At 42.1% G+C, this 288358-nt stretch overlaps 4 protein-coding genes and 2 long non-coding RNA genes across 23 annotated transcripts in view; all 6 read right to left on the reverse strand.

Moving 5' to 3' along the window:
* Positions 1-14363: 14363 nt before the first annotated feature.
* Positions 14364-148362, reverse strand: RAPGEF6 (Rap guanine nucleotide exchange factor 6). Of its 8 annotated transcripts, XM_029998364.2 has the most exons (32): positions 147930-148359; positions 147384-147511; positions 120632-120702; positions 119956-120012; positions 118538-118621; positions 104295-104364; positions 98457-98600; positions 65649-65780; positions 58589-58772; positions 57612-57748; positions 56500-56658; positions 55796-55948; positions 55106-55270; positions 53638-53745; positions 53076-53279; positions 52252-52360; positions 50019-50262; positions 49529-49686; positions 48451-48465; positions 45714-45954; positions 44202-44585; positions 41924-42135; positions 40897-41020; positions 38763-38786; positions 35849-36069; positions 33242-33433; positions 31630-31764; positions 30120-30233; positions 26414-26639; positions 23944-24455; positions 20218-20529; positions 14364-18555 (listed from the first exon to the last, which is right to left on the reverse strand). In XM_029998364.2, the coding sequence occupies exons 2-32, from the start codon at positions 147450-147452 to the stop codon at positions 18530-18532; spliced, it is 4986 nt and encodes a 1661-aa protein (XP_029854224.1). In that variant the 5' UTR covers positions 147453-147511; positions 147930-148359; the 3' UTR covers positions 14364-18529. The 8 variants fall into 8 exon arrangements, with proteins under 8 accessions (XP_029854224.1, XP_040975317.1, XP_040975314.1 ...); XM_041119383.1 differs by lacking the exon at positions 20218-20529 and having other exon boundaries at positions 147930-148362; XM_041119380.1 differs by lacking the exon at positions 48451-48465.
* A 2456-nt stretch (positions 148363-150818) lies between these two features.
* On the reverse strand, positions 150819-157546 carry LOC115334305. Its single transcript, XR_003921082.1, has 2 exons — positions 154265-157546; positions 150819-152595 (listed from the first exon to the last, which is right to left on the reverse strand). It is a non-coding gene; the product is annotated as an uncharacterized LOC115334305 (long non-coding RNA).
* Positions 157547-163958: 6412 nt separating this feature from the next.
* Positions 163959-234927, reverse strand: FNIP1 (folliculin interacting protein 1). 6 transcript variants are annotated; one of them, XM_041119386.1, is made up of 19 exons: positions 228270-228407; positions 227693-227843; positions 203761-203887; positions 194784-194927; positions 190385-190485; positions 190061-190135; positions 189430-189521; positions 186718-186801; positions 185657-185728; positions 184775-184910; positions 184019-184220; positions 183127-183212; positions 176445-176591; positions 174289-174458; positions 171476-172901; positions 170883-171051; positions 168823-169020; positions 168315-168430; positions 163959-167303 (listed from the first exon to the last, which is right to left on the reverse strand). In XM_041119386.1, the coding sequence occupies exons 2-19, from the start codon at positions 227716-227718 to the stop codon at positions 167225-167227; spliced, it is 3450 nt and encodes a 1149-aa protein (XP_040975320.1). In that variant the 5' UTR covers positions 227719-227843; positions 228270-228407; the 3' UTR covers positions 163959-167224. The 6 variants fall into 6 exon arrangements, with proteins under 6 accessions (XP_040975320.1, XP_029854228.1, XP_029854229.1 ...); XM_029998368.2 differs by lacking the exons at positions 227693-227843; positions 228270-228407 and adding an exon at positions 234745-234927; XM_029998369.2 differs by lacking the exon at positions 227693-227843 and having other exon boundaries at positions 228270-228362.
* Positions 222388-227666, reverse strand: LOC121232531. Its single transcript, XR_005931145.1, has 3 exons — positions 227145-227666; positions 226910-227028; positions 222388-226815 (listed from the first exon to the last, which is right to left on the reverse strand). It is a non-coding gene; the product is annotated as an uncharacterized LOC121232531 (long non-coding RNA).
* An 849-nt stretch (positions 234928-235776) lies between the features above and the next one.
* MEIKIN (meiotic kinetochore factor) lies at positions 235777-250303 on the reverse strand. 2 transcript variants are annotated; one of them, XM_029998311.1, is made up of 12 exons: positions 250000-250303; positions 248249-248336; positions 247948-248026; positions 246849-246909; positions 246019-246162; positions 245463-245582; positions 245201-245240; positions 243891-243952; positions 242989-243083; positions 242475-242657; positions 240800-240923; positions 235777-239299 (listed from the first exon to the last, which is right to left on the reverse strand). In XM_029998311.1, exons 1-12 carry the CDS (start codon positions 250181-250183, stop codon positions 239253-239255), a joined length of 1227 nt encoding a protein of 408 aa, XP_029854171.1. In that variant the 5' UTR covers positions 250184-250303; the 3' UTR covers positions 235777-239252. The 2 variants fall into 2 exon arrangements, with proteins under 2 accessions (XP_029854171.1, XP_029854170.1); XM_029998310.1 differs by having other exon boundaries at positions 239232-240923.
* Positions 250304-251044: 741 nt separating this feature from the next.
* The window catches only part of ACSL6 (acyl-CoA synthetase long chain family member 6), a 60631-nt gene continuing 23317 nt past the window's right edge, over positions 251045-288358 (reverse strand). For 3 of the 5 annotated variants that reach the window (XM_029997988.2, XM_029997990.2, XM_029997989.2), the window contains 20 exons: positions 284629-284849; positions 283274-283388; positions 280897-280961; positions 280346-280447; positions 280102-280201; positions 279394-279572; positions 278835-278867; positions 277795-277846; positions 272652-272725; positions 269033-269245; positions 266393-266527; positions 265122-265256; positions 263447-263542; positions 262517-262589; positions 261107-261195; positions 260410-260526; positions 260018-260161; positions 259054-259155; positions 258322-258393; positions 251045-256078 (listed from right to left, as the gene is read on the reverse strand). In XM_029997988.2, the coding sequence (XP_029853848.1) occupies positions 255938-256078; positions 258322-258393; positions 259054-259155; positions 260018-260161; positions 260410-260526; positions 261107-261195; positions 262517-262589; positions 263447-263542; positions 265122-265256; positions 266393-266527; positions 269033-269245; positions 272652-272725; positions 277795-277846; positions 278835-278867; positions 279394-279572; positions 280102-280201; positions 280346-280447; positions 280897-280961; positions 283274-283388; positions 284629-284849 (2258 nt within the window). In that variant the 3' untranslated portion in view covers positions 251045-255937. The remainder of the gene's footprint in view (positions 256079-258321; positions 258394-259053; positions 259156-260017; positions 260162-260409; positions 260527-261106; positions 261196-262516; positions 262590-263446; positions 263543-265121; positions 265257-266392; positions 266528-269032; positions 269246-272651; positions 272726-277794; positions 277847-278834; positions 278868-279393; positions 279573-280101; positions 280202-280345; positions 280448-280896; positions 280962-283273; positions 283389-284628; positions 284850-288358) is intronic. The other 2 variants (XM_029997993.2, XM_029997991.2) reach the window with 2 other exon arrangements.

Here is a 288358-nt window from a genome sequence, read left to right on the forward strand (position 1 = left end):
TCTCCCTTTTGGATTTCAGTAAAATCTTATCAAAATAAATAAGTCATTTATATGCAGGATCGTATAAACACTCTCCACTCTGTCTTTGTCTTCCTGAGAAACCGGCAGGCTACCGTTGCCTCTCAGTTACCTGGATAAACAGATTGCTAATATAACCAAAGTATGTGATAATATTCCTAAAGCATCGTTTTACAAAAGGGCAAAATTATTTGACCCAAACAATTCCCAATATGCTTTATGTGTTACCGCTGATAGAAATCTCTCCTGCCTCTCACTTTAGCATAAATGAAAAAACAACTACAACAAAAGCCCTTCAAAATACATTTAAAAAAAAAAAAAAAATCTGCAAATCTCCAGAAATTACTTTCTCACTGGCATGAGCAATTTTGACCTCATCATAGGTCTGAGAAGTTCTGGTTCTCATTTTAGAAACTGCTCAGATCTAGAAACATCTGTTTTATCCAAAGTTTGATGTGCCAGATTAGTCCCCAGCTCATGAAGCACTAAGAGGGAGATTTGCAGAAGTATTTAGGTGCCTAAAAATGAAGATAGGCACCTCATGGGATTTGAAATGAATGGGAACTAGGCTATTTTTGTCAGCCTCTGTAAGAATTCATTTAGGCCTTGTAACAGCACAACCGACATCTCCATCATGTTCCAGCACAGACAGTCCAACACCCACTCGTGGCTGCGCCCCGCGTGTTCAGCGCGGTCCGGGCATTAGAGCTGGTCCTTCAGCTGCGTGGCTTGGGGACAAAGTGGGAAAACATGTGCATGGCACATATCCAGTAGAGTCCTCAAGCTTTACCATCGCTACGGGAGATGCCCCGAGAGGCCACTACCACTGCAAAATGGAAACCCTTGAAGACGCGTGCTGCATACATGGGTCATCGTCTTCAGCCACTACTTAAAGGTTTCTGTGGGCTGACAGCATGTTAATCTCTCGTCCAAAGACTGGGACTCATTTAACTTCATCCACAGACATGCGGATAGCTTTTAACAAGTCAAGATGGACCAGGACATTGGCTTTCCCTCCCATCATCCTTGACCTGCTATGTCACCCTGCCTCTGAAGCCCTCCTGCCAGCCAGCCGCTGCACAGCACGGGCTCCCTCTCGAGCATCACTTAATACAGAAGGTGACTCTAGGGGGGCACAAGACCCGAAAATCCCACTGCAGCTTCATCTGTGAGTCAACTCTGAGAAAAGGCTGTCCGAGCCTTTGCCAGGAATTACGTACTTGTGTGGTAACCGTAACAATACTCACTACGGACTCATGGGCCCGTTACTGGCTTGGGTTGGAGTTGGTGTAGCAACAAGCCATAAGTCCTCCGCTGCCTTTCTACTCCAGCACATCGGTGGGGCATTGTCAATCAAAATCAGCTTAAAATAATGAAAACGAATAATGAAGTTGCGCTAGGAATACAAATTCAGCTTAGGAAAAGGCGAAGCTGTGCAACCAAACCGTGGGTCAGCGATAGCAAAAGGCAAAGACAACTGTAACCGGTGGGTGCTGAGCTACCCTGGCCAGTGGGGCACCTTCCCTGTTAGTTTGGGGCACCCACTTTGCACTCAGGGTGCGCCGCAGACTTGTCCTAAGAAAATTGGCCTTTTCCCCAACAATGTAATTTAGATTTCACCCTCGAGGATGCCAGTTCGCTTTCCGCTCAGCCCAGGCACTGAGAACAGACTAAGCAGCATCTCATTTATTTCACACCAGGTTTGTTCCCTGCTCTCGGTGCCCAAGAACAGCCTTGCGATACCTGGTTTGCTCTTTGGAAACGTCTGCATCCGCAACCCAAACCCCTTCTCCCTTTTCTAATTGTTGACAACAGGTCTGTGCCTAAACCCAGGGCCTGTGCCAAATGGCTCTGAGTTTGCATTACAATCAGCTGGCCGAGAGATCTTTATTTCTGTTTTATCTTCTGCACAATGTGTGCCACAGTCTAGAGACAGAAGACGGGCAGCGAGGAGCCCTGCATCCCAATCAGGGGTCTGGCACACAGCGGCTATGTGCGGAGAATCCTGAACGTGAAAACTATAGAAATGCTAAGTGTGATTAACCTTCCCTTTCCCTACCCTGCAGTCTCCACCACGGCAAATTTGTACATGCTTAATTTTCATTAATAAAATCAATATGTATGCACTCGCACATGTACCACTGCAAATTAGCTTTAAAAAAAAAAGTCTCTGTGAGTCTCTTCCCCACAAATGGACTCTTGGAAAATATTTTCACTGGCTGTGTTTCTCTGAAATCATTAGACCACCCAAGATCTTTGGCCAAAATGTTCAAATTCGGGTGCTAAACACAGACAGCTCAATTCCAGATTTATGTTTAAATAAATGGCCTCATTTTTAAAAGCTAAAACCAAGACATCTCAGAGTTATATTAAAGGGCAGCAGTTAAGTGAGAAAACAGTTTCCCTTAGTTTCTTTGTCATTGTTGTAAGCATTCTGCAGGAAGGGGTTTTGTCCTTGGCATAATGATATTTAATAAACCATAATGTCACTAATTTACCTAGGTTTCTAGCGAGGCTGGTCTGAAAAGCTCTATTCCTTTATGCCTGCATTTTCTTAATGAAATAAACTTTGTTCTCATCCCGTCATCTTTGCTGGGGTCTTTCATCTGTTGTTCAGCTATTCTTGAGCTTTTCAGCCCACTTCATAAGCTGCAATATAGACATTGCCAGATCAAAAAAAAATGCTGCATTATCACCTCCAATTAAGCAATCAGGCTAACTGAACTCACCAGGGAACAGGAGTGTCTTCAGATCACTCAACCCGGTGTCTCTGCTCCCTTCAGCTTTAAATTGTCATTTCTTGGGTTGCCACAGGCTGTTATAAGGACTTTGTACTGGGCAGAAATATTGCCGCTGGGGCAGGGGGGATTTCAGAGCCCTGCGAGGCCAGCCCAGCTAGTCTGGAGGAAACCCACGGTACGTCACAGCTGCTTCTCCAAAAAAACCCACGCAACCGGACTATCCCAGTCTTCCACCAAAGCATAAATAACTAACGCTGCAAAGTTCTGTATGCACGGCACTGAGCTAATATCTGAATTTCTTTACGTTAAGGGCTCAGGGCTCCCCACCCGGGGAGCACCCCAAATACACCCTGAGATTTGCCCTCCTCTCCCCGGGGAGGGCAGCACCCACGGCTGATCCCGTTCTCACGGCGTGCAGCTTCCCTTCTTTAATATTAGCAGGGGTTTTAAATATTCCAGGGTTTTTCTTTGTAAAATTTATAAAATGCCCGTTGAAGTGCCATTCATGTTGAAAAGCTGCCGCTCTCCATCAAGGTTTCTTGGACTAAACACAACAATATAACAAACATTGGCCATTAATAATTGAGAAAAACTCCTTCCCTGCATGTTATTTTTCATCAGAATGATGTGTTATTAGTTTATAGATATATATTTTTTAGCTGAAGGCTTTTTTTGGCAGCAATTTGGCCTTCACAATAATGGACTTTACTCTATGTAAAGCCTTGGAAAAATAATGTTTCTGAGAGACTCAATAGTGAATGAATCTGGTTTGGAGAGGGAATTTGCTTTAGAGTGAAATAGAAAAATAGTGCCATCTTTTGGACTAACCAGCTCTGCCAGCATCCTGGCTGGATGTCGAGACGCCCAAAACCACTTGCCACCATAACAGCTGGATTTAGGTCTGGCTATTGCTGTCTCAGAAAGTCTTATTTTTTCCTAAAACCACAATAATTTCTGGATTCAGTACATATGCAAAGGAAAGAACATTTATCTGGCTCTGCTCTTCATTCTCCCTGCCATGCCCAGCTCCATCCGTACTTACACCTTACACATACACGTGTTCGTGTGCTCAAAAAGCACTGCAGCAACGGGATATCAAACTTTTTCCCTGGGATCTCACTTAACCGAGATTGCAGCTATAAACCAAAAGGGCAAATACCATCAGTACCCGAGCAGCACGGAAAGACTCACAGCTGGTTTACAAGTGTTTTCGGCAAAACCCACTTATATTACAGTCCAAAGCTTTTTCCTCTCTCTCTCATCATGTATCTCTCCATCAATCCAGCCAATCTGTCATCTTTTTGGTGACAGCAGCAACTGAGTAGTTCGCCAGCAGAAGGGCATTTAGCCGTTCAGCCCCCGCGTCGGTCCCTGCAGAGCCGCCCCCGCCCCTCGCTCCCTCTGCGGAGAAACCCGTTTCAGGGGATTTAAAACTGCTGATTTTCAGGCCCGGTTTGACAAATTGCCAGGATTAATTCCAGTGCAGGGCTCTAAAAATCAGGGGAGAGAATTTGAGCCTCAGCTCTACGTTCAATTGCCGACTGATTAAGGGTAGTAGTAGCTCAATAATGAACGACATAAAAAGGTTATACTCCCAAAGCGCAACACACGATACTGAGGTATTTTGCATTCATCTCATAAGAATGAGTGTAGCATTTAACCAGTATTTCTGCCTGTACATCACCTTTTCCTTTCCGGTCTCACAAATGAGAATCTTCAAATATTTTCCTTCTTATTCTATAAAACTGACTTATTGGAACAATTTGGCAAATGTTTATCGTACCGAGAAGAGGACACACTTTGGAGCAGTTTCCAGACCAATGAACACTACTCTACAGCACTGCATTTCACAATGTTATTTTTGTTTCCTAGGGTCATAGAGAAAACAATATTCTAGTTTTGTTCCAAAGATTGGGACTTATTTGACACAGAAAAAAATCGTAGGTGAGCCAGCATCCAGACATGTCCTGCAATTAAGTTCTTGAGTTATTGACTTTACATTGACATCAGGAAGTCTATTAAATGCTGCTGTGGGCAATATGTATTTGACATTGTACAGGTGCACAACACACTGGCAAAGCATCCAAATGAATGACAAAACCCTACAGAGCTGCAAAAATACCCTCCAGCTACAAGAACGGGACAAAGCTACATCTTGATTAGTCAGCAAAGGCTGCTAACAGCGGTGATGGAGAGTCATCACCAAGGAAAATTTCCGTTCAAAGGCAAATGACTTCTATTAAAAAGCCGCAAGAAGCCAAACAAATAAATATGTATTGAATTATATAGATATACATATAGATACAGCTTAAAGACAAAACAATTGAAGGACAGAAGTCAACATGCATTTAATAGAGTCATTTCAACTGCTGAGCTCAGTAGTGATGTTCATATTCCATGGGGGGAAAAAAGACATGTTCCTTCACAATTTAGCTATCCAAACCTTTGCTTTTTATGCAGGCTTTTATTACGTTGTTTCTTTAGGCATCAGGGTTAGTTTGGCTTTTTGGTGGAGTGTTTTCTTGTTCCTTTTACACAGATAAGCTCCTACGGGGAGTTTCCTCTGACCTTGGAGACATTACGACTAGCTTAGCAGTCATGTTGGATTTTATTCAAGCTTTAAAAGTGAGCAGGAGTGTTTGCACAGACATCACTGGGATATAGAGCCGCCTTCTGAAATGTTTGTCCTATAAAGACTCTAATGACATTGTGCCGGTTTTACTACTGCTACAACGTTAAACCGTATCACAACTGACACCAGACTTTTATATCTGTAATGACTGTCATCTGCCAGCTCTACCCAACGCCTGATTATCTTGCTTAACCTTCACTTCCCAGCAATTAGAAAAAGCAATATTTAAATTCCTCCCTAGGCATTTGCTTCCCAAAGACAACAATTTGAAGGTTCAAAGCTGACAGTAGCTTTTAAAAGAACAGAAGTCAGAAAAACTAAAATGCAAAAGGAAAGAGAGGAAACCCAAGCTGCATCAATAATTTAACTATTTCAGGTATTGCACTGTTTATTTGTTCTTTGGCTAGAACATGGCCGAGATTATTATTTTTTAAATACGTCTTAGAAGAGGCATCATTTAAAAACCAGCTACACTGGATTAAATGCATGATCTGGAATAAAATTGTAAACAACTCCCCTGTAAGCTCTCCACAAACTTTGTGCCACAGGATCTTTTTGCTCGACTCACTGTGCATTTGAATTTCATGAACGTGAATGTAAGAGTTGTGTCTTCTGGGGGATGAAAAAAAACCCAGATAGAGATCAAATATTGTTCTGATGCATGGCAAATATCATCAGCCTAAGTGGAAAAGGAGCTTACGGTGGATCCTGTCCATAAGGCAAGCAAATTCCCTGCAGCTCACAGAAGATATTGCAATGTAAAAGGATTGCATTCTCTATCCAGGGCTTATTTCTCTAGGAATAGAAAAGAAACTCTTAATAGCTGCTGAGGTCCTCCACCACTTTCAAATCTCACATTTACAGCTCTCACCCGTATGACCACTGACAGCTAGCAGCAGGGAACGAACAGTAATGTCATTTTAGCCCAGCACCAGCTCACTGTAGCTCTCTGCCTCTCCAGCTCAGGAAGCCTCTTCGCAGGCAGCAGACGATGCTGCACACAAACCTCATCGCCGAGCTGCCGCAGCAATCAGGCTCTTGTGTTATGCTCTGGTTCTTTTAAAAAAATCCTGCTTACAAATAGAAATTTTAAGAATATGGTAATACCTCTAAGTGGCTTTCAGAACCTCAATTCCCATCTTCAGACGTGACTTAGTCTTTCAAACCAGAAGTGCTGAAGTGCTTTAGGATGCAGATAAGCAACGACAGGGATGCCGAAACCGCCGTCCGCCCACCCAAATCTAACAGAGAGAGCTACCAAGACCAAGTACATTTTGGAAATCCGCTGCACGTCCCAGAAGACCTGACAGGCGTTTACCTTGATTTGACTCTGTGGCTTCTGGGAGCCTACATTGACTCAAACACCATGGAGAAACTCAAGTTCCTGCGACACCTGAGCCTTAATGTTCAGCCTCGTGCCTCCCAGGAGGCTGGCCAGGTTTGACACCAAAGCAACGCCAGTTTAGCATTATTGCTCCCAATCCCCAAATCCCCATCAAACCATAGCACGGCACAAGCAATGGGAAGGCTTTCTCCTTTTGCTGTGCCATCTATTGTCTTATCACCCTGCCTGGCTAGTGTCTGAAACTGAGACAACAAAATCAAAGCAGGGGGACACAACCCAAACCCCTGAAGTGTGTCAAAACAGATTTTACTTTGTCATTGAAACACTTGATTTTTGTGAGAAGCAGAAACAGGACTTAAGGATAGTGCTCCATGATGTCGAACTGCTCTAATTCTCCTTGACAACTTAGCTAAGCACATTAGGGTCTCGCCACAAACTGGTGCCATTCAGCTGTTCCTCCCTGCTCCTTCCAAAGTGGAGCTAAATCAGGAAAACCTTGACATATTTGCACCTTACTCTCTGCTGCTTAACCTGAAATGTGTCTAGAGCAAAGCTACCCACAAAGCATCCAGGAGAGGCTGCTTTTCTTCAAGAAGATGCAAACTGATTGGAAAAAAAAAAAAAGAAAGAAAAAAAAAAGGAAGATTAGAATCCTCCTAATTCTGTTAGAAATGGCTTTGCATCCTTCCTCCCGCTGTTTGAAGAAGGACCGCGGATGGGCATGGTGACCAGGTACGGCACTGCAGTGGAAATCGGTCCCAGTTCCCGTGTCCGTTCCCCAGCGGCTGGCAAGTCCGAGAGTTCAGCATTTCCTCTTCACTTGTCAAAGAGGCCACGTACACAGATGGCCTTGTTCTCCCACAGCACTTAATATTCACACTTACGGTGTGACACGGTGATAGAGCTCAGCAATTCAGGCTCCGGTGTTTCTTCGATCCTTTGCAATAAGCAGAACAACTATGTCGGGCTTAATGTTATTTCCAAGCGCTCGAGCTGCCTGTCACTGAATTATTGATCTGAAGAATTCAAGCTGGCCACACATCATTTGCCCATTGAAAAAACCTGGCACGCTATTGATACTCGCTGCATGCAGTCCTGGCTGCCAGAGGCATCGGCGGCGGTGGAGCGGACGCCCCTGCCCAGTACCCGGCTGCCGTACAAAGCGGAGCCAACCCAAAACCAAAGTCAGTGGCAGCACCACGGGCAGACCTGGCTTAACACGCACCACGGGTCTTCCTCCCGCAGTCGCTTTTCTTGCTTGACAAGACTAGATGAAACATTTAACGATGCCCGCAGGTCATTCGCTCTTGCGTTACTCGGCCACACACCCCCCCGTGTAAATACCTGGTATCAAACACCGGCACGCAGACCACAGCGCAGAACTTCTTGAACTGCCAGGTTAGCCATCTGTGCAAAAATGAGTCAGATTAAACAACTAAGCCAGAACATTTCTCAGTCCTCCCAGCCTTTGCTGCAGCTGGTTAGCAGCAAACCTTCTGCCCCAGCGCTGCTGTCCATCCCGGATCTGCGTGGTGCCAGACCGCGGGTTGGGCTCCTTTATTCCCATGCAATAATAAATACTGCAAATAAATCACGCCCCGCAGCTCCCAGTTTTGAAGGCCAGGGCTGTGCTGCGTGTTTAATTCCCCACGAAGGTCCAGCTCACACCTTCCAGGCTGGCATTCACGAGTTCAAACAACCGAGGGTACTCGACAGCGAGTGCCAGCACCGCCGTCCCCGTCCCCGCTGCCAGGGCTCCTTCTGGCCACAGGTGACATTTCCACGTGGCAGGAGAGGGCACGGGTAATGGAAGTAGCAGTTACCTAATTTTTTGGTGCATATTTTCCCTAGGCTTGAGGAGGAGAGCTTTATTTATGCCATATTTAGTCTTTTTAATTGGCTGATTTCTAATTGACCAGGTTTCTGCACTTCTGAAAACCACGCCATCACCAAAGGCCAGATTTTTAGTTTTAAACTGTATAATTGGCTGACACTTACGTTATTTTTAATATGTGCTTCAGTCACTAAGGGCTCTTCAAAGCGGCAAAGGTTTTACAGCAAAGTCAGTTGACGAAGTGCCTCCCCCTCGGTCCCTCTGCAGGGAGACCTGCGCTGGAACAGCCTCCTCCGGAGAAAGGGCAGCAGAAATCCAAGAACTTTCTTAGCTTCTGCTGCTGCTGTTATTTTTAAAAGCATTGCCTTGCCGATGATACACAAGGTGCTCTAACACCAGCGGATTTCTCCCACCCATTAGTGGCCGGTAGCATCATTTAATTAAGCTGGGCTAGAGGCACGCTTTGTGATGGACACCACCGACGGAGACGGGGTGAAATAACAGCTTTGCTGTTATACACCGCTCCTGCATGTCCTTGGTTATTTGTTTGTTCTTCCTGATGTCAAATGTACTGTTGGAAAAAACATACGGCCTTGTTTAGAAGTCACATCTCCAATTACATTTAATTACTACTGCTGTAAAATCGAGGGTGACTTCTATTAAATTTAATTACTTCCCTCTGCAGATGGCAAAGGCGGATGGCCGAGGTGTGTCTCCCAGGCACCGCGGCTACTCAGCGAGACCCCGAGTCACGGCATCAGTGTGACGGCTCTTGTCGAGCCAAGCTCGGAGGCAGGGCACGACGCTACAGCCCCGCGGGGCGAGGGAGAGGACCACGCCGCGGGTGAAAAGCCCTTGCAGAGAGAACGAAAGCCTGCCTGGCACGAAGCTGCGGAAGCAAGAAGAGTTTCCAGCACCCCGCCATGCGACGGCTGGGGAATAGCACGGAAAAAACAACTCGCACAGCACCCACAGGGGTGCCAGGGGCATCTAATCACGGGGTGCTGCTGCTCCTCAAAACCTCCATCGCTTGCAGGAGCAGCCCGGAGAGCCGGCGCCGGGACGGGCGCCTGCACGGCATCTCCCGGGCTTGGCTCGGGGTGAGGGCACCAGAGGCAGCAGGTCCTGCCGAAACCTCCCCGCACCACCCCCCTTGTCCCCCAAGCGGGAGCCCAGCACGAGACCTTCCTCTCCATCAGCTTTGCTACTAATACAGAAAATAAAATGAGGGAAAGCAAAGGAGGCGTCGCGTTGCAGCCCTGCGTTAGTGCTGTGTGTTCCCAAAAATATGATATACCGAGGTGGAGACAAGGCATGCTCGTAATCCTGGGCAAGCAGGTCACGAAGGTCTCCATCAACCTCCGATATCCCAGAAGAGTTTTTCCCAGGTTTGCAGCAGGCTTCCCCGACATTTGTCAGCCATAATTCCCAGAGGACGGGTAAAACACCGGCACCTTCCCGGGAGGGTCAGCGCTGTCGGCCGCCCTCTCCCTCGAGGAGCCGCGAGTTTTGCCGTGTATCAGCATCCTGCTGAACGGCGAAGAGGGCTTCTGCGGCTCCAAACGCACTCACCATCCCCAGGACTATTGCACTGCGGTGTTGTTCAACACAAGTCGTGTTTACTAATAAATGAGTTTGAATTTATAATAAACTTGATGGTGCCTAACTGATAGGTCTAAAAAAAAGCCAATTATCTGACACTCTCAGCTATGATCCTAAAACAGATGTTTGAGTATATAAAATTATGTTGTGAGGTTTGAAATTGCAGATACAATTACAACCTTCATCTTTATTGCTGCTCATAAGTGTTAAATGCAACTACATCTACATTTGAAATTCAGTTATTACCATTTTTCTTCATCTCTCCCAAGCCAAGATTGACTTGCAGCATTGTCACACTGGTAATTACTCTCCTCTTCTGATGAATACAGGGGAACGAACAGAAATGCTTGTGGAGCCCATTTAACATTCGCCTCATACAAACAACTTGGCTCACCCAGAAAAATAAAAGTCTCTAGGGCAATACCCCGGGAAAAGACATCGTGTTTTTAGGTCGACGGGGCTGCAGGAAGCCAGCACCGGGATCCGGCAGCCCAACAATGATGAGAGCCGGGGGGGAGGTTAAATAAATATGGGGTTTCATTTCCTTTCTTTTTTTTTTTTTTTTTTTTTTTTAAGAATACTTTTTATAGTTTGCATTTTCAAGGTTTTCTTCATAGCACCAAGAGCTGCTTTACATACCTCCAAAAAATGTCATCAGTTCATGTCATCACGTGCCTCCAGGACCTGGATCTTCAGGAAAGCTAAAAATACTGCAAATTCTGGGACAAACCACAAGACCTGATGCCACAGCCTTAAAGCACACGGTGAAAATATCACGGGCTCAAAGTGCTCCTCCCGAACTGGGGTTGGACGAGGAGAAACACTTCTTCTCCAGCCCCAAAAGTGCAGGAATTTGACACAGAAGAAGAGAGCGGTGCAGAGGTGGGGTTTAGCACTCCCTGTACTCAAGCACAGTCTCTCAGGCACATTTTACCCTCTTAATAAATGAGAAATAGCTGAAGACCTCTGACTGGTGCTGCCTGCAGAGCCCCGCTGGCGTGCCACGACCCCCCCAGGCGCTGGGGACAGCTCGGGCTGCCGGCCCCGCTGCTGCCAGTGGGTCTCCTCGCTTCTCCCTTAAAGCAAACAGAAAGCAGTTTTTAGCAGGCAACATTTGCTAAATTAAGCAGTCTTTTGTGCTCCAAGAGGGGGTTAATCTCTCATTTCACATTTACTTTGAAGGGACAATTCTCGACTTTTCTTCGAGCACAGAATACACGGCATTACTGCAGTCTAACAAGCAGTTAGTAATTCTTCCCAATAAAATCTGATTGATACTTGCTCTCCAGCAGAAAATTAGAAAATACATTGGTTGAATGCCCTCGGTGAATGAAACTCAAGTTTAGGTCGGCAGCTATTTGATGCACTGACTGCTATTTCAGGTGACCTGGAGACCTCGAGCACGTTGAATATGAAGCTCTGTTAATGCAAGCAGCTACCCGTCACTCCGAGAGCCGCAGGTCTAATCCGAAGGCTTGGAGACGGAAAGCTGAGGATGGGGAGGGATGCAGCACGTCGTGCGTTGGGTTCCCACCCCGTGGCAGGGGCAGAAGACTTCCCCAGCGGCTCGGAGCGAAGGTCGGGGCTGAAGACCCCGGACCGCGGGTCCCGTGAGAGCTGCTCCGGGTGGCCGGGGTCCGATGCCTGTTTCGGATGGGCGGGCGGTCGCTCGCAGCCGCCTCCATCGCCAGGTCCGGGCTTTCCTCCTCCATCGCCAGGTCCGGGCTTTCCTCCTCCTGAGCCCGGCACACACTACGGTGATTTTTGGACTGAAGCCTGTTGCAACAAGGGGTTTGCCACACTCTGCCCGCAGCCCAGGTTTTGTAAATCCGTGCCTCTAAGGTGCCGGGGGGGAAGGCAGGACAGTGTCAGACCCAGGCAAGGCTGAAACTGCGTCGGGGCGAGGGTGCCTGCTTCCACCTGCTTAAAGTGATTTTAGATAAATGAACAGCAACAAGTTGGGCTGTGCCAAATAGTTTTTAAAGCCACTAAAAGGGGAAAAAAAAAACCCAAACCAACATAGAAGAAAAGCCAGAAATCAAAATAACTCATTAAGCAGAAATGCTCACTAATGAAACTGCTTCTTCTTAATTTGATTTTACACAACAAATTGCTCACCGCAGTACGGCCATAATGACACTACGCTTTCCAGTAAGACCCGAGTGCTACCTGCTGCCTTCACAGATTGTCCTACCACTTTGCTGATGTTTCTGCCGCGCGGACCCGCAGAAAGAAAAGCTTTACAACCTCCCACCCCGCAGCACGGCGTGCCGAGGGCCCGCAGACAGATGGGGACGAGTGGAGAAAAGGGCACAGGATAAATATTACGGATGAAAACAGATCATCCAGACAAGCGAGGAGGAAATCTGGAACACGTACCGGACAGCCTTGGAAAAGTCCTAAAAGCGAAGTGACCTGCTGAGACCCCGCGTCCTCCCGCACCTCGCGGTTTCGGGAGCCGCGTTGTCCCCGCAGCCACCGGCACGGCCGGAGGGTGATGGGCAAACCCCGAAATGTCCCCGCTGTCACCCCCGAGGGTGATGGGTGCTGGCTGAGCATCGCAGGGACCAACCTGCACCAGCCCGGCCTCCGCGGAGGGGATTTCACAAAGGTGCTGATAAAACCACAGGCAATGCTGTCCTCTTGTGGCAGTTCTTTTTTCTTTTTCCTTTTTTTTAAGAACGGTAATTCTGAGAAGTTTAAAAAAAAAAAAAAAAAAAAAAAAAAATTTAAAAGCTAACAACCTCCCAGAAACTGCCTGAAATCAGAGATCCCCGAGAACAAACCTGAAAAGCCCCGATGGGGGAAATAAGACCGTGAAGGAGATGAAGCTCAACTCTCATCTGATCTGGCAGCATGTGTGCGGCTGCATCCGCGTGTATGGGGCAGGAAAGGGGCTGCACAGGGACAGGGGAGAAGAAAATGCCATTTGCACTGGGGAAGCAAACGACAAGAAGCTGCAGGCTTTGCTTGCCAGCGTGTACGCCTTACAGAAGTGCCACGCTCCCTAAAAAAAAAAAAAAAAAAAAAAAGGTATTTATCCATAAGGTTCCCATGTAGCTTACCTTTTGGTCAATCAGTAAATAAATAGAGGGAACACGGAGTTAGAGGCTGGCCCTGCCGGCCGGGGCAGGGGGGTCCTGGCACAGCTCCTGCTCCCCTCGCCCATCCCACCCGCAGCAGCACGCCGGGGACAGCCAGGGGCTACGGGTCAGCCAGCAAAAATGGGGGAAAAAGGAGTATTTTCAGCTCTGTGGTTCCACCCTCGCCCCCTGCACACATCTTTCTTTGTATTTTACAGGGTGTGACAGACTTCAGGGCGCAGAACGCAGTTCTGCAGCGGGCTTCGTTCATCCCGCTCTGGTTTTTCTGGGGCTGAGGCGGCCGTGCCAGGGCAGGACCCGGAGGAAAGGGGGAAGATGCGAGTCCTCGTCCCCGTGAGCAGAACCCCCCCGCGGGTCCACATGGGCCCTGGTGTCCCTGAGGCGACTCCCTGGGTCACATCCCGGCGAGGGCTCCAGCACGGCGCTGGGCGGGATGGAGCCGGGGTCCGCAGGGGGAGAAGGAAGGTAAGGGTCCGCCTGCAGAGCATCTCCGCAGGCGGGGAGACCGCAGGAGGCAGGGGACGAGCTGCTCTGGGGTGCGGGACAGGCGGGGAGGACGGTGAAGGACCGCGGAGGAGAGGTACGAAGCACCGAGCAATGGGTGCTGCAGGGGGGGCACAGGCTCCGAACGTGGCTCCCTTCTCGCTCCCCTTTTCGGTGCCCAGAGGCCATTTCCCTGACCCAGGGAGGAGCTGTGGCCGGCGGACTGTCTGTCCCCCGCTCCCTCGCTGGGACAAGGGAGCCCCCGGTCCCCGCAGACACCCCTGCAGCCCCAGTGTCCCCAGCGCCCCAGCCGCCGCACAGCAAAGGGGACCAACCCCCCAAAGTCGGCTGGACCCTGAGCCAAAACATGAGGGGCCATCGCTCACTGCGAGGACAAAAAAAACAAAACAAAACAAAAACAAACAAACAAACAAAAAAACAAACAAAAAAACCCCACCAAACAAACAAACAAACAAATCACTCGGCAGCTGCTCCTCGCTGAGCCCGGGGTGAGCAACGCTCCTGCCACGCTCTCCCCGGCTCTGCACCAACTCGACTCCCGTCCTTCGCCGGCTGCCAGAAAAGACCAGCTGAAAACCATTAATATATGTAGATTGTTTATTGATTCCAACATATTAATAGATTGGATAATAAACAGTACTTTTAAACATTCTCTTAACCAAAAATATAACAAATATTTACAATCACTCAGTAAAAATACAAAAAGCATACAGAGGCACTGTCTTTCTAAAAGACATAAGTGTTAAGAGGTATCAAAAAATAGGAGACAAACATTGCTTGTTACAGAATACTTTACAATCACTGACTTGTGCAGTACAATTGCTATTGGAATATCATTACATCTGTGCAGTTTTGCCAATATGCTCACATATTTAGAATTTAATTAATACCAAGCTAAACTGCATTCCAGGTATATCAAAAATAAAGATAAAACAATAAAAAGCACAACATAAGCAAAAGCTGGGTTGGGAATTCAAGGTAGATCACCCTCTATACAAGCATTCTAAAATATAATGTGTAAAGCTTTTCTAAAGAGAGAGTATCCCTTTTCCCTTCTGTTTTTGCAAAGGCAGTGGTGAGTTTATCCTTTAAAAAAAAAAATCTAATTCTAATGTTTTATAAAAACTTAAATGACAGGTTCACATTTCCACTGTTGCCTGCGACAAAATGACTTGGGAGATGATGAAAGGGAGGTTTTGCAACACCACTGATGCCACGCAGGTTCCTTCGGCAAGTGGCATCGCTGACAGGTTCAGCCCTTGGGGAATGGGGACACCCTTCACCTCCAGCGGGTGCGGGCAGCCCTCAGCACACCCCAACCTGAGCAACGGGCTCTGACCCTCTCCCAGTGAAGCATCACTCACCTCTGTGAAACTCCTCATGGAAGTGAAGGCAAAACAAAGGAGCCAGGAAAGCAGCACGCTGCCCGCTGTTAGCAAACATCCACCCGTTCCTGCACGTCCACACTGCAAAAACGTGTACTGCAAATTATCTGCAGACGTTGCCTTTCCTTTTTTTTGTGTATCGCGGAGATGAAACCAGTACTCAGAGGCTCAGTGATCTCATTTTACTTTTTGCAAATGGAGAGGCCAATTAAATTTGACAAAAGCACACTGCTTTTTGGGGAATTACTTGGAAGTTCAAGATCAATAAACCGTAATAAAATACTGTATGGTTAAATCACAAATAGCTGAAACACATCTTTCACCCGCCAGTCAAGAGCAAAGAAACAGCAGAAAGCGAGCAAACCAAGGTACGGCAGTGGAAGAACGTGGCACAAGGCATTTTAACTGTTGATCGAAATCAGAGCCCGAGTCAGAGGAACCCGGTGGAGGTACCAAGTCAGGAATCTGCGATCCAGAAGACATCACTTCAATAAAGCAGTGTACAACGGGTACTAACCACCACCCTACTTCCGTTTGAATTACTGAAAAAAGGGATAATGTCTCTTCAAATCCATACCAGACACACTACATTTGGCTATCGGCCCCGATCAATGTGATCGGTTGATTTAAAAACAAACAAACAAACAAAAATCCCAGCAAGGACCAGCAGAGGCAAGCCACACTGTGCGAGGCAGGAGAAGCAGAAGTAGTAGCTCATCTGTCCATAGTTTATGCATGATTTATTTACACCAGCTGTATTGGATATTAGGAAAATATGATTAGCGAGACTTTCACTTACTTTAAAAACTTTTCAGTGTCCTGAAAAGCCCTGCAGAACAGACGGATGCTGTTGATGTGCAAACACCACGTTGCAATGGGTGATTTATTCAACTGCTCTTTCTGGCTGCCAGAGGAGACCCCAACCCCGCTCCCCATATCCTCAAAGACAGCACTATCGCGTTTTGGGGACAAAGGAAGTCACTTTAGTAACAACCCCTCATCCCTTACACTTTTGTTCAACAGGCTGAAATAAACTACAGCTCAACACCCAAGGTCACGGGAACCGTATGATTTAATTTACCTGGCACAACACAGATGATTTTCTGACAAAACACGAAGCCTGTTGCGCACTCCACGGAAAAAAGTTAACAAGAAACTACAGCTGACGGTGGGGTTGCTAGGACTTGGATTTATATCCCACAAAAATATCAGTTTAACAGTTATATTATCAACATTACATGTGCTGAAAATAATCGCTCTGCCCTGCATTACTTTGACACTTTAATCTTTATTCATTAAGGCCTGTGCAGGTTCATTATATTCATTAAGGCCTCGAAAAAGCAAAATGCATTCATTATGATACACCTCAACTGATTTTTAATATTTTTTTTTCAACCATTTGCTCCTCAGATACTTGTGCCAAAAATTCATGCAGCCGACCAATTAGTTATGAATTGGGCATCCCTTCCTCAGCACCGCTGTTCATTTACATTCCTCCAAATTCCAATCAATATGGGTAAGTTCCAGCCACACGGTAATATTGAACCTGGCACCGCTACAAATGCAGACACAGGCTGGGCCATACACATTCACCCAGTTTCATTAATCCCAAGCTGCTATGGGGAAAGCACATCAAAGGCTTTGGGTTGTTTTTGGTACTTGTGTCATTTTCAGAAAATGTTGCATTCACCTTGCACCCCCTGCACACATACAGAAAAAAAAAAAACTTTAAAGCTCTTCACAACTATGGATATAGAAATCATTTTTGAGGCACTGTAAAAATGACAAACATCTTCTTTCTAGCTTAGGCTGTAAACATCACAACAAAGATTTACAATTAAATGTTTAAATACATATTCACACATTCATGTCCAATTTTAACACTAGAATGGGGCATCATGTGCTAGAAGAAAGAAAGAAAGAAGCTGCAGGTATTTCCAGTTTTACCCCTCTGTGCTCTGGCTGGCTAAGCAAAATCAAACAACCAACTTATTTGACCATAGTCAAACTAGAGAATCACATGTTAATACTGGCTGGCTGTAAGTCAAAACTGTCACTGACATCAGCAACACCAGGATTTTTACCTAGGATTTAAAACAAAACGTTTTGAGATCACCTGTATTTTCCAGATGAACACAACAGGGTTTTTTAACCCATCATAAAATGCATTATACTCTTATATAAGGATTATGTCATTTAATACTCAGTTTCACAAATTTTACTGTGAAATGAAGGTGATTTGTAATTTTTTTTTTTTTTTTTTTTTTTTTTTTAAAAGATAACCTTTGCACCTAAATCCTGTGCAACTCTGGTAAAAGGCCAGAATGCGTGGGATGATCTTAAAACCCACAACACACAGTTTAGTTTTGGTTTCTAGCAACACGCTTTGCATGCTGAACTCTGCAGGGCAAAACCGGGTTTAAGCTCTTTTGGGAAAGCTTCAAACTCCCCTAACAGCTCCCTGTGAGCTACGGCTTCCATATTTCAAATGATTACTTAACAGGGGAGGAGAGCAGAGCACCAACTATTGCCTTAGTTGGCTGGCAGCTAAAAAATTTCCAAATATACTTCAAGGGCGGAGGGGTTTTGCTGTGTCCGTGTAGGAGGGGAGCAGCAGACGGCAGGGCTGCCTGCCCGACACACGCCGCTCTGCGGGGCTTTGTGCTCTATTTATATTTAATCTAAACCCACTCTAAAATCCATGTATTTCTGCACCTGATAACATCCCGTTTCTAGTTTTCTGTGTTTGAGAGCACGACAGTTTATGTGTAGCTAATTTACTACCACACTGACTAAACATTTATATTAGCCAACCAGAGCACTGCCAACACAAATAAAGGAAATTACCACTAAAAAAAATTAAATTAATAAATTATTTTCAGATACTTCAGCAATGTCCTTTGCTTTTGCTGACATTTTAATATATTTTTTTTTCAAGTTCATAAAATAACACTCTTAGACTTATAATGGTCATGTAGAAAATAATGACGATGGAAAACTACCAAAGGATTATATGGTATCATACAGAAGAATGCTTCCAAGTTTCAAGTGGTGGTGACAACTGGTCCTCCCAAATGCATGAAGCCTGGTCCATCTCCGGATACCAACGTCGGTATCCAGGTAGTCAGTACACTCCTTGAAAACGGTTTTCTATTTCACAGGCAGAAATAGCTTTCTTAGGCGGTGGTAGACTGAAGTAAGGTAGAGAGACGTGATCCAACCCGTTCCATCTCGTCCGTGACAGAGGCAAACGCAACGTCTGAGGTTAGTAGCAGCAAGTTGTTAGCGTTCGCTAACAGAATCATGTGGTCCTTCTCCCCACATCCCTTGTGTTGTGAAGTGGTTTACATAAATAGCCCAATGGTTAGACTGCTGATACTTGTTCATCTTCTGCAAAACAAGAAAGAAAGAAAAAAAAAAAAAAAAAAAAAAGTAAGTTATTCCATCAGCCCCCTGCCTCAGACGCAGAAGGTACAGAACAGTACCCAGTTATTATTTGATTACAGTGGTTCTGTGAAGACTTCACTAATTCATCGTGATGTTTTCACCATCTTAATCACTGACCACAATATATTCAGTATCACCTTTTATCAAATCCTCAAGTAGTCTGAGGTATTGTAATCATAGCATAAAGATGTATTGCAAAACAGAAAATCCAGATCCTCCAAAAATTATTAGCATGCAGCTCCCAATATGCCAAAAGCTACAGGTTTGGGAGAAAAGCCAGTAAATTACTTCCCATCATGCAGTGAGCATTGTATCCCAAATAAAATTAACCAAGCACTTTTAGATACACCTATTTTTAAAGTGTATGGTTAAATTTAGTTTAGAAAAATTTGGATTAAAATGTTTGAAGCAATTACTTCCTTATTTTTACATCAAAACCATTTAATATCACAACTGAATTAATGCTGGGTAACTTTACATTTTACCGTAAATTTGAATTGCAGTAGTAATATATATGTTAAATACTGTTTACATATTTTAAAGGGCCAAGATAGGATCATTTTGCATCAGAAATTGTTTTAATCTAAATCCACGCTCATTTTAAGCCAGACTGAAATTGAAGGAAACGACCACAATATTCTAATAAAATATGAGTTCACTAGCAAAGGGTACAGAGAGATCACATCAGTGCATAGGTATTAAAAGCAAATCAGCAGATACACAATTAAGTAGAAATTCCCCTAACTTGAAGTTAGCTTTGACACAATGTAAGAGCAGTTTTTTTCAGGAAAACCTCTTGCAATTTTGGTCACCCAATACATGCCGTGCTCGGCAGCGTTGTTTGTTGCTTCAAACAAGATCATGAAGAATTTAAGTGGAAGAGACACCGTCAGGCCAAGTTGGGCTGAGAAGTCAAGTTTTCTCAAATGCACTTTTCAGAAGAACAGGAATTCACTGTTATTTTGTTCAACATTTTTAAAGTCAGTCTCCAGAAATCTCTCTTGAAGAATAAGGCAGCTTAATGCTAGCACACGAGAATACAAATGTGAAATGAATTAAGGATGTATAACGCCCCACCAAATCCAAATTCAAAATACTCGGTTTAGGTCATCATCCTGATGCCATTCTAAAACAGTGGGACATCAGTTAATCATCCCAGAGAGGCTGGAGTTTTTCTGCATCTAATTTATAGCCTGACAGCATCTCTTAAAGTCATCATCACCACGGAGAGGGGACAGATTTTAAAGGAAAAAAACCATAGTATCTACATGCTCTTAAGTGTCTCAGTTGTGCTTTGGGAGATCTCATATGTATATTTATATATATATTTATTTATATGTAATTTAGAGTCTGTTCGGTGTCAACATGCTTTTTCTACAAGGAAGGCATTCTTTTTTTGTTTTTTAAAACATGTATATACATGCATACATATATGCATGTGTATACAGCCATACAAACATATTTGTATATTTAGAGATTAATCAAGTTTTAATCTCCAAGAATGACCAAGAGAAAGCCCAGAACATCGTTGGGAAGTAAACACTGCACAGACCAGATTCACACAGCAGTTCACTTAACATCTACCGAGTCAGGTGTTGCACATACCATCCTCTTCACTATCTGCGTCAGTCATATCTGCTAGTTTGGGGTTGGACGGCTGCCGACTATGCCACTGAGGCATCTTCGATGAAATACAGGCCACCGGTTCACTACCGAGAGAAGCTGATGAAAGTCTAGAGAGGTCACTGTGCAGCATCTTTGACCTCTGCACTGCCACACTATAGTCTGGAGGTTTTAGGTGTGGGTGGTGGGGCGATCCTTCCTTTATGTCCGCTAAAGAAATCCCCATATATCCCGGAGGGGTGGGCGGTGGCTCCCTATACCTATCGTCCTTCTTAGGTGAGGTGACACAGTACACTGGCACAAGAAATAAGCAATGGAAATGTTAAAGAAGAAAACAAAGGAAACAAAACGTTAAAAAATCATGAAATGTTACAATGGCAAAACAGAAACTGATAACAAAATGCAAATGCAGAAACACTGGTTATAACGACAGCAGCAGGTATTTATGCTTTCATTTATGTTTTCTACTTATTTTAAGAAGTCAGAGTAGCAACAGAACCCGTGAACTCCTTAGGCAAGATGCCGATGGAGCGGAAACAGGACTATAACCTTCTCCACATTCAACTTGCAATAGCAGCGCCCATTATACTCCCTACTCCTGCGGCACCGCTCCACCGCGGGATGCTAAGGAGCTCCACGGTACGGACGGGGAGCCAGCACGGCAATGCTGCCGGCTGAGGCTGCTCCCACTCTCTGTTACAGGCTGGGAAATTGAAACAAAAGAAGTTACGGGAACTAGCCCGAAGTTACTTTGCACAGCATGCTAGAGACCGACAGCAAGAACTGTTGGTTGACTTCAACAACATCCACTTCATCACCCATCAGTGGCTTAACAGAAACTCATTATAATAAAATATCACTGTATCAATTCATGTGTAATCAGACATTAAACCACCCAATCAGCTATTCTATAGGAAGAAAAAACCCTAGCATCACATGAAACTGCTTCTATGAGGCAAACTGTATATAGAGCCTGCATTCCTTATTTTGCATTTTCTAATAGTAAACAAAGGCTTATCATGTCCATAGTTTCCTTCCCCGTTCATCAGCAGTTCAGGTCACACAGATTCTCAAACCAAAGCTTAACTTTTTTTAAGTTCCCTCCCCTCCCACCCACCCCCAGGTCTGGGGCTCATGTGCATGTTAAATTGGGCTTTCTCCATGTACATGCTGCAACAGGAGCAGGGTTTCAAAGCTAGGGTAATTTTTAAAATCTATTAGTTGAGTGAATTTGCATTCTTCTTGTGGATACATTTTAAACACTGAACGTTCATTAGTTTCATTTATTTCAGCAACTGTAGTATTTTCTTATCTTACAAGAATGTGAAAGGGTGAACATAAAGGAGTATTTCTTATTGTGTTCTGGACTCACGAGATCCTGGGTGTTGGTATCAGGAGCGAGAAACGGCTCCTACCTGATGGCCTCGGTTCATGCTTGGGCTTATAGGAAAATAAAGAAAACTGAATCCACATAGTCTGGGTTTTAGCAGATACATGTGGGTACAGGCAGAGATTTATACTGCTGATTTAAAGGAATCATTTTCACTCAACTAGCACTTAACTGGCCCCCTATGAGAAAGCAGGGGAAGCGAAGGAGACTTTCTTCTCCCTGAAGGGATGGGGAAGGGCTGGGTCCTCCAAGCAACCTCCCCACCTTCGGTTTTCTTTGGTTTTGCAGGAGGACTGACGAGGGTGGGTATAGTCCCCTTTAAAGGAGAAAGCTACAGGCTTCCTAGAGCTAATACCTAGCCTACTGTAATAACGAAAGTAGGAATAACGTGCCCTTTTGTAAAGCTCCCATTCATAACGTTACAAATTCTATCACAATAAAACATTCTAAGAACATTTAATGTCCACAGCATTAAGTGTCCATAATTTCTGACACCCACCCACCCACCAGCCTCAGGAGGTTACAAAATCCTTTCACAAGGAGTCCCCCTTCCCAAGCATCTGACTACTCAAATATTTACTTTGTAAAGAAAATAGGGTGAAATTCCACACAGTGGTTAAGGCAAATGTTACTGAAAGGCAGCAATATAAATTTTAATGTCTACTATAGGTAAAAGTAACGGAAAAGCTTTTCCCTTTGGATGTACAGCAATGGCACGTCACCATTCCACAACTTCTCTGCTGCTAAAGCAAAGGTTGCAGCAAGAAACGTTCGATGTTGCAGAGGGCAGAGATGCACGTGAAGTTATGAAGCCACCACATTTATGGATTATGCCAAGACCACATTCTGCCATTAGCATGTGGGCAGTGCCTTTCCAGCTCCGTTTTAAAGGTTTCAGGCAAGAAAGCTTGTGCCAATTCTTTTGGGGGACTATTCAACACCAACGCTCATTAAGCAAACGAACTGAAGATTCTTCTTTTGTTTACAATATTCTGAACTCATGCAGTCATTACAGACTCTGGCAACAAGCTGTTCGTAGAGAATAAGCAAATGGTGAAATAAAGTGAAAGTATCTTTGGCATATTGTATGGTGGTGAATAGCTAACAGATTTGCATTTGCAAACTAGAAATTATATCCACCTATATCAGATCTTTGCTTAAGTAGACATACGCACGCTCTACTGAAGCACGTTGCTCAGTGTTTCTTACCAGTGTGCTATGACTGCACAAAGGAGGCAAGCTATATGGTGCAGTATGTAAATAGAATTAAAAAGAAGGGGAAGAGCTGTGAGGAAAGATAGCATGTACTGAATAGCTAACATGTCATCTCCTAAAACAACTCGGAGGCTTATGAGCAGCTTTGAAAGGCTACAAGCACAGAGCACATGCCCAGGAGTGAGCTGTGAGCAGGTTTTCTGCAAGGCTCCACCAAGCTGCCTTTCTTCTATAAAGCCAAGGAGGAGGATTGCAATCCAAGACCTCCACCCGACGTGCGATGTTTATTCAGGTAATTACCTTTGATAACATAAACCCCTCTAGCAATCTAGTCAGTAATTAAATTGCATTTCAGCTGCACCCTTGACTTATAGTCTAGAAAGCTTTGCACTCCATGTTTTATCTTGTTCCTAACACAGTTCCTTTAGTTTTGGCTGCTGAACTCACTAGGTCAGGGAAAGAACATCTTGCTCGGTAGAACTATGCATCTTTGAAAACACATTTTATAAGTTTTTCTCCTTTCATATGTAGCCAAACTGCAGCTGTATAACCAAATAAATGACAGTTTAACATAGCAAAGACAGGAAGGGAATCCGCTTTGCCCTCGAGCTTCCAGAGACAGAAGCCCTGTGGATGAAAGGTGCCTCGGCTCCAGAGAGCTGGGAGAGCTCTGTACCCCTCAGCAGTCATGCTCTTCCCTCTCGGGTTCATGGGAAGTCTGTATTATATGGACTTCAAGAAGCCATGCTCATTGCTCCTTGCCAGAGGAACGTCTACTACAGTGACGAGTGTTTCCAAAACCATCCAAAAAAATAAATGGCCATACTACAGAGAGGAACTGCCTAACATTTTCATGAAGACAGTTCTCCTGCAGACCCATAAAGTGCCTGGGAAGCGGACAGGTGTATTATTTCAATTTTCCTAATGCAAAAGAAGGTGGCTTGAAAACACACTGTCTGCGTAGCGTTCTGATTAAAACCACATGTAAAGCTGAATTTAACATGCCATCCAGCCCCCAGACCTGCTGATGTCATTTCTTAACAACTCAATATCAAAATGAAAAACAGATGTAGAAGCTTCCATAAGCTATTGGCTTGGCTTACCTATCAGGCCTTTTTCTGTACTCGAAGTAACAGTTTTGTAAGTTGTATCAGCGCCTGGTTTAGAGTCCAAAACCTCTGCCTGCTCTGCTGTAGAGTTCTCCAGCCCCCTCCGCTTAATTGTCCCATAGTTTGTTTCGTAGGTGTCCGACAGCGAGCTGGAGGAGGCCCAGCTCTGCCGAGACTGATCGAGCTCCACGCTGGCTTTCGACTGCCTGTTGGTTTTGGAAAAGGCTTCAGAATACAAATAAGCCTCCTCAGAGTAACAGTTTGTGGGATCGACTTCAGCTATAGGTCCGTCCAGCTGGGTGTGACGGTAAGAATTGAGGAGATCCCAGCTCTTCTGGTTTGGGATATTCTGGAAGTTGTCATGAGAACTACTTGAGCATGACGTCCAGCTTCCCCGGCCGCTATCTGCTGCCTCTACCGTGATATGTTCATGGGAGATCTCCTCGCTGCTCATGGAGGACGTGAAAGCCATCCCTCTGATGAGAGCAGGCCTACTGATTGACCAGCTATGTTTGAAAACAACAGAAATCAGAAAAAAACAACTCATAAGCTTTTACAATAAGAGTGACATACTCAGAGACAATTATCTGGCTTTAAAGACAACTAAAGGGGTTTTAAAATAGGTAGGCACACGGGAACACTGACAAGAGACACCATTCTTCCCGACTCTTTACTGCACATGGCAGCAGGGAAGCTATTCCCAAGGGAATAAGAAGTCTGCAACAGGCATTTACAGGCTTGACCCCAGATCCATAAAAATCTGGTCCACAGAAGCCTTCCTTTATCAACTACAGCAATACAGTGACTGAGAGAAAGCAGAGGAGTAATCACCTCTTAGTTTCAGGCTACTACCACCTTCTTTGCATTTATAAACTAAAACCAAAATAAGTGTTTAGAATAAAAAACAACTCCTTCCCTGGCAGCAACAAAGTTGTTTAGACAGAGTGAAGGTAGCTGTATTTCAAGTACATTTGGAATTATTGGGCATAAATAACATTTGTGGAAACGATGTGGAGTGACAGATTCTGAAAACCCAAGTACAAAATTTCTTGTTTCAAGAAATGGCTGCTAAAAGCTCTAATCGCTGTCAATGCATCATTAAGGGGAAAAAAATAAAGCCAGGTTTGCACGAATTTAGAATACATGAAGTTATGATTGCTAGACATTATTCAAGTCTCTTAACTATTTCTGGTTATGTTCACAAACGCATGGGCAGCACAACATTAAAATTCAACACTATCCCTCAGCACTTTACTGACACGTTGTGAAATCGAGGAACATTTCTTCGATATGTGCAAACAACTTTTTCTTCCTTGCTTTTCTAAGTTTAGCATAAAAACTGCTTTCTTCCCTCCAAACCCCACTGAAACTAAGGCATAAAGGAAAAACCACAAAACATGAACAATCTGCTTTTAATTTGCAAAGAGAAGAGCGAGTTTAGAGGGCAGCAGTGTCCTTGGTGCAACTCCCTCTACCTCAGCCACCACTGAAGGTGGCTTTTCATAGCCAGTATGAAGGGGCATTTCGCTCAGTACACTGTTACTGTTCTGACTAAACTCTCAGTGTGCGTATGCCTTTTAGAAAAGGGAATTATTTTTGTTTATGAAGCACATCTTTAAATTCCCATTTTAGCCCAATGAAATAAACCGAATCACTAATTTCTTAAGAGCTGCATCACTTTAGCAAAGCATACACTAATAAGCTTTTTTACAGGGGAGAGACCACCACAGAATACTGGTGTATTATAATCAATTATACAGAAACAACATACAGCTCTTTATAGAGTGCAATCATAAAAACCTTATATTGCTTTAGAGATAAGCTATAAAAATTAGTAAGGAGCAACTCCACTGACTTGAATCCACAACATTTGAGAACAGAATACGCTCTCCCAAGGAATCCTTAAATCCTATGGATCAAGGCTTAACATCTAGTAAGACAAAACCAAAAATTTCCAGTTCAATGTGGCGTCTCAGGACAAGTTCTCATTGCACTAAAGTAACAAGACCTTGTGTGTGGAAACTCTGAGGAAGACAGCAGCAGAAAGCTTCCAGTCCACCTAAGCAACAAATGATAATAATGAAAATCCTTAAAAACCACATTAGAGTATATTAAGTGACTGGCACTGCTGACTCAGAGAGAATTGATAATATCCTATTCCTGTTCTGCTGTCTCTCACTACTGGACTAATTTGTTAAGTATCGTCCTAGCTTTTAACACATTCACAGTCTCCTGCAAAAGACATCTATCTGAACCCCACCGATGGGAACGAGCTGTTGTCTACCCAAGTAATACTGCAAGTTTCTTGGGAAAACAAGCTCTTCCCATACAGAGGAACCAGGACTCCAGCTTCGAGCAAGAGCTTAATGACCACAGTAGAGTGCATAACTGTGTCCCGACCAAAGCTTTGTTACCCTTTCTAACACCAGGACACCGAGCCCAACCAAAAGCAGTTGCATCTTACCCTGGGCACGGCTGCCCATAATCAGCCATCGGCTGAGGATGCTCTTTTCTCTCTGCCCCCCCCGAATCCACCACAATAAGAGACTGGGACAAACTCCTCTCGTCCTGCAGCGCTGCTGACATTGAGTCCACCGAGCAGTTGCTCACAATGCTGGAGCGGGATGAAATCTCACTGTGACTGGAATCCGAGAAGTTGTCAGATTTAGTGGAAGGTATGAGGGCGTAGCCTAAAGGAGAGAAGAGAACGTCTTGGTCAAAGAGCAATTCCAGTTTACTAGGTACAACAACAAAGTATTGACACACACATTTCAGCAAGGATATTTAAAAGAAAAAAACAATCAAACCCTGTTTACATACAACAGGTCCACTGAACTTTTTAGGGTACTAAAGCTTCTAGCACCTATCAGCATCTATTACTGTAGTTTATTAATGCAAGCCTGGTGACACCAATAACCTACCTGCAACTCCACTACTCTCCAGACCAGAAGGTTAAACCTACATAAACAGGATCAACAGTTGCAGCATCAATAGTGGGTGGATGGATCAGATGTCTCCAATTTTGCAGGCACTGAGTCCTCTAGCATAAATGCAGTGCATTTCCCACTACCCCTCTGCCCTACTGTCACGTGAGATTCAAAAAAGTTTTTGGCAGCGGATGAGGAGATGCTGACTAAGGTAAAAGCCAGCTATTAGCACTCAGGGATTAGCCATATGGTCCACTTCAGTTTTATAATCTGTTCCAAAATTAACAGAGAAGGAAGCAAAAGCAGGAAATACAACTTTGGCAGGGGCTAGACCAGACACCAGTGTTGTTCCTGCAGAAGGGAAATAGCTGAAGACCTCAACAGTTTCAGGGCAAAATATATAATGCATTTTTTCTGCTTTCTTACCCTTAGCCTCAAATAACTTCTTTCAAACACAAATGTATATAGCCTCATATATCCAACACCTCCTCTTCCTATTACCTGGAGTGAACATAAAAGAGGCTACTATATTGGGGACTTCCATGGGGTCTGGCTACATATATCCTGTAGACACTTCTGCTGGTGGAGTTAAAGTGATTCCGGATGGGACACCTGTCCCCAGGCTGCATCAGAAAAAGCCCTTAGCATGGACAACTTGCCTAAATCATTTATTTTGATGACCTTAGAGAATCAGGGAAACAACTGAAATGAACTGAACTCGGCAAAGTGCATCTGGGCTGGTCTGAGGGAAACCACACTGAAGCCCTTCAGGTTTAGTGCCTGGTCTCCCTCCACACAGGGCAACCTAAAAGTTGAACCATGTATCTAAGAGCATTGTCTGAATGCTTCTTGAACACCGACAGGCTTGGGGCCATGACCACTTCCCTGGGCAGCTTGTTCCAGTGCTTGACCAGCCCCTCAGTGAAGAACTTTTTCCCTAATATTCAGTCTGAACTTCAAGCTTCCCTTCATGAACCCATGTTGGCTTTGACTCATGACCGCATGGTCTTTCAAGTGTTTCTCAGTAACTCCCAGAATAATCTTCTCCATCATTTTACCTGGCACTGAAGTGAGACTGACAGGCTTATGACCAGGGTCATCTTTCTTGCCTTCCTTGAAATTGGAATAACATTTGCTAGCTTCCAGTTGACTGGTACCTTCTCCAGAGTCCCAAAATCACTGACAAATAACTGAGAGAGGTCTAGCAATAACATCGTCTGACTCTTTCAGTACCCTGGGATGAATCCCATCAGGCCCCATAGACTTATGGGCCTTCAGTTGCAGCAGCAAATCTAGGATGTTCAGATTTCAAGCTCTCTGGAGTATTCATCTCTTTAGTAAGCCCATGCACCATCTCATGGGCAGACCAAAGTTCATTCTGTTGTGCTGTCAGGCAACAAAATCAGGAGGTGCCTGTTAAATCGGTTTGCTTTTTGGTTTTGTTTTTTTTTTTAATAAAGAAATCTCAAAACATTTTGCTTCCAATAACTCTGGCCCACAGTTGCGTTTGTTCCCCTTTATCTGAAGGCAAAAGGTCTTGGATTAAGGACTGTGGTGTTGTTTTGGAGTTTGTCAATTTAAATATTTTTTTCTTTAAGTTCCCAGTGGGTTTCTCTATAGCAAATCCACTGCACCTCAGGAAATATATTCCCTGCCTTCACTAGGAGAACAGAGTCTATGATATGCCTTACATTATGTGCATAAATTTACAAAATTAGAACCTTTATTTGAAAATACTGGATCATCAACTGCTTCATGTACAGGTAAACAAGCATCTGTAAATTAATCAAAACGTGGTCTTTCTTTACAGGAGACCACGTTAATACACTGTTGACACAGTCCTCAGATAAGCATTTTTTCCCAAATTCCTACCAATCACTCGATTTCTCACTTCATTTCTACCTACATGTGCCTTTGAACTGGACTGCCATATATTTACATCAATTAGGTGAAAATGTGAAATGACTAGGCAGCGTAAAAGCCACACCAGTGATACACACAACTTAATACAGAAGATTGATGCCAGTAAGTTTGTAAAAAATACAGAGATCATATAATATGGCATCTGGAGCCACTGGTATACATACCACTGAGCATACAGCTCAATTTGAGAGATTTCACAGCTTAAGCTTGATTATTGCTGTATGATTTTAAGAGCAAATATGAGCATTAAATATCAATATTATCAAACTAAAGAACGGAACCTTGTGAATGAAAAAAACCCATATTTAAGACCAGCATTTTTAAGATTAAATTTCAGTTTCCTTTCCTTTGACAATAACTAATACCTCATATTCTTTACTTTGTCTAACGGACTCCTTAAAATTAACACAACTGTACTGCAGTAAGAAACGTTCTCACAGTGCATCTTAATTCTAAGACACTCTCTTCAAGAACTTCAAAATTCTGGAGAACAAAAGGACTCCTCTTCATTAAAGAGATTAACACTATCTGAAAGCTGAGTCATTGAATAACAGCACATGTATATAAACAGACTAAATGCAAGTCTTTGCTGGGCTGAAAAGGTTAGCAGAAGATGTGATCAATGCAACCGTACACCGACACTGGAAGTGAGCATTCAGTTTACACCATATGAGGGACTATCTAGAGTCTAATCAAGAGAATGTTGCAGAACTTACTGTTTCATTGGCATTTGCGAAACACTAAGTAACAGAACTGCCACTGTACCTGTTCCTTGATTTTCTAAACTTCACATTATTGTCTTCACTGCACTGTAAGGGTGATTAGCTATAAATAACTGACACAAATATCTGGAAGGGAAGCACATTAAACAGCTTAAACACGTAAATGAATAATGCTAAAATAATGTAGATAAAAATCAGTATATCTGACACAAAGTGGACATCATAGTCTTTCTTCTAAAAATACATCATATAGTCTTCCTTCTCCTTCTAGACTTCATGCATAGGCAGTAAGATGTCCACAGACTGCTGTTGCTATAGATACTTGCTGTACTCAGAGCATCACTGTCTTTCTCCTTTTGGTTTTCACCCCCTTCTGAGGCTTCAATGTGCTCCGCTCCCCTTTTTGCAGTAAAAGCTGTTCTTTCCCTGGAGAAGCTTCTTTCCCTAAGTCTTCTAAACCGGGGTCCCTTCATTTTCCTGTGCTCACGCTCAGCTTCTGCCTTTTCACTCTCATCCTCTCTTTCTCTTTTTTCACTTACGACAGAACTGTCTCTTGCTTTGCAAATCATCCAAATTTTCTTTTGTAAATAAGCCCCACCTATTCCATAGCTGCGTTGTCCACTGTTCTTGTTGCTGGTTTCACTGGCGAGTGATGAGGAAGAGCCAGAGAGATTCATCTGACTGCAGTTATCTGACCTTTGGATGTTACCAACTACAATAAAATACATACAGGCAGATCTTGATAAGTGATGAGATAAATAACAGCAAAAATAACATTCTGATTTTAAAACCTTTTTTCTTCAATCCTATTTGCATATCACTTGGGTATAGCTCAAAAGAAAATGAAATCTAAGTGGAATGTGTTCATACCTAAAATTATGTCTTTCAGCTGTCTGTGAAGCACCTAATTTTAGTTCAATGAGCTGTTAGCACTACACATACAACAGGGTATGGATCACCTCAATCAAATTAGATCAGTGCTAAAAATATGCTGAGAGCAAGTTGAATTAATGAAATAATCCCAGAGAAACAAAATATTATTTTCAAAGAACCAGATGAAAGTTAACAAAAATAACACGTTTATAAGCAATGCTCAAAAATCTCAGTGGAGCTAGGTTTGGCAACCCAAGTAATTAAGCTTCTTATACATATGCTGTGTTTAATTAAAGTAAGTGGCATTCTCCTAAAGGAAAGAGTATCTTGTGAAGGTAGAAGTGGATGGACCAGCATGATCTCCCACTGAGAAGGGTGAGAAGATGCAGTAAGTCACCATGCCATGCCATGCTAATCCAGTGGCTTTGGGCTGTCAAGTGAGTCAAAAGCAGCACAGAAGGGAGGGAGAAATGCCTTACACTGTTCGACATTGACCACACTGGCTGACTACAAAGTGGTGTTAAAAGATTTCAAATGAATTCCCATCCAAGGTTGACTAATGATGAAGTGATGCAGGTCTTTTAAGACGAAGACATCAAAAAATAAAGGGATTCTCAGGGCATCACGATAGACAGGGATGTATACAAAGCCCTGTGCACAAGAACAAAAAATATGAATAGCGACTCGAGGATTTAGATGGATGCACTACTTTTGCAGCTACCACAACCATCTGTTCTGAAGAACTACAACAGCATTTTATCTCCAGCTCCATCTAATCACCTGATATTCCAGCTACCTTAGGCAAAAACATAAGATGTCTCAACAGTTTCTGTCCAACACTGTTGTCTTCCAAGAAATCCCCAGGTTTGCAAATCCCATTCATGTAGGTGGCCACCTAAGTCTGAACTGATATGCTGGCAGGCGTCAGCACTTAGGATCTATTGGGAATGCTGTCAGAAGCACTTAAGCAATTTTTAAGAAAACAGTTGTTCCCCTTTTTAAATAGTAGGTGACTTTTAAGGCCAAAACATATAAATACATTGAAAAGCTATGCGTATTCATAGAAAGATCCAATTCCATTCTTGACATGAATATTCCAAGCTACTACTTCCCTTACATGTCATTACCAACAGATATTCCTGCCACTGCCCACCCTGGTTTTAGTGCAACACAGGCATGAGTTCCCGAGATGGATGCTGACATGTGCACTGTGAACGTTCACGCAGCACACGTACCTTTGCGTGGAGAGCCCTGAGGAGAAGCAGGTGGGCTGGAGTGCAGAGAAGATGCCATGGACATAGTGTCATCTGTTTGTTTCTTACTACTTACTTCCTCAGACAAGCTTAATGACTTCTGTGGGGAACCTGTACCTATGAAAACAATGGAATCATTTACTGCATATTCTTCTTCTTTCAAGTTAGTGATACCTGTTTAAACTACAAATAAGCACCATGTTGAACAATCACCGGAGTATTCAGCAAGGAGAGGAGCAGATGCTCAGATGACTTCTGCATGTGGCGTCAGTCTCCATTTCAAATTCAGACCAGATGAGCAGCAGCCACTGCTACCACTGGGTCCTCATCTGAAGTGTGTTGAAACACCCAGGTCATAACCAGAACCATTGCAACAGATACACTAGTTGTGGTTTTTGCAAAGGACTATAAACTGTGTAACGTGTAAAGCTCAGAGGAAACCCTTGCCCATGACACCATTGGGACAGTGTTAAAAACAATTTGTGTCATAGCCAACAAGTCAGTTCAAGATTTTCATAATCAGGAGTTCTGAAATCAGCAGTCATGGGCACTATACACAACTTAGCAAGTTTAGCAAAACCAGTGCACCACTGTACTTGAACTGATGCTGTGGTATTTCTTGTTCACTACTAGACCACCTTGCAGAGGACACAGTGCTGAGGAGTTCATTTAAGTTCTCAATAGCTTGTTAGATCAACACTGAACACTTAACACACGGGAATGAAGAAACACCTCTCAGCAAAGCTTCTGGAACGTATCAAGTTGCACAGGTTTTTCAGAGGAGACATGAAATAAATACCAACTAGAAAACTTTATATGCTGCAATATATTGTTTTTAGAAGCTATTTTAATGGATATTGATGCTCAATGTATCATAGAATCATTTTGTATCATTTATTGACTGCAACTAACTTTATTTAATAACCCACAATTGTAGCTTTCAAATGATACAAGTTATGTAAATAGGTCAAGAGCATTTTAATACATAATATTGCTTTGCAACTAGCAAATTTAGAGACAGAAAAAAATTGATGCTTACTAGGAGCAACTAATAACATATGTTGCTCCATTTGACAATAACGTTGTTATAATGGTGCTCCAGACGTTAAAATACTGAATGTCTGTGATTTGTTTCAATGATTTCACCTAAATATATTATACTTCATTTTGTCATGGAAAGAAACAAGCGATGTTGTTCTACTCTGCTTGTGCAAGATCTCCTCAGAACGCAGAAATACACAGTAAAAGACTTAACACAGTACATCTGACCTGTTCAAGAGAGAAATACTAAGATCACTTCAGTTACAACATGTTCTTTAGTTCAAGAGAAAAAAGAAAGTGACAAAACAAAAGCATAGTTGGAGACAGCACCTTATCATTACCTGTTGTAAGAAAAGTTATTAAAGACTGTGCAAATGACTAAGTAAATGGCACGCTCTCTTAAAACACAGTAATATGCTTCAGCAATTTTAAAGCGAATGAAGTAAACGAAGCACAATGGTATCTCAAATAATCCACCCAGCTACAAACAGCTCCACCCTCTTATCTACTGCATTTATGAAACACTCCAGACAGGTGAACTGAAGATACTCACTGAATGTGACATGATCCTTTGTCAGTCCCTTTTTCCTACTGGGGTATAAATTCACAGTTGGAACCTGAAGAACTTGACTCATCCTGTTTTGTTGATGCTGATGGGCTTTAGTGGTTTGGCCAATTGATCTCATGGGTACTGGAGACATTTCTGAGGATTTCGCTCCTCTTCTCTCACTTAAATTCTTTGTCACTGTTACAGAAAAATTGTATATAAATATCTTGCACTTTGAATTGCAGGATTATTACAGTTGTTCTGAATACAACATCCAGACAAAGCAACCATGGCATGAAGCAGATAAAATGTATCTGAAACCATTTCTATTCCAAACACACCTGTCTCATTATATTGAGGAGGCCATTACATGAAATGGCATTAAAAAACCTGAACTCTTTAAAGTGTCACACAGGTACTTTATCAAAAGACAAAAAAATGTGATTTATTTCCACAATTAAAGTCCGTATTTTAGATGTTTGTACATAAGGTGCAAAATATAACAGCATCTCCTTCAAAATTACGTAATGCCACCGAAGGGAGAAGGAACAGTTGTTTTGCAAGTGGCATCAAAGCTTTCACTAGGTGGCACAATTGATTTGCAACACAGAGCCCTGATTCAGTTTCTACTTTAATCACACAGCAATTAATAAACTCTGAAGTTAAGGCCATCTGACTTCTCCTTAAATTCCCCTGGAAAAGTCTGGATTGCAGCGCTGCTGCTGCTCATTCCTTCTCCAAGCAAGGCCAGGAGAATCTTACTACTGAGATAAGAGACTGGGGAGCTGTACCTCCTACTTCTCTGGATATGTGCAAAAAACCCCAAACCTGCACAAAACCAATCTGCAAAACCGTGTACCAGGCTCCCTGATCCAAAGCTACTTGGTCAAAATTTAAATGTGGGGAAACACACCAAGTGCAGAGGAACTGCCGCGGGAGCAGTTCAGTGCTCCCACTCCACCGGAACAAAAACCAGGAGAGGGCTGGCAGTTCCCCCGTGCTCCACACCGCTTCCCATCCCTTCTGCTAGCTCTGCAAACTATGAGTATAATCTCAAGCAGATCAACTACCTGTGTTTTGGGGGTTTGGGGTGGTTTTTTCTAGTTTTTAAAAATAGGTACTTTAATAATATGCCACTCTACTATATATTTATTTGTATATGCACTTAACCTTCATTTTATTTTTGTGAGGTTTAAGAAAAAAAGGACTTGATTTGCTTAACTACGTGGAGTAAAGCGGTCAGTATATATTCCCTATTTTTACTTCCAAATACCTACAGCTAGCACTGCGCAAACAAGATTTTATATGATTTAAAACAATTGAAAAACAACGTCGTAACATTTCTGTTTGTCTCCTGGGCATAGTACGGCCACCTGTTATGTTTGCACATAGATCATCTATCAAGAGTTCATCCTGACATGCTTTAATTTATTGTTTTGGTGGGGGAGTAAAGCATAAAACCCACAATGGTGTTACCTCTAAGCAGAAGCATTCTGTGCTATTACTTATCTGGCTGAACACAGCACAAGCAGAACACCTCCATTAACAGTGTACGATGCCGTAGTTCAGAGCTACCTGTGATTTCTGGCGACCTCAGGCACAAGGCCAGTGTGAACACACAGAATTGAACATTTTTAAAAAGGGAGTCAAGTATGGCCATTTCCAGGATTCCTACATGTTAAATGTTAAAAAAGGTAATGTTAAAAAAAAATTGCATAGGAAGGCACCTTAGGAAATAACAAGTATTTGCATTCTTAATACTGAATAATGGAAAGGACTTAAAATTTTACCTTCAAGATGCCATCTCCTAGTCATGCTTTTAACTTAACCTTGTCAGAGACAAAACAGTATTTGAGGACAAAAAAAAGTCTTAAAATGCTGCATTTGGATAACAGACAAGCATGAAACATTTTGATTAGCAAGGTTGCTACTCTTCCATTTTGGAACAAACCTACCTTTCAAACAAGTGGAAATTTCTAAGGATCGAAATAAAATGCAATTACCACTTCTCATTTTTAAATAAGAATTTACTCAACTGTGTAAGACAGCAGGTCAGATAACAGTTTCTTTAGTTAGACAGTTGCACAGGAGTTCAAATTATGGAAGCTGTCCTGCTGTAGCCCTCAATTTTTGACCATCAAGCCATGTCAATTCCATCAGTTAATATTGACCTAACTTCTCCTTCTCAACAATCTTCATTTATTCTAAGCTGTAATCCATTGCAGTTTCTATATTGATTTTGTCTCTCTTCATTTTCTTGCTGTTCATATGGCAAACGTTACTTTTATCCTTCCTAATTCTGTACAAGGACAGCAGGGCAAGAATAGAGCTAATGTACTATTGAATTTCCTTCCAGACTGATGAAAAGACACACAGTTTAAGAACTAAAGGTCAAAGCAGAAAACATCGCTGAAGTTTTCTGAGCTCAACCAAGATCCGAAGATAAATGCTGGCTTGCTGAAACTGTTAGTACGTGAATTGACAAACAAGCACTTACTAGAGTATTTTTTCTTGAAGGGAGAACAGAAAGATCTTAAGTGAGTATTTCTAGGGAAGGAACAAGATTTTTTAATTTTCATAGATCGTGACACCTTTCCAGATCACTGTACTTACGAGTGCTATATGCGGGCTCACACTGAAGTGACAATATTTGGATCTTTTCTTCGTCTGTCTCTACATTCAGGTTGGACAAGTACTGCTTCACCTTCCTTGCCATCTGGGCATCCTCGTACAGCTTCTTGGCATTCAGAAGCGAGCTGCGTCGGGCACGTTTTTTGTGAGCACCTCCCTGCACATCCAGCATGTTCGAGTTTGTGCTGCCCTGGCTCAGAGATCTATAAAAGAAGAGAGCAAAGCAGTAAATTTTTAGTTTTCAACAGCAATGAAGAGCTACAGTAGCACACGCCAAAGCAGATTAATACCAATAATCTTCAGTTAGGGCTAGTGCATGCTGATGCAAATGAGTTAAAAAGATGAACAGCATTAAAACAACACTTGTCTTAAAATATTCTGGTAAATTGATAGCAGCAATTTGAGTCTAGAGAAGGATTGCATACAAAAGTGTGGAGCTAGCAAGAACGAGGCACAATGCTGCGTAAAGTACCCAGTTAGCTCTGCTAATGAATCGCAGTCTTGTTCTGCAAAACACACGCTATTTCAACTGCAGATTGTAAGAGTGGACAAACTTGATAACTTTGTTGGTTTAAGGCATTTGGTACCCACTCTTTGCATCAGGCTTACAACAGAAACTTCTTGCAATTCAGCTGAGTACAGAAGTGAGTGACTATCGTAATCCTCTTAGAAAACTGAGCTTCTGACAATGTTTCAAGCAGAGGAAAAATTATGTTAAATATGCAAAGTACATTACATTACGCACTTAACTTCTTTCTCCAATTAAGTAAAAACATTCACAGAAGAGCAGCTCATTAAAAAAAACTTATCCCAACAGAGGTCAGGAAGGCAGCGATAACATACATGTGCCCAGACTTGTACAGACTTGCATCTATGAAAGACGACGCTCCTCAATGCTCCTAATTTTGAGCTGCCAATTCTATCAGCAACTGAAGCAAAACCAAATAATCCCCAAATTGTTAACGTACATCAGTTACTCTCCCTGACAGTCACTCCTATTCACGCTGAATCACTGCCCAAACAACTGATCTTGGTATAGGTCAAATACACACATCACTTCTGTTTCAACTGTCAAAAGTCCTATGGCCACACCAGTCCTAATGCATTTTTTAATAAATGGAGATCACAGTATATGTTACACATAAATTTTAATGGAAAGTGTCAATAAAGTTGTATAACGTTGTTTATTTGTGGGGTTTTTTTAAACATTCAGAAGAATAACTTTATTTTAAAAGGCTAAATTAATTGTAAAGATGTTTATCAAGATCTTGGGTGCCTTTACAGAATCACAAGTGGCAGAATAAACAAATCTCCAGCACAGAAGAGACATAATGGCTAGAAGAGTCAGAATGAAACCTATTGTTTGAGGAAGTCTTATGCAAATCAAGCACACTGAGCTTAAAAAAATAAGAAATGGTGGGAAAAAGCTGACTACAATATTTTCAATGGTGTTAAATAAATCAATCTAAGAGAAAATATAAGCTTAAAAACTGGCAGAAATTTATTGCTTAATTAAATAAAAAAGTAATGCTATTATAGGCAAAGAGCAGCAAAACTCATGATGGACTGTTCACAGCTACTCAAACCAACGGGGCACTCCTATGGATAAGAACAAAGCTAATACCTATTATATCATGAAACAGGAAACTACATTACGTTTATTTTTAATGATATAAATATTTTATTGCTTACATACATACTGTTTTTCTTTTAACTATGGACTTGACTTTTTAAGGCAATTTAATTCAATTTCCTTTAAAAATTATTTTTCCTTATTCACTTGTGTGCACGGTAATCCCAAGGGTGTGAAAATTAGGGTGGTTTCAGCTGGGTCCTAGGTATTTCTCCCCGTGAGCTGCACCGTGAGCGGCTGATTATTGACCACCTAACGCTGCCCGCCGAGCTCTCCTGCACCAAGGGCATCCACACGTTGCTGACTTTGCGTCAGAGACCAGTATCCAAACCTGCTCTGCCCACTTTGCCTCGCACAAGTCCTGGCACTGTCCCCATCACTGCTGGCGGGGGTAAATCCGTTTTCTGCACGAAGAGCCTGGATACTCTTTGCTGACAAATCATGTTGCCACACCAGGCTTCCTCTGCGACTTGCAAAGCGATTGTAGGGAGAGCAAAGCGTTTCTGCTTCCACCCTCTATGCAAAATGTCAACATACTAATATAGAGCTGGCTTTAAACCAGATGCCCACGGTATGAAAAGAAGTAGAGTTTCAAAGTGCCAAGGCACATAGGCTCACAGATAACAGTTCATGGGCAAAAATACACATAAGAACACACAGAACATGGCTACAATGTCATCTTACAATCACTGCCATGTGTCAGGAATTTCACTAGCCAATCTTAGTACTCCCATTTGTAGTCACTTCATTATTCAGTCGTTGCACAATCAATACTCCCAGTGAAATCAATGAGGATTTTGGTGTATGACATGTGAAATACATTTTAAATATATGCTAAAAATAAACACTTTGAAGCCTGAACTCAAACTTCAGGGAGGAAATTACTATATCATTATCACAATTCAAAGTATCCTTATAGCTTAAAATGCAGAATGGCTTAAACTTTTCTGTTACATGTTAAAAAGCAAGTTATTTATTTCCCAAAATAGTTTGCCTTCCAATATAACTGCACAGCAGGGTTTTTTTAATGCATAAAGCCAAAACTCAAAACAACTTATCTAGTACACAAAAGCAACTCAGAATTTTTACAGCTGCAGTACAATGTTGACTGTAACCCCTTAGTCCTGTTTTCCAAAAAATATGTATTGCAGGGTTAATAAAATGCATGCTGTATTTCAGATGCATGCACTAACGAGGAGGATGCAGTATGTTAAGAGTTGCATAATCTTTATTTATCTTAGTTGCATTCATCTCTACACTTACCCCAAACTTCTCCACCTCTTCTTCCTGTAAGCAAGAGCCATATACATTGAAGCATGTATTTGAACAGAAAAGCACAGGAAAAAAATAAAACAGTTGAGAGTCAGGAAGAAAGATGTAGACAGGAAAGAACAGAAAAGAAAAAATTTCTATACAGCAAAATTCTTCTCAAACAATAACACAATGTTTAATGGAATGCAAGGGCAGGACTTGCTCAAATACTTTAATGTGGAAGAACATCTATCAGTTTTTTTGTTTAAGTTTAACCTATGAATTTAAAAACCAAACTCGCATTAAATTTTCTTGTTAAGTATTTCCCAGAAGTCAAATTCAATTTTGATGGAGTGAGCGAAAACTGTTTAACTTATGCATATTGCAGAAAGTGCGATTAAATTAATTTATTCTTTGCATTAGGACTGCAGTAAGTGTATGAGAAATCATCATCAGTATTCAAGTTTATGATGTTGTTTTCTCCTTGATTGCTTGCTGGAAAACAAGCTAGTTGCCAAATACACACTGAAAAACTAGATGCACTAGATGCTCTATATTAATCGGTAATGAACTTGCTAGCAAGTCTCATGTTACCACTAACATCTTTTCTTGTTCTTTTTTAATCTTCAAAAGCATTTATTGGTGCTTCATAACACAAACTGATAGATCAAACACCAGAGGCGATGAAAATGAATATAAATGATGTGAAAACATGGAATTATTTTCTTTTAATCTTTGGCACTATCTCTAATATTAGATGCCTAAGCATTTTATGTCAGTGTGCATAATTTAAATTACGGTCATTAAAATGTGCTCTGTAATTCTGAAAAACATACTAAAGGTAACTATTTACTATTAAATTCATTTAATGATTAGACTTCATTAGGTCTTTGAATGTGCATGGGGCATCAGGGAAATTTATTTATAGACTGATTTCATCTGTGAATGCCAAAGTTTCCGAAAAGCAATCATAACTTACAGTATTTAGCTTTATAACTTTATTAAAATTTTGCTAATTCAAATCCAATAGTATGAAGGTGAATCTCCACTTTGAAATAAATCCATCTTTAAACAACATTAACAAGGGATCTGTTATTTTTGTCTCAAACCTCAATTGGACTAATTTTAAACAAAATACTTATGTTTCCTGATAGTCAGCCTTGAAAACAAAAACCAGACAGGATTCGTGATCCTTTGTGAATCGTGACCATTGGAAGGCCACAGGGAACCAAATCTCTACGCTCTTACATACGCTACGTATTCAGCACAGGACTTCATCTTGTCACCAACTCCCCACCCGAACCGCATCCTGCGGGGTTTTTCTCTGGCCCGTTAGTCTGAGAGGCAAACTAACAGTGCAAGGAAAGGACAAGACCCGTCTTCTCGGCAGGGATCTACAGGCATCAGCACCCTGCACGGACACAATGGAGTCGCTGCTGCTTTTAGTTCAATCAGTGGGAAGCAAAACAGATGCAGGAAAATATTTAGTTCCACTAAATATAATCTGGAGCTAATCAGCACCAGATTAGAAGTCGTGGTGGTTTTATTCTACAGTTTGTCAACACAGAGCCTGACGGATATTGTGCATCAGAAAAAAAACAAAACAAAAAAAAACCAAGGAAAAAATAAAACAAGAAAACACCCTACACCTGCTTACAGCCTGAACATACCAATCATTATGTAGGTGGAGCAAGCTGTGCTTAGAACAAACAAAAAATATTTTGTTTGGTTTTAATAGGTTATCAGTGTGGTTTTGTTTTGAAGCAACATTTCAGATTTATACATGGGTGATTTAGGTGCTTTTTATCTCTCTATCACATATAGATAATATTATACCCCCCTAATATTGTATCTCTCTCAAAACTCTACTGACACTAGCATTTTATTTAGCAAAAATATGAATCATTAAAATTAGAACCTATTCTTCTTTGCTTCTTAAAGACAACAGATTGGTTTAGTAGTCATTAAAAGCAGGTCTTGGAAGCATCAATTGTATTGCCATAATTTGATGAAGATTGCGCTTCTGATGGTAAATGTCAATGGTAAAGGTACACAATGAAATATTAACATACTGATGCACACACAAACCCAGATCCCTACCCACTCTGAGACACCTTCAATCCTAATGCCTTTCTAAATTGCACACCTTTGTCTGAACATTACAGCCGGATCCATGTTTGCTGAGGTCATCCTGACAACTTGGCGAATTTCTTTGGCAATCATTCTGAGTTTCTCAAAATTTACCAGGCCATCCACTTTAGAATCATTTCCTGCATAATTGAAACACACACACATGTAAAAAAGAGAGTAAGAAATACTTTTTTAATGGGCAACGTGCTTCTAAGTACCCCACATTACCCTTCTTCCCTCCCTGCCCCTCCATCAACAAAACTGCTTTAATCAAAATAGCAAGAAAACAGGAAACTGGCAAAACAGAAATGACGATCAGGCTCACTCAGACTACCTAGCATTGCTCTTGTTAATCTATTTCTAAAGTAACAAGTATTAGTAGGAGGAAAAAGGAGTAAGTGAACTATGCCCAAATTCATTGGCACAGATATTAAAATACTATAAACATAGAACCAACATCAACAGTGTTCACATTCTGAAATAAGTTCAAATAGTTCTGAAACATCACAACAAGAAGTGGGCATATTTGGAAATGCTTAACCTTAAACAATTGTGAACAAAACTTTGTGTAAAAAAAAAAAATGGGGAAAAATGGAAATGTTTAAACAAAAACCCTTTGAAAATGCTGAAAGCAAGAGTAGGAGGTGTTGTATCATCGTAGCTGTCTGAAAGCCACAACATGGAATGAAAACGTAGGAACATCTCAGCAACAAGTTTTGGTAAGAGAAATATATTTGAAATACTGTAACTACCAGTTAGCACACTCACCTACTCTTCCGTCCTAAACCTTAAGACAGCTGACTAAGATTAAGCATTGTGTTTAAAATATTAAAAACAGGCATTTAATTTTTAATTTTTGTCTAAGATTAGTCCCTTGCATTATGCATTCCGAGTTCTATTTTATGTTACTCCTATGAAGGATGCATCAAAAGCATCCTACTGGTGGCAGCTTCTTTCAGACACTGGTTGAGTCACGGAGCACTGAAGAAAGGGCTAAAGCATATTCAATGCTTAGTTTATTATTTCTCTCTGTTTGACATTACCTTCATGTAGAAATGTGATATCCTTCTTGACAACAGGAAAAAGTGGAATAATTGGAGGCTGCATACTCTGGCTGCTAAGGATGTTGCGGTATTTTGCCATGTTTCGAGATGGATCAAATAGATCTTGAAGGTCTCTGAGGTGCTTTTCATACTTGCTTGGTAACTTTTCCCAAGTGCCTCTGAGACGTGCTACGGGTGCTAGATTTAACCCACTGTAAGGCAGATACGTTTCATTATTAGCTGTTAGAGGAATCATTACCTTTCATAAGGAAGTAAAGGGTAGGTTTTTTGGTTTAAGGATTAAAAATAGCTTTCACAAGGTTAACTGTAAAGCTGGGTGAACGCCAGGCTGCAAGTTCATCGCAATAAACCTCTGCTGTTCACTCCTGTGAGCAAGCGAAAAAGAGAACTGTAAAAAGCATGACTGTTTCCTATTCACAAGGTATGAATTTCAAGTTAGCCTGCCAAAACAATCTCTCTGTCCTCACAGTACTGATGGCCATTTAATTTAAAAACCACTTCTCTCCTGTAAAAATGTATACCACAATAAGGACAAAAAGGGTGAAAAATTAATGAGGTGAACACACAGCTACAGGAGCAAGTGAGAACAGTGCACACCTTATCCCAAGCAAAAGTGGCAAGACTTAAGAGGAGTATGTTTGGAGCATTTGTAAACAAGAACCAACAGACTGAGACTTAGAAGCAGGAGACATGCTAAAACTTGTTATCATGCCCTCAGTCTCATTAAATAAAAATGTATCCAGAATTATCTGGATGCAATAAAAAAAAAAAAAAAAAAAATTAAATATATCCATCCTCCCTATCATAATTTGTCACCAATTTTGCTCAAGAAATTTTGCAATGACTGCAAAGTCCTTGTAGCTGCAGAACTGGAAAGTGATATTCTCCAGCATTCACTAGTAAACCCAGAATCATACAATTACTGAATTTGCTATTCTAAGAGGATTTTTTTTTCTCATTTTTGAAAACTTCAGAAACTCATTTTGTATCTGTTTTATTTTTTTATACAGATTTCTCTCCATGCTATTGTCAAACCACAAACAAAGCCTTCTCTCATGTGAAAAATCAAACATATGCCACCACACAGCTCCTCTTTTACATGCTACATTAGGATGGTTATCTTCCTATTTCATGAACCATATGGCATCGTATTGACATGCAATGCAAGGCAAGGCAAGAAAGAGAACCCCTGTGGCATATGCTAACAAAAACATATTCCTCTAGAAATAAGGGTAAAACAAAAACCAATTTATTTGCTTTTTTTCTGACCAAAGACCACTTCAGTCATGGCCTGATTAGACTGAACTGAGAAGCAGGAAGAGTCATTTCTCCACCTACAACAAACATGAGAAATTATGGAGCAGAATATAGGAATTAGATTCAGTATCTACATGTGTATTCACCATGTAATGAGTAGTCACAGCCCCAGTGATTGCCCTGTACCCTTTAAGGAAATTCATGAATTCTTTAATGTATGACTAAACAGAAGCCAATACCATTTGATAAACTGGCTAGACATGGAAGAGAATATTTAAAAATAGTATTTTCAAAGATAGTGCTGGTGCTGGGATACAGCATGAATCCAGATCTTTGTCTGATGAATCACAGTGCCTTTTTTTTTTCTTGAAGTAAAACCTCGGTATAAGATAATTGCAAATAAAGGAAATGCTGAACTCATGCTGTTAAAGTAGCAGCATCTAGGATAAGTCAGAAGAGAAAGTCTAAATGTGCAAATGAAGAGAAAAAAAAATAGAGAAGCAAGCAGATGACAGGAAAGAATGAAAACTGAACTAAAACAAGACTGATTTGAGGAAGTCCTTACAATGAAAGGAAGAAATAAAGTAATCTCATCATCACACATATGACTCAGTGCACACTGAAAAAGTAACAATGACTGAAAAAAGAAGGGAAATTGGGTGCCAGAATCACAGAAAATGACAGCAATGTTCAGGCAGGCTTCTGAAGTTCATCAATCAAACAGTGCTTTTGTCCAAATCTTCTCTTTCCCTGCTAGGTAACAGTTAAAGAAGAGACAGTCACATCAACCACCGCAATAAGACTGAACCTGTGAGGCTGAGCAAGCGACAATACATCCCTTTGTACAGTCTGTTTTTTTAAAAACTTGGTAATTCCCTTAAAACCACCCAGCACCATCGGTAATCTGTTCAGGATATACCTATTTCTTTTCCTTCCATTTAGATTAACAGAATTGCCTTTGACAGCACAAATCAGATATGACAAATGGGAAGTGTTTTACCTTATAACTGCGAACATGGAATTGAAGTTCTTGCATTCTCGACAGTGGAGGGCAATTTTAATGAAATGCTTAATAATCTTCATTCTTTTGAGTTGGTTGGGCTCTGCTAAAATTTCCATGGCAACCCAGAACGTCTCTTGATTTATGACATCCTCAAACTGTTTCAGGTGAGCATTTCCTGTTTTGGAGTCCAGCTTATAAAGGTCATCGATGTATTCTGTAGGCTCAATATTGCGAAATAATTCAAAGTCTCTCATGGAAAGTTGAGTGGCGACCTCAATGGTGCTCAGCTGTAGGAGGGAAATTTGGCTTTCTCTCAGTAGCTCTTGAGCATCCTCATCTGAGCATAAGGTCTCTGTCTCCATATTGTTTTTTAGATAATACCTAAAGAATAATTGAGTTACAATAAAGCATTAGAGATGCTCTTCAGAGGGTTTGTGACCACAAAGACACTGAACTATACCAATCAACGTGGACTTTACTGACGCTGCAGGGGTGCTTACATGAGTGTATTTCCGCGTTGCTGTTGACAACCCAGTGCAAGAGGCAAAGACAGAGGCAAGAAGGGTCACCATAACCTTGTACTTTAGCTAGTATAAAATGCCATCATTACTGAAGTAAAAAAAAACATTTCAAAAGCTGTTTTAGTCTACCTCTTTGCTAATATTTCCTATACTGTACTCTGTAATATGCTGTAGCTTTCACCTTCAGAAAAAGGTCAGTTACTTTTCCATTTGTAAATTCAGCAGTGAAATAACATTTTAAATAGATGTTAGTCCTGAGAAATCTCTTGTTAATGTATTTCTCCATTTCTTACACAAATTTAGTATGGTTTCTTACATAAATTTAGTGTGGCATATTAATATTTATATGAAGCACATACATTTTCATTTCCTGAATACTACCTGGAAAATTCATTTCCATGGTCCCAAGCAGATGACTTTGAGATATACAAAAGTTTATTCCTCACAAATTCCCTCTGTTGCCTAGCAAAGACAACTAAAGAATTTTTTACTTAATAAACTTTCTTCTGGTATGGATCAGGTCATCAGATAAAACTGAAGCACTTTACATTTCAGAAACATTCATAACAGTTTACATAAAAATGGAAGAATTTATCTCAGGTTAGTATCAGTTCATTGCAACATGACATCACTAAAATTAATTGTATGCTTTAATCCTGAAGTACATGTGGAAAGTGTCAGAACAAATATAACTTTTTAAGTGTAAACTACTATATACATTATCCTGATCTGCTAAATTTAGTTGTCATCAAGCAAGCTTGCTGCAGATTTGAGGAAGGGTTTTTTGGGTGCAGAAAAGGAAGATGAAACAAGGAACAAAACAGGAGAGGAAAGTGTAAGTTACTGACATTTACTTGCTTGTTCTTCTAACAAGACACCCGTTTATTTTAATTAAAACATCCCTTCATGATGTTTCTTTCGGATGTTTCAATCCTAAAAGGCACAGGCAAATAAATCCAAACTGAAATCACAACAAGGGCGCGTTTACCGTCCATTGAGTTGAATCCTGTCGGCCAATTTGGAGAACTGATCTGGGAGTCTCCGTTGTTTGATGACTCCCTCGGGGCTGACAGACACTTCGCAGAGGGAGTAGGTCTCCGGGGCTCCCGTCAAGTTGAATTCGTGGACAGCGTGACTCACCACCTCTTTTGCTGTAGTGTCTTTGCTGATGATAATGTAACAACTCTGCTGATCTGCTTTGAAAACTCTTATTACTTGATCCGGAATATCTAAAATAACAGAGTAACACCTTTAATGTGTGAAGTTACTTTTCCCTTGAAAAGACACAAGGTCATTTACTGGCTCATTTGACAGCCAGAAAACAAAAAAACAGCTAGCAAGAAAAAGCAGACATGCTGGACTTGACAAATATTCATTAATGTATTCAGTTGTTTCCTTCAACTTTGAGAGGAAAGAAGAGGACGCTTCTCCTCTCTGCATTTCCACACTCAATTACTTTATCATCCCATAACCACAATCAAAGTACAAGACATCCAGATAGACATCCTAAGCCGTACACTGTCCTTCTCAGTGTGTCTCAAAAACTTTGGCAGCATCGTTCCTTCTTCGGCTCTTTTGTCTTTGCGAGAGCCAGAATCAACACGCGTGCCAGGGCACTCTTCCCAGAGGTGGGAAGCCATCGAGCCCGTGTCGATGGGCTGCAGGCAGGAGGACGCGAGGAGGAAAGGAGATTTGGTAGCTCCCATAACTAGCTGCAAACTTCTACACTCCCTCTCTCACCCTGAAGGAACTAAGCTGCTGCCAGAAGTTAATTCTTTGGCTAGTGTACTTATTTATAGCACATTTTATGTATTATAAATGCAATGGAGAACAGCTTTATCTGAGGCAGCCTACAGCAGGAAATAAATATCTAAAGAAACACACGTTTAATCTACAGCTTGATGACTGGAAATAATTTGCGCCATTAGTTATTACAGAAGGCTTAATTTTCAAAATAAAACTGATTGGGAAAAAAAAAAAAAGTCAAGAGTCAGAGTGCACACTAATTTAAAACTCCAGGAAGCACAGTTTATCCCCTCCCTAAACTCTGAAGACTAAAACTTCACAAGTTTTCTGCAGACCTAAGAAGGTGGGAGGCTCTCTCTGAGCCCTCAGCCACGTCTTCAGAGCCTGCAGCTATTCAAAAACCACGTTGGAGGCAGATGTGCCATTAACTCCTGCATCAGAGACTCCCCACGAGAGAAGTGAAGGGCTGTTATTACAGCAGCAGCCTCCAAAACAGCCCTTCGCTTCTCCCGCTGTTATTTGACCAGCCTTTAATAACCTCAGCGATAAAGTGCCAAATCCACGGACTGAGGTACGTGACCTGCCACCCGAGGGGAGCCCCCGGACCGCCCGGCAGGGCAGCGGGTGCCGTGGGGAGGCAATGACCAGGATTCCCTCTGTCCGAGGGGAATCCGCACTTCTGCCAGGCGAATCGCCCTGCTGGGCTGTGCATCAAGATCGTTCCAGCATCAGCTCTCTGAGCACCGAGTTTTACATGCTGCTTACCCCATCACCTACACATTAACTCTCCTCTGTCAAAATCCACTGCTTAAGGAAGAAATTAAGACCTCTCTTAATGGGGCAGTGACCTTGGGGTTACTTTTTTCTTGTATCAGGACTTAATGGGTGTTATGGGGGCAAGTAGCAGGAATTTCAGGGCAAAAAGTAAGCAGGTAGTTTATGAGCCAGCATCAAAAGTTTCCAGCCAGTGGAAAAAAGAAACATCAGCTGTAAATAAATTGGAAGATGGGAGGAAACAGGGTGTTAGAAAAAAAAAATCTGACTGAAAACTAAATCTACTAACAGTTTCAATACTATGACTATCACATTAACAGAATAGTCTCAGTAGTAGCTGGGGACTAGTTGCATTTGAAAAGCTCCATGTATACATGAATGGGGGCAATAAAATGAAAAATAAATATTATGCACTTATTTCAGAGTGAAAGTGGTGAAACTGACACACTGAATAATTTGGGAAATGCCTGCACTCATAAAAATCATAATAAATCAAGAGAAAAATGTAAACATCTATACCTTGGTATCAATATACCTAAAAATCAGAACACACTCAAGGTATCAAACAAAAAAAACTGTAATATAATTGGGGGGGGTCAGGGGGAAGAAAAGAAAAAAGAATCACCATGCAGCCAAAACTTCACCATGCAACCAAAACTTGGTGTAACTTGTGACGGGTGAGGGAAACTTGTATTACAAGCACATGTCTGTCTTCACGGTCTTTGCTTCTAAGCAGGTAAACATTAATAAAAATTATTTTCTTATGCATTATTCATCTTGTGTTGACAATACAAACCAGGTTTCAAGTTTGCATGCGCATAATTTTAGTTATACAGACTCCAAGAGAAGAACAAACTAAATCTCAAACTACGTTATCATCTAAAACTTCCATTTCTACAAAAGGGATGTAAGCAACTTCATTCCTTTAAAGCAAGGTCACAGAGAAGCGAAGTAACCTACCAAAGGTCATTCAGTGTGTCGGTGGCAGAAATGGGAACAAAACACAGGTCTTGGCCTCAGCACAGCACTGTGCCCATAAAGAGAACCTACGGATTTGTTTAATTTCAGGGAAGATTACAGGGCACAGGACTATCTAATGCCCTAACAATAATAACTATGTCAATGCAACATATGACAGTGTTAAGTTTAACAGGCAAGCCATGCAATATTAAGGTCTACAGTATGCTATACATCAGGATACTTACAGTAAAACCCAACAGCTGCGGGCGGGAAAAAAAGAAAAAAACTGTGTCAACACCAAATCGAGATTTAGATGTTTACAAAACTTATCAAGTGTATGTAGTACACTGTCAGAAATATTTTGGTTTTCTCTGCCATTCAAAAATGACAGCATATTTGTTACTGTAAATTTAAAGTAAAGGTAAGAAGGACTAGTTATCAACATTTCATATTATGCAGTAACTTGTATAGTATTAAATGAAGATTCTTAGAGAACATGTGTGTAGGTCTCATGCAGACAGCAAGAACCTGGATTTGCAGCAAAAAGGAAATTTATTTGCTACGGATATTTACGCACTTGATAGGATATATCTGTGTACATCCCTTTTAAAGGGGAAATCTGCGAGTTTACATAAACATAGGCACAAGGCACTTACAGAATACGTAATTATGCACAGAACTTACACTTGAAATAGGGAAACAAGATTCTGACTTGACATGTTTACAGGCAGCTGCATATAACAACAAATGCCTCCTGCAGCCACCCATAAACTGTATTCCTACAGTAATAGCAATGAAAGCATGGACTACACATCTCAAAACATTTTTCAGTTTTTCAGACCTACAGCTGAATATACGTAATGTTTGTAAAACATTAAACATTAATATCACTATGTTGGTACCATGGCAGTCCTATTCCATCCACAATACTGCTTGAAATATATATATTCAAAGATGGTGGATGGACAAGTCAAATCACCAGGAGTACTGGTATTGGGAAGACATGACAAAAGAGAAAGGTGCAGACAAGGATAATCTGCTCCCACCAGAGTTCTGGTAAAATCCAGCAAATCAAAGACTCTCAGAGGTGGCAAAATACATTTCTTTGTAGAAACAAGCTAAAGTGTCACATTACAAAAAAGCAGGCAAGAGAGGTTCAGGCAGTTTGGCTTTTCAGCAAATCTCCAGTTTGGACCTGTTAGGGCCACAAGATAAACAGGTAACTGCACTCAGCATGTTTGATGCTGGTAAAAGACATAATTTTCCCCCTGAAGCAGCTGTCCTGTAATCATCCTGTAAATCAAGAGAATGCTGCTGTTTTACCTGAAGGATTAGAGAAATCCAGAATGCTAGTTGTCGGCTGCAACAGGTCAGGGCTACTGGATGAGAGCGTTCCCGGAATAGGCATGATGGCCAGGCTGTGTCTGCACTGCCGAGTCCCAACAATGCTGTCGTCCTGCGACTGGCTCACACTACCATCGCTGCAAAACAATTTTGTTTCAATTATGTGCATTAAGCTCCTTATATTCATCTTGGGATGAATGAAACTAAGAAAAATAACGGCACTCAGATGTTTTAATTACACGTTGTAGACAGGCTTTCAAAACAAGGACAGAGGAAAAGCATATTTGGAAATGTTTACTGGGAGAAAAAAAGGTATTTTGGTCTTGTTCTGCATTTATGGGTCAGATTTGCTGCATTTTTTTTAAAAAAACATAAGCAACATGGATATAATGACTGAAGATATTAAGCAACTAAAATATCACAACTTAATAAGGCACAACTACTTTTTGACCAGAAGAGCCTGACAAACCTGAACAGTTTTGGAGGCAAGATGCTGAATCGGGTCTTGTCTAAAATTTTCCTGATTCTGTTTCTCCCACCAGAAACAGTGTTTGCTTTCATCTTCTTGTTTCCTTTTTCACGGGGAAACATCTGTTCCACATCTCCAGGCATATCTGGGATGGAATAACGGTTGTTTTTCTTTTCTGCAATTTTTGGAATATGTGGAATTCCATTCTTCTCTTGTCCTATCCTGCAGAGCAGCTCCTTAAACACTGTAACAGAAGATACAATCATTGTAATTTACTTTTGCATGCTTAAAACTTCAGAGTGAATTCTTCTTTCCCCTCAAAACTTTTGCTTCCCACATCCCTGCAGAAAAAGCGAACCAAAGAGTTACAAACCAGGCAATACATTGCATTTTAATTTTGATTATAAGGATGTGGGTCTTTTCGCATTTAAGTTTTGCTTTTGATTACCTTGGCAGAAAAAGTAACCCCTAAATGTTCAATAAAAACGATCAAACATCCTGCATAGCAGAGTTCTCACTACTTTTGAAATTAGCACATATCACAGCAAATTTAATAGATCTAGTCTACTGTTACCGGATAGGTAACAAGGAAACATTGCGTTCACGGCAATCACCTCTATGTATTTACTGACTTTTTTGTCTGCATCTTTTGGATGCATCTAATGGAATGCAGGTGCTTCCTCAAGAATAACTGCAAGACAGACTGATATTTTCCAAAACTGCTTTTGCTTGCTTTTAGTAATACTACTGAACAGAAGCTGCATCAAATTTCCTATGGCATTTATCAAACTAAGCCAGTCCACCAACACTGACACTCCCGAAGATATAATTCCATGGAAAAGATAGTGGGCTTTGTGTTTCTTTCCACATATAAAAAGTGAAAACAAATTGTTCAAATTGGTTTATCAATACAAATTATTTTTTTAAAGATCTTTTGCAGATCCTTTAAAATCTTTTTAAATCACCCAAGTCAGAAATTCAGTATTTTCTGTCAAAAATATGGCAATACTGGCAGAATGCAGAATTGTACAGAGCAAATTACTCAGATTGTCCCGATGAGCAACCAGGTCTTTCTGTACAGAAAGTCCCAGTCAATTTGCATATTTCTATTATGTAATGAAATTTAAGGCTACAAGCCTTCACAGTATAGATTCAAATATAAGAACAGGAATTGCTCATTGTCAGCACCAGGCACTTAGCACTCAATTAAAAAGACAGGATAAAAAGACTGTTGAAAAAAGCTTCAAGACATGAATTCATTAAAATTTATCAGAGAAATCACCTTGAAATTATATCAGCTAGCAGGAAGAGAAGAGATTAGAATCCACTTGTAAACCTATGTTGCTTACATTTATAATAGGAACAAAAAAATCTATCACTGTCTCAGTTACAGTTATGCTTTATTTTATGTCATTTCACATTAGTGTGGACCACCGGTTACCATGGCTGTTTTATGCTTTTTTGGAACTCTGCTAATAAGCAACTGCTAGGATCTTGAAACTTTTCACCTTCACAGCGATAAACAGAAAATAATAATTTAAAAGAAAATCAATACTGAACAAGGGCAGGTAACTGGAGGAAGAAAGTAAGAAAAAAAAAACATCAGAAGGTCTCAGATACAACTACAGAGGAAGGAGCTATCTTGTGCACAGTCGCGTTCTTTCTGTAGCTATGGTCATTCTGTTGCCTGAGCAGGATTATGGAAAAAGAACAGATGATTTGACTGAGATTTTCAAGAGGTATTTATGTGTTTATATTCACGTTGACAATTAAAAGCCAACATTTATATGTCATACCACTTTTTATATCCCCTTTTCAATTTTAGATATAAAGGCAATTTAACCTATCATTCTTACAGCCATTATAAAAAGTTTTACGAAAGCCCAGTTTTACATTTTTGCTGTTTCTTGGCAAAAATATTTTAGTCCAGATCCCTTGGCTTCGTTTCAGCTGTATCGCATGAAGGGACACTAAAGCCGCTTAAACAGTCATTTGAGGATTTCTCAGGGAGTAAAGAGCTGGCTATGCTGGCTTTGTGCCACTCAATGTGCAGCCCTTGGCACACAAGAACCTATCTGAGCAAATGGAGGCACAACGAGGGGACTTCTGCACAACTTTTCACTCCTAGAGCCAGTTGGAAAAAAAAGGTGGAATCTTATTGCACTGCTGAAGCCAGAAAGAGCGGAGGTTTTCTTCACTTACACAAAATACATCCTCTATAAAGTCTACTCACCAAAAATGTTTGTTTTTACAGTAATGGAGAGATGAGTGTTGTTCCTTAAGATTTCCAGAGCTTTTACAAAGGTAATGTTCTCAAAATTCTGTCCATTTACTTCCATTATCTTTAAGAAGAAATAAAAATTGGACTATTAGGAGAATAACTGTTTGACAGACTTACAAATACAAAGGTGATAATACAGGCACAGTAAGAACTTTCCAGAAGTTGTGTATCATCTTTACAGCAGCTGTAGAATGAAAACATACCTTGTAAAATAACTATTTTCACCATGGCAGTGAAGTTTTATCCTGTAAACAAGCCGGGACCTCCATTTCTACCTGACAAATGCTTTAAACAAATTTATTTTCTGTGGTAACATGACATTCTTGCAATTAGGAACTGCACCCAAATCAAAAATGGTGGATCACAAACCATAGAACTGGTATTACATCAAAGACGGGATCTTCACCTAGCGTGAATTGTCATTGCTCCACCAGCGTCAGTGAACTGGGATGATTCACGCTAGGTGGGAATCAATCCAACAAAACAATCTGGTGGCTTCAACTGAACCGTATCTCCGATCAGAAAGTTTCCTAAAATAACCACAACTTGGTTTCTTTTCCCATTCTGTTTTTGAAATATTTAAATATTTTAAACATTTGGATATTTAAACTATTTAATAGAAACCCATTTAACATATGTAAACTGAAGCTCAACAGTGGCACTCACAATAGCATACTAGCCAGTTGTTTGCTTTTAGTAAACAGCATAATCTTTTTGTTGAGAACACTACAGCTGGTTGAAACCAGAATATTTTAAATGAGCTTTATTCTTTTTACCTGATCACCACGCTTAAGTCCAGCTTCTGCTGCTTTACTGCCCATTTCCACAGTCTCTACAAAAATACCAAAACCCTTGTCACTTCCTCCAAGGAGGCTGAAAAACAGTGGTGAATCTCTAGAAGGTTTCTGCAGGGTAATTTGTCTCCATTTTGCTTTGGCAGCACAGGCAATATTCAGCAATCTGAGATGTCCTTTCATTTTCTGTAACACAGAAGACACGAAATGGAGTGCAATGTTTCTTTTACCAGAAATGGAAAAAGAGTTGTGAAAAAACCCCCAAGTGCCAGAAAAAGGATTTTTGATGCCATGTATCCAAACCTTAATAAATAAACCTTGTCCTCTTTTGCAGTAATGTAAAAACACATAAATGACTGCCATATGTACTATTTTATGTGGGCTTTATATCTAAATATATACTTAAGAACAAATATGTCCATGTTAAAAGCCATCTATTAACCGTTAGTCTTGCAGACTGCCATGTGTTAGTCACTGGTAACACACTTGAAAATGAAAACATGTAATATTAGAAAGTATGACAGTCGTTCTTTTTTGCTCCTACCGTATCTTCCAAGTTCTTTTCAAATTCTTCCAGAAATCGAGTCATAGCGGGATCTCCTTCAAAGTCATTAAAATGATTGTTCACCCACAGTAAGACCACTCTGGTAACCTGTTAAAAAAAAAAAAAAAAATTATGTATATATAAGGTACCGATGATTCTTCTATATGCTTTAATCTATAAGAAAAGTAGTATACAAGGACATGTATACTACTATACTACACTATACTATACTACACTATACAGTAGTATACAGAATAACATATGACATTACTGCATCTGTTAACAAACAGAAGCAGAAGACATTTACACATGAAATCATCTTCTCTTATCCTTTATTTGTGGAAACAAATGAAAAATAAAACACCAAACATTTTTGTACCTAACTGGCTACATTACACGTACTTACTGGTGCACAAATCCATCTTCAGTTAACTCTTCCCTATGCTGTTTATAAAACTTATTTTTTTAAAGCATCCTAATGATCTCCTCAAAGAAAGTTCTAGGAAGTTTAAAAACTTTTAGTTAAATCTTCAGGTTGCTTTTGTACGTGCTACAATTACTACCATTCATGATAAAGTCAGCCTGACAACTATTTTATCCATCCATGTTATAAAAAAAGATTAGTCTATAGCAGTTTCTCTTCTAAAAATAAACAATTTCCTCTTTTATTTGCTAAGACAGTTTTCTTTTACTTTCTTTTTCTTAAAAAACAGTAGTTGCCAAAATGAACAGCATGGAAAAAGGTAAGAAGAGAAGCAGTAACCACAGCAAAAGACCCCAGACAACTTCCTACACAAAAAAATACTGCATTTTGATAGCCTGTTGGGTTTCCTTCAGTTCAAAGCTAGAACACATAAAACCACTGGCTAAGAATTTTACTGCCATAATTTTCAACAAATTGGACATGGATACAAGTTCCAGACTATGAACATTTTTCATGTGTATGTGCATACAGTTACACAGAGTTGAACCTGGTTCTATTTATGGAAGCATTTTTATCAACTGCACCTGTCTTGAGCAGAGTTTATTTTAAGTACAGAGTTTGTAATAAGCTGCTCAAACACAGTGTGCTCAATGCACTGAAAAGCTCTACAGTAGAAAATTATGGAAGACAAGCACAATGCTGTTGTGAAAAAAAAGATGGTATGTCCAAGAGATCATGAACACAATTTCCCTGCATTTGTGGTGAAAAAGGATTTCAGAGACTGGCATTTACATCTTTAAATTTAATAGAAAACAGTATTTATCATTCTGCGGAAGAGAAGCAATGTCATACCTAATTAGGATAGTACACTATATGCATACACCACACTGGAGAATCCTTTCATGACACTAGTGATAAGTACTTTGCTTTAAAATAGTTCATATAAAATAGCTGGAGCATAATCCTAGTTTATCAGCAAAACAAAAAGGAATCAATTTGGAGACATTTTGACCAAAAATACTAATCTCTTTGACTCAAACCAACCTTATCCCTGAGGCTGTCCACTGTGAACCATTCCAAGAGTTTATTTCCAACTTCCAGGGGGCTTGTTAGAAATGTTCTGTATGTTAAAAGGAAATCTTCGATGTAGGTTGGATCCACAATAGAATGTTCTTCTATTAAGTGCATGATGAGTCGCTCGGGTGTTGCCTTAAAAATTAAATGCAAGAAATAACTGATATCTCTCATCACTACCTCTCTCTAGAGAGTATCTTAACATAAAACCATGTGAACAGTCTACTCCCTTTTTAAATTTCAGTTACAGCAAACTCAGGAGAAAACACACTAATGTGTTTAAATCAAATCTTCATGCTTCTCTCAGCCCAGATGTTTTGCATAGGTAATACCTGGCTAAAACAATTAGTAACTTCCCTTAATTTTATGTTTAATAAACAGTTAAAGTTCCTCTTCCAGATTACAAAAAACAGGTCAATACATGGAAACGCACAAAGGGTGCTCCCAATACAAAACTCAATATATCTGCTGAACAGGTCTAACTTTATTAAAAGGGAGATAGAAGTAAATTTGTAAAATAATATATTTTCCTTCCAATCAATTTTTTTGAGCTGAGACAGACAAAACTGAGTACGTGTTCTAGATTCAAACCAAAACTGTATTTATTTACTAATAAATAAAGGTTTAATAGATTAATGGAAAGCATAGAAAGAAATTCACCTTGATAACTATGTGTCCTTTTCTGGTTCCACTGCGATCCAACTCTCTGTGCTCCTTTACCATAACAATTTCTCCTTCTTCCTCCACTTTATGAGTGTTTTTTTCCACATGGTTCAGAATCCTCCAGTAGTCTTGCTGGGCTATACAGACAAACTGCCCCCAAACAACATGGGATTGTTAATAAATATCCAAAACACGAATGTATCCCCATCTCTGGGCTGCTTCAACACAATCACGATAGCACAGCATTTGATACCAACCCCACTCTGTTCTGCCCAACTACACAAGAGAGAAAGTTAGAAATAGAAGACAAATAGAATGGGTCACCTTCTTACATCTCCAAAAGCTTGTCTGAATGGGCTAAACATATAGACAATAGAGCCTGTAAGAAGTGGAAATGGATATTTTCTATTTATCTGCTTTTACTGCATGTCAGTCACATACACAGCATGACTGGGGCAGACTAAGCTTACATGTCAGCACAAAGCAGAAGTTCTTGTTTCTCACACAACAGCAGCGTGAAACAAATCCCAGCTACTAAAGAGTGCAGAACTAACCCAACAGCAGAGCCCTTGACCCACAAAATACCAGCCTCCTTTTTTCTGCTCCTGGAATAAAGATCATGCCTTAAGATGAAAGTAGGCTGTTTTCTTTTATTAGATGTTTAAAAATATGACGTAGTTGTATAGAATTGTAGTCTTTACCTGACAATCATCTACTTTGGTTTTGACCACTCCATTCATGTACTGTTTGTCCAGAGAGGGAGTAATCCCGAAACTATTTCCCATACAGAGGCTCTCACTCTTCCCATCAGGATAGCTGATTTCCACTGTGCCATTTAATATAACATACCAAGAATCGAGCTAGAAGAAGTAAAAAACAAATTTAAAAACTGAAGCTAATTCAACAACTTCTATAAGCTGTTCCAATGCTCTTATCTCAGAGAGGCTTATTCTTGCAGTCTCCAGTTTGTTGTCACAACAGTTTTGCAACATTTAATTCACTAAAAATGTGTACTGTAAGGCAAGCAATAGAGATGACTGAAACAAGAATGCTTTTCAGCATTCTTCATTCATTTCAGAACTCATTCAGTAGGGAGGAATGCTGATGAATATATTGCTTTTTTAATCAGTGGGCTAATTGCTACCGTATATTTATACGATTTAGTGAGAATGAACACTCTTCCCCTGGGCACCCATTTGGTCACTACCAAAGATGAGAGACTACCTAGTCCTCCTGGAGGGATGACCTGCTATGGCCATTCCAGATGTCTTCATCCAAGGACAGAGAGAGATTTCAAGATGGTGATTCAGAGTACCTAGGCTGGGAGCCTGACCACTGACTAATTTGAAGATCTGTCTCCTCTCACTAAGTATGGAAACTCTCCTAATTTAGAGATTTATGGTATAATACCTACATTGTTGGGCAAGGATACCACTCCACCTTAGTATTTAAAAAATTACACTGTAAGAAGTTATTTTACCAATGGAAATGATGCATTCTTCTATGCCACATATAATCTTTGAAATAAACTCCTCGAGATGTTAGCACTTACCCAATTAACAACATACTGAATGCTGTTTTATGACTATACTTGGCTGAGTTGAAGTCTTGAACAAGTTAGTAAATACACAGGTAGAATCTCCCAAAGGGATGGGCTAAGATTTCAGGATTTTGGACACGGGTCACGGTGAGAGAAGAATTCTCTAACTTTCAAGTGCGGGAAAGGTGCAAAACAGATTTTCCAGCCCTCCACCCCCAGATGCCCTTGCTAACCTACTGCCTCTAGCACTCTGTGTTGTAAGCAGTAACTTACTTCTTGGCCGTCTTCGAGTATGATGGCTCCTGCTTGCTCTACTACTTCAAATATCATCACTGAGCAAAGTTCTCTTCTCACAGACATAGTCATGTTTGCAAAGGCAGGTAGTTGATGCATAAATTCCAGTAATTGCTCTGTTAGACAAAGGAAACATTGGTATGAAGACTGCAAGGCCCAGGGGTTCCTTAGATACCTTACCCTCCATAGGTATATTCAATATCAGTTAAATTCATGAAAAAATTGCTCAGTAGTGTTACAATCCCCATTAGTGACTGTGGCTAAATGAGCCTAGTATGCATTTTGTCATCAACAACCAGAACTCGGCTCTACAGTCTTGATCGTGTTCTGATTGACTGTTACGGCAGCAGTCTAGCTAGAGTGTAAAAGCACTTCAGCTTCAAACATTTAGAAAAATTAAAAATACCCTTACAGTACAGTAATTATAAGCTTGATAGGAGCATGAAATTATTTTCCAGTGTTTAGAGAAGTAATGTGAAGTATAACATAATGCAAATTTTACTATTAAAACTAATGCCAATTTCTAGTTAAACACTGCGGTAAATTATTTTCATCTTAAATATTTTGCAATTTACAATGAAGTGTATCTATACTGCAGTAATAGTATGTTCTCCTTGACATTTAATAACTAATTCAACAGTTTCAGGCAGTCAAAATTACCTCGCTACCTATCCCTCCTTTATATCAACACATACAATGACTGTAATACTTAACATCTTAAGCATCTCAAAGACTGTTTTTTAACATGCTTAGCTTCTCAGGACAATACTCTCTCAGTTAGAGGACAAGTCATTCAATTAACAGTATCACTAGAGCAAAGCGATCTCTGGAAGGCATCATTCATAATTATGAGGATATACATTTCACATTAACTCATTAAACAGTTTTCAGGTAAGCTTCTCTTAGAGGTGTTATATGATACAGTTTTACATAAAGGTGTTTTTTTTCCTCCTCACCAATATCATCATCAGTTTTATCTGCAGGCTCTTTCTCAAGGCACTCTCGTACAACATCTCGCCCTAGAAGCGGATCTGAAGTTCTGTCAATATCTTCATCTTCTTCTTCTTCTTCATCTTCAGAGTCTACAGGTGCTTCTGGAAGACCTGTTAAATCAACGTCTCCCATCTCACTTTCTGTAGCCTACAAAGAAAACATCCATCAGACAAAGAGTTCAATGTCTTCTGTTTAATGACATATGGCCTTATCTTAGGTAGCTCATACAACAAAAGAAAGTCTGTGACCAACAATACAAAACAGAAATTGTAATAGTTCTCCTTCTGAACACTGAAGTCTACAGTTACAGGACAGTACAAATACATACCATTGGCATAAAGCAACATCATGCTACACGAATTATGATCACAAGTTCTGAAAGCAAAAATAACATACTGGGGCATTTGTTCTCTGTCTTTACTTATATCCCTCCCCACCTGCAGTGAACTACAGGCAATATAAATCCATCAATATTAACCATGTGACACAGGAAAAAACAAAGCAGATTGAGTGGCTAAAATGAAAGGGATTTGATCTCATTTTTAATTTTGGTATTATGACATGGATTCAAATCCTGGCATAGAGCAAGTATGTCAGGTCCAGTATATAAACTGGGGGGGGGGTGGCGATACAGATGACTATTCTTTCCTCTGTTGGCTGATTCTCGTTTTATTTATTTACTCTTTCTTGCAAATTCATGCAAACAAAATGTTTTTTCACAATTCGAGAGTCTGTATTATTAGCAAAATAATAATATAATTCAGTAACACCATTGGTTACCCAATATCTGTGGACACATTTCTACTGTCATCAATAGATGGCAATATAGACATCACACTGAGCAGACATATGAAGCAACGGTGAAAGAGAATGCAATACTGGCAACAAAAAGCAGAATCACATAGGAATCGTTTGCAGTAATTCTTTATGTAAAGTTTAAGTGATGTAATTGCATGAAAATAACTTCCCAAACAGATGGAAGGAAAAAAAAAAAAAAAAAAAAGAGGTTTCAAATTTTCAATTTCCACGGGGTATTTGCTCAATCACTTTTTTTTAGTTTAAGCCAGCATGCAAATCATTTTTCTGTTTAAATTCAAAAATTTGAACAACAAGATGTGTCACTGAGAAGTATAAGGCAATTCTACAGAGACTTGCAGAAAATTGAGTTTGTTTTTTTAAATGAACACATTCACCATATTCACTTTCATTTTAAAAGAAATCCTTGAGATATTTTACACAAACACTGATGACAAAGTAACACATCAAATACTCCGCACGTTCACAAAACCTGCAAAATAAAGGATGGGGTCCCGTCCAACCTGACTTTGAACACTTCAGTGATGGGACAGCCACAACTTCTCTGGGCAACCTGTTCCAGTGCCTCACCACCCTCACTGTAAAAAATTTCTTCCTTATATCCAAGCTAAATCTAGCCTTTTCCAGTTTAAAACCGTTGCCCCTTGTCCTGTCACTGCAGGCCTTGGTAAAAAGTCTTTCTTAGAAGACACCTTTAAATACTGAAAGGCTGCAATAAGGTCTCCCCAGAGCCTTATTCCCTTTTCCCCAGTCTCTGGGGACTTCACCTCGCTGCCATGACTGCTCAAGTAGGATGAAGAGTGCCTTAGCAGCTTCATCAGCCAACTCCCTCGGGACCCTGGGATGCATCCCGCTGGGTCCCATGGACTTGTCTTACGGTCACATTCCTCAGGTGGTCTCAGACCTGATCTTCCCTTACCATGGGAAGGACTTTGCTCCCCCGCTCCCCGCCTTGACGTTTAGGGACTTCAGAGACGTGGGAAGAGCGACTACCAGTGAAAACTGAGGCAAAAAAAAAAAATGCTGAGTACCGCAGCCTTCTCCATGTCACTAGTTCTCCTATTTATGGGGGGGAGGGGACTACATTTTCTTTAATCTTTTTCTGATCAGTGTACCTGTAGAAGCCCTTCTTGTTACTCTTCACATCCCTTGCCAAATTCAGCTCCAGCTGTGCCTTACATCTCCCGATCCCAACCCTACATGTCCAGGCAGTCCTGTATTCCTCCCCAGATACACGTCCCTGGTTCCACTGTAAGCATTCCCTTCTTGCGCCCTAGTTTGACCAGGAGCTCCTTACGCAGCCATGCTGGTCTCCTGCCTTCCTTGCCTCATAAAAAACAACACTCATTTTAAGTGATTTAATCACAGCAGACTGCACTGCCTCCATCTTCCTACACGCTCCATGTTGATCGGCTAATGCAAGCCCCAGCGCTCTGACAGCTGAGCAGTGTTTCCTTCTTTCACTAGACAGAAAAATACCACTTTTTAGATATAACCTTGGGCCCTTGAGCTTGTCCTTATTTTAATAATTAGCCAGCAAAACTAGTAAATCAGGCTTAAATGATTCAACATAAGTATTTCTTTCAGAGTAGGATAACAATACATACAGGGTTAAATCTGTTTTATATTACATCACTTTACTGGCTTATGTAGCTCACATTAACAGTTTTGGAATTAAGCCCAAGTGCAAATTGTGCTTGGAGAGTCTCAGCAGCACATGATCAGTACAGCATTTTATTCAAGGACTTTTCTAGCATTTCTTCATCTAAATAGGCACAGTTTATATCAACTTTTCCAGGCAGAGTAAGACAGACTACAGTACTAATTCCCACTTTGATAACCTCAAGCTACTATAACAAAACTGAGGCTATAAGTTTTACAGAAAAGTGATTCTTTAAAATTTTCATTGTATAGCCTATATAGGACAATAAACAAATCTTCCATCTTCTTGATAAATAAGTTATAATTGGATCAAGCTATGAAGTAAGAGGTGGTCCTCAAACTGTGTTTCAAAGACTGTGTGCAGATGGTTGACAAAACGTTGGCAGGTCAGGCAGCGCTGGAAAGAACAGGAAGGATTTTGCTCACAAAGCTGTCTGCAGAAGTAGCTGCTCTTCCCAAGTATGCTGCCCCAGCTCCTTCCATTATCATTTTCAAAATCATTCTTAACAGAAACATTTACAAACTACTGACTTATAAAATGAAACCAGAAACTGCAATCCTCAAATCTTACACACATACGGATTTTCAGGATTGGGTCTATAGGGCAAGAGTATTTATAGAGAAGGCAGCAGGAACAGACTCAAATGGCGTGTGTCATGTAGGTCACCTGGAAAGTTAACACCAGTTTACTGCCAAAACAGTCGCTTGCTATTTTAAAACCGTACTATTATTAATTTATATATAGAACTGCAAATTTTGCCAATTAATATGTTTCAGCTATGCTTGCCGAATGTTGATCACGGAGACGTCCTGTACGCTGGCCTACACTTTGGAAGCCAAAGACGTAAGAACTAGCCCTTGCAACATTTTGCTGATAATGATATGTATTCCACTACTATGTATATCAGAAGCATACACTGACAGAAGAAAAGTATTAAATACGCTTCATGTAAAAGATTTCCTGTGCTGGAATAACTCCATATGATAATGTATTTTAGTACTCATGACTCCTAATGCAACCTGCTATTAAGAGCAAGGGTTGTTTTTTTTTTTCCCCTCCCCTCATGTCAATTCTGTCAGGGGAAAAACATCCAAGCCTTTTTTCAGAATTGATAGAAAAACCTTCAGTAAGGCCCACTCCCTTATGCATAATTTATAGATAATCCATTTTAATATCAAAACCTTAACCGCAATTGGAATTTTTGCTGGGCAGTAATGTTGCTGCCCACAAATAGTATATACTGCCAAACTGATAAATGAAAGGTTTTAAAAAATGAGAAAGAGAGAGAGAAAAACTTTAAGCACACCACTGAGAACTAAACAGGTAAGAAAAAATAGATGCAAATTGGTTGGTCATTAAGAGAACAGCATTGCAAGCTACTGATACAGGCAACTAATTCGTTACAGTAGAAGTGAGACCCTACCCACCCACATCTAGAGATATGATCTGGATTACCTATGTTACCCCCTGGCTGGCTGCCTTAAAGCCTGTCCCGTGAAAGGGCAAAGAAAGATGTTTTCACTCTGTAATACCAGTTGTATTCTTTTCCCCTGAGTATACCTATTACAGGTCTGAAATAAGCGTACTGTCAGAAATGGGTTGAAAGAAAAAATAAAATAAAAAAAAAAATCCACTTCAAGCAAATTAAAGAAGTTGTTTCAAAAATGTAGGGAATAATTTACTTTTTCTTCCATTATTTAAAAAAAAAAAAAGTCTACAGTCTGACAGAAAAACGACTGCTCTGCTGTATTCCAAGCAAGTTGGACATTGCAATACCTACATTGTACATTTTACTACATAAAGACTGAAAGCTCCAACAGGGAGCAGTAATGGTACAGGAGAAGGGAGAAAAATAATCTTCATACATCTATTTTCATAAGTTTCTGCAACTAACTGAGGGTTTAATACAATGTGTTCAGAGCAGTGCTTACAGGCAGGACTCCTTTTCTGCTGATCTCACCTTAAGCTTTATGTTCATAATTTCCTGTCTAACATCCTGGACTGAGAAGCAGCTGGAACAAGGGAAACCTCATTTCAACACTATCAATGAATATAGTGTACACAAATGAACGGAAACCCTTTCCAAATCTTAATAAAAAATTGTTTCATTCTTTGGTTCTACTATTCTAACCATGTCTTCCTATTCTGGAATTATGTTTGCACTACTTACTGTAAAAAATAATGTTAAGATACCATTAATTCAAAAAGTCATTTCAAGGCTACATTAATCAAAATTACTCACAAACGCTCTCCTCTGCTGACATTAATGATATTCCTAGAGAGTTTGGCGAGTAATAGATATGAAGCTGACTGCAAAAGCAAAACATTGTTTTCCAAGAACTTTATGGAACACTGTACTTTAACATACAAAAAATGCTGTCAGCTACTGAGCCAATACATTATACTCAAAATGTAGGTTTATTGCATATCAGAGAGATTCTCTGCCTTCATAATATCATGATGAATATTGAGGGAAACACTTATCTTTTTCTTTCCGATTTCAAAATCTGTCTATATTGACGTGTCACTGCAATATAATGCTACGTTAAAATACTGTGCCGTAACATTATTACACCATATCTATCCATGCACTTGTAACTGGGTGACAAACAGTAAGAGATTTCTCCAAAACTAACTGTTACAGCTACTGCAATAAAGCCCATAAAGAACCCCGCATCTTTTGACAGGTTACTATTTGCACATTATGCATACAAGGACAAGACATGAAAAATTCACTAAAAAATTAAGAAGGAAAAAAAAAATACCACTGCATTGTTTTGAGGGGTTTTTTTGCCCTCATGACATGCCTGTTGCACATCTTATCTTCACCCACAGTTTATCAAATGCTTAATTCTCCAATGCTATCTCTCAGGATTACTGACACTGTAGCTACGATCATAGATTGCTTAATATTATCTTTGAAGATCTCACATGAGTCTAACAGGGGTAACCTGCCTCGGACATGACTCCAGCTGGCCAGAAATTCTCAGCAAAATTTACAGATGTCCATGTTCCCTGCAGGACGCAAAACCAGACAGACTAGTGTCACTGAAAAGGAGATTCCTACCTGAAAGGTCCTCACTCCTCAAAATTAATAGAAAATCTACAGTCATTTTCACTTCAATAAATTAATAATTCCTTAGGGTACAAAAATACATTTCACTACTGTTTACTTGCTACAGTGCATATAAATATGCTACACCATTATCTCTTTTATTTATATAATTCTTATTTGTTTAGCAATTATGCTCTTTTGGCATTTTCTGAAGAGTAGACATAAGGCATTTCAAATGCAATTAACCACACACGACAGAATATTCACTCATTACTAGAACTATATTTTTGTTATCAATAATATATTTTAACTGCTTTTCACTTTGAGCAACCTCTTCAAACTACTCAGGTAGACAGGTAGGCAGATGATGGTCAGGAAAACTGTCCATCAGCATCCTAATATATAAGATGTTAAGGTACAACACACAGACTAGTTCTGGTGACTCTGATTAATTAAATAAATTCAGTTGATTCAGAAAATTAAAAAAAAAAAAAAAAAAAAAATCGAGATACAGAACGTCATCTTCTAGCACTGCCTCTCAGAAATTAGAGAATTCACAGAGCATTTTGAAAAGACTCTCTCAGGGATGCAAGCTACTCCTGACCTAGCTGGCAGCAAGCAAATCTAAAGAATTAGTAAGGTAATAGATTAAATAGGACAAAAATGCATAGAGACACTCAATGTTCTAAAAGGATTTTTGTTTTTAATGCCTTATTTTTAAAGTTACCTAGCAATACTTTGCTGTAAATAGATAGATCAGTAATATGTTTCCAGTATAGAAATACTACCCTGACAGTACCCAAGGAAACGGAAACATGTCTAAAATCACATTACATCATGCTCAACAGTTGCTATATACCCAGTATTCTAGTCAGACTTCAACTTGAAAGTGGAAAAGTTGTGACATTACTGATCAAGACAAACCCAAGATGAGCACCCTCATCAACCAGAACAAAAAACCCCATTAAACTAGCTCTGCAATTTGACGAGACAGGTAACTAAGTATACTATCTGTAAATGAAAGCTATCTCTGGATTTCAGACAACTTCTATTCTCAGCAAGCACCACTAAAATTTCCACAGTCAATTAGTGCAAAGAGTGCGTTTATTATACCATGCTTTTGTTTGCAGAACAGAACATCTGTTATTACCAATAAATAAAAATAATCAAGGAAGGTACTTGAAACACAAGAATGATTTCATTAAATTTGTTCCATTTCAGAACGAAGGAAAATGATCCCATAAATCATCAAATATGACTTAAAAGCCACAGCACACTTGTTGGTATATAAAGATGTGAAAAGCAAGAAAAAGAGCTTTACAAGAAGTTTGTTTCACTTCTATGTGGCTGTGGAGGTGGGAAGTCACACAAGCAGCACAGGGATATGCAGAAACATCAAGAGGACAAGTCTTAGATAAAGGGCCACCAGTTTTGTTTATGGAATGTTTAACATCAAGGAAGGAAAAGTAAGAAACAAATGCAATTTTACCTGATAAATATCGGATAGGCTGCTGCTCCCAGAATCACTGGCAATGCTACATCCCGACTGGCTTGAGGGGACGTGAGTCACCTGAGGATGAGGATTGTCGGTAAGATGCATCTTGGTAAGATCAGCTGGAAGCTGTAAAGAAAATGGATTTGGGGAAAGGCAGGAAAAAGAAAGGAAAACAAGACGTGTGAGTCTGATTTGAAGACAAAGGTATTCATAAAACTTTTGTTACACGTTTGAATATCCACCTGTTACTTGACATACATTTTGAGAAAAAGCTAATTTAGGCTAAGACTGCCCAATCACATTCAGATTTTATACAACTGATAGAAAACGATGAACCTTCCTATAAAAGAAAGGTCTAGCCTCTTTACAGCTAACGATATACACCAACAGGATCAAGAGCGCATAAGATGACAAACAGATGATGCTGGCCAAATAGCCCACAGTCTTAAACATTAGCTTATGTTGCAATCCAACATGAAGCAGGATCCCTGTTTATAAATTCAATTCATGCCTTAGTTCAAGAATAACCTCTAGAAAGCATCAATACAGAACAAAAAGTAGTGTAATCTAAACAAAAGTTTTGGTCCATAAAATGCTTTGAATTTTCTTTATGAAAATTAGTACACAGAAAGAATATTATGCATTTTGGCACATGTATGTACAATAGCACTTCTGTTCTATAAATCTATCTGTACATGCATGATTGAAGCCCACAAACATATTCTTTCTGTTGAAAGAAGTAAAAGTCAGTACTAGGCTTTTGGAGAATCAAAGCCACATGGAATAACCAGTCCTTTAATTCAGCTGCTCATTTATTTTCTGCCACATATATTTCTAGTATTTTTAAATTTACACTCAACTGTATGAAAGAACATTGTATCAGAGAATCTTAGATTCTATGATAAAATGTATATCCTTTTACCACTTATAAACAAAATTTATATACTATTCCTTTTAAAAAATGCTCTGATGCAGAAAGCCTGAAACTACTCTGACAGCATAAAGTATCATGATCAAAATGAAAAACCTTCTTCTGTAAAACAAACAAAATTACACACAGTTGTGTCAGCCACTAGCTATTCATTCCTACGAATTATAAGATAATATTGTACAAGTGTTGTTGATCCAATATCAACTTTATAAATAGTGACTAAACTTAAGTGAAATGGTCTTCATTTGGAATCACATTTTTATGTCTATTTTTTTGAAGAACACAAGAGAAGCACTTTACCAAATACTCGTTCACGTATTTTGTGAAACCATAAGCAGCACTGCAGGTCTTGCCAAACCTTCCTCACCCCCAGAAAAAAAAAAAATTAAAAAAAAAAAAAGTTGAGAGCACCTCTGACAGATGTAACATAATTTTGACTATCAAAATTGTTAGGAGGAACATGGAGGATGTTGTGTCACTTGTAAATCCCAATGACATTCTCGTTGCCAATTGCTACTTAAACCTCACCATCCTGTGGGCTCTAAAAACCAGCACAGATCATTACTTGTAAAATAACTCTGGGAAATTGAAGACTACAAAACTATTTTTCACTATCCTAATATAAACAAAACTAAAATAATGTAAACATTTTACTTACAAAAAGAATGTACAAAATATGCAACCTGTAAATTAATATCTATGTTCACATGTATTTGGAAAAGGAGAAACTATGAAAAGCAAAAGATTGCTAAACTCTCACAAACTTCCAGTAAAAAAACCTCCAAGCAGCAGGTATAAAATAGTGAACTTGATCCAAATACAAAGGAAACACAACACTTTGAAGCCTATGTTTAGCCACCAAAAAGTTTTACAGGCTGAAAAATCTATTTTCAGGATTTGAGAACAGCAAAAAGGTCAAACCGCTCAGCTGACAGAATTCAATCCAGTGGCCAAAAGGTACACTCGCTATCTGTCAGCACATGCTGTAAGAGCTGACGTACACCGAGATGTGACCTCTTCAACAACAACAACAAAAAAGTAAAAAAGCGAAGCACGAAAGTTGAGATTTAATTCTGGTCTGGAGCACTAGCTGGTTACTTTTAAAATCCAAACGCGTACTTCTACAGTACACATTTTTGCGCCACGTACAGAAAAGCACTATCCATCTACTAACGGACACGAGGCAGAAAGTGTCACATTATCTTCCTTAAAGCCTGCGGCGATTTGGACGTTAGTTAAGCCACCGATATTTCAAGGATGCCGACCACGGGGCTGACGGAGGTCGCTTCCCTGGCTGTCCCCATCTGCTGCCTCCGTTACAGCAGTCAGCAGCAGCCGGGGCAGCCTGTGCCGCAGGGTGACACTGCTCCTCCGCTCCTCGGAGTTTCACACGTCAGCCGGCTCCTCTGCAAACACGCCGCAATGCCACCGTCCACGCAAAAAGATAGAGAGGCACGTACGAGCAAGGTCAGCGCATCGTTTGCCAGGCAGGACAACATCCAGGATGACGCCCAGTACTTGCTAGCAAATTACTAGGCAGGGCTGCTGGCAGTCACTGATACAACTGGAGGTCAGTGTAACTGAAAAATCCAGGAGTTTTAGTAAATTACAGAACAAATCAACCCATATAGACTCATTACCTCTAGCTTAACACCACCGCCGTTGTGCTGCAACCTCCTCAGCCTGCCCCCATCTTTATAACCTCCCTATTCCAACAACCGGCTCCGAGTTAAGCTTCGATCAGATTTCTTTCCGTCCATGAGCAAGTCCCACGGTGACTGTGATAATACAGACACAAGGAAATCTAATTTAAGCTCCCTGCTACCCAGATTCATAATGATTTACAAACTTTCAAAACGGCTCCAGGAAAAGCATGAGCAGGACCAAGAGCAGAACTGATTCTGCAGGATTTCCCAGGAGAACAAGGGCAGATGCCTGCTCTCTACCAAAAATGGGTGCTACTGAAGCCCATTCTGGCTCAAAGACAGTGACACACACGCAGACACACACTGCCACACAGAGTTTTTCTGTCCTAATTCAGTTTAAATGTTAAGATTATTGTGATGAAGGCTGTTCTATATACCTTAGTTGAGAACTACCGCTGGAACAAGACAGGGCTCTCAAAATAAAAAAAAAAAAGTTGTGTATATACTTTGTATGCCATTTTCAAAAATACACATTGAAGACCAACTCAGACCACCAGCCTTCCCAAAGGAGTATTTCTTATCATCTCATTAATCACTTACAACTGATCTTCATTCCCCCTGCCAGCACTCCCATTCATTTCCATCACCTATAAAGCACATGGGCATGTATGATGTTCCTGCTGGACTCTGCAATATGTTCTTGTAAAAGACATTTAATGCAGGTTAGATGCAAAGAAACACTGCAATATCTCTTTAAATTTGAGAGAGAGATAAGGTTTATTTGAGACAAGTGACCTTTAAAAAGTGCTGCTTGCCACTCTACTCAATCTCCCAAAATAAATCACAGCTTCTGTCTTTTGTATGTCATTTTTATTACCCAAACTGATTGTTCTTTCTTTCAGAGCTCACTAAGCAGCAATACATGGATAGGATGTTTCTGTAACAACATGACAGCAGACAGGGGAAGGACTTGCTGGATGTGGTAGTGAAGTTGCTGAAAGTGCTACAACATTGTCTTAACTATTGGTGAATTATGTTCGCTTATTATTTGGCTATGGGTTTTTTGTGAGAGAAGCTTAGAAACTGTTGTTACAATCGCATCAATCTCTTGAAAAATTATGTGTTAGGGAAGGAAGTTCAAAACAGCAATGTTCACCTATGTCCACATTAGAGGCTTTCAGACACAGACATATATACCTGCATTATCTTCTGGTTAGTTGTGTCCCAGCAGCCACAGATAGGAAAACCCTGAACATCCATGAAATTCTAATAAACACTCAGTACAGAAATAGACTACTTGCCACTTTAAACCATAACAACTACATTTTCTCACAAGTAGGGATAATCTGGAATTCGAATATGAGTGTGTCCGACACGCTGGCACAGCCAGTCCTTACATCGGTGCCAGCACATCCTTGTGACTGACCTTTCCCAACAAAGAGATATTTAGCACCAAACCCTCCGCTGAAATGCCATATTGTGGTTCAGAGCTGTACAGGAAAGGAAGTTAGGAAAATAGAAGTTATGGTCTGCACAGCCACCTACAGCTCTGCCCTCCCACTGAGTCAGGAAAATACATTCGGTGATTACACTGAAAAAAAACCTGAATCAACAAGGGAACTTTTAAAGAGATACTGCAAATTTCAATAGGAAAAAAGGAAAGAAAAAACACTAAAACCTTCGGAAGCTCATCCTAATGGTAGGTAGCATCAGTCTGCCTTGCCACACAAACCCAGAAACGACAGCAGCCTGGACTGCTCTTTGTTAAACGTATGTGAGATTTCTGAAGGTGGTACACAGCGTCAACCCCGTCCCGCTCACCAGCATGCAGTCGAGGCCAGCTCATGAAGCGGCAATGCTGGGGACAGGGCAGGGGAGGGCAGAGGACATGAGAGCCTAAAAGCCAGTTCTGAGTAACAGTTAAGGAAAATGACATGCACAAAATACTAAACTCTACTTGCAACCACCCTGGAAACACCCACAAGGTGAAGACTCCGTGAGGTCCATCAGGAGCTTGGCTTTTGCTATCTGTTTTATGGGTTCAGCCATCCAGCACTGAAGCACAGGGCAGCAGCACTCATGCTGCTAAACCAGAGAAACCCCAAAAACTCAAATGATACAACTAAGTCAGAGAAACTCCCAAAACCTCCAGAAGCCCCAAACCCGTCATTTCTCCTACTGCACAGTACAATGCAGAAACTCTCACATTTAAAAAACAAAACAAAACAAACAACAAACAAAAGGGAAAAAAAAAAACACCCAACAAAAAACCACCAACAAAACACGAAGACCAGTATATATAAGTGCTTTTTGTCCTATCCAGGCAGAAAGAACACTCAAGTCTTGCACATGTTGTAGAAGACAAATTACATCAAGAGACTGATTTATAGGTTTGAATGGAGAGGCAGATCTGGGAGCAGCACTGCTGCTCTGAACGGCTGGACGAAGCAGAGGGACATAAAAATGCAGCAACGGGACGCTGTAAAAGCAACCAAGCGTGGGAGAGAAGAATCTCTGCTCATGTTTGTCCTTGGGCATCCTTGGAAAAAAGGATGGTCCTTGGGAAGAGTGTGGAGAAATCAGTGGTTGTCAGGAGTAATGGATGAAACCCAGGGAGGTTGCATAGGGGAGACAAAGAATGAAAATGAGGAAGGAGGAACGAGAAGAGGACACAGACCCTACAGCATCCACCACTGCCCAAAGGTGTCCCAGGGGAAACTGCTCAACAGGGCTCTGCATGACACCAGGGCCCATGTATGGGGCCATGCGGACCCTTGGGCTGGACCAGTATAGACATTCTTTGGTTAGCTAAAATTATCAGCTAAAAATGACTAAAGAGGAAAGAACCACCAAAGAACTGGTGAGAACCAAGTAATACAGCAAAAAAAGCTACAAACTTCAGTCATGAGGAATTTATACTCTAAGAGCCAATAAATTTGTCAAAGAAAAACTATACACCCAATAGTCCAAAATCATTGATTTACTAATTAACCATTCAAAATGTGCAATGCATTTCAATAAATTATTTTATTTATTGTAAACAGTCTGAATGAGAAAAGAATGAAGAACAGCATGCGGTGTGCTGACAGCAGTAACTCATGCTTATACCTGAAAGCAGCAGGTTTGGTGGGCAGTACCGCTCCCCAGAGCCCAGCTCTATCTTTCCACTTTTCAACAAGGTATACTTGCAAAGAATATTTGATCTTTTTTTTTTTTTTTAAACAGGCAATCAGAACATCTTGGTTTAATATAGAATTACCAACTTTCTAAAACTAGTTTGATAACAAGGGCAGAGCAATGACCTGATGATTTCTTCCAGAGACCGCTGAGGTTTCCGACAGTCCCCTAGCAAGAACTGTACGAAGTTTTAACAAAGATGAGTGTAAGGTCCTGCGCCTGGGAAGGAACAACCAAAGAGCCCAGTACAGGCTGGGATCTGTTGACCGAGGAGCTGAAAGTGACCTGGGGGTCCTGGTGGACAGTAACCCAAATACAAGTGAGCATGCTGCTGCAGCAGTGAAGGAAAATCAGATCTTGGGCTGTAACTGCCAGGGCATTCCTAGAAGAGATAAGAGACATAACCATCCCACTCAGAACTTGTCAGGCCACACCTGGAGTGCTGTGCCCAGTTCTGGTCCCTACAATTCCAAAAGGAGGTGGACAGACTGAAGAGGGTCCAAAGGAGGGCCATGGAGATGATGAAAGGGCTGGAGAACCTGCTCCGTGAGGAAAGACTGAAGCAGTTAGGTCTCTTCTCCCTGCAGAAGAGAAGGCTCAGAGGGACCTCATCACAGCATCCCAGTACTTAAAGGGCAGCTACAAAGAAGATAGCGGCTCTTTCTTCACAAGAAGCCACATGGAGAAGACAAGGGGCAACAGGTACAAGTTTCACCAGGAGAGGTTTCATCTTCATTTTATTTATTTATTTTTTTTTACTGTGAGACCAATCAATTACTGGAATAACCTCTCCAGGGATGAGGTAGAGTCCCCATCACTGGGAATTTTTCAAGATGTGATTGGACAGGGTGCTAGATAATCTCATCTAGGCTCCCTTTCCAAAAACAACCACGTTGGTGCCAACACTGACAACTGACACTGCTGCACAATTACCAAAATCTCACGGGTTATTTGGCTTTTTCTGCATCTGATGAGTATCGGAAGTGCAATCAGCCAGCCAACGTCCAGCTCATTTCCTCTTGGATATCAGGAAGTAACATTCTTCAGTTTTATTATTTCACTACACTTTCATCACCAAAAGCACCCCAAATTTACAATGGGGCAGTACTTCTCCATAGCCACAAAACACTTTGCAACGATTACGACGCTGAACTTATACAAATAATTTTCAAGCTATCCAGTGCAGCAGACTGAACTGCATCTCACTTGATCTCATCTGAAAGTATCTACAGGCCCACGTAGAGTGCATCTGCAGTGACATTTACTTCCTACATAAACACCATTTGCTCTCAGCAGTGAAGTCACACAGAATACTTGGGAATTGAATTAAAAGCTGATTTTGGTATAACAGATTTTTAAGATTGCACATGCCCTGTATAACAGAGCAAATTACGCGATCTTTGACGAGATGACCACCAATCAACTCTTGAGAAGCACACTAAAAATGATTGCTAGCCTGAGGACAACTTTCCTTTATGTGCTCGCCAGAAAGGTTTTGCTAAAAATGAAGGCTATAGAAAAGTCATTGCAGAGTTTATATAGAGAGAAAGGCAAACACAGAACTCAGAAGTGCAGTTATGTCATAGGAGGGCTAAACTGAGACTTTCATCTTTCTATTTCCCATTCTTTCCAGGGAAAGGAATCAGAAGAACCTCTTTCAGCACAGAGACAGTGCTCTTCCTGCTGTATTTCCTATGTGACTTTTGGATTTCCTGGTATCTTTCCCCTCTGGAAAAGCCACATCTGTGCCTTTGTGCCACAAGTTTTGAAAATAAGTATCAGTGTTTCCTGGTACAGTTTGGATATCCGAAAAACACATGCTAAAAAGGCATAGACAACATGCATTTGCAAAATACTCTTGACAGATGGACACAAGACCTATGAATTATCTTCTTCTACCTGTAAAAGAAGCTTCACCACCATGTTTCAACCTGCAGTAAATGGCATGTTTATTAAACATATTCAGAAACATCCGCAATGAGGGCAGTGGCCAAAGGACTCATCATCAGAAACCAAATTACTAAAGGAAGCACAGTCTGCGTAATTCTCCCGGTGTACAGTGTCCATTACAAATTCAAGTTAATGGAAAGAAAATGGGCAATAAGGAAGCAAAAATTTTGCCTCATTTTTTATCTGATACTCCTTGATAGCAAAGTTTTTCATCAGTCTTCCTAGGTCTCCGTGTGGATGTTTACAACCGATCCCTCTAGTCTGGACACAGTAGAAGCATCAGCCTCCAAGGGAACAGTCTGTCCTTTTATAGGCTGTGTAAGCAAATTTTCTGTCCTTGGTTTTACAGATTGTCAGTAACCTTATACCTTATTTGCTTTTCTGAAGCTCCCTGAAATGTTGCCAGCAAGAGTAATATTCAGAAACAACACAGGGTTTATTTCCATGAAACACCCGAGGACAAGCACGGCGCAGCCCCGCAGTTTTGCTGCACACGTACGTCTGCTCTGTCACCGTAAAAACCGCTGTGCACTGCTACACCAGCCCAACCATCTCACCGTTACAACCAGCTCTCAAACTCCAAGCATAGCAATCCCAATTTTAAGGTACAATATTTATTTTGTTTGTTGCTTGTCGTTCTCCATTAAGAGGTTTTCACTGTTTTAAGCTGGAACCCATTAACACACCCCTGAAGCATTAACTGTGATTACACTTCATAACCTCTGAGCTTTAGGAAACACTCCTGCTCAGCCTCCATTGCACCGAAGTGGTTTAAGGGTAGCAATTTTCCTTTCTCAGATGATACAGAAAGTCTAGACTGTTACAAACAGCCAGTTAAGAAAAGCATGTTTGCCTTCAGTTTTAAAACTTAAATTTGCTAAACTAAAAAGACCACTTGATCAAGCGGCTGAAGAGGAGTGCTGTCCTCTGAACCCTCTGCCAGCTCCCACCTCTCCTTTTCGGTCACTGCATCCTTCCATTCCCTTCATATGCCATTTTCTTTTTGATGCTCTTGATTCAACACCTTTCATACAGTTACTATTAGAATGAACTAGTTCTGCCCAAATTTCTTCCTTTTAATTCCTACTTGCACTTCCAGTCTTTGGATCCCATTTTTTGGCAGTCCTGCTGTGAGCTTTCCTCTTTGCAATCCCATGTACGCCTCCGATACCCTCATGATTTCCTATAATCCAAACCCCTACCACAGCAGAGGAAAGCTTTGTCTGAGGAGCTAGAGGGTGGGATGGGTTTCCTACACGGCTCATTCAAGAACACCTTAACTCCAGATGCTGGCAAGTGCTCTAACGCATTATACCATCAGCGGTCCTGGCCTTTTGGAGTACATCCCAGGCAGCACACCCAGCCTGTGCAGGACAGCACTGGCTCTGCTTCCAGGCACCTTTCCTTCCTCTGGCATCACAGTTGTCACCATCCATAGCTGATTATTTTAAATACTTCATGGTCAAAGGCTCTACTGTGTTAAAAAGGCTCTAGGTAGAAAAAATTCCCCAAACCTGGCATTTCCACGATCTGTATCAACTGTCAGGAAGCAGCTGACAAACTCTGCTCAGCTCAACAGCACTATTTTGGATTTCTGTTTTGCACCGGTACTTTGGTGGTTTCTCTGCCAGACCCCTTGATAGCTTTACAGTCAGGGCTGTTTCACTTTGCCTCCAATTCGAGCAAACTCTGCATTCTAGCATCTTTATCTGCCAGTTGTTTTGATGGTTTCACTATGTGCCTGCAATTCCATCATCAGTTTGGTCATTTTCACAAGATAACTAATTTCTTTAATTAGTTCTATTTTTTCTTTCTACAACCTACTGAAACAAGAGCAGCGATGCTTACTCCCACTGACATGCAGTCAGTCTCTCACCAAGCACATCTTTCTGTATCCCACTTTTTGCTCTCAGCCATCCCATTCATTCCATCTAAGAAAAAACCAACCACCCCCCCCGATGTTTTTTCTCACCATCAGTAAGTAAATTATTTTAATCATCTCATATATCCTGCCAGTAAAACAATGAGAAACCACCAAAAACAACTGGAGTTCTCTGAAGTTATTTTGCAGTATTTTCATTAGCCTTTTTCCCAAGAATTTATATAAATTAACTCTGGTTTATGTTCACTTTTCACATACGAGCTACAATTCTGCTCCAGTTTAAAAATGTTTAAAATACACTTAGAGCTGTGTTAATAGGAGAGGAGAAAGTTGCTCCTCTGAGATACAGAAAGAGGCCACTTAGGTATCCACAGAGAGGGTAAGATGAGCCCAGCCAAATTACCTATGCTGACATCAGTCCTCAACTAACTTAATGCAAACAAAAACATTTCCTTCTTAAAGACCACAGATGTTCCACCAGTGGCACAAAAGACGATTTCTTCAGATTTTTAAAGAGCAGCAATGATGTCTTTGTTTATTTGTTTGTTTTTAAAGCCAACTGATAGCTTGAATATTTTCCCAACAGGTTCAGATAAAATCCTGTAACCTTCAATAACATGATGCAAGAAAAACAGTGCCTATCCAACTTCAGATTGCCTTCCTTTTTAAAACATACAGAAGATGTGCTTGCTGACAATATTTATTTCAAAACTTGTTTCAATTCATTAGCTACAGTACATACTTAATCCAGTTATTATCAGTACTACATACATGAATCTCAAAGGAATAAGGACCAAGTTGATACCATTCACGACAGCCTTGCAGTGCCCTGAAAACTATCCTTGTGGCATTGCTAAAATAACCCCAGGCTTACAAAAACAAAAAAAAAAAACCAAAACCAAACCAAAACCCCAAACCCAAAAAGAACAACACAATAACTACAACAAAAAAACATCTAAAAGAATTAAAAATCCCTAGAGGCTGTTCTATGCCTCCGGCAGCCAAGAGCTTCTTGGTCTTCATGGCTCCTACAGTGCATAGGAAATAAAATCCTCTGAAGTATAACGTTTCCTTAGTTACAATAAGGTGACATGAGGACAGAATTTCAAACTAAATCCTGGTGTTGCCTTAAACCACACATGTAATGCAATTTTAATTTGGTTTTCATATGTCTAAATTATAGATTACTGGTATGCCTTAACTCATGATAATGCTAAGCATCTGACACGCAAATACCTCAGCTTCAGAGAAGTGGGGACTTCAGCTGTGAAAATTCACCTGTGAAAAAGTGTGCCAGTATTGATGAGAGCTCCATAATACTGGGAATACCCAACATGTAAACATAAGTTGCATTTTTTACAACCATCAATTAATACAGATCAACTCTTCTCTGGTCTATTCACAGCATAACATTTTTAAAATGTCAAGAATTGTGTTTTGTTATTATGAAAATGTAACCGGAATGTTCAAAAAGACTTACTTTCAGTACCAGAGTTCAGATTTTACTGTTTGTTCTCGCCACTGAAGACTAACACATTACAGGACTAGAAAGAGCCTTGTCTAAATAATTACAGTAGAAAACAAACTGTGACAGCAGCTAGTGATGCTATGAGTTCTGTAAAGAGCTGAAGTTTCACAAGTCATTAAAACTCCGGCAGCCACGCAGGCAACAGCAGCCCGACGTTTGGGGAGCTCTCATCCTGAGACAATACTGCAGGGCACATGAAATTCCAAATCCACATTGAGTCTCATCTCAGCTGAATAATTTATAAACTCTTATATACACCGATTGGTAAAATACAGTGGTGATGATGGTCCTTCTTCACACATCCTCAGGCTGCTACAATCTCACTTCACTGTAATGACATGCAAGTGACAATCAGCTCCGGGGACTCACCTAGCAGGGCTACGAGGATGCACAGAGCGCAACGCGGGCATGCCGATGCTGCAAGCAACACTCGACAGCATATTACCTTTCAGCTAAGAGCTGCGTAATGAGGCCTCAGATCCTGTATATGCAAAAAAAACAAAGGAGCACCAATCTTTCATCTACATTTTCTTTCTGTATTCATAAAGAAATGCATTCGTGGAAGTGAGAGGAGCAAAACAGGGTGGTCCTGAACTAGGCTGTAGCTGTAAGCAGAATTGTAACAAAGCAGGTTTAAAACAAACAAGGTCTAGGAGGAAATGAATGAACAGATAGGTGTTTATTTGCATATTAAGAGCCAATTTCCGATAAAAACAATACTTCAGGAAAAGGCTTTTTCTGTTGAAAAAGCAGTACGATGCGTACTTGCATTTAACTTGAACATGTTATATACTGGAGTATAAGAAAATCCAAGCTTTCTGGAGTAAATGGCCACACAGCTCATATTAAACCATTTTTACCTTAATAGACCAACAAGCAAAGAGTGCATTTTAAAAGTTTTACAGAAAGTACCCTGCAAGTTCTTATAGAAAACACAGTTAGACTTTTAACTAAGTGTAAGGAAAATTGTCATTCGTCAGTCCAAGCACTCACTCTCCGAGTGCTCAGGGATGAGAGTACTCAGTAACCAAGAGGCTGTGCTCCTACAAATGAATTAAGATGGAGAAAGAAGGCAATCCTTCTGTGCAGGGGATGGAGGGGGAAAAGATCAGAAAATATGGAATAGGAGAGACCATAAATACTCTGAGGAGCTGGCTGAAACTCCACAAACCTCAAAGGAGGGCTAAACCATGCAAACCAAAGTTTGTAGGAGGGAAGAGAACCATCAGGAACCAGAAGAGAGGAGCTCGCAGGGCAGTCACCCGCTGCCCGTGCCTGCACACAAAAACTCGCACACTGGGGTGACGAGCACCCGCAGGTCCCGCTCTGAGGGACAACGGGGTGCTCCGCGCCACAGAAAGCTGGGCTGGAAGCTACAGGCATGGACAGAGAAAGATTGGAGGGAGAGGCAAGGCCAAGAGGAAGAGAAAGATGTTGTCAAAATTGATTGAAAAAAGAAAGCTAAGGATCAGTTGCTTTATTTGCACTGAAAACATTTTGAACTCATACTACCAGGGCTACCTTCCATGTAAGTGCATTAGCAAAGACAAGGATGACATCAAATCAAATCAAGGACACACTACCCAAGGTCTGCTTTTCTTCTGAGGAGCTGAAAATAATCTTTAATTGCATGAAGGTTTCAACTCAAGATCTTGGGAGATCAAATTGATGCCCTTTGGAATCAGAAGATGATGTTACACTGATTTTAGTTACGCGTAACTAAAACTTGCATCACATCCCTGTGAGACAACAGCAGAAACAGGAATGGGACTGAAAAATGACTCCAAGTCTTCCACTCTAACCCAAAGACAAACTTTGACAGAGCAAATGTATCTTGTTATTATGCTTCGCATTATTAGATTTTATCTAAACAGCAGAAAGAGAAGAACACAGAAGCCTAGAGAAAATAAATTACTGTCTACTGTCGTAAGACAAGTTTAACATGCACCTGGGATCTTGAATGAAACTGTTTTCCTCAAGAAAAAAAAACATTTTAGAAGCTTAGATGTTAATTCAAAAACCCTTATTTTCTATAAAAAGCACATTATCTCAAAAAGCATCCCTTTGTAAATATCCTCTACAGATACATTATCCAATCACTCTGTATTTTCCCCATCAGACCCTCCTGCTACACAAATAGGGTAACTGTGTATGCATTCTAGGCTTGGAAAATTGTTAGGATGTGCATAAAATTTCTATTACAGGAGAACCATATACATCTAAATTGTTAAGTTTAGAGCTCTCTTTCACAGTGACTTCATAACGCAACTATGTTTAAGAGTCTAATACCACAAAGCGCATTCCAGACAATTTAACAGACACTGAGAAAGTTATGAACAGAATTACAAAGACAATCAGAATCTTGCTGACATACATTTGAATTATTTAATTTTTTTGCTTTAAAATATTGCATTGCTATCAGAGGAATTTAGTTTGATACAAGTTGAATGCCTCTTGTCCTCGCAAATACAACCAGTCTGTGGAAGCAGTTCTCCACAAGACCGATGCAAAGTCCTGTACCTTCCTTCATCTTCCTCCAGAGTCACAGTGGCTTGACAGCTGGGACTGCTTTGATCACTGTTCGCCACACTCCTTGCTGCTTATCATATTCACCATGTTTGCTTAAGGATGCCTGCCTCTATTTATCTCATCTTCTACAGTCTATCATTCCAGAACGTGTACAGTCCCCAGGGCAGAGACCATTTCTTATGATGTGCTTCTGACATGGCATTCTGCCCCTGTACTGGTACCTCCAGACACAAGTGACAGAGGAACAACCATTATTTTCCTGCAAAGGAGATGGTGACCTCTCTTGGACACATTTCCAAGTATCAGCAGAGTCTTGAGAAATACTGTTGACCTCTACAAGAGCCTGCATGGAAGGGCTGAAAAGCTCGTACAGCTCATCTTCAGGTGCACTGCAGAAATTCACAACGCTTGGAGTTCTCTCTCTCAGTTTATCCTCCTTTTAGCAGCTCTTTATACAGGAAAACAGATTGCACTGATTACTTTACAGAAGTCTACTCCCTCCCTTTTACTTTCAGAAGCCAAAAGCAACAGTCTCTGGGAGATGAGGGGTGCGTGTAATGCAAACCGGTGCGGACACCCCTTATACTCAGAGTGTATCTTCCAGGAGGTGATGGAGCTCCTAAAGCTGGCTTTTCCTGTGGATTGCTCCAGAGCCACACAAATTAACTTCCTTAGGTTAAGGTTAACCTTCAGAGTATTCTCCTTTACATACCTTCACAAAAGCTTACCCTTCTGATTAGTCATACAAAATATGACTTCATTTTTCTCTGATTAAATAGATGTATCATTACACTGTCATATTCATAACGGCTATAATTACAACCGAGTCAACAGCCCATTTTCAGACCATTGTCCTGTATCAGTTTAAAAGCAACTAATTAAAAAAAATTCTGGGACAGATAGCTACATAAATCTAAGACATTCTGAATTTAATCACTGAGAAAGCAAATGAAAAAACAGATGTTCACTGCTCTATGGCAAGAAATGGTTCTAGTTTCAAAATAGTATCATAAAATACTTGACATTTTCAAGTTAAAAGTTATAAACTTGCATACTTGAAATTCTGACATCAGTTATTTTGCTATAATATTATTATAAAACACCTGTCAAACAGATTTGTGGTACAATGCTCAGATAAAAACAAAGTGGAACAAACTCAGATATAATTCAGTTCATCAGTGTGTTTAGTCTATGCACATTTCTCTTCAGAGTTGCAGAACATCACAAACAGATCAGTTTAAAAGTTTGTGGGGGTTTGCAGGAGTTTTGGGGGGCTTTGCAGAAGGGGACTACAGGTGCTTTTTCTTTTGTAGTTTGAAAGATAAAGAACTTTTAGCTTTGGATTGGAATGCAAAACCAGTTAATCAGTTTTCATCAGCCATTAAAAAAAAAAAAAAAAAAAGAAAGAAAAAACAAACCTCGCCCTCCCCAACATTTTATACCACTTCATTTATGAATAGTAAATGAGTGAATAAATGGCTTGACTGGTATGGCAGCAATCCACTGGGTATCCTCCACAGAGCTGACACAGGGGGCCAAAAACCTTTACCATTTTTTTATAATATTATTTTACCCCTGCCAAACCCTTATTTGAGCACAGGGTGTCTTTTTTGTGGTTTCTCACTTCAGCTCCAACTCTTCGGAAAGAGCAATCTCAGCTGAAGTACCAACGTGACTAAGCATTCCCATTTTTTAAGCAACATTACACGTTCAGACCTCCTTAATAAGAGTGGTGCAGGTAAGCCGAGCTTAAGTAAATTCATCCTTTCATATTTAATGTCCACAGAGTAGGAAGGGAAGAAAGTGAAAGAGTCGACATGTATACTCGAGACACAGATGATGATACAAACAGGCCAACATCTGCAAGCCTGAACTTTAAGGCGAGGAGACGCAATTACCTGGTTGAGCACATGGAGCCCATCTGCCCTTCAAGGCAATGAGTACCTGCAGCTCCGCTTCACCTGATGACACGGTGGACTCAGCACACGTGAAACAGCCAAAATTCAGCCACACATATGTCCATGTATTTACATGTTGATTTTGGCAACTGCATACAGAAACCCTGAAGCCCGGCACTTTTGCCCCCATACACTGTGAGCTTCCATTTACATTTTATCAGACTTAAAAACCAAACAGGGAAAACCACCCTGCACAGGGACTCTGCACACCCAGCTGTGTTTCTCCCTTGTGCCACTCCACACCGTCGTGTCACTTAGACTCTGTAAACTTTTGGGGACTGAAGTCAAGAGCCAATTTCTGGCTCCAAAGTCAATGCCGTATCTCATGATGTCAAGAGCACACAGGTTTTGCCCACTGCCTTCAAACCCTGCCGGCTTTCACATGCAAGAAAGTTGCACAATCTTTATTCTAGCCTGTATAAGCTGCAACATAAATATAAAATTGTAATAAATAACAATGAATATATGCCTGGCCTCAGGTTTATAAGGCAATTCCCGTGTCTTCGGGACTACTTCTTGGCAGTCGCATTAATAAAATACCAGCAACTCAGCTAATTTTCTGACCAAGCATACCAAATAGTAAGAGTCTGACAAACAGTGTATTTTTTAATTTCTTTAAAGGCTTTTATCTCAATAGGTGGGTTTGCTCGAATGTTCTACATTTCATTACCTCCTTTAAGAGAAACACCCTTCCCTCCCCAGTTTCACAAAAATACTGCATCTTCAGACACACAAAATAATCTGTGTCCTTTAAAGCTAATTGTAATTACATAGTTCAGCTAAATAATTAACCAATTCCACAATGCTGCACAAAGGAAACAAGCAGTACAGCTTCATACAGCTTGAAAATTAGAACATCAGTGGGTTTGTATACCAGTATTTTCAAGTTAGCAATATATGCAAGCAGTCATAAAAATGTTACACTTCAGTAATACTTGCTTCATATATTATTAGGCTAAAAAGCAAGCTTTACATGTTTCGTAAGCAAATGGCATTTTTTATACTTCCTGTTAATTCATAAGCTATTTGTATATAAAACGTAATTCCAAGATTTCAAGGTCCCCCCTTCCCATTTAGCAATGATTCCGCAAGAACAGTCCACGCACAGCCAGGAGTCCAGCATCTCATCCGAGCAGCACTCAGGCTTTGAGAAGTGAACATTCAAACAGCACCACGGTTGTCAATACATGTCAGAGAAATGCAGCACAGACAAAATCTTACTTACTTTGGAGGCCCACGGTTGCAGGCAGTTGGCATAACATCGAACAAGAAAAGCCATTTCTTAGGCTGGGGAAAAAAAGTTTCCTTTCTCAAATAAAAGCCACAGAAGAAAAATATGGAGTAAAATCCCTTCTGGATTCTCTTTAAAAATCATAAACCAAAGCAGCACATGTACATGTATGCAACTTCTCAGGCTTGAATTTCACACTGAATTCAATTACAGCTTCCACTATATCTGAGTAGTTTTCAGTATTGCAGTGAGTTAGCAGCAGCAATTCCTATAAAAATGTTCCAGTTTTAACAAGCACATAAATTCAAATCAAAATGTTTCTTAGCTTTTCAAATACAAATATCCATACGTTCCCCCAGGCAAGAAGCATGTACCCAAAAAGTGCTGCTAAAATTGAATTAATTCTGAAATGGATTAGAACTGCAGGTTAAAGCAACAATACATTAAAAGGCAAGATATGAATTCTTCAAATTCCTTTTTTTCCTCTTCACTAAAATGCATTTACGAGTGGCTTATCTTCGGGTCCACTTTTCGGGAACTTCACGTTCATATTGTAGATGAAATTTTGCAAAGGTTCTTCAGCATCTTAGGCGATTCAGGAATCCCACACCCTGGATATTAAAGTTTCTTCTTTATACTCTTGTCCATCATAACTGCAAACACTGAATTAGTGTCCAGATTGTAGCTCCAGGATATATGCTCTAACAGGTTTGCACTGTGGAATGTATTAAAAGCCTCTGCAATACAAACCCTTCTCTCTTTTGCCCCCCCTCCTTCTTTTTTTAATGCAGTTTACAACTCTGCAGTGTTGCTTAGTATTCTAATGCATCAGTCAGATACCACGGTTAATCCACGCCTAGCTTTTCCAATTAAAACATTTCTGTAATGCACAACAAAACAGTACATCCATGGCTACAGCAAGACTGACTGCTAGAGTCCTAATTCCTACTATCTTTGCTTGCTTCTCAGCAGCTCCCTCAGGAGAAGCTCCCATCGATTGGATGCTCCGCAGCAAGATGAAATATCTAATAAGGAGGAAAGAGAGTGGGAGGGGAACCGAGCTAAAAGGATGACATCACCTGTATAGAAAGCCTTTAGAAACTGCATTAGATCAATTGGCTACTGTATCTGCAGATGCAGCCAACAGAGCATCTTTATTGACCTAATATAAACACATGTATCGGTACAACAACTGCTCAGCAAAACACCCCTGCTCCACATTATATTTTATATCATTTTATGATCTATTAATGCACGTACTGTAACTGAATATTTTACTTTTCTAAATCATTTTTTAATGAATCTCATGTATCTGTTAACACTTTCAACAGCATTTAAGTGAATTATTTCTCATCTTTGCATCTAAATTTAGAAATAAGTAAAATAAATATCTGCAGACATTCACATGCATGCACACAGAGATACACCCATAATCAGTTCACAATAAAATAATATCTGTTTTTATGTATGTATGTCACACAAGAGCCTCAACATTTTTATCTCATCCTATCCTAATTAGGAGATTTGTGTCTAGAATGAGAAGTAAATTTCTTATTGAAAGGTGATGTTTACAGTTCTCATAATGTTAATGGTTTTGAAACCATGTTAAAAGTTTTGGTGGGTAGTTGGTTTTCCCCCCCCCCCCTCAATCAAGACCAATTCTGTTTATAACCAAAATTGCCTTAATTCTGCAGTAGTCAATTTAGTTTTTTATCATTTCTTTTTGCAACTAAAAACTGAAATATTTGCAAGCAGCTTAGTACCTTGGATGGCAGCCCAGCCTGCTGGAGAGCTGCTCTGAGGAAGCACCTACGAGATCCCACACCTTTGAGCTGGGACTGCCGCGATGCTTTCAATTCCTAGAAGGCAAATGACTTCTGCTACTGTGCAAGAAGGGAGGAAAGCACAGGAGAGAAAGAGAGAGGGACAGAGGGTGCTGGCTCTGTTAAAGCCATTATTTAGTACACTGGATTATTTACTTCATCTGTAAGAAGGGGCACTCACTGTTTCCATTTTCCGCTCTTTGGAAAGAATTTTCATCGCCATGTATCTCATTATTCCTAGTTTGCATCAGACTCAAGAGTAACTCTCCATAACAAAACTAGCCCTTGATAGCCATACTTCCCATACAGAAGAGGAGCTTCCAAGAGTGGCCTGGTGGCAGCGAGGGCCAAAAATCCCTTCTGTTTGTTTGTTTGCTTACTCTTGACTACTGAATCGGGCAGTTTGAGGCAATCCACAGAAAGCTCTTTTTCACCTACTGTGCTAAGGGGCACGTGGAAGAAAACTCTCACATTTTGGAAGCCAAGTCATACCAACAGGACACCCCACCCCATCTCAAACCAACAGCTCCTTTCAGCAGTCATCCAGATGTTGAGTTCTTCCTGGCATATAAGCCAAGTTATGATGGGAGTTGCACCTTAGCTAAGAAAAAAACCTTCCTCTAGCACCTTCCAAAACTGTCTTAAAAGAAAAAAAATTGGTATTCATGTCTGAATTTACTTAACCTCTATCAGACAACAAAAATAACAACAGATGCAGCCAGGCTTCATAAATACTACTGGGTTTAATTTGTATTTAAACATAAAGGAAAATCTGAACTTCATTCCTGCACTCGCAAAATTTGCAAACACAATGTCTATTTGATTTTTAAAAGCTGAAAGAATTTTAGATTATTACTTTAGATTTCTAAAATGCACTACACCAGCTATACAAATAGCTGTTTCTTTTACTGTTCCTTCAATACTGAACAATAGGCTAGATATGTCAGCTTCACCTTACATACCACTGTATTGCACCTTTTCTAATAATTCACAAAATTGTATTCAGAAGCATCTTAAACATCAAATATAATGCCACACTGATAAATCTTCAGCAGCAATGAACATCCAAATACTTTTATGCAGTGTTACCTGTATTACAGTTATCACCATCACAATATATCAAGGAGAAAAGAAAACCCACCCAGCTAAAGGAAACCTCTCCCTGCCTGCACGCACACCGATAGCGCACAAACTCCATCCCTCGGCTAACCGGGCAGATATTCATCTCCCAACCGCATTTTAAACCCGCTGCATTGTGCACGAAATCCAATCCACTAAAGATTTTGGCGCGGATGCCATATTTTACAACTACTGTAAACACGAGCTCAATAATGGGAACAAAATTCTATTTCCTTCTAGTTTTGCCTTTAAGTGAAGATGACATCATCCCTCTGCCCGTCCTGCCAATGAGCGCAGCGGCGGTGGTCCCGGGGGGCTGCAGCCAGTTCTGCGCAGCCCTGCCTGCCCGTGCAGCCCCGAGCGGGGGGAAAACCTGACCTAGTTCCACACCCCAGCTTTTGGGGCATCCCCCCACTCATTTCTGTTTGGTTTGTGTTTGATTTGGGGGTTTTTTTGTTGTTTTTTTAACGCATGCATTTCTGCAGCCCCAGCTTCCTGCAGCGCAAGGCTGTAAGTTTTTATAAATCATCTGTTTAATGACAAATCTCAAAACTAGAGCAACTCAGAGACGAAAAAAAAAAAATCCCGTACAAAGGCTGCTCCACAGTGATCACAATCAGAATACTTGTGAAGAACTGCAGCATCGGGCAGAATCACAAACAGTGAATCGCCAGTCTCATTTTAAGCCAGATTCCAAGTTTTCAGAGAATCTTAAGGAAAAAAACCCCTTCAGTCTACAATCTCCGAATTAAAGGTGGTCTTTGTTTCTTAACACTGATTTCTTTCCACGCTTGAAATATCGTGCCATACATTTCTATGCATCATTCTCTTTATCCTCCCATAACGCTTTCTGAATCCTCCCTACTGTTAAACAAATTTGCACATTCTAATTGTCTGACAAGAGTAAGTCACTGAAAAATGGGATGTTTTTAAAAGGATAGTAAGGCCTTTCGCGACTTAAACGCACGTTCAGTTAAGCAGGATTAGAGTCTTCTCTTATTTAAGGACACCACAAATTGAAGTTCGGCAAAAGCAGAGAGCCCTCGCAGCTGACAGCAGAAGGTACCCGTCAAGCAGCACTACTTTTTCTTGATCAGTCAGGGAAAGAAAAGCCCATTGTGCAGCGCCGGCGGGGAGGACGAGCTCTGGTCTCAAAGCCATCATGGCACTGGCTGAAAAGGCAGAAGCTGCTGGCGTGCCGGCGAGCCGAGGGGCCTGGGTCGGAGGGCTGGGCTTGTGGACTTCTGTCCTTTTGTCCTCCGAGCCAGGCTGGCACGCTGTCCCCCGCCATGTCCCCCTGCAGCAGCGCTCAGCTCTGAGCGGGTACCTTCGTTTGCTCCCCCCATTTTGAGTACAGCAGCTAAGGTAGCATCCTGACTCCAAGCCCACAGTGGGGGCTGGGGAAGGAGACCAGCTGCTTGGAAAGCAATCTGTCATTGCACACACTCGAGCAAAGATGTTTCAGGCTAAAATAATTCATTTTAATACAGTTTTGCGAGCGGGAATTGCCAAACACAGCAGCATAATGCAGAAATATTTTAGTATTAAGGGCACCTGCATCAAGAGGTTATTTCAATATATTTGAGTACTTTAAATCTTTCTGGAAAGGCAGGCGATGGGAAGCGTGGGGTACAGTACGCAGAGCCAGCTGCAGCGTGAGCTGGATGCAGCCTCTGCTATGCTGGCACCGCTTGCTTGATTCAGTGTCACTGGCATGCTTCTCCGATTTCTCCCCGCCATTTAACTTAAGCATCATAAATAAATCATTGTACTTTTGTGGCAAGGTTAGCCCCTCATTAGGGCTTCTCAGGAATTCCTGTTTAAAGGGAAAAAAAAAAAAAAAAAATACAACTCTCCACTGTGTTCCTAACCCTTTTAGAAAGCGGAGGCAGGGAAAGCAGCACCGCAAGCTCCCGTTCCCTTCACGGTGACATTACGGGGTGCGATTGCATCCTTACGTGCATCGCTTTCTACAGTAGCACCTACTAACAGGCTGTAGAAAATTCCTACCGAAAGATCTGTAGGACTCATAAGTAGTATGAAAACACGATCCATCCTAAGGGAAGGAGTGAGGGAGAGCGAGAGGGAGCGGGAGAGGGAGGGCAGAGACTGTCATCATCCCTGAAGTGATGTAAGCTTCTAAATATAGCACCAGCAATACAGAAGGAACAATAAAAAGGCACCATGGATTCAATTTCTCCATCGCTTTCGCACTACCCCAACCATCTTTTTTCAGCTGTTGTGTTAAGCACGGAAAGGTCACCTCCTATTTGCAGCAATTCAGATTTATATGGTTTATAATACTTTCTTAAATAGGTTTATAAATTACAGCTCTCTCCTGCAGATCTCTGTCTGTCGGTGCACACACTCTGCAGCGTCGGGCAGCAGCATGATCAGCATCGCAAACAGGGACAACGCCAGCATGGGGGGAAGGGGGAAGCCCCCTCTGCTATGGACTCAAACAAAAAGTTCATTTCTACAGTTTGAACCAAGATGATTCATATCACGCTCCTCCCTTCCTTCCTGACATCTCATTTCAGCAAGGGGTGGGGAAGTTTGGGAAGGTATGCAACCCAAAAATCCCTGGTGATGAGGAGGAGTGGATACCAACCCCAGAAGAGTCAGTTTGTGGGACTGAATCCACCCAGAGATACTGAAAGGACAAAATTTCCAATATCCCACAGCAAAATTTCCCAAACACATTTAGAAATTTGCTCACTAAAACATTACCTTGATCTAGTCTCAAAACTGAAATCACAGCCCAAACCTAACATGGACCTGGCCATGATTTCCTCAGCTGCCACCTACCCAGGAAGCCAGTCGGAGTTTCACGTTTGGAAATTGCAAAGCCCACCAACGTATATATTCATTTTCACCCTCAAAAAGTTCATATGAAAGCCAATATGAAATACCACTTTTTCTTCCCAAGTTACAAAAACTGTATCTCAAGTCAAAACAAGCAGGTTAAGACTATTAGAACATAAGGTACCAGCACACCTCTCACAAGAAAAAGGCCTCTGATTAAATCACCTTGAGAATAATACATTAACTCCACAGATGAGGTTAAAAATCATTAAAATGCCACTTCCAATATTTCTTCTGTCATTTTTCTTGAGGATTAACACCGAACTGGAACCCTGAAAGCAGGAACAGGGAGGGATCTGACTCCTTCTACCAAATTTCAAAATTTCTCTCCAAGCATGGGTGATTTTGAACAGTCAACTCTCATTTATTAGTCGTCAGAGCATCCAGCTTGAAGAGTATATAAGACATAAGTATCATCTCAGGCATGACTTCTCATGAACACTTTTTTCCCAGGAACAGACCCATGTCTGGAGGTACCACGACACTGCTTTTCTACGTGCAGAGTCTACACCGACAGACTTGTCTGGGCTCAGGCGTAACTCCATGCACAGGCATCTCGGCTGTCCCCGGACCCAGGCTGGGACCAGCCAGGCATAGCACAGCCTGAGCTCGGCAGCGGCATCAACAGGGGACAAAGGGGTGAGTAAGGCACTGGCAAAAGTGCTCCCAAGGGGTTTACTAGCAGGGTGACTACAGCACAACGCACGGATCCCCAAATCTGCCGTGTTGGGGAAGCGCAGAGCAGACCCTAGAGCAGCTCTGCAGGGCTTCCTTCATTAGATGAAGCATTACAGCGTAGTGATTTCCAAACCTTCTCATTTTCTGGTATGATCCAGCCCTTACTGCCTTTAAAAATGGAAAGCCAAATATGCTCTTGGAAATTTTTCCCCACCGTCATTTGGGGTCCCTCCCTCCACTGAGAGCGAAATAGCAGCAAAAGCCCAGTTTTTCTCACCCAACCTGAGAAACTGATCTTAACAGATAAAGCAATGGACAGGCCAGATGCTATAACTGCACTCCAAGTTTACAAACCACAACAGTTAACCAAACTTTAAAAGGAAACAGAATCAAAATCATAAAGACAACACAAGCATGTAGTTTATTGTGGCTACACTACCTCAAACTAAAACTTAGTCATATCACAACAAAAACTTTTAATACTCATCAATAGAAAGCAACTCTGACTTGCAAGAACAAAGTAAGTATCAAGAAGGAATTAAGCTACAATGACAGTCCCATTTAGCCAGAGACTTCATTTAATCAACTATTTCAAGTATTTCATCTGTCAAATATATCCCCATTAAGAAATTTTCCACATATCAAATGTAAAATTACAAATGCTGTTAAATGTCATTAGATAGCAATCAGTTCTATGCCAAAACCAAAGATATTCTTCTAGCTATTCTCTTGTAGAGATAGTGGTTTTCATGCCAAGTTTTTCAAGGAAAACAGGGCATCCAAATGCTTGCATTATGCACTGACATTTTCTGATGGTGATTTTAACTGAAAATTGCTCAGGATATTCTCAGTCCCTAACTTGGTCCAGAAGGCTTCCGAAGAACATGACTGAGTTGAGTCGAATTTCCATATTCTAAATTAGAAAACCATTTTAACTTGAATACAAAGTTGAAGACAACACCATCGCAATCCTTTAAAGAAGTCCTTCAGTGTTACATGACATTCAACCCAACGACTCAAACTTACAACTCTTCAGGCTGAAATACAAAATGACCCTTCAAACAACTCCTTCTCTCTAAGGCATGATAAACCCAAACCTAAGTGAAAGGTTGAGCTGGCTACAAATACGAATACAACCAGGCTGCTACACTTCAGTACAGCATATTGAACAGAAACAGCCCAGATGGAAGACAGGAAACAAAAAACAGATCCACGCACGCTACCATCTCCCTGCATGCAGGCGACCAGCTTGCTGGCTACTACCCTGTCGTTTTTCTACAAGAAGCCACTGAATATGTCATTTCAAAAGACTGAAACAATAATGCTAAAAAGAAGGATCTGACATAGAACTGCAACTCATACACAAAAGGTTTTTAAGTCCCCCAAAACACTGAAATGCCTTTCTCAGGTGCAGAGCACTGCTTTTTGCCCTTAACCATGAGTGACATGATACAATTATGAGCAGTGGGCACAACCCTTACACATCGTTCTCAATATAGTTTGCATAAGAGGCTGCTTATAACGAATTAATGACTTTGGAACTGCCACCCAACCCCTTAGGGTCCATCAAAACAGAGATTAACTCTCTGAACATGCTACATAAAATATTTTCTCAGGCATTTTCCAAGGAACTAAGTTAATTTCTACCATGGTGTAAATTCGTCTACGTGGTGAAAGGAGAAGGAAGAAACAGATAACTGATTATTGCATGGCGAGCACATTAATCATGACTCAATTTTTTTTACTTCTTGTGCATGTTAATCTGCAAAATATCTAGAATTTTTGAAAGGTTCTTCTGCCACAAGCTGCCATGGAGCAGCAACAGACATAACAGTACATCCCTCCCACAGCACTGCCAGCACCAGCTTAGGTCAAGGTCTGAGCAACTCTCGGTTCAATCCCAGTTAACGGAGTGAGGAGGTTTCCCTGCAAAGGACAGACTGTGCTCAGGATCCATTTCCAAACGGTTCCAGGCTTCCTGGTGAAAGTGCTCAGTTGTAAAAACACTGATGTGTTTGGATTGCAAGTAGGAACTAAGTGTAAAAATATCCACAAGTTTTTCTTGAATTATCACACAGACAATTGCAGTTCTGCTATCTGCTGAGCAAGGGGAGGGTTACACACAAACCTGCTACAGGGATGATACTGGGGTCATGGGGCCAATAATCACCCCAGCTTTCACCAACACCTGGGGGTGAGCAGCTGTACAACTGAGTGCTCATCTTATTTGAGACAGAGAAAGGTTTAAAAAAAAAAAAGCCTTTGAGGCAAGAGAAGAATAGAAGAGCAGAAAATTATGGTGTAAGCACTGGTAGGAGACAAAAAAAAAAAAAAAAAGAGAGAAATTTCTTTAAAGCCATTGGCAAAATACATATGTGTCCATGTGGCAAAAATTAGCTGCTTCTTCAGCCATATAAAAGGTGAAAGATGAGTAAGTCAGACCTATTAGCAACCTCACAGTGTAGTTCTCCCTAACAGCAACTCAGCATCTTGTTCCAGGACTGAAGCCAGCAGCCTGGCAGAGCAAGACAACGTCCATTGGTCCTGTAGGAAAATGATGCCCCAATATGGTGCCATCATCCACTGCCACAGGCTCTTCCACGGGCAACGAGAAGGGCTGTATGCTTCTGCCAGCAGCCAGATTTGAGTAAATACAGGTGCTCGCTTAAAATAAATCCTCCCTAGTTTCAGTTTGATGTAGTTTCATTTGCACATCATTCTTAAATGCTGTTAAACAGCTGCACATGTCACCTCTGAATTGAGATGATTTCTGTAATTCACAGTTTACCTAAAATCTGCTTGTCAAGTCCGTAAAATCTTCAGGGAAACTCCTGAATATACATTTTGAGTAACTACAACCACTTTCATTATGGATAAATTGGGGTTTACATGTTGCACATGTTATTACTTTAAAAATAAAATTTTAATCTGAAAAACACAGATTTTAACCAAAGGGCAGTATTTTCAGTAAGTGTTTTCTTACTTTGTGTGCAGCCTATCCAAGTCACTGCTCTTTGGAAACTGCAGGTGCTTATTAATTGGTTTGGGAAGCACCAGTGGTCCATGGAAATTCCTAGGAAGATTTTTAATGCACAGCACACTTTGAGGATTGGTGTTTTGTTCATGACCATCATAACCAGCGACAGACTTTCAAGGAGTCCTTGACATAACACTGCTGACAAAACGAGCAGACAAAATCAATACGTAAAATAAAGTACGAGCGAACGCGCATTTGGCAATTTTCCCCTCGCTTACAGAAGCGAAGGGAAGCGCCCGAGGGCAGCCGTCTCGGCAGACCAGGGCGAGCTCGAGATGCCGAGCACGGGTTCCCATGCGGGACTCCAGCAAGACCCTGCTGAAGGTTGTCCCCAGCTCTACCGGCGAAGCGGCATTTCGCCAGAGAAGCAGAAACCTCTGACATCATTTGTTAACAGAGCTGCTTAACTGCTACATCATTCACAGCCTCTTCCCCTACCCCCAAAGACCAGTCTGGCAGTTTGACAGTAATTTTCATTTCCAGAAAGCCGGGGGCTCCATTCCCCTCCCCGCTCCGCCTGCCAGCGCCGGCACACCGCAGCCAGCTCCCTTGAGGTGCAGGCCACAACTAACCTGAGGACGTCTGCTCAGGAAGTGAACGCGCTGCAGACGCAGCTTCTTTTTGATCACAGAAGCAAGAAAAACACTTAAAATGGCAGGAGTTCAACAGACCTGCAAACAAGTAACTGCGCACATGGGCTTTTCCAGAGGTCCTGTCCTGCCCAGGTAGCCTGGCTAACGGAGGTATCCGCACACCCTGCTGCTCTCGAGCATACGCGACCTGCGAGGTGGGATCCGACCTACGCCATGCAAAATTTAAGACGGAGATTAGAACAGAGAAAATCCTCATGTTGTAAAAACAGTGTCGGGAAGAAGGAACTTGCATTATCACTTTGCATCGCACGACACTTCCAGAAAGCTATCAACGACGTTAATTTCTGTACCCACTGAGTACCCAGAAAGACTCATGGATTTCGGCAAGACCCAAATTTTCTTCTGATTCATTAGTTAATAAAGCTAAAATACTGTCAAGCATTTTTTAAAAGTGTCAAAAAGAGGAAGCGTGGACATAAAAACACATTAAAAAGCAATGAGCTGTGAAGAGCACCATCCTCCAGTGATTTTAGCCACTCACAGATCAGCCACAGCCTCATTAAAATTAACCAATATTCCAAACAAACCGATGCCAGCCGATGCTGTGTCCAAGTTTAACAAAAGGCAGCTGGAGGCATGCTGTAAGTAGGTCTTAGTTGTTTTAGATCAATAAAAGGTACCATTTCAGCAAATTTACCTGGTAGTTAAAAATAGATTGTAAAAGACCCACAGTGTTTTATAGCATTTAAAAGGGAAAGGATTAGTGATGGTAAAGAACCTGATGGGTTTGATCCAGTGTATTGAAATGTGACTTAACTTCCTAAATTGTGAGATACCCTACGCTAACTCCAGCCTCTGACAGGATTACATTAAGTAATGATCAAAGAACAAGAAACTTGCCACTCAAGCAGTCTTCAGTGACAGACTTCTCTGAAGATAAGTGCTTCTACAAGGCTCCAGGAAAATTTTTACATGATGCAAGTATTAAGATACTGTCCGTAAAACTTAATATTATAATAAATCTTTTAAACCTCATCATCCTCTTACATGAGGTTTTTTTTTTAAAAAAGTAAATCTGCATCTCTGAGAAAGGGGATTACTACTAAAAGTTTGGTACCAATCTCTTTATTCTGTTCTATAATGAACTAACAACTGAAAAAATTCAAAATGTTGTCACAACTCCATGGAAATATGCATCACATCATGCATGCACTACTTTTAGAAATACAAATGTTCTTCATTTCAAAAAAAAAAAAAATCACAGAGAGAAGAGAAATGTCAAAAATGCATGTAGGTAATAAATTAGTCAAAGATCTTATTCAAATGAAAAAAGATTTGAGCTTACAGGTTTGAGGGTCATGTAAAAATTTGAATCAAATTGCTAAATCCCATTTGGTTTTGATTACTGCAAAAAAATGTAAGTGCAACACTTACTATCTCAGGTTTTATTTTTTAATTGTGAAGATAAATACTTGAACCATTTACTTTCCAATTACTTGATCCAAGATCAAAACAGCAATTTAACTTTTATAAAGCACCAGAACTACGATTAAACATTTTTTCCTAAAAGCGTTAACATAGAGAAGTCATCTGTTGTTAGTCTGGCTGTAGTTTTGTGAGCACCTGCTGTATGGTCACAAAAGTTTGGGACATAGTTGAACAAAGACAATCACAATTACTTTTTTCTTTTGCAGTTAAGAAGTACAGTTGCATTACTTACTGGGTTGAGAACTAGACTTAAGAACTAGAAATTACTAAGTATTTATCTCAATTATGATAATGGCCTACCGCACGACCCTGGTTCCTGTCTGGATTCTTATCTACATTACAGACAGTAGTAATATGCAGAGTGCAAACCTCCAAAAAGATATGCAGTCATGCTAACAAATAAGATCTGAAGCAAGAGCAGGCATAATTAATACTACTGGCACATTTCCTTCTAATCCATGAAGTTTGAGCAAGAGCTTTCTCCAAACAACTCCAGCCTCACTTCCCCCCCATCCCCAGCCAAGACATCACCGTGGGGGTCACGTGCAAGACGCAGAGAGTTATTAAGTGACAACAATGAAAAAGGCAACAGAGGCCAGAAATGCCCAGGGATAAGAGATCCCATGTAATCATGGGGATGCTCAGACCTGCCCCAGGTGGACAGCCAGCCGTACGCACTGGGGCTGCCACCGTGGCCCTCGCCTTGCACGTGACCCACCACAACAGAGCCACCTCCTCCGTCACTTCATGTGCAGCAATGCTATTTTGTGTCCTGGGAAAAAAAACATCTGAGAAGTGTTTCGCCAAATACACATTCATCCTCAAGATCGTGCTGGCTAGAAGGGAAAAACCCAGTGCCAACAGGACCTTGACACGGCTACTCCACCACCCCTGCAAGTGGGAGCCAGACCTCAGTCTGTTCACCCACCTAACAAGAGCAAGTCTAACATACTTCCTTGCATATGTATTGCAAGAACAAATTCATGTCACTATGCACTTTGAAGGTATAGACAGAAATATAAACCTATTCAGTTTGAGTGAGAAGAACGAACACTGGCAGCATATGTTCACTGTATTTTACTGCAAGAAAAAAAAAAAAGAAAACACCGCCACACCCAACTTTAAGTACTTATTCTGCAGGAGACCAGTGCTCTTGTGAAACAATATTGCTCTACGAACCACAAAGACGTAGTAAAGGAGTCTAAATGGTAACTCCTTCATCAAAGAAACCAACCAGATGATCCGTTTTTAAGATTAGTTCATTCAAGGGGAAGGGGAAAAAAAAAAAAAATTAAGATACCCACCCACAATAATTTGAATGTCAACTATCCTGAAGATACACAGTTAAACTAAAGTACTAGGGCTTTTTTACTTAAGTAAGAGGCATATGAGAAAGGAAGAGTTTCAAAGACAGTAACAATCATTTAAAATATTAAAGTATCTGCATATGAATCTTTATTTCATGGCCAATCACAGGGATTTCTACAGAATGAGTTCCAGCAATAACAAGCAGGGAGCTCCATGCGAGAAGTAGATGCAAGCTCATGTCACAACCTAATGGGTAACTTTTTATGAAAACAAAGATTAACCTTAATCATAAATACTAATCATAGTATATTTAATGCACAGAGATTTACATTTTAAGGAGTTAACGGAGATTGCATAGGTAATTCTCCTTAAAAGCAAAACACAAGAAATCTTCTATTTATTCGTGAAAGGAAAAATTCTGACCTGGGAGAAAGCAACACCGAATTTCAATACCTATAGGATCTAAGTTTTCTTTAGAAAGCAGAAAACTACCTGTGCCTGAGAGATTAGGCTTTTAAAAACTTAAACAGTGTCACGCTGAGTACTCTACCATTGTACCACGGGAGCCTGACTGAAGTCCTTGCAGACTGGCTGGAAAGCTCCGAGCCCTCCCTGAGCAAGCAGGGCTCACAAAAGGTCCATCAGGCTACATTCAGCGTCTGTCAAAGAGCATTTAGCAACAGGCTGGAAAGTGAAATACAACACTGCCTTTATTCATTAGCATTATGCCAGAGAGGAAATCTGCTGGTGAGTTTGTAAACAGTTTTCCCACTCTGGCAGAAACGTTATTGCAAGTTCCTGTCAAATGAAAGTTTCATTCAAAAACCCTCCTCCTTATCCTGCCCATTCTCACATGGGCTGACATGAAGGGTTACGCTGTAAAGCCTGTTTTTCAAGACCGTTGGGAACCAATGGCCATGTATGAGCAGACTCATACAGGTTAAGAGTTAAACCTAGGCACAGAACAAACCATACCTCAGAAAAATTCGTTATTTTACCAGATTATCACGGAATATGGAAAAATGTAGGCACCGAATTTTTATTTACTTGTCAAACAGGCTGCTGGTTATCATGTTTTGATTTCTTAGTCATCTGTTGAGTTACAAATTACTTTTTGCTACAACAAGTACTGTGAGTATGACACTTTCCAATTAGGAGCTTCCAGTCTACAAAGCAAGGATTGGTATTTCAATTCAGACGGCTGCAAACCCAACAGCTTGCAGATTTTCTATCGGAGAGGTGGTTGTTTACTCCTTGCCACTTAGCACTCACTCATCCAGAAGAACACCTAGCAGTGTTAACAGGACTCTGTTTATATATTCCTAATTAACTGACATAAAAGCAGATTTAGGAATGTGTTGTTGATTTATGAAGTTTATACCATTTCCCATCAAATGTTGAGATATACTTTTTTTTTTTTCATACATCTGAGGAAGCCACCATGTTTGCAACAAGAAACTATACGTGCAGAGACACGCATGCGCTCCATGTCATTGGTATCAAAGAAATAAATCAACATGAAGAAAAATCCTAACAAGGACATCATTTGTTGACTAACCACAATCCTGTGAGAGTGTACCACACTGACTCCTTGCATCAATAACTGACAACCTCTGAAATCATTCAAGAAGCTGTGTAACCTGGTCTTTCTCAGACCAAAGATGCCAAGCCCCTTCTCATGTGCCCCTCCAGGCAAGCTGCACTGGTAGCATCAGCATCAGCTGTTCCTGGGATTCTCTTCCACTTAGCACTTAGTCTGAAAATTATTTTCTGTGTGCTTATTCATTGGCACAAATACCAAAGCGAAAGAGACAGATTTTGTCATACACGGATTGGAATTTAATTCCTAATAAAGCCTTATGCACGACTGCCCAGAGTATGAGGATCCAATATCTCATTTCGTCAATAACTAATTCAATGACTTACTAATGATAAAATCCAACACATGACAGTTCTTGAAATGAGATGGCAGCGGACGTTAAACTTCAAGCAGCATATTCTCTTCCTGTCACAGCAACTGGAGTTGTTCTGCTTACAAGACAAATGCCAAAGTAACCTCTACTCACAGACATGCTAATGCTGTGGAGAGTCTAAAATCACCACCTGTGATCCAACAGCTACCAACATGCAGAAAAAAACAGCAGTTTATTCTGAAACAGAGAACATCTTTTAAGTTTAGATATCTAACTGCACACATCAGATATTTTGAATTGTATCAACTAAGAGAGGCTTTGTACCTTCTGGGGAGATGAAAAGGAAGATGGGAAAAAAAGGGGAGAAATTGAATTTGTTTTTTTTCTTTTCTGTGCATGAAGACTACTCAAGGTTGGTGTACTTCCATATTACTACTGTTTTTTAACCTTTGATTTTCAAAGCAAATCAAAGTATCCACAACAATTATTTTCGATGAAATAATTTGTTTAGATCACACATATATCCTGCTACCAAGCAGTAAGTTTGTACATGAAAAATAATGGTAAAGAGAAACCTTCATAAAAGCATTGTGACCACAGCTGTATGTGCCTTCACGGAGCACAAATTATATAGTCTGTGATGTTATTTAAGACTGGCAAATGAGTTGCCGTTACTCATTTTGATGCTTGAATTACCACTATACTATTTTTAAGCAAGTAAACATGACCAAGTACAATAGTGTTAATACTGCATTGAACTGCATTCATGATTGACTCAATTCCAAACCATAGTTCAAATTTATTAAGGAAAAAAAGAAAATCATCACTTCCTACATCTTACCAAAAGAACTCCAGGTAAAACCAACAAAAACCAAGAATGACTATTTCTCTGTCCAGCCAACATGTTAAGATTTATTTATAGTGCTCAACTGAAAACCTTTAAACCAAAAAACCTTTTCTCTAGTGCCTGAATCTTCGCTTCCACCCACGATGTTCAAATCCAAAGCGCTCTACTGCTCCCCAACAAGAAAAAAGCTCTCTCAAAAATGACAAAGATAGACTATTATTTCTCAATAAAACAAAACGCCAGCCAGCCACGCAGACGGCATGATGCCAAGGAGCTCGGCCAAAGGAGAGCAGACTCACCGACATGTAACTGCTGGAATCCACATTGTCCGTGATGGTCTGACGCTCGCCCCTCTGGTTGATCTTCCTAAACCTCCGACGGGACTGCCTGAGCGGGACTTCTCTTTGCAAGATGTTTTCCTCATTGTCTTTGGAGTTCTCCACCTGAAACACATGTTCAGGTTCCTGGTTAAACATCCAGTTCTTCCATATCACCGAAAGCCGATGGAGTCGTATGAAGCTCATGAGGAAGGAAAAAACATAAGTTCAGAGCAGTTAAACTCTTCTCGAGAAAACGACTGCGGACGTTTCAGAAACCACTGCTGCCTGTCTCAGAACTACGTTATTACAATGAGCCAGAGGCCACAGTTTCCTTCCAGGAAACAGTTTTTTTTAAAAGAAGTTTAAAAGGCACACGTATCCTCTAAACAATGTCACTCACCAGTAGAAACCCTTTTGCAGCCACACGTATCATACAATGCAAGTTACAGACACTTCTCGTTTCAAGTGTATCTTCAACATAGAAGTTACCATTTCTTCGAGTATTTACAATGTGGTAAAGACACTGAATTATATTCTACTTTTATTGGTGTAATTTTTAAAAGTGTAACTTATTTCTAGTATCAGTCACAACTAAACAACTTCAAATATTCCACCTTTTTATAAATAGCTACTTCACCTATGTCATACTGACTTCTAATCACTTCCAGCAGATTATGAAGAAATAACTGGAACTTGATTCGTATCTTGATGTTAAATATTTTTTGTGACTAAACACTAAAAATTAGGTAAATTCACCTTGTTAGTAAAAGCAAACATGAAAGCTTTTTATCTCACTAGTTACAATTCCTTTTTTCTATAAAAAGCAATCTCATCCTTTCCCATTTCCTTCTGATGTTTTGGAAAAATCTCTCTTAGCAGGAAGCAGAACAGACATGCATGCAAATAGGCTGCAGCCAGGCAAGAAGCTCCTCTGTGATACACTTGCTGTATAGGAGTTTCTACTGTCCTCAATGATTTTTTTAATTTTTTTTTTTTTTTCCAAATTTTCACTTGAAAAACCTAAACATAAGACTTTAGTACTAGAACAGGAGAACCTCCTCTATGTGGTCTTAATGCAGCCCCCACTTCAAATACTTGGGTAAGTTATCTCAAAATTAAAATTCAAAAGGTATAAAGGAATGAAAACCAGGAAGACTTAACAGACAGGAACAAGAAAGTAACCAAAATATCTAAACCAGCACAGAAGCAAGATCACATCTACTTTCCACATCGCTTTTTCCAAACAGCTAAGTCTATCTGAGGTCAGAAGAAGGTGCAAGCAGCTGGGCTTGCCTTGTGGGTTATTTTTAATTCCCTAGAGAAAAATATACATTGACAAAATATGTTAGAGATACAATAGTTAAGAAGAGTGAACCTCACACCACAATGTTGTCAAAAAAGAAAGCAGAAAACCAGAGTTCCTGTAGCAAGGGACAACCACACTTTTCACGAGAATTTTACTACCTGTTTGCAAACACACAGGACAATGAGCAAGGATACCTTATAGCAGAATTGCTCTAAGCACAATGGTGTAAGGATGTAAAAAACAAACAAACAAACCAACCCCCCAAAAACGACCAATGAATGCAGGCAGACAAGAAATAGAACAACAACAAATAAAACCCTCTTAAACAGGCCAATTAGCATAATAAAACCAAAAAAAAGTAGTAAGACATTGGATATAGAAGCCCTTCTTCACCTAGCATAAAATATGGATTTCTAGTTAGGAATAACATTGCTCCTAAATTATACAGAAGGCTTCCAGAAGTAAGAAAGTTTGGTTTTGTACAGTTACTCTATTAAATAACTAAAATTGTGTGGATTTCATTTTTCATTTTTGTACACGTGCTACAGTACATGAGCTCCTTCAGTAAATTTCCTTTTTTCCTTTTTCCTTTTTGCATTATTTCCTTTTTCCTTGCGTTCAATCTTACAGGATCATAGAAACTAAAACAAGCGCTGAGCTTCTCCAATATAACAGACTAACCTGGACACGGAGGGCCCACTGTAGTGGCCGGACAATGACTCTTCCAATACTGAGGACCCTTATTATTAAGAAGTCCCAAAACTAATCGGTATTTTTAAGACTAAAGTAAAACAAACACTCAGTGAAAGATGTTTCTTCCACAGTTCTAACTGAAAACTAAGAAGTGAGCATAAATGTTATTATTTGTTAGCACAAAAGCAAAACAACCAACTGCTAGTGGAAACTCAGAAACTGAGACCACCTGCTTCCTTCGGTTAATGCCACGGCTGCTGACAAAAACAAAACAAAAATCAGAAAACAAGGAAAGACCTCCACACCACATAGCTTCCAGTTTAGTACCACCAGCACCATCAGTATTTTGAGTCCAGCTGACCATCAGATTGTTTATGCTTACGATTTACAATAACATATACAGATGGGTTTTGATATGCTCCGCGTTAGTGGGACAGGCATGCCAGGGCTCCCTCGCACCGCTGATCGCTCGGCCGTGCTTTCACCTGGTTAAAACTAAAAATTTCTGCTGGCAGAGAACATATTCAACCTCCTCACCCCACCGTCCCGAGCAGGATGAACACTCCTACGGAGGAATTCAGCATCGCTGCGGCAAGCCGGACCCGGCGTGGGAGCTGTGCCGTCACGGCAGCGGGGAGGACCAGGCTGATCAGCGTGCCACCGGGCTACCAGGTCAGAGGGAGACTGCTGCCCCGTAGACTTCTTCGTATTATTTCGTTTTCAATATGTAACAAGAAGTCTGGAATAGCGTATTAACTGGCTAGTTTCTAATCAGGGGTGTTATTAACCTTGAATGCTGGCAGCAGCAGGAATGCTTCCATACAGCCAGCTTCACCCACAGCACTTGCTGCCACGTAAAAATAAAGGAGGATCGTAGGACTGTCCTCAATTTCACTCTGAAGTCCGTGCCAGCAATGAAATATTTTCCACCTCCAAATATCATGCTGCTCCAAATATCATATGCTTAGATCTGAAGAAGAAAATGAAAGCACCAAGGAACAACAGAAAGGACACTTCAGTACACTGAGATATGCTGCAATTCTGGGCCATTTTCTTAAGTGATAAATGGACCTATTATTAATTCAATAGATGGCTCAGCCTCCAAAAATATGAGCTACAATGCCCATTCACACACTATCTGTTATCCTCATTAACTTAAGCTGACCACATTTTATGGCCTTTAAAATGGGTCAGTTCCCAGAGGATTCCTGCTACAAAACTGATTTACATTCTAAAAAGAAAGGAGAGGAGGAAAAAAAAAAGTTTAAAAAAAAAAAAAAAAATCTGTCAGCAGCAGAGAATGATGGTGTTCTTTAACTACATTAAAGTAGCTAATTCTTTTGCTTGAAGATAAATATTCATTATGTATTAAACCTCATTAGTATGTTGCAAATTAAAAAAAAGAGAGAGAGAAAATAAAAGAATTAAGATAAATTAATAAGAATTAATCAGGGAAATGAAGCTCAAGTACACCTTGTGTCAGTGCAGATCATTAGCAAGGTGCATGCCACCACACTGATGCTTTTTTCTCACCCCATTTGAAGTCCTACCCAGAAAACAGTTAATAGTACCTTTAGCTACATTTAATGAAGAAACAACTTTGCACTTTTATTTCTCTGATTTTCCTACAGAAAAATATACTGAAGTTCCAGAAAAGGATTTATGGTACTTTCAAGTGTCTCTCATTGGCATTTAACTACAATTACAGAAAATTCAAGAGGTTTACAATACAGAGGACAGTCATCCAGGCTGTGCATTTGTCTCCAGGAACACCCAGCAGCATTTGACATTGCTGATACGGCCAATGCTGGCTTCTCCAAAGACTGTGACAGTGTGCTCCTCTGAAAAAACTCAACACAGGTGTAGCTACTCAAATTACACACACACACACACACAAAATGCTCTAGTTTCTTCATAAAATATTTTAATAAGGTCAGTTTCTCTCTGGTAGCACACCGCACAGAAGCTACTCTTAATTGCATCCTTTTTTTTTTTTTTTTTTTTTTTTTTACAACAATGGTGGTAAGACCAAAGAAGGATGTAGGTAGTTCCTAGAAATTTCATGTTATCACATATTTTGGCCATAGAATATATTTCATGTAAACTTGCAAATGCACTTGCAGCGAGCCACCAGCCAGCCCCGTAAGGCAAGTCGCACGTTTCCCATGCACGCTTCAGACTGGTCCCACTGCAAACAGCAGCTGCATCACCGTCTATTGGGTTTTTGTGGGAAGCAGCACACCAGGTCTCGTAACATCTGCAGCGCCAGTTACAGAAGCTAAGAGTTGTGTAATTGGTTGGTTAGCGATATTGTTCCGAACAGACCAAATTCTTCTGTTACATCAACTTGAAGGATTACAGAGATCCAAAAAAGTCTGTATATGATGGGATTGGTGAGTGTTTGTCATTCTGTGCTACGAAGTGCTAGGAGCGTTGAGGTGCAAGCCTTAGCTCACCCCAGGCAGTGCACATAGGCGTACTCAGCACACCCAATTCTCAGCAGCAAACAGGTAAAAATGTGAAGCAGTAGTGGCAAACCAGAGTGCCGGGGGCATTCACGTGATATGGCTGCACATATCATCACCCAAACAGTCCTGTGGCATCCCTCAAGGCATAAATCTTCCACTCAAAACTCCAGCTTTGAGAAGAAGCTGGATAATTGGAAATACACAAATGAACTATTTCACTCCAGAGACTGAGATAGGCTTCTTGCACTCTTACCTGCGCTTACTTCATGACATGGCAGACTGTAGCTTAAAACATCTGCTGCAGCAAAGAGCATATTACTGATGCTATCAAAGCCCACGAGCAGAATCAGACTGACACTGCACAGAAAGAATGGCACAAAGGATAGCAAGCGTACTCAGTACAGGACATCCACAGATGTTAGCGTGCTGTGAGAAACAAATTTCTGATAGAAGCTGAATATTCACATACTCAATGAGAAAGAGACATCATCAAATATTAGTTTTAATGTTAATCTATCTAGATATAAGGAAGCTAAATCAAGAGCAGTTTGGAGATTTAAGCCTGCTTAACAGACATGTGGCTTCTCAGAACAAAAACATTTTTGTTCCAGTTCCATTAGCAACTTCTCATAAGATCAAAGTTGAAAGAGATCTTCCTGTGTCCCCAGCCACACTACTAGGGTACAACGTCAGTCTGCACTACGAAAGCTATCCTAATATTCCAGCTGCCGACAGTATGTGTGCATCAACCTGGGAAGGACTGAACTGCAATCTATAAGCACATCTACAAACTTGGTAGTATTAGTAAGTGTTCTGAAGAAGCAGAAGGAAACTTGGACATGGAAAAGGTCGATGACAACTAAGCTGAAAACCTTATCCTTCAAGCTTGGCTAAGCACTCTTACGTTCCTTCTCCTCTTACCCAAAAGCCTTCACACTATGTGGAACTGCAAAGGCTAGGAGTAAGACGGCCTTTCCTACCAGACCCAGCACGGCTGGCATGGCCAGTAAAAAGCAATGAAATGGGGGATGGGGGTGTAAATAAAATATTCAGGATAGCAGTCTATCGTTGCCTGACTCAGGAATGCTCAACTCAGCCGTAACTGGTAGGCTTTTGAAACTCAAGTAAGCATAATTTTAGAAAGAATGACCTAATCATCATTACCATTTACCCATCTAGATTAAATTTACATAGCTATTGCTGTTACGATAGCAGCCATAGGTATAATTGAAATCAAGGCAATTTTGCTGCAATTTTATAGAATACTTTACAATAAGCTTTCTGCTACAAAACAGAAAGAATTTGCTGAAACCAGCAATAGATTTAAATACATTTGAAAAAACGTCTTACCACAATCATTTCTGAAGGCTCCAATATGATACATTCGCATCCTCGTTTTCCTCCAGACTGCTTGCCAAAACTAGAGTGGGATGGAAAAAAAGCAAATGAAAAAGAATGAGATGAACAGCCTATTTTACCTTTTCAGTAATAAAAATAGTTGGCAATGGTGCATGTTACAATATCCTTAAAAACAAAAAAGGACAAAGAAAAATTGATGAAAACTATTGCGTGAAAACTTCTAACCAGATAGTACCATTATCGTATTTTTTTTAATTTACTCAGGACCTCTTATTATAGCCTGCTATGTAAAGCCTAAATACAAAGAATGTTCTGTTGTAAAACCATTATTACTTGCAGATACTCAAAACCACCCACAATGCATTTCAGCGTTGACAAGAAAACATTAGTAAATTTTAATTAAGCATTAAACAGGCTTTGTAAAAACAAATATACATAAATTCCAAGAACTCCTTAGTACTTCTTTGCATGCAGCATTTTTAATGAGAGTTCCCTCAACTCCACGACGCCCCTTCATCCTCCCAGCAAACGGGAGGACAGAGAACCTCTTCTCTAAAACTGAGCCTTAACTTGTGACCTCTGTCTTTGTGTTGCTTCTTGTACCACCACAAGGAGCCTATTATCGTGACAGGTTCTATTTCAGAAATACGAAAAAACACAAATGCAACAAAATGTGATGGGCAGTATAATACAGCAACTAAGGAGACAGGCTAAAAGCAATCTGATGTGCTTCAGCTGATTGACTCTAAAAGGAGACTACCCTCAGGACACCCAAGAACTGAGGTAACTTTAGGGGAATCGACTCTGGAGAAGGTACCATGCAAGCAGATCTCAGGGTGCTGGAACTACCAGCAAAAAAGAGCCGAGCTACATACTGCTGGGTGGGTGTGGGGTGTGTTACAGACCAGTAACCTCTTAAATCACTTCATTTGTGACTGTAGTAACACCTGGAATGGAATATATCTGGCTTCACATATTAAGGAAGTTTATCTTCACTACAGACCTGTTAGCTTGAGTTAGGTATGCTCGACCTACCCCACTCAACTGAGCTCAAGCGAAAGCGATCCCATACAGACATCAAATAAAAAAAACCTACCTGATTAACAGCATTGTTGCTGGATTAGCAGTTCAGTAGTTATAGCTGCTGTGTTACAACCTCAGACTGTCAACAGCAATCATGTTTTAACACATATCAGCAGGTGAAATAACTGAAGTATCAGTTAACTCAAAGCAGAGATTAATGTGTGAATTAGAAGAAGATTAAGACAAGTGTGGAGACAAATCCTAAAAAAGTGGGTCAGCTCCATCTGTTTTCACTAAGGTTACATTTGGAAAGTACATCTGAAACTTCAGCCACACAAAACACTTGAGTTACATACACAGTCATCTCGACAACAAATATCCACTGAAACACAATGACTTTGTAGAAAACGTTTAAAAGACTCATGCTTATAAACTACCTATTGGGGTGCACAAAAAAATTTTTGTAGGATACGTGCATTTTCAGGAAAGGAACTTAAGCAACTAAGCCATGAAGTTACTCAAGTGAAGCTTCAGATTATTCCAACAAAGAAATTATCGGTGTAATCCGGTTAGGATAAAGTATTACAATTAACAGGAGCATGGCAGTTTAAACTGTCAAGTTTTGATTTTGCTAATGGTCTACTAAAAAAAAAAAATAAATCTTTAAATTACATGACTGCCATGGAGTCATAAACGACAACTCAAATTTTCTCACCTCATGCTATAGCAGGCCAAAGAAGCAGAAGTTTCACACGGAAAACTGGCATTTTCACACATCTATAGTAAGCAACTCATAGCTAAAGTTTTCATGCCTTCTTTCATGCTTTTTCCACACAGCATGTGATCCAGGCATGACAGTCTTGTGTATTTGCAATACCTCAAAAAGAATGGCCAAACTACTCCTACTATTACAACAAAGTTAATTTAGTTCAGAAAATACAGAAATGTAATTTTTCATTTAAGCTCAATGTAAGCTCTAACTTCGAGGTGAATTGAAATTCCATGTTATGATTTCTCCACAAACCAAAAACCAAAGTGAAACCAACTTTGCTAAGGTATCATTTGCAATTGGAAAAAAGAAAAAAAAAAGAAAGAAAAAACAAAAGTGAAACAGTTCTAATTCTATTCCATACAATAGAAAACTAAAGACAATACATTCCCCCTTTCCCCCCAACAAAATTCTAAAGGGATTATGTGCAACTGAAAGTTTTAGTTTTTGCAGCTTTTTAAAACAGAAACAATCACTGTGTTATCACAAAATAGATTACTACTGATGTTATATCCCCAGTAGTTAGGAAAAAAGCTACAATTTTCTGCTGAAGGTTGTTAAAGCACAGTATTTTTATTGTACAACAACAATTTATCAAACTACTGGAGGTTGAGGGAGGGTTGTTTTCTTTTTGTTTTGTTTTACATAAACACACCACAAAATTCAGCTACTGTCAAGCTCCCCTCTGCTTATGTTGCAACATTTGCTAATTAAGTAATGGCAGTAAACAATAATGCTAGGAAAGGAACACCACTTCTAACAAAGGTCAAGCCCTTGGCACTATCATTTCTGGTCCATCAAGCACTTTACAACAACCGAACACTCAGAAAAGGATTAGGTTCCAAAGACAAAACTCGCCCTTCTAATCCTAAAGAATAAACTACTCATATTTACAAGTCAATAGGTCAAGTTTAATTATTTCCTGGTGCACATCATGGGATGCTTTATCGATTATACCACAACAGAGCTCCTTCAAAAATAGGAGGCGTCATATGGTTTTTCCCCAGCCATAACCACCACGTTTTAAAAATATGAATTTTTAACAATCTTCTTAATTAACATACCCAATGTGTTTTAGAAACATGGATTTTAACTTTCTTAATGACTTATTCCATATTTTTCTCTAGAATACAAATGTGTAGCTTCTCTTATCAGTTAAGAGGTTTGCTGACATCAGTGTATTTCACTACTCTGCCGATTTTAATCAAGGCTTCAGAATGATGTTCATTCCTAATTGTCTTGTAAAATTACACAATGTAATGTTTAGAATAAACAGAAACTCAGCCCTGAAACCATTGACCAAGGAAGACTCTTTCTTCAGAAGTAACATCCACTAACATTAATAACAGGCAACAAGAAAATATCATTAGGAAATACATAAGCAAGGATGCACACATATTTGTCTAACTGATAGAAGATGGTAACGTATGACATTTGTCACTTTTTTTTTTTTTAAACAGAAGACCATTAATCAACATTAAAGTTCAATTATTTGCTTTATTGGTTTATTGTCAAAGAATTAGAGTCTTAACGAGTTCAGGCAAATACATTAGGAAAAAAAGCTAGCCAGAACCAGAATGCATGCACATCCAAGGGAAAGAGAGAAAGAGGAGGCATGGAGAGGAGCAAGCAGCAGCATAACAGTCCCAGAGTCATCTAAATCTGCTTTGAAGTGATGGTTGAAGTCTTTGTGGGAATTTTAGGTAATCAGCAGTTACTCAATTTTTTTTTTTTTTTTTAAAGAAATAATTTCAAGCATTACCTTAATTAACGATGAGTACTGGGACAGTAAAAGAAGAGAATAATTAGGTTTTGGAGTCATCTAGTCATGTCTAGTATTAAGCCTGCCATCTTCTAGTTAATAAATATTTACATTAGAAAAATTAACAGTACAGTACTTACAAAGGTATGCAAACACTTAAGAGATTAATTGATTTCAGTATCAAAATGTAAGAGGACGTTTGGAAAGGGAAAAGGTTAAGTTGAACAAAGCTTTGCAAATGGTGGAGATAAAATCCTGTTTGGAAAGACAAGAGCAAGCTTTCGTGCTGACCGTTCTTCCAAAGGAGAAGAACATTTCTGTGACAACAAATTACTCTGAGAAGTCTTTAGTCAGCCATTAAACACCCACCCAAACCTAAAACCATGCTGCTTCTCAAAGAAGAGAGCTCTGAAAAGTTGTACATTTAATTCTGCACGAGATAGGGCAATCTTTACTTTTGGGACTAATTCATCCTTTGCTGTGGTGCCAAGAACACGTGGTGTTGCATGCGAGAGCTGTCAGTCCTTAGTCTTACTGGTTACTCAACTCAGCACCACAGCAGACCACCACATTCCCGCGAGACCGTGACCATGGAAGTCACTTCACGGGGCCAGGTTTGCTCCTTGGGGAGGTCTCGTCCGACAAGCCCATTTCAGCTGGCCATCAGCACCTCTGCTTACAAACCATCCCAGCAGCTTCTCCAACCGTAAATACATCCCTAAACGCTAAGCCCTCTTGATGTCGTATGTGGTGAGATATGGAAGAAAAACAGGAAAGCCTCATTAAGGTACAGCACGTTACGTGTGCTTTAGTGCTTGCAAGCAGAGTGGCAAACATAATCCAATTAAGAATTTAAACTAATACAAATACTGAAAAGTGTGAGAAAGCATGAAACTAATCTAAATTAAGGTCTTCTTACAATACCGTAAAAACTATGTCAAAGGACATACTACCAAAGGTATAACCGTTACAGTTTTAAACAATCCAACAATTAAAATTTTGCTTGATCTGTACATTTAGTCACACACATTTTAACATCATTATTCTATAGCTTCCCACTGTTGGAAGCCCAGAGAAGTCAGTAGTATAAACTACATTATGCTTTTTTTATTTATAATTTTATTGTACGCTCATGTCACTTAATATTCATCTATTACATCTGCATCATTAATTTTCAGACACTCACTCACTGGCTTGCAACACTGTCATGGGAAAAAAATGTCTTCCACATACCAAAGGCAGCTTTGTTTACCCTTGATTTATGGATGCCTCATTTGCAAGAAACCTTGTTTTCCTCCTGATTCACTGCTATTCTTAATTAAAAATGCTTAAGCACTTATGTCATGTGTGAAAGGAATGTAAGTTAAACTGGCATGGTATCACACACCAACCACTAATGGGTGCTCAGGCCACAGGATCAGACTAGAGCTACCGAAACGTAAAAGCCCAGAACTGCAAACACCACGATTCTCAGTATCAGCCATTTCACTTGGTTCATCTGTCCCTTTTCCACTGTGTGATTTGCTAATACGGAGAAAACCCTCCATGACTGCAGAGCTGAACTCCAAAACCTTAAACGTGCAAGCACCTGAGTATACACTTGACTTTACTGGCATAGGGGACAGATCAAAGTTGTTCACTGGAGAAAGCCTTTCGTGTTTGAGAATAGGCAGTTTTCAAACTCATGCCCACTCCCCAAAATACTGGAAGGCATTAAAACTTCTTTAAGACACTGGAGCTGTTATAACAAACCTTACTTTTACACAGCAAACTACTTAGAAAATCCTCCAACATAACATATTTTGAACATAATAAAGTAGTTTTTTTAAATATGTACACAAAAACAGCTTTCTAAACACAAATGTTTAAAAATGCTTCATATCCAGCTGTTAAGCAACCTGAGTATCTGGTGCTGAAATACATCTGGAATTTCAAGACTGACAAATTTAAGGAATAGCAGTCACATTTAACTTGAGAATTTCTTGATATCAATATGCTGAAGTTATTCATTACTGATGGTTTCTCATTATGCAATACTCAAAATACAGTACATACTTTAAAGGTAAAAATATAGCCTGTCCTGAAGAGCTTTCAGCCTACAAACAGATAGAAACTGAGACTGACTGCCTTATTATTTGTTCGAGCACTAACTAGCAGGCATCTTCAAATTTACAATATTCTACTACATCCTGAAACAGTATTTTCAGATATTTCACGCATCAAAGGCTTCAATGACGAGATGTCAAGCACTTTAAGATTTGTTCTGTATTTTCCAGGAACTACAAAATCATAAAATTATCCTGGCTGTATAAGTTGGTATCAATAATGCAGAGTTATCTGTGATTGCCGATAAAGCTATCTGCAGTAATAGTCAGTGCTGTATTACATGTAGGACTGGGCTAGAACACTGATATACCAGTTTATCAGTAAAACAAACAAAGGGTTTGCAATTTTTTGCAGATATTTTGTTCTTATGAATACATTTGTCTCTCAAACTGCCTGTCTGCCTGTCAGGCTGCTTTTAGGAACATAAAGATGAAGACAAATTGTACTTTTTGCCACTGCAAAGAGAACCCTGTGACCCCACGCATCCAGTAACCTGGCTGGATTTCTCCAACGCAAAAACATTTTGCATGCAAGTGCATAACTTGGCCTGGAAGAGACAAATTGCATAAGAAATGGACATGTTGGTTGGTCGGTGGTTGGTTTTTTTTAACAGATGAAAATGTTTTTGGTTTGGTTTTTTTTTTTCCACAAGTCAAGGCTTACCCTTAATTTGAAAAGCATTTCATTTTTCCTTTCCTCAAAGAGTGCCTCTTGTGCAAAACAGCTGTTCCAGCAGACACCCGGGACACCTACTGCAATGTAGCTGCTGTTCAGACCCAAGAAAAAATCCATTCAGTTACCACTGAATGTACTATACAAGTATATTATGAATGGCTTGGAACAGCCATTACTATTATTAAACTCCAATCTAAATACTCTAAAAATGTAATTTTACACTTAAATTCCTTGTTATTGGCTGGGAAGTAACAGAGAAGGGAAAACCTGCATAGCCACATAATCGGCAGTAACACAGCCGCGCTGACTGCGGATAGAGAAGACAGAATCTACCCTTCTTGCATTGCAGTCGTGGCATATGAGTGTAATTGACACCGAAATCCTCACAGGAATAACTTGTTTTCCTGGGCATCTGCACGGAGGTCTTAATTTCTCTAGATTTTTCTCAGATCGACCATCATCTGAAAAACTGGGCTGCTGGGGAGTCTCTCGGCTCCCTTTCTGGAGCACACAGTGACAATCAGCACAGTCCTGCCAGGAGCCCTTGCAGCAGTCTGCAGCGTTTCCCACTGCATTGCAAACTGCTCAGCAGCCCCAAACGCACTCTATTTGCAAAACAGAGTAAGGAGATGGGGGAAGAAAGTTAAATGAGCACAGACCAAAAGTTTCAGCAAATGTAGGTGGCAGGGTTTTCATGATACTAGATACTGTGCAAGTCCTGAGCATTTCAAAGTAATTTAACTACAAAAATATAGAACACTTAACTCCATCAGAAAATGGTTTAAAGGAAACCTGAAGCCACAAGATACATGGCTGAATGCAAAACAGCAATTTCAATTAATGCTCAGTCATCAAAAACCATTTTTGCATTAGCTCTCAACAACAACAACATTTAGCAGGTTTATCTCTTAAGCTTGCTGGACGTTTTAATTGGGAATGATTTTGGAGGCTGCATAACATGCTACTCGATTTGCAGGCTGCAAGCTCAAGATGTCTGTACTAATTACTTTATACTCTGAACACGATGATGCTTTGAGGCAGCCTGTATCTTACTGACCACTTTCTGTGAAGCTTTGCAGCTTTTCCAGGCCATGTGATTAGATAGTCTTAGTAAAATTGTATTTTAGATATAAACAAACCGCACAGTACCCTTTGCTTCCAATTTCTCATCTCTTGGACTTCTTTAGTTTAGCCAATAAAAACACTCCCTATTTCTGTGGCACAATCAGCATCCCTTGCACTCTCTGAAACCTCTATAGGGCAGCTGCTGTAAGAAACTATGAATGAACAACAGGAAATTACCTGGGGGGGGGAACTATGGATGAGATTATTTGGTCATTTAGTTGTGACAGGTATGAATATAGTCTTTCTTCATTCTTTTGGCTTTCATAGAAGATTGTTCCACATCAAAAAAGATGCATCATGTGCTCTTAGTTTGCAACACCTTCCCAGCCCTTACTCAATGGCAGCACCTCCAGTACAAGGAGCTGCACTTTGGGAGACCAGGGCACGTGGCCTCTCACCAGTGCGTTGCCTCTTCTCCTCATCCACATTCCCTTTCTCCTCAGAGTATTTTCATCACAGCACTAGCACTGCCAGAATTTCAATACGAACAACCATATCTGAATTAATTAGTTTTACAAAATATGTTTATTGGTAGCATTCCCAAGTTGTTAGGTTACTTACTGGCTGTCAGGCAACGCTAGAAGTTACCACTTACAGAAATACCCAGGGAAAACAGCACCTCATCTAGAGCCACAAATGCACTGAATAACCACTGCTGCTTATCCAGTGGTGAGTATAAAATTTATCCTTTGTCTTGATAAGAACAGGGATGTAAGCCTCAAGCTGTCTTTTAGAAAGCAGAAAAATAACCTACAACAGTTAGTTGCAAAGAGCTTTCAACTGTGAAGCAAAAGAGTATTGTCCTCAGACCCCTGCAATTTTTACAGTCACACAAACAGTAAGAAATTTAAATCACAATTGTTTTAACCAGTATCACAATTCAGAAGGTTACTGGCAACTGCAAGTTTGTCAAAAATTATGTGTACTGTACACCAGCAGTGGACTGGCACACATATGTATCTAGACCTTGGCAGCTGACAGAGGAAAAGCAATATTCCACACTACAGCCATCAGGACTCAAATGGCAGAGACTGGGATGGAGACAAGAAAGAAGAGAAAGAGCAGAGGCTAAGGAGCACTGGGACAGAGCTTGGATACAGCAGGTACGGTCTAAGCAGAAAGCAGTATTTAATAAAAGTTGAACCTGGAAAGGAAGGATCAGTGGGAGAAAAATGCCACTACACCTTTTACTGGCAGAAGCTGGGAATGCCAGAGCTCCAAGCCACTCATTTACTTTTTCAGTGAATGGCACAAATTCACAAGAGCTTGCAGGAAACAGCACTACAGGTTTTAGAAGTAAAACTGATCTGGTTTTACATGATACATTTGTTTTCAAATATATTTATACCTCAAAGTTACACACATCAAAATTTAAAGATTTCTAAAATGCAACTTGCACAACTTAAATTTCCTGTAAGTCTTTAACCTTGCATTCTTATTTACCAACATTGACAGTCCTGTAAAAGCACAGAATTTTCTGTGCCTCTGGTACTTCACATAGAACAGACTGAAACACTATTAACAGTCACAGTAAGATTCAAAATATGTTAAAATATTGTTATTCACAAATATTAAGTTAATACAAAACAAGCTAAAATAATTTCAACTCAAGCTGCTGTTCGTAATGCAAAACTGGAGTTCCTCTTTCACTGTGACAATTTTCTTGATCCAAGCATTTGTGTCTTCTTTTACCCAAGAAGAGAAAGAGAAAGAGAAATGGCTTATCAAGTCAATGACAAGTCTACAGCTCTCATGAAAAGATACCACAATACGACCATGAGTCCATTTTGAATAAAGTAAGAGTTTTTAGCCAAGAAATGCACTACCTGAATAGGACAATGATTCCAATTTTCTCCACTTGTAAGATTTTGGAAGGGCTGTTCATGAATTTCTTGGAAGGGCTCAGAAAAGAGAAGTGTTTGTTTTTAATAAGACTACATCTTGAATGTTTCAAGACTCTGTATTTTTCCCTTCGAGGTTCAATTCTCACAGCTGTAGGAGGCTGTCATCCACATAATTGGCTTCAAAAGTTCCTCCAGGCCCTTGATATATTTCCTATGGCTAATCTTGCTGTGAGTAATCTCCTTCAAATATCCTGTTCACATGAATTATCTTGATTAACAAGCAAAGTTAACAAAAAAACTCTTTAACTTGCTGACATGATTTTCCTTCCACAAAATCTGTCAATCCTGCTCTTTTGTTCCAGCCATTGCTTTCATGTTAGAAGCGAATTCTTTTCCTACTATGCCAAATCTATTGACAAATCCATTCTCCAGGGCAATAGGATAATCAAGGTTATGCCATCTTTGCACCAGATATTACCGACTGATCTGCTTCTTACCTTAAAAAATTAAAAAATACCTTACAGGGCTTTTCTCATCATGACCATCAGTGTCAGAATATTGAACAGATCTATCACACCTGGATGCAAGTTTAACTCCTCCGATTTTTAAGCCAATTTCTGAATTACAGCTTGCATACAAATTCATCCAAGTTGAACAAAAAGCCCTTCTCAAGCACAGTGAGCCACAGCTTACACCCTTACTCATTCAAATATATATAGAAAGTTAATGAAGCAGTGACTGCCCACCTTCGTATGCTTCCATGGGTCTATGCCTCTTTCAGGTTTGAGTCCAGAGAATATTTTATTTCAAAAAGATCTGCAGAAGAAAACTAAGGTTTCCATGAAGCTCTGTTGACTCTGAAACCACTGAACGGTAGACAGTGGACGAAACGAGGCATGCAAAAAGAGTACTTAACCAACATCTTAACCAGGTTAAGCTTACAGTTGTCTACTAAAGTCTCCTCCTATCTATCAAGGTAATCATGGGTCAGATGACAGAAAAAGGACAAGTATTGTGAGGAGGTACCAGGAAACAGTCATTAAATCATCATCACCTTCCAGTCTTAGTTATGGAGACTGAAAGTATCTCACTAACAATCAACTGTAACAGCAGTTTCTCATATAATTATTGAACAAAACTCGCTAGGCAGTTAGTTTACAACACAATCCCAATAATACCATTTTGAAGAATAATTGCCATATAAAACAGATTAAAAACAACAACTTTACAAGAAAAGGGGGCCTTAAAACCCCCTATTGCCCAGGAAACCAGCTTCCTCTAACTGAAAACACCGATATCCTGCTTCTCACGTTTTATAAAAAACTGTTCCAGTATTCCCAGCAAAAGAACCTTAAAACATACAGAAGTTCTTTAAATATGAAATGTTCGTCAAATGCTCCAGAGGACAAAAATAAAATTGAAATTACCATGTCAACATTACAAAGACATAACTAGGGAGTGGGGGGTGTTACAAAGTATACACAAGGACTGAGTTTCAAACTAGAATCCATTTGCTAACTATTATCTGTTTTACAAAATGCCTCTGTCTACCCCATTCTTCCAGAATGACAATTATTCAAACCTGGCTCTTGACCTTTTCAAAGCACTAGGAGGTCTCCAGACTAAAGCCTAAATTCTCATCCTTGGTAGTTATCGCCTTCCTCACATTAAGGATTCTATTTCAGTCCTCATTTTCCCCCTGGACATCTCAAAGCCATCATCAGTCTCCTGCATCACTTTTGTGCGGATGACACCTGTCTCTAACCTCACTCACCTCTGTTCATGTGTTGACACATTTATACCATATTCAACAAATCAAACAGATAAGCTTTATCTGATGCCAGTGTCTGAGCAGCAGTAAGCCTACCAAAAACCTAACTGGCTGGAAGGATGTCTCCATTCCCTTCAGCAATCTCAGAACACTTCAAGCGTGGTTTACTTTTAATTCCCTACACTTGCCCACTGCTCTCCTGCTGCAGAAATAAAAAAAGCACAGACAAATCAGTATCCCAAACAATGTACTCTTCCATAAAGTTTATTTCACTAATATCATATAGGTATAGGATCATATGCTCATTAGGCATAGAGAGCACGGCATCAAGCTCTTCATCAGACAAAGATGAATTCTTTGAATGGACAAGTGTCCTTCATATCCTCCTTTAAACTCATAATTATTTTTTTCCTATTACAGTAAAAAATATTGCCAAAGGTGGTCGGGCACTATTTTCTAAAAATCAAAGCACAGAGCGACACCAAACTGCAGCAAGTGATTTTTCTTAAAAAGAAAAAAAAAAAAAAAAAAAAAAAAAAAAAAAAAATCAATTTAGATAATTAACTTTACTATGTTATTAACATTAAATAGAAAGTTTTCAAAAATAAAGAAACTGTATTTCAAAGATGATTTACACCTAGTGGTATACTGTGGGTCATTTCCACTGTTACAGCTTAAGCAAAAGTAATAAAAAAAAAAATACAACACAAAACACACCACAAAAACAGAAACAAACAAAAAACTTATTTTTGTTTCCTATCAAAACAAATAGCTCTGTAATAGCTGAGGCAATTAGAATGAAGGCAATATTGTGTTTCCTTACAGATGTGTATTTAAGCCTCCTTTCAGAACGACTCACATAATCAGGAACTTGGTTGGGGACAAGGAATAATGCATAACATAAAATATTACTTTAAATGTAATTAAAATGGTGCTAATTACAATTATGAAAGAATACTACTAAATTATCCAAGGGACTGTTTCATATGAAAATAGCCTGTAAGTGATTGGTGACTGTGCAGCTCCCTCAACTAAAAATGTGTTATATGAGGTATTCAGACCAGGGAAAGTAACTTAAGTTTATCCCACTGTACTTAAAAAAAGAAGGCAAAAAAGCATTATATTTTAAATTCTAAATTGAGGTTGGACAACGCACAAATGTCATTCGAACGAAACAGAAAGTGAGCTGCCCTCTTCCTCCTGTTCTCGTGTCCAAGTGGTGATCCTCCTTCCCTACCCGTGTACATGGCCTCAGAGTCCCAGGGAGGAAGCAAAGGGGAGAAGGAGCTTACAGGTTGCCCCAGAGTCAAAAGCACTGGCGGAAACAAAAAGGTTCAAAGATTTTCAGCATCCTTTGCACTACTTAATTGCTAACTTATTAACAGTAATTTTAGTTTGTCTAATTGTACATGTGTGCATTTATCCTTCAAAACTTCAGCACGACAATGCTTCTCTGACCTTTGAATTTTTCATTTTTTCCCCTCACTGCAATGAAGACACGGACAGGGAACAACCAGCAGAGGAGTGCATTCCCTTCCTTTATACATGATCTCACTATGTAAGGGGACAAACACACCCCGTATACTGTAACCTGCCCACAGTTTCATCCAACAGAACTCTGTGACCCTTTCACCACCTAGCAGCTATTTTTTCATCTAGCAGCTATTTTTTCCTCATTATCCATAATAAAACTAGCTGTAATCTTGTGAACTAGCAATAACAGATCTATTTTGCCTTTTTTTTTTTTTTTTTAAGGCACAAAAACCTTAACGATGCTCTTAAGTGACTCATTCCTCAAGTTTAGCAAAAAAATGATTTTTTTAGCTAGGTTTTTTGCAAATTTCAACTTGCCATGTCCTCACTTCTGGCACTGTTGAACTTCAGTCACTCAAGGACCATTAAGAGTTTAACAACTAGCCTATAGCTAACCAACAACTGAGTTGAAAAATTCAGTCCTATATCTTCTTCTTAGTACTTACTATGAAATTCAAGTATGTGGAAATGTATTCGAGCTGGAGTTGACATTTTTAAGTCTATCAACTCATGCCAAGCAAACGCTGCCAATTAATCCGAATTTCACAAACACCTCGGTATAGGTGCATTTGTGAAGAAAGGAAAGACATTAAACTGGTATCCACTCTGTTAATCCCACCGTGCTGTGTTGTGGCTGGAAGGGAAGCAGTCCTGCTCCAGCCCCGCAGCGACAGCGCACCGCAGGAGCGGGAGAGGAGACCGCGCTGGCGAGCACCAAGGCAGCAGTCGCTGCAGGAGCGAGCCGGTGCCCCACCGCCCAGGGGAGATAGAGTCCATCACAGAACCTCCACGCAGGGGGAAAGCCTTTATTTCATTTCATAAGAGGCAGCAGCACTGTTGGTAATCTCAACAAAAACTATCCCAACTGGGTACCAAGGCAAGTCTAAATTTTTATTTATTTTTTTTAAAACCACTCCTGCTTAGCCTAGAAGCGCAGCTTGAATACAAATAAGCAACATGCAGCTTCAAGACATAGTGAAGTAAAATTTCTGAGTGACATACAAGGTCAAGTAGAGTATTACTCTGAGTACTCAGAGTATTACTTGAGCAAGGTCCAGCTCAGGTCAAACAGTACGCTTCAGTGAAAGCATGTCACAACATTCACCATGCTTCAACTATGAGATGCAGTCAGACTCCTGTCATGCGCTCTCTGTAACCGATGCTGCTGGCCTCTATTTTCTTGCTTCGCATAAAAATCACATATGCCATTAAATACAGCCTCCAACCAAATGGCAGAAGCTATGTGATCTACAGTCATATTTTTTGAGACAGGGAACTCTACACAAAACAGTTACACAGCAGGAATTATTCAAAGAGGCCCCCAAGTTAACAAGCTAACTACAAATTCTCTCATAAACTTAAAAAGCCAAACGAGATTTAAAAACCATGAAGTACAATATTTCACACAGAAATTTCAATGTACAGAAAAAGTGAAAGGGAATTTAAATCAAATTGCAGAACATGTCTTCCACTATCAAACTTCAGAAAAACAAAATAATAAAAATTATTATTAAATTGTGAAAAATTTACAGTAACATCAACATGTAAAGAGGCATTTATTGAAAAAAAAAAAAAAAAAAAAAAAGATCTTACCTTACCTTCAATAATAACAACAACTTTACATACCTGCAAGGTGGTAAAAACATGGAATCCTTCATGAGCACAGATCCAGAAAGCAGTATATACCAGCATCTTGCAATAGTCTCTGAGCTGTAAGAAAATAAATCATTGATATCTATTTTCTTCTTACAGCAACTCAGAAATATATTAGCAAAAATGTTATTGTAGTAAAATAATGATCTACCACTCTACCGATTTGGTATGTGGACTGGAATCCTAAGAAGTTTCATTGAACGCTACCAAGAATTACCTTTTTTTAAAACGTCTACATCCAGAACGTTTCTTATACCTTACAATTTGACATTTACATCAACTTAAAAATTATTTTATTAAAATGAAATTATTAATTTTCAGTAAAAACATTTCCTTCCAGTGAAAGTGTACATAAAGCTACAAATACAGGAAAATTTTTGTTCCGTGCTAAAGCTGATTAGCAATTCAACATGGACAGTAATACTACCCGGACCTGTCAAGCGTTACAGATAAGATACGAGACCCATACATCTGACTCCTGCTTTGCATTCCTCCACCTCTGCACTTGCATCACATGCACATGCGGTGTTATCTCCCATTGTGCCACTCGACCCCAGATGAGCGGACAGGGGATGGGCCAACGTTTCAACCTACAGCCCGTAGGTCTGCACAGAAGTTGCCGTGTTTTGCTGCAGCAGATTTTGCCCCTTCCTAGAGCACTGCAATGACACTTCCCAGCCACAGCCTAACATCTCCTTCGTCCTCCAGCACGCAACCCCACACATGCACATCGACCTGGTACTGGAGCAGGTTTGTGTCACACATACCCACCACGCGAACTAGCAGGTGGCATCTCATTTAGACTCAGGTGTACTGGAAGATGTGCCTTACACAGAAAGCTAGGATTAGCTGTAAGAGGATAAAGACAGCATAAGCGATGCTAAAATACGGGGGGGAAGTATATTTGCCTCCCAGAAGGAACCTACGAAGAACTCTAAGCTAAAATACTAATTCTAGCAATTTAGAGGAGATAGTGTTGGAGCTCCATCACTCCTCTGATACAGGATACTCCCACAAAGCAACTGGGTTCCTGAGAAAGCAGTCAGTGCCAGCTCCAGGGGAAGAGTGCCACCTACCGAGTCGTCACCACCGCTCCCACGGACCGCCGAGGTGACACTACCTGCTTTTTAATTGGTCTTGCGTGTGCACAGACACATCTCTGTTGTCCGTGGAAGCCGTGCTAATAATTCATGGGCACCTCTCAAATGTCAGCACCGAACTACTGCTTCAACCACCTCCCGTCAAAGCTTTTAACCAGTCTGGCCAAGCTTAAACGTTGTAAAGCCTTCTATTTAAAATTACTGAAAAAGCAAGCGATATATCACAACATGCAAAACAGTGTTTTTGTTTACGCTTCTGCTGAAGAACTCCAACAAGTGATATGTACTTACCAAAAGAGAACTTGGTTGCCCTTGTACCTCTCATAGCGGGCACTTGATGACATTATTCTGAGGGAGGAGGAGAAGTTTAATTTCAATTTTAATCCCCAAAGATCATAAGCCATTAATCACCACATTTCAGCAGAATCGCTTTAAGGCTCTAAGACCTCAAATTCAACTATTTTTTTGTTCTAAACAAAGGATGTGCTTAACCATAAAATTCAAATTATTACGGTGTTCTTCATTATCCAAATAGATAATATACAGCATGTTCTCTAAGTGTTTAAATCACTCCCACACATTGGAATTACCCATAGCAACGGAACTGAAGGAACTAAAATACTTCCAACGCACTTATTGTGCTTTGTTGGCCTTCCATTTTATGTATTCTGAGATCATTCGAATGTCTGAAGCTTTAAAAAGCTTTTGTAATCTAGAGTTAACATAGGGCACTGTCTACACAGTCCTTTGTAGACAAATGGGAGTAAGGTCTGCCTTCTTTCTTAGCAAAGCTAATTAGTTTAGATTCCACGCCACGTTATTGCAGTGACTTAACTCAGCAATAGACTTGGCCAATGCTCTGCCACCTCGAAGTGCAGGCAGACAAAAGCTTTGCTCTTCTCCACAAAAATACAGCCATAGATACCAGTTGTGCTAAGCAGCACTAACTAGCTCCAGAGTACTTTACCTTAGCTGATGTTCCCTGAAATGTGAGAGTATGTCCAGTCCATGAAGGAAAGAATAGATAGTATTTAAGTCCTAAAAAGAAAACGAGAGAGAAGGAAAAAAAAAAAAAAAAAAAAAAAAAAAAGACATGAGCAACTTCATTCACAGCATCTAATCACTTCAGCATTACCTTCTCAGATTCTGCAATAAATTACACAGACTTACAAGACACAATTCTAGAGACAAAGCCCAAATTAGTAGATGAGTCAGGACACATGCAGACTTGAAGAACCCTATCCACACTTAAGCTGTGGAAGTGAAAAGAATGAAGTCCAACTGATACATAAAAACTTAACCTGAAAAAGATTTATTAAAAATATCTCTGAAAATATTATTTACATGAACGGATGGATAAAGCAGCAAGCAACATGTGGAATAAGCCAAACAGGACAGTCCTGTTCATCCAAGGTCAGAAATTGTTGAAACCTCGTAACAACTCTTTAGAGAGCGAATTCTGCAGAATTAGTTTGCTAATAGCAAAGAACCCTAGCGAAAACCAAAACCATGTAGTCTAGCCACTATATATGGTGCAGAGAACCTCAGTACCTTTTCATAGTTATGTTTAGAGAGAAAAAGCTAGTTCATGTCCACCTCAGATCTAGCTGGTAACCCTACTACAAACTCTGCTCCATCCTACTGCCTCTCTAACTCAGTCCAGTCCTTGACTGGAGGGTAACATTAGAAGTTACTCCAAAACACTCTTTGGCAAAGATGAAGACAATGAAGTTTCAGATTTGTCTCCCACCTTCCACTAGCAAGACTCACATCACATCAGTGTCATCCATTAGCAACCACAGAAACAAACAACTATTTTGAAGCAACAGCATTAAGACATGAAGATTATTTAACTTTAAAAATTGGACTTTTCATGGAAGCTGTAATTAGGAGATACAGCTGTTTAAGCTTCTCACTAGCAGAATCCTCTTCAGCCACGAAAATATCTGTGCTGATGGTGCAGACCACATGCTAGGGAAAAGCTCACTACAGCTATTCATCATTTAATTTACTATCCTGAACAGGTGGGCTGTTAGTGTTAAATACATGCACAACAAAATCATTATATGCTGTAGCAGTCTTTCCAGCTTGGCCTTGGAAAATATGTTCTGAATTTTCAATTGCCACATTTATACAGTGTTTACAAAAGATAAATCAGTATGAACGCTAGCCTCAAAATTTACAAAGGATTTACTTTAGAAAAGTTCTTTGGTTTAATAGTCAATGTTTAGAAATATAACGGATATAGACTGTTATATCAAATGAAAGGTCATACGTAATTGCAGGCCATGTAAAACCAATAAAACTCTGATTTTATTTTTTTTTTAAATGTCGTTACCAAAACCCATGAAAATTAAACAGAAGGCCTGAATGCTTAACACATATATTTATAAAGCACCTATTTCACACAGTCCAATCTCATTTTAATCCTCTGACTGTGAATTGCCACAAACTTGATTTTCTTAGTGAAACACCCAAGAGCACTAGCTATGACTCAGACTCCAAACACACCACTTGCTTGTGGTGATCAAGCTCGAACACCAAAGCCTGTAGGAGATGGCTGCCTGGCAGCCAAAGGGTCACTCGAGGTATCAGACCCGCTCAGTTACTCAGCTCTCCCCCTTTCTGAGCAGGGAACTGCCTCAACTTCACCACTAAAAAACGTGAAGCACGGGAATGTGGCAACAATATCCTCCAACCGTACAGTGTCTTAATAGAATCTTAGTAGTTAAAGAATTTATGGAGCAACTGAAATAAAACCCCCGTGTTCCACATTCTTCCTCCTCCACCTGGAGGTCAGCCTCTCCCAGGCCAGAAGAGTGCTCAGACGGGCAGGTAAAGGAAGGACAAGCAGCGGATGCTCTCAACTCCCGTTGAAGCTGGGCCACCAGGCAGCCGGGGGGAGTTAGTATTTGGTGTCACAATTAAAGCTACATTTTTCAGTCTTCATAACTCACTGCATCTACATATGCTTTCCTACATTTTCCAGTGTTTTTCTATGTAATTGAGACTAAGATATAACAGAATGTCTTTAAAATACGTTTTAGATTAGCAGTTCTACTCTCATGAGTTACAGAAAAATGTAAGCAGAACAAAAGCTTATGTTCATGTTTAATCACAATGTTTTTAAGTTGTACATATGAAAAATGACCACATCCTTACTTGAGAATTATTCTCTACAATTCCGCAGATCACAGCCCTTTAGCAGGTTAATTCAGCTTGGGCTGTCTGTCTCCTGCATTCCACCTGCAGCCAGGTTGACCAAACAGGACTACTGTACTGACCCACCATGCTTATTTAGGAGCTTGATGAATAAACAGTTGGTAAATTAAAGAGATAAACATTTGCTTAAAGGGATTGATGCCTGGAAAGCATCCCTCAGCTCAGACTTCGGCTGCTGAGACGTACAATGGCAGAGAGAACAGCTGAGCCAGAGCATAACACAGAAAAGGGAAGGCAAAGCTTCCTATTCCCTCATCACAGCAGAAAGCATTTAACTTACACCGGCTAGCATTACTGCTTTAATGTTGATAAACGAAATAAGAAACATTGTATCATTCACCACCCAGCCAGGTGGCATTTCAACAAGCCAAACCTATTAGCTACTCATGCATCAGTTTCTATAGGCATTTTTAAATCAGGACCTGTAACACTCTCCCTAAAAATAACTGACTTTTAAAGCAACCACCTCTCCTAATTAAGCAGAGCAGGTGATTTTGTCAGGTGCCACTGAACACAAGAGTTAACTCAGCAATCGTCTCCCAAGAAGGTCTGCGGGCTGCCTCTTTGCCCTGGTGCACTGAATGTTACCAATCTGATGTGTTTTACATGTCTTGTTGAAATAATGCTTTTTTTGTTTAAATTGAATCTCTAGACACCAGGTGAAATTCCTCCTCTCCCTCACACGTTGCTTCAAAGTATAACAAGGGAGGTTATGTGCAGCTAATCTAGCCCAGTTTTTCCCAATAGCATGAAAATTTCCTATCAGTCATACTTTGCAAAGTTTTCTTCATTACTCCCATCTCATTTAAGAATACGTGCTTGTAATAGCACTGAAATTATGTTTGAGAGACTACATTCAGAGGCTCGGTTTATATTTTTGCAAGCAAGGAACATAATTTAGTCCCACCACAGCTGGAGGCAGCAAGCAGGCGATGACGGGCAGGTGCTGCAGCCACCTCGTGGACAGACACTGCCAGCCCAGCAGCACCGCACACCCAGAAAATCCTCCGTCAGCAATGAAAGCATTCATTTCTTTAATTCAAGGTTTATAAAACTGAAAATAGGATTAGAAGCTGTTATTTTGAAAAATGGATTTATGTTGCCACACCAGTTATAAACAGCAGACACATAACCACAATACAAAGGGTAAAAGTAATTTTCACAGATGCCCACTATGAAAAGAAAGGGCTATAAAAGGATGATGCCAAAGGGCAACAATCAGCATCACAACAGCAGAACACAAAGTATTTGCTGCAAAGTTACAGACCCTTCCCTATAATCTCTTTACGTGCTTCTTTCTGCCAAAACCCAACCGAAACACAATTATTGATGAAAAACAATTTCTCTGCATGCTCCAAACTAGGGACCAAGGTCAACATTATTTTATTTTGTAATCTTTATTTTCAGAGCTTTTGATCAGCTGAAATAACAGCTGAAACTAAAGCACAGTATCTACCTTCAAATGGTATGCCCACAGATATTCTTCAATATTTGACAGAAAACTACCTTGCCTAGGTTATTTAAGGAGAAATTAACTCACATTTTTCTATCCAACTAGCTAAAACTGCAGCTCCAGTGAGCCAAGGGAAGGAGGGGAACTGGGCAAAGAGTAGAGGGAAGCAGGCAGGAGTTGTTAATTTTGCTAGGCAGGAGATTTTCTAGACTACAGAGACACGAAACATGAACACTGCGACCACAGTGATCCTGCACAAAGCTGCCCAGGATGGCTTATTTTCTTTGCCTCCAGTTCTCACAGCACCAAGTTCACAAGCTGAGGTGTTCTCAGCTGCTATGTTTAAAAAGCAGAGAACGTGTTTCTTCATATTCTTCACGTCAAAGAGCACACTGTATAAAATAGAGTGCGTTAAGTGCAGAAATCAAGGGATTGCTCTGCGAATGGCACTGTTATCACCAAACCTGACTACAAGGAAAGCGTGGCCCAGCATCGATACACCAGCAGCCCCCAGCTTCATTCAGCAGCAGCTGTTATCATCCTTGACACACACATCCTTCTGACAAAAAGCTTAACCAGCTGCTAAACCAAAGGCAGTGTAAAAACATGGAGATTTTAGTAACAATAGAATGTTATGTAAATCAACTTTCTTTTACAGCAACATCCTCATCCCAATACACTATGAAGTGAGCCACTTGAATAACTAGACCACTTTTCATTTTCCCTGCCAGATGCCAACCCACATAATTACCACAAGATGCCACAACTGTACAATAAGGGAAAATAAAAGCACCAGTAGAATCATCTGAAAACTCATCACACAAAAGCAAACTCAGGTAACTACTACCATCACCCATTTACCCCAAAACACTTCTATTTGAAAGTAATTTGCTACTTTTTTTTTTTTTTTTTTTTACAAGGATGGTGAAATATTAGTTTCTTCATTGCGAAGATGTAACTTTTAAAAACAAAGAAGTCAGCAAAAAAAGTCATCACGAGAATATAATCAAACCTCAAAATTGGTGGGGAAGTGGTGATCATCCTTAGTTTTGTTATCAGCTTCTTTTATAAAATATAACCACAATCTGGATGCTTCCAAACAAGTATCACAGCACAGAAGCACCAAGCACTGCTGGAAGCAATCCTCTCCCACTAAAGCCACCTCTACTTCAGCAGCACACCAAGCAATACAATGGCCTCTGTACCCTTTTATTAATCCAGGGAACTTGTTGAAGCATAGATTACTAGTGTCCTGAGGCTAAAGTGATTTACACAACTGCCTTTGAAGTGTATTTAAGTTAACTTTTACCAATTTAATGTCTATCCTCAATAAGTAGTTTATCCCTGCCTCTCTGTCACCTGAGCTGATGAGCAAAATTGGTGAGTTTGTATTGTTTCCTTCTGCTTCACCCTCTTCTCTCCCAATCTTTCGCCTTTAATCCAAGGAGCAACTTTACAAAGCTTGGAATTAAGGATCCAATGGAACAATAGTCATCTTAAGTATGGAGTTCTGAATACAAAGTTTTCCAACCAACCAACAACAAATCCAGCCGCCAATACAACTGTAATTCACAGGAACTACATTCACATGCTCTAAGTCCACAATAAGGTCCAAGACAAATTCCCCTGCAGAGTTAAAAGTGGGCAAAAGCAGTGTGAGGCTCTGGAATGACGATGAAATGATTGCATCAAGAGCAACTTTGCTATTCACAAACATAAAATGAAAACCTGATGCTTCACTTGATGTGACCCCAGCCAGGTGTTCCAGTAACACATGATTATTTTAAAACACTAAGCAGGAAATCTGTTCTATTTCTAAAGGAAAATAAATTGTTCCGAAATGACCTCAGAGTTGCAAATTCTGATAAATCTCACAAAGAGCCATCCTCAGCAATAGCACTGAGGTACCAGGGAAGCTGAGGAAACCATAAATCCCCGCAGACTCCCTTTAGCACTGCCCGGTACGTTATGTGCTCCGTGTCCTATGAAAGGGGAGAGGCAGCACAGTCCCCAAACAGCTGCATCCAGCCATGGCCACCCTGCACTGACCGCGGGACAGCTGCTCGCTGCAGCAGGGCCAGGACCCGGTGATCCAGTAGACTCCTTCAAGCTCCCAGATCCCAATGAACTTGGACTTCCTAGGTGCCCTAGATCACGCTGACCCTTAAATGAGGGGTCTCAAAGAATGCAGACTAGCAGGTATTATTCAGCCAGTCCAGAGTTTTGCACAGGGAATGAGAAAAGAGCAGAAACTTGCACAGCAGTACCAGCACTTCAAAGCCGCACATAAGAAACAGCTGTGTCAGCAAGTTCCAGACAGATTGCTCTCACATGCAAACCTGTCCCAAAGAGCTACGCAAAACCTGTCTCTCAATTCCACCCCAAACACATTAAATTCCTGTTGCAAGAACATATGCTTGGCTCACTTGAGGCTCCCCACACCCAACCCACACGGGCTGCCAAGCCACCCAGGATTCCCTGGTTCACATACAAGAACCTGCTTCTTACAGAAGCACAAAGGATAGCTGACAAGATTTTGCATTCATGCTTTTCCCAAGGTAAGACAAGATAGTTGCCAGGATGCATATTTTATATGCTTCAGAGCAAACAAAAACGTTAGTATCTTCTAAAGACCTCTTACAGATTCAGCTGTATTACAGATAATATACTTTAAAAGAAACAGACACACATTTCTGCCTTTGAAACAGTTAAACTGCATGGTAACAGCTTCCCAAATTCCACTGACATTCAGAAAGACCATCAGGTACAAAATCTTCCAGGGAAGGAAGCTGCATCGTTGAAAGCTGCCACAACCTACCTATTTGTTTGTTACAGAGCTGCTTCTTTCTCTTCAGTGCTCTGACCAGAAAGCGCCAAGCAGGAAACAAGGCTGGAAACAAACTTCCAATAGAATCAAGCACTCATTTGCTATCAGGACAAGGATTTTAACACGCTCTCGGACAGTGGCTGAACTTCTCTGTATTAAATTTGTTATTTAAAGTGCCTGGATTTCAGTAAAGCAAACAGAAGTCATTCTTGGAGCATGGAGAGCAGGTTGTGTAAGCTGTAACTAGGAGGCTTTCCTCCAGCCTGCTGCCATTACTTGCTTCACAGTGATTCAGCAGGCTCCTTATACAGATTGAATGCATCTTTTATTAGGAATCCTGTCAGGCTCAATAAAGACTCTGTCACCCTTAGGGGGGTGTAGCAGAAGAGAGGAAATGTTACTCAGCATGGTTTATGGTTTTCATTGCTTCCCTTCCTGTTACTTCATTGAAGGCTGGAATCCGCGCTGTTTCCTTTATTCTCTGTTTAAGGCCAATTGTAAAAATAGTACTCCCAAATTCTTTCCTGATAATGTAATACCAGAAATAAAAATACAGAAACATGCTTAAGTTCTCTGATCCACGTTTTCCACATTCAGATATCTATACAGCAAATTCACCAACCTTAGTGACGCTGGTTCAAGAAACCCAACCTACATACCCGAAGCCAGATGATACACACCATCAGATACCCCTGAAACTTGTGGGAGGAGCGGTCAACTACATTTAAAAGTGCATAGCAGAGCATACGGCCCCTTGGCTAAAAGGAAGATGATGAGATGAACCAGAAAGCAACTCCTCCATCCTAATTATTTACTCTCCCTGTTCAGTGGCATAAACATTTGACTTCAATGAAAGTGCAAGTGGTGCAAAAGAACATCAGCTCAGGACTCTTCACTTAGACTAACAATTCCCTTTGAAGTATCCTCCTATTTAGCTGGAGGCCATTAAAAAAAAAAAAAAAGATTTAAATGCAAGCATTGAGGCACTATTAGGAAGGAGAAAGGATGGATCAGTCAGGTGAATGAAAATGTTCTCAAAAGACTTTAACAAACTATCTTGCAGAGAACCACATAGTTTAAGTAGCACTCATAAGGAATGAAGCGTCATCATACCATCTAAGAAACACTACCAATTAAAAAAGCCCAATCAAACTACCTCTCATAGAGCACACTAGCAGCAAACTCCTGCATGATCTTACATCACTGCCCAAGACTGCACCCAATAACATTTGTATAAAATAAACTAGTTCAGCTACTTCAGAGCCATATTTATTATTCAGAAAAAATAGCATATACTCCATAAAGAAGTTTTCTGTCTACATTAACAGGCGAAGGTTTTCTGGCCTCAATTGCCAGTCTACTTACCATAGGCATTTTGAGCAATGCTGAGTTCTCCTAGGACCTTGCTAAAAATCATAATTCCTTTGTTATGCTTTTGTAACAGATGATCACTACACCTGATCCACTGAACAGCTTCAAACGACCAAGAACTTGATGTCTCAGATTTATCATCTTTCATATATCCACAACCTCCTGGTGCACATGTCGATCAGCTACGGACCATATTATGACCACAATATAGGACTGCTGCCTAAACTCTAAACTTCACATTTATCCATATAGATGACAGATACTGTTTTTTTCCAAATGAGGAAATGTCAGTCTAGTTATTATAGTGTCTTTATACAGGAGAAAAGAGATAAAAAGGGACTTCATTTCACTCTCTTGTAAATCCAGGAAGCAATTAAAATTGACAGCATCAGTTAATAACAGTATAGCCACAAATAGGAAACTAAAATCTGGGTCTTGTTTTTGCAGACTGTCAGAAGTAACATTTGCACGCTTGGATTTTTACCTTTTTTTTTTTCCTGCAGAAGTAGCAAGTCTCTCAATGGGGCTAATACAGTTTCCTTATATATTATTTCCTTATATTTCCTTATAACATGCACACAGAGCTACAAGCACAGACTTAAGAATTACATTCTACTCCTAGGGACAGAAGTATCCTCAACACAATTTGAAAAAGCCAGATCTTGTTTAAGAACAGAGACTCTAGAACCACTATTACAGTTTATTTATAGACTGGAAGTACCTCTATTCAGAAGAATACTTCTGAAAATTTAAAAAAAAAAAAAAACAAACCTGAAACACATAAGCAAAGTATTTCTACATGAAAATAAAACAAAAAGTTTCTCTACTCACCAATAGCTCCCCACACCCAATACAGATAAACACCTTCCACCTAAGAACCCTGGACTATGTTGATATAAGACTTTGGTAGAAAGAAAAACATTTAAAGGAATGAGGGAGGGGAAATTTTATATTATTTTTACTGCTGTTTCATCACACCGAGTCAGCATTTCTGGAACCCTGACTTCGCCAGAGAAGAAACTTCCTTTGGAAAAGCTGATTTTGCAGAGTGAAATACCAAGGGCCCTGAACTGGAGAGACGGGAACATCAAATGTCATTGCTTCAAAGCAAGCAGCTTACGGAGACTTTTGAATATCTGAAGCACAGTTCAGCCCTTATCACAGTTCAGAACAAAAGTACAGCTATGAAAAAGTTATCTTCAAGTAAAGCATTACCATAAAGTTCCCAGACACTCATTACTTAGTTTTAAAATATCTTCGAGACTCATATGCTGATAATAGAAAGCCAAAAGCAAGCTGCCTTGAAAACACTGAGCTCCTAGAGTTCAAGAAGATGGGAAGCTCAGAATATCCAAAATTAATCTCAACACTTACATCTACCAAAGAGCAGGATTTTATACCAAACATTTTGCAGTAAGAGATCAAATACCATAAAAGCAGCCTCCTTACCCAGGCTCTTGAAAAGTCACCCAAAATCAACAAGCAAAACGGGCAATTTCAGTCTTCCAGTTCAATCAACACTTTGCTAGTTGAGCAGCTGAGTACTTGTGAAAATTAACAATCTCCCTTCCAGAAGACAAGCATCTATCACATAGCAATATTTTGGTTAACCCTTTTTTGTCATAACTCCAAACATACCAGCTTGACTGATTCACAAAGAAACTCCCTGCTCTTTTAAGAGAAGCAGGCAAGAAAGTACCAACATCTGAAATTTCCTTTTAAGAAAAAAAAAAGGAATCGTGGTAGGAAATGTCAGAACACTGAAATGCTAAGAAAAAAGGTAGATTCTTATTAAATAAGAAATTTGGTACAGAAACCTGGGGATGAGGAGAGAGGAGGTAGAGGATGAAATCCAAAGGTCAATTCTATGCCTATCGGTAATGACAACTTGGGAGTATGTCTGTATGCAACTTTGTCATGTTGAATGTCTGAGTTCATTACCTATATAAGACTTTGCTCGTACTGCAGAGAATGCTGTAGTTTTTGTTCTCTTTCCTCCCTCTTGGACTAGAGCTCCATGGGCTACTAATGGAGATTCAAAGTACTTTTTTTACTGAAACATAATCCTGTTAACTCTAAAGGAGCTCCTGTTCTAAAAGATCAGCTCCAGGACAGGTGCTGCAGGAAGGCACAGAGGCAGAGGTAATGCTGTCTACCCAAACACAAACGGGTCTCTCAGACATGGCAAGGAAGAATGAGCCACATACAAAGATGAGATAGGTAGATAGATAAACTGGCAGATAGATAGATAGCTAACAATAATACATACATACAAAGGGAGGAACATGTGCTGTTCTGAAAACTATTACTGCCTGCTTCCCGCCCCCAAATAAAGCACTACACAACCGTTGTTTCATGTCTAACACACACACTCCGTTGTAAGTACTTCCTCACTCACTTTCATCATGCTTTGCCCAACGTACCTTTGCAGCAAGCGAACGTTACTATCAAGGTCCCATAACTAATGCTCCTGTTGAACAGGAATCTCAGGCAGAGAAAGACTAACAGAACAACAACATTTTACTACAGTTTGTTTTCACCATATTAATCGTCAGATTTTTATACAAATGGATAAGGATATTGTTATTTTTATAATGGCACATTTATGCTTTTGCAGTATATAATTTCATATTTCTTTGTGAATTCAAGAAAGCAAAGATCATGTCTGTCAGGAAATTAAGTCCTGCTGAAAAAATAATAGTGAAGACAAAACAAGATCTATCAATATTGTAGCTTAAGTCACCCACTCAGTATCTAGGTAATGGACAGAAATACAGCTCTACAAACTGTCTCAAAATGATTTAGGGCGTCAGTAAAATATTACAGTCACCACACTGCTTCCAGCTAGAATATTCTGTGTTTTCTGTTCAACGTTGATGACGACGCACCAGCCCATTAGAAAAAAAAATGAGAATAGGATTATAATTGGAGAATAAAATACCACACAAAAGTAAAGCTCTCCTACAACCTTTTTCAATAAAACCACTGGAGGAAAAAGAAAAATCAAGCTCCAGCTATTTTTTTTCTCATAATAATGCCACTACAAACTACAAAGGAATTCCTGTAGAGGACAACAGTAATATGTTTACCAGTAATTCCTCCTGCATCCTGGTATTACGGTATCTAAGCACTACCAAATAGAGCAATCCAGGAAAGTTACTGTAATTTACAGTAGGCTATATCCCTTAGAGAAGTTGTAAATTATCTCAATGCAGATTCCCACAATTAAATTCTACTACTGCCACAACTGCTACAATACCCTCTCCTATGCAGAGAAATGCTAACATGCCTGTGTACATGTGTATCCATATATTGGCAAACATACATATATCCCTCACCAAACAGAGAAGTGTAATCAGTAGGTCTTAGCATCTTTGCTTGTAGCAAAAAAATAAGCCAGATTTACCCTACTGCTACATTTGAATGCAAACCACCACAGCAAAACTCTAAACTGACACTCTGCCACTGCTTTAAGGTCTACTTTTGTACTTCTCAACAATACCTGTGCCATAAACCACAACGAAGCTTACGGATCCAAACTGAGGAGTTGTATGAATATGTATACTTATTCATATATCTAGGTCAACAGGTTTCAAGTTTGAAATCAACATAAATATCAGAGGTACAGATACCTGTGTAGTTCCCTAGTAAATACAATTGATCATCAATGCATAATGTTACAAAGGCAATAATTCTAATTAAGAAATGTAACAGCTTCAACATTAAGAGAAACAACAAACAAGTGTACTGCCAGGGACTGAATCAACCGCAAGATAAAATTGTTACTCAGGAATTTCTAGCTCCAAATCCTGCAGGCACCCAGCTTCCTAAAGTGCAACAAACATCATGACTAGCATCCACAGAACTACAGACAAGATGCAGAGCAACAGCGTCCTCCACCTCTGTACTGAATCAAACAGGTACTAGTTGATTACACGTGAGATGGGCTACTTCGGTTCGGTTGTAGTGTATGAGATGATACAGAAACCTCTTCTACTTCAACCTGCCATTCCATCCTTAGAAAGACTAAAAACTTTAGAGGCTGTAATTACCTTTGAATACAAACCCAAAACAAGCCAATTTCAGCTTTCTCATTCCTATGAAACCATCAACACTAATTTGTAATGCAACACACCAGAGATTCCTCCAACACCTCACTCTTCCAGTGTTATTCAACCACAGCCTCTATGGAGGTATAATAAACCTGCTTTTAAACAACTCAGTGTTTCATCTAAAAAGACTTCTGCTTTCAGAGAGCAAGACTACCATTATTCACTGAAGATGAAAAAAAAAAAAAAAAACCACAAAACCCTAATACTAAACTTAATCTGAGTATCAAAGTTCGGTTTATAAGCAGCAACGCAATGCACTAATTTAAGACTCAGACTTCTGACTCATCAGCTCACATTAAAGGAGAAGATTCGTAAAAGGTGATGAAAGGCAAAGCCTGGACCCAGCAGCAGAATGCCGCAATAAAAGATTACAACACCACGATCTCTGGACAGTCATGCTTGTGACTACAGACACAGAGAACATACATTCTAGACCCCAGTGCACGCCCCCAGGAGAAACAAAAGCATCCGGTATTGCAGTTAAAGACATTTTACACAACAATACTGAAAATTAAGACACCTTTGCTGCATTTTCTTGAAAAGCAGTGCGTTTAGAGTGTATTAGCCTCTCATTCAAACAGTTAGTCCACTGCAGTACTTACTAGGTACTCTCTGTACAAGTGTCAGGAGTGGAAGACCTGTTACCTAAGGCTGCTCACTTTATTACAGAAGCATTCACAACTGTGAGATCTACATAATTATTTCAGATAAAAATACATTAAAAAAAAAAGGTTTGGCTAGAGCTTGGGAAAAATCAAAGCAACATTACTGTTAGTGATACTAAACACTGAACTCCATGATCTCCAAATTCTATGTAGCCGGATTTGCTGGTTTTGAGAAACCTAAACCAAGTGCAAGGGAAATTCTCTGTTTTTCTTAAAAATATGGTTGTGATCAACTCTAACTGGTTATGCAGCATCTCTTAACTACAGGTCTGCTATACTGCATAATCCCCTTTTTTTAGCTAATGTGCACAAGGGAGAAAAGCAAAACAAAACAAAGTTCCTCTCTTGAGCTGTCAACTCCACCCAGAAGTGCAACCCAATGGCACAGAAATCAGGCTGACATGGTAGGCTAGCACAGACACGCAAGCGAAGAGATCTTTCCTAACGATCACACGGGCTGGATTATGCCCCTTAATTTCTGTACTAAGACTGCCCATCAGTTAGGAAGAGCCAGTACATTTTGAGGACTCCGCCAAGCATCTTGTAAGCCACATATAACGGCATCTATGGAAGAGTTTGCTGAAGGAAGCCTTACCATCCAACACAAATGGAAGCAACAGATATATTTGACAGGAGGTCAGTAGTCTAACCTAGGACTGCCAGTTTCCTTCCTACTTCAAATGGGAAACAGGAACAGAAACTCCTTCTGCAACAGTTGGGAAAGACCACTTCTACTTAGCCAAACCAATGCAGCCTACGGTAGGCTGGACAATGTTACACAGAACCCTGAGAACGTAGGGTAAAGTAAATCAGATTTAAGTAGAATATCTTCCCTAGATAACCCACAATACTGAGTGGCCACTGGCAAACACAACCCTTTGTGACAAGAGCATAGAAAACCTCCCAGAATCAATGTGAAACAGCAGAAGTGATCCCATCACCTTTTAACGCTAAATACACAATACAGTTTACAAACGCAGACCTCGCTCTCCAGCTCTTTCAAAAGCAAATTGCCAAGGTGAAAAACATTACAACAGCTCTGCAACTATCTCTTTGTAGGAATTCATATTTGGCCAAAAGGCCAAACTGTATGTGCCTGCAACACAACGCAACACCACAAGAATTCTTTCCCTCCAGACCAAAAGGACCAACATTTGAGGCTCATTATTAATCAGTCTTTGGAGGACAGGCTGCTTAAATGTCAATGCTTTAATCAGGCACAAAAAGATAACAAAGAGAGAATCCCTTAAGGCAGTTATTTTTGTTCTATTCGGCAAGAATTTGCTAGACTCTCTTAACGTGCTAAAAGATAACCAATAATTAGCGGAGCTAAGGAACCTAGAGAAACCAGATGCAGAATGCTAAGTAATTTGTGCGTGCTTCCCTGAACTAAGGGTATTTCCAAAATACTGTATTAAAATCATCAAAAGAGGAAGAAGGGTATATCAGAGTTTCATTAAACAAAGGAAAACCCTCTATACTTTAAACCTGAGGTCATTGAACAAGAAGACCTCCTAGTTTTAGAAATAGCTTGTCTGGCAATACTAGCATGAGCAAAACCATTTTATGGTAACAGCAGGCCTCTTACAAGAAAGGACATCAGAGCTCCAGACATCCTTTATAGGTGTGCTGTCCAATACACTTCTCGATGAAAACTAATCTTTGCACATGCTTGGGGGAGTGGGGAGAAAGCCTGCAAACTGGAAGTTTATCCAGAATGCATGGTCCTCAGAAGTACACAGATTTTTTGCCATAGCCAAGACCACCACAAGCCACCTTTTAATGCCAACAGACTTGTTTCCACCAGAAGACTGCCAGCTCTTTACACTCTTGTGATGACAGTACAAGCACAGTTGCATACAAGGGTTATTGGACAGTGCTGTGTCATGGGGCAAACACCAGCAGCATGTCGATCAATGCTTGAAACAGCAGTGTGTCAGGGATGCTTAGACAACTGCTTAAAGATACTTGGCTTCGTTCCTTCTGCTCCTCAGAGGCGGTGCCTGACAAGTAGGCAATACCTGGGCACTTTCACCCCAGTGTCCTCCCACAGCATACCTACGTACAAGTTCATTAAGACTGAGTATTATTTTCTTACTATTTATTTGTGCTGTAAACAGATACCCAGTTCTCTTACACAAAATGACACAAGAATCAGTTTTGTCAAAATAAACATTACAGGAAAAACTCCTCTGTAAAGCTTATACAACATAAGTTTTGATATACTACCTAAAGAGATTTTCTTTAAAAAGGTTTTTTGGTTTTTTTTTTACGATGACTTCTTTATTCAGTATAGTATTTTGGAGCTTTAATACTTTTTCTATGAGGAATTTAACACCTACACATCTTGACTGCTTGCCCTCCATCCTTTGTGGTTTTGGAGAACAAAAGTAGAAATGTATTTTTCTTCCATTTGGCAACTTTTCTGAATGCCAAGTGTACTTGCAGTTCTCTCCCACCTCCCTCCACACCCTTTTCTCGCCCTTCTTCACTATTCTATCTCCAAGGAGTTCCTATTGCAAGGTCAGTAACAAGGCACTGGGCTTGCCTTTTAGCTCAGATGAACAGTTTTGTATAACACACCCTTACTGCCTAAACTATCCCCGAACTTCACTGTTTAAATTCAGATAATACAATAGAAATTTGGTTTTTAGAAAAATGTTACAATACATATTTAAATTTTAATTCAGTGAAAACTTTTACTTAAATTACCACTCCGCAGATGAAACTAAGGCATGACCCCACTGCATGGGGAAAGGTATATGCTAAAGGAAATAAGTTCCAATAAAGAATTCCAGGACTCCATCATAATTTCTGGTTTCACTCTCAGAGCTGTCACAGCTGCCATTAAAATGAAAAACCAGTTTTTCAGGAACCGTAATTGGAAGCAAGGATAGGAAAAGTAATCTTAGAGCAACAGCACTTCACACGCTCCCTGGAAGATCACTGGGAAACAGCCACCCTGATTTACTCTAACTTCATTTGCTCCTTTAACAAGGCTTAAGGTTCATATGACGCAGAAGTCTTACTACCTTCTGAAAAGAACCAAACCGAGCTTGATACTGGAAAGTTACAGGTACTACATTGCCTGATCACCAGCTTGACCTTAGCAGACTGGAGTACAAACAAGGAGACACTGCAGTCGCTATCTGCTTGCTGACAACCACTGTGGCACGCTTGTCGGCATGCAAGACCCCCACAGCTGTTCTGTAGCATTAAGAGTCTTCCGTGACAGCAATGTTCAGAAAATGGGAGTCATTTTTCAACCTCCTCCGAGCTAAATTTACCACCACCGTATCATCATAGTTTAGAGAACTAGGCCTTGTAATATTTGATCAATAATAACATATGACCTAGTCTGCAAAATCACATCCGTTGAGCCCTAAATCCCGCATTTACTGTGAAGATTATCACGAAGCAAGCTGCTGTGATCTCTGTTCTTTAGTTACAGTTACTCTGGCCAACAGCTTGAAAAAGATCCATAAATACTATCTGTGCAAGCTTCTAGCGTGCTCTGACAACCATGCAGTGAAAACAGCGAGTTTCTGTTTTACAATAACTTCCCAGATACAAAAGCCTTGTTGACAACTATATTGTCAGGCCAGAAAACCCTAGAACCACTGACTGCATCTCCTAAAGGCAGGTTCTTGGAAGAAAAAATAAATAAAAAGAACAGGAAGGATGCGCATCCCTTTCAGGACACCCTGATAGTCCCCTGAAAGCTTGCTGCTACAGAGAAAGGGGCTGCACACCAAGGCATCTGAAGGCAGATACACACCTGTGTTGCCACAGCCCAAGTCAAAGCAGAGGCCACCAGAAAGACCAGCCCCAGAGAACAAGTCCCCCACCGACAACCAGAACCCCCTACCAAGGCAAGCCATGGCATGGGAGCTCTACCTGGGGGCTGCTGTTGAGATAGACCGAAAGCACGAGGTGGTGAGAGCTTTTTGCAGGCCGTGCCTCATGGGCACCAGCACCAGCAACAAAATCCTTCTCCAAATACAACGGGCCCTTGTCAGAGATCAGGCTGCAACACCAAACCTCCCAATTGCACTTTCTGAACTGAGGTGAAGGAAAGAGGAGTGAAGGGTGAGAGACTTGGAGAAGAGTTTGTCCTCTGAGAATAATTTCACAGGAAGACTAGGAACTTGATGTATTCTGGAGATGTTTGATTAAATATTCTTACCTACACTCACACCAGATTCTCAAATTCCTTTAACCAACAACCAGCACTGAATCAACAGGCACAATGCTAATGAAACCAGAGCTCGAGTATCTCTGTATTAGGATTATAACAGAATGAGGAGCTTAAAAATCAAAACAAAAAAGAGCAATAAAAAGAGATCAAACCACACCTGGTAACAGAGGTTTTGAATAAAGCTGCTCCTACACATACCAGACTCTGGACACATTAAAGCACGACACAAAGAGCATTTCTTTTAGGCCAAGGACAGCTCTTCCAGAGGGAAGGCGAGTGAAGATATCGCTGCCTGCCATCACTAACCAGGGGAAGTTCCTCCCCCAGGTCTGGAAGCAGAGCTCCCGCGAGCACCCTCTGATCTAGAGAGCTCTGCAGCGGAACTAGCAACACACGGAGACCGCAATCATCCTTCTTCCTCCCATACAAGATTCATACGTACAAGAGTGTCTTAGAATATAATTTCCTTTAAAATCCTTATTTTATATCTATCTTCCAGAAAAGATACCTAAAAACCATATACATAAGGTGTGCAGTAGACACCCATACATACGCACATGCAGGCACAGAACAGTCATAGAAAGTAAGCGACGCTGACGCACAAATTACAAAGCCAAAATGTTTTGTTACAGCTTTTGTTGCGGCCCTGCTTCCTTCAAATGAATCCCAACAAGCAGGAGCAAGTAAGATTAGGCAATAGCCTCTGACTTTTTTGTGTAACTACACACAAAAGAGATACCACATATTCATTACACTTGACTAGGATGTTCAGATTCAACAATTCCACCGAGTTTTTTAGACACAAGAAGTGCTCAAAGCCACAAGACCAGCTTCATAAATATCATCCCTCAAGTTCCCTGAAGCTCAGACTTGTAGTTCTGTCTCAGCTAGACCTAACTACACACTCTTTTCTTCAGGTAAGCTGGACTAGTACTTTGACATAGGAGCACTACACATTTCAAAAGGCCAAGACAATGCTTGAAGATACCCATTCACTTGTATCCCATAACAGAACCACATTCCTAATCACCACTTCATTTTAATGAATCAGAATTGGAAATTACATCCAGTAGACAAACAAGGATGGTGGAACGGCTTTTCACCTTGTCATGTCTAACTTAGTGACTCACTAAGCATAAACCCTGAACTTTCTGCAAACAATGCCAATACACATGAGCCATTGTCCACAGAGTTATTAGCGCACTGTAATTTGATCTTCTCTTTAATACATCCATGTTCTGTATAGCAGACTTTACACTACATGAAGGAATTTGCATTAGTCATGACCAAGAGCAGCAGTTGGGAACCAAAAACGAAGCATCAAACTCAGGTGGTTCTGGCTGGCTACTGAGCAGAGTGAAACAGGTTAGAAGAAAGGGTCAGGGCAGATAATTTATAATAACCCTTCCAATTCTGTACACAAAACCAAAAAGCATCACTTGTCACAGAAGCAACATCTGTACACTTCTGCTCTTACAAGGCCAAAGAGGTATAAAGATACTGCGCTGTGGAGTACCAGCACAGGTAGAGGTTAAAGTCCGCCAAGATTCATACCAGCAGGTACAGAGATGTTTGGTTTAGAGAAGCACGTCCAAGTGTCACTGCAAACAAAAAATCCCAGGCTCTGTCCATGCCAGGGAAAGCAGCAGCAATGCAGTCCCAGTGACTCTTCAGAGACCCATATTTAAAAGAGATGCTTTAGAAACCAGCGTGACCATAATCAGTTTTAACAAATCACACCAAGCCAATGACTGGGACACTTCCAGGAGTAATGCTGATTACCTTACACCATAATGACGCAAGCACCAGACATTTATTTAACCAATGAAAAAGCCATGATTTGACCTCAGCTGCCAAGGAGATCAGAAACCATAAAGTCACAGCTATTAGGTGGAAGAACTGTAAGCATGTTCCTAGGTTATTAGCACTATGTTAGGTGACGAACAACAAACACTCAGCCTAATCTACTTTTCTGAGTTTTCATGACAAGTTTACTTTCTTTGGCATTTCACCCAACCTGAAAGACAAAAAAGAAAATGGTGTTGGGGAGGGTTTTTTTGTGGGTTTGGTTTTGACTTTTTTTTTTTTTTTTTTTTTTTTTTTTTTATTAACAGCTTTGGTTAATAACGCTCTTGCAAAAATAATTAATCAGGAGAATTCATACATGTACTTCAGGGCACCTTAGGCATCACAATGTCTCCCTGTTTCCATCTGAGTTATTTTTACTCCTTTCACTCCTGCCCAAATCTTCCTTTCCAGGACAGTCTTCAACATCCTTACCCACAATATGGGTTAATACAGACACAGACTCTAAAAACAAAACTCACCCGCCCAGCAACATTCATGCTATTTTCTCTACTTGTTTAATATTAAATTTTTTCAACAAGGAAACTTTGTTAGACAGACTCTAAATTTAAGAAAAACCTATTTTTCAATGACACTTCAGTAAAGCCAGTATATGTACTCGAAGCTAGAACAGTGCCCTGAAACCTGATTTACTTGGTTGGAACCATGAATCTATATTTGACTGAAGTCAACAGGCCTTAACTGTTAAGAAAGCTGGAAAAAATATTTATTCCTGCGAACCACTAGCAAAGTTTCCTTGCAGGTATTCCAGACAGACAACAGCTGCAGAACAGCCAAACCAGAAGCCCTCCTCTGTGAACGCAGTACCTTGTCCAAGGCTCAACATAACGTTATTTGTGTCCCCGAGACATAAATAATCAAAAGACTAATATGAGCAACACATTCAATCTTGCTGCTGAAAGCACAACAAAAACAAGCTTAAAAAAAACTGGCCAAAAGCAAACAAACAAAAACCTCCTAAGACAGACATTGAAGCTCTTATAGCAGAATATTTACATATTTTAACATTTGGTTAAAAACTGGTAAATGCTCCAATATTGTATTTTTGTTCATTTGAAACAACAGATGGATTTTAAGTGCAACTAATTTAAGGTTGATTTCAGCTTCAGAAAGTGTGTTGTACTTAAGGTTCCAACTAGTGATAATCTGAATTATTTGGGTACTGAAACACATGCCAGGTTGTTGAGTACTTCTGGCCAAGAAACAGGCAAATCAACCGTACGTCACAAGCATGGAGCCGTGTTCACATGGCAATGAGAACAACTGTAGTAAAATAGCCAAATTCCACTGATTTTAAGTAAGACTTTATGAATCCAGAGTCAGTCCTACAATCAGCCACAGATTAATAATGCAAAAGGAGGCTAATTTTAATTACCCAGAAGAGAGATTTGACCCTGCCCAGTCTCGGGGAGGGGGACACCACATTTTACCTACACTGGTTTCCCAGGGATGCTCAGTAAGACTGACCAACTACCAGCAAACATGCATCAATTGGTCTGAAATTTTTTAATAGAGGATTGAGACATGTCTATCAAAGAACATCATTCTTGATCACCTCAGAAAACAAGGCACAAATACAAAGTTTATGAAGATGAATTATCAAGAAGCATTTTAGTGAGTAGTACAAGAGTTTGCAAGCTTGGCTTTTTTTATTACAGGAAAACCACAGGTCTAATTGAGATGAAGATTCATGATACTACACTGTATTAAGAAATAGAATAATAAGAGACAACTACCCACCCAAAGCACTCTTACAAGACAAAATAGAGGAAAATGTAAGCACTAAAAACTTCCTAACTCATCAAGCTGGCAGCTGAAGAGACGCAGCTCTCCCAAAGCTCCAAGGCTTGTCAGACAATCCTCCAGGATTGTCAACGCTGTATTTATCATGAGCTTAAAATACATTAAATTAATGAGCAGCCTGGAAAAAAAATGTGGTTTTGTTTTACCTCGAACTGGAAGCTATGTGGCAGGGAAGCGCAGGAGGAAGAGAGAAGGTTTATTACTGTTTCATTAAAAGTAAAAGAATTTCAGGACTTGCTTCATTAACAAAGAAACTACATTCTGCTTATGAATAATACTCAAACAATCTGAAGAGCTGCAGCCACCAATATGATATCCAATGTACCACTCCTCAGGTACCATCGTTCAGAACTTTAATTTTACTAGACGGCTATTAAAAAAAAAAAAGCTTTACAACACATTTTATTTAAAGAGACATATCTAATATTTAAGAAAACCTCACAATTCTAGGTCGTTTCTAGTCTTAGAAAGATCCTGATAGAATATGGTATCAACAAGGCAGCACACAGGACTGGAGTGCGTGCACTCTCAAGTCTTTCTGTAAAGCTGCAGTTAGTCAACATTTTTGCTAATAAAACAACAGATTTTTCTGCATTTGATTTTTCAATTGTACAGAACAAAAATAAAACTGTAACTGTCGCCTTCACAAGACTGCTTATAAAGTATTCATAATTATATTACAAGGTTTTGCATTCTTGTAACTGTAAATAATAATTGTTGTCATATGAGTACAGAAAGACAATCTGCATAAGGTACACAATGACCCAGCCAGGCATTTATTAGTAGTAAACTGCAGGCAGGTCAGTACGTGTTCGCAATCACTTTGGTTATCACCCAGTGATAACCAATACATCGACTTTAAAGGTCTCTTCCAACTTCCAAGCCCAGTCACACACAAAGATGGAACCAAGTCTCTGCAGCGTAAGGGATAAAAGTTACATAGCACTGCTCAGTTCATCTTCGATATACAGTCTGGGGAGGCCTGCTGGCAAAGATACCGAAGCACAGAGCTACAGAAAAATCTCAAGTATTTTACACCAGGTAACTGCTGGTCATCTTCAGTTTGAGCTCCAGAACTCTTACTTGCATGACAAAGTCTTAGAAAGCGTCAGCTATAAAAGAATATATGACTAACAACAAAAAAAAGGGGGAATGAAAATGTAAGATAGAGGTTAGGTAGTAGAAAATTATGGCAGGAGTCAGGTTTCCATCACTCCTTTTTCCCTGTTTTGGAGGCCCACATACTAACAGTAAGGAATTTTTATTAAATACAAACGAGCATCTGTAACTTCATTTAATACAAATTTCTTTTCAGCTTTAAGATAACTGCAAGCATCTAGATTTTTGTAGTGATTCTAGAATTCTGATTACAATAAATGGCTATCCGAAAACAAAACCGTAGTTACTTCAACACTCCTAAAAGCTCACTGCAAACTACAGAAACAATGGATTTTAACAAAGGCTAATCCCCCTGTTTCACCTACTGAGTTTACAGAAAATTATTAAAAGGATGAAAAAACCCACTTCAAAATACCAGCTATTTCTGGAAACAAGAAGCAGATGTTCTCCTCTGTTTGGCTCAGCTGTGCTACAGTACAAGAGTGCCTTTGTTATGCTGTCAGCAATAATTTATTTTATTTATTACAGCCATTTTATAATGCCCATCAATGTACTATTTGTGCATGATTTAGATTCATGCAGATCTATTTCTCTTTATATAAGCTGTCAGGAAGTATCACATACACACTCCAAATAGCAGACCCTGTTATGACACAGTTGTGCAAATCAGGTTTTTTTCTCTTTCCACTGTATTAATAAAAAGGGAACAGGAAGAGAAAGAGGACTTAGTATTGCTAAATGAGGTTGAATTAACATTAATCAAGAATTACTGAAACAAGACAAAGTTAGGAAAATACAAGAGTTTAGAGTATAAAAATAAACTCTTTGAAGTCCAATAAAAGCAAAGCTTTCTGAACCACGAAGAGGAAATACTGTCTAGAACAAAGTCATGAAGAACTAAAAGGAGACTACGTTGGGAAAAGGACCCATTAAAAATGGAAGAGAGCACACTCACAGGGAGGGGGAAGGAAAGAGAAAGAAAAAAGAGCATAATCATTTGCTATTTTGCCCTATCAACCCCTGAGACCTTATCTGTGGTAGGCACTAAACCACTCCCCAAAAGACTAACATCACAGCCTTTGTATGGATCTGATAAGGAATTCTGGGCCTCAAAAAATTAAACCTTTAATGAGAGCATACAGAGCGGCACAAACATTCATCCTTCCCTCCTACTGCTTTGAACAAACGATTTCCTTCTATTAAAATATTCCCAAATTACTAATTTAATATCCCCACCTGTGACACAAGAAACAGGCAGAATGATATACAAGACAAAGCTAAAACATTGCATGGAAGTACATAAATCCCATATTCCCAACCTGCAAGAACTGGAGGACCCGTGTGTATAAATACTCCCACATTTAACACCACACAGACATCAGCATAAGCCTGGAAGACAAATGCAGATATTAAAATATTAAGCAAGTGTATGAAATCCTATAGTTTAAATATAGGTATGTTGTTTTTTTTTTTTTTTGGTAAAGTGATTAAGCGTCCAATTACTGCAAAGGTTTCCCTCTGTCTGACAAGACAGAGCGCACAGAAGAAATGATTTCTTAGGATAATCTGTTATCGAAACTAACATCTGGGAGAACCCTTACAAATTCTGCACTTTCAGGCTGAACCTGAGAGAGACAGATTTATATATAGTGTCAGTATATGGTCACAGTCAATCTGTGTAACCAATGAGTCTTAAGTTTTACTGAAGTGGGACTCGCATCCTAACGTGGCAATCTGCCACATACATGGGTATCAGTCCACGAGCAAACGTTCTGAAAGACTTTCCACAAGAACGGCCAGCTTACATCACATATCTATACAATTTTATGATGCACCGGAGCAGAGGGAAGAAAGAAAATAAAAGAAAGAAAAAAATTCAAGATTTCTCGGATTTGGGTAGTACCAAAGTAAGTTTCTAAATGGAGTAACAGAACAGCAATTACATAAAAATGTATACATCATTAACTGTTAGCTACAATCTTTAGGAGTTCATCAAAATAATTCCCTCCGCCAAATAAATTAAAGATTATAACACATGAAGTATCTGAGCAACAACAACCCAAAAAAAAAAATCAAGCGTGTACTTGTCTAATATGCATAACTTATACACTTAAACAATTAGCAAACATTGGAATGTTACCACAACACTGAAAACTTGCCCTAACAGAGATTTTTCCAAACAAAAATATTTGTAGCATCAAGAATTAAATTTTTTACTTGAGCAAGCTGCCGAGATAATTCCCCAAAATAAGTAAATTATAGAAATATTTTAATACCTCCCTGCTTAGTTCCTCAGATCATACAAATCAAAACATTTGGTCAAGAAAAAGTCCTAAAAATCAAAATCATATAGATAATAGTACTGCTCATACACAAAATTTGACACGTGGATTATTTATCTGTATTTTTCCAGAGACTGCTGTACACATGATAGTTATGAAGCACCAGACCACGCTACTCATCAGCGCAGCCCCAACCCTGTAATTTGTAATATCCAGGTAAACTGCCCATATAAACTGCAGGAACAGAGAGGGGGGCAGAAAGGGACTGAAAGCTATTGAAACTCGTGGTCAAGCAGCTTTGGCTCATCATAAAATGTCAATCAAGGTTTGGGGAATTTGGGGGTTTTTCCTGTATAAAAATGCTGTTGAAGTATATAAGCAGCCCCATGCAGCTGATTTGATGTGGGAGGAGCTGATGATACCTTTCTACGAGAGTAGGAGGGGAGAAATGAAGCCACACTTTTTGTCCATGCACAACTGGATACTTCAAGACAGGAGTCACCAGCTCGTACACTCTGCACAGGGACACCCGAAACTGGGGTCTGACCCTAAGGGCTGTGCTAAGCAGGTTTTGACTGCCCTGACCAAAGTCTTGCAGCCTACAGAAGAAAGTTGACAAGTCAGGATGCTTAGCACAATTAAAAAAAAAAAAAAAAATTAACATTGCAATTGCTTCCTCCAGTTCCCTTATCACCCTATATCCATCTGTCATCACATCTCAGAGCATATGCTTGGGAAATCTGGCAGAGAATGGCCACGCTGGGTAGGTTCAATTTTTTGCTTTGTGTCTGAACAGGTAGTATAGATCCAGAAAGGGGACCCCCAGATACACCATGCTAATGAAACAGGGAAGTGCTTTTCTTGAAATCAGGTTAGTTTCTAAATGTATATTAAACAAAAGTACCCCAAGAAAACAAAAGTGATTTGACTGTAATTATCCACTCAGCAACAGGCAACAAGAACAGAGGACCCAATCCTGCCAAGTTTTAAGTACACATTTAACTTTAATCACAAGTAGTCTCACTGTGCAGTGTCTCTAAATGCCTGCCAAAAAAGGGCCAGATTAACAAGGGAATTACTTTTTTTTAAAAAACATTTTAGAAGTACCATTAGTTAGATTAGCAAAGATTAGATTTTTTTTTTTTCCACAATTGAGATACCTTGGCAAATTCAAACCTGCACACAACCCTGATGTCAGTCTCAATGGGAATCTGCACAGATCCACATGAACCCAAGAGCACGGTCCAGTGCAGTTGGACATCATGATATCTGACAGTTTAACATCACAAGGTTAAGTGAAATACTTATTTTAAGGCAGTTTTAGCCAAAATAAGATGACAACCCTAAAGAATTCCACGACAATTGCTGGGGGGGGGGGGGGGGGGGGGGGGACGGGACGGGACTGGTGATGTCTTTAAAAAAAAAAAAAGAACAAAAGGCCGTACACAGCCATGAGACATCAGTATTGCAAGAAGTAGCAGCGGGCAGATGTTTCAGGCCAGGCCAGATTACCTGTTGCCCAAAGTCAAACCCATGACAAGCCAGCACGGTATGCTAGCTCATGAATGACACTTCTGTGATGAACCCAGCTGCCCAACACTGCAAACCACACCAGCAAAGGAATTTCGCTAACTGAAGACTACAGCTGAAGAGAAAGAAAGAAAAGTCTGAAGCAACAGAGGAGTGATAAAAATAAGAAAACAGAAACAACAGAGAGACTGCCTCATCGTTAATTTAGGGAGCAGAGACACAAGGAGGAATATATCAGATATCCCAAGGCAAGTAAACATTGGGACTAAACGTGTACTTCATCCACTTACAAGGCTGACCTGAAGGGGAATTGGGGTCTCTGTCCTGCTAGGACATACTCTGAAGCAGTCTCTGCAGCAGTTCTCCCTGAGCAGCCTTTTCATAATTAACTTATAAGGAAGACCAGGCAGGACATTGTGCTCTCCATGAAGTATCAAGGGAGAACAGATGTTTCCCGGTCTCAAAGGGACAATCTCAAGAGCATATCATTTCATAACACTAATTCTTGAGCACATTTTAAAAAAAAAAAAAAAAAAAAAAAAAAATCACAGTAAGGGAAACAAGTTTAAAAAGGCTAGGGTAAGCAAACAAACTGCAATCAGCTTTTCAGTGAAATGCAAATGCTATCAAGCACATTTCATTATTAAATTAATGCTCCATGATATTACCATTCCCAAAAATACATGGCTGATTACAGACTACCTTGCGGGGAAGGGACAGAGAAGGCAGTTATTTGGAAAATGCGTTTTATTGTAACTAACCAGCCTCGCACATTTCTACACTCCCACTCGCTGGAGAAACATTCTCTTTATGAAGTCTGCGAAGCATAATTAGTTTGGTTTTGTTTAAATCTGCATCACTGTACAGGTAAGCAAAGTCTTTCAGCTCACTAACTTTTCCCAGAAGTTTTGCCTCACTGAAACATGCATAATTTTACTTTTCAGTGATCTGCCTCTTCTTCTTCCTACAGCTTGCCTGAAGTAGTTCATAAAGTGCCTTACGTCTGCATCCAGCGCGTCGCTGGATGTTTAAAACGCTGCTGGTCTCCAGAGGTCCAACTTTGGAAAACAGAAATAAATAAATAACCCCACTCTACACAGAAGAAGTTTGTGAGCGCCAGCCTGGTCGCGCGCGGCACGCCAACACCTCGAACCCCGGCACCGAGCAAGAAGCAGCCTGTCGGAATCCAGATTTACGCCAAGGAAAAACAAAACAAACAAAAAAAAAGTAAAGAAAAAGACCCCGAGGGGAAGGAGCCGCAGCCCCCTTACCTCCGCAGTCCTTTCTGATGGTTTCTTTCGCAAAGCCTGTTTAATCTTGGGGTCCACAGGAGAGGTCATTCTATTACTCTGCTCCTCCCGGTCCGTAAACTCCTCAGAACAGCTGGCGGGGGCGATGCCTCCAGGCGAGCAGGGAACAACCGAACACAACAACACAACGCGATCAGCCGAAGCTCCCGCCCGGGCTGCTCCCGCCGCCCTCCCGCTCGCCAACGACGGCCCGGCCCCGGCTCGGAGCCCGGCCCCGGCCCCGGCGCCACGGGCGGCCCCTCTCGCCGCTGCCCCGTGGCGGGGCGGGGACGCGCCCCGAAACTTTCCCGGCGCCGGGGGCCCGCCGGGGGCCGGGGGAGGCCGCGCCGCCTCACACACACACACACACACACACACACCGCCGCGGGGCAGGCGGCGGGCCCGGGCGGGGAAGGGGAGAGGAGAAGGCCGAGGCGGGGAGAGGGGAGCGGGGCCGGCGGGGAGGGCAGGCAGGCGGGCAGGCCCCGGGGGCGGGCGCGGTGCCCGCTGCCGGGCTGGCTCGCTCACCAGGCGGGCGGCTCCTCCGCGGCGCTCCGGGAGCGCTCCGGCAGCCGGCTCAGCAGCGGCGCTCGGGGCAGGTGGCGCCGGCTCCCGCCGCCGCGTTCCCCCGGCGGCCGGCGCCGTTCCCCATCGTGCGGGCCCAGGCGGCGGCGGCGGCAGCGGCGGCGGCCCCGCCGTGAGGAGAAGTCCGCGCGGGCTGCGGGAAGTTACCGGCCGGAGCGGGACTCCCTGCGCCCGCCCGCTCGGCCCCTACGCCGAGCGGCTCCGCCCGCCGGGACCGCACAAAGCGACGCGGGCGGGTGAGGAGTTTCGCGACGCGGGCCCGCCAAAGGATCCTTCGCCTCGCCCCGCGCCCGGAGCCCGGCCCGCTCGCTCGCTCGCTCCCCGCAGGCCGCCACCAGCAACCGCCGCCAACCGCCGCCGCCGACCCAGCCCCCTTCACCCACCGCGCATCCCCCTCCCCAGACAGAAAAACGCGACAGCGGGCTCTTTAACCCAGAGAATCAGCAAGAAGAGCGAGGGGCGGGGCGGAGGGAAAAAGGGCGGGGCTGCGGCTGAGCGACGCCCCCCCCCTCCCAGCCCGCCTGCGGTAGGGTGGGGAGAGGGCGGGGTCGTAAGAGCCGCGCGGAGGGAAGGCTCGCGAGGGTTGGGAGGGGCGCGGCGCATGCGCGGCGGCCTCGCGCGCCCTGTGGGAGGCGGCGGCGCGTGGCACCGCCGTCCCTTTCTCCTGACAGGGCCGCCGCCCCCAGGGCCGGTTTCTGCTACCAGCGCCTTGTGTTCCGCCTTCACAGCCGAAATAACTCGTTTTCTGCGCTCATCGCGTTTCGACATCGAATGGGGCACGCTTCTCCGATGGGCGGGCGTGCTTCGGTCATGGCACCAAACGTTAGCGTGTCGTTTCTTCGCCGTTACTCCTGCACGTTGCGTATGTTCCCACCGTTACTCCTGCACGTTGCGTACGTTCCCACCTTTTCCTCACAGCCCGCAGAATATTTTTACCTTCCCGATTCACGAGCTGCTAAAAGTTCCTCTCCTTCAGGCCCGGAGCTGTGGGTTCGGGTTCCCCAGGCATGTGAGCCCACCCGCCTCACCTCACAGGCGCGGGTGCCCAGCATGGGGGTGGAAAGCCCGACCTCCCGCGTTTGGCTCTCGGCCTTAAACACAAAGCAGTTGCACGGCTCCGAAGTCTCGTGGGGTTTCTCCAAAGCGGACCTGGGCTGGTTCCCATGTCCTCCCAGGACCTGGATTTCCAGTGATGCCGGCCCCCTCGGGGACACCAGGAAGCAGCCGTGTGTCAAACACGCCTCTGGAGGTTTCCTTCCTTACCCCCAGTCCAGTTTTGTAAATTCATGAGATCAAAGCTATGCAGGCACACAACTTGTGTTTGTCCTTTTCTCCTTCCTTCCTAATAAACAAGAGCAGTTTTGTTTCTTCCCTTTCTCCAGCTATTCCTTCCCATTCTCCTTACCACTTGCCCTTTATGGCACAGTTGTCTTTGTTGTACCAAAGGACTTTAATGGCCATTCCAAGTTGTTTTACAATATTTCCAGTGTTTCCTTCAAAGAAAAATCTGAGAAAATTTGACATTTCCTCAGCTGTAGACTTTTTTGGTGCTGTGCCTAGTATCAGTGGAATGGATAGCCCAGATCTGAAAAGCAACTATTCTTAACATCCAAAAGTCATTCCACTGCAACTGCTAGAGAGACAATATACGATGCTCTCAAAAATGACCATCAGGTAAGGACACAGTTCCAGTCCCATAAAGTCTATCAAGACAATTTTTTTTTTTTTTTTACTTCATTTTGAACTTCCGTGGTAAAATTAACATTTCCAAATATCATGTCTGTTATTGTTCCAAAGGTCAGAAGTTTGTACTAGTTATTTGGCAGAACATGTTATCCTTCTTCAACTTTAGTACATAAAATATTATTTCCAGTAGTGTGGGAATCTTGTGAGATTCCCTGCCAGGAACCCAAATCGAAAAGCTGGAGATAAAATAGTTTTCCTGAGTAATCGAGGAGAAGCAAGTAGAAAAGAACTGAAGCATGAATCCTTCTTTATTAAGAGATTCTTTTTTTCTGATTTTTTCCTTCTTTTTTTTTACCAGAGATGTAATAGCAAATCAAGTAATTTTTCTTTATCAGCTCAGTTTATAGCTAATGGTAATGTAAAAGTTTAGTTGATACTCCCCAAGTGCAGATGGCTGGAAAAAAAACTTAATGATAAGACTAGAATAAAAAGCATAACAGAAGTCTGTGCTATGACAGTTCTCATGGTTCTGTAATAATTTAAATCCTAATCTCGGTTTTTACAAGGTAGCTCATTTTACCACCTATTCTAGCTCTTCAGCATTCCCGCAATCAAAATAGCGCAGAAGTGGGGATTCAACATGGGAATAAAATTGGTACTCTAATTTCTTTTTGCACACAAATTACCTTACTTATTGTACATCAGCCAACAGACATGCATCGAGCAATGAGGTAGACAGAGGTACTCGATAGGAACCAAAGCTGCTCTTCCAATTTAATTGCTTGGCTCAACTGACCCGTGAAACAAGACTTTCCTCAGTCCAAAAATACCTGAATTTGGGTAGGTAATGGCTCTAATAGCTGCAATTATTCCAGGGGGTATTTTAGCTGTCAGGTTTATTTTCCCAAATATCTGGAGAACAATGGAAACGAGTGTCATGATCCTAACTGCTTACTGGTGTTACAGCCTACGTCTCCACATGGTAAAGCCTACGTAGTTAAACACAATTAAGAAGCTTTCACAAGTGAGTAATTTCAGGGCTGGGATTAAAGGATGTGGCCAAGCAGGATGCCTATTGTCTGTGTGGAGGGGAAAATTTGCTTCCCTTTTGTCTGGATTGTATCACTCTGCCCGAATAAAGCGTAATTACTTATTGCGTAGTTTTTTATTTATTGAAAAATAACAATATCTGTAGTCTTACATATCAGAATCGAAGGTGTCTTGCTATTCATACCGATGAGTTGCAATCTCAGGAGATTAAATGTTTCTGCTTCAAACATCCGTGAATTTGAGAAGATCAGCTAAATTACAAAGTACATCTCCTCCTCCTGGTATGTTCCCTCGATTGTTCTGCTTCACTGACACTCCCAAAGATGTCTTTTAATCTCACGCCTTTCACCACCTTATGCACATCCCAGATTCTTCAGGGTAAAACTCAGCTTCCTCACCTCTCCCAGTGGGAAAGATGCATAATCATCATACACTGAAATATTTTTTACTTGTATTTTTATGTATTCTATATATTTCTTGTTCCCATGAGTTTTATTACAGCCTGGCCATTTCCTTCCTCTTGTTCTCCAATATGGCTGCTAGGCTATTGTTTTTGATTTCTTAGCTTTGGGGAAAAAAAAAAAAAAAATCCCCTTCAGAGATTCATTCACATCATTGGCAACGACTACTAGCTAAGTATGTGGTTAACACACCGCAAGGAAGATGTACAAACTAATTCTCTGCCTGACTAGAGGAAAACAAAATGTTCTGGGATCCCCCAATGGGAAGAATCTCTTCAGACTGTTTTACCCTATATGCTTATTCTGATGATTAACTTCCTGAGTAGAACATGTTTGTGACGGTTCAGTAAAAGTGTGTGAAATCAGGGAGACAAAGGGATAATCAGTAATTCTGTGCAAGTGCACCTTTTGCAGGAAAGTTACATTTTTGCAAATGGCACAACACTGATCAGGTACCCCGAGAAGAACATTGATCTCCTGTCTAAAACAGTGTTTTGCAGCTCAAAATTTCAATTTCTGAAATTATGTCCCAGAAAGTGTGCAATATCAAATTATTTTTGCAAAATCAAAAGCGAGAATGAAACGGTCATTTTGTATTGCACCACTAATTTTGCTCCTTCTGAGGCTAAGTTCCCCACTGTGCATATTCCTAGAGCTTCAGTGCGAAGGATAACGGTAAAATGTAGAAATGAAGCATGAGAATCGTGAGATCTTTATCTTTCTGCTGTATCATAATAAAATTTTTAAAACTAAAACCCCATCTTTGTTCTCTTTAACTCAAGACTAGCATGGCTTTCCTTCCACGTACAGATTTTTCCCGAAGGGTAAAACTAGAAAGCCATGCACACGTAAGCAATTACAGAGGTCGTCATGACAGTCAAACCCTTATTTTTCAGCCTTAATCAACAAGACTGAAACAAATGGGAAGCCTAAGAACTTTTAAATGCGGGGATACAACGCTTTCTCTACTCATGCTTTACCTTCAGTGGCAATTTTGCTTGCTTTTCATGTTCCCTGTCACACATCTTTGATGGTCCCTAATGTGCTGAGTGCTGGTGTGAATGTACTGTGAATACAGTGAGTCTTGAGATTGAAAGGTCTTAAGACTGCATTAACATGCAAAAAGAGGGGGATGACAAGCCCCAGCTGCTCCCTGGAGCAGACTGAACCGTAGCTCCGGCTGGAGAGATCAACAATTTCCTAGGTCTTAGCTCCCAACTGAAGGGAACATCTCTTGACTGAGGGGACTTTATGGGGTATCCACGAGAAAGGCTTCCTGGAGGACAGGTGGCAATTCTGAAATATTTCATGCCTGAGGAGGACAGTGGGGTTAGGAACATTGCACCCACGGCCATCGTGTCAGGTAATCCCCGGCTCGCTTCTGGAGTCCTCGTTCCCAAGTTGGGAGCAATCTGCTAAAGCAAACAGTGAATTAGGTTATTTGCTCTTCATTTACTAAGGTTTCTATGAAAACAAAGACGTGCGTTGATTCTGACTCGCTGAAAGTTGCCAGTGAGAACAGTGAAAGCTATTTATATTGAAACAGCACCGGCTGTCCTGTGACACTTACATGTATGTTCTCATCTACCTCATTTCCCTTCCATGTCCAAATGGGAAAAGACACGCACCAAGAAGGGCATTCCTCTCCCTCGCCGTCTGCCGAGTGACTCGAAAGGTGCAACTGAGGTGAGGAATGGCTGGCTGCCCGTCCTGCGCCTGCTGCAGAGTTACCAAGCTCTGTCGAATGTGAGTGAGTGCGATCAGGAGTCACCAGAGCATCCAGTCTGCCCCAGGCACGGTACAGCGAACATTATCAGAACTGTCTGATAAAAGAGAGTAAGATCTGACAAAAACATTAAAAACTGTTATAAAATAACATCTAAAATAAAAACAGCTGATTTGCTCAAAGCCAGAAGCTCTTGCCCCAAACAGATAGACGCTCCGCCATGGAACAGCTCTGTCTGAAACAGGCTCTTTTATCAAATGGTTTGTCTGTCTTCTGCCGTTTTATTTTTACTACGCACAACCTACAGATATTTGATTCCAGCCCCAGCGCTGTGTTGGCAAAAGCTAAAAGAGCATATGGACCTGTCTAGATATTGGAGGTATCCAGCAACAGTATACAGATGTCCAAGCTCTAGCCTGAAAAAATTAAAGATGGGGGTGGCGGGGGAAAACCTGCCCTGACAGGAGGCAATCTGGAGTCTAGTGACTACCCCATTTGCATTTTCTTTGTTGTTATAATCAGGTTCAAACTTTAGCTGCAAGATTTTCTTCATTTGTCCTAGGAAACTTCATGCCAAAAAACATTAGAAAGGGGAGGGTGGGTAAAAGAATGGGCAGGGTACAGACAAAGATGAAGACTTAAAAAAAACAAACAAACAAAAAAAAAAAACCAAAAAAAAAAAGAAAAAACACTCTTGCCATGGGAAACTGCCCACCAGTAATCTGGCATGAGTAACCAATTCAACATCTCTTATTCCAAACGTTTAATGTCTCTTTCATTAATTTTTGAGGTCCGCTTAAAGTTGCATAACTATAAGTTGCAAGATGATTTCACAAACAGTGGGGATTTTGTGACTGACCTGTTATAACCCAGAGAGAACATGCAATGGTATTTGTATTTTCCTACTGAGTAGTTATTTTCAGAGGCAAAAAGCCAAACGCTTGCATAACCCAATATTAGCATTCTGTGTATCTATGACATTTGTAAGTGGACAACATTTTGGCTGACAGTGTTGAGCTAGTAAAAGGGCATGCCTACGGAGGGGAGCCAGTTTAAATATGATAAAGATTAGAGTAAATAGGATTTCAGTCCTCCCCCTTTTTTAAGTAAATGGAGTAAGTCTCCGAGCATGTGGAAAAATAATAAACAACCTCTCTACTGCCAAATAACAGGCCAACAGTCTAGACTTTTTCTTAACTGGTAATCAAATAGATTAAGAAATTGTGAATAAACGCCTGACATGCTACTTCCCTGCTTTATGCAATTGAATACATGCTACTTATTTGTGAAATCCTCCGAGAACCATTACAGCATTTGAATCAAGACTGAGGCTGGGGAAGATTTGCAATTCTTACCATTTTCTTGCTGCTGGTGTCGGTCTCGGCGTACTTTGCTATCACAGCCGAGAACAGTGCAACAATTCAGCCAGCAGCACATCAGCTTTCTACTGTATGCGTATGTTTTGTGTGTTTGTGGGAAGATACGTGTCTGTGTGTTTGCATTTCTGTGTGTGTGTGTATAAACTATAATTTGATTATGAACAAATGTTGCACAGTTTAGTAGACTCGGTTCAGGCCTGGGAGCCAGGAATGCTCGGTGAACTCATTGCAAAGTTATGTAGGCCAAAATTCCCTGTATCATCCTCTGGTTTTAGTCACATTTCGATGCTGTCGGTCTGATTTTTCTGATGAAGAGAGTATAAACAGCTCCTGCTGACATTAGTGAGTTAGCAAGCACTCAGCTCCTCCACACTGGTAAATTGGGTCTCCTCGCATTGAAGCACTCAGTGTCAGAGGTGGTTGCTTTTATCATCTGTCTCTGCATGATGACATACATTCTTATTATTCCTTATGATCTGTTCTCCGGCTTTTAATGACCCTACAGAGCTAATGAGATGTTTAGTTCCCCCACCCAAGCACGGCCATATGGATGAGATGGTATCAGGCGGCTCGCTGAAACCATTAAATCTCAGGCATGCAGAATATTCAGAAAGTTCCTGTTTTCAGCGTGTCGGTTTTAGTCTTCAAATGCAGAAGCGTACGGCGTGCTCACATGATGTCAGCAGCATAACAGAACACACTGTCTTCTGCAGACAAAATCCTGCCTATTTTTAACTTTGAAAAGATCTGCAGATGACTCTTCTTCCACTCGGTGTGGTTTTCCTCCCTTCCTCCCCTCCTTCCAGAGACCCCGGCCTTGGTAACGTCACACAGTAATTCTGTACCACGATGGATGGGATGGCAGGGGATATTGATTCACCCTGAGCCTGCGGTGGCCTCTTCCCACAGCCCAGAAACTCTCCTAAAGCGCACAGCTGAGATGCTCCTGCTGGGATGAGACCACCAGACTCTCTTTTACCTTCGTGCATCAAAAAGCCGAGACATCCAGGGATGCCGGCCGTCCTTCCTCAGCTGCCGGGGACGGACACGCGTGCGGATCCGGGAGGAACGGCCTCGCTGGGCGCGGAGCCGGACCCGGGGGTCCTGGAGACCCGCTCGCTTCTCCGTTTGGCACACAAAACGGGGAGGGACCCGCGCTGCAAACCCTGTCAGCCCACCCCGAGGGTCTGCAGCATCTCCCAGCAGGGATTTCACCGGGGGGGGGGAGGCTGTGACTAACGTACAGCGGCGCCTGGGGTGCGTATGGTGTGGGGGGGGTCGGTGTGAGGGGAGAGGGAAGCGTCACTCCATCCCGTGCTCTTCAAGTAGATGACTGTACCGGTTGGGTTTTTAAATGCTAAAAGTGCAACCATTCGCAGTCTTCCTTGAATGAAAGGAAGCATTGTGTATGAAACACGGGGAGAATTTCCTTTACTGTAACTTGTAGGGAGCAAAGGAAATAAAAGCAGAACAGCAGCTAGATGAAGGTCAGCTGATGGTATGAATCATGCGGTGATGCAAGTTACCGAGCGCGCGGCTCGGTGCCCTGCCCAGATGCCAGAAAACCAGATGCCACCTGCGTACACAAATATCACTTACCTGCAATCACTTACCCCACATGGAAGTAATTTCTCTTGCTCGGAGCAGAACGGGCTGGGGGTTTTTTTGGTTTCTTCCTATGATATGTGAATTTAAAAATCGGGAAAAGATCTATCAGGTAGGACGACAGTGGTGATATTGAGGCAGAAGCAATTTCTTTAGATTTTTAGGCATTTCGTTTCACCTAGGTGAAATCTGAGATGCAAGCGTTCCCTAGTCTGAAACACTGAAGAGGTGATGGAGGTTGCTGTCAGGTTGTCGGCAGAGCTGTGGCTCGAAACGTATTTGCTATTGCCATTAAAAAGGGGAACATGCTGAAATTCATGCAGAGAGCTGCCTGGCCTGTAGGAAGCACACTGACTTCCAGAAACACCGCGACACCAAGAACAATCCTGTCAAGGAAATATTCTTTTTCATAACTGCGTATGAAATGGCTGCACAACTTGAACCAGCAAGCTTTGACTTTTCTGGAAAGCTGCATGGAGCTCACTGCATTTTGACACGTCGCAGACAAGCTGCCCTCCAAGTGCCCCGGCTCCCCTCCATGCCATTAGGAATGCTCTCAGTGCCGTACCAGCTTGCTAAAAGCCATGGATGGTACCAGCAGATATCTCAACATCTGAATTTTTCAAACTGTTTTAGTGATTAATATTTTTCTCAGAGCTTTGGCTAGTGGACAGATTCTTTCCATAGAAGCCTGCGTTGCATTTAAACAGTTGGGTTTCATTGCTGTCTTTATCCAAGGCAAAATTGCCTTTGCAGTAGAAGTGTTTTCTTTTATATAAACAATTGCTGTAGGAGTTGCTATTTTGTGAACTACTAATTGGGTCTGTCTCCAGGAGGGTATTACAAATGTGCCGCACTTTTTTAAAGAAGGTATCAAGAGAAATGGAAACAGTTTGTGGGCTTGCAGTTAAGGAGACCTCGAGGTAGCAGGAACCACCCCAGAGTTTTTTCCATTGTGGTCTAAAAGAAGGATGTGCACGCAAACGGTAAGGAATCTGCAACCAAAAACGGCAGGAAGGGTATTACGATAAGAAACTCAGAGAGCAGAGCTCAGCAGAAGCCTGTGTCCAGGGTGGGAATCGCCAGCAGTTGCAAAAGCGTCCCCGGGGGTCTGGCCGGGGGCCGGCCCCGGTTGGTGGTGCGTGGGGACGGGTGCCGGCGACGCCGGAGACGTGAAGGTGCGGTGACCGCTGCACGGCCCACCGGTGAGGGTGGTCCGGCAGATGGAGACGCCGTGGGCGAGGAGGGGGGTACAGCTCTGTTGGCAGGAGTATTTTCCTCGCTGAAACAGCAAGACCGCCACATGCTCCGGTAATGACGCTCAGCTGCCTCTTTAGTTGACAGTCTGAACAGGAAACAGCCGAATCACAAATTAATTAGAAACGCTTAATGAGCTCTCATGCTTCGACTGTGAGGGATGACGGCAGAGGACAGACGCCGCTGATGGAAGACATTTCCTCTAAAGCGGCCTCTGTCATATGCGTTCTGAAACAGAGGGAATTCGCCCCGTATTGCTGAGACTGATGAGCTGCACTGGACAGAGCCCGCGCGGGCTCCTGCCGAGCGCTGCCCGAGCCGGCGATTCTCCCGCTGACCCACGGGCGAGCTGCCGCAGGGACCCGCGGTCCAACGGGGTCGGCAGCTTCCCGGCGAGCAAGCCTGGGAAAAAACAGACGAGGATGCGGCAGTCAGCTACAACATATTTGAAGGGTCGTATTTAGGTTAAGGATTCTTCTCCCCCTGAAAATGGGAGTCTGAATTCATAGCTGTGAAGGGCCGCGATTGCCCGGAGCAGCGGGGCTTCTCCCTAGCCCAGGACAGGGCCCTTGATTTTAATACTAAATCAGTTCAAGTCTATGGTTCTTAAAAAACTCTATCTGTTTCCACGGGAAGGGCCTGCTTTTCACTAACCTATAATTTAAGAAATGGTTCGCAGATTTAAGCTGTATTTTGAAAAATAAATTTGCCTCCAGGCTGATGGCTTTTACAGCCTAACCAGCCTCAGAACAATGTCACGTGAAATGACAGAGATCAAGACCTTTATTTAAACTGTTGGAGCTGTACAAGAAAAACAAGCCTGGAGAATAAAGCGCATGATCATTAATTATTGCAGCACAAGCAGCACAGCTGTAATTATCTTGTTCACCAAGAATGTCTCCTGCAAATTTTATCAGTCATATTGTTAATACATGGAAACAGGAGCCCTTATTCTTTCTGCTCTTTCGGTAGTGATCAAAATTAGACAAGATTTCTAGTTACAGCTGCTATTAATAAATCTACTCCTTGAAAATTTGGTAGTTAATTTCTTAGGATTCAGTACACTCAATAAGCTATTGAAAAATATAATTGCTCATGGCTGTAATTTTGAAGTAATTATAGAAGAATTGCTGAATGTAGTCTTTTCAAAGGCATCAAAGTTCTCCAAAGTGAAAAGCATCTCTGGCAGAAAAAATCTAGTGCACAAACCCATTTGTACCCTCTTCCCCAAAATCACTGTTTATAAACACCTTGGCAGCATAATGACCTTCTCAATCCCCGCGCCAGAGCCTTTAAACGAGGGTGTTTGCTCCGGAGAGGTCCCACCAGCGGTCCAATACCAGCGCCGGGAGCCGACCAAGTGACTTGCCGTGAGCACCCCTATACGGAGTCAGGCTTTTCCTCCGTGCGCTCTCACCGCTGCTTTGTGTGCTGGCTCTGGGCCATTTATAAACCACTTTTCTTTTGGTGACATCAGTGGAAACATTCTAGAAATTCATTCTATTAGCCAAGAAAACTAAAATAATTTGCGTTTAGGAAGTAAGATGCTCAGTTCTCAAGGAAACGCTCTCACCCATCTTTTTCAGCCCAACTACACGCACTTCCATAAGAAACACTGCTTCCATTTTCTATGCCACTTAGGGAAAACATTTGTTTTCCATTAACAGGCTGGGACAAACTCCACCTTCAGCTCTCCTGCCTGGTCCCAGCAATGCCACGAGCGACACATACATGTGTCTCAGAGCTGCGACTTCAGCCCATCCTACTCGAGAAGGAGATAACGAGAGCAGCCCTGCGTCTCGCTTATTGTAATTGCTCCAATGTAGCAGAGCCACAACGGGACATCACTGCAGCATCCCCCAGCTCTTTAGTGGTTCTCCTTGAGAAAAAAGCTGAGTCTGTCCCACCAGCAGCACAAAAACTCACGCTAAGGAGTTAATGAAGAAGAAAAAGCAAGATCCAGATTAAACAGACGTTCTGGTTACGGTGGTTAGAAACTGAACAGCAAGAGCAGCCAAAGACACGGTGGTCAGAGAAAGTTCCTCTCTCTCTCAGTGGTTTAGAAAGCGCAGGATAGATGAAAGCTTGAAATAAAAAAGTATCAAAATCGAACAATGTCTTTACAGGCTAAACCGGGACCTCCAGCATCTGCGGCACCGCGGGTTCTCCCCTGGCCCCGGGCTCCCCGCGGCACGTGAGCTGTGACCTGCGTCGGAGGAAGCGGCTCCCTCCTGTTCACGCAAGGTTCTGATTTTGTAACGGGAAAAAGATGAGCTGGGGCAGAATGTTTCTGTCCTGTCCCCCCCGCCCCGAGATAATAGAAGTTGAAGATTTCCCTTGGTCTCTAACTTCATCTCTGAGATGACATATCTACAGAAAAACTGTTACCAAAGGAGCCGGGTTGCAGGTCCTTAAGGAAAACAGCAGCAAACAGAAAGCCTCAAAGGTGTTTGGGGAGCGAGGGGTGGATCACCCCAGGACCCCCACCAGCACCCAGACTGGGGCTGCTCTCCCTGCCCAGGGCTCGGCCGGAGATGGGGCACAGGCAGAGCAGCTGTGTCACAAGAAAAAGGCATCTGCTTATCTCCTGTGCTGCTTTTGAAATCCGGGACCAACCTACGGCCCAAATACTTCCTTTGGGATGGCGCGATAAGGACCTGCCGGCTGGTCCGGGATGCCTCATCGGTGCCAAATGGCAGCGGAGCTCCGCCGTGCTTCCGAGCTCTGCCCAGGAGTCACGGTTCCTCACCCTCGACGGCGTTTCAGCCCCCAAACAGCAGGCTCAAGCTGGATTTTATTGCAAGGCTCCAGAGCTCTGGTGGAAACCTGGCCTTGAAATAAAAGCGAGCGTCTGCAGCAGGACCGGAGCGCCCGAGCACCGGCGCGAGCAAACCGCACGGCCGGTGCTCGCCCCGCAAACCGCCGGGGCCGGTCGTTCAGCCCCGTGCTCGCCGCAGCCGGGGGTCGTGGGGCTCCCGTGGGCGCCGACGGGCCGGATCCACGCGCACGAGCTGCCCTGCCCGCAGACCGGCCGCGCCGGGCATTGCCGAAACCCGCGGGGGCTTTGAGCAGCAGGTGCCGCGGCAGAGGAGGTGACCGCGCACCCGTGTTGGGCTGGCGCGCGTGAACGTCACGGCTTGGGGAAGGAGCCCGCGTCACCGTGCGGTGGCTCCGAGCGCGTTCCGGAGATCCGATCCGGCGGCAGAGGCGGCCGTGCGGGCTCCCCGCCTCCGCCGGCAGCGCGGGAGATGCCGCCCGGGTGCCTCGCCGCAAAACGCGCGTGACGTTCTTCAGGTAGCCCTTCCCGCAGCGGTAACGTCTCAAACCACAGGACCAGCTACTTACTGTCACCTGCCTTACTTCTACGCCTTCTTCTTCCGTGCGGTAATTACCGGCGATTGGCACTGAGAGCTCTCCGTGCCCTGTTGTGGCTGGTTCTCAGGAGCGCAGCTGGAGGCAGGAGCTCGGGCGGTGAGTCCCCACCCTCGGAGCAGATGTCTTCAGCTCCAGCTGGGAACAAACAGCTGGAACAGGCAGAGGTTTAGAAATCAAATTCTGCCACTGTACAAATATTTTCGGTAGTGAAAATAAACAAAGACATGGGAGTAACACGCTTCCTCCTGCTACTATGCTTCCGAGGAGGAGACGGGCTGTAAGAGAGCAGAGGACCTGCGCAAGACCCAAGCGGGTGACCGGAGGGTGACGGCTCACACGAGGCCGTTCATTTCCAGAGGCCACACAGCGTGTCCAGCCTCGCAGGACGGCCAGCAGACACTGGCAAGGCAGAAACGCTGCCCAGCGGCGGTCCCTCGGGGGAAAGGAGAGCCACAGCACCCATCCGACACATGACCCCTCGTGCCGGCTCCTCAGCCGATTCCCGTGGGATCCGCGGCTCCGTGGGAAGCTCCACGTTGGCACTCTCTGTGCCGGTCGGGGCAGGACCTCACGCTGCCACACTTTGGTACTGAGCGAGCTGCGTGTCCTGCGATGACACTGACAAAGCTGGCACAGCACAGCTAAAAGCTGGAGGAAATATATTTAAAATACCGTTTTTCTGTTAGGGCCAGTAGAAAAGTGCACGCTCTGGGTCAGCCGTTAACCCCCGCTCTGCTGGTTGGGGACTGCGCGGTGCCTCTGGCGTTACCGCATCCAAACACCACTCGTGTTTCTCCTCCTTTCCCCCCCCAGAAGGCAGCAGGGACCCGCGGCCCCAGCCCTGCGGTTTGGTTTGCTGCCCCGGTCGGGGGGCAGGAGGGGGGGACACCCCCGTTCCTTCCCCCTGGCCCCCAGGGAGGGGGAGAATTAAACGCCAGGCAGAGCCAATTTACCTTCGAGCTCCTCTGCCGGGAGAGGTCTGGAAGCAAAGCCCACGTTGCCGGAGAACCAGGATCTGCTCTAAAAGCCTGGATAGATCCCACCAGGATTTGAACTTGTGGTTCTTTGACTGTCAAAGCTGAAAAGTGCCGGTCCCAGTAAAGCAGCATCTCCAGCGAGCACCAGCAACACTTTTCGACAACCGGTGTATTTAGATTTGCCGGTAGCAATAGCACAGATGATGTTACTGTGCACAGGCAAGACGGGAAGGCCATACAGTTGGTGTGCGAAGCCTGTAACTGCTCCTGGATCCCATGAAAAAAATGAGGGCATGGCTGGAACAGAATGCGCACTGCAGCACATAAACAGAGGCGTTACTTTCAGCACAAACGCAGACTCAGAAGACGTGTGTATCTCCACGGTGTATGCTCATTTTTAACTCCAGCTACAAGGCCACTATTTTTTAATGATAAATGTTGAAGGTTTGGAGAGAGAGAAGAAAGCAACTGTGGTTCAGCAGTGAGCTGTTTAGGAGCTCTGTGCATTTGTGCAGCCAACAGCGATGCAGCGAGCTTCTTCCCGCCCCGTGGGTCCAGAAATCGTCCTGTGGTTACTCTGCACTACACCGCGTGGAAAATAATCATCTCCTCTCCTGCACACCGCCCTGGTAGTCATGCAAGGGATGAAAGACGCTGTGGTACTCGGATGCCCATGGCTTGCTTCCCTGCCTTTGCCTAGGCAAAAGTAAATTAGCTTTCCCCCTTGTTTCAGGAAAATTAAGGGAATTACAGAAAAGGAGTAACAATACATTAAAAATATTGCCTAGCAAGTGCTATATCCCCATCTAGCTGGAGAGTCGAAAAGGAAATCCATTCTGGACATTAACATCAGTGTTTTCTGGATGCTGCAGTGATTATACTGCTGAATTTACTGCTAACGTCATTGCTTGCCAAACACCCACACGATCACCGGCTCACCTCGCGCATCCCCTGTCAGGAGGACACCTCATGACCATCTACTCCGGGAACACAAAAATTCTCTGTCCTCCGTTAGGAGCGCTGAGCCAGCTGAGTCCCAGCCCGAGAAGCACTGCAGGTCTGACGGTCCGTTTAAAGCAGTGGTGCGCAAGCGTGCATCACCCAGACCCCGCAGCGGAGCCTCCTGCCTCTCCTGCAGCACCCGCTAAGGCTGAGCATCTCCTGCCTTTTGACTCCATCATGGCACAGGAACACCAGGCCAAGCAATAAATCCCTGTGTTACAATTCTTAAGAGGCAATTGATTCTCTGTCGATTGCTTTTACACTGCCCCAGCCACACGGAGCATTAAGCCGTTTGATATCAAGCTACTCGGGATGGGAACTGAGAACGCACAGTCTGAGCAATTTGTCCGTTCCCTGCTCGTAGGGGAAGCTCACGGCGGTGTTACAGGACCAGTCTAAAGACCCGCGAGTCTGCTGTCGTGGCTTTCCTTCCTCCTAGAGATGAAACGAAACCATCGGGTAACAGGTAGAGTTGGCAGGTGCAAGTGGAAACCCTGGGAAGCTCCGGTCTGTGCCGTCTCGCTGCGCTGCCCGTCGGATCCGCGGAGTCGGATCCTGCCCACCAGCTGGTCTCTGCAGGACCGGCCCCCGGGCCACCCACCTCTGCTCCTGCCCCGGCTCGTCCCCGGCCAGTCCCGCACCTCGCAGGCAGCGAGGGCACCTGGGGAAGGGCTGTACCGGGAGAATAAACCACGAGAAAGCTCATCAAAAATAGTGGATGCTGCTACTGCAGGCAAAGGTCTCCATCTTTTGCTGATTATTTATTCCCTCTTCAAGAATACAGGACCTGTCTTAATCTGAATGCTCTAAAAGCCGTCGTATGTACACTCTGTACATCTCCCAGGCTAATTCTTTTTTGCTGTTGTATGACTATTACTTTGCTTTTCTAGCCAGCACTGTATCATAACTTGAACTTATTTAATAAAACCTTACACAGACTTCTCAAGAACCTTTATTGCTGTACAGCAGCGCAGAGAGACAGAAAAGGGATTGTAACTGGGCAGACGGGCACAAATTCGGTAACTTGTAGGAGAGGAATTACAAACACTCGACTAGCATGACAAACTGCCCTGCAGGTAAATTTGGGAATGGATGTACGGACCAGCACAAGGACCACGGCTTTATGCATATGTCTGTTCTCCTCATGCAAAGTCAAGCATCAGTACAGACAGTCAGGACCACCCTCCTGTCTTACTATCACTTTCTTTGAGCCAACAACATTCACAACTGACAGGACAGCAACTTCAAACACAAATCCCTGTCTGAAATTACTAACTCCTTAAGAGACCCCAAATGAAATGGCTGCAGCACCTCCGAGGGCTCGGAAGCACGCCCCAAAAGGGATGTGTGAGAGGAGACGGACACATGTCAAGCTTGAGACGGTTACAGTTTAAACACTCGCCGACACTCTCGTACAACGAGTATAAAAAATGGACACAAAAATGTACCAGAAGTAAACTGACATACTGTATTTATTGCACAAATTTCCCCTAAAATTGGGAATGGTTATTATAATACAAGTGCACATCTTGGGAAATATATACAAAAACAGAAGAGATAACAAGTATGTACATTTTACCCAGCATTTTACAAGTACCACCATCTAAATAATTTAGAGAAAGCAAAAAATTGTCATAAAACATCTATAACAACTAATAGGGAAAACATATGCAAGGTGTAAAATCCTTTCTTTTAAATATTTTTTGTTCTTAGCAGCCCAGTGTTTGCCAATTGCAACAAAAACAAATTTGCTAATTTGTGTGCCTAGTACACTTAGTTTTCAGCCAGAAAATTAAGACATGTTAATGGAGATTGGTAATAGTGGAAAAGAGAAATCAAACATTAGTTTTCTATTCACATAAAATAATCGCGATATACTTTTAAAAAGTCGATGCTATAGTCCTGTAAAAAATCCCTTTTTGTATTATTTAACAAACAGACGTACGTACCACGTTGTTCACGTACCCTAGAAGTTAACCTACAGAAAAACTTCCCATCACGCGAGGGTTTTGGTTGGGTTTTGACCACAGTACTGCTGGAGAGGGTGCCACCGCACCCGGAGCCGCCGCTCGGCCCCGGGGGCTCCGAGGGAACCGGCACCGGTGGGCGGACAACGAGGAAGCCGCATCCGTGGCCGCTTCGCCTGGGACTGACCGAACACACCGTGACGAGGACGTCAAGGGGTTGCGTTAGGCAGAAGACAGCAGGGAAGGATGCCACCGAACAACCACCTTTTCCTCCTTCTCAGGTGAATACTAATTTCAAGCTGTGCAAGGGCCTTTCTTGAGAGTCAAATCCGTTTCAAAGCAATACCAACGATTCGCCTAACAATGGTGAAATGGAGGAGAAGGTAGCATTTTCCTGTAAGGATGCGTTACAAGCGCAGTCCTGGGAGGTGCCAGGATTACGGCGCGGCGCTGCCCGGCTACTTGGGCACGTCCCGCGGGCGAACCCCCGTAAGGAACGTGCCCCGAGGCAAGGGCAGGAGCGCACCCTCGGGGTTCCTCACCCAGGGCCACAGCGCCAGCACCGAGCCCAGCAGCACTGTCGCCATCGGGTTACAACTGCAGATCTATGTACAACGTTCAGAATCGTAGCTATTGGCTATATCGCGCATCGTAGCAAAGAGTTAAAAATTCGTATTCTGAGCTCAATCCTATATTTCATTAAAAATGTGTTTACACAACTGGGCCCCTATGTTTTGTGCTCATTCCAAAAGCCAGATGTAATACAATTGTGTGGTGAAGGAAGGACATTTGAAGAATAGGGGAGAAACATACCCTTAGATCGCATATTAAACACAAGCTTCTTCCCTGCAGCAGTCAGCGTTAGATTTATATACAAAAGAGTTTCAAATGACACTGCCTGTATTAACGTTTGGTTGACTTACGTAGACTCAGTCCCGCATGGAAAGGGGTGTGGGTTTGCCATGTAGATCTTCCCTGGAACAGAGTCTTAAGTTACAGATTTTAAATATTACTGAAAAAACCTCTCTGGGTGAAAGCCTGGCCCCAGCAAAGGAAGGGAGGAGAGTTTTGTCGTTGACAGCAGTGGGGCAGGGATCTCTCCTATTGTTTTCAAGTTTATCAAACGGTTAAAATAGATTTGTATTTAAAATAACTCTGCAAACAACAATAGCAGGCGTGCTATACTATTGAAAAGATGATTACAGAATGACATATTTATAGAACTGTTTATAGAGTTTAGCGACCAAGTGAACACGTATCTCCTACTTCTGTGGATAATCCGTGAATTTCAATATACTGAGCATAATCGATGAAAACAGAACCTAAAAATCAGCAACATTAATTGGCTGCTAGGACAAATACACAAAGAAAAGCCTATAATGAAGTGTCCAGTTAAACTGAGGTAGTAGAGCCTTTGAAAACATAATCCACCTACCACTGTATATTTACACTACTTACACCAGATTGGGTCCATCAGCTATTCCTACAACTATTGTATATACAACGACAAAACAGTGATGGCTGAGTAAAGGAGAAATGCTGAGAATAAAATAAACAACATTTTCTGCTGGTAATTACACAAGTGAGTAGAAAAGGGATTAGAGTCATCTGCATCAAGGGTATATTTGTCAAAAAATAATTTTGATATTACTATACTATGGTATAATCAATGTTCATTTTTTGTAGAATGGTTTTTAAAAATATATCAATTAGTTACCTGAGCAATTAAGGGTAATAGTCTATTTGTTTTTTCCCCAATGCTTTGGTACAATTATTTCTAGTTCATTATTTCAATAGCTGGCTGACTGCTGTAAAAAGAATATGATGTTGCAAGAACATTATAGACCATAAAAAAGTTAGAGGTAATAGTCATGTCATTCTGGGGACCCCATGGGGAAATTTCAGCCAACGTTATCTTTAGATTTTTTTTTTTTTTTAACATTTTGATTACGTTGTGAAGGAAAAGCATCACTTAGTATAAAGCAACATTTAAACATTATAAACATTTAATACTGGTTACAACAGCCGGCCAAGAAAGAGAATCTCCATCGCTAGTTTGCCTGTTGGCCTCTTCCTCCCTCCTCCCTGCCTCCCCCCCCCCATGCCCCCCCGCTATTCCCTCTCCCCAGGAGAAAGAACATAAATAACTTCTGGAGCTGAGTGTCATTAATAAGCTTTTTACAAAACAAACCAACCCCCCCCCCCCCACACCCCAAACCCCTGTTCTTCCTCTGGGAAGTATCCAGAATCTGACTATAACATGAAAAAGTAGAAGTTGTTTACAAATCATTGCAGCTTGAGAATTACAGATCTTAATGAGATCCTAATCAGTAGAAGCCAGTCTCAAGACAGCTGCTGCATTCTCTTGTTAAGTTTATAATTGGCGATAGCATCGTGTATTTCTCAAAGCAGTTCTTCCTCACATTCCGCAGTATAAATTACAGTTAGCCACTGTGGCAGAAACTGATAAAAAATGCAGATCTTCAGCTTTTGCTAAAATCTTTGCTTTTTTGTGGCTGAAATCCCGGGCTTACTCATTTTTCTTTTTTCCTTTCTTTACCCTTTTTAATAAATGACCAAGTGGGAGAGGAAAAGTCTCCAACTGTTTGCATTACGTGCAGTCATATATGGAGGTGCTGCAGCTCAACGAGCAGTTTGTTTTAGTTGCTTCAAAGAGAAAGAAGCCAGACCAAGTTGTCTTCCACTTTGTTTCCAGAGGGAAAAAAAAGTCAACGTCTACGGCCTCTGGCATTTTAAAGTAGTATCTGGGCAACGTACGGAGAGTGAGTGCTTGCTACAGCTGCCAGTAAAGGGAGGTCGCTGGATTCAATCCTAAAAGGAAGCAGAAGAGTCACATTTAATCTAACCCGAAACGTAGCTGGGCTGAACACGTGCGTTAGTGACCACATTGCCTGCTCAAGCCCAAGCGTTTGTGCTTGGGCCACGAGCGTATACAGCTCCGAGCCGCAGGACATTCCTCCGGTAAAATTGAAGCCAATTGTGCTGCTCTCCTAAGTGTGCAGCACTGCCAGCTGGGTTACACGCTCCAGCCACCAGATTGTTTCTAACATCCCCTCCAGACGTGCCTGCTTGTGCTGAAGAGCGACAGCTCTGCGCTGTCAACGCTGCCTCCAGCCTACCTGCCCGTTTGGTTTTTTTCTTTCGCAGGGCCAACAAACTGGTGAGAAAGCAGATGGAGGAAGGAAAAACAGCAGATTCCTTCCTACCCTTGAAGTAAAGGGAGCAATGGTTGGGGGACAAAGCGCAGGATCACAGAACTAGGCTAAACTACTTCTGCAGCTACCAAGGAAGCCCTGGCACCGTGCTGCAGCTCATCCTGCTGCAGCTGCTCCCCCATCTCCAGCTCCACACATGCTCCGTGTGCCTTCCTGCTCACCCTGTACTCCCCTGCATAAAAAGATATTCAGAGCCTTCCTATAAACACCCCTTAAATAGCTTCTCTGCCTGTGCCCCACACCCACAGAGAGGTATTATGTGCCTTACATGACACAGAGGGTGTTTTCTGCCATGTAGGGTAAGTCAACCTGGAGGAATCAGGTGCCCCACGTTGTTCAGTGATGACTGACCAACTAAGGAAGGAGTCTGATAAGCTTTGGAGTGCTGAGCCCATCTTCCTGCCCGGAGGAAAGAGAGAAAGGCTGGGGGATCCTCGGGATCAAGCAACGGCTAAGGAAAAGCCTGCGGCCATGGGTGATTTATGCCACTCTACGGTTCCAGTCCCATTTAGGAATCCATTTCGCTGTGCTTAGAACAAGCCCAGGCGGAGGATTTGGCACCAGGAAACCCAGGGCAGCACTGCTCGGAGGAAGTTTGTGATCGTACCCCAGCACCACGCCCAGCTCCTTGACGTGAACTCTCATCTGGCCCTTGAGATACTCGGACAGCATCTTGCTTTTGAAATAGAGCTCCTGCAGCCGATCTTCCAGGTGCATAACACACTAGAAAGCAAAGGGAGTTGTGTCAGGGAAAAGACAGCGCTATATCCAAACCGCACCCAGCCTCAGAGCGAAACAGCACAGACCCCATACGTCTATTGCCTTTTCCGTGGCTGCGTCTAGGTGAATAATTAGTAAGATATTCACTGGCAAGACTCTTACTTTTGAGCAGAAGCCTTTGATTGCATGTTAAATCAGAATTAATGAGACAGCTGTCTTAATCACAGAGCAGCGTTTAAATGGACAGCTCCAACAGCTACATCAGGGGATGCACTGGTTACTAGAATTGTGGCTACAGATAAATACACTAGGCAAAACCTTACACCCTCTTTAACCTATGAAGTGAAAGGATGCTTTAAAAAAACATCACCCTCTCAACTGTCAATCATACTTACAAAGTTTGGAGATAAATTATGCTTGTAAAGCTGAAGGGTGGAATGAAGCAGGTTGGAGACGAGACTCGAGACTAACACTTCTTTTCCCAGCTTATTATCAATCATTCGTCTCTGGCTACTGGCCACTTGCACCGTCCATTTGTCCGTGTCTGCAATAATGCAGACGGCTTCTGCAATCGGTTCATCCAGAACAGGATGCTAGAAACAAAAAATGAATAGCGGAACGCTGAGAATGACAAATGACAACAGTCTATTCACAAAACATCGCCATCCTCAATAGCAGCGATAGCATCCCAGACACTACTTCATCTAAAATACAGTAACGTGCTAACATTGCATTCCATCTATTAAAAACCAGCTTTATTGTAAGCAAGGCACAGTCTTAGAAGGATAGTCACTATTTTACATTTTCTTCCAGGCTTGAAAGTGTGTCACTGGCTGACAATTACATCTTTTGATATTTGATACAAAGAGTTCTGACATATCTAAAGTACATTTTAAACCCCCAAAACTTAAAGTACCAAAAATACAACTTGCTGTTCAACATGGCTGTGTTAACGAAGTCAGTTTTATTCCCAGTTGTCACTGGTTTCCATTTATGGGAGGGCCAGCAGAGGGAGTCAGGAACCAAGCCTGCGCCCAGCTCCTCCATTCCTTCCAAGCAGCATTTCACCTCTCTAAAGCCATGGAGGTTTTAAAACGGGAGTATTTGGAACCCCATTGTCCTTCCCCAATACTTTTTTGGGGCTGGACTGTTAGGAAGCATCTCCTTCCAAACAGTCCCACAGGGACTTCATATGGGGCTAGGATGCAGTTACTATTTTACTTGAAGATAAGCATATAAAATCTTGCTTGGTCCTTTCGTATCCTCTCAATCTTTGACTTCTGCAATTGAAATATAAATCTCTTGATGGACACACACCACAACTAGGTTATATTTCACACACATTAGTTTCACAGCAGCAGCCACCTCACACTGCTGCCTCTGTTGCCTGAAGTTCAATTATACTTCACAAATGGCTTAAACATTCGGCCTAAAACACAATGGCTTAAAACAGCACCTAGAACAGCCGCGCAGGGAGCAAACACCCCCGCCACGGCGCACGGGGTTGGGCACAAGGAAAGGGGACAGTAACGTGGGGAACGGCCGCAGGTGCGATGCACGTCATTAACTGGAGAGGTGTGGAAGAAGGGGACATTTCGGAGGCTCCCAGGGGAGCGCTCAGAGAAGCAGACTGCCTGCTCACCAGCCTGTGTGGGGGTCTTTCCCCATTCCCTTGGGAATAAACTAGAGGGGAGCAGAATCATGCTTTTCAGTGACAGTCTGCTTTCCACTCCTCTCCTGGTGACTATAAAAGGGGTAGGAAAGACCATGCTTCCCAGTCATGCCCCAGTTCATCTAGGGAAAAGCTTCTGTGGAGCAGAGATGTTTTCCAGCACACATGAGAAGTGGGAGTCCCCTTAGGACAATTATCTTAATATTGGTTTCTCCTTTTCCAGTGAAGCCAGCACTATCGAACACTTTGACTACAATCCTAAAAAAGGAGTAATGTGCCCAAAATAGTAAGCATTCCCAATGGCTTCACCGCAGAGAACACGTTCTGCCCCACAAGCAGCAGCACACTGGTTAGACGTGCACGGAAAGAGGAGGGAGCCAAGGGAGCTTCTGCACAACCACTGCAGGAAGACTGTGCCCGGGAAGAGATGCACAGCAACCTCAGCATTTGGTCTTGTTTAACATCATTCCATCCTGTGGGCATGCAACCATCAGCAGGCTGCCATGTCTGCAGGAGATGATGATTTCGCTACAGCTTAGCACAGAGATCCTCTCAGCTGGCTTCAGTGGGAGTCCAAGTTTTTGTGCTCCAGATTTGCAGTGAAATAACCACGTTTTTCAGACACGTTAATTGAGAGAAGAGAAAAAACTGGTGACCTGGGACTGGAGAAATCTGAAGAGAGCTGCGACAGTAAATAATTCCACTTCTAGCAGGTTTGTACATTCAAAAATATTTGCCTTTCCCTACTGTGACAAATACATTTACCAAATATAGCTTAATTACCTGCACAGCATGAGACAAATCTGACACCAAACAGTGCCTCAGCTTTTCATCACTTCCTATTCCTTGCAAAACAAAGTCAGGGACATAAGACGAACAGTAGCCACCTAGTAAGGATCTTCCAAAATTGGCAATACTGGGCTGGACAGAGTTCACTTCAACTAATTTTGACCTGCAAGAAAGGCATATCAAAGAGATGTACAATAGTAAACAACAAATCCAGCTTACAGAGAGGTCGCACTTTCACATTTATCGTATCTCTTCTAACTTTAAACAACAAATTCAGCTCACACAGAGGTCACACTTTCACATTTATCGTATCTCTTCTAACTTCTAACTTCAAATACTTTTAAAAAAGAGTTTAAGTCAGCTTTTGCAGTCAGCCCATTGTGGAAGAAAAGGATATGAGTGACGATCGCAATGCACAATTAATATTTTTTTCCAGACCGCTAATTTCTCTATATTCTTTTACAACCAGCAAGCTCAAGAGACACTTTTCCAACCACTGATGCCAAGTTAGGCTACACTCTCCAAGCATGTGACATGAGAAGAGGCTCTATCTTTTTTAGGCTCTATTACTGCTGAATAATACCTACCCAGGAAAAGGAATCTCATATTCTTCTGCCCAATCTTCTTGTTCTGCTCCATAATAGTTACTGCTTGGTCTAGTTAGATCATGACCTGTATCCTCACTTTCGCTGTCACCCAAGGCACTATCTGAACTCTCATTTCTTGGAATGTCCCAATCAATTCCCGGGGCGACTTTTTTCTCTACGTTTTCTCTGTCCCCATGGGGGACGCGAATAGAGATTTTCTCTCTTTGGTCCTGCTCATTAAAGCAGTTTTTGTAGGTCTCTTGTCGAACAGAGTCCATAAATTTACAAAACTCACTAGGTGGTTTGCTAGTCTTTGTACACAGCTTTTTAGAAAACTCTAAACTACTGTTGTGAGCAAGAAGGTCTGTAGCTGCTTGCCCTGGAATATCATCAATAGTCCGGGTTTCAACTGAACTGTCATCAGTAAAATATTCATCAAACAGACTCATGCTCTCAGCATTGTATGGATTTGGATTCCAGCTCTGATGCTCACTAGCAACTTGAGGAAAGGGTTCAGCTGTCCCACAGTCTCTATTTTGGTCCTCAACAGTTTGTTTAGCTTCACAGTTCTGATCAGCAGACACTCCTTCCTCCGCTGCTGGTGGGCTGTGATGCCTAGCAATTTGTTCCACTACTGCCTGACTTCTGAGTTCGATGTCTGAATCGGGTGACATGGAATCTCCGATGAGGAAAGTCACCTTTGTCTGAGCTTCGGCAGCACTGCAAGGAAACGCATCGCAGAAGAGCTTATCTGGCGGCTTCTTTTCCACAGCTATACCGGGTGACCTTGTTACACTGACCGCCTGGTTGCCCGATTCCAGCGACTCTTCACTCCTCCACATGTTTCCTGTTGGCTCCAAACCAGATTCCGTCACTACACGTTTTTCTGGTGAAGCTGACCCTGTGCACACCACAGTCTCTACTTTTGTGTCCAGGCAGGGTCTTGGTTGCTTAACATCAACAACATCTTCCTGGCAATCGTCAGGAACAATAGTTCTGTTCTCATCTGAAGAGGATTCCAGCTCTACCTTAGGAGTGTTTTGTGCATCTTCTCTCTCTTGCTGTGAAACGCCTTCTATGTTTTGTGCAAGGGAAATCGGACATTTGCAATATTTACAGCTACAGTTAGGAGTTCTCATTTCTTCAGATTCTGTCGGTAGCAAGTTGCCCCTGTTCTTGTGCATTGTGACAAGCACATACTCAGATTCTTCTACTTCTCCTTTCTCCAGCGTGGTAGTTATAACAGTTCCAGGCATGACAATGGCTTCATCTTCCCCATTTTCTAAAAGATGCGTCTCTTGAAGTTCAGAGCATCTGATGAAGTAAGTAAGGAAATAAAGCAATCTCTGTACCAGGTCATGCCTTTTGCCAACCACAACTGTTTTCGCTAATCTCACAGGTGATCCAATAGCCCCATAGAGGTCACCTAGAATAGGAAATAAAACAGACAATTATTTTGCATCTTTAAAATAAATTATTATTCTAACAGACAATTGTTGTGGCCAGTTTTCAAAGGCCAGGTCTACAACAGAAAAATACTAAAGCAGAACAGTGAGGACAGCTATGCTAGGATTTTGTTTTCAATACAGAGAATCCCAAAGATGCTGTTGGTATCATGGCTGTTGGTAAGGTGACACGCTGGTCAGGGAGACATCTGATCTCACATATTAGGGAGTATTCGCACCACCTAACTTCATTGCCTAGCTTTGGAGGCTCATCTCCTGGGTTCCTTATATAGCCATGGGAGAGAGGAGGCATCTGCTCTGAATTACCCTGGATAGTCTGGAAACTGGGCTGAACTTTTACCCACCAAGAGAAAGCTGCAAGGAGAAACAAACCTATGCCAGGAATGAGGGAAAAAAGTGACAGTGGTGGGTGCATAGCTGAAGCCAACCTTCTCTTCCCTCCCCTTGAGCTCTACTATGGGTTGGAAGGGTTGTTTTGACTGTATTCCAGATTCACCTGGGGAAGCGCCTGTGCATGTGCTGTTCTGGGGGTATTAGGGCACTGCATGAATGCAGCGATGGGGGGACAAGGGATCCAAGAGGCCTCAAAGGTCAGCCTAAACACAGCAGATCCCTTGAGTCCCATGAGCTCTGAAATCAAGTCTTCTTGCCAACTCCCTGGCCATTCCTGCCTATACCAGAATAGGGCAACCTCACAAAACCTTCCTTTTCCTTCCCTGACCAAATTCCATGAGAGTTTGTGTGCAAAGCAGGACAATCTGACCAGAGAATAGGAAGCTCATCTCCTCTCCTCTGCTCAGCAATTAGAAGACAGTATGACTAGCTACTCAATTGACTAGGCTTTGAGACCTTACCCAGGGGATTGCCGAGTCATAATTCCCTGTACTGTGTTGCTCCTTTGCCTGTTGTATTGAGAGTATGTTCATTTCTTATCAAAAGATGGATTTCCTTGATTTGCTCTTTCCAGAACTGGGCTTATTGATAGCAGCATTGCAAAAAATAAAAATTGGTTTTCCTTATAGAGGGAGGACAAGAGGAGGACTGGAATCCTCCATCATCACCTGGACAAGTGACCTTAAGAGACCTGCCATAGATGACTAAAGAGGGCTTTACTTTTTGGCTGCCATTTTATCATTGATAATCCCTTAAGAAATTACAGCACATATAAAAAAAATACAGTGACCACCTCTAAGCTTGAAATACACACTTTTGCCTTGTTTTGAATTAAAAAAAAAAAAATTAAAAAAATTCAGCTTGGTGGGGAAGCAACAAGCATCCATAAAAACCACCGCACACATATCCATTGATGTAAAGCTGTTGGGTGGTTTAGAGATGTTTGCCACATACCGAGCTGTGCCCACAGTGGGTTGTATGGATGAGTTTTGGCCAGCATGTCCACGCTCTGGGAAGAATGCTTTTCTAGGAAGATTCTTATAGGCGGCTGGCCATTCGGCATGACGGTAGGGACCCAGGCCAAGTGGTTAGTCAGGACTGCAGTCAGTAAAGCTGGTAAAAACCTGAAAGCAAAATGTTCAACATCAATTTTTTTCCAGGTACACACTCAGGATGTTAAACTAACAGCAGTTCTACAGTCTACATGGATCAAGGATTGCAGAAACAACCTAATAAAAGTCAGCAGAGATCATCCCTTCGGTCTTGGTTCTTTGGGGAGAGAAGGGACGGCTGTATAACCCCTCCATCCCTGCAAAGCTCTTTTTTAGAACACACATTTAAAGCAAAATTAAGTATTTTAAACTTGTGGCATCTCATTTCCTCTGTTTGGCAACAATTATGAGACTTCCTATTTTGCAAGCTTTATGTTGTAAAACATCTCAAAAACAACTTTGTTCCCTGTAAGAAAACAGTCGCACTGCATGGCCTCTGTTCTCCTGGGAGATCCCAAACCCTTAAGATTTGTGACTATTGATGAGAAGGAAGGCTATTGCTACCAAAGCTGTAAAATAGCTAGGTGCTCTAGTCTTTCATCTAACTGTTATGCAATTTCAGCACATATGGCTGCTCCTTTTCAAAAATAAACCACCCAAAGTTCTGTAGCTCAGCCAGAAAGGCTCTGTCCTTACACTGGCAAAACAGTTTTCACTAGCTAAGCAAGTAAGGTGAAAAACCTTTCTGAAAAATGTTAACTACCTGATTTATTGTAATGATAGAGCATGGTTTCTGCTCCGGGAGGGAAGACTTTCCTTCCCAGTCCCCTCTCCTGGCAGGAGGAGTGTGCAGAAGCACAGCCAAAGAGCCTCCCACATGCCGACAGATGGTGCTGGCGGCTGCCACAGAGGCTCAGGTGCCCGGGGAGGAAAACAGTCAAACACCACCGAGCCTCAAAATAATGCTGTTTGAATAGTTTACAAGCATCAGGAATCCTACAGCTTAAATTTAGCTGTTTCCTCACTGGAGACAGCAGAAGGAGGAAAGGAGATTTAAAACTAGACTGAAAAGGATATGGGGCTTGATTTTCCTCTTGCTTCCATCAGTGTAAATCTTACTCTATTTAAAATAAAGCAAGCAAACAAACCCAAACAAATGACCATTTAAGTGTAACCAAGATGTACAGGGCTCAGAATGGCAGGGACCAGAGGGGCTAATCCCAGGAAAAAGCTTCCACTGCAGCAAGAACTGATTTTAAGAAAGTACATTTGAACACCTCAAAACTCCCTACGGTTTCTCCCGTTGCACTGAGGCAGGAGAAGGTGGACCATGCTGACCGCTAATTGTCACCCTCCCATCTCGGGGAGAGAAAAGATGACAAAGTTGGTGGCAAAGCTGGAAGATGGTAAGCAGCAGCCCCTTCCCCACCCTGCAGAGAGCAGTTTCCCCGGAGCTAACAGCTGGTCTTTCAGTGCCATTCCCACTCAAACTTCACATGTTTGTGCTCGTTTTAGGACTTTGGTGGAGCCAAACGCTTTAAAACTTCCCCTATTCATGCCCTGGGGAAAGAGGATGAAGCGTTGACAAAAGAGTAAATTTATCAGATTCTCCTGACTTTATCAAGAACATTCTCTTTCTCAATTTTTAACAACCGCTCATGGCTTTGTCCTGAGGGCAGAAAGGTGAGTACTAATGAAGCACACGATTTCTTTAGTGGCATTTTACAGAAGTCAGGTTTAAGAGCAATTTGCGGTCAGACAGTATTACAGACATGGCTCTTACTGAATGTCTAACCTTGCTCATCATATGATAACTGATTTTGAAAGGTAGATTAATGCATTTCATAAGGTATGTTCACCCCCTTCCAGACATACACACCCATCACGCGCTTCCTATGGACATGTTTCAAATGTTTAGCCTCTACCAAGATTTAGAGGGTTGTCAGGAAGCAGGCATTTAATGAGATACTTTCCTGTTTCTTTTTTGGTTTAAAAAGAAGGTATTTATGGATGGCCTTTTGATTCTTCGATTACCAGGAATTAAAAACTGATTCAAAAATTGGTTTGAAATAAAAAGGCATAACACATATGTAATTTAAAAACTATAATCCACCATACTGGTTTTTAGAAGCATTTTCCATCAAGAATGTGAATTCCTTCATGAAGCGATGGCAAAGCTGGTTCTTTTCTGGTGTCCCTGACATCATAGTAAGCCAGACAGGCTCCCCAATCCGCGGCATCGTGTAGAGATTGCAAATAGTTGTTCTAGAAAACAAAACAAAACAAAATCCAGAAGACTAAACAAAAAAAAATGAAAGGCAGAGATCCCAACTCAAAGAATTTACTGCAACATTTAGTTCCAGCTGTCATTTCTATCAGAAACAAAATTTCTCTCATCAACCATTATCGAAACCATGTTGTTCATTAAATAACATGAACGCACCCTTCCACCTCGGAGAGTTAAGCCTCACAGGTTCTTCATGCATCTGCCTAAAGTGATCCCAAACACAGTAACATTCCCTGTCAAAAGTCAAGAGCTGCCCTGTTCTGAATGAAGAAGAAATGAATGATTTGTTGTTGTTATTGTTATCTCCCTGTTTTCCCTCCATTTCATTCAAAACATGTAAATCCTCCATAGTTCTGCCTGATTTATGACTAGGGCAAGTTTATGTGCATCTGACTTATAAAAATACCTTAACTTCCTCCTTGCTTTAAAAAATTGGTGTATCTCCAGGCCAAACCCACAAATGCATGGATTTGTAGAGCAGGGGACCAGCTTACTTCTTTAGCTTTAAATATAGCATATTAGAGTCAAAGTTACCCCGTGGTTTCAAGGATTATGCACCTACCCACATCCTTTTCGACTCTACAGAGGTCAGTAAATGTATGATTAAAACTTTGGCTCTGCAGTAAAACACCAGATTAAAACCCCTCAGATTACTGTTAAACTCCTCTAAAGTCTAAACTAAATGATAGTTTTAAGTACAATGCCTATGTTGGGAACCTGTATTTTCATCACAGTAAAAATGTATGCCTGAAAAAGAACAAAACAGCAAAGGAAATGACTGATCAATTCAGGTTTCTCCCCACCTAATGCACCACTTTTTGTAGAAGAGATACTTTTCTTTTATAAGACAAAGATTTACATTATCCCATTATCCCTAGTACCAGCCTTGATTTATAAAGATCTTCTCCGGATACGTTGGTCTAAAAATTTATAGACACTTCCAGAAGAAAAGCAATGGCTGTGCGTGTCAGGCAGGCAAACACACTCGAGCAGCAGCTGCCAAATCTTCCGTGGTTTAGTGTTTAAAGTTAAAGAGCCCGGCACGTCAGCAGCAGAGCAGCACACAACAGCGCCGGTACGAGGGGCACTCAGGGGAGGAAGGGGTTATTCCCTGGCTATTCGGCAGAGAAGAAAGCAGCTGTAGGGTGACGGGACCCCCAGAGCAGCTCCGCAAAGGGCAGCAAAGGTGACCATGCACTGTGCCGAAGTCACTGGGACTGCTCAAGAAGAAAGGGGTGAGGGGGGACAGTGGCATTTGCTGCCTTATTTTTTCTACCAGTTTTCATTAAATACAAATTCCATCCTGTGTGTTCACAATAGTCAAAATCAACCCCATCTTCCTCAAAGGTTAGATTTTCAGACACTCTACTGCCACAAGCATGATAGGAAAGCCAGAAAACAGTCAATGGGCTGGAAAGGGGGAAAGTCAAGTTACCTTTGAGCTTACCAGACCCATAGCACCCAGGGGGCTCTTTGCTGGGTCAGTTTAGAGCAGCCTCAGAGCTGCTCTACTTTACCCTCTGCTGCTGGTCCTCTCTTGGGAGGAAAGCACAGCCTGGTTACTGACCCAGGCACAATAGTCCTGCCAGGTTAGATGTGAGTGGGACATGCAGCTGGGGCACACCGGCACTGCCATGCCGTGGGGGTAACCGGAGGGTCTCCAGCAGCGCCGTGTTCTTGGGGCACCGGGATTTCATGCCTCGGCAGTAGCAAGTTGAGACTGGAGGTGGGATTATTAAGGGAAAGCTTTCTGTTCACAGCCCATTAACTGGAGTGGATGTTAAAGAGGCCCAAAGAAAGGGAGAAACCCCAAGTCCAGGGACTTCAAAGCTTGATGAGTTTCAGAGCTCAAAACAAGTATTGAAACTTACACCCCCCCCCCCCGCCCCGACACAGCTGACCTTAGAAGCTGAAGATAAATGGAACAACTTAATGTAAAATACAGCTTATTTCTCCGTCATATGCAAACTAACCCAAGCCAAGCCTCTTGCAGCTTGGCTGTTTTGAAAAAAGAAACTACTTCTACACTAAAACCAACATATTAAAATATTTGTTTTCGTTGAAAAGATAGACCAAGTCTTGTGATTCGTTATTTACTATTCTGGTAACCCTGGCTGCATCTGCAACTGATAGTGTTTCCTCAGAGAGAGATCAGATTGCCCTGGCCGGCGGCCAGCAGGCATGTGACTGCAGTGCAGGGAACCCTCCATGCCAGCGCAGGCAGCAATGGCACAGAAACCAAGGGCAAGGATTAACTGCTTTCCAGCTCTGCAAACACGGAGGGAAATGCTCTCCTTTCCATTTATTAAAGAACAAAAAAAAACCCAAACAAAAAACCCCCACCAACAACAAAAAAACCCTAAAACACTACAGGGAAGTTAACCAGATTTAAAAAATAACAACCATTAAAAATCAAATTGACTCCTCTTGGCCATCTGCAGCAAGCAGCCCCCTCCCCTCCGCTCGCCACCCCCCATGCACACCAGCATCGAGCAGCCGCATGCGAGGGAAAGTTCAGTTAACGAGAGACTCTGTTCTTTTGAGGGTTGCAGTACATTTAAAAGGGTTTATATTTGGAAATGCTTCTGGGAGGCTGAACTCCAGCCTGGAGCTTACGGGCACCTCAGCACCAGGAATGGGTGCAGCAGGGACAGGGTCTGGGAGACCTCCTCAGGAAACACCTTCACGTCTAAATGCAGCTTGAAACCAAAGCACACAGCCCAGCCAAACAAAAATGACGACCTGAGCAAAACCCCTCCTGCAAACCCTCTGGGGTTTGTCTGCTCTGCGGGCGCAGATGGCACCGAGGCGATCGGCCCTGCTGCTTGCAGACACGACGGTGCTCGCGGTGCCGCGGCAGCCGCCCTCCGCACCGTGCGGCATCGCCGCGGGTCAAGCGTTGCGCTGCTCCCTGCTTCACCCTCACCCAAATACACCCGCGAACCTCCCCGGCCTTTGTCTTGGATTTTGGTACCAGTCCGAGACATCTTTCCCTGGTGCGGTACAAACCGAACAGCCAGATGGCTTCTCGTGGATGACAGCATCCCTCTGCAGCCCCCTTCCTCCCTAAGGGAAACGCTTCTGACCCTCGGCACTGTGCTGTGAGAGCTGCTCTTGCTATTTAAGAGTTGCAACGTAATGGCAAAGCTTAGCACCTCTTTAGGGATTGTTTCAAAAAAGAAAAAACATCAGTGGTTTCTAAAACTTAATTCAGGTGCATTTGCTCCACATCCTAATTCCTTCTTTCCAAAGATGATTTTTCCTTAAAAAGGAAAATGAAAATGAAGGCAGTAATTCCTGCAGTGAGTGCAGGAGCCCATGCGACTCCTGTGCCCATGCTGGCACAGGGGCCAGCCTGCACCGCTGAGCAAAATGCACCACTCTGTTCACAGCAGCTTAAACTGCTTAAAAATTACTGGCATAAAATAGGATCAAACGTGGCTGCCAGAAAGCAGAGAGGTGTTTCCCTAGGCCTTGCGTTCAGTGTTTCCTTGCCAGTCTGTGTATTTGCCACACAGGTATTAGTCAGATGCATAATCTGTATTATCAATGTGCTGCATTGGCCTCGGGGACTGGGGGAGTCGAAATGTTTATGCAAGTACAGTAGCTTATTTCATAAGTCATGTGTCTGCACAGCTGACATCCAAAGAGAGTTTTAAGCCTCTAAGTCAAGTGTTAATAGCTAAATCCATCAGTGCTTTAGAAAATTAAAAATTGTTGTAAAGTGAATAATGATGCAAGAGTAGGCCTGGAGCTAGGCACCAAATTGATGGCAAATTTATCAATAGCACCAATTTGCAGAAGCAGCCTAGGCCTTTCAGAGAAGGCAGCTTTGTTTTTCACAGGATGAGATGATAAGAGCAAAGGAATGGGTCCGTTTTGCTGTCTTCTGTACTCCCCCTCAACCCCCAGTACCGGCAGGTAAATGCCTGTAAATGCCTGGCTGACCCCGCAGCCAGCTCCTTGCAACAACCCTGCTTGCAGGCTAGCAGGCAGACCTACAACCACAGCACCTTCCCTGCAGGAGGGGACTTTTGGGTGGCAGGAGGCTACGATAACAACCATCACCCTTCCTCCTCCCTTCTCTGATCAGCACGGCAGCGTGTAGCCGGTCCCCCATGCCCCAGTGATTTGAGGTTATTGTAATCACCAGAGGAGTGCACATCAGCTACACTTGAGAACCTCTGGAAGTCTGGGTTTTAAAAAAAAAACAACCAACCAACAAAAAGCCCTCCTTAAAAAAAAAGGACCTCCTCCTTCAAAAAAAAAAAAAAAAGACTCCAATGAGTTAAACCAGCACAGGATTACGTTTCAGAAACACCAACTCACTGAAGTCAGCACCCTTCTTCCCTCCAGCACAATTTGCTAAGAGGGCAGGAATCAACGCAAGTCTCAGGTTCACCAAAGGACTCAGGCTCCTGACTTCCCCGTGACTTCAGTGGGAAAGCAGACGCCTAAAGAGATAATAGTGGCCTAAATGGGTTTGCTGAACCTGTGCCAAAGCATCTTTGCATCCAGCCTTCAGTATTCAAATATGCCTTTTTTTTTTTTCTTACCAGACACATATTGCATTGCTTTGAAAAGCAAGTGGCTCTTGCATGTTACAGAAATGCTTTTCTTGATGGCAGCACACATTGCCACCCCGAGATACTGCGGAGGCACGAGGACCTTGCCCGCCTGCAGGACTGGCCTGGGCTGGGGGCACCAGCTGGGTGCACGCCTCGGAATGCACTTGCTTAAAAAGACCCCAAAAAACAGAAAACAAACAAAAAAAACCCACACCAAAAAAAAACCCGGAATTGCCAAAGTCCGCTGCCCCAGGAAATTCATTTATACGAAATTAAACTGGATTTAATTTACCTCGTTACACTATTAAAGAGTAATATTTGTATCACCATGGAAACCTCTGCATAAAGCTGGTAGTTGGACACATGCTTCCAGTGCTGGTTACGCAATGGCTGTGTCATGTGAATGACTGCGTCTTACAGCGGCTCAGGAGAGTGCCAATCCTCCCATGTCCAGCGGGACACTATTTTCCTCCTCAGTCCCACAAGAGCAGCCTTCCTCGTCCCATCCCAGCTCAGCACCGCCAAGCCTTCCTCCAAGGAGGAAAAAGCTAGCAAAGGGGATTTGGCCTGTGTTTTCAGGGTTACTTTTCCCTACGTTTGACTCGGGATATGCACCCCTCCCCAGCACTCTGGAACTGTTTAACTTGGAAGGACAAAGGAGAATGGGCAAAGTCCGCTGCATGTATCTTGAGGGAGAATGTTTTGGGGGAAGTTTTGGGAAAACAGCTGGGGAGGTGGTGTTATCAGGGGGTGGGAATGCAGAGAAATGGCTCCCGGTGAGAATGGGGAGGAGAGGCAGAGCAGAGCTGGGGGAAGCGGAGGAACCACCGTGGCTGCTCAGAGTTGCCAGACTCGTCTCGGGCCCCTGGGCAGGATCGGCTGCTCCCAGCAGTCACGAGCTCCCTCTGCTCCCTCTCTTGGCACTGCTTATCCCATCCACCTCTCACCGCAGGCCCACGTGCTCGCTCTTCCCTGCCTCCTGTCCCTACCAAACATATCCTCTGCCCTCCCTCACAACTGCCCGGAGGTGAGGTTCTAAAAAATTAAAAAAAAAAAAAAAAAAAAAAAAAAATTAAAAAAATATACTGTGCCTTCATCCTGCAACACCACCTAATCCATGGCATTCAGGTGGTAAGTGGAATTGTAGAAAAATGAGTGAGCCCTCAGGATCCTTCACTGTTCAGTAAAATACATCCTGATGTCAGGATTTTCTTTTTGCAACATCAGAGTGCTCTCCTATAATGTCTTTTAAAAGTAACTCTATGCTGGTTGTAAAAGGAAGCACCCTGCCACTCCCATCTGAGAGAAGATGAATCACTTGAAACAGACGGATTTCATCTTAATTCCCTCCCCATGACTTAAACTATGGAAAGAAAATACAGTTAAATGCCAGGGATGTGCTTATCTGTGTTACTTTGTATATTAACTGTTGAATAGAGGTGCTCTGCAGGTACTGATAGCAAGAGATTACAGTACTGCATTTTACTGTGTGAAAAAGATAGTCCTCCTTCTTAGTAGCTGGTTATCTGAAACGCCTTTAGAGCTGAATTTAGAGCAGGGTAGAAGTCTTGCTTTGCTCACACATCAGGAAAATAAACACTAGAGGAGGATTTCCCTAACGGCTTTGCAATTCTTTTCCCCCTCACAACAGGCCATAAAAGATAATTTAAGAGGTTGCTGGGAGCTTCATTACTACCTAAAGCACAGAAAACCTTCATCATCTATGTCCTGTTCACACCGAGCCCTGATGGATATACACACTTGGCAAAATCTAAAAACACAAACAGATTATAACGGCTTGCTATCACCAATACCTTTATTGTACTTACTTTTGCAGAAGACTTTAGACATGTTACTTATCCTGCACTAAGGAGAAGATCCTTCTAAAACAGACTTGAGTGCTTTTGAAGAAACAGACACAAAAGATAGGAGACAAACTGCTCACCTGAATTCATTAAGGGCATCAACAATTCTGTTATATGCCAAACTCCGCTGACTGGCATCAGCTGATCTACGACTCATTTTCATAGCCTTGAAAACAATCATTAAACAGATAAGTAACACATAGCTACAGAAGCACAGAAAATGGAAAACAAAGTCATGTGTTTGACTTTATCTTTCATGCAACTAGTCATGCAAATAATTTTTTTTTTAAGTGATAAAATGATGGTACAAGTGCCAACTTTCATATCTGAGGAAAGATAGGTGAGGCACATGTATTTGCAGCCTCTGCTTCTTCTGTGCTTTTCATCATTCAAGGCATAAAAGGGGTCAAAGTTTTCATTGCAGTGGTGAAGCAACCACTAAGTATTTCCTAGAAGAGAGATTTGAAGCAAATCTAACCGCATATTTGAAATGTCGATCTTTGAAAATTTCCTACACATCAGAATCAGGGGGTTAAAAAAAAGAGAAAGAAAAAAGCTCAATATTTATTTACAGCCTGGAATAGCCTAGGGATAGGTTCTGACCCTGCAATCCACTAGACTCAGATACAGCTGAAGCAGGGAGCTAGAGGTGGTCTTAAAAGCACCTTTCTCCCTTGGCTGATCCAGGGCTTGCTGGGAGCTTACACAGCCTAGCGACTGTTCTAGCTGTCAGCAATCCCTGTAGCGTAACGCAGCATGCTCTGTCCTCACCCTGTGTTGTGCTTTTGCTAGCAATAAGAAACACCATCAAAGATGCTGTGGAGCAAAGCTCTTCTCTGGTGCAATTCCAATACCCCACAGCAAGTTGATCCCACTTTTGTAAACTAGTAACAAGAGTTAGGAATTAATCTGACAGGGCTGGGGGGAACGTACAGCAATACAAGTGCAAGAATCAAAAGAGACTGTGTTTACCTGTTCTATTGCACTCTTCAGTTTGTTCATGTGACTCTCAAAAAGAGGAAAGTGTGAGAAGAAGAACTCATTAAATTTGTTGTTTTCATCTTCATCTCTCGAGAGTGAAAAAATAACTCCAATTGCTATCTTTTTCTTCCTAACAATTCCTGGGCTAGGACCAGAGCTGTCATCTGACAAGTTAAAGCTTTCATCCATGGACCTTGAAGCATGAAAAAAAAATAGAAAGTTAATGTAATCCACTGCTTAAAGTTGTATCTTGGTTTCCTGTGTAATTCAATTCTTGAACATTTCACTTCAATAAACACCTTTTGTTTGCACGTGTTGTCAAATCATCACCTCTGATAACATCCACTTTGCAGTTTTTTTACAAGCAACCATTAATTGATCCTGCAATCACAACAGCTGGAACCAGATTCAAAGTGTTTCTGGGGTCAGAATATGGTACTCTAGTTCTCTCCCATCTCTGCCAAGAATTTGTGTTTTGAGTAGGATTTTAGGGCTTCTTATCCTCAAAAGTACAGCCTACAGGTTTACGTTTTGCTGAAGGCTTTCTAGTTAGTGCAAAACAACAAATGCTGTGAAGAAAACAGATACTAAAAAAGATCAGGCGTTGAAGTGCAGCCTGACTTACACCTCTGTAAATACCCCACAGAAAGCAACAGCAAGAGCAGATGTACATATGCAAGAGCAGAATCAAGCTGACAATGGTGGAAAATTTATGGGCAGCAACCCGCATTTTCATTCCCATCTCACCATCGAGGGAAGACCCCATTCTCCAAGCTGGTAGTCTGACTGCGACGCCAACGCCGCTGGTAACTGCTAGCACAGCTTTTGTTAAATGAAGAGCCCGGAGATGGAAACGGAGTGATGAGCAGACTGCTAAGAGATGCTGCAATAATAAGAGGAATAAATAAAAATCTCTCCAGAAGAAAGAGCATTTGGAAAATAATACCAGCAACTAAACGAAGCCCCTCAAGATAAACTGGTGTTGCTTCTCAAGTGCCTTCTCTTCTGTTTATCTATGTCTCATATCAAAAAATAACCAGTTTATAAGAACATTAACAAGATATACAAGCACTACAAGGGTGGGACAGTCCTGCAGCTTTACATAATAGGCAACATACAGGCTGCACCTTGCTCATCAACCCTGAGTATTGGGAAAGAAATTCTTTGTGGAAAGGAGTAGCGTTAATCACATCCTTTAACAGCCTTTCCAATCCTAACCTGAAGTGCCCAATATCCTCAATTTGGGGGGAAGGAGAGGGGTGTTGTGGAGGTGAATTCATGTTTTAACATTACAGTCCTCCTCAACTTGGAAAGGAGATGACAACAAGTATTGTTTAGAAATGCTGCAAACTCATTTCAATATTTAATTTGGCTTGTTTACTTGCAGCATGCTTTAATAAATTGCACTGCTGTTCAGATTATCTCTGTGAGGTTCCTAATGCAACAACCTTGACACCTACAACATTTGTACATATACATATAGGTGTGCATTAATGCTTATATGTAACGAAACAGAACAATCACATTTTAGCACAGGGAAAACTTTTTGATAATGTCTAGACATCTCAGTGATGAATACTACTGAATATTTTTGGAGTCCACAGGGTTAACACATGGAACTGACATTACCAGATCTTGCTATACCGCTGTCTCTGTCCTCATTCTGCTCCCTCCCAGGCATATCCATAGGGTTGCTATGAACTGTAAAACAAGGAATACCAATTAGCAGGGGAATATACAGTTCCTTTCTTGTTTGCAGATCTCCATGTAATTAATGAAACAAAAACATGCTCATTAATTCAGATCAACAGCACTGCACAAGGCCATCACCAAGAAAGGCTGCTTAGCTGAACAAGCCAAAACACTTATCTGAAAAGCTTGTATGTGTTTTTCTGAAGTCCATACACCTATTTTAGTACAAACTAAAACTAGTACCCTTCGTTTCTTTACACAGATATTTTTCAATGACATTTTAATGTACCAAAAGGATGTTGGTCACATTGGTAGTACTCAGTATATAGACAAAAAACCCACCCAAAACCAATCTAAACACAACTTCATTCATATACCTTTCTTAGGTATTATATATATAATTTTAAAAGGATTTTACAATGCTGTCTTGAAGAAAATAAATACTTTTAAATTGTGAGCAGTGCATTGGCTGTTCAACTAAGCTGTAAGCTGTCCAGATTCACAGTCTGCATATACACAAGATCAAAAGTGTCTCAGGCTCAATAGTCTTTAAACGTGATGTATTTTACAAATATGTGTGTGAAATAAAAGCTACTCAGCCATGGAAATAAGACCCAACCACTAAAAGCAAGTAATGCCCATTTTAAATGAACCTAGTTTAGCTTTAGTTTTTACAGTTTGGTTGAAACAAGTCCAGATCAAAATAGCTTGACACTATTGTGAAATATTATTTCCAGAAATACGAAATCCACCATCAAACATATGTTTCCAAAACAAAACAACACAACCAACCAACCCCAAAGAGGACTATTAAAATGCCTGCTGTCCTCTGGGGATTTAAAGCATGTATCCAAAAAGGTAAGAGAGCAGACATCACTGTCCATTTTGTATTTAAAAAAACCCAAAAATCTTATTTCCAGGGCTAAACTACAAATCCACACAGTTTTGTCACACCAGCTAGACTAGCCACACAGCACAGCACACAGCACACTGCAAACCTGCAAAGAAAGAGGCGCTCCGGATCAGGCGGAGCGGACCTTGCTCTGAGAATGCCCGCCTAGGGCTGCAAAGCTGTGAAAGACCTACATGGCAAAACGTAAAATACACATGAAAGAATGAGGTTAGTAAAGCAGAACAGTCTGTAGGGAGGGGGCCAGGGCAGGGATAGATATAAGAAAGATATAAGCCAACATAAATGCAGACTAACATAATGCAGGAGAACAGCTCTTATGCTTAACAAGAATGTTGATTCAAGGATACAGCTTACAGTTGGACTATATAGTATTTATAGAATTAAAATAATAGACCCGGCTTTACACTGTCTCCCATACATGGATGGGGTTTCTCTCCAAGGGCTTTTTTTTTTTTTTTTTTTTTAAAGTTGAAAAATGATTAATTTATGCAGGCTCAAAGCCTAACTTGATCACAAACAGGAGATTCATCATGGAGTACAATGTTTGTTTTAACATCCACACTGGTGGGGTGGCTGAAGAACACTGTTGCTGAAGACGACAGGGAGGAAGGGGGAGAAGGCAGGCAGAAATTAATCTTAGTAGAACCAACAGAAAATTATAGGCTGAAGTAGTTGTTCTCAGAACAGTCAGTACATCAGTTTAGTGAAATGATCATATAGAAAATAATTGTTAGCAGTCTCAGTAGTCCCTTTTAAAAATAATACTGGATTGTAGGTATACCAGGGAGAGAGGGTATTTACTGTACACACAGCCAGGAAAAATGCATGGGTATTTTTAATCAGTTAATTACCAGTCCTTCTCCTAAATTTGAAGCTACTGCTCACTCAAAGTTTTCTGATTATACAAAACACGAAAGCTGCATCTCAACAAAGCTCCCTTCCATTCTCTTAGGTCTTTACTCATTAAAGGAAAGGACATGACCAGTCCTGCTTTTTTTTTTTTTTTTTTCCAACCAGCATATCTAAAAAAAGCAGCTTGTAAATAGTTCCCAACCAAAACACATAGACCCTTCTCCTATCACAGGCTGGCAAGAGCCAAGGAGTCAGGGGCAGCCTTTGCTGTCCAACACAGTTGTCAGAAATGCTGCAGTTACAGATTAACTTCTTCACGTACTTTACCCATGGTTCCCTCTGCGTTGAAAGGGGAACTATAAACAAACACCGTGGAACCCACTGAAAACTTGTGCAGCTCAATTACAAAGAAAGTTTCAGCATCCTCTTCTAGCAGGCAATCTCATCAATTCTTGTTGCACACCCTTGCACGGAGGTGCCTACGTCTCCTGGCCAGCGCTCAGGGCAGTGACCCTTTCTGCTCGGTGGGGAAGAGTGACCCTCACTACAGAGCCAGACATAGATGAACATGTAGCACTGACTACACCTAAATCATATTGAGTCCACACCTAATAGTTGCATTATCTGAATTTAAACTTGCAGTTTAGATCACACTGGTGATACAGCAAACTTTTGCCAAGCACAAACTACAACAAAACCCTAAAAGTAGATGAAGTGAGCTCCTCTCCCTTAGATCAGGCACCTCATTCACTCATGGACTGTGAAAAATCACAACTGAAGTCTGAAAGGAATACTGAAAATTAAGAAAAATGCGTCTTTTTAACTTTCCTGACTTGGTGAATTCAGGAAACATTTAATAGATAATAGGTTCTTACAACTTTAATTGGCTTCCCTTATAAATGGACTATTGGGAATTATTTTAATGAGGTATACAGCTTTTGAGCCTGAAAAGCATTTAAGCCCATGCTTAGGTGTGGTCTTACCGAAGTCAGTGTGAGGGAGAGAAGTAAACACACCCAACAAGCATTAGGAGCACATCAAAGCCAGAAACCCAGTTAAAGTAACAAAGTCATCAAATTCACTCCTTACTTCCAACCCTAGAAAAGTGTATTTTATACAGAGCAATATTCTGGAAAGCAAATGTATAAAGAAGCCCCTTATTCCACCTACTACAACAGACATTTGCTTGGGAAGTCAATAATCTAAACCAAGGGAAAGGGAAGACATGCTGAAGAGCTCATCAGGCTGCTACACTGGACAACCAAGCACTGAATTACAGCATCTTTACTATCAGCTCTACTGTCCCCAAGGGGAAAAGCCAAAACCTTCTCCTCTTTCTGTTATCTAATGTTCATGGAGTCTTCAGCCACAGCACTTCCATGAAGGCTGAGAACCAAAGATGCCAGATGTTTTTTCAAGACTGCTTAGATTCCATGGTCAGACCGAGAGAGAAAGAGGAGAAAACAAAAAGATATTCTGTCTAATCTGATCAAAAACTCCAGCACAACTGTGCAAGGTTAACTTAGACTAGTACAAACCACATGGGCAGATGCACTCAGGTGGCCAGAGTACAGAACAGAATGAAAATTATTAATGAAAATAAAATGGGAACAGAGCCAGGCAGAATCAATCCTGCCTGATCTGAGATATGCTGCTTAGAAAGTTCTACTGACTGTTGTTTTCCAACATTTTCTGTATTTGAACTTAAGTATATCTAAATATTTCTATTATGTATTTTATATACACATAGGTATCAGTAATACATTGAACCACTGCTAATTCCTTGAACTGTCCGATTTATTCTCCTCCAAACCCCACCAACATGTAACGTTTTTAGCTTGCCTTTTTTTTTTTAACATTTGATTCGACTTAGAAGACTTTCATATTCTAGAATCTATGATCACTCAGTTAAAGATACCAGGAAATAAAATCTGTTTGTGATTACCTATATTCCCAAGAAGTCCATTCATAATTGTACTGTGGTCAGGCTTTAATGTATTGCTGTCTTGATTAATGAACTCAAGACTGTCCTGCAACCTATAACAAACAGAAAACATGCAACAAAAACAGTGATTTGCATTTTAGTAGAATATAGTGTTACTTCATTATAGCCCGAATGGAATGGACAAGATAAGAATGCAGGCTTCCACTAGAAAAAGCTTTCATAGCCTAAGCCACATTTTCAGGTGGGTCAATTAATACACAGAAAACTAAACACTGAACTCTTGGAACCCACATGTTTTTGTAACACCTTTTTCTTCATCTTGGACTGAATTCCCCAACTCCAGTGTTCTGTTCTCATCTCTTCTCCTTTGCTGGTTGCAGGTACTTTTGTACTTTACAATATCAAGCTTCACCACATCAGCATTAAAGGAATGGTTCATTCATTCGCTTAAAGCAAACTGAGGTGAAGACAACCGCAAGGGAAAGGTGAGGACACTAGTGACAGGATGTAACAGATCAGGGAACAAGAAGTTATTTTTCTACAGAAAGAATCTGGAGGGTCCAAAAAAGGTCTTCTGTGTTCTTACATTCATCTGCTTATGTGCAATAGATATGATCTGTAATAGACTCACGTATTCAGGCTTCCGTAGATGCTACTTCCAGTGCGAGCTGTGAAAACCTTGCTGAGCATGAGCTGAGGAGGTGAGCTAGAGGACAAAAAGGAAGATGTCAGAAACACAGTGCCAAGACAGGCTTTACTTTCCATTTCACAACCCTCCAGATTTTATAGACCTAAACAGGACATAACAGCCTTTTGTGTAAAAAGTGACATCAGAGTTACTTTAAAGCAAACCCAGAAATTCCTTTTACTCTGCACTTGTGGCATTCAATTCATTACATATTAGCACTAAGGAGTAAGTCTTATGAAAAGACCAGCAGTAAAAAATTAATCTTACCGGATCTGGTGAATTTTCAATGTGGAGCCCTTGTAGCTCATCGCCACAGAGCCAAACATCATCTCTCCAAGCATGTTAGCATCTGAGGAGCACCGAGAACCCTGCAAAAAAACCCCCACCAACATTTGGTTTTAAGCATTTTAGAAGCACGCTTCTATTAAGGCAACATACAACTAAGGAAAATATACTTTATTTAAAAGATAAACTTGCAAAATATCTTGCTATAACACTGTCGAACACGCTAAGTTGAACAGTTCAATAAAGATAATGCTGGCATAGAAAGTGATCTTCACATTGGCTGTGAGCTAAACCACTAAAATCCTCCAACAAACCTAACCCATCTACAGGGGGTGAGGGGAAGCAGATTCAAATGGTACTGAGTCAGGGGACTAAAAACTTTTAAGAGTGTGATAAGACACTTTACTGAATAAGAACCATTAAGCCTAAACCTTGTGTCTGCTTGAGAAGAAGAATCACAAGTTCACTGGAGATCTGATACAGACTGTGCACTGGAGCCAAGTTGGACCAGTGCTTTCTTGACAAAGACCGATTCATAACTTATCCATGGATGGTATTTTGTATCTGATGCACCGTTCCCTGGTGCTCCTGTGACAGTACCAGCAAAGAGCTGTAGCATCGTGATGCCAAGCTCAAGTTGTGCAATTCCTGCTTCTTGGTTGGTGAGAGCTTGCTGTAAGGCATGCTGGCTAAATACAGAGGAGGAATGTCACTATGCCGCATCACAGGCTAGATCAAATACTGCAAACAGAAACCTAACATTAAAAAGTTACTCAAGGCAACCAACTGGAGACGACTGCTCAGCTGACAGTCATCTTATTTGTATACTTTCAATGACTGAGATTACTGTCCCTTTATCCAGGGTTGTTTCATCTCTAGGATGAGCAGAATATTAGTGCTGGCTCTCCATTTGTGCCTTGCCCTGAATAATTTAAAATATCATGATCACTCACTCACAGAGCTCAGGCAGTTCATAGGTGAGGTACTTCGGTACTGTGCAAGAGAGCAATACATTTCCTTTGAGGCACATGGCAATTCATAACACTTCCTTTGAGTAATCCTTCCAAGAGGTCCCTAAAACCAGTCACAGAAATAACCTTGTGTTTGGAAAATGCTAAGTGCCCTATCTCCATATCCCTTATCCAAGCTCTGAACAACCAGGATGCTCACCCGGATTCCTACACAGGCTTGGAATATATCTAAATATTTTGCCCAGCATCAGACAGTGAGCTCAGAGCACAACCAAGGACAGGGTGTCCACAGCACAGATTCCTACCAGCAGTAAGGAGTGATATGAAAATGACCACCCCATCTTTCTGCTCACACTAGCCTGCAGAACAAGGGCAGGAACAAGGAAATGATAATCAGCCAGAAGGCAACACACTTATAACACTTCTCAATTTTTAGCTCTTCTCAAGCACTCTCAATTAAGATGATGGTACTTAAACAGACATACTATTAACCTCTAAATTCTGCTATCAGTGCAAGAAAGATAGGGGATGACTAAAAGTAGCAACCACAGTTATAAAAATGAGGATACAATTGCAAGGTTTGTTAGTGTTCATACGGCAGGGCAAAATCTGATCATGAGCTGGGTCTCAGAGAAATTTTCATCTTTACCTCCCAGGATATCATACTGCCTAGGTGCACTGTAGGCAGTACTGGAAAAACTAGACTTTAAAATCAGTCAGTATGACCCAGCAGCTCCGAGGAAATATAAGCATAGATGTTAATGGCTCCAGGAAATGATAGGTCTGCCAGCATCACAAAATCTTGAAGTAAGAACACTGCAAATTACTACAGCTAAATGTTATGATTGTTATTTTTAAATCTCTTGCAGATCTCCAATTGAAGGACTCATTCTGAATAAATGTCAAGCCCTTGATGGTTGGTTTTGGTTTCAACTTTCTGCTGTTGTGAAAATCTTATTCTAAAGCTGAGGAAAAATACTTTAAGATAAAGTATTGATTTTCTTTGTCAAGCAACTGAATTAAAAAAGCAAGTGAAAATCAGCTGCTTTCAAATTTAATTATAGGGGTTTCCCTTTCCTCCGAAAGACAGAGACAAGCAATGCTGAAGGCAAAGAGCATGATAAGATGCACCCATGGCCTGTTTCAGTCTGGCATTTCATCTACACTTAATAATTTTACCATGCGTAACAGAAGATGCTTGTATTTAATGCATTTAATATGCAAACAGTGCTGCAGCTCAACTCTTTGGGCCTTTAATGCTGCAAAACAAAGGTCACTCAAGACCAAAGTAGAGTGCAATCAACTGAGGAAAGGGGTTAAATATTAAAAACCTGAAACAAAAGAAAGCCAAGGAGCATCTGGCAAAAAGGGCACAACCTCCGGCACTGACAGCTTGGACACAAACCAATTCCCTAGGTCATATTTACGAGCTCACATAAAAACTGGTCATAAAATACCCACAAGTGTTTCTTATTGCACATTAGCATATCAGAGGTAGTAAAATTTGCATGATTTGGAAATTGCATTTCTGAATATATTTACAACATTTAATATTCCACTTACTGTACATATTGTGCTATCAATAACTAAGTACATACATAAATTAAAAACACAATACAGAAATAAATGTCAAATGTTGTGATGAACAAATCAGAAAGACTTTCAGTCCTGACTACACTGAGAAGCAGGTACCGAGGTAACACTAGTGTCATAATGTGCAAATAATTGCAGGCAAGCTTAGAACCATATTCAGCTTCATCTTAATGGATTCTAATCACATTTGTGAGGGATCTGGATAGAACGTAATTAAAAACATGGAAGCCTGGAACAAAACCCTGTATTTCACCTTGCGATTAAAGTTGCTCATATATAGTCAAAATCCATTCAAACAAGGAAACATAAAGAACTATTTTAAAAGTCCTATAGCATTGTATTATTTGGACTTCCACTTTATAGCTTAAAAAAAATAAAATAAACAAAAGAACATATAAATACTGCAAATACATTAAGTTACTCCTGAGATTACCAGACACAGCAGTTAGAAGATAGGAAATGCCAGGCTGACTGATGTCTGGACAAGCTTACTCTGGCCCTTCTGCATACATGATACAAGATCTTACTCTGCAGTAAAGAACTCTTGTCTTTATGGCACTCTGCTTACTTGCTGGGGAAGCCTGGAAGCAGTACAGGGAACGCAGTAGATAGTTTACAAAATACCCTGTAGAAGACCAACTTAAGGTCAAAGTTTCTTGCACACTTTCTGAGCCAGTCACATAGCCACACATCATTTCAGTTCAACCCAGTAAGATTTTGACTAAGTAATACACGTGAGGAAATGGGGACTTAAAAGGGAAAACTTTCCACAGCTTTAAAATACATGATCATGCCAACCACTAAAATTAATTTCCTTTAAAAACGTTGACCATTGTTCGCACAGAGCCTGCCCAGTAGGAGAGACAACTTCTGGACAGTGGGGAGCATCATTTTTCTTGGTCACACAATGCATGAAGGAGGTTATTTTGTGCTGGAAGGAAGCTGCTGACAGAAATGTCTCTTCCTTTCATAACCACAGCTAAATGCCCTTCCAGGAAGGGAGGAATGGAAAACAGATCTTCAGCCACCTTACTAAAGCTGTGGAAAAGAGTGTGATGAGAAAGAGAAAACAAGAATATGCAGCTCGCCAAATATAGCAAGAGTTAACTTGACAGTGGGAAAGTCAGCACTGGAAGGTTCTTCATTTATATCTATGGTAGATTAAGACATCAGTAGTACTGTACTTCAGAATAGGTTGTAGAGATAGCAGCTTCCCTCAAACACACAATTACTTCATTACAAAGAGTGGAAGGGCTTAGTTCTATTTTAGAGTGGCTTAATATAAAACACTTGTGATCCATGGAAGGAGAGATGACAGAAATATATCCGTGTCAGATGACTCCAGCTACTCTCGTGGCCAAAATCTCTTATGTAAAATGTAACTCAAGTGCACTGAATCCCTTATTATAAAGCTGTTATACAGACTACCCCTATAGCTAGTGCATTTCTCTGTTATTTCCCTGGCATTTAGCAACAAAGTAAAATAAACTACCTCATCCATACCGAGATAAGATATTTGTGCCAAGTCTGATCATACCGAATGAGTGTTATCACCTAGGTCATAAGACAGAACAAATGCCCTGGAGAAATCGCTGCCATTCAAGACACATCCTGAGAGAACCAGTTGGTTGGTTTTAGACTTGTTCAAAACCAAAGCTACAGGATTAAACATTACTGAGTCAGAACCAAAGTCTGATTTTCAATGAAAACTGCTCTCCACCGCTAGCCTCTAGTTTCAAGCATTATAGAATATTCACTACCTCACCTGCCGTTAGTATTTGACATGGGTTATGCAAAAAAAAGGAAAAGTGACTCACCTGGTATTTTGGGCATTGTTCTTTTGGATCAGAGAATGAGGAGGATGAATTGATTGAACTATCCAACGAAGAAGAGCTGTCTCCTCCGGGCTTCAGTTGGCAACATTTCCCAAAAACTCTCACCTGAGCATCACTGCAGAGTTTCTGAAATACAGACAACATATGTGAACACACTAAGACCCGTGACCTGAAATCACTGTTTAGCAGCATTACACTTACCTGTTCAGGTAAGATATTTAACAGCTAAAAGGCTTATACCCCATGAAAACAGTTAACAGAATATTTATTAGTGTCTCTTGCAGCCTGGCTGTACGAAAGAAAGCTGAGCTGTTTTATTTCCAACTAGCCAGGAGTTAACAGGTCACTCCAACCCCATTTTCCTAAGTAGCCATCCATCTCTGAAGCTTTACAAATGACTTTTTTAGACCCAGGATTAGGAGAAAGGATGGTACCAAAGCGTTTAAAGGAAGGATGGCAACAACAGGCTCCAGCCGTGTTCATCTTGCTCCCGGTGCCCACTGGGGCGGAGGTGACACAGCAGTGTGATGGGCACAGCCCTCCAGAGCGACAAAGCCGGCCAGATCATGACATGGAGCAGTTCACGATGTACAGGAAAACACAGTTATTAGGAATAATCGAGCAAGAACACCACAGAATTCAAGAGAGATTCATGTTATGAGGATAAGTGGAGAGAAAAGATACTATTTTTATAGATCTATCCCTAGCTGTGTCCAACTCCCCTGGTCTTTTTAAAGAGTGGCACAGAGGTGACATGTTCCTCTCGTTTTCAGTACAATGGAATTGTGAGGCTGAAAACGGACAAAGCTGAAGAACACAGCTAGTGTTACAGAGCAGCCAGAGAAGTTTCCCAAAACGATGGAGAAATGGTCCAAGGGGTGATTTCTGATAGAGATTCAGACAGAAAGCATAGCAAAAATGGGAGTTAGGAGGGCTCAGGTGGAGCTGGAACTGACATACAGAATGAGCAGGATCTGTGTCCACTCTATAGATGCAGTATTATCAACCACTGGCACAGGATATGCTCCACTACTGTTTTGTTCACTATTTAAAAACATTTGTGATTTCCCCCGCGAATCTCAGCATCCCAAGCAGAATCAGCATCCACATCAGTTAATGCCATTTACCCTAAGATTAGGCAATCCTCTTCACCTGAAGACCTCAACATATTTTTCATATACTCATTATATTTCAACACACCCACATAAGGTTGGCATTATTTACATTTGCTAGTGGGCAGCACTAGGAGACAGAAATAGTCTACACTGCTCAAAATTACATACTAACTCTGCCCTAAGACTTTCTTAATTAACATTTCCTATACAACCACCAAACCAGTAAGAGCAAGCTGGAAGTGAACCCTACTGGAAGCAAGGTTCAAGGGACAGATGGAAATCCAGAAGTGCTGTTATATGTCACAGCTTCATCTCTGGACTCACAGGTCCACATCACAAGCTCCCCCTTCATTCAAAAACATAAGCATGTCTCAATCTTTAATAGCTATGAAAAAAAAAGAAAAGGCATAAAGAAAAGCGTGAAATACCCAAGGCACAGGGTGGTAACTCCATGACTGCTCAATAGTCAGCAACAACTGTACAAAAAGACAACTGCCCTTACTGCTGTGGAGGGATTTTGGTGAGGGACAAGATGGGAATCCCATCCCTCTGTCCTAGGCTATGCAGGTTACTACTATTTTTATTTTTTTTTTTTGGCTAAATCTCACCCACCATTAGGGACAGGTGACTTTTATTTGGCCCGAACTGCAGGTGAGATTTAGCAAAACAGCAGAAAATGTCAGGGATTATCGAGCTCCACGCAGCAGTCTGCACTGCTGCTCCCATTAGAGAGCTGCTGCCGCAGAAAGCCTTAAGGAAAAATGTGCAGACAAATCAGTAATTCTGTGGCAGAGGGGAAGGAAGCATTCACTAGCCGCTGAGTCCTGTGCTTTACTGACATATACAGCCTCCCATAGTAGTATCTTCTCATTACAACATCGTGGTGAGTACGTTGAATTCATGCAATATGTAGATTTGCTAATGGCTAGGGTCTGTGGCTTGAGCACAGTACACAATGGCTGGAACATGTGAATGATCATCATATGACTTCAGTAGGAACTCGTGAACTAGAATTGCATTTTATCTCTGACACAAACAACAATGTCCTAGGCTGGGCAAGCATCATGTGATAAAACCACATAAAATCCACAGGGTTACAGAAGCTTTTGCAGGCAAACCACACTTCAGCTTGCATTTTCCATCAGATGTTGAAAGTTCCTTCTAAAAAGTTACAATTATAACTAAACTTCCTTGAGACTGTAAAGCCAGTAAATGCATTTCTACAGGTGAAAAAATTTTCTGTGCATTAAAAAAATAGGCTACGTTTGCAAATTACTTACTTTTAAATTATTTCTTCTCATTATCACTGCATTTTTCTGCACAGCAGCTTTCCCCAGATCTATTGGGGAGTCTGGTATCTTGAGGTAATAGCTGCCTGATTTAAATAGCAAACCAGGAAAGTGGTTGTTTGGTCTTTGCAGTGGAGTTTAATGAACCAAGACTCCTGCAAGGATTCTGTAAAGGAGGTCAGGATCTTTCAGATACCACTTTTCAGAACCTCGTGAACAGTAAATCCCTCCTAAAATGCAGATCACTGACCAGTTTTGGTGTTTGCTCTTTTACAAACTTAGCATGTGCTTAAGAATAACCTGTTGGACAATGAGATCAAGTACCTGCAATGCCCCCCTCCTCTGCAGCTTCTGACTCCAAATGTCAATGAAATTTTAGATGCTACAAATCTCAAGATATTCTGCATCAAAGGAGTGGGATTACTTGCATTCCAATATAATATTCCAAAGATATTAAAGCCAGGTTACCAAAAATAAAAAGGTAACCTAATTATTTGAGAACCGTACAAAGGAAAGTTTCAAAGTTGTGCATTTTCTTTCCAAATAGACATAGCTGCAACAAATCAGATCCCCAGGCAAAGTGCTGCTGGAGTCCTCCGAAATGCTCACTTTTGCTGGAGAGCAGAACATCTGCTGGAAGGATGCCGTGGGCAGCTGCCGCTCCTGGCTGCCACACTGCTCTCCCTGCTGTGGTCACACTCTTTGTTCTTTCTCTGCCAACTTGCTGCAGATACCGCCCAGCTCCAAAGACTTCCTGGCAGTCACGGTTCTTACATTAGAGGTCATCACTTGCTGAAAGTCTTGGAGACCGATCAGGTAGTACTGAAGATAACTTAGACTAAAAGGTCTTTATAGTACGACAGGGTACAAAGTAGTTTTCTTCTACAGTTCTGCTTCTGGAATCTCTTTTCTCCACCTCTATCAGCAAAGACCTTTAACTCTTTGCTACAAGGTCTATAAATTCCTCAGTAAGTGGAAAGAACATGCCCAGGAAGAGGAATTTCTCCTGGGCAAGTTTTGGTTTGGGGATAATAAGAAAGTTGAAAGGAGCCTGGTGCGTTGAACCAAACCCAGACTGTGTGCATGTGCGTTAGGGCTGTGAGTGACAGAAGGAAAGAGAAATGTCATCATATGCTTTACTCTTTTCTACCTCTCTGCAACAGCAGGTGCTCAAATACCACTGTGGTGGTAGTGATAGAGAAATCTGTATTTCCAAGCAAAGCTGCCACTCTTCAAGAGCTCTGTACCTCATTTCTAGAACATTTCAGCAAAGCTGAAAAATTATTCCAAAATAGATAAATTAACACTTTTGCTTTATTAAGACGCGTTGGTCTGAATGTGTAATTAAATGTATGCATCTACCTAGGACACGAAAGTAACCCGAATAGGCATTCATTCCTTCCCTTCAAGTGCTGCTGTAAAAATCCAGGTATCTTTCTTAAAATGCTGCTGTCGAGTGCTACTTTCTCCCTTTATTTCCAGAGTTGTCAAGTTCCTCTATTACTCAGAGGTCAGTGAAGGAAGTAAAGACAACCCTATGCTCCCCCACGCCACTAGTATTCTTCCATTTCTGTTTAGAGAGACTAAGCAGAGCTAAGAAGGTGGGACTGGGTCTCTGTGCTTACAGCTTTGTCTGTCTGCTCAGCCTGGCTCACTGGAAACCTGTCCACTGAGAGCCAGATAGAGACCAGAGTCTCCATTTCACACAACTCACCTAAAAGCAAAAGGCTCACTATCCAATTACTAATCCCTCAATGCAATTTGCTGTTCAACATTTATCCAGTGCTGAAGTATATTAGAACACATGGCTAATCCTGGCTTGTTTAAAACAGCATGCCATTTTTCTACTTTGGGATAAATATGACATTTGGAGTGAAAGAAATTGCCGCAGTAGGAGATCAAATATCATATGACCTTTCAGTTAAATTATCCCAAAGATAATGACAACTAGGTTACATGGCAAAAGTGAACTTTTCGCTCCCCAAATCCACCTCTAGATCTCAAATTCTGTACCCTGGACCACTCTTTCTCTTCTATTCCTTCAAAAAAGCAAACCAAACCCTGCTTCTGAAAATCCTCTTCTGCCTCCAGGTCCTGGGAACAAGCCACTACCCTTCTCTGATTCCTTGTCTTCCCCGCTTCCCAGCCAAACCATCCAAACTCTAGATGCCTGCTCAGCACAGCACACAGCTTGGCTCTTGCTTCTTTTTGCCCTACTCTTCCTCATGGTCCCCTGATACCCTTTTTCCTCCCTGGACTCCACACCTTCCTCTAGGCTGATCTTTAGACTCAGGAAATCTTTTAGCTTCTTACATGTCCATCAGTACCTCTCTTCAGCCAAATCCCGAATGGTAACAACGATCTTGTCATAAGCCACCAGTGGACAACATATAAAGGAAAATAAGCGGTTAAATGAGACGGCTAACCCCCGTCCCTGAACGCATTCAGCCTGCTCCAAGGAAAGCCCTGACGCGAGGGTCCCCACCCCAGCTTCTTCTTTGGTTTACTCCCCGCTTCTCCCTCGTGGCACCATTTTTATGGCACCCTTCTCCCAGTCCACTGCCGGCCCTCGGAGGCAAACTCCTCATACTTCAGCTGGCCTTTGCACGCTGACATTTACGGCAACATAACTCACGTGCCGCACGACAGCAGCAGCGCAGTAAAATACAACGCACCCTTCGCGTAAGGTTAGCGCGAACGCAGTGTCAAGGTTGAGAAGCCAAGCACGCAGGGCTCAGGAAAGGCAGAGCCAAGGCTGAAAGCTCAGCACCTCTGAGCCTCTGCACCTTAAAAAGGAAAAGGAGCTGCTCGTCGTGCTTGATTTGAAATTCAAACCAGGCCCGCTATCGCAGCTCTTGGAGGAGCATACCTGCGTGCACACACAGCTCCTGGCTTGGAAACTCAGTACAACCCAACGCGTGGTACGGATGCGTGCAGGGCCCCGCACAGCCACGAGGCACCACGCAGGGAGGAGTGCGGGGACGGTGGCACGCGTGAGTGGAAAGCAGGAAAGCGTTACAGGAAAAGGAGCAGACAAGGACAGAAACGAGTCTAGTAGTAGAAATCAGTCATAGGTCATAACACTATCACCTGCAAATCGAGTAATACAGTCTCATTAGAAATGAGACACGTATTAGTATGAGGAACAAACTCTGAAGTAACTCCCTACAGGAGACAGTGCATGAAACCCATGAGCTTGCACGTAGAAGTACTTCGATACCCCAAAATCCAAGGGATGTGGATGTTTGGGTGTGGACCGAGGCTGTTCAGAAAAGGCATCAGTCATGTCTACTTCTCGTATCATGTGCTGCCCTCGTATACCCAACATGCAAATGCCTGTTCTGATACATTTGCTCATGACCTTGTGTCACAGGGCTGGAAAGGGCAACCACTCTCTTCTGGGATACCCTGGCAGAACTCTTGACAGAGGAATTACCCAATTTTCTGATGCTCGCGAGGCAGCAGCCTTTCGGCTCTGCTTCCCTGGAAAGCCAGGGAAGAACCTCTCCTGCTTAGCACCAAAAAAGGTATAGGACTCACAAAGGGGATCTCTCTGCCTCCCCTCCATGCCAAGTGCCCACAGCTGCCGAAGGCGGATCTCTGCCTGGCCTTGGTGGAAACGCCTGGCACAGCCTTCGGCCAACATTCCCGGTGCAGCGGCCGCCAGCCCTCCGAGTCACCAGACTGCTTCTCGGCTTTGCTTGCCAAGTTTAACTCTAGCAAGACCCGGGGAAAACATTACTTCTCCTGCGCAATTAAAATATTTTAACGGCCGTACTGCAAACTCTCAGCTGCCTTCTGTCTGTCTCTGTGCTATACCCTCCCAAAATTCTTGTTTACCTAATATTTAGCTTTATAGAAGACGTGAAGAGGGTGATTTAATATCCAATGAAAACACAATATCCTTATTTGTGTTATAGTCACATTTCCCTCACGGATAATATGAACCTAGTAATGCTTTAATAATTAGAGCCCAGCTTGGTCTGAGCACAAACGCTGCAGTTTTCACTCATCAAGAAGTTTGAGCCTACTGTTTTATTTCTTGAAACATCTGTGTCTGGAAAAGTTTGCTCTGATGCTCCTTAAATTTTACAACCATACCTTCCCTTATAGAATTCAAATGACTGAGCCGTGTTCAACCTTGGCCCACCGCACTCAACTCTTGACATATGTAGAGATTAGATATATAAAATAGAGCAAAGTAAATCTCACCTTGCTGCAGGCATACAACTCTTAAATTCTAATTGCTTTCACGTCTCATAAGCAACAGAAAATGGGAACTGAAGAGCACAGCAACATAAAGCAAACTGAAACCCTCTCAGCTCTCCGCATTAGACTGATTAGACTTCAACCAGAACAGTCTGGCCACTGCTAGGCACTCTTGCACATCTCCCCCCTAGTGTTATTTGTAAATCCAGAGGTATAAATCACATTAGGAAATGGGGGGGTGGGGGGAAGAGAGATGCAGAAAGCACTGGCTTTTGTGGGGTGGTGAACAGATACCCTTTCAGAAGGGAGAGTGCCCAGCCCACACACACGTCTTGCTGCAAAAGGGCAAGAGTGCCTTGGAATGTGCTTAGAGCCAAGATCTGGCTTTGTATAGGCAGGGTGTGTCTTTGTTAATGAAAATCATGATAAAGAGCGAGAAAAATAAACAATGCAATTCCTTGAAAATGGCCAGTACGTACTGCTAACTGTACAAGCCTGTACTAAGCTTGCAGCAAGCCAAGCCGAGGACTCTTCTGCACGTTTTTACCTGCATAATGTTTCTGCTATTGCAAAGTTTTGTTTTACGAGGAAAGTTTTGCCTGACACGACATTATCTGAGTGCTGCAGAAGGCAGATGTCACAGCAAGCAAATGTTTCAATATATTCTCTTTCAAAGTCTCCTAATACCACAAAAAAGAAGAAATGTATCAAGTTACTACAGATGAGTACTGGGCATTTCAAACACCCTGGGAAAAGCCTTCCTCCACCAGTCTCACATACTCATTTCACAGAGATGGTGAATACCGCTATTTCCCTCCCCCTTCCACCCTTAGCAAAGAAAAATAAAGGAGAGATTAATATGCAACCGTATTAGCTCCACTATCAGCTGTTTATTCTGTTGCTGTTGAGCTGCCAGAGTCAACAATCTTTCTGAAATAAACCAAAACAGTGAAGTTTGCAAGTTCACTGTGCAAGTACAGATCTATCTTAAAGAGGGTTTAGGCTTTCAAGAAATCAACTGAAATATGGTAAGAGGATTTATACTGTACAACATCTTTTTTTATTAATGAAGTAATACTTTATAATTAATGAAGTAATAGTAATGAGCATAGCCAGCAATTCGTACCAATAAACCACTTCTGAGATCTTGTCTTTAAAAACCTGTTTTCCTGGCAAGAACACCTAGAAGAACAGGAACTTATAAATTATAAAGCCATTCTAACAAGCTAAAATTAAAAAGAAAGATGCATTTTGTTCAACGTTTGTGAAACTTCCTTTACTTCACAAATTCTCAAAAAGAACTAGGAAATTGGGATCTTGATTCGTGGCTATACAAGCACTAGAGTAAGCAATGGAGAAGCCTGGAAATTAGTGCCTGATGAGAAACAAACGGACTCCCAGAGGTAAGGATATGCGGACATAGGAAGCACTCAGGATCAGGATGAGAAGCATCAGGCTGGCAACATTCAGCAATAGGCCAGAAGAGTTTACAAGCTGGATGAAGAATCTTCTGGCTGTACTCCAATACCCAACATGAAAACCAGGGCTTGAGGGTAATATGTTATTTTGTGTACTCCTGCTTACAGAACTTAGTAGGTCCTACGGGTAAAAGCAGCTGGGATCATGAATTTCAGTTCACACAGTGCTTTCTGCTCACAGACCTTAAAATGGTTTGCAAACGTTTTTAGAGGTGGTGAAAAGGAAGTTCAAAGCAGCGAATATAAGCTGTCCAACCTCACACAACCACTTAGAATAGCACTGTGGCTAGAAATTAATCTTCTGGCCAGAGCCCTTAGAAGTAAGTATCCTCATCTGACTGCATCCATTACAGTTTCAATTAATAGATTACCATGCAGACCATGCCAAAAGGAAAAACAGAGGAAAACTTTTCAAGTAACTTTGTGTGAAAAAACTGTCAGCAAAGCATAGAAATGATTGGCAAAAGCTAACCAAACAGGACACAGAAGGACACAGGACTGGGGGGACCTTCTGATTAAGAATGCACACCCCACCATGGCATAAAAGCACATCCATAAATATCAGTTTATGCCCTGCCTCAGGCCCCCAGCATTGCTTGCTGCAGCACCAGGAAGGAATCCTTCCCCCTGAAAGAGCAGAAAGTAGACGAGCCCAGGAATAAAGAGATCACTACAGTATTTAAAGCTGTTAAGAGTGAAATCACTGAAGCCTGAATAATTTGCAACTTAACAGGCATTTAAATATAGCCCTGCATATAACCGACGTTTAAATGTTAATGTGAATAAAACAGAACATTTGTGATTTATCAATCTTGCCATTTAAAAAAAAAATATAGACTATAACCATTCACATTAGTAAAATACTCACCGACACCGAAACATCCTCTATTTTTCTTTTAGCACTGGAGTCAAATAAGACATTTCGTCCTCTTCTTTCGCAGTCCTGATACACAATCAGTCGGATCTGACTTGGGTCAAATTCCGGCAAAGGCCAGCTTTAATTAAAAGATAAAAGAGCAGAAGGATCAATTACCACAACTCTTTATTACACTGTCCTTTCTACGTTTTCTGTATATACAACTATATTAAAACATAAAGTCGAGCAAATGCAATGCCATTTCATCAAACCCTTTGATCCTGTAGCCAGAACTATGCCTTTTGGTTTTTTCTTTCCCCTACACTTGCCAAATTACAGTGGCATAAACAGCACCAATCCACTACAACCATATGCAATGATGTGCGCAGCATTACCAGCTCTTGTGATATTTAATGTTTTCTTCAAGTTCCAGCTTTTTGAAATCAAGGTCATAGAAGAACTCAGCTTTTATGTTTAGACACACATACACCCCCCCACCCCCCCAAAAAAGAGTCCCTCATCATTGCAAGCACTAGCTTGAAAGTATTCACAATTCAAAAGCAAAAAGAAAAAAGGTATATATTCACACTGGCCTCTCCCTTAAGTAATGAATTTCTGCATTTGCAGTCATGGGTTTTCAGCCTCACGGTTTGGCAAAGCACTGAACTCCACAGCTGAAAAAATGCAAAGTACCTTTCCTACTCTTCTTCAGGTTTCACAAACACTGTAGTAACATATGTATATAGAACTAACTGCAGTATTACAAACTACAGCATTCATACTAATACATATGCTTTGATGCTGGCAAAAAGAGAGCCATGTGTAGCTTGGTCCTGACTATATACTTAGGTCCTCACTACATTCAGACTTGGAAATCATCTCCACTTACGCCACTGTGATTCAAGGCCATGCTGCTGCATGGGTCAGCAAAACACACACAGCAGTTCTAACACACCTACTCCCAAACTATTTTTGCAGTCAATAACAAGGAAAGGAGCTTTCTTGAGCCTCTGCCTTCCCTAGTGTCACTGACTTCAGAGGAGCTCTGCAAAGGGAGAACTTGCAGGGCTCAGGCTTGAATACCATTGCCTTTAAGGGTGCTTTGTAGCCATAATCTTAAATTTCCATTTTAAAAAGCCAGCCATGACTTTAAAACCCAGCAAGCATTGTTGCCCATGGACTTGGGAATCCATTTTCACTGATACCTTCTCAGTTCTTGGGAGACAGGAAACAAGACGCCTCCTCTATCCATGAAACCAACAGGAATCATCTTCCAGCTAGTTACAAGCCATTTCCTTAATCAAGTGAAATTCTATCTTCCTTATCCTTGCCTTTTAGGCAAGCAGCATCAGCATGAAACCCCAAGAAGTGAGAAACGAGGCCCTGGAACTTTCCAGCCATTAATGAAGGATACAGGCTCCCAGTTTACAAGGAGCTGTACATTTATTTCAGCAAAGAGACACCCATAAGTGATAATATGGACTGAAGTAAACCTGGCATGCTAGACTCCAAGACTATGGTAAATTTTCCTCTCCTCTGTCCCTCTAATTCACCAACCAAAAGGTTTCCTTCTCTGTGCCCATGCTTTATGTGATCAGTATGCTAAGGACAATTTGTAACCCAACAACTTCTGTAATAGGTCACAGCAGAGAATCAATTTGATCACCAAAGCCATGGTTGCCTATCAGAAGTTTTTAAGACTGTCCAATATAGATTCACAGGCTTTACAACTACTGTAGTCCCAGCGAGGTGAAACTAAGCACCAAGACATACAGTTACTCGGTCTCTTGAGAGAGGAAATCCATTTCCTGATCTGCTCAGCCCCACCATTTAGCAACAGGAGAGAAAAACAGAAGCTGCAGAGAAGATAGTGTGCAACAAATGTCAAAAGCAACTTATTACAAGAAAAAAGCTTGAGCAACTTGAAACTGAAATAACTTGATGTCTAGATTCGGGGGCAGAGCCACGCACCCTCTCTCTTTGGGCACCTAAAGCCAAGCATTGTCCACAGAGGGACATGCCCACATGAAGAACAGACTGCAAACTGGGCAAATTCTGTACCGAAAAACCAAGCTCAGTGACAAACTCAGTGCAGAGCATACATTTACCGGGGGCTCTGCTAATGAGCCCCACCTGGCATTTCAGAAAATGTAAGAAAACGGAATCCATATTGTTTGATGCATATTTGGAGTGTTATCAACTGAGAGGCTCAAAGGCACTAGAGCTGGGGATGGTTACTTGTAAGAACCTGACTTCAGCTAGAGGCAAGGAGGCAAGTGAGACCGCTGGCTAAACTGGCTTCCTGAAGGAACCATCTTTTTATATTTAAGTGAAATCGATGGAAGTCTGGAAACTCATTTTGTTTCCAGATAGGCCACTGTGGTTCCTATAAAGAAACAGTGTGTGACAACAACAACGAATTGTTTGCCAAAAAGGTGCTATCACTTGCTCCACCCTTGCAGTGCATTTGAATTTCCTTCACACTCAGACAAAAGCATGTCTTCCATTACCTAGTACTTTTGATATTTGACTTTGAAATTACTGGCAAAGAAGGGCAGTAGCTGTTCCAGATCTTAGCAAAGTCTACTTATAAAAAGCTCCAAGAGCAGATTACACACTAAGAGAAGAGAAAGCTAAATATAAAACTCTTGCTGTATTCGGAAACATATTTGATCAAGGTAACAAGAGCTTGTTTACTTCTCAGCTTCTTCACATGACATTTTAACTTTCTCTAGACAAGCATTTAGTAGATATTATCCATCATAATTCGTGATAATTCCAAATAAGCGTTATCTCTGTTATGTAATAGAGTCCTTAAGCACATTTCAGCCTTGCAAAAACATTCCCTGGCAATAGCGGGCCACTTCCCAAACCAGAAGAAACTTTAAGAGTGCTGGGGGAAAGTTCATTTAGACAGACAGTAAACAGAGGCAAGCTGGCACCTCCGACTCAGCCCCACCACCTCCCAGTGAGGAGGAAGCTGGACACAGAGTAGCTTTGCTTTTGTTGTTACAGCTTTAAAATACCGTTAAGCTTGATATCTGGATAGATTATCCCCAGAAACACACAAATTCCTGCATGCAATACGGAGGGCATGTTCTCAAAACAAATATAACAGGGCAATACTCCAGCGCTGTTCTTCAGGCAGATGAAAACTGACCTAGATCTTCTGAATATAATTAGTTCTGTTTATAAATGGAAACCAACTTTGACATTTAACTGATGTTTTCTTGAGATTCTTATAGGAAAACCAGGAGACGTAGAATCAAATGTTCTAGCACTGTTAATGAAAGGTGAGTCTCCCATCTCCCACGCTGTTCTGGAAATGACGGTTCTCTTAATGAGGACTTTCTGCTGTGTGACCTATCTATCACTCTTTGCTCCTTCCTTGAAACTGATTATATTTAAAGAAAAAAACAAACACAAAAGCCACCAGCAAGAAAACCCCAACAATCTTTTCACCAGTGGAAGTGTTTGTGACTTTGCCACACAGTTAGTGCTGTGAGGTCACGTGTCGAGCAAGAGAAGAAATAGTGATAAATTATTTCTGAGCAGGACACCAGTCCTGTGCAGATCTCCACTACACAAACAGTGATTCTTCTAGAATGAGATGTTCAGAAATACCTATATGAATAGAATGGGGTAGAAATCCATTGATGTATGAATGCTGTGTGGGATATTTCAGAAACAAATCATGTACCAGATCTCACACAATCACAGACTGGTTGAGGCTGGAAGGGACCTCTGGAGGTCATCTGGTCCAACCCCCCTGTGCAGATGCTAATGCAAGTACAAAGCACAAAAGGAAAGGAATTATTTGGGACAGAAAGGCAAACTTCCACATGAATAATGATGAAATTATTAGAAACTAATAATAATGAAATCAAGGCCTGAAAAATGATATTTTAATGCATGTTCATACCTAAGCCCTACTATGGTTCAGCTTTTCTCCTCTTTCATCTGTTTTGTTTTCCTGCCTTTTTTTTACCTTCAACCACTAGGAATATTATTTATAGTTTACATTTACAGATCCATTACATGCTTCCTGACACCTGTACTGCAAGTTGCATGGCAATCCAGAAGTCGAAATGCTCTCCAAGGGTGGATTTTCTCATGTATCTAATTCCTGGAGTTTATTACTACCATAGGCATTTCTCAGCAAGAGGCAGCTGAATGGCTTTAAATTGGTATTATTATACTCTGTGCAAGTTTTAATAGATAAAATGACAGACGCAGAAATCCTTCATTACCACTCTACCAATTAAAATACAAGATTTTCCCCTGTAATTGAAAGCAAGTACATTCCTTCCTCCTTGTTTCCACTACAACACGAACAGCACTTCTTCATTACATTAAAGGTTTAGCTTAATACTATTTTTCCTCCTGCCTGAGACTTCACTTTTAGAACTATTTCATATTAACACAGCTTAGATAGTATCCAATTACTTTTTAATAATCAGCATAGATATTTTAGAAGTCTTAAAGAGAAGCAATTGAAGCAAACCGATCAAGATATTAAGCAGGTAGGAATTGTAGAAGAGTTTGCTAAAAAGTAAAGTTGCTCAAAACCAGAATATGACTAATCATTGAAAAAGTAAGTTGAAACTATCAAACTATTGTTTTCCTACATCATGTAACCCATAGTTATAAAAACTGCCTGGTGATGAATCACTTGGAACTATTTTTAAATGCATCTACGCAAATGATATTTATAGTTTATGCTAGCTTATCTGTCCTGCGTGTTTTTCATGTTAGCACCTTTTTAAAAGGCTGACAGGAACAGCCAGGGCAGAGCAGACGGCAGGTCCACCTTGCCCCATGCCCTCCTCGCGGGGCTCCGTGTGGAAGGAAACGTCTTCCTTTACTCCTATTAGACGAGCATCAGAACAGAGGCATAAGGATCCCCAGGGCTTATCTCCAGCTCCTGCAGATGATACTCTTCATGTATTATTGTTGTTACAGTAGTGCTTAGACCCAGCCAACTTCTACACGAGTGCTGCACAGAGGCTGTCCCCGTCTTGAAGAGCTTACGCTGCAAATATGAGACCGTTCCACTGGGTGCATTGGGATATTTCAGGTGCAGATTATCTCCATGTTCCAGACGGATGTACATTCACTTCGAAGCATGCTCACCTGTACATGCATAGCCCAGTAGTATTTAGGATCCTGCAGTTGCTTTGTTATAGGGAAGGGTGATCAGAAGCAGAAGGAAAATGGTCCTGGCCTAGTCCAACCATCATATCGTACACCTCTCACCCCTGACTGAGGTGCCTTTTCCACAAGGGCTTCCCTTCTCCCACCCAAATTGCTCTACACATTTCTATTATCTGTTACTGGATTTTTTTTCATTTGGCTTTGAGAAGATACAACAAAAGTTGAATATATAGGACACATGGGGAGGGTATTGAACGTATTTTAATACCTTCTTACTGCAATTCACTAATTCATTTATTATTTGACCATTATTGTACAAAGACAGCTGTGTAGACCTTTCTGAAAGAGCACAACTAATTTGGAAGCAATGAAAACAGCAATGTACGGCATGTTAACAATGCTTCCAGCTTTGGAAGACCATCCATTAGCTTTTTTTAAAGAGGCATGGGCAGGTTATTTATTTTTTTAATAATAACACCTGAACAGCAAAAGAACTTTATCAGGATTCACATGATAAGGATGATCCAGACCGCATTGCCAATTTGTAAAGTTGGCATTTTCAGCGAAAGATTCCATCTCAATGCTGGTGACATAACACCACCATAAGTCTGTGAGGAGGAATAAGATCCCTAAACTAGAGAAACCACGGGGCCTATACTTAGAAAAAATTTTGCAAGATAATTGTCTTTACAAGAGTTGAGGTCACTTCAGGGTTGTGTGACTGTTGTGGTGAACGCCTGCTGATTCTGCAGAGAAAATCGGCATTTGTGACTTGACCAAGGCCACGGAGGGAGCCCGTGACAATCGACTGCGAAGGAGTTTACCCAGCGCTCTGGGCGACGCTGCCCTCTATCACTCTGACCTCAGCTGGGATTTCCCAAAAGTCGAAGGACCTGTACTCTGGGTAGCTTGGAAAAACTGACAGACAGTGGATCATTTCAGGGACAACCACCCATGACGGGTGACTACTTGCAGCGGTTACATTTTTCAGGTTTGTCACAAGGAAATAATGTTTCTTTTAAAAAAAAAGAAAAAAAAAATCCAAGCCACCCCCTTTTCATTTCTCAAAGGAGGGTGACACGTCCACAGGCACTGCAGCATCACAGAGGTCAGCTCTATGCTGTATCTATAAATCTGTCTCACTCATTTACCAGCTTAGCAATCCTCACCTTGAATAGCTGCACTACTTGAGCTCCAGGAAACTTCTGCTGCTTATACTAAGCACATATTGTACACTAGGAACATATTCAGTCAGCCAGATATTTCACACTCAGTATAATAAACTTGGACCTAAACTTCAATTGGCTTCCAAGGTCCTTGGCTCTGTCCAATTCTTTAACTGTGTATGAAGCTGACTTTGTTTTCATTTTTTTCCTCCTTCTACCAAGTCACTTGGCTCTCATTAAGATACCTAATTTATACTCTAAAGTCCAATACATGAGCCAGATGCCTCTTCATGAGCAAAAAGACGTAATACATATAGGTTAGGTACAGTCCAGTCAACACATTAATCATAATCTGGAGGGTGATATTGAAAATAAGTAGGTTGGAAGGTTTTGTTGAAGACGTGTAGCATGTTGAGTAACTTTGCAATTTACACAGCTTCTGAATCTACAATTAGTAATTTCACGGAATATTTTGGGTACTACTTCACTTATGTCATTTCAAAAAGTACCTGTTCAGCTTTTAGCTGATTTAAGCACATACATGCATGCAAACATATGCATATACACGCGCACACACACACAAGCTCCATGCTCTTTTGAAATACCTGTTTTAATTAAAAAAAAATCACACACAAACAAGACACAGCTCCTTTCAGTTCAATTCACTAGCATTGAACACAATGTTTTACATTATTCACGTAGACTACACTTCCCTTTGCAAAATTACAACAGATAGAACCAGTTCAGTGAAAAAAAAACCATTCACGGCATTTAGCATATAAATATAAGAAGAACCATAAAAAAAAATTAAATCTCTAAAAGCTTCATAGCTCTGGGAAAGAAATACTTTCATCGCAGTGAAAATATTAAGCTTTCAAATAATTAAAACAATCTCAAGAACTGTGCAGTGACCGTACCTGGGAAGCATCTTTGTCCCCCGAGCAGTTCCACTTTTCAAAATCCCTGTAAACTCCTGTTGTGCCCAGCTGCCAACTCAGGTTAATAATAGCAATGAGCCATATTCATCCAAAACCACAAGACTGTCAGGTGACATATCAAGAGGTCTGAATTTAACTCAAACAAAAGACTCTCCATGCTGCAACGCGAAAGGCTTAATCCTAGCAACAGGATCACAAAAACCACCTTAAAGAAAGCAGTTCGCTGAAGCGCAATATAGGCGCTTGCACTGCCCTGGAGTTTCGTAACCCAAATCCTGCCCCTCCATTCTGTTGCACAGCCCGGGATTTCTGCTCGAGTAAATACCGCCCGTCTTCCCCCGCTCCTTTGTCTCTTCCACCGTACCGCTGCAGAGAAGATCACTCTAATTCATCAGAAAGCTAAGCGCTGCTTCGGCAGCCGCCGGAGCGTACATGCCAGTGCCATCTACCCTCCTCTAGCGAACGCGACCGGAGTCGAGTCTCATGACCCAAGTCCCCCGGCAACCGCGGCGGCCGTCCCGCTCCTCCGCGAGCCGCGACCGTCGGCAATTCAGCCCGCTCGGACGAGAAGCGAGGGGGCCGAGCGACGCGGCCTCCTTCCAGGCTGCACCCCCAGCCTCGACATTCCTGGAAGCGGCGGGATGCCTGCGCCGGAGCCCGCGGGAGCGGAGGCAGAGGGGTGGAAGAGCGAGCGCTGACGGCCATCATGTGACCCGGCTGTCAGCGCGTGCCACCTGCAGCCGCCATCCGCCGCCGCCAATCCCAGCGCCGCCGCCGAGCCCTGCGCAGGATCTCGCCACCAAAGCGAAGGCCTTCGAAGCCTCGACTCCGCCGGCTGCCGCTCGCACGCGTGCCGGGAAGGGCGGAGGAGGCGCCCGCGGCCACCCGCCGCTCGCTGCCCGCCTCTGCGCGGCTGGTGCTCGCCCCTTCGGCGCGTTCGCGGGCCAAGGGGAACCAGCTCTGCTCCCTCTATCGCGCCCGCTCCCCCTCCCCGTCGGCTCCTAGAAGAACAAAGAAAGCACTGTATGCCCTGGAAGGGCTCATTAATATTACAAGGGAAGCCTCAGGGACGTGCAAGACAATTGGATGGCAATGTATAGGGGTGGGTTGGGGTTGTTGGTTGTTTGGGGTGGGTTTTTTCTTTGGGGGGGGGGGGGGCGGAATAATGCCCACAAAGAAATGCTGACCAACCCGACAGCTGTAAACAAGGTTTCATGACTGCTCTTGTGGTAACCCAGGCCATGCTAGGAAGGCTGCCCGGTACATCACAAAAGCAAAGAGCTTGCTATTTAAGGAACTTTTTTTCTCTAAATCGTGGGGGAGGAACAAGAGAGATGGACAGGGAAGTGAAGAAGGAACCGGGCATCCAAAAGAGCAATGCGCATTAAAAGCCATCAAGTCTTGTCACAGGTATATGTGGGACTAATCATTCATACTATTAATTTTGTATTACTTTTGGACAAAACTCAGCAAATACATAAAGGCAGGAAACTGTAGCACCATAGCTCCTACTTCAGGTTGGTTTTTTTTCCAGTGTCTGAAAACCTACAGGTTTTGCCAAATACAAAGGCAGCAAAAATCCATTTATCATCAGGATCTCCTGTTCCGCTGCATCCCACAACACAAAGTTTAGGGCTATCGATGATTCCCCTGCATCACAAGAGTGGTGAGCTGATGCACTTGTTCGTGGGCTCTGGCCCCAAGACCCAACAGCCCCGATACTTTTTTGCCCTCTGGGATGGATTCCACCGGCGAACGCCGAGCTCCCTCTCCTGCTACACATCTCCTGGATTAAGTTTAGGGAGAAATCCTTAATCTATTGACACAACAGCAGTTTTGCTGCTGACTTATAGGAAGGTAGTATTTTTATGTTTGGTGCTGGGCGTTTTGACACAAAAGCAGTAAAACTATGAGATAGATAATTACTTGGTTCCAAATCCAAAACCGTTATCTTTTGTGACCCTGAATGTTTTGTACGTAATTTCTCATTTAGAAATGAAGAGCTGAGGCCCTGACCTCACAAAGACATACATTATAGACTTGGCTCTTCATACATGACTAGTGCCCTGGAATTCAATGGAATTACTCACATGAGCAAAATTGGGCAGGTGCTGTTTACAGGACCCATACCTTAAAACCAAATCTTGCCTTTAAAGCTTAAAATGCCAAGCCTTGGGAGCTGCAAGCAATAACATTTGACCTCTCCTACCTTCTTGATCCAGTGAAAGAAATGTGCTGTGCACGGTAACTTCCTTTACCTGTGTGGCAAACGCATGGCTCTCTAAAGGTTACTGATGTCAAAAGTGACCTTTTTTTCTTAGGCATGCAATGGTGAGAAGTTCAGTGCAATGTATTATGTAAACATTTATTTACAGGAGTAACATCTAAAGTTTCCATTTTACCTCAGGGTAACCTGATGCGTGTTAAAGACAAGTGCTGTGAAAGTGGACCCAGCCTCCATCCAACAACTGACCAGGAAAAATACTGGAAGAATTTTCTCTTCAAATAGAGACAGACTCAAAAAGTGTACGGAGAGTAAATAGTGCTTTAGCCAGATCAGTGAATATTTACTGCTTGAGGAAGGACTTCAGATACTCAGTGTTGGTTCAAACACACTGTCACCATTCCCACATCCAAGAAAATACTCAGGCCTCTTTAAGATTAAACATGCACTGTCGTCTTCTCTAGGTGTATATCTGGGCACAGTGAACATCCTATTTACTGATCCAGAACAGAGGAGATAAGCTTTCATAAACAACATCTGATTCTAAATTTCTGAGGACAGCGAGATGTTCTGGTCACACCAGTATGTACCTATGGTATGTTAAACCCAGGTCCAAGCCTGCACTCAAATCCAAGCCTACTGGCTGCCAACCGCAGATGCAAAGCCATGGTCAAAGTTCAGGGTATGCAGGGATGGGGGAACGCAAGGCAGGCGTGCAGAACCGTAACCCACCCAGCTCGATTGACACAGCAGCATGCCGTACAGAGGGCACAGCACAGCCCCTTTGCCACCCCTCCTCGCTCTTATCTGCACTGTTTCTAGGGAGGTGAAATAAAAATAAAACCCAAAATGGGCCACTGGTTAGCAAAAAAGCTATAATTACAATATTGGTTGTATTCCAGATGCAGTAACTTGTTTTCACCTATGGTGTGAAAGCTTTATGGGGTTTTCAACAGGTCTACAGCATCCATCGTTGAAAAGTGTCTCCAGAAAGGCAGCTTTTTTTTTTTTTTTCTCCAAGTCCAAAAAAAGTACCTCATTTACCACCTAGGTAGTATTTGGCTTTGGCAGGGAATATGATACTCTCCAACTCTCTGAAAGGGTGCAGGCTTTCCCCCCACCCGCTTCATCTCTCTATTTGTGTAAATTTGAACTTGGAAAACACAGCTGATAATATTATCTAGCTTCAGAAAAACATTTAACAAGTTCAAAAAATAAAGTGATCAAAATCTCCTGCCTTAGCCCATCACCTTTCAGCAAGGTCCTGGGAAGGCACTTCAGTATCCATGCACATCCACCCAACTGAAGACGGGAAAGATGTGGGTGATGGTGTCCAGCTGCATCGAATAGCCAAGAGGATGAAGTACATTCCACCCAAGGGGTTCTGTGCAAAACCCGATGCCAGACTGGGGCTGTGGCTCGTTCTTAAACATACATAAGCCAAAAAACCCCCTCAAGACAAAAGAGCACTAAAGAGAGTTACTTTCTTCCTTTTTTCCAGAGGCATTTCTGAAAACATTTAGAATTACTGGAAAGGCTCATGTGCACCTTTTGGGTATAAATCATCTGATTTTAAACCGAGGAGACAACAGTTTGCTCCAACCACAATCTAAAAAAGTAATGAAATGATTCATTTTTGTTCTCCACTGCCTTAACGAGTTTTTTTAGTCTTTCTCCTGAAAGAAGGCTTCCCTCACGCATTGTAAACACACACAACAAAGAGCCAGTAAGCAAGCCAAGAAATGTTTATTGCTTAGTAATGCACGAAGGTAGGAGCTGGAAGCCACACTAGACAAAAAGAGAGAAAACCAATTAGGATTTTATTTGAAATCTGACTAGAAATACTTGGATAGCACTTCTCTACAAAATACTCGCCTTAATAGGATTACCACTGAGCTAGACTTTTAAATGTGCTTTCCGTACATTTTTGCACCCCTGCAAAAAAAATTCCACTGAATTCCTCACTGCTGGAGAGGAAGAGTGGACAGTATTAAAGCATAAACCCTCCGTATATCACTGGAGCACATACACATACCTGCACGCACCATAGATATGCGCACACAAACGTAAGTCCAGCCAAAGGTCAGCAAGAGCCAAAACGATGAGAAAGATGTCTGTAAGCAGTCCGGAGGTTTTTCAAAACCTAGGCCCCATTTTCTTTAAAGGAAACCAGATTTTTAAATACTGAAAAAAGTGCTTTTGATATGCAATACAACAACAACAACAACAAACAGAGAACCAAAGTTTATAAACTCTCCATAGACAGGATTCTTGCTAGCACCAAGAGGTCTCATGAGTGGAATAAACTGTCTCTGCCAGCAGTGTAAAGGAGCATCAGCATAAATACGAATCTGCCTGGAAGCATTCCTGGAGGGTATGACATGGAACATTATCTTTCTTTTAGGAACGTGGATGCTGAGACCTCAGCAGATTGACCGTCCCTTCACTGTTGTAATTTATCAAGTAATGATAAAAGATGCTTAAAATAAAAATAACTATCAAAGTAAAAATCTGATGCATGGTTAAGCTACTGGAACATTGGTGTTTGTTTTGTATCACATTTCCAATTGCAATCTACTATAAATAAGACACCGAACAAACCTCCATAATACCAACTGGTACTGCAAGACAACAGGGCATTTTCCCCCTGCCAAACAGTTATTTTATTGTGCACTCTCGGGTGTGTAGAACAGACTAATCTTCTGCTGTAGCTATTAAAAATAAAGTGTAAATAGTTCAGTATTGTGTGCATTTAATGAAAAGTTGGGGAGAAAAAAGTTCCAATACAAATTGCTCTTGATGCATACAAATAGTTGTTGGAAATAAAGAATCATTTAAAATCACACAGAAGTATCTAGTGTAGCAGAGGAGGGTTGTGAGGGGAAGTCTTTTTTCCCTCTTTATGCTGTGTAATTCTGGAGATATCTAGATAGGTTCTTCAATCCCTAAATCCACACATAAAACTAACTTCTCTTTTCCACCCCTCTTCAAAGTATGAATGACAATACAACGCTCAGTGACGTGCAGCATCTTTCTTTGCCTGATACACGAGTTTCCACTAGACAATAAAGCAAACTTTGCCTGTGAAAACCAGCATCTATGTTACATCTGAACTACCACTGTTGAGAATTACTAATATGATAAAAGAGTGACTGTTTCACAGTGCTAGACAGAACAAAAACAAGCTCACAAGCTTAGATTTATCAACTGCAAAATTTGCTTAGGTAACTTCATGGTGAATTGATGCTTTTTATTTTGGAGATCATGGATATTAACAGATGATACAATGAAGAGAAAAGAAGATACATCAGAGTCAAGGTTGACTGCAAGAACCCTGTTGCCATGAAAATGAAGACATCCTAGAGGAATTGCTATCAACTCTAATATTAATAATAATAATAAACCCTTGAATGACTCCTGATGTAACAAGAGTACTTTGATTGAGGAATCCTACCATTTTCTTTTTTTTAATAGACAAACATTGAATTGACTGTATTTATCTTCAGCTTAAGGAGTCTTTAAGGCTTTTATTTTCATGTTCTTCCCAGCAACTGTAAGGACTATGGCAGTTTTGTTTTCTTCTTTTTACACAAGTGAAAACCAAGATTCTCAAAACATTACTTCAGGACATACAGGAAAAAAAAAAAAAGCTGCAAGGTGCATCAACAAATTGCTAGTGTACTCTAGCTACACCTGACATGCCATGTGATATCTGCACCAACACCGAGTAAACACATCTAAAGAAGCATTTTTTTTATCAGATGGATAGATGAAGAAATAAGTAACTTGTTAAAGGCTAAAAGACTAGAATGTGAGCAGCTACATTTTTTTTATGTCATGCTTTTTAACCTGTGAGCTGTGCCAGGGTGGGGGAGCGGGGCCGGGTGATGCTGTGCCCAGGGTCCCGGGAGGCAGGGGGTCCCTGCCGGACAGCCCCGAAACCCACCAGCCTTGCACCAGGCAGGCCAGGATGACCCCTGGTGGATATCTTCAGCCTGGAAATACTGCACCATGGAAGCACCCAAACCACCGCTACCTCCAGCGCCAGGGCAATAAAACCACCTGCTGTAGACACAGGCATCTGCTGCACAGCCCAGCCCAGCACGTCCCATGCGCTACCTGGGAGCCCACCGCTGTGTCAGGGTGGAGGGAGCCATCTGCTTACCCTGATTAAAACATCCTGTAATACTTGTTTCGTGAGTTTTATACGGGGAAGGGGGGGGGTAATACTGCCTTGGTGGTGAAAGTCATACAGCACGAGCAGGCGGCGTGGGGTTTTGAGCATTCCTTGGCTGTAGGCCACGTCCGTGTAATTGATTAAGGTGGCTGCACTTGTGACTCAGTGATAACTGAGAGCCCAATAAATCTCCACACAAGTATTTGCCACACAGGGATGGAAACCAATTGTTACGGACCCTTCATGAAGAGCTGCGAGCAAAAGAATTACAACTAATATTAAAAATATCGAGAATCCCCCCAGACCACTCCAAAGAGCTTACTGTACTTCCTTGCCCAACGTCACCTTTCCAGTTAAATCACCAGGAACGCCAAATGCACAAGGACTACAACTTCAAGCTTTCAGCTAAGTCACCCCCAGCACAAACTCAAATCATTCCAATGTCTCAAGATTTTGTCCAGTACTTCCAAGTCTTCTCTTCCCCCTACCCCAGGTCTCACTTATCTGTACAGACAGCATGGCTTTAGCCAAGATTTACGTGATCTTTTTTCCCTTGGAGGCGGGGGGGGGAAGCAAAGCTGCAGCTGTTCAGGGTTCCTTGGAGAAGGAGGAAGACAGATGTAAGTAGTTATTCTCCAAAGATTCACAATGATCAGTGCCTGAGCAGCATTTTACTCTGTCCCTCATGTGACTGTTTAATTAGGTGTTGATTCACTCAGTCATGAGACACAAGGAAACAGGGCTGCAAGCCCTAACGTCAAAGAAAAAGTAATGCCTGTTCTGCCAGTTTCTGTATTAGCAAAGCACAAAGGGGACATCCAGTTCTGAGAAGCAAAACTCATGTTTCCTTGCCCATAAGCCAAACCATCAAATCACTTCAACATTTCCATATGAAAAAAAAAAGACATGTGAATTATTTCGGAGCAAGATGCTTGTGAACTCCCTGATTATCCTCCACCGTAAAAGCTGAGACTGGCTTGAGCGTTCACAGTGTGAGCTTCCCGGCCGAGCTCTGAAGCCCTGTGAGCAGGGTGTGCCCTTCCATCTGGTAATCCAGGTCCAAGCTGCTTCAGGATACCACGCTTTCTTCTGGGGTTTGTTTGTTTGCTTTTGAAAAAAGAATACAAGCTATTTCGCTATGGCTTTATTCTTGGTTGTTAACTGAAATTCTTAGCCTTCTTTTTACTAAAAAGCTTTTCTGTTATGGGGTCCAGTTGCCATAGCAACAGGCTTTTAAAAATATCAAAGAAATTTTCAGCACATGGTAAACCAATTTCACAAACTGTGTATATTTGTAATAGGAAAAGCTGGCGGACAATTAATTATATGTACTCTGTTCAACCGAGGTTTGACATAGGGATAATCCCAAAGTGCTGCTTTCAGTCTAAAGCCTGGTGGTGTAGAGGACTACAGTGAACTTCAGCTTGCTGCTAGGTCATTTATCAAGACAGTCACATAAAATTAACAGATGATGATCATTTTTCCAACGAAGGTGACATTTAAGCTCGGTGTGTCACTAAAATGCATTAAATGCCAAAAGCTTTTTTCCCTGAAGAATACTACCTTAAACCTTTGATTTGTAGCATTTTAAATATTGTGTGTTTGTAGTCTTACCCTCCTCATTTGTGTAGGTTCTCCTAAAAAAGAAAAGTTAGACTCTGGATCAGCAACTTATTTAAAACACATGCCTAATGCTAAGCACATGAGCAGTTTTGTTGAGAGCAATGAAACTACTTACATGCTTAAAGTAAAGCACATGGCTTAAGCAGAGTGCTGACTCAGTCTTATTCCCCCCTCAGATTTCACCAAAAACCCATCTCAGTTACACAGGAACAACTGCAAACTAAAGACAGAGGATGATAGTATAAACAAGTATAACAAATTAGTATCTATGGAATGAAATCCCAGTCTGGCCTACCCGTACGTGATGTTCATTTATACCGATACCCCATGAGTGCTAATGATAGATACCCCCCATCAATCAACAACTGTCTGACACCACTGTGTTTGTCGCTTATGATCTAAGCATCCTCCAACACCTTCAAAAGTCCAGCACGATGCTTGGCACAATTCCGCAACGGCACGAAGAGCAGTTACTTGCTTCTGTGACAGCTCTGTGCCTGGGAGCCTTTAACTGTTCCCCTTAGTTAACCCTCAAAACTACTAACCAGGAAGTTCGCTGCATTTCAAGACTGCTGCCAGGCTCTGAACCAGAAACAATTAAGAACACTTTCACAGATCTGCCAAATAACATTAATGAATTTCTAGGTGGACTGGATCTATCCTACAACTGCTTTTCAGGAGGGAAGACTTTTCTAACTTGGCTGCAACCCGTGGACTGAACATCCCTCCCTTACTGGCTCTACAAGTTGAACAGGCCGCTACTTAATTTGCGGAAGGGACAAGATCTTGATTTGTGCAGATACTGCAAGAGCCCCAAGACTACTGTGAGGAGCCTAGACTGCTCAATTCTCCAAGGCAAGAGTCATGCTGCTCAATTGTTTTCCAAATTAAGCATGCAAAGGTGACCCGAAACTATTTCAGGTAGATCTATATAGAGCAGACACTAAAGACATTGCTTGACTTCACTTTTATGTAACTCATAAGGACATGAGGACAAATAAAAATCAGATGCTTGAACAAGCCACATGGCCATACAACTTCATTTACTATCTGCAAAAAAATACAGACTGCCAGATAATGGAACAGCCTGGCACCTAACACACAAATGCACTAAAACTGTGAGGTCCTGAATACTTTGGTTCCCCAAAGCAGAAGAGCACTTAAGCATGCTTTTAGCTGTCAGCCAGCTAGTGGTCCCTCTGATTTTGAAGGAGCTGTTCAATCTTTAAACCAAGCTTAACAAAGTGCTCTACTGGGTTTGCAGTAGAGTGCTTTGCTCACTGCCATACTGAACTCTGTACTCTCAGATTTTCTGCTGGCCACTTCAGTTTTCTAAGTCTCGCTACATGCTCATAGTCTTGGGTTTCTAAGAACGGTAGGAATGGAAAATACAGTGTAGGACTGGCCATTGCCCTGTGATGATTAAACAAAATAAGCTTTTCAACACAACTATCCATCTAGAGGGATTTTCCATGCGGAACAGCTGAACTGGTCAAGTCTTACTAAAAACTCCACAAGACAGATACATGCAAGCTCTGAGCATCAGCTGAAAACAGCCCCTATTTGTCCACATAGCTTTTTTTTACTATTAAAATCTTGGTCTGTGATAAAGAAATGGCAGGTTCAGCTCAGCGTGCCCTCCCTGGGTATCAGCACCGAAACTCACTCCAAACACACACCTTCTTTATCACGGGATTGAGCATGAACACAGGGTCCAAACCAGCTCTGCCTCACAGCTCACAGAATCAACAGAAACACTTGATAAAACCTACATTGTTCCACTGGGAGAGGTTGTACTTAATCAAGATATATACATATATTTAGCGTATGTTCAATAAACCCCTTTTTGCCAGTGGTAGTAGGTTTGATGAGAATGTAGTTCCAGACACTCCCAGCCAACACAGCTTGCCAACAGATGTGGCTGGGGCAACTCCTCCCTGACTCCACGAAAGGTTCTCCTGGGGTTGCAGCAGAACAAGCTATTTCTGACTAGCTCCCATCAGCTCAACATCAGCTCTTGCATCTTCTGTAGTTCACGTACCACATTCTAACATGTACAAAACAAACATTTATTGTTTCCTCTCATTCCTATGGAGTGGCAGACTCAGCTTTGCTTTCTCATTCAAAAGCATTTTCTTGCCTCATCTTTTTTCTCCCTATTTAGCCCATCCACACGAGCATCTGTAAGATGTGGGAACTCAAAGCAGCCTAGTGCTGCAGGTATCCTGCTGTGAACCAGTAACAGCACCACATGAAGCTATTTATTCTGCTGCATCAACAGGAAAGAAAGGCTCACGTGCTGGCCAGCAATAGCTGTCAATGCCACCAGGACATTTTGGACTGGGCTGTATTGTTGGATTTTTTTTTTTTGGAAGGAGCTGTTGGCAAAGTAATCGCTCACTTGGCTCTTCCTTTCCCTTTCCCCTCATCATGCTAGCACATGTCATTTGAAGTGACACAGCAGTAACCCCAAACAGGATGCACCCTACTGCTTGTGGCAGGAGGAGGAGGGGATGGTACAGCAAGCAGGGGAAACCTTCAGAAAGGAGAGGCAGCACTGCAGGTCTCAGACAGGACAAAACTAAGAAGAGAACAGAAAAATGGAGGGGAAAGTGAGCTGGGCTTTAACTCTTTTCTTCCTCTCTCTTTGTGTATGCATGTGTGTAAATACTGGTTTCCAAAGCAGAGCACCAAACAACAGGGACAGTGATGATGAGGGAGAACATTAAGAGAAGCAGAGAATACCAAGCAGAAAGAATCCTGTAAAATGTATGCATTAAATCACAGCAGCACCATCCAACTGCTTCCCACTACACTTGCACACGTACCTTTGTATCTTTCTTGAACACAGGGCAACTCCAAAACGCTACGACTTCATACTCATTGCACTCACTTCACACCCAGCATTTCCAGCCTGACTTTTATTTTCTGTACTGTCATCATTGCTGTTATACCTGCCAAATAAAAGCCCACTGCACCCCTCTCCCCTCTGCTTTACTGCCGCTATGCAGAAGGTGGAGCTAGACCACCTACCAGCCCCGGGCCCTTCTCTCCATCCACACATACAGAAGCAGGGGTCTCCAGCTCCTCTAGGGCTACATGCACTGCGCTGATGAACGCAGGGACAATCTTTTCTTGAGGACAAGAAAAAGTGAAAGAAAAGAAAGATTATAGTTTTCAAAAGTCTCTCCACCTCTTCTGTTGCTAATATATTTATACAGCACCTATGACCCCCCCCCTAAATCTTAAGACAAAAATCTTAGAACCATGGTTCTGATCTACAAAGCAACGAGTCTGTCCAGCATTATATCAAAACAAGTTAGGCCTGTCTACACAGCATATGCATATACTGAATTTATCCATCTCACTGCTGGGGGAAAGACAAAAGACCTTACTACAAAGGCAACAGTCAAGCACTCTGCTGGAACAAGGTAGGTAGGCTTTTGCTTTATGGTCTTTTGATTACTGTAATTTACACAGGTGCACATATACTCAGAGCCATGACACAAAAGCATCTGGGTGTATTTTGAAATATACATATATATGTATACAGACACACACATGCACATGTATATATACATATAGGAGACAGATCTGAGAGTAGGGTCTTTCTTGCTCTTAGGATCTCTTTTCTTCCAGCATAAATATCCTTTAGTGAAGCTCAAGGCTGCAGCACTGAAAGCCTTCAAACCCCAATGAGTTACGCTGAAGATGCTGAGGAGTTTATAGGACTGGGTCATATTGTATTTGCCTTCATTTCTAAGTTCCTCTTATTTTTTTAAATTTTATATACAAACACTCTTGTCAAACTCCCTGTTACCTGTACATTTTATTTTCCTCTGTTTCGTCTATCCATACAGATAAGAACTATTGCCATTAGCGAATTTTACTTTATCTTGCATGGTTTTTTTCTCCAGTGTGGGTGTGGACTAATGTCAGCTCTGAGTGTAATTTAGCTGATTTGTCCTGCTAGCTACTAATAGAAAAGACCATTCTTTAAATGAATATATACCAAATCGAGGTGGGCAAAAAAACCCAAAAACCCAAAACCAAAACCCAAACAAACAAAAAACCTAATACCTGGTGTCTTACCTTCTGACCCCAATGTGAAAAAAAGTCTTACACAACACACAAACACAAGCTATCTAGCAGTTCTGTGAGCATTCTTCAATTAAAAAAGAAAATCTGATGTCACATTTTAAAACAGATACATTTTCAGACAAACCAAAACAATTCATTTGAAGATAACTGCACATAAGATACTGTGAAAAAACCACTAAAATTTAAAGCAAGTACATTAAATCAGTCTTATACCAAAGCGATATTTTTGCTTATCTGATAAAGAGAGGTTGATAAACTTTCTGTTTATATAAAGATATAATTCTCTTACCATCTCATAAGAATTTATTTTAAGTTGCTTTGATTTTTTTTTTCTTTTTAATTCTATACTTTTAATTATGCCTGTTTTGGAAAAAAAGAAGTCATGAGTTCATGATTAGCATCTCTTGTATGACTAGAAAACACACGTAGTTAAGAAACCAGTATGCTCATTTGCACAGCTTCTTAGCCCTCCATGCTGACAGTAGAACAATTTCCTCTTCTACTAAGAAAGCGGAGTAATTTCCAGTAACTCACAGCAGCTGAAATATGTTTAAGTACTGAAAAAAAACCCAACCACCTTTTTCTGTCTAACTATTTAAGTTGTATGTCAGAGTTTGGGCTGCCTCTAAATAGAAACACAGTTAACACTGTAAGCCAATTCACTGTCCTAACATTTGAGGCATTTCTTTAACTCTGTCTTAGGAGGGGGTAATACTGTTATTTTTCCTGTAGGAACAAGAAAATTCTGGCAGACTTCTTCCTCAACAGCTTTTCAGATGTTCAGATAATGTCATTCAACTAGAACAAGCTTCTGAGAAGGAGAGTGCACTCACCCCATGTTTTGCAGCCACTGTTCCCTGCACACACAACCACACAGCTTATCACCTGCACCTATTTTTCATTAACACCTGAACTAACAGCATTTTTCTACCAATTTCTGGTATCAAATTTCATGAAAAGGAGTAAACAAACCATTCAGCCGACTCTCCAAATGGCAAGAACGTTTTCCAGGTAGGTCTTTGCTGGGGGGGCAGGGGCGCAAAAAAACCCCAACAAGAATCTCATTCCTGTATGATAGTTCATTTCTCAGCTAATTGCTCACACATGATTCCTTCCGATTTACCATCCTCTTTCATAATTACCCCCAAACATGGCAAACTAAGTGCTGAGTCCACAGTCTTTGGAGGCCTTTTTTTCCTTGGGACAAAGCTGTGCAAGGAACGCATGAGGCAAGAGAAATGTGGGTATGTAGTAGATGGTGTGTGTTTCAGTACTAGCTAGAAAGCAGAATAATTCAACAAACAGATTTTGATATTCTGGTATTCACAGTAGTCCAGGACTGGCCTTTCTTGTGGTCACAACATAGCTGTTCCCTGAGGAAGCTATGAAGCCACATGTCTACTGTCTTCTTCCAATATGGCCATACTCTGGCTGTCTCCATGTCTCTTCTGACATGCTGACTTGAAAGAGCAACACGATGAGGTGTAGGCAACTCAGAGCTCCATGGGTACAGTGGAGCATTAGGCAGTAGCAGTACAATGGGCAGGAGGCACCCAACAGCACATGGAGGATTTTCACTAAAGTTACAGAAACTCAGCTCACTCAGACTTCTGTTCTCGCATTCTCCACCACACACAACTGAAGTCGATCAAAAGGTTTAGAAATTACTAAGAGGGGAGTGCGAGACCCAGCGCAGCACTGTGTGAGCCACCATTTCCATAGGTACCAAGGCTAAAATGAAAACCAAAGAAAGCATATAGAAAAGCAATTGCTCCCATGGCCAATGCTCAAACAAAAAATATACCTTCTCTCTCAAAGTGGAAAATGACACAGGAACTGGGGTGAAGATACTGCTCTGGCTTAAATGGGCACAATGCCAGGACCTAAAGTAAGGGCTGAACTGAGCTCAAAGTTTCTTCATTTATCAACTAAAACAGATGGCAGAGAACTGTAATTTGGCTGCTGTTTCTTTCCAGTTATATCACACAAACTGAAAGGGTAGAGGGTTTGTGGTACTGTTAGAAGTTTTATGTTTTGTTGACATTTTGGCTGGAGCAAGGGAGAAACATTTGAAGACACTGCTAACGAGGCACATGCGGATCTGGAGGAATATCAAATACCATGAACATGCAAGGCACAAACAGTACCTATGTTAATGGAAATACGATTGCTTCTGTGATGTATTTTACTCATTTTAGGCCAAAATCACTGCTGACAATGTTGTGGAAACATCCTAGAGAAACAGAGCAGGATCAGTGGCGTGTCATGGATCATTTCCACGCTTCAAGATCGCTGCTTTCAGCAAAGGCTGCCTCCCAGGTCTGCACTCATGATATAACCGATCACAGAGTATTGTTGGATTGTTCACTTGTCCAGGCTGAAGCGGACAGGGGGTGTCTACAGCCAAGCTCGTTGTTACTAAGCTGGCATCACTGCAAAGAGTCTTTCACCCATACAAAATGGGGGGTTCTTTCAAAGTTTCAAAGATAAATAATACATAAAAGCTGGAGGATACCCAGATTATCACCCCAAAAGCACCAGGCAAGACTGTTTAAAATAAAGAGCTTTTACATGTAGTCAAACTGTTTAAGTCCAAAAGTTTAATCACTTGGTAAGGGCTATGAAATTACTTTTTCAGAAAAGACAGAAAACTTTGTACAAACATATTGTACTCGTGGATGCATGCTACATGCACACACTGCTAATATTCTATATGTAGTTTGTGTAGTGTTTTGTGCTGCAGTTCACATGTTTGAACAAGTTTCTCTGCAGTGTATTGTATTCTGAATAATAGTATCTACAGAAGCTATCGATTTCAGAAAAGAAAAAGGTCATACTTCTTACGCAAATGTGCAGAATTACCTCAATTAAAAGCTTTGGTTGAGCACCAAGCAACAGCACAACGCATTGTTGTAAAAATAAGTAAATCCTTTTTGATACAAAGACTACATAGTAACTGTTCACCCTTCTTTGGAGCAAAACACATTTCGGCATGTATTTTTAGAAATAAGTGATTAATCCCACAGAGTGGACTGCCCCTTTTGAATGTAATCGTTATGGTCACATTCCTTAGGCACAGCAGAATCGCATGCGTATTTTGTGCAAATGAGTGTTTCCAAAGGAGTGTTTCCCATACATGAATTCTGTCACTACTCAGTGTAAGGTGGAGTAGCTGGTGCATTAGCAAGTCATTTACAGATGAATAAAATTACTTCCTGTTTTTAATGGGCATAACTTTTTTTTCCTCCAGCAGATATTTTATAGATTAAGGTTCTCTCTCTATACCACAAACACAAAATTTTTCAAGTCCTCAGAGACAAATTCTGCTCTTGGCCGATTCTGGAAGCCCAGCACAACCACGCTGCGCATTCGCTGCTGCAACTGAGCTCTGCATTTTTCCTAACGTTACTCACGAACATGTGATCTTGCAGACATTCTGCTCCAGATGTAGCAATAGGAGGGAACACAGCCTCTGAGCATGAAACCACCGTGTGTGTTACTTTCCACTCGTAAAACACGCTTCTAAAGTGGTCACCTCCAGCATTCAGACAAAATTACAAAACAAGTTTCAGACTCCAAGTCACACTGGACCAGTTTATTCCAGAACAGAAGCCTGAATTCATCCAAGCTGTCACCATGAGCATACGTGAACTCAGCAGCATACACACAGAAAAGGATAAAGCCCTTTGAAAACACAAGAAGGACAATTCCTCAGTCAACCAGAGGAGCCAATCATCCCAAGAGAACAAGGTTTACAACATGAGACATGTAAACACACCTTCAGTCACCAGAAAACAAATGGTGGTAATGTTTCAGAAAAGGAGAAGACCTCACAGTGGACAAACATGTACATATACCCCATGGCCTTGGCACATCTTCATACACCTATGACCTCACCTGGAGGAGGGGAAAAAAATCAGTACCCTTAAGTTTGCAGAAACACCTTCTTACAACACTTGCCAGTGTAACCCAAGTGTAAAGAAGCATTTTTACCCTAGTGTACATACACATACACTTTCGGACACGCAGAAACCACGGCAAGAAGTCAACATACTCTTTCTCCCACTGTGGAGATGATGTACCAGCTCACTCTGTCTCCACAGAACAAGCATGGGAGCAGGGTCTGACTCAGCCACATTGGGTCAAACCCATGGGGAAGAGGACAGAGAACATCCATGCCATCCAGAGGGAAAACTGCCACTCTTGCTTGTCCAGCACATACAATCAGAAATTCAAGAAAAACTCAAAGTAAAATCAAAGGATTCACCTGATCAGCTGGCAAGATCCAAACTAGAACCACAGCCCGAAGGCCTAACCAGCAGAGATCCTGGTGGTAAAAGGGCACCATGCGATTCAGTCACTCCAGCCTCTCCTGAAAAAGATTTCTAACTTAGAGGAAGGAGTTGAAAAGCTGGAAGGGGAACCAAGAAAGCGACTGTTCCAAGGGCAGCTTGGCGAGGCAGAGGACTGCAGGCCATCATCAGACAACCCGTGCCATCCCAGGGGGAGGAAGAGATGTTGCAGGCTGGGAGGAAGCTGAGTGCGCGCTGATGGCACCGACCTCGTGATGTCCACTAAGGGCAGCATGACCTCGTGATGCCGAGTTCTCAAGTCACCGCAAGATCCCAACCACCACGGGAGATGCCAGTATGAAAGGCAGTAAGGGTGACCCTTAACCTGTGTGTTAGCTCATTTTGTATCTTTACCTCCTTCTAAAAAAGTAGAGAATAAAAAACGAGCAGAAGAGGGCTTTTCCACTCCACTGTTCAGGCTCCCTGTTCCACTGGCGATGGGAAGAACCTGAAGCAAAGCAAGGGCTAGGCAGGGTATGTTCCCACCAGGGCAAAGGAAAATTTTCCAAGGCACAAAATCAGGTAGGCACAAGCACCCCAACAGTTTTCAAATTATTTGGTTATTCTCTGCGTTTGCACCTAGCACGATGCGGGTACTTATCCAAGTTAATTCCTTTGGATCTGACGATAATACAAGTAAATAACAATCACTGGCTGGATCACCAACCCTCTGATTTGCAGCTCACTTAGCCACTGTACAGACCCAGCTTGCAGCATTGCCTTATTCAGAGCTAGCATATAATTTTCAAGGACATGCTGGATCTTTCAGCAGCAACACATGCCTACCTGGAGAAGCACTTGGGAGACATACAGAGCGGTGTCAGGGAGGGCTTGGAGAGTGGCCCCTTCAGCAGAAATTGTCAAAACTTTCTCCATGCTCCAGAGGTGCTTACTGGAACCCATTAATTCATATGTCTCTGCTTCCAAGAGGAAAGCTGACTTAAAACACTGGAAGGTACATAAAAGCTCAGATGACAGGAAATGCAAAACAGGATTTGGCAAAAAGAAGTACGTTAGAAAACAGCAATATACTTCAAAATACAGGCCAAAGTCATCATAGTGATAGAGAAAAATCCACATAAATCAAAGTGAAATATTTACTAGAACTTGCTACACTCAAGCTAATGAATGCAACCAAAAAGCCAAAAACTCTTCCAGAGATATTACAGGAGAGATGGATTTTTTTATAAAAAACCAAAACTTAAGGGTCACTAAAAGGCAGAAATGAACTTAATAAAAACACAAGAACAATTTGGATGTTTCAGAATTTGAACAGTCTTAAAAAGTTATGGGATAAAAGCTTTTTAAATTCATCAGATAACCAGAAAAGATGAAAAGCTGGAGCTATTACAAAATGAAGTCCAGCTAAAGCTCTTTTTGAAGATAGACTTTGAGGTGGTGAAATTCCAGGAGTTTTACAAGTATTGGTGAAAGACTCGGAGAATGCCAGCAGTGAACAAATAACAAAACACGCTATTTCATTAATAGCAGGTTTTGGTCAGACTGGCTTGATGCATCCACAGCACTGTTGAGGAACAGCTTTAAAAAGCCTTATGCGGCGCTGCTAGGATAGTGAATTTACTAGCTGTATTGCTCACAAGGACTGACACAGTTTGGCAAGAGATTTGCTTCCCTGGGCTCAGCCAGGCTGTACACAAAGCTACCTGCCGTTGACAGAAAAGCCCTTCACTGGGTGGAGTGAGATACCTTGTTTGCTGTGGAAGGTTAACTCGATAAGAATTTTGGCAGTGGTTTTGTCAGTTCAATTTTTTAAGCTCTCTCTCAAACCTGATGGTACTACAGTGTCCAAACACCGCTGGCTCTGAACTCCTTTGGCATCTCATGAACCCATACCTTAAAAATGGAAAGCAACATGGCAATCTGTGGTGGTTACCCCTGCTCTGAGCACAGGAGGAGCAAACACTAAACAGTCCCTGTAACAATACCACATCATCTACGTCAGTGCGAGCCACCTTCAGAAATAATGTGAAAACTTACCAAGAAGTTTTGACTGGAAAAATCAATGTAAAGACAACTTTCATGTTCCTCCTTCACCTTACTGCAGCCTCCACTTTAAAAAGTCCCCAGCTACATGTTGTTAGATGTCTCCGAGTCTCTTCGCAGTTTATTTCAAGAAATTAGCTCCTAGTTCAAGAAGCAATTATGCCTTTGTAAGACAGCATATAGCATTTTTTACTGTGCAAGAACAATAGCTCTGTAGAGGAACTGGCTCATGAAGCATCTTTGTATCATGCTACCCATTTCCAGCTCTAGGTCTATTGCAATTCCCTTGATGAATCCCGCTGCCAAAAATTATGTGAAAGGAAACAAATCTCAGGATACCATTTAAAGTCACTGCCATGGAAAATAGAAAGCGTCTGGGCTAATGGGGGATGCTTGCCTAGACAGATTTCAGGAAATACTACTTTGCAGCCAGCCTTAGGCCTTTCATATCTCAGGAACCTGGCAAATTATTCTCTCAATAAAGGAGTGGAAAGTATTAGAGAAAGACCCCAAGAAAGCATGTTTCCAGGATGACCGAAAATGGCCTTCTCCATAAATAATGTAAAGAACGTTTGAAGTTATTTATTACTGTATCTTCCCGCTTGGAAAACTGCGCTCATCCTCAGAAATACCCAGATAACCAAAGCAAACCCCTAAAGGAAGAATGTGCCCAAAGATACTCCACACCGTTGGTAAGACTCGAAACTGGAAGGGGTTCTTTCAAGCTTGAACAATTACCACACAGCTGTACCTCTACAACAGGTGCTTTTAACAAGAGCAAAACAGTTTGCAAACATTGGTGGAATGCCCCTCGGGGCGAGATGGTTCTTTAGAGCTCCCTAGATTAAAAAAAAAAAAAAAGAGAGAGAGAGAGAGAGAGACAGACACTGAAACTTTTATTGAGCTGTAGTGTAAAAAGAACTCCTAACTAATAATCTCTCTAACCCCCAGCTAGGTGGGAAGGATATATAGAGATACAAGGGAACAAGTATTTGAACTTCATACATAAGATGGAAAGAAACACCGACTTTCCCCCTTACATACAACCCCAAAATGTGCCAGTCCCATAATTCAGTATTACAGGACCATCCCTCTCCCTCGGCAATAGGTTAATAGTGCTCCAAGCCCAATTACTATCTCAACAGACACACTCTCCTGCAAAAACTCTGCTGCAGTCCTTACAGCTGTATTTACCATTGGAATTACTGCCCACATATCTTAACAACAAAGATACAAAGCCTGAGACCTCTCAGTAATTTACTGAGCTTTGGGCTCATTCTACTGAGCCCATTTTGAAGAACAAAAAGCTAGTTGAGTTACCAGTGGTTTAGCAGCTCCCTCTTCTCCAAAGCACTCAAGCAGACCCCTAGAAAGCCAGAAAAGAAATAGTAGCTCGAAATTGGTATCTGTGGCAGTCAGTAATGTAAATGTGCAGTGGAATACTTTGCGTGCCCACATCATATTTAGCAGAAATGCGTTGTTTCTGCTTAGTTTAAGGAAGTTTTTGTAAGATTGTTTCCATTTTACTGGGGAAATTGATCAGAAAATTCTGGAACAGGGTTCATTTAATTACTATTTAAAAGTGTATATACATTTTAGACACCTACAGCACACAACTCATGTTAACCGCTTTACATATTTTTACAACAGGAATACTTTGATTCTGAAATTCTAGAAAACAACATATCTGAAATCTCATATTCCTAATAACTGTAACAGCCCAAGCCTGGGCTGAGCTCTCCTGTCACCAGCAGCCGCCAGTGCCAGATGCTACAATATGGCCACGAGCTCCTATTTATAGTAAAAGTTGCCCTCGGGGAAAATCCACTCACGTGAGTATTATTTGCAGTAGACACTGGGTACTCTACACCTTGGAACTTAAGGGTTTGTCTCTTCTCTAGAATACCTGGAGGTGTTTCTGTGTTTCTTGTAAACAGATTTTACTACTAAAATTTTGAATATGCTTGCTCACCACGTGAATGTCGAGCTGTACTGAGAGATTTCAGTCTAAGGGCCAAGGCTGCCAATTGCCCTTGGTTAAACTTCAGAGCTAAAATACTAATATGTACTGGATCTATTGTGATTTACCTAAGTCTTGTTCTGTAAAATAAACTGCTTTTACATATATATTAAAAAAAAAAAAAAAGGCAAACCGGTACATCAGCAAACACTAGAGTTGCTAACTTACTGGTCATATCACTAGAACTGTTAACCTCTCCAGCACCTAGTTCTGAAAGATTTTACACAGTCTGGCTAGACCCAGACTCATAAAATTTCACACACCCACAGCACAGAAAGAGATTCTGGGCAGGGAAAAAAAAAACAAACCAAAACAAAAAACCAAACAAAACCAAACCAACCAACAACTAAACAAAATACATTTCCCCTGAAAAGCATGGTTTTATTTTTGAAACAGTGTAAGCTCGGATTAAATAGAATTTATGTCCTGGTAAATTTTCACAATAAGCCTGACAGAAATGCAAAATATATTCATAGTCAAAAAAAGAATGAGCATCAAAATCATCCTTAAATGTTCTGCTATACTGATGTCACTGCCAGAGTAGTTGGGCTTTTCTCTCTAAGTATGTATTATTCACAAAATATAGTAAGAGAATTTACTTTTTTTTTTTTAATGGTTGTTCTACACAATCTTCTCAGTAAGAGGACAAAGTGAAGACAGTCAGAAGTAATTCTGAGTCAGCCCTCAGAATATTTGGAAAATGTTCTGTTATTTAGAATATAAGCAGATAATAATATATCAATCCATAAACATAACCTTGCCCCAATGAAATTGATAAGGCTGTTGCCTTCAGGTTTACTGGAACCAGGAACAGCCTAAAACTCCAGAGTGCTTCTTTCCAGTCTCTAAAGACCCAGCTGTAATAAATAACGGTCTTTATTTTGTGTATTATCCAAAAGTTTCACCAGTAACTGATAAGACTATACATAGTGAGAATTAACTAAAGACTTATCCCCATTTGGAAAATGAAAGCAGCCCTTAGGCAACATGCCTAGAGGGCATCTGTATTAGTCTTCAAAAAATAATTGGCTCTCCTACGCAAGAGCCCGGTCTCCCACCCACACCCAGAGTCTCAGTCAGAACCATCAGCCGCCTCCTGGGATTTTATACCTGTGGGTCCGCCAAAAAGAAATTAACCGCAAATTCACTAGTTACCGGTTGACAGTTCACATCAAAAAGTGAAACAGCACTACATAAACAGAGCAAGGTAAGAGCAGACAGAGTGACATGTCTTTTTTAAAATTTCACATCCAGTTTGGCACGGAACGATGCAGGTGAAGAGGGAAGAAGAGACCTTGCCAGTACTGACTCTCACTCCTTTCAACAGAGGGGAGATCCCCACGTTTCTGCCCCAGGGTCTGCACTGCAGCTGTCGAATTAACCACCAGTCTCTATACAAATCCATCACTAACAAATGTCTTAACAGGGTTGGAAAAGGCAAGGCAATTATACAGAGCAGTCCTAGTGCCCCTTCCCCACCAAGGGGTCTGATCCCAGCATTAAGCTTATTTAGAAAATAAGATGACACAGACATCACTGAAATGTTTCATCTCTTAGAAAAGATGATTAAAAAAAGGAAACACCTTTGCAGTAAACAGCAGAGAGATGTGTGAGCAGCTGTGATCAGTGTCTTTAAAAGCTGTGTGCTAGAGTTAAAGCACTGGATTTCAGGTAATGTCCAGGAGCATGTCCTGACTCCATACGGACACAAAAAGACCCATCAATATTCTGTGAAAACTGTGAGGCCTAAATTACTGCAGATACACTATTAACCACCTAAATTGCTAAATTGTATCACTGCAGTTAAAAGGAATATCCCACCACATAGAATTAAGCCCATCAGTCAGAGATCTCCCTTTACAGAGCAACCCAAGGGCCGATCATTTGTAGGCAATAAATTTAAAGACAGCGGGTGGGAGGAGAGCTTTACCACACTGTTAGAGGTGTTTCAAGAAGCGCGTAACTCTTACTAATAAAGCATACCGTATTTGCATCCAAGTCGCAAACTCTACCCTTTGAAACGATTTTGCAGGTTACCTCTTCACTACGCCAGCCAGGACGCGGACTGCATCGCTTTCGAGCGTAGTCATTACCCGCTCGTGCAACAACACTTATTTTACAGCCACAAAAACTACCTGTTTCCACGCGAACTAACCCCCCGAGGAGGCCCTGGGTAATTTCTAGGCCCCGGCGCAGAAGCCCGAGCAAAGCCTCTCCCCGCACCGAGTCCCCACGCAGGACAGCAAACCCGAGCCGCCAACCGAAACCCCACCGAGGGGTTTCGTGACCCCCCCACGGCCGCCCTGCTCCGGCGGCCCACCCGACTCGAGTGGGCAGGGAAAGGTCTCCCTTTCCTGCCCGCCCGTGTTGTGCTTGGCACCTCTCGGCGGATCCAGTTTTGTTGCGGTTAGAGCATGACAAATTTCACCAGAAACCCTACACCTCTCTTGGCAGCGGCCAAAACTTCACGTTTTCTCTTCCCCCCCCCCCCCCCCCTTCCCCGCCTTCCTCCACGTTTCTGAGGTCGCTCCCCGGGGATGGCCAGCCGCCTGCCCGCCTCAAGCGGAATGGCGCCTTTCCCCCCCTCACCCACCCGCGGCATCCCCCGGCCCCACACCCGCCCCGAGGTCGGGGGGGGGGGGGGGGGGGGGGCCGCTGATCACGACCGGGCGAAGCCCCCAGGAAGGCGGCGACAACGAAGACGACGGGGCCGAGCTGGGGGCTGCCCGGGGCGGGGGGGGGGGGGGGGAAAGACACGACCGCGCTGTGAGGGGGCCGCCCTGAGGGGAGGGGGGGGGGCTCGGCCCAGCCCTGAGGAGAGGCGGCCCCCGGGAGGGGAGGCAGCCGTTGAGGAGGCAGCGCGGCGGTCCCGACGTGGCGGCCCCGGCGAGGTGTGTGTGTGTGTGTGTGTGGGGCGGGGAGGGGGGGGGAAAGGCTCCCGCCCAACGCCCGCCTGAGGGGGCCCGGACCGGGAAGAACACCTCCGCGCTCCGCGCTCCCGCGGCGGGGCGGGGGGACGGACCCCGGGGGCCAGCGGTACGCGCGGGGCTGAGGAGAGCGGGGGAACCGCGGCGAGCGGCCCCGCTGCAGCACGGGCGGCTGCCGACAGGGGAAGGGGGGCTACCTCCCGCTCGCCCGCCCGCCCTTCTCCGGGGCAGGGCGGGCGGCGGAGGTCGGCAGGAAACTCGGCGCAAGAAGTTTGGGTCGGGGGAAGGAGGGCGGCCCCGTCCCGCTTACCTGAAGACGCAGTCGTCCCGGGCGTCCCTAGCCGGAGAGATCAGTCCGTGCTTCTTGTTGAAGAGCTTCTGGAACAGGGTAGGCGGCATCTTGGGGCGCCGCCGCTGAGCCCCCGCCGCCAAGGCGCTGGGCTCCGCGCAGCGCCGTCCCCTCGCCGCGGCTAGTTCCGCCCGCCCGACTCCATTCGGTGTCACAGTCATATGACAGAAATTAGTCACTCGGCTCTGCCAGAAAGGGGAGGGAGGGCGGGCCGGCGGGGCGGGGCGCTGCGCGGGCTTCTGGGCGCTGACTGGCTGCCGCGGCGGTCCGGCGGATGGAGCGACGGCCTGAAGCCCCGCCCTCCCCGGCGGGGGAACCGCCGAGCGGCGTCCGATGGGGAGAGCGGGGCCCCGCCGCGGCGATCAGGGCCGGAGCCGGCGGGACGGGGCCGGGGGTCCCGCCAGCCCCGGTCGCCCGGGCAGCTCCTGCGGGCGCAGCCTGCCCGCACCGCCGCGGGTCTCTGTCGGGAAGCCGGGACGGCGCGAAGCGGGGCCGAGGTGTTTCCCCCAGAGGCTGGACAGGGAGAGGTGGGGGGGAGGGGGGTGACACCACGCCGCTGATTTGTTTGCCTTCTTCCGAGAGACGTGGAGAGAAAAGCAGCAGAAGTGCAAAAAGAGGGTCACGATCCAGGCGTCGAGTCTTTCTTGTTGCTGTACCCCAGCGCTTTAGGGGCTCTGCGTGCAGCGTTGCAGCAGAGACGGGTGATGACTTCTTTTACCCCTAAACCTAGAAAAATCCAGCTCCTGCCCCTTCCTGCCCCGTACCTGAAGTGATTCTCCCAGAGCAGTAACAGAAATAGCACAGCGCAGATGCGCTCGATTCAAAACCTACAGGGAAGGTGGACCGCCCGCATTTGCAAGCGGAGGAAGCCATCATTACAAATAAAACATCCATCTACAAAGTAGTATTTAGGACACAATACCCAGCAGGTGAATCCAGAACAAGTATATAAGCAAAAAGTGTGACAGGCTTCATAAAAATCAAAAGGATCCGTGGATTTTTGCAAAACTCTTTATTAGTAAATGTTTAAATGAAATGGAAACACTGTTTACAGTTAACAGTCTCTTTCAATGGCTCACTGTTCAGATACAACACTACTAGGAAGTTTAATTAAGGACTGACAAAACTGACTCATCTGCTTTCCCTAGAAACTGGAATTAAACTAAAACAGTGTATGATGTAAGATTAAATTAAGTAGATTACTTTTAAAAGGCGTAATTTAGTACATGTGTAAAATATCTATACAATTCCTCACAACCAGCCATCTGTAGGAACTTTGTTCTTCATCTACTATACGTTGAAGATAATTCTAATAGAAAATAGGAATTGATGTTTAGATGCATCTTTTTCCCCTTGTTCTGTAGGGAAGATAGATACGCCTGCCTGCCATAGATTTACAGATGACAGACCCTTACATCCTTTCACCATGTGAAAGCCTCCTAGCTTCAAGATGGGCATATAAATACAGTCTCAAATACAAAAAGTCCTCAGGGAACACTATGAAATAATAGAATTTTGGCCAGGACATACAACTCGGCTTTCCATAGTTTCACAATTTAAGGCAATGAAGATTTAGCTAATCTCAAGTGCATTGCGATTCAACCTGATGGAGTCCCTTTAAAAGCAAATAGTAACCTGTTCCAAAACTCCTAAATTAACAGCAAGTGATGCCGATAGGCTTGATTGACATTCCTTAAATCGAGGGAGCGGAGGATGGACAGTAAGAGAAAAGGGGATAAATACATGTTTAATCATCCATTTTCCTGTAAAAGCCTCCCTGTAGGCAAATCTTCATACCTACACAAAGAACGTGAATTTCAACTTGTGTGTCCATTCAGTATGCATTGCCTTGGGCCCCAAACCTCTGCTTTCAGTGTTTAGAGATTATAAATCAAAACAGAACTACTTGCATGTAAGCTCTTAGTACACCTACCCCTATACCACTCCGGTGCAAGAAGCAAACATCTTCCATCATCTCCGAGCACTCTAAGTCAAAGTCTCCTAGAACCACACTTCAGATAATGCAAATAACCGAACAGTGTAAATGAAAAACCTCTAACAGATTTATGTATAATACATTTACTAAACACGCATCTGCGATGCACAATTCCTAGCGATAAAGTATTATCACAGTTCTTGCATGGACTGACTCACTGTAAGCGATTCCATTCAAGCCATTAAGACTTCATCATGTCTAGGATGTGACAGAGCAGCCCTACTGACACTGAACAGATTTCTCTCCCGAATCACTGCACAAATAAGCTCTTCTGTACTACCCGTTAACTGGCTGTGACCCATAACCTTTATCCACTAATATGGAAGAGCCAGTTTCCACTTTGAATGAAATTTTATGCAGTCATTCTTCAGTTTAAAACCAAAACAGGGGAAAATGCCTTCCCTTTGAGAAAAGCTGAACAAGAGCAGATATTGTTGCGGCCTCAAAATGAGTAAAATTTCCTTCCCTGGGGCAGAGAGCTAGCCTGGTAATTAATTACACTTTCCCTAAGAGTCAGACAAAAGAGGAAAATAAGAAGCAGCGCTTTCATAACTGAAGGACAAGAGAGATTGTGGTTCGTGGTATTTCTGTCCTCCTGTATAGCCTCATCACATCAAGAAAAACAAAAACAAAACTCGGCAATATTCAGGCTGCTACAGCCAAACTTCACAGTTACATGCCGTATTTTCTCCTCCTGTACTCTCCAGTTAGTTTGCCAGTATTAGCCTGTTTCTTGTATAGAAACTACAAAATGGTTTGGGGCAAAATAAGTGTTTTTCCCTAGGACTCCTAGAATAGCCTTACGATAAACACCTCTCTTATTCTGGACCATCCTTTACTTGAACAATCATCATAATCACAACTGACTACATAGATAACTTTCAATTTTGCTTAAAGCTACATCAAGGATCTCACCTCTATCTCCTAGGGGCTCTAGATTCTTGCATAATTACCAGTATTTGCAAGAACAAGGATATTGATAATTAGAAGCATACCCGAGAGGACTCCAAGGAGTTTTTGGCAGAACTCATTCTCCTAATGCTTAAAGGAAAAACAACTTAATGGCATAATTTTTAACCTTGAGCCATATAGTATGTTTATACAATACTTGTTCATAGACTAATCTAGCAGCATTTATTTGCACTTCCTTCTACCCCAGAGCAATGGGAAAAGGCTCAGGGTCTGAACTTTCTGAGGTATTTTCAAATGTAGTCAAACTAATTGAAGTTGTGGACTTCCTAAGTCTTCTTGACATGCTCTTTTTGGAAATGCAGAACTCCCTTCCAGGGCGTGAATGTTCTGGGTGATAATACTGAGAAACAAACTCAGACTTCAAGAGGATTGGAAAGCCACACTATCAGTTCAAAACATTGAAAAACTTCCTTTATGTCTACAGAAGAGTCTGAGTAATGAGTGTTGTAGTGAGAATGCTTTAAGGATCCAAACTACTTTACTTTGCAGTGAATTCAAGTGGAGAAAAGCTGTGCTCTTGTCAGTGTTCTGAGGCATTCAGCACACTGCCAAAGAATGACACTTATGGATTAACAATCCACAAGCTGAACTGGAAGCACTGGGAATCTAACTCATGTGCCACATAGTGTGAGCAGTAACCTCAAAATCCAGAATGCCAATATCCAGGTCTTGAGACAGTTCAGCTATAAAAGTTTTTTTTCCACCCTTGTATTCATGTAAGGCACCTACTTCCTCTGCGTAAGTCTGAAGCCACTAGAAGAAACAACCACCGAGATAGGTGATATCCCAAAATAATTGAGATGAAATGGGAAGGACTCCGAGATGACAGTGGCTGGGCAGTGGATGTGCCAAGAATGGTGACAGTGCTGACCATAAAAAGCTAGCTTGCAGTGATGGTAGGGTGAAGATGATCTATATTCATGTTTAGAAATCAGGTTACAGCAGAACCCAGAGTCCTGTACCTCCAAAGTTCTGCAGACCTAAGGATTCAGGGAGTTTAATGGTAGCATATTACTGACTTCTGAGTCCCTGAGAGTAGGTGAATGCTTTACATACCCATTTCCAGGATGCAGTTACCTTTATAAATAGTGTTAACACTTCTTAACTCAAGTAGAGGTCACATCTTTAGATGCTAATGCTACTAGAAAAATCTAGAAATCTTGACAGAGCAAGAGCCAGAAATAATTCCACTAATGCAATTTGGTCTGCTGTTCTTGAGGCACACTTTTCTAAAACCTAAACGAACTAAGAATCACCTTTATGGAATCCTTCCAGAACAATGCCCAGAATAAGATCTAGTTGCTTGTACAAAACAATTTAATATTAAGTACTGGAGTAAACTACTTACAAGCTTACTGCAAAGCATTACACTAAATTTCAAATAATTTATGTGCCAAAAGATTACGGCCGTTAATTACTGGTTAATAGTTCTGTTTCACCTCCCTGCCACAGTAGCAAGACAGTTATTTCTTCTGTTGACTCCTGCTGAAACCCAGAGGTCTCATCTGTGTTTACAGTAGATCCAATTTTTGGTACTCGTAATAATATCTGGGGAAAAAAGCGGTAAGTTAAACACTATCAGTAAAGTGGCACAATCTCAAGTGTAAGAGAAAGTTCATTGATCTGACGAGCTGTTTAGGTGTTCAATGGATATCTATGCCATCATTTGTTTGGAGGAATCAATCTTGTAGATCAACAGTGAGAAGAGAACAATAGTTTTGAGTGTATGTACATTCCTAGTGAAAAAGAGCATCATCTGAGAGACTCCTTGAGCAGAGACGAAAACATCCAGCATAGAAAAACACCACCACCACCTTTACGCAGTCTAATTCCTGATTCCCAGGCTCCTCTAGAAGAGCAGTAACAAAACCAAACTTTTGTTCTGACAACACTTGCTGATTTGAGATCTACTTCCCTACCAAGTACAACCTATGTTCTGTATTACCACAACTCTCTTGGGCACATGACTTAACATCCTTGTTCTTTGATCTGTACAGAAGCATCAGATGATTGCCATTAACACATACACACACACTTAAAAGCACTTCCCTGCATTCTACATGCTGTATGTAACTCAATCTGTAATAAAGTAGGAGAGTATTTGGACCTAAGAGACTGCAATTCCATTAAAAATTTGTGTATATTCAGTATTTTTGAAAGCTATTATGCTTATGCAGTATCTCTGTATTAAATTAATGCAGCATAAATGACAAATGTAACTTGCAGAAAACTTGCAGACATTGTCTAGAAAGAACTACTTCAAACTTAGGAAGACACATGCCATCCAGTGGCAGACTAAGAAACTTCAAGAGAGATCAGAAAGGGAGGAGATTCTACCTGTACAGGAGCGATGAGATTTGTACAGAGTTCTCATTTTTGTTTAACGAAAGTCTAGGAAGTGAGGAAAGGAGCTTCCCCTATGTTAAGGGTCTCAGGAGAAAAAAAAGCAGAAACCTTTAGAGAGAAACTGAAAATCTTTAAAGAAAAACATACCCTATTACTACTCGAACTACTTTCAGGGGGAAAAAATACTGGATGGCAAAGAGCTCAGTTTAGCTGAGCAAGATATAAAACACACCAATGGCTGAAAGCTGAAGTCAGACATATTCACCGTAGAAATAAGGCACAGAATAATAATTTACTAAACAAGCTGGTATCTCTTCTAGGGAGTCTCCATACAAGCAGTATGAGTGAAGCTCAAAGTTGTGTTCAGGAGCAACTGCAAGGGGTGCAGATATTCCCAGAGTTACCGCTTAGCACCTTCTGGCCTTAATGATCTAGCCTATGAAATGGCTAGATTGTATTAATTCCTATGATAAAGACCCTTGGAGGAGACAACATTAGCGTACTTTGTTAGTGAAGTACTGTTGCATGAGAACACTGTTAAGTCAGAAATTTGAAGTTTTCAGCGTCTTTTACTCTTTAGCCTTGTGATTTTTCCAAATAGCCAGACTTTAAAGAAAACAAACCACAAACAAAAAACAAACCTTTAAACACTCAAATAGCCAGTTACCATCTGCACACTGAACCAATTCTGTATTTTATTACCTTCAGGCACTCCTTTGGGAAGCCAGAACGCTTCTGTGTTAACTGGAATTTGGTGAAGCCTGGAGTGCCTCTGGCATGGTGAAGTTCTGACAATGGAGCAGATTTCTTGTCTGCCACACAGAGGCTGAAAAGATTAATGATATTTTATTCACACAACTATTTCCATTGAAGAAATATTCTTCTAGCTTTCTTCTAGGGAAATTAGACATGATATGCAGATTTCAAGGGATGTCATTAGAAAACATTTAAGACTACTTGTGTACACTTAATATGCTATCGGAAAGGGTGATAGGAAGCTGCAAAGCTTAAACATTCTCTTCAGCTGTTTGTAATACTGTTAGGTTTAGATACATAGTACATTACATACTAGCATGCCAAAACTGGATTTCAAGAGTGCAATAAAATTAGAACATTAAAAATATTATTTTCCTCTGGACTTAGAGGAATTTTTTTTTTTCCGAGCTCAGAAACGCAGGAACAATTTCTTCTGAATTTACATATAGACCTGTGGTGTTCAGGAATAGGTCTTCCCCAGGTGAGGCTTTGCACACTGGTGACGAGCTAAGCTACAGCTCCGTCAAAATACAAAACATACAGCATAACTGCCCAATTAAATAATAGACAATAATTAAAATTGGCCAACACCTGTTGGCTCACACAAAAGATGTTCTATTGCTTCAAAAATATGATTTAGGACTCCAGTGATTCCTGTCTCCAGCCTCCAAAAAGACCCTGATGTTCTCTATTTATTAATCTAGTATCCATAAACTCAAGTATGCTTGCAACAACACTAGGAAAGCCCAGTATGTTTTCCTGCGAAATAATGTGGTGCAAAATTAAGCAGTCTTTCTACTCTAACAGTTTCCCTTTTTCTCAAAAATTTTACAGTTTGCCGATTCGGTTGGGAGCTATGGCATGAAAGCAACAGAGACGTCACTTCTATTCCTCCAGAGAGAAGTGGTAGTACTGTACTGATAAAGAAATCAAACTGGCATTTTAAATATCAAGTTTATTTGTATCGAAGGGGTAACGCAAGTAAGGCTACTAGGTGCTGTTTTTACATTAGAAGATGTTGTAAAAATACAAAACAGATACCTAGGTTTTTTGTTGTAGTTTTTTAACTGTCTAGCTAATAGAATTTAACAAGTAGTTTGTTGTGCAATTTGTATTGTAGCCTGAGGATAGCCAGAATTGGACTGTGCCATGAAGAATGATTTATTTGGTTTTAGACAAAATCTAGCTCTGCAGGCTGAGAATAACCAAGATTTTTTAGGGCTTTCTTTTCCTCTATGATCAGTATGGTGGAAATCATTTGCAAACAAAACCAGAGAAGAATTCAGTATCAGTTTCAAATTCTTTGCTGTTTCTTGTTAGTCCTACAGTATTCCCCTAGTACACAGTACTATTTATAAGAACTCCATTTATAATTGCTGGTAGTTTTTCGGGTTTAAGTATTGAATTCCTGTCATTCACTGTTTTTTGGTCTTACACTCTCCAAGACAAAGAATCAGTATACTGCAGCAGAGAACACACACATTTCAGGTTCCCTTCACAACTAGGGGATTAAGCACTTCCTACCACTTCTCATATTTAATTAAAACTTCTGTCATGATTCAAAACTCTTACTTTAATTTTATGCCTTTACTAATTAGCAAGGCACAATGGCAATACTTACCACCACAGCATCTGTCTGTTTGGATGGCAGTACTTCTGCTGTCAACAACCCCACCGATTTGGCTGCAGTGTTTCCTGGGGCATCAAGCTGACTGAATGATGATGTACCTTCTTCTAATGCATTAGAATTTTTTTCTTTTTTCTTACACTTCAGCATTTTGGGTTTAGCAGTTTGATTGTCAGGCTAAAGGGTAAAACAATTACATTTCGTGTTATAAAGTGAATCTCTATAGTCTGGTAAGCACTAACAAAGAAGATTCCCACAGTCCTACTCGAGCTCTACACAACTGGTTTGGTACCACTGATACAGTCAGTCTGAAAAACAGTAAGCTTAGGGGGTACCCATGACTATTACTGCTATCCAGAGGCAGAGGCAAGCTACTGGCTCCCTGCCATTGCCTGCAGGCAGCCCTTTCAAGGGAATTACTATGCTTTGAGGTGGAGTCTTCCACCTGTACAAGGAAGGAGCAAGTCACCTGTGTTACAACCTGGCTGATTTATTAAGGATCTTTCACCTTTCTTTCCGGTCCTAACGGTGAAGAACAGCGCATACCAGTTTTTAGGTCTGGAGTTCTCTCTCTTCCAGCTGTAATTTTACAGACTTTTTTTCCTGTGATAAATTTCCAACAAATTAATTAACTTTGAGACAAAGACCACAGCTAGTCTCCAACCCATGTCTCACAGGATGGTTTTCAAAGAGGGATCATTCCAAAGCCACCCATGTAAACAGACTTCCTGCCTTCAATAAAATCCTCATCTCCCTTTCCCCACCAACAGGGCTGCTTTACTCCTCTCCCTTTCCTTGAGGAAACAAGGTTGCTTATTAATCTAATGTCCACCTGGCTGTTTACTGCTAGACACACATACTGTGGGAGCAGAGGAACTGCATAATCACAGCAGTCTTTGCCACTGGCAACTTCTGCTGCTACTACAGTCCAAATTAAGCAGGGGAACATTATGTGGTACCTGGGCCATAGCCAGAATTGCATCAGTCACAGTTCAGAACTGTAGTTACATGAGGGACTCCTAATAGCATTTGTGAAGCTGCTGTGAAGTAAGTTCAAGTAAGGAGCATGACACAAACAGTTTTGTTCCTGGATAAGTTAAATAAGAAATGCTCACTTTCATTGAGCATCACAGGTGATGAAATGGAAAAAAGCAGGGTCTGGGTTTTTTGGGTTTTTTTTGTTTGTTTGGTTTTTTTTTCTTCTCCTAACACGTTAATTAGAACCAAGTCTTATCTACAGGGAAGATTTTCAATTCACGCTTTCCTTTCTAGACACAATTGAGCTTAGCCTGTGCCAGGGGGACAAATGACCCAGTGGAAGCCTAGTTCTGATATTCTGCCATCATTTAAGTTTGGTTAGGATATTCTGTTGTCTCACAGCTAGTACAACTGCTTCAGGTCATATTTTACCTGCCAGAGTAGTTGAAACACTTAATGCTGAAGAATTGTAATTGGAATTTGATGGTTTCTTTCTAGGAGAGGAAGGAAAAAAAAGTGAACAACTATTCTGAATAAATGGTAACATTCAAAAAAACCAATGTGTAAGGAAATCGTAGGAAAATATAGACCGAGCAAAAAGGGATAAAGTTTATTTTTAAAAATATTGTTACTGAGTTACTTCATCACACTTTACAGCTATTTAATAGTTCATCAAGTCACACAGCTTGTTCTGAAGTTACTTGCAATTTAAGACCCACAGAAGACATTCACTACAGTAAAGTACTCAGCATTGAAGCATACTAGGACAGAACATATTTAAGGAGTATGCAGCGGAAAATTAGGTTCACAAGAAAATTCAGGTTGAATTGTGTAGAGATCTATAACACTGTAGGATTGGTATAAATGAGTTATGAATGGAAATGTCTGCATGTAAGACTAAACAGCAGCAAAAGGGTTAAAAGAAATGATACTGTTCCTAGAAAAACACTCATGTTACTCAGATTTTTATGTCAGGACCTGAAGGCAGTACTACGACAAGGCCAACTATAGAAGACCCTTCATTGTGATAAAACCACACCACAGATGACTCGTTAGGATGCCACGTTTTCTTGCTGACAACAGGAGGGTGGCAATAGGGTCACAGCATATCACATAGACCATTCTGCTTCCTCCTAGACATGTATTCCAAATAAGAAAAAACTGACAATGGGCAGCAACCTGGCCCAAGATTTATGAAGACTGAAGTCAGCAAGATTCTGAAGCAAAAGGGTGCCCCATATAAGCTGATGATTCCTAAAGAACATAAAATATCTGCCCAAAACCTAATTTTGTCCCGGGCAAGCACAGAACACCAGAGACTTGACCACAGGTACCCTTCATACTCTGTACTGCAGAGGCAACCCTGGCCAGACTGCCTGGGCACATGCATCCTGCTGCCTGTGACTGAATGAAATCCAACAGAGTTAAGTGCAATTGGATAACAGCAACTTATTTAGGGATTTTGTAAATAAACGTCACCTTCCTCTTCCACAAAATCCTTCACTGAGTTTTCTTACATTCATTTCCCTACAGCTGCAAGACCAAAACAAAAGTCTGTAAGGCAAACTCTTACAAGACTTAATGCACCAATTTCAAAGTTAGTGAGGACGCAGGTAGCTGAAACTCAACAGAAGTGTTTGCAGGATCAGAGGCTTATTCGTACTAGCCTTTCTTTTAAATATCATTCAAAAGAGAAAAACCTGAACATTTAGATGCATCAAAGAGTCTGATTTGCAGATTACCTTCTAGTGTATTGGTCTCGAAAATCCTCCCGCACAGGTTCTAAAAAACATAAAAGCTAAACTTTAAAAGCTAAGCAGACCAGACAATATTTTAGTGCACACTAAAGTATAAAGCAAGACATTAGAAGCAAACACAGACCACTAACAGGGAGCTGTTCCCTGTCATGCAGGCACGCCATCATTACATATTTTATACAGGTTCCGTGCACTAGAGTTAAATTTCTTTATGCGTATGTTCTGAAGCATTGTAGAAAAGACTTACCTAATATTGCTGAAAGATTTGAGATCTGCGGCATCTTATCTATGGTCACTGCTTTGCTGGAGTCCAGGAGAGTAGAGTTCTTGTACTTGCCAGAGGCCTCAGAGTAAAAATTACTTCTTTCTGGACAAAAAAGATGTAAGTGCAAGCTTCTGGCACTGAAATTCATTGAGTTATTAAATTTGTGACCAAACTGAAAGCAATCACATTTGCAAGACAGGAACTTTAAAGCAAAGTGAAAGCATTGTCTTGGCTCAAACAGCTGCAGAAAAGTTTGGGAGGAATTTGGCTCGAAACATGTTTGTTGGTCATCCCCAATAAACAGCTCATGTCAACAGGGAATACTTTAAATTTACAGTATGATTCAAATTACACCAGGACCTGATTCACACTGGACTGGAGGACCAGATATACAGATCCCATGTTAAGCACAGGTTGGCTTATAGCAAAGATCTGACCTGGTGAGTCACACCAAGAAAGACCACTAGTCTTTCTATTGTAAATAGTTGGCCCACATTTTCTACATCAAATAAAGCTCAAAAAACCCCAGAAGTCTCACCTGAGCCATCATCTCTGAATGTTTCAGGGGATGGGCAACTGTTCAGGCTGTCACTAGTATCTGCATTATAATCTGCAGTTGAATCTGCATCTAAACACTCTAGGAGAAAGGTTGAAACACCTGTGGGAAGAGTCATTCCTGTACCTAGAGAAAGAGATAAAAAAGGCAGCTACCAAAAAAAAGTATCATCTTGTACAAAGCATCAGGATTTCCTTATCTAAGTCTCATTCCTGTGACGAGCTAAATATTGTCAAGTCAGTATCTTATACTGCTTCATAATACAATTAAAGAAACAAATAAACAAAGGGCATCCTGAAGCCCCATTTACACTACTATAAGCTAACAGAAGACACCTTCCATGCCCTAGGCTTACTAGAAATACCTGAAGTATTTAGCCTTTGATAAGGTAATTCTTAGTCAGGTTTGTTTTCAGAAGGACAAACTATTTAGGCACAAGCTTTTAAAAATGCAGATTTGAGTGAATTGAAGAACTCACACCAGCAACTATTTCTGTCAATGATAAAACCAAGTTCGTGTGGTTTTCAACAGGCTGGACTCAAGACTGTCTCAGGTCTTGTAGGTCTCCTATCCTGTTTGTGCTGCTGACAATCAATTCATGTGAACCAAGCCACATGCTGGAATAAGAGGCAGAAGTCTAGCCAGTGGTCTCAAAACCTGTACTTTCTAATATCATGTGGTCAGAACAACTACAAGAACAGCACACCAGTACTTTTATAGAAATACAATTAAAATTATGTAATTAATTTCACATTTAGCTTTATACAGATACAAAAATATATAATAATATAATGTATTGCCATTATACTCACTTGAAGTTAATTCAGCATTTTTCAAACTTTCTTTACTTTCAGAGTTGATTATCAGGGATTCCTAAAATCAAATGACCAATACAAACAACCTGAGAAAATTGGATGTAGACAAAGAAATGCAATTAAATGTATTCCTACATTAGTAGATGCTCAGAAACTTACTGTCTGGTACTTTACCACTTAAACTTGCTATTCAGTGTAATTTGTATCAGGGTTTTTCATGCATCATTAACAAATCTGCAATCTGATTTATAGTTCTAAAATTCATAATGAATACCCAATCATTTGATCCTACAATCTTTGCTGGATGAGACTTCCAGTGAAGCCTACTGACATCAACTGAAGTTATGCATAAGATAGCAGTGGAGTAATGAATTTCCTTGTCTTTTTCCTTTTTTTTTTTTTTTTTTTTTGAGAGAGAGAGAGAGAGAGGCGCAATTCATGCTGCTCACTTTCAGAATCCTAGACAATTTCTATAAATACAAACAATTATGTTGTGTACATAGTGTATTCTATGAAACTAAGCATTTGCAGGAAACGTAAATAATTGCTGGCCTCTAAACAAGAGCTAACATTTTAAAGAAAAAAGTTTTACACGAATATCACTGGAGTCCTTTGCTGTAGCTGATTTCAGTTCAAACACACCTGTTGAACTATCTTCTCGCCACTGCAGTATTAACTGTCCTGTAACACTTCTGCTCAGCTATCTCAAAATACTTTGTTCCAGTTTTACTAAGGTGAGGAAGAGCGCAACAGTGACTTGCCAAAGGTCTGTGTCTAAACTAGAAGTGAGCAATTCTCTGGAATCACACTCTAATGAGATATCTTCCACACAACACAACTGCTATGACCTTTTCTCATTAAGGATAATTAGTATTGATGTTTTCCCATGCTACCAATAGCTCCAACAGCTTTTATTCTGGCCAAAGACACAAGCAAATGTCACCAAAATACAGGACCAAGTTCAGCCTCAAAAATGATCACACACACACATATAACTCACAGGAAATTCTACTTGATTAGAAAAAGAATTTAACATGTCACATTTCTTTATCCTCCATAAATTACTAGTAGATAAAGAGCAAGACAGCATTCTCACCTTCAGCAGCACAGTGCTTTCTTCTATTTTCTCTTCTTTTTTTCCAAAGTCTGTTGTTTCTTTGACATTCACTTGATTGCTGCAGTTGAAGAACAGAGCTGAGCTCAATACACAGAGCTACACTGTTCTAGAGGGACAAAAACTACAATATGTCTTCATGAGGTGCCAACAAACAGTCTGACAAGCATCAGTTTACTGATAATTCAGACTGCATATCTTCAAGAGACATCTCATGCAGGCAAAACAATATTAATGATTAGCTAGTGTTAATAATGGTGTATTTGAATGAGTTCTAACAGACCTTTGGCTACATGAACAGCTCACTTCAGTGACTTCAAAATGTTCTTTAATTTTTGGTAAGGTTTTCACACTGGACTTTCTCTTCAGGCCTAGAGAAGAATAAGTAGTTCAGTAGTTTTAGTTTTAACATTAGAATTTAGATGATTATTTCTAATAGGGCACCTTTAGCTGTTTCTCCTCTTCCATGCCCACAACAATTTTTGACCCTACTATCACAAACACTGTAAAGTCTGAATTTGCTTTATTATTTTTACCCAAGCTTTTTTTCAAGCAGTATATCAGCAAGACAAAAAAAAAAAAGCAGACTTCAAGAACTACTTCAGGTGTTTCAGAAACCTACTGATTAAAAGGAAAAAGAAAGTACCTTGGAAGTGACCTTTACCTAGGTTCAAAGCAGTCTGAGTCTAAATCAGTTTTAAATGGAGTTTATGAGGAGTATAATAGGAATTTCTACATAAACTGGTCCTCACTGTATATAATCCCAAAGGCCACGATGACACAATTACTTAGGAACCTGAAAATTTCAGGGATGTATTTTCTTGCCCTACAACCAATTTTATAAGTTGTTTAGCTTTGTGTTTTATTTTCAGTGGCCAGGAGCTAGAAACAGCCAAACTTTCTCAAGTTACGCTTTTATGACAGCAAGTTAAAAGAGCATCCATCCCCATGCTAGGAAATGGGTCTGAAGTACTGCATTCCCTCAGCACTGCAGAGAGCCCTTCAGCTGAAACTCCCTGGGAGTTCAGGACTGGACAATGTGTGAGCAGGACTCATCCCTTTCCCTCTTTCTTCCAAGCATATATAAGTAGGAAAAGCAAACAGTCCTCAGGGCTGCTAGTTGCACCCAGTTGTGTATGCAAGAGTACTAAACACCCACAAAAGCACAAGCCAGCAGAGCAGGATCAAGACAGAAGCTAATGTTCATCGTACCCTGTAACAGTAAAGTCTTACCTTTAAGTTACCAAGATCAGTGTGGGACCAAGACATCCCACACTGGTCTTCCCCATTTACTTTAGCAAGCCACACTATTAATGTCAGCCTTTACTTGAATCCCATACCTTTTCCTCAGAGAGCATTTTTTTTCTTTAAGGTCTCCAATTCTTAACTCTGAGATCTGCTAAACCGCATTCAACAACGAGGCTGTTCCTTTCGAGGCACAACTTTATGCTATTTTTCAAACCATCCTGTCAAAGGCGGGCAAGGGTTTTTCTTGCCATTGCTGAAGGAAATGATTGGGGGGGGGGGGGGGGGGGGGGCACCTTACAAAAGGAAAAACCCTTTTTATTACTAACAGCTAAAACAGAGGAAACAGCCCTGTTTCCAGATCAGCTGCCTACTTTCTCCATGCCATACGGGACATGGGTAACAACAAGCCGCTTCCCAAGCTCACACAGGACCACCTCGGCTGGACACAAAAGCTGAGAAACCCAATGCTAGACGGCTGGGGGGGGGGGGGGGTGGTGGTGTCGCTGAAGCCACATAAGATTTATCAGACCGCTATTGATAAGAACCTTCCCCGGAGGGTGGCTCAACCTGACCGGCATCCTTACACGCTCCTCAAATCGCCCTGAAAACACAAGTATTGGACAAAGCACAGCACACAGCCCCCTCCCGCCGCCCGCCTTCGCCCCTGGCCCAGACGCCTCCCCGCTGGTGCGGCCTCCCGGCCCGGCCCGGCCCGGTCCCCGCGGTCGTTCCAGCCCAGCACGGCGGGGCTCGCAGAACGCCGCCGGCGGGAAGAAAAGCGCTTACTGCCGGCCTCCGGCCCGCGGGGACCCGCGCTCCCAAAGAGAAGCCGCCGACACGACTGGGAGACGCCGTCCCGCCTGCCGGCCCTGCCCGGGGGAACGGCCGCCCCCGGTAGCGGGGACGAGCGGCGTTTCTTCCGCGGTGCCTTCCCGCCGTGGGCAGCGCTCTGCCAGCGGGACGGCTCCATTTCGGACCGCGTCTCCTCAGAGAGGCGGGAGGAGATAAACGAGGGCTGGGCTGCGGCTGCCCGCAGGGGACAACAACCGCCCGCTCCCCACGGGCAGCGTCCCCTCACGAACCGCCTCGTCCTCGCCGTTAAACCGGCGCCCACCCCGCCCCAGCCCGCATGCGCGGCGGCACCCACGGCCGCCCGCTAGGCGGCGCCATCACCCCGCGGCGCACGGCGGGCGGGGGCGCGGGGTTTTCCCGCCGCCCCCCTGCCGCCTCAGCCGCAGGGCTGGGAAGGTGCCGGGCCCTCGCCCCGCTGTGGGGGCTGCCCGCCGACGGATGGCTCCCTGGGGGGAGGCAGAGCGGCTGTAGGGACGGAGGGGAAGGGGGAGAGTTGATTTTCCTTGGGCCCAGACTGCCACCGGGCCCGCGGTCCTCAGGCGGGCCGGGGCCGAGGAGGCTGGAAGATGATGGCGGGCGGGCTGGGGGGGATGGCCGCGTCCCTGGAAGCGAGCGCCAGCCACCGGTTTCTGAGGCAAAATTAAAAGTGCACCGTTGCCCGTCAATAATCCTGCCTGGTCCTGCTCCCCTGCCGCTGGCCTTTGCGGGGGGTGGGTGTACTGGGTGCTGCTGCTCCCTTGCGCTGGTTTTGGCTAATAAATGTGCCGACGGATTCGGTTTTCTAGTACTACTTCTTGAAATTGAAACTGTGTATGTTACATTCCTCTTACTGATCAGACCCTGTGTCTCAGCTTAAGTTTATAGAGCAGAGGAATCTCATTGCTTCGTTAACATGAAAAATTTGAAAGAATTCTCTGGCATTGCTGGATTTCCAAGTGAAGGGAGAGATGCAAGTGCGCGCAAAAACTGGAATAGAGACTGAATGCTTTTAAACTTTATTGTTTTAGACACATAGTCTGAAAAAATACTATGCATTCCCAATTGTCAATTCATATTAAACAAGCATATACATTTGGTTATATTATTATTGATTTAAAATAAAAAAAAAAAGAAACCATTACAGAAAGACTGCTGCATCTTCAGAGAACTTTGCAACAATTTTTTCGTAGAAGATTGCTAAAACCAATCTCAGGTTCCAATATTCCTTTGGTCGTTATGTTATCTTACGTATATATATATTTTTTTTTACAACACATTTTGTATAGGCACGCATTCTGAACGACTTCATACCGATTGTGAGGACAGAGTGCTGGAGTAACAACAGATTTTATAAAAGAGCTTTTATTGTATATCAGTCCACGAGAAAATCTTATGAGCAGTTTTGAGAAATTTGACAATTTAATTCTTTACAAAAGTTTCCATAGATGACTTTTTGATATACATGCTAATATACCAAAACTGAAAAATCTTTAATTACAGTTAAGATTTTTTTTTTACACCAATGTATGTTATATTTTAACCCCTTCACTTTCAGTTGAAAATAGAATAGGCAACACGTACGAAAATGCCTCATTTGTTCGCTGCTTGTACTTTGCTAAAATACATAACAAAAAGCTGAAATGAAGTGAAGGGCTTAAAGGGGCTCTAGATGCCTCAGAAAACATTTTATTTTGGAACAATTCCAGGGATCTAAAACTTTTTCCCTCCCAGACTACAAGCATCCAGATTTCTCCTCTGAAAAGCATAGCTTCAGCTTCATCATTTAACAGGAATAAAAGTGGCATAGAAACCACTGAATGTGCAAAGTACTGAAGAATGTTAATTCCAAGAAGAAACAAAGATCTAATTCCGATATCTTTTTTTTTTTCCACAGACAAACCCCAAGTGAGCTAAAGATACAAAAAGTACGCAGATAGAATTGCCTCTAAATAAAATGCTTTTCCAAATTTTCTGTAAGGCATCAAGAGGTCTTTAAGTAATCTGTTACCATGCAAAAATAGTATATTCTTTCCCAGTTTACATTCATCTTGTAGCAGTTTATTTACATATAGATCACCAGTTTGTGCTTTTAACACATGGAAAATAAAAACAAACAAACAAAAAAACCCTCTAAGTTACTTTGTTTCATTCCAGAAGATTAAGTCAGATTATTTTCTGTTATATGCAAGAATTTCATATTCATGGCAAAAATGACACTGGACTTTACTGATGCTGATATATACTTACTAACAGTGATGACAGATTGCAAAATAGTACTTTATCAATAAACGACTCACCGTCTCTCTCTCTCACCTGATGTGCATCAACCATTTTAACCTGCAAATATGCTTTTCAGGACAGAATAATGCTGTGTATTTCCTGCCAACATGGGGTTAAGACTGTCTGGTGTGGTTTCTGCTCACACTTTTGTGTGTCTTCGACCATTTCTGTGCCAGAACTGTGCCATATATTGAGCAAAGAACATACAAAATGTATAACTAAGCAATATTCTCTCCCTGGAAAAATCTATTTTATTCTGGTTTTCTTGTATGAGCACTGGACGCAGTCTTCCAGTGATTTCACAGGCATAGCACCAGGCCCAGGAAGAACCTCCCGTTTTTAAAATCTCCGAGAATACGGTACCTCAGCCCGCAGCACACCGACTGCAGCGTACGCCTTCGGGGGAGAGGGTGCAAACCTCCTTCCTCTCACTGGGCTGCTCAAGGCGACCGACACCGAGTCACAGCCCCGTCACGGGCGCCTGACTCCGACCAGCACTGATCCCACCTGCAGCGGCAGACCGGAGCTGTGCTCATTTCAGTGGGCTTGCTGGATTTTTTCATTAATTGATTGTGGAATGAGCCCCCAGATGACAGTGATTAGTTAAAACCCGTCATCCTGAAGCCATCAAGAACAGGGCTCTTTACAGAGAAGGGTAACTTGCGTTGCCATTTATGCAACAGTGCTTGAGTCTCAACTCTTTCAATAAGATGAATATTAGAAATTAATTTTGTAAATAGTTATCTTGAGGAAAAAAACCCAAAACTGGTTATTGGACAGCCCAGGGGATTTTTCCCTGGTGGCCATAAGAAGTATTTCAGTTTAAGAAAGCTCAATGCAAGATAAACGTTCCTGGAATTTGAAGAGAAGCATGTTTGTGCCTAGCTCACGCGTTACGCACGTGTTCCTTTCAAGTTTTAATCTCTTACAACATTGCTACGATTGTGGCGAGAGAGAGTGACCTGCAGAGGAAAATCTGATTACGCAAGAAAGTATTAAAGAGAGCTTTTAGTTTATTTGTACAGCTTTTCACAAGTTCTGAAAGCAGTCACGCTTTTGGTGTGACAACACAATTCCTCCCAAATTTTGCATCATCCTAGCGTGGCCAAGACTGTTTTTTCTTATTTGTTTGGCGTTCATATCTTTGGGTCTAGTGCATCTGACATTTTGCATCAAATACTGAAAGAAGAATACCGATACATTATTCAGCACTATATACTTAAAAATACCAGCCATCTAAGCCATAAATAAACTCATCTTGGGAACTTCTATACTTATATAAAGTCAGAGTTTAGTTATCTAGAAAAGTCTGGTAAACTGAAATCATCTTAGAAGAAAAATAAATTAAATTCATGTGGTAGAGAAAGGTCAGTGGAAAATAGCTTTTCTGTTCTTCTTTCAATGACTAGTTATTTTTTTTTATTTTAAAAGTATGTCGCATTAAGACAGGAAATCGCACTAATTCTTCATAGCTTTGAAGCATGTGTATGTAATGACTGTTTTGGCCGATACAAAAAGGTGATGAACTAGACTCCGCAGAGATGAAAATCCTTTATGACTTGACGTAAAGAGCCAGATTTTATAGAGTAATTCCTATCCTCTGTAGACGCGGCAGACACAAATTCCCCAGGGATACTGTTGCTGTGTACATTGATGAAAGATGAATGTACAACACCATCAGATCACAGTAACAGCATTTCTTACTTGCTTTGGACTGATATGAGTCATTGCACTGGAATCAAATGAGGAATCAGGCGCAAAAAGGGATTCAGACAAATACTTGCACATTTGATAAATCACTGTGTTCTTTATATGAGTGATTATGTTAGCTGATACGGTTTCTGTTGTATCATTTTGTTCTGAAATCACTGCAATAAATCAGTCTTCGTGTAACACTAACTCATTAATTCAATTTATTTCATTTTGAAGCATGCAATAGAATTTCAGAGGGAAAATAAGAGATCATTTAGATTAAAAATTTAAACTTTTAGCTTCAAAAGTCTACAGGGGATTCCAGTTTAAGAGAGAAAATAAGTGTGCTTTCACTGTCCTAGCAAAGAAGATCTAGCAGGCACAGCTCCATGCTAGTATGCACTGGTGCAACAAACAGCAGCTATTAAAATACACATATATATTTAGGACCCTGTTTAGCAGAAGGAAGCCACCAACAGTCCAAGTATTCAAGTGACTTGATGTTACAGTTTTCTTATTGTTTTGTACCGTGCTTTATATCAGGAGAGAGCTCTAGAGTCTGTTCCTGTTCCACATGGGACTTATCCCCTTTCTAATGGCTGCAGCTGATCGTGAAATCTCAGGTTTCATCCAGACAACTTGCTGTTCATTCCAGAGAGGCCACTGGAAGTGATGACAGTGGGAACTGAGGCTTCTAGACATCTGAACGTAGAAATGCTTTCTTAGCAGGCCTTTCTGCAACCACGTCCAATATTTTACCGTACCATGACACCTTCCAACAGCACTGGCTAACACAGCCTTTCGCCCATCCCTGTGGGCCTTTTGGAGCAGTATTTCTTCCTCTTCCACAGCCAGCCGAAGGATGCCCTCCACTGCTGCATCTCAGGCTGGCCTTTCTCCCAAACCAATCTGTTTTGCTAAGCCCCATTCAGAATCGCAGCTTAGACCTTGTGCTCCATTTCCTTAGCACTGTTTTCTGAAAGGGAGTTAGTCCAACTGGACTACGCAGTATTAGCAGCATGTAAAGTAATAAATTAGGGACTGGGAGCATGTGGGTTAACGTGAACTCCCACAGAAAGCCGCCACAGAGCCAGCGATGCTTTTGCAACCTTCTCAGTTTGAGCAGTTCAGATGTCCGTGAGTGTACTGTGCTGAAGGAGGCCCTAATGTAAAACCAGCATGCCATGTATAAACTGAGTTCAGATGAAAAGGAAATAGAGGAAATTCTATCCTATCGCTTCCTAACCCGTTCTTGTAATTTCAAGGTAATGTTAATCCCTTAGATGTAATATAATAATAGGTCTATTAAGTACAAATAGCAGGAGATTCATTCCTGTTTCTATTCTGGTTGTTTGTTAGGTCATTAATGATTAAATCAAATCAATGTAATTTATGTCCTGGAAAATATAAAAACTATCACTTTTATATATAAACCAATATCCAGCTTGAAGTTCCAGATCAGGGAAAATAGACTTTCACCATCAATCACTGATTGTTTGAGGTAGACCACATTATTGAATTATCCACAGTTTTAGTTTCTAATGTATTAAGTTATATACAATCAAATATCAAACAGACATACCTGAAATTTTCCCTATTTTAATTAGAAATGTTTGTAGTTATTAATAAGTTTCCATAATTTACTTGGTCATAGATTGAAATTTCTGTAAGTTTTGTGGCAATTTAGCATAATCCTTAGTAGTACCCTATTGTGTACATAGAGTAAAAAATGAATTGTATCAGACCTGATGGAAAAAAGAAGGAAAATTATGGTTAGTGATGAAATCCTAGAACAATGAAAGGCTCAAATATAAGATTCAGATGCTTATCCATTTCAGCTGTGTCATTCTGGCTCTGTATTTTTGAGTGTTACTCTAATATTGCTATGAAGTCCATTATTCAGAACATTCTTCCCGTGGTTTCAGATGGAGATGCTTGAATATAGCTCTTCTATTTGTTTTTTGAAGTAATCTCTTAGTTCTGGTCTCTTAGCCTTTAATGTTGGTGTCAACAAACCGTTTTGTACTGAGAACATATCAGAATGAATGTAAATGGCTTTGACCTAAAATAAAAAAGGGATAAATTTATAGCAAAAATTACAGGCATCACAGTCAGTAAGTGTAACTTCTTAAGCCAGCCTTGCTGCGGTTACCTCTGGCTGTGCCTGCAGCCCAGGGGACCCTTCTGCCGGGTCTCCAGGATTTCCCTCACCTGCCCAAGTTTTCCAAGGTGACACTAAATCCCTCCACCACCCCTCACCACTCCCTGCTCTCCTGCTTGTCTTCCCGTGTCCGCGCTGACCCGACAGCCAGCCAGCGCAGAAGGGAGCTCTCCGAGAGAATGAGCACATAAACCTCTTTTCCGTATGAAACCAAGGCCAAAACACAGCGAGGCAGAGCGCAAGGGACAGTATCACCATATGCGATATTGTAACTGCGGAGTTTCACACGGTTGAAAGACTGTGGACGAGAGTGGAAGGGAGAGAGGGCAGGCAGTCAGGCTAAGAAACATCATCTTAACCAGACTGCGAAAGAAAGTAAGAGGTGCTAATTCAGTCTTGCAAAATTATCATGAAGCTTTGCAGACACAAAGAGCATACATGATTATCATCTTTAAGGAAGAATTGATGGTGTTTTACTAGCTAATTAAAATGATATAAAATCATTCAGCCTAGGCAAACAGGATTGTACAAGGCTGCCCTTGTTGGCGGCCGTGTCTCTGAGCACAGCAGGAAGCCTGGCAGCGCAGATGGGAGCGAGCTTTTCCTTCCAGCGCATTTATGGGAGTGCTGGTGTGGCAGAAAGCAGAAAATTGCTGCGTGACTGGTCATAGTCCACCGATTTAAGACAAAATTCTCCAGCCATCTGCTGCTTTCGTGATTCCCCAAACCAGACTGGTTTGCGTTTTGTTAGACTGGGAGTTGCAGGCATATAGACTGAGAATCCATTTTTAAATTCCCATTAGATATGTGATTCATTTTTCCCCTGCAAGAGTTGCAGTGCAGTTCCTCCCCCAGTGACATGCTTCACAAAATCAGTGTTTGTGCTATTAACGCTTCCCCCGCTTGCTGCGCTGACTTTCAGAGCCTGCACCCTGCAAGCTGTTGGTTACAGAAGCCAGAGTTGTCATTTCCAAGCCAGAGGTCCAAGCTCAGGCCTCTGGCACTGCAGACAAGGACAGGGACGATAAAGAGTGGCTCTTCCGTATACAGGGGAACCTATCCCACAAGAGCATTAGCCGTAATATCTGGCTCAAAGTTTGGTTTTAAGATTACATATTGCAACAGAGATTGAATTTTGAAGCCCTTTAGTTTTAAAATGTGAAATTCTTTTTCTTAATTTTTTAGAAAGATGGCAAGGCTTTCCTCCCTGCTTTATAGTTTATTAATTGCAAACTGCTGGTAGAATAGATTACTTGAGGATATTTCATACTGTGAAGACTATGGCAGAGCAAACCAGACTTATTACCACAGACAATTATGTGCATTGCAAACCGTGCTTTATACTGAATTTAATTTTTAAATTCATTTCTTCTTACTATCATTTCATTTGCATATGTAACTGAGAAATGAAGAATAACAAGTTTATGTTTAATGGTGCTTCTGCTGCACTTAGATATGGTGAATTACTCATTAGAATTACCACCCAGAAACAGTCTAAACAAAAGCAAAAAGGCCCTTGCTAATTATATATAATGATTAAGATGTTCATTATTTTAACAGAAATAAGCATTTGACATTTTAAAATGTGATGGATTTTTTTTTTTACTGTGTTTTTAATGCTGTTTAATCCATGGTTGATTTCAGATCTCTCCTTCTGAAGTGTTTGTAGCTCTGTTGCAGAAATATTTACACAAGCACCAGAAAAGAATTAGTGCGCAGGCTGAAAATAAATAAACCAGCAGTATTTCCTAGCTCAGTTAGAAGAATGGTAATTAGTGACCCAGTTTCTTAACAGTGCTTTCAGTGGCAGAAGCATCAGAGTCCAACAGATACTTAACTTGACCTCTGGTTGTCAGACTGGAGATTATCCATGTCCCTGGATTAGGTTTTTACCTCTGCACCCAAAACTTTCACTACATTTAATTCAAATTTCAAGCATGAGTGGAAGGCAGAATCACAGCGCATGTGTTTTTCAAAGGAACAAATACAACTTGCCAGCAATAAAGCTTTTTCCGAAAACATTGTGTGCCGCTGCAAGAAGGATATGTAGTAACATAACAAATGCTGACAAATCCCCATTCAATACAAAAGGACAAATTGCCTGTCTGACCACACTGAAAAATGTATTAATTGTTTCATTTTACCTGCTCAAAGGAATGAAGTCCACTCTCCTTACCTAACCGTACCATGTCTTCCATTATCGCTTGCTGCAGTTCCTGGGTTAAAACACATAAATTCCTCATGAAATACCAGAGTCAACCTTACATGCAATTAATGTAATTGTTCATCAAGAAAACATGTTTCTGAGGAAAGTTCAAGTGCCTTATGGACAGTTAATACATAATTAGCAAATATTCTATTGAAGAAATGTACAAACATTAAACTTAAGTGCGGTGATGTTAACTGTTTCCTCAGTATGAAAAGTCAGGTTATATTTTCAAGCATATATGACATAGGTGTTTGAATTTGCAATCCTTCAACCAATTACCAGACTTAGATGGAGAATCATTTCCCACAGACACCCATGGGATGACTCAGTGGCATCAGTGTTCATCGATGTGATCCAACTCAGTTACTCAGTATTAGAGAGCATGTGTAAATAAGGCTGGGATCCTATTCAAGACATCTGAACAAACACAACCTCTCCTACTGCCACACTGTTCTCTGCAGGACAGACCCTTGGTCATCCCCATGCCGGCGTTTGCAGAGGTCTGTGCCATCAGCCAGCACACATCACTGTATCCAGGTCAACGCTGCTTAATTTTCAGTGAGGAAATAATTCTTGTCACTGAGATCATTAATAATAGACAACTACTCTAACTAGGTTATGCCACCATGAAAAAATGTCTGTACCGCAGAGAGATAGGAAGACAAACCTTATTTTTACAGAGTTCTGTATATGTTCCATCAAACCCCCTTTTCTTTGCCCAGCCTGGCATTACTTCAGAATCGGGCACCACAATTCCTACCAGAAAGGCCTGTAGGTGAAGGAGAAGGAGAGTTGCAGGCAAAAGCTGAACAACATTTAAGGCCCTACACTGAATTGAAGATACAAGCCAGTTGGATTTGCTACGTGTTTATCACTTCTTGTTTAATTATGTCAATAATTTGCTAACATGTCATAGTGAGGTATATTTTGGTGTCTGTTCCTTTTCGTCAAATAAAATGGTTCTCTGTCACTGTTCCTGCATTTGACAGCAATTTTAACACCTTCAGTTGGGTTTGTGTTCTGCTTGGACATTAATTAAATTAATTACTTTTTTCAGAGGCATAAGCCAGAGCAGAACATAGCCCATATCATTTATACAGATGCCGTTCATGGGCCTGTGAGTCTCAGGCAAACTCCGATGCCAAGGGAAGCCTCGTGTTTGTGGCCAATCAGCGTAGAGGGATGAATCGCAATGGTTTCAGAAGCTGTCCATGTTTGTATAAATATTCGAATAAACAGGACAAGATTGGTCAAAATGGGTAGGCAGCAGTCGTGGAGCAGCAGTGGCTCTGCTTTTGTCTGGCTTACCGCAGGCAACAGGCCAAAAGAGAGCTTTAGAGCACTGAAGGGTGACACTGAAACAAATTTAAAGGCTTAAAAAATTTTAAATTAAAAAAAATTAAATGCAAATTTAAAGGCTTCAATTCTTTGGCCACAGCATCCTCCAAGCTGCTTAGGGTCCCACCAGCGGCTCAGCTCCTGCGTGGCCAGCAGCCAGCTCCAGAACAGGAGGGAGACATCAGGGCAAAAACATACCATGATCCACTCACACTTTCCCCGTGTTCATGCCCAGCTCTCTGTCTTCAGTTTACAAAGAACAAAGTAAGATTTTCTGAAAACTTAGTTTTTACCTGCAGGCTATCTCCATGGACATAGATCTGGGCAACAGGGTCACTGCGGATATAGATATTCTCTATCTTCTCCGGTGCAATATATTCTCCCTGAGCAAGTTTAAAAATATGCTTTTTCCGATCAATAATTTTAAGAGTCCCATTCTGTTAGGAGAAAAAAATGAGAGTTCTCAGAGAAGTTATTTAACCACAGACACTCAGTAAGCAGTCTGCTTTTAACAGAGCTCTTTAAACTGCCAGAAAATGCTTCACTGACATATCGAGCTTATTCTGCAAAATATAAACTTAATCCTTTATGAAGATAGATCTGCTTGGAAATTTAAGTTCAGTACTTGAAAATTTACATAGGATAATACAATGACATAAGAACTAAGCATCTGATCAGTACGCACAGGTAACCATTTCCCAATGTCTCCGGTGTGAAGCCAGCCCTCCTGGTCCAGCGCTTCAGTTGTCTTCTCTTCATCTTTCAGATAACCTTTGAAAACATTTGGTCCTTTCACACATATCTGCAAAACAGTCAGGGTTGCTGATAAATTATTTTATTATTCTGCTGTAAATACTAACAAGCTAAATAGTAATTCACTAAAATTGAAATATTTTAAAGGTTGACTTAATGACTGTGCTCCATGAAACTAAAATATATTGTGTTATAAAATACCTATGGATTTGTTTCAAACCAATGGAACTATGAAGTAGGGGTTACAAGACTGATTTGCTTGAAGTTGATTTGCATTCAGCTTGCAGTTAAAAAAACCAAAGTTATTTCAGTAAGTTTAATTTATGTGCAATATAGAAATAACAGCAATGTAGAAATCACAGCAATTCAGCTCTTCTTAGCTGAACTAATTAATTCCATCTTAGCTGTTAAAGTAATCAGGCATGGCATTGGCTGGAAGTACTGCCACAGCCCCTTTTTAATTAATGCTTTGCTGCTCTACTGCTGAATCGATGTTTTCCTTTCCTGATTGTAATGTGTAACACATCAGCAACCATGCACCTTACAAAGGTAAAATGCTTCTATAACTACATAACTACTTAATACAGTGTTAACTAGTGAGAATTTGATATAAAAATGTGATTTGCTACCTCTCCTTCTCCTTTGGAAGCAAAATAATTCAGCTCTTCCACATCCTTCAATCTGATTAAGTTACAGGGCAAAGGGGCTCCTACATGACCTGGAAATCAAAGTTATCAAGTCACTTGTCATCTCTCCTATAAACGATAATTAGCATTTTATTGTTAGTTGCTTGCATAGTTGTAGATACACTGGATGTTCTTGCAGGAGCTGTGTCTGCGTGCAGAAATAATTTCCTCATTTAAGGTTTTGCACTATCAAGACTAAATACCCAAACCTCCTGTTTGGATATATATAAACCCTATTTTCAAACATGTCAATCTACAGACCAGGTCTCCCTTACCTATAAGAGACTAAACCCTTTTTTAAGCTTAACTAATTATAAAAGCACACAAAGCTCTGGACCCCCATTGTTTTAATCACCTGAGAATGCACTACGGTGTGCAAAACCGTCCTATTTCCCCCAGAAAGAGCCACTAGGAAAGACGGACTGGAAAGAGAAGAGTCCCAGCTCTGTGTCACAGCACTTCGTGGGTTGAGGTCGCGTTTAGCAAAGGAGCCAGCTGGTAGTGCACCGAGGATGAGGATGCGGCACTGGCGGGTGAGCAGCACTTTGCCCAGTGCTGGCCAGGGCACGGGCAGGGGGCTGGTGGGCAGCGAGCCCCAGGACACACCAGTATCTGCAAGGGGCTGGTTTTGGTTTGACGAAAACCAAACAGATGGCCACTTGTGCTGGGAGGAGAAAGCATGTGCTCTTCTCCAGCCACAGAAAATCTGGGTTGGAAAGAAGGAAATGTTTAACTGGCCAGACCCATTAATACCTGATGTCCAGGTTTCCTACAAGTATTCATTTGAATGGGTATGATACCCATTTCAAAACATTTTTATAAATACTGATTATTTATATTAAGAAGAAATTAAGCTGCAGTACTTGTATGTATTAGCTGAATCTTGCTTAGTGCTAATTTTTAGCTGATTTTGTCAAGATTCAAATGTTTTAAAAGCCTGAAATATATAAAGTATTGAGTAGTGGTGGGTCTGTATTTGAAGCCTGAGTTTGCTCACTAAGTACATAAATGTGTTAATCTTTTCTTTGTTCCAGCGTTTCATTCTAACAAACATTCTTTTAAATTCAGCTCCAGTGCTCTAAAGAGGACTCAGAGCGCCTGGAGTGCAGAGATGAGGGTATCACAAATAACAGCTCAAGGGACAATTCCAAATCTCCCCAGGCAAACATGCCCAACACCTGACCCCTGTGTATTTATTCTGGACTAGTAATACTTTCAAGAACATTACATTCACTGAAAATTATTCACACGGTGGTGAATGTTGCATAAACACCCTGTGATGTTACAGTCCAGAATTTTCAAAAGAAATGTGCATTTTTCTTCTTTCTGGAAATGGTGGAAGAAAATCATTACCTGATGTCCAGTCACCTGGGGTCGTAAAGGTGCATCCAGCTGTGCATTCTGTTTGGCCATAACCTTCGTAAACCTGACAAAGAAACGAGTATCTTTAAAAGAGCATATATGATTTCACTACTACAGAACAAAAATCTAAGAATTGCCTTCTGTTGCACAGCCCTGTGAACTAATCCTGCCGGCTGCAATGTGCAGGCACACATTTAACGCAGGGACACTTTCCCTGGCTCTCACTGTATACAAAATTTCATTTACATGACTATGAATTACCATCGCAGTGTAGAGCTGAAAATAATAAGAAGACAAGTTCAGCAATTAGCTTTTGAGTCAAGAAGTATGTTACTCTCTGAGAGGAATTTATTAGTGGGGAAAAAAGGTATTTTTGTGGGATATTTTCAAATACACCTTTTAATTTTTTTCCCCACCTAATTTTATGTTCTTGAATGAGGCCTTTCAGTTGCCCTGGACTTCCTAGTCAAAGAGAAGTAACGCAGTGGAGGTCTGAAGTGGGATAAATTGCCATCTCAAGATTATCTTTCTCCATTTATATATAGAATAAACCTTGTGTAACAAAGTTCTTAGCACGTGCACAAGCATATTTAATTGCACATACTCATTTAAGTGCCAAGAGGCGGGTGGGATGAGTCTATACTTTTTTTTGGCAGCTGCCCGCAGCGAAAACAGCTCTTGCCTGCTGCTTCCTTCCCAGGACCACCAGTCATTCCCACTCCAGCCCCACGGCTGCGGGCGCAGAGCTCCGGGGACAGCACGGAGCTGTGTCTGCCCCAAGCCCTGCACCTGCTGTTGGATTGATCCTGGTGAAGCTGTCCTAAATGCAGTTCTGAGGTCCTAACCCAACTCCTTTCTTAAATGCAGTGCGTTTCCTAGCTAACAGTAAGCGAACAGCTCCAAAGAGCCGCGTGAGCCCACCTGACATCCGAGGGCTGCCCGGAGGAAGCCCAGGACAGTCGGAGACGCTGGGGCAGCACCAGTTACTATCATGCGAACGCATCCACCGAGACTTGCCTGTTTGATAGCAGGAGAAAACAAAAGAAAAGCATCACAAATTACTACAGATGGCAAAACCAGCAGCATCCGTGAGTATTGCTTATCCAGAGCTTGCACAAAATGCTCTGTCTAGAATGGATGCAGCCACGCTACGGAAACATGAACTGGCTCTGAATCTTTCCTTAGGGATAAAAAGCCAGCTAAATCTTAAAAGCAATAACTGTCCCCCTCGCAGGTAGAAATAGTGCCCCAAGAAAAAAACATTCAAGGTACAGGGGCAGGAGTCCCACATCTCTCGGCGGATGAGCTGCTCAGTCTCGACTCCTGCGGCTGCCTGCGCCCGGGCAGGCTGCAGAGCTGCGGGGAGGCAGCCTTGGCCTGCGGGAAGCACATCTGGCTCTGGGGAACTGTTGGGTAAAAACCAGACTCTTCCCCCCTCCAGTTTTCCTTGCTTATTTGCACCTCATCGGTTTTAATGAATTGGCCTCCAAGCCATCTAAAATAATGCTGTCCCTTTTTTAAGGCAGATGACCTTCAAATATTTCTGGAGAGTATTACGTCAATTCCTGTGTCGCACTTTACTTCTCCCCCCCCCCCCCCCCCCCCCCCCTTCATTTCCTTTTTCTTGTTCTAAAAGTAAAAAGAAAACCCAACACAAAAGAAAACAACTCCTGATTGAGTCTGCCAGTCTCGCCAGATCCTGAATCAATATGCAGCCTGGCTTGCCTCATGTCTGCGCTCCAGTCAGCGTCATGTGAACTCTGCTGTCTTTGCACACTGAGGACAACTAATCCGCAGACGAAAAGTACAGTCAGTTTCTTTAGTTAAAAATAAAGTGGCGTGTCTCCAGATAAGTTATCCAATTAAAAAAATAAAGTAATCAGAGCCTCCTGGAGTAGTATAGAGCCCGAAAAACATGGTTTAAAGCCAATTTAATCTTTTTTTACTGAAGAGATATGTGGCACACAGCAGGGCATTCTCATTTCTTTCCCCTCTTGTTAAACCACAGTTTACACACGCATTTTTCTCTACACCCTTATTCTCATTTTCCTAGGGAAAAAAGTAGTTTTTAATATGCCCAATTGAAACTCGACCCTAAATCCAATCGTACCTGTAGTGAATTTGCAGCAAACTTTGGAGCAACTTCTCTTTGATCAGTTAGTCTTCTTTTCATGACCACCTTCCTGAATTCCATCCCCACCAGGAGGGGACAGGAGTAGGTTTGGGGCACGGGCAGAGCCCATGGCAGGTGCCCAGTCCCCGCAAGGCAGAGCACCCATATAATGAAGGTGACAGCAGTGCTGGTATCGGAGACTACGATCCTGCTTCTGGGCAGCTTCACCTGGCAGAGGGCAAGTGCCTCCGCATTGCATCACATCCCTCCTTGGTGCTGTGCAGGGGCACAGCTTGTATCCAAGAGCTGCAAAAAATAGGCACTATTCTGCAAATAAGTGATTTCTCAGTGCTGCTGAAAGAGGGATGTTTCAAAAGCCATCTTAGTCTGCCTTGTGTTTCTCCCTTCCTCCCTGGAAAACTGTCCCTAAGAGAACTGAAATTTTGGCATCTTATGCATGCTGTTTTTTCTTGAATCGCTTACCTGTATTTTATTAAAGAAAAGTTTATCCCACAAACTGTCATTTCTAATGATCCCGTTTCGAACTTCAGCCTTTTTCCGTTTTGCAGCAAATTCCAGAATCCAGCGCTTGAGGGACGTATCTGCCTGGCTGAAGATCTGCGGGAGTGCGGGGTGGCAGGCAGCGTGGCACCCAAGAGAGAGAAAACATCAACAGCTATTCTTACAATTACAGCTATGCAGTTCTGCCGGTGCCAGGTAGGCTATAGTTACATTAGCAGTACAGTTAAATAAGACTACACTAAGGTTTTGTTAGTGGGGGGGGGGGGGGGGGGGGGGGAAGAGTGCTTTGTTTAGCTCCATTCGCTATTGTATGTGCTGTTCCTTTGGGGAAAAGAGAGAGGATGACGGTGTAGGCTTTGACTAGATTTACATGACTGCTATTTCTATATGACTTCCATGATAAGATTCAGTGAAATCATGCAATCTGAGCAACTAGGAATGAGCAACTTGAATACTAGAGCAGATATCAGCACTGGTTGATGCAGTGATGGGGGCTGCGTTTACCTAAGCTTAATCAGAGACCAGCATGAACTACACCTCCACAAACAAGAAACCCCCAGTGCCCATCCCTCTAATGAGGCACCAGAACCCCTGATCCAACAGTCCTGACCTTGGGGAAAAATTAAACCAGTAGCTTGTGCTTAAGCTCTTCTTTAGAGGATAAGTCTTCTGAGGAATAAATATTCCCAGCTGGTCAAACAGATTTAACATGATGACCAGACATGCCTGTCTTAAATACCTTTCAAGACTATCTCTTAGTTTTAAAGATTTCTAGATCCAAAAGCCAACCTCACATTTACACTGCCTAAATCCTCATAGTCCTTTTGCAGTTCCTGATTTTCAGCTGTCATCGCCACCAGAAAGAGAGACTGAAATTCCAAAACCGTTTGAAGGGCACAAAAAGTCCTAGTGCATCCAGGTTTGAGTGGTGTTTCTGTGACGAAAAAATCCCTCGTCTCTGGAAATGTCACTAGTAACCTCAGTGAGAACAGGGTCAGAAGCTAATACAGAGGGATTTCATATTAATGTCTGCAGTCTGTGTAAATGAACGTAATACAGACGTAATACAGACTGGAGCAGCTGTATCAGTTACACAGGGTGAGAATGTGTTTGCAGTAAGGCAGAAAGAGTATAATCTGCTCAGGAAATCTCCATGACTAAGGGAATTCTTTCACTTAAGTACTAAAGGGACATAGACTTCATTATTACAAAAAGAGCAAAATTAAACTCACCTTATCATACATTCTGTTTAACAGCCGCGGCACGACAGGGAAGATGGTTGGACGCAATGCTTTCATATCGTCAGATAAGAGACGAATATCTCCTTGAAAGAACCCAATTCGCCCTCCATGGCAGTATACTACAGACTGATGGGAAGAAAAAGGAACGCATGTAACCTCTTTGCTTTTAATTCCCATGGCAGAGCATCCCTCCCAAACACAGAAGTGCCTTTCCTGAAATTCTACTCTCAGTAAGGCAAAAATGGGGGTTTAGATATATGTATAAATGTAAGCATAAATTTTGCACTTAATAGAAATCTATGGATAGTTCTGGGCACTTCTCAGAACTGGCAATTCAGCATCCACCAAATTTGCTACTGTTTCTGGAAGAACAAGGAACCAAAGCTTTTAGAATGGATTTCCCTTCATCCCCTGCATACGGGGATGGAGAAGTCCAAGTTATGGCAGATTCTGGATCTGAACTTCTTGTCTGAAGCCCAGACCTACCATAGCAGCTCACAGCATGAGGACCTATTGTCAATAAAGAAATGCATATTAAGAAACATTGTAAAACGTACTGAGCAGCAGCCGATTTTTAGATGTTAATACTTTAGTTTTGTTTAAATACAACAATATAGACTACGTTAGCAATACAGTGCCTGATCCTGTATCCCAGAAATAGAAGCCCACTTCATAAAAGTGCTTTACTTGTATGGAAACTACAGATCCAGAAGTTTTGTATTTGGAAAGAAAACAGGCCACTTTAATCAGATCAGAATAGAGCTGGATATGCGGGATCGGGCAGAGCAGGCTGCCTGCAATGAGCCAACTGGCAGCTGAAGCAGCAGCTCTGGTAGTCAGTAACCCTACGGAGAACTAGTCACTAACTCAGTAAAACTGGCATTTTATCACCAGAGAGCATTCGGAGACCAGCATCACTACCCTGCTTTTAGGGTGCAAGCAGGAGAAGGCATCCTCAGCAAACTGCCCACGATGCTGGGAGCTGAGTCCAGCCTTCCTGAGCCCAGACCAGTACGCTCGACTTTTCTGAGCTCTCCAAGGGGTAGATTGAGAACATCAGCTCCCTTTCGTGTACCAAAAATTCCTTAAGAGACACCTAAGCCTTTTTGTGCTACTCCTAAAAATCTGTAATACTAACCGGAGTGCTCTCACTGCTCTGTCAACCACTTAGAGACTGTCTCCATCAGTTGAAACCACAGGAATTTTATACATGTGATGTGGGTTTAACAAACATGATACTGCCAAATCTGTGTTTTACACTGCACACAACCATGAATTTAAAAAAAAAAAAAAAAAAAAAAGGAAAATATAATCAGTGTGCTCATTGGGAATTATAAATAACTACTAGAAATTTTTAGTTTGAAAGAATATATCTGTAAAATTTTAACTGCAAATTCCAGGAACTAATAATGTTGGCTAAAACTAGGGAAGTTGACACAGTGCTTTCTGTTCAGAATGCTTTTGAAAAAGACTTTTTAGCTCTTTTGAAAAAATCTTTATATTAATGAGCTTCTTTAGCAGGGAGGATAAACCTGAACACCCTTTGGAGGCCTGCCTCTTTCAATATGGCAACATCCTATGAAATGAGGATATTTCAATTGTTTCTAATTTTTTTTTTCTCCCCATCAGATGACTTCTTAATAATTATGTTCTTGTTTGCTGGCAAAACAGATTGCCTGAATAGTGGTGGCATACTGACGAACTTGCCTTACAAGTGAAGAAAGGCTGGGCTGTAATTCTCCAAATCTTTCATGGACTTTCACTTCCAATTTGCAAGTTTTTTAACAGGGCAGAATATATTATTTCTGGCACAGATGTTATGAAGAAGTGGGAGGCTTACGTTCGGATGCTTGTCTGACTTAAAAAGTATGCTTTCAGCCCAAAACAGCCCTCCCTGAGAAAGTACAGAGCTGCAACTGAATCCAGATCCAGTCTTCGCATATTGGATCAGTTTTTAGTTCGCAGCTTCTCAGGCCAGGAGAACTGATGCGATGCTCTCATCTGACTTGCCTAACACACCGACTGCAGCACAAATTATCACCTGTCTTTTCAGAAAGGGATGTGAAAAGTCAGTTCTGCGGGCTGGCACGAGTTAGCACTTCTATTTGCGATTATTTCCAGGGGACGCTGGTTTCCAGTTAATGCCCACCGTACGCTGCCCTGCCAGGAGGATCACGTGTGTCACACCATGATCTTACTTTCCTCTTTTTCAGTGTCTGCAAGTTTTTTTGCAGATCTGCTTAATTTATGCAATAAAAGGATTTTAGCTGATGTAGAAAATGGCACAAAATTATTTTTACTCCCATGATACCTGATCCTAGAGTGCTTTGAAAAGCTGCCCCCGAAATTGTGCAGGTAGCAGTTTCTGCTCGTTGATGAAGGGCTGTTTTCCAATCTCAGAGCCACCAGTGTAAGCTGGAGAGCTTGGGAAACTCTCCTGGAATCGCTCTGGACTCAAGGGCCATGTCACCGAGACGAGAGGCCGGGCCCTGGTGTTATGCACGTGGCACTTCTGGAGTACAAGCTTTTTTAGTGCTACAAGATATCGCTGGTTATTTAGTATTTTATTCATTTTATTTTATTTTTTTTTGGTGTGGAAAAAGATGATTTCCACTGACACTAGGACCTTACCTGTACCATTCTCTCAAACATGTGTGCTAAAGGCAAATAGGAAATGTGTACATCCTCACAAGTAGGAGACCACTGACTCTGGAAGAAAACACAAGGAGCCCCACGAGGCCTCGTCAGTTCAGGCAAGTTTCTTACCTGTATAACTCTTTCAAACATGTGAGCCAGAGGCAGGAAGGAGATGAGCACATCGTCCTGTCTCGGAAAGATCACTTTCTGCAGGTGAAGGGCATGGGAGACAGAAAGGAAAGAAACACTGACAGGAAGACAACAAGAAAGTCAAAAAACAATAAAAAGAAAAATGGCACCAGAGGAGCAAAAGGGTAAAGATTGTCAAGAGAGGAAGGGAGCAGCGTACGAAGTGAAGCGTTAAGCCACAGCGTCAATGAAGCTCAGTTAGCAGGAGGAGTAAAGAGCACGGAGATGTACACAGAGGGCAATGGAGAGGTCTCTCCATGGCAGAAGGCATATCATATCCACACAGCTCACGCTGGGAACGGAGGCTCGCCCTGACAGAGAACCCAATTTTTATTCTCTGCTTTCCACCACGAGGTGCTGAGACCACGATTTGCGCTCTCAGCTGTGTGCAGACCTGCAGGAGCCTCCTGGGAGTCAGCGGGGCTCTAGAGGTGCATCACTTTTGCACATTGCACAGAGCCTGTCAGAGATTTACGGTGTTACTAGAGTCAAAGCTATAGATTTTTTCTTTTCCTTTGGTTAATCATTGATTTGAATCAGAGCATGTTGGAAAAATTAATGATTTTTTTCAGCTGCAAAAATTAATGATTTCTGTTAGTGCTTCTCATAATTTTAAGTGATTAAAATGTGATTTTAAGGGCATTATCATTGCCCCACAGACAGATGCAGTGGAGAAAAAGAAGGCTGGACAAATTATGCAAAAAATAAAAGTGACCAAAGTCTTCAGTTTGCCAAGGTTTTAATTCTGTCTTGCAGGCTGGAATAAACAAAGGCCCCAAGAGCCTTACCTGATCCATGCCCCAGAAGAAAAGCAGCCTTTCTACCTGCATTTCCAAGGGTAAGGCTTGCCATAATATTACAGATTAGAAAAACTGAAAGCTTGATTACCCAATAACTTGCACCAATGCCAGTGGTTAGTGGAAAATGGGTATAAAAGCTATTAGCTCACCGGATTAGCAGTTTATACCCACTTTGCATTCTCCACTGCTGTGACAGAATCGATAGCCTGTGGCTTGGGACATGGCAGTAGATGGAAGCACAGGAGTTTCTTCCTCAGGGAATATTTTATTGAAGTTAAATCTGGGCAAGTCAGATTTGGGTATGCCCTCCCAACCATTACCTAGTGAAGTCGAACACGATTGACCACGTGGGTGTTTTCAGCATCCCATTTCATATTATTTTATGTGTCAGTCTGAATTAAGCCATTAGGGCCTACAGATCTATTTATACATTACTTCAAATTGGCCTCGTTTACTGCAAGCACAGTAATGTAAAACCATTAGCATCACTAGCTATGCTGCTTTTTTTCTTTTTTACACTGCTTTAAGTGCCTAGATAATAAATTATTTGGTTTTAAATCGGACCAAAATGATGACATTGAATAGTATTTCACAGTTGTCCAGTTAAACATAAAAATGAAAACAGCTTCTTGGCATTTAAGAACAACCTTATAATAAAGCTCTAGATTCACTTCAAAAAATGTTCCATTTATAAAAATCAATGAACTAAGCATAACTGGCACAAGAGTATGTAAACAGCAAATCTACAGTACTTCTCAGCTTTAGGTATTTTTATTTTATTAATTTTTACTACTTTCAAGTATTTTGCACTTTGATCAATTTCATTACTGTGGTTAGACATTGCCCTAATTGTGTGGATCAGCTACAGGCATTTACACTCTCACCAGCAATACTCTGGTGACTGAAGCTATTGAATTTACAACCACTTACACCAGACTTATGTCTCAATCTGATACCTTCGAGATTAACCAAAGAGTCCCATTGCCATCAGCGAACACTAAATCCATTTCTGTGGGCCAGTCCTGGAAGATGCTAAATTCCCCATGCTCCCTCTAAATTAGTTCTTTTCCAAAATAAATCACAGAATCACAGAATGGTTTGGGTTGGAAGGGACCTTAAAGACCATCTAGTTCCAGCCCCCCTGCCATGGGCAGGGACACCTTCCACCAGACCAGGTTGCTCAAAGCCCCGTCCAACCTTGAACACTTCCAGGGATGGGGCATCCACAGCCTCTCTGGGCAACCTGGTCCAGTGCCTCACCACCCTCACAGTGAAGAACTTCTTCCTTACATCTAATCTAAATCTACCTTCTTTCAGTTTAAAGACATTATGCCTTGTCCTATCACTACACGCCCTTGTACAAAGTCCCTCTCTGGCTTTCTTGTAGGTCCCCTATAGGCACTGGCAGGCTGCCATAAGGTCTCCCCGGAGCCTTCTCTTCTCCAGGATGAACAACCCCAACTCTCTCAGCCTCTCCTCATAGCAGAGGTGCTCCAGCCCTCTGATCATCTTCGTGGCCCTCCTCTCGCTCCAACAGCTCCACGGCCTTAACACCCCTGCCCTTTGAAGACATATCTACGCATCAGCTTTCACTCGCGCATCTCGCTGCCCCTGCACCCAGCGAAAACTCTGCGCTTGCGAAGCCCGAGGGCTCGCCGCACCCAGCTGCTATATTGGCATTTCGTACTGCAAATAACCCGAGTCACCACCCTGCAAATACCTGAACATGTGAGTTCAGTGGGATTTCTACCATCGCATGTCCAACTTTCTTTACAACAGTGGTCTGGAAACCTCAGAAAGTTCAAGGATTAAGATAATAAGACTGCAGTATTTTCAGCACCAATGATAAGACCAGCAAGGGGTATAAGGTAACAAATTGTCCATCCCATGCGTACATCGCTACTTTATATAATTGCCTGTTTACTACAAAAAAAGAGATCCTTTATATTTGTTAGGTACAAGCTGTATAAAATCCTCAACATGTCATGCTAAAGCAATTCTGCTTCCTATATTGTTTCTAAACACAAGTTTATACATTGCATGAAACATATTATATGGGTACTTGGCCAGTGCTATGCTTTTTTAAAAATATGTATAACAGCAACAGAGATATACTTTAATATCAACGAAATTAACCATTCTTGTAAAAAATGTGTATGTTTATATATATATATATATATACACACACACTTTATATGCAGAGAGCTTTCAGATAAATGAGGACATTGCGTGGGCACAATGGGACACAGAGCACAATTGGACTCTGTGCTCTTTTTCAAGCACCAGTTGCAACTGTACAGGGCTTGTTTGCTCTCCTAATTCTTCAAAAGGAGTTAATTAATTGATTTACAGGAGCCAGCATTACTACTCAGAAGCACTTTGCGCCCTACAGAGCCAGGGAGCCAGTGCTGGAAAGGGGATTTAATGCCCTCCAGGGCTGGAAAGGGGATTTAATGCCCTCCAGGGCTGTAAGCTCAGACTTGCTCCTGTTTCCGTGGATTTGGCCCTCCAAGTAAGAGGAATTTCACATCTTATCTGCAAGAGCGCATTTCCAGCCCATGCAGGGACACAGCTTAACCCACACACTCTGCACATGGCAACATTTTCCAGATAAGGGTATTCACCTCCGTCACTTTCAAAAAGCCTGAAAAATCAGCAACCACGTTCCCGTGAGTCAGCATAGCACCTTTGGGGTTTCCTGAAAGGAAACAAAGAGTGACTTTAAAAGATGAACCAGTAGGTAATTTCCAAAAGCTTAACAAAAACCAAACCAGGAAATGGTTAAAATATTAAGTTCTCTTTTTGAATTTTAAAACTTATGTAATTTTTGCAGTCCTTTCTGTGCAGTAACATGCACCAAAAGCACTTACTGCAATACTCAAAATTTAATAAAATGATACTGTAAATACAAATATTTCTACTGGAGACTCTGAACAACAGTTTCCACCAGAAATAGCCCAACTGCAATTTATGAGAGCACTCAGATGGAGCTGCTTGATGAGCACGGCCATCAGACCTGGCTGGCTGCTCCCAGCCTCTCCAGGTAGGATTTATTTCATACAGATTTTGACTAAGAATGATCTTGAATACCAACAAACCCCATTTAAAAGGCTGGTAAGCTCTTACTTAGCCAGTGCACTGGATAACCTGAACAATGCAGAAAACAGGTAATACATGGTAAAAATTAGGCTACAAGAAGACCCTATGAGACTCCAATTAAGGGAAGTCGTTAATATAGTCAGCAGCAGAGCCGAGGTATCCTGAAGGTAGCACCAAACCCATTAGGGAGCTGGCAAAGCCCCCATGTCACATCCCAGTGCCTGGCACCATGCCTGCAGTGTTCCACCTGCCACCCATGCAGGCACCTCCACACCATCAATATTTGCTTTTTCACCCCCTATTCTCTTCTGAGCTGAGAATCCCCCTTTGCACCGTGATACATCTTTTGCATTTCGTATCTGTTCGTACGCCAAAATACGGGGTTTATTAAGCAGCAAACGCCAAGGCTGAAACCTCCGGGTGCACAAACCGGAGCCGAGGGTCCCATGGGAAACGCCTTGCCTGCAGTGCTGGCACCGAGGACTCTGCATGTCCTCCTGTCACAGCACTGTCCCTCCTCATCATCCTCAAAGGGTTTATTTCTGAAAAGAAGGTGTAGCTCAGCTTGAATAAAGATTACAGAGCCTGCCTCTCTCTCCAGCGCGTTTTTAAGCAGATTGTTTTAATTCGATCACACCACTGCAGCGTAGCTCCTGCTACGCCGTGCGTAAGTACTCCTGCAAGTACCCTGTGTGGCCCCGGCACGGCGGGCACAGGAGCTTTGCAATGCTGTTAACGATGGATGCAACAGCCTCGCAAAATTGTAAATCAGCCAGAATTTCATTCTGGCTTCCTCAGATTAGGAAGGGGCAATGGTGTTTGGTGAATCGGTTTCAGCACAGGAAAATACGCTTAATCCTCTCAGTTTCAGAGCAGTTTGCAGGCTGTGTCGCTGGCAGCCCTTTGGTGCGGGCACGCACCCATGTGGCAGAGCCTGGCTCAGGTCCCGCAGTGCCGAGCCCTGTGCCCTTCCAGCTTCTCCGACATTGCTTCGACCCAGCCTCTCAAATAATTAAAGGCCCAAACAAAATTAGTAATTATTGCATGCGTTTATTGCACTAAAGTAGGACATTTCGAACACAATGTATTTTACTGAAAATCCATACTTGGTGTTCCAAGTGCCTTGGAGTAATTCGAACGCAGTGCACAGGAGGCTATTTTGGTCTGACTTACGCTTGTCCTCATCTGAAGCTCAGAGGTGAAGCTAGGGCTGACGTCTTTGCCAGCCACAACTGCTCCGGTCCTGACCTGTTGTACAGACAGGCTTGCGGGCATCAGCTCAGCCGGGCAGGTTTCATTTCAAGGCGCTTATTTTCGCAACTGGGTGCACACGTGGATCCGGACTTCAAGAAAACTCCATGAACCGATGTCAATTGTAAATAAATGCCAACAACCCAGAAGTTGCTCACGTTATTTTAGCTGCGTCTAGCCAAATAGGTGTGCTCAGCCCCTGCGATTCTACAGGTAGGCGTACTCCCGCGGCGTTCCACGAGTTTCTCTGCGTCGGCAGGTTGCACGCCCACGGAGAGGACGTGCTCGGTACTGGTTTGGAAATTCAAAACTGCTATAGGAGCAGCAGATCTGGCTCCTGCACCTTAACACAGCTCTTCAGATTTTGGAAGATTTCTCAGATGCTTTGAGACCTTAGACTCATTTACTTACTCCACCTCTAACTTTAATGCAAATTCAGTACCTCTGCTCAAATCCCCACGACATGCCTGGAAGCAGTGTGAATGTTCTGGCTCCTTCCCCCCTGTCCTGCCCACAGCAGGTTCAGCATCCCGGACAGGCTGTGGTGTTGATGGTGTCAAAGCAGAGCAGCAGTGTTAGAGCCAGGATAGCCTTCATCAGGAGAAATCCAGAACAAACCATGCTGCCACAGGGAGCTGCAGCTTTTTGGGCTGGGGGATTCCTGTAAAGTTTGACTTTCTTTAGTAGTTCTGTTTTAAGAGTTAACCCAGCAAAACAGGTGCCCTTTGCTACAAGCCCTTTCCCAGAATTACCAGTTTGAGAAAAAGGTTGGCAGTAATGCTGCCTTTAAAAAAAAAAAAAAAAAAATCAATGCCAGATTTCCAGACCTGTACCACTGCTCTCAAGTTTGAATTTCATTGTAAAGACACATCGTAAAAGTGAGTGTCCTGTTACAGAAATGGGTGCACTGCTATCCCGGGCAGTTAATAGCCTGGGTATGGCAATTTCTCCTTATCTTGGTGCCAGGCTGGTTTGACAGTTCTCATAAGCAATAGAAGAACCTTTTCCACATGGCAAAAGGGTCTTTCAAGTAGCAGCTCCAGCGCTAATTCGGTGGTGTGATCCATCAACATTTTGGGATGTAAGCGCTTTCCTCCCGCTGGGAGCCTCCGGCAGTCAGGGATATGCACTGGCAGGCTGTGAGAAACTGCCGGGAAGCAATTTTTATCCAAATGGTTACAGGTGGATCCTTGAGGAAATCACAGTTTGCTTCTCTGGAGTAGCCAGCATGAAAAATTGTATCCTGATGGTTTGGGGACAGCTGTGTGCCTTTGGCCTATTTCTGAGCGCTGATGATTTTTTGGTACAACAATTAAAGTTGGTCTTGTCATCTGACCTCAGCAACTTCAGCCTCTCCTTTCTCCCTGGAGAGGTATTTGGACATCTGATCCTATCAAAGAAAAGCACACATTAAACCCTGCTTCTGTTTTTTTTTTAATAAACAGCTAAAATTGTTTCCAATTCTACAGTTTCCAGGTAACAAAATCTACAGCTAAGATTTGTTTCACACCATACCAAAATATCTAGAGCCCTTCAGAATTGAAAAAGCCTTTGAGAACATATCCGTTGGAAGAAAATTCTAAATCTGGCCATTAAAAATATCCTGACATGGGCTATACAAAAAGCCAAGCCTTTTACATCAAAACATGTGGAAAATGGACCAGAGTGTTGATGCAGCCCCTGGGAAAGCCAGAAAGTGTTGTGCCAAGTCCTCCAACAGCAGAGGATGGACTGGTGGTTCACAAAGCACTGCTCTGTCAGAGTTTAGTTTGCAGATGATTTAGAGAATTTGAAATCTTTCATTTGGATGGGAGAAAGCAAATGAGCTCCCTGGTTGTCCTATTTCTGTAACTTCAGGCATGTTCCTAAGAAAAGCACAAAGTCAGAAACCGGCCCATGATTGCATTTGCGTATAAAAAAAGAAAATAAAAAAATCCTTCTCTATTCAGAATTTCTTATTTAGAAGTAAAAATATCAACAAAAATGTGGCTTGAAAAAAATAATTGCTCTGCACTTTAAAATCCACACAAACAAATTGTGCACCACTGTATCTGCAGGCATGGCTCCTTTGGTTTCCTTCAATTCCCATTTGTGCCCGGCCACTTTGCACTGGCACAGCCGGTGCTCACAGCATACACGGCTGTGATGTCCGTATCCTGACTGGGTTCCATCTTTTCCCTTTAGGAATTCCCACTGCTGAGACAGAGCAGTGTCACAGGCTCCTTTCACACAGTGCACTGCCTTGGGTACTCCGAAGCGCACAGAACTCAAAACTAAAGAAGGATGCATGAAGATAAAAAACCCCAAAGCCTTTTAATACATTTTGAGTTTATATTTGGAGTTGATGAAGGAGTTGCCTACCTGATGTGCAGTACAAGTCTTCTCCAGGAGGTGGAAGATGAAGATGTCCCCTCTTGCTCAGCCTGATCTGCAGGCTTTGCACTCTGCAGGCTGAGCAGCACAAGCAACGCCCTTCTTGGAGGGCAGCTTGGTGTCAAGCCGCATCTTCTGCTTGCCTAAAGGAGTGGAGGCCAAATCGAGGACGCTTTGGGGTAGGACCAAGCATCAGGTAATCCTGAGAGCACAGGTGAACCTGGAAAAGCTGCTCCAGCGGTCCCTGGAGCATTGTCCTTCCCTGCAGGTAAGTATAAAAGCAGTTTCCCAAGCAATCGTGCCGTTGCATCTGCGCTGGCTGCCTGTGTAGCTTTTTGGTAGATGTTACGGAGGTCGAATGCTCAAGAGTAGGAAATTCCTGCAAGCTGTATGAAAACCAGGGTCTGGAGAGAGGAGAAAGCACTGCGTCTGCTAAGAACAGACAGGAAAATGATGCTGCTCCTCTCCAACAAAAAGGGGCCAGGGGCACGCGAGTACCGGCAGCGTGGGCTGACCAGGCTCGTCCCCGAGGCTGCCCCAGCACGTGGTGGCCAAGGGCCAACCCAAGGACGTGGGCAACACGTGAGCAAGCTGGGGCACGCTGCAGAGGAGACGGAGGTGCTGAGGACATCGGGGGGCTGGGGACATTGGTGTGTTTAGGACACAGAGAATGGAAAGCTGTGGACCTGCTTTTTTTTTTTTTTTTTTTTTTTTTAAACATATGCAGAAGATAAATACCAATCAATCAAGTGCTTCACAACTACACTGCAAAACGGGAAGCAGAAACAGGGGCAGATTTCTAGACAACTGGAAAACCGTACTGCCGAAGTATATGTCGGGCAATTCGAGTGAAAAATAAATACATCATTATTTTTAATTTGCAATCTACAGAAATGTATATACATATATATTCTTAAATATTAAAAATGCATAGAAATATCACTGCTATATCAGTATAACAGCAAGTTTGCACATATTGAAGGGATATTAATAATTAATTTGATAATTTATTCTAACATTTCAAGATTAAAGTGCCTCTTTTACCTGTAGTGCCACTAGTAAAACAGACAATTGATAGATCTTCTGGTCGAGGGGGCTAGAAATACACAAGGAGAATAAGAAAGTGCCATCAATCAAATGCAGAAGGTCAATGGTAGACTGTTGTCATTGTATAAACTTAAAGATCAAACCAATTATACTTCAGCTCTGCCATAAAAAGCTTTCATTCCCCTTGGCAAATATAAAAGACCATCATAAAACTCTTTTTATCAGGTTTCTTCAGCTGATGCAGACTCTATTCCTCTCTTAGGTTTTGCTCCAGCTGCATCAAGGGCATGCTTTATCGTTAGAAGACTGATGGGATCTTTGTCTTGCAGTTAGTATTTTCAAAGACGCCATCTATATCTGTAGGTGTGTGAGAAAACTTGAGATAATTTAATAATTTCCAGATAAATTCTGGAAACGTGGTTATCCACAACAGTGGACAACTTTCTAAAGCTGCTGATTGCTCTCATTTCCAGTAGTATCTCTATCTTCTCAGCACCACTGCATGTGTGTGCTATTTTGGGTTCCGACTGAATAAATAAGCAGCCTGAAAATCAGAGGCTGCTTCTGAAAGTTTTGCACAAGTATGAGCAGCCAGTGAAAAACATCAACACAGTTTTCCAAAAATATCCCAGAGAAATACTGCCAAGTAGTGTTTCTGAGCTATAGAAACCCCACTGGAAAGCCAAGGGTGCAAACACATTCCCCCGGTGCCACCTGGGTAAGGTAGTGGAATTAGAGTGGCTTAACAATGGCATTTAATTACTGTCCCATTAACATGTTCAGCAAGGATGAACTATCTCAGTTAAGTGTCCCAGGCGGAGGGTATGAAGCCAATACTGCACATCTCCAGCGGATGGTATTGAGAGTCCCTGGGCTCCTCCACTGCCTCCCACGTGGAGAGGGTCACGGAGCGCTGCCCCTAAAGACACACAGGCTTCCTTCTGCCCAGAGCAAACCCTTCCCTCTCTTCGCAGTCAAATAAACGTAACACAGTCAGCTGCAATCGTAAGCGGGAAAAGCAGCATGCCAACACTCACCACAGGCACATGTCGACTCTCACGGCCACAGTCCTGAAAAAGATTAAGGTAACAAAAATGATTTCCACTTTAATTCCTGTGGTGTAACCCACTTGCTAATAATCTGCAAACCACTAAGGGAGACTGTGAGCTGCAGCAGAAAAATTTGTGGCTAACGCTTAGGTCATCTTTTCTATCCAAAGTTTCTTGCGTTAACTGCAATGCCATCCTTGGATTTCAAGTAGTGCTTGGGTTGGTTGAGCTGGATCCAGGCTGTTTCATAAAAGTGTAAGGCTGTAGGCTTACATGTAGGAGGACTGTGTCTCGGATAGCAGCCCCCCTTTCCAGGCTTAGTTAGCAGCTGATATCTTATCTGAGCAGGAAGGATTGAAATGTTGGCTCCTATCAAGAAGCAGTAACACTTAAGAGGCAACTGCACTGAGCCATGCATCAATATTAACAGCCACAGTCTGCTCTGCAGACACTGAACCTGCCATGCACTTCACAAGCCCCTGTATATTTTACCGTCTTCTTACAGAAACTACAAAATACAGTAAAAAGAGAGGGAGAGCAGACTTACCTCCACCTCCTGCATGGTCTGGATGCGAACTCCACAGTGTCTCCCTCTCTCTGTCAGCTCCTTCTCAAACGGGTCCATCAGGATGATGGAGCTCAGACCTGGCGTTTCTCTCCTCTCCACGTGGTCGAGGAGTATTCTGGCTTTTTCAGGTTTGTCACAAATGACTGTGGAAATGTCAGCTGGAAGAAAAGTGGTCAAATGAGTTTTTACAGTAGATCTTTTTTAATGCAAGACTGGCTACTGGCTCATAGCTAACACTGTATCAGTCCTGATATTCTCTTCAGGCTAACACCAGAAATCCTAGAATATAATATACATTTCTCTTAGAAAATCACTGCAATTTTAGCTAACCTAAATCAGTGCTGAAGCTGTACCTGACATCTACGACTATTCTGGGATTCAGTTCAAAATACTAAAATTTCTCACCATGTGGGCTAAAAAATCTAGGAGGCAAAATATAAAGCAGCACAGGAGTGGGTGGCCGTGGAGTAATTCCCGCAGCCAGAGCAGCCCCATCCACGGCTGTGCACGACCAGGCGCGTGGGAAATGCTGCGGAGGCAGCCCTGACCCAGCATGGGGACACACAGCTCCCCAGAAACTTCTCTAAGTGACTTCAAGACACCCAATCTTTTGGAAAGCAGAAGAAAATGAACCATTCTGAGCAACAAAACTGGTTTCTTAGACGATTACCTCAATTCTGTTTTTACCTGTGTTGACGATGTAACGAATGGCTCCAGGACCTAAAGTGTCATAGAGGGGAACCACCACCATGGAGTAGGTGTAGCAAGCCAGCTCGGAAATGATCCACTGCAGGAGGACATCAAAGCATGAAGGTGGGAAGAGGGCCACGGGAGCAGATTTAACACACTTGAGAACAAGCTTCAAGTATAAAGCAAGCTCACAAGTCAGGAACATTATTAATACAGCATCAAGTTGAACTTAAAATCTCACCTCTGGACGGTTTTGAGCAAAGACCCCAATGAACTGCTTCGTGGATGGCTTGCAGCCCTGCCGAAGAAGCCCTGAACCCAGAGCTTCTGCTCTTTCAGCCACCTGGAATTTGGAGAGGGGAAAAAAAAAAACCCAAAACATAAAAAAGAAGAATATAAGCAATACCAAACTAAGCGAAGAATTAGCTTATACAGGGAGGCTCTCAAATTATTGTATTTGCTGTCTAAAAGCCCAATTTTTTGTGCTATCATGAGCCACTAGCAGTTGACTAGCAGTTGACCTCTGTTTGGCAATGCCCCACGGCTTTGAGCATATCACCGCCACTGTCAAGAGGGGGCCAACGGCATTGAGCCCATCCCCAAAAGCTGACACACCCATATAACACCGGGATGTGCCCGGCTGTGGAAATCAAGAGCCCTCGCACAGCTCATTAGCAACCCCCTGGTCTAGCACGTGCGTGTTATCGACGGGCGCCTTAACACCCTTCTTCGGCCGGGCAAGGTGGGAGCGCTGGGGGAGAGGACTGCGGGGGGGTATCGTTTCCAGCTCACCTCCTTGTAGGACAGCCACTGGTAGGGCTGCTTGGGCTTCCTGAACCCCAGGCAGGGCCCATTTTCTGGAAGACACAAGCAGAGATGACGGAGTTACGGGGGCAGTGCCCGGAGTTTAACGCGCTGCCCAGTACCACGCTGCGGGGATGCAGCGGAGCCCTCAAAGAGTAAATCCGTTGTTATCAGGATGGGGCAGAGCTCACAGCAAGCCCCATCAAATTGACCACACGAGTGCAGTTAATGGGAGACCGGCTGCTGGGATGTCCCAGTCACTTCAGTCCTCCTCCCTGAGCTGCAGAGGGGACAGCAGCAGTTTGCCCCCAAACAGCCTCATTAAAAGCCATTTCTCCGAAGGTGGTGTGAGCATTAGTGTCTGATGAGGGCTTTCATCCCAAACACCAGCTCCCACTGCTTTTGCTGCCTTTTGATTTAAACACTTCAAAGTGAAAACTGCTATTTTTAGCACAGCCTACTCTGGAGGAGGGTAAAACAATACGCAGCACTACATGACAGGAGGAATATTTGAAAAGTTTAATTAATTTGCTTACTGTACTTAACTGCACAGGATCCATCCCTCCATACATCTACTGAGTTATTTATTTACCACTGTCCTGCAGGGTGGAATATTTGCAATTCCTCTGAGGCTTTTGGTGGTACGGAAAATAATAATCTGACAATGAAATTGTTGTGTTCAATGAGGTGGGATGTCGTGAGCAGCAGACACAGAACTAGTTATGATAGAGCAGGGAAGAGTCATCATAGCTTTTTGGAGCGGAAAATGATGTCTCACAAGTGTGTGAGAGCTCTTTGACGGTACCATCAATCAAGGGGTAAGGGTGATAGACTGATACACCACACTCAGCTTTCCTAAGAGCTTTTGGCAGAGTCCCTTACCCTGCCCTGTTGTGAAATAAAAGGTAAGTTGGACGAGTAATTGATGAAAAGGCAGCAACAAGCAGAAATAAGTATCAGCGTTTGCAGCAGAGGAAGAACTCTGTTGGGTTCCACAGTTCTATGCCCGGATCAGCCCTGTTTAATGTATTCATGAATGTTCTGGAAATGAATAATGTATGATGAGCTTTGCTGATGCTGCAAAATTCAGGACATTAAGCTCTCTGCCAGTGGCAGCAAAAAGATCTCGTGGTACCAAGAGACTGCACAGTAAAATTCAATGGCATTAAGGGCAAAGTAATGCACGTTCCAAATAATAACCCTAATTATAACCCCCAAGCTCCAAAAGCGGCGCCCAGGCCACCATGGGCAGCGCAGGCTGCAGCACTTGCCCTGCCCCTCGCTGGGTCTCCTCCTTCCTTGGCCTCCATTCCTCAGGCCTCCCTCTCTGGGTCGCCCTTCACTTCGTTTCCACTCTATTGGCCTCCACTCTTTGGGCCCCCCATTCTCCAAGACGTCCACTTGTTGGGCCTCCTACACCAGTGGGGCCTCCCACTCTGTGGTCCTCTCAATCGCTTTCTCCCTCTCACACCATTTTTCCACCCCCATTCTTGGGGCCGCTACACTTGTTTGACCTTCCATGCTTTTGCAGATTCCCACACTTTTGGGGGCCTCTTCACTTCTTCAGCCACCTGTACCTTTTCATGCTCCCACACCCTCAATGGGCCTCCCACCCCTTTTCGTCCTCCCACAATATTTTGGCTTCATACACTGTTTTGACCTCTCATACCTTTTTGGCCTCACGCTCTCTGAGCCTCTGCGGTCCTTGGCCTCATACAAGTTTGGGGACTCTACACTCCTTGGGCCTTTAAACTCTCAATGGGCCTCCCACACCCCTTCGTTCTCCCACACCTCTTTGGCATCTCCACCTCGTTGGCCTCCAACATATTTTTCAGCCTCTACACCTCGTTGGCCTCCCAAAGCTTTTTCAGCCTCGCAAACCTCGTCGACCTCCCACACCTTTTATCAGCCTCTACACTTTGTTGGCCTCCCAACACCCTTCACCAACCTCCCAACACCTTTTTCATCCTCTACACCTTGTCGGCCTCCCACACCTTGGGCGTCAACACCCCTTTGGGCTCCTACACCTTTTCGATCTCTACACTTGTCAGGCCTTCCATACCATTTGTGCCTCAACACTCAGGCTTCCCCGTCTTTGGCCTCAACGCTTGTGGGTCCTCCCACAACTTTTTGGCCTCCAAACTCTTTTTGGTCTCCCACATGTAATAGTCTTCTACAGTTTTTGGGCCTCCCACGCTCTCTTAGGCTCTACACCATTTGAGACTCCTGCACTTTTATGGGCTCCCGTGGTCTTTCAGCCTCTACGCTCTCTTTGAGCCTCCCACACCGTTTGGTCCTCTACATCGTCTTCTCCTCCACCTCTCCCCACCTCCGCTCCCAGGCCTCCTCGTCACCGTGCTCTCACCGGAGATGCTGAATCCCCTCCTGAAGACCTCGTACATGGTCCTGGCGTCGTCGTAGTAGTGCGTCAGCAGCTGCGGGCTGTCCCCGATCACCGACCGGCGCGCCCCGGCCAGGCCCTGTGCGACATGACGTGACATGACGTGACACAGCCGACAGCATCGCCCGACGGGAGGGAGATGGGGAAACCCCGAACCATAAAGCTCCCCCAAATCCCGGAGAGACCTCTGCAGCCGCCACCGGGTTCCTGCCCCGACACCCAAAGGGACGGGAGAGGTGGGACGTCCACTTCAGCGCCCCAGTAACATGGAGAACCACCCGCCCAGACAGCAGCGCTTGACCCGGCTCGTTGCCGCAGGAGGTGGTTGATATTTCCCAAGGAGATCTGAGGGGGAATTATAAATCTGCGAGTAACGGAGCGGGGACGCGCTGGGGGGAGCGACTGCTCTGGGCTCCACAGGTCCCCAGGACTGGCACCACGGGCAAGGACACCTAGACACCTTCTCAAGGACATCTAGACCAGCATGAAGGACAGGCTCAAGCAGAGGCCACGCTCCAGACCCCAGCGCGTGGGTTCAGTAGGGGTGTGTTAGGAGTGGGCAAGGGGGGGCAGGCAGGGCGAGAGTGACCGAACCGGGACTGCGCTGTGATTCCACAAGAAAGTCTTACTAAAGCCCTAACCACAGGGGATAACTCTCTTGGAAAATGTAAATTCCTCCCACCCTTTTAAGAAGTAGTTGTAGTTAAAAACAATATCGTTTTAGAGGGGACGTCACAAAAGGCTTTAAAAATTCTCATCATCACACTTTCAGATATTAATTTAAGTGGAAACAGTTTTCAGATATATTTCTGCTCTTTAAAACAGAGCGGCTTCATTAAACTTTAAAACCTTTTGCAAGCATGAAAATTAATAACTCTTCAGCCTCTAAGCATGGATTCTGGTCTACTTTTTCTTATTATTACGAAGTTTGCAGCAGCAAACTCAGTAATGGGCACGCACAAGAAGTGCCAGCTGATTTGATCTTATCAGCTGTTGCCTTGCAGTGGTTTCTCCCGTGCAACAGCAGCTCCTGTAATTTTCGGTCATGGATGGTTAAGCAAAGCTAAGGCCAAAATGTTACTGCAAATCTAAGAGGATAAATTAATGGGCTGTATTCTAGTTTTCCACGTTACAGAAAAAGGTGAATTAAGGAGTGAGGTGATCCCTGGCGTAGCGCACTACACGCCTGATTTCAGGATGAGGTTGAGAAGCCCTCGAAATGAACAAAAGCACCTCCTGGCATCCCCTGCGGTCATTCCCAGGCACGCAAACCTCAGGTGAAACCCATCCTCTCCTGCCGGGGTGCCCCCCGGCCTCACCTCAACTTCTTCCGACTGCATCCGCAGGTCGCAGGGCGGTTTCACGGCCCTGGGCCGGCTGGCAAACCAGTAGGCGACGACGGCCGCAAAGGCACCGATGCCCACCAGCGCCGAGGCCGGCAGGTTGCGGAAAAACTGGCTGAGGTCGTCAAACTCGGGGAGCCGCAGGCTCCGTAGGATTTCCTGAGCCTGCATCTTCTCCGCGAGCGAAACGGCAAACTCTGCAAGAGTCAGAAGGATGGGGTCAGGTCACGCTGCGGGACGGGCAGCGCGGGTCTGCGCGGCTCGGGAAGGGGAGAACGCGTTTTCCCTTGTCAGCCATTGCAAACACGCTGCTCTGCTGCCCCGCGGGGCTGCCTACCAACAACCACCTTCACTTGAGAAGAACAGCATCTGTGGAAGAGGTACAAGAAAGGAGGAAACATCCCTAGAAGGGCGAGCAGGAGCAGCCAGCTCACTCCTGAAGGACAACTGAGCACAAACGTACATCAGGCGATGCAGCTGCAGTTATCTGTAGCAGACAGATGCTGTGACAAGCTCTGGACACAGCTACGACTGTACCCTCAGGGCTGCCAGGAGCTTGCTCTGCCTTCCCCGAGCAGGACGGGGGCCGCGTGGTGGCCGCGGCCCCTGTCAGGGTCAGGCAGCACGATGCCAGCTCCGGCCACAAGCCCTCGGCTCTCGGGGAGCGGGGCAAAGCCAGCGCGCCTCTGTGCGCAAAACGCCGTGCGGGCACGCTCCGAAAGACCAATTTCTGCCTTTATGCCAGCTTCACGTTCTCAACTTCGAGTTCCTTATGATTTGCATCGGGATGAATTATAGGCGATTCGCGCCAAGGAAAGTTTTCGTTTCATCGCTTAAATGTTTCCTGGAAGAAACAACAAGCGACTGCGGAATGGGGATAAGGGAGCGCGGGGGTATCAGGCTGAGCGCACGCCACCGCAGGGTCCCCGCCCTGCAGCCCCACTGGACACAACGCTTCTGGGTGCTCCGGGGGGAGATGGGTGGCTGCCGGGAGGGAGAAGTGCCAGGGCATTCCCCAACGGGCAGACCCACAGGGTGCGGTCCTGGCACGAGAAGAGAAGGGCTGGAACTTCGGCTCCTCGGACACAGTGGGGCTGCTGGGGACCCCCCAGCCCCCACGCTGCTCTGACAGCACCGAAACTAAAAGCAAAGAGAAAACTTTTTCTCCTTTTCTGTAAAGAGGGCTGTGCACAGAGTAGACAGGCGATGGGACAAGTTTTATGACCGAGGATGGTAACGCTCTGCCGTCCCCAGCTCATTCCCTTTATACCTGCCGGCATCACTTTGCTGTGGGTGCAGGGAAGGCAGCTCTCTGCCGTACGGTCTAGCTTGTGTTGGACTCACGGAGTGAGAGCTACTCACTGGGAAAGCAGAGGGCAAGCAGCTGAGCGGGCATCTTTCCAAACAGAGCCACCGCAGCTTGCCTTACTTTTCTCTTTTGCAGAAACGGCCACCAGAGAGAGGAGCCGGGCACTCTGCTCGCTGCTCCTGGGGTACGAGGTGAGGCTGTCCTCAGGGTTTGGCCGTTAGGCACACAAGAAGCATTCTAAATAACTCGTATTTACAGTAACGGCCCAGTATCAACTCCCCGCCAGGGAGTCTGCAATAACGGCCAGCCCTGCAAGGGATGCTGCAGAGGAGGGAATCCAAACAGTTAAGGTTTCCTCTTAAACCCCACAGCTCTATTTATGACTTTACCAGCAGTCAAGACCTTAAAGAAAAAGCTTTTCCACTGCAGGAGCTGAGGCAGCCCCTTTCCTCTCACCCTCTGGCCTTGCTCCAGCTTGTGGAGCTACTGAGTGATTAACGGGGGGGGGGCTTTGGTCCCATGGGGGGGGGCAGGACTTCCCGCACAATGGCACCACTGACGTTAACACTAGCCAGCTTTTTTCCTCCTGGGAACAGTGTCTGGGTTTCGCCGAAGGTCAGGACTACCCTCCCGCAGCCTTTTCCCCTATTTGTGCCGAACGAGCTGTGGAGGCTGGCGCAGGCCAGCCTGCAAACAGAGGGGCACCCCTCGCACAAGGCTCTGGAGGAGGTTTTTAAGTTTGCACGAGAAAAAAAACCACAGCGAACAATTAACCTCACCCGTTGTTGGGCTGCAACGTGGTGGGGGGCAGCAGGGAACGGTGGCGGCGACACAGAGCCCGTGTTCGGGGCCATCTCCCTCCTGTGGGCTCTGGCCCAGTCATTCCTTGGGCCAGATGCTGCACCCCGGTGCCAGCCCAGCATCCCGCAGCCACCTCTGCTTCCCTAAGAGTTCCCAACTGTGCAAACCCTCTGGGACCAAAACCAGCCCCTCCAAGAACGGTTGCAATGATCACAGCAAATGAAACAGCATCCAGATGATGTTACTGGGCAATACCCACCCATGGGGTAATTTTCTCCTGAGCTTTGAGCATCTTTCCAGAAACCTCTACATCTGATAAAATATTGGCCACGTGGCTCCAATGATGTTAGGATGAACCGAGATGGAGTGCTGATTTCTCCTCCCTCGATACTTCCCCACATGAGGCTATGAAAAGCAGCTTGCCAAACACGCTTTTACTAGCAAACTACAAAAAGTGGGAAAGCTCAGCAAGGGAGCTATTCATTTACTGATGAATTAGCTATTTGTGCAAAAGCATTTAAGCAAGTCCCACTTAAAACTGTCTGCTCCCAGAAACACAGCCTGTCCCACCAAAGGTAGTCGCCCAATTTGCCACGGCTGCTGGTTACACCGAAATCTTGAGAATGACTCCCTCGACATCAGCCTGTGAGCAGGGTTTTGTATCCACCTGTGCTGCCAAGCCCAAAGCGGAAAGCTGGGAAGGTGCTCGTGGGAAGAGCGAAGCAGCGGCAGCACTGGCACGGGGGATGCTTGGCCACAGCCACGTGCTTCTGCCCTGCTCGGCTGCGGGAGCTCCAGGGCCAGGGCTTTCTGTACGTCTGTCTGGGTGCAGGGCATCCACGGACACCTGGAGACGGTAGCACCGGCAAAAGGATCGTGAGAGTCAGCGTTGCAATAAAACAAACAAGCGTTGGAAGCCAGACCCTATACAACATGCAAGTAAAACTATTTCTTTTATAATACAGATAATGAAGAAAGTGTGATTACACCTCTACTGACTTTGCATCCCTCTGACACGTGTCAGGTGTCATTTATGTCAGTACCTGGATTTTGAAAATTTGCTCTAGAGACATCAAAACCACGCTTTTAATCTGCCAAAAAGATACGATGCTTTAATACAGAATTAATAATCACTTCTAATTGCTGGGAGGTATTTGGCTTGAGCAAAGTGATGGGCACGGTGCTCCTTGGGTTTGCATGGAACACGTTCCCCTTATCGGGGTGGTGGCAGGGACACTATGGACCATCAAGCACCACAAGCAGGGTGCTGTTGGCAGCATCTGCCGCTCCAGTGAGGTAAAACGTGTTGCAGCAGGCAAAGTTACACAAGACCTATGGGGAAACTATTTAAATTGCACCCACTCCATCTGCTCCCAGGGGAAAAATCAGAACATTCATCTCAATCAAATGCTCATGGTATATTTATTGTTTCTGACCACTTGTGCCACATTCTGCTGCCTTCTGCTAGATTCCTACTTGGGCCACTATTTCCCACCAACCTGAAGTTTTTGTCTCGCAGCAGATCATATCCCTGAAACAAGTCCCTGAATCCTTCATTCATAACCACATCATAAATAAGTATGACTGGAAGATAGA

This window comes from Aquila chrysaetos, chromosome 22 (genome assembly GCF_900496995.4).
Source record: "Aquila chrysaetos chrysaetos chromosome 22, bAquChr1.4, whole genome shotgun sequence".
Lineage (NCBI taxonomy): Eukaryota > Metazoa > Chordata > Aves > Accipitriformes > Accipitridae > Aquila > Aquila chrysaetos.

Excerpts from the sequence above, each read along its gene's own strand:
- RAPGEF6 (XM_029998364.2), bottom strand. The coding sequence starts at position 147,452 with ATGACCTCTCCTGTGGACCCCAAGATTAAACAGGCTTTGCGAAAGAAA. Across the intron at positions 30,234-31,629 it reads TCAGGGCTCTCCACGCAAAG|TTGGTAACATCCAAAGGTCA; the intron begins GTACGTGTGCTG and ends ATTTTATTGTAG. Across the intron at positions 20,530-23,943 it reads TACAGAAAAAGGCCTGATAG|TGTACTGTGTCACCTCACCT; the intron begins GTAAGCCAAGCC and ends TTCTTGTGCCAG.
- FNIP1 (XM_029998368.2), bottom strand. The coding sequence starts at position 234,833 with ATGCCGCCTACCCTGTTCCAGAAGCTCTTCAACAAGAAGCACGGACTG. Across the intron at positions 194,928-203,760 it reads TAGAGGATGTTTCGGTGTCG|AAACTCTGCAGTGATGCTCA; the intron begins GTGAGTATTTTA and ends TCTGTATTTCAG. Across the intron at positions 190,486-194,783 it reads AACAATGCCCAAAATACCAG|GGTTCTCGGTGCTCCTCAGA; the intron begins GTGAGTCACTTT and ends GTTTTTTTGCAG.
- MEIKIN (XM_029998310.1), bottom strand. The coding sequence starts at position 250,183 with ATGGAGCCGTCCCGCTGGCAGAGCGCTGCCCACGGCGGGAAGGCACCG. Across the intron at positions 243,953-245,200 it reads CGAGACCAATACACTAGAAG|AAAGAAACCATCAAATTCCA; the intron begins GTAATCTGCAAA and ends TTCCTCTCCTAG. Across the intron at positions 240,924-242,474 it reads AACAGACAGATGCTGTGGTG|CCTCTGTGTGGCAGACAAGA; the intron begins GTAAGTATTGCC and ends TAATCTTTTCAG.